Source organism: Lepisosteus oculatus, chromosome 1, assembly GCF_040954835.1.
Source record: "Lepisosteus oculatus isolate fLepOcu1 chromosome 1, fLepOcu1.hap2, whole genome shotgun sequence".
Taxonomy (NCBI): domain Eukaryota; kingdom Metazoa; phylum Chordata; class Actinopteri; order Semionotiformes; family Lepisosteidae; genus Lepisosteus; species Lepisosteus oculatus.
Genome location: NC_090696.1, coordinates 21587923 through 21808262, shown reverse-complemented (window position 1 = coordinate 21808262; position 220340 = coordinate 21587923). Strand labels below are relative to the sequence as shown.

Here is a 220340-nt window from a genome sequence, read left to right as displayed (position 1 = left end):
GAGCACACCCTGCACACTGCACCACACACTGAGCACACACTGCACAGCACACTGCACACTGCATCACACACTGATCACACACTGCACACTGCACCACACACAGAGCACACACTGCACACTGCATCACACACTGATCACACACTGCACACTGCACCACACACTGAGCACACACTGCACAGCACACTGCACACTGCATCACACACTGCACACTGAGCACACACTGCATCACACACTGCACACTGAGCACACACTGCATCACACACTGAGCACACACTGCACACTGCATCACACACTGGGATATATAGTGTGAGCACATACTGCATCACACACTGCATCGCACACTGCACACTGCATCGCACACTGAGCACACAATGCACAGTGCATCGCACACTGAGCACGCACTGCACAACATACTGAGTACACAACACACTGCATCACACACTGCACACTGAGCACACACTGCATCACACACTGCACACTGAGCACACACTGCATCACACACTGAGCACACACTGCACACTGCATCACACACTGGGATATATAGTGTGAGCACACACTGCACACTGCATCACACACTGGTCACACACTGCACACTGCACCACACACTGATCACACACTGCATCGCACACTGCACACTGCATCACACACTGAGCACACACATACACATGGCACACTCCATCACACACTTACTGCACACACACACACTGCACTCTGTCCCCGGACTGTCTGTATACAACATGCACTGATGTGTTAAAGGGATTATCATTTCTGTAAATACAAAACAAAAAATATTTATTATGATTTTGTATGTTATGGTAGATTGGAGCAGTGTTATGAAAATTAAATACTCTAGTTTTTTTTTCTGTTGTCCTTTAAAAAATAAAAGTTGTTTTTATAGTGTTAAAGAGCAATAAAATTTATATTTTCAAAGAATCTTGTCTTCTCCCTTCATCAGTCGTTTGGGTTCATTTTTGTTCCTTGATCTATTTTGCATTCATATTTCATATGAGTCCCAGTAACCCTAGTATATTCTAATATTTCCAGTATATTCTAGTAACACCAATTTGCACCCCTGCATATCCCATTAATGCCAGTAACCCTAGCATGAACCAGTAACCCCAGTATGAACCAGTAACCCCATGTGCACCAGTATGCACCATTTCAATGTTTGAAGTTAAGGTACTGTGCGATCATCTTATAAACAAGGTCACAGCAGCTTTGTCAGTTTTAAATGGCCTCACTTGACACAAGCAGAACAGTTTTATGTCTCATGAATAAAATCTAGATTTGCATTCCTTGTAAGTGTGGAATCAGAAACAGCGCCAACATATTTATATGAATCAGCAGTTTCAGTGGCCTTATTGTCTATGTCCAGGAGCTAAATTTAAAGCACTTAAATGAGCTGGACTCTTCTCCTTGGGATGCGATGGCATTTTACCCAGAACCTCTGATCTCCCCCACTTCTGCGGCCTATCTAGTCATATCCCACCCTTGCTGACTCTTCCTCTTTCATTCTTGCACGCCTTCCTCCCTCCAACTCCATCTCAACTTCACCAGCAGCTTCCTGCAAGGGTGGGGCAAGTGGGGTGACAGCCCCCCTCTTTGCTGACAGACGGTCGTTCTCCTCACTCGGAGGTTGAGGGTTGTCGGACCCCAACAAAGCTTGCTATTCAAATCCCGCCTCATCTCTGCTCTGCCTGAATTGGGGTTTGACCGAATCAGTGAAAAACAATATTTGTAGCGAATTAATTTCAATTTATTCCAGTAACCACAATATATGCCGACAAACCATAGAACAGTTTGGTAGACCTTGGATATTTCAGTAAGCCCCAGTGTGTACTAGGAAATGCTAGTAAGCTTCAGTAAATTACACTTATTCCTAGTTTCAGAAACATTAAATATATTGCAGTTAACTCAACTATCCTACTAAAACACCATCAAAAAACTATATACAAGGGAATATTATACTAAAACCTGAGTAAACACCTATACATCCCAGAATATTCCACTAAAACAGCAGTAAACACCCATATACCCCTGAATATTCTGCTTAAATGCCTGTTAATGCCAATGTACCCAGAATATTCCACTAAACCACTAGCAAACACCTATATATCCCAGAATATTCCACTAAACCCCAACAAACACCTACTGTATATACCCCAGAATATTCCACTTAAATGCCAGTTAATGCCTATATACCCAGAACATTCCACTAAAACACCAGTAAACTCCAGCATATACTGGCATACGCCAGCAGAGTCCTGGACACTGCAAACTGTTTTTCTACAACACCCAGCATAACTCTAGGCCTCTCTCTCTCTAATTTATTTAATGCAGAAAGAAAGCTCTCTGGCTGACAGCAGCAGCCACAGCAGTCTGGCAGAGATCCGGCCTCACCCTGCTCAGTGCGCCGTGCTGCGGCCTCGCGGGGTCAGCCAGGATGGCAGGCACAGCGGCCGCAGGGGAGCAGAGAGAGGCACACAAGCGCTCCCACGCACACAAGCGCCCACAGGTGTGCACACACACACAAGCTCGTGCACAAGGATATGTGCAGAAGAACAGATGAACACAGACCCATACAATACATGCATATACAAACACACACATACTCATAATAATACAAATGCACACACACTTATAGTATCTCACACTCACATATCCACACACTCATACACATGCTCATAATCTACATGCACACACTTACACAGGTAGACACACTCACACACATACTCCTGATAATACACATGCACATATAATAATACACATGCATACATTTACACAGGCACACACACACATACTCATAATCCACATACACACACAGGTACTCATACTCACACTCATATTTTCACACACATATTCACACATCAAAATACACATGCACACACAGTCTCACACTTACACATCTCTGTCTGTGTGAGGACCTCCCATTGACTCGCCTTCTGTTTGTGTTTATTATTCTATACTCCACCCACATGCGACTCCAGTCAGCTCCTGCACAGTCTGTCCTCCCTTCACCCCCTGGAGCAGCAGTGTCTCTCTCCTGCCCTGAGCTGCTGTGCAGTGGGGCTGCAGTGTGTCTCCCAGGAGGGGCTGCTCTTCACTGGGGAGGAACTGGGTCCCCTCCTGTGTGTGAAGAGCTTTGGTATCCTGTGGGATGAAAAGTGATAAATGTAATTACCATTATTAGGTGTGCTCAAGAATAATAATGACTGTGGAAAGGGCTAAGGGCAGGACATAGCCAGCAGATTGGCCACAAGGAGAAACTCCATCAGTGATTAATCAGCAAAGATCCACATAACCAACATAATAAAGCGAAATGTGTATATCTCAATATTTCTTTCCCTCTTTCCCTCTTTCTCACTTTGTGTCTTCTGAGACGATTCTGAACTGTGCAACAGCCCCTGTTCTGCCCCCTGCTGGTTTCCATGAAGGAGGCTGAAAGAGGACAGCCTGGACATAGGAACTGGACACAGACGGACCTGGGTATGACCACAGACTGGACATAGGAACTGGACACAGACAGACCTGGGTATGACCACAGACTGGACATAGGAACTGGACACAGACTGACCTCGGTATGACCAGAGACTGGACATAGGAACTGGACACAGACAGACATGGGTATGACCACAGACTGGACATAGGAACTGGACACAGACAGACCTGGGTATGACCAGAGACTGGACATAGGAACTGGACACAGGCTGACCAGGCTGCCAGGGAGAAGCAGAGACAGAGATGCACTTTCTGCCGCACTGGGAGAAAAACTCTGGGATTATACAAACCTTACATAACAAAAACAATGTCAATAAACCCTAAAATAAGTGAGCTATGCCCAGAATTCCCACTCCTGCCAAACTCAGAGCAGTCTCCTGTCCAACTGGAGGATCAGCCTCAACAGAGCTGCAGTCCAGTCACAGCCTGAGGGACGCAGAGTGAGTCTCTCAAATAATCAAGTTTTTGTTGTAAATGTCTCTTAATGTTGGCTAAGTGTTATTGCTTTGGCACCAAAATAACTCATCAGCTGGGCCACAAAAGCTCATTTAGTTTGAATTTGCTGAAAGACTGAGCACCCTGCTCTGCCCGTGGGCCAGGGGACCTGTGTGTGACTGGAGTCAGTGGGGGAGACACTGACAAGCAATGGCACAGAGGAGGATAAAGCCCAGTGAGATCAAGGTAAAAGCAGAGTACAGTGCAGTAAAGCCCAGTGAGATCAGGGTAAACACACAGTACAGTGCAGTAGAGCCCAGTGAGATAAGGGTAAACACACAGTACAGTGCAGTAGAGCCCAGTGAGATCAGGATAAAAGCACAGTACTGTGAAGTAAAGTCCAGTGAGATCAGGGTAAAAGCACAGTAAAGTGCAGTAAAGCCCAGCGAAATCAGGGTAAAAGCGCAGTAAAGCCCAGTGAGATCAGGGTAAAAGCAGAGTACAGTGCAGTAAAGACTGATGAGACTATGGTAAAAGTAGAGTAAGACTAACTGAGAGGTGTGGTCTGTCATAACAGGATTGAGACCTTCAGCAAAAGTGACACAGATGACATTTTGTGTAACTGGCAAGACCATGAAACCTTGCGGTAGTTCAGGTCCTACTGAAGTGGACAACTACAGCGAAGCAGAATCGGAGAGACTGCTGGACGTTCATGGAAATATGAGAGATGGAATTTCGGAATTGAGTTATGAGAGGAGATGAAAATGTAATAGCAGACAATGGGACAGCCTAATGGAGACACAGGGCTGAGGAGAATCAGCTCATGCTCTGTGTGTGTTTGTAAGTGTTTTGTGTGCATGCTCTATGCGCGTATTTTGGGTGCATGTTGTGTTTGTGCATATTTTGTATGCATCCTCTGTGCGTGTGCGTGCTCTGTGTGTCTGCGTATGTTGTTTGTGTGCTCTGCATTTTTAGACGTATTTCACATGCAAACTCTGTGTTTTTCTGCATGCCCAGTGTGTGTATCTTGCATATGTGCTGTGTGTGTGTGTGTATTTTGTGTGTGCGCTCTCGTGCAGGAAGCTGGTAAGAACAGGTCCTCTCTCCCTCTCTCCTCGTGCAGCCGTGTCCTGAGCCTGGTCCCAGGTCCCAGTCCTGTCCTCCAGTGGTTCCCAGCCTTGCCTGGCAGTCGGGGTGTCAAAGGTGGGCGTCATCAGGCTGTGGGAACACAGGCCCAGAGCCGCTCTGTCCAGGAACCCAACTAAGACACCCCCCCCCCCAAAAAAAAAATCCCCAGCCTCTTCACTGAAATAAAATAATCCGCGGAAGCAATCTGGGCTCCGCTGGGGTGGCAGCTATTGTCTGCCCACAAGCCCCCTCAATCTCTCGTAATTAACTCTCCGCGGCCGACACTATGCTGGGCAGAAGCACCTCAGCTTGTCCTCTCCTCCCCTCCCGCCCCCTCTCGCATTCCGATCTGGGACGTCCCATCACTCCCGGGCAACGCGGAGGTGGGAGAGGGGGAGGCTGACTTCTCCTAATCCCCTCAACCCCCTGGCACCCCCCAACTCCCCCCCAAAACATTTTTTCGGACCTGGCGATCACCTACTTACTGTTAGGTGGGGGCATTAACGCCTGGGTGTTTCTTCTGCGGCGAGAGAGGGGGAGAGTTGTGGAGCACAACAAAACAAAATACACAAATGACTCCGACCAGACAATTAGAACAAAGCGGGCGAGCTGCAGGGGTCTAACCCGCGGCTTCACGCCCGGTTGTGTGGCATTTTGTCAGTTTAATGAATCGGCCGTCACTCCGCAGAGCAGCGCTGCCTCTTCTGAAAGCGCCCGGGGAGCCCCAGTGGGGTAGGAGACACTAAGTCGGTATTTATTACACTGCCTTTGTCACTAATTGAGCAAATTATCACTGACTTCACTGCAGCCCAACAATGGGAGCTGTCGCCTGTGAATGGGCTGAGTGCTCCCTCCCTCTCTCCCTCGCCTGCCCCCCCAGCCTCTCGCTTTCTCTCCCTTCTCTGCCCCTCTCCCTCTCTCCTGTCCCTCTGTCCCTCTGTCTCCCTCTCTGTCCCCGTCCCTCTCTCCCTCTCCCTCTGTCTCTCTCCCTCTCCCTCTCTCCTGTCCCTGTGTCTTTCTCCTGTCCCTCCTTCTCTCTCCTGTCCCTCTCTCCTGTCCCTGTGTCTCTCTCTCCTGTTCCTCTGTCTCCCTCCCTCCTGTCTCTCTCTCCTGTCCCTCCTGTCCCTCTGTCCCTCTCCCTCTGTCTCTCTCTCCTGTCCCTATCCCTCTCCCTCTCTCCTGTCCCTCTGTCTCCCTCCCTCCTGTCTCTCTCTCCTGTCCCTCTGTCCCTCTCTCTTTGTCTCTCATGGCCGGTGGCTCCTCAGCACCACTCTGGAGAAGAGGCAGCGGTGTAGGAAAAAGAAGCCTGACAGAGAGAGTCTCCAGGGGTCTCTGCCCACAGGCCCTGACCCCTCTCCTCGAGCTCTGCTGCAGTGGTGCCCAGCAGCTGTGAATGGAAGAGCGCCAGCAGGGGCCCGGCCCGGGTATGGGACACCTGCCGGGCCCAACGTCAGGTCATGGCTGAAAGAGCACCAATGCACAGGGTGATGAGCCTTCCTGCCCCTGATGGCTGAACACAGGACACAGTGCCATGAAGCTCAGTGTCCTCTGTCCTCTCCATGGCCCTGTCAACTTGTGCACCACCTACTGCTCTGGAGTGCAACCATTGTCACGATACCGTTGTGGACAAAGACCAAATAACTTCAACAGAACCCTGTTCTTACACATACACAGCCCTGGCAAAATGTTAGATAATAATACGTTCCATGGGAGCAACTCTGTCCAAAGTACTAGGAATTTTCTAACATGAAGCATGTCTCTCAAGAATTCCGGAGGCCTGTAAAGCAGTAGCAAACCAAGCCTTCCTTTCTCAGTGTGCTGTCCCATAACAAAGGAGACTGATGTGAGTGACCTTACAGGCTGCCTGGTTGTTGATGCACCTGACTGTGGTGCACTGCTGAAGGCAACAGCAGACCTGGCTAATGTGTAAATTCAAAGAGTGCAGTGGGTTCCCAGTTCCCACCAACGTGAAAAGCCGTGAGATACTACTGACTGCAAACCCTTGACTGACTCTGAGCTGTGTTAAGTGCAGCAGTCTGAGAGACCCCAACACCCCGTGGACACCTCGTGGAATGGACTGCACTGTGCTGCAGCTGTGGTCTCCCCTGGAGGTGGGCTGTATGTAGAGAGGTCAGCAGGGAGCACACTCACTCCCCCAGGTACCCAGCGGAGCAGGAGAGCTCCACATTCATGCCCAGGAGCCTGCAGAGCCCCAGTCTGCCAGGGGTCACATCCTCCATCGGAAGGTCACCTTCTTCCAAGCCAGGAGTGCCAGAACTCCTGTCTGGTTCTGTGCCGTGAGCTGTGGAAATGGTAGAGAGCTCGGGACCAGCCGGCAGCTGTCCCAGCACCAGGACAGGATGGGCCTGCTCCCTTTTTTTGCTTAGAGTTTTGTCCCTTATATATGATCTCTGTGTGCGGACGGCGCTCATCGATGTGGGTCTCAGTGTGCACGTTCAGTGCATGTAGGAATTTAGATAGCTTTCTTTTCCTTTTCTCAGGAGGCCAGGAACCTTGTACTCTTCCCACACCAGTTGACACCATCTGCCAGAAAGAGTAAACAGGAAAATTAGAGCTTGTGGGGAGATGATATACAAAGATTGGTCCAGGGTTCCTATTAAAATTCCTGCAAAATTGGGGAAGTGTTTTTCTGGATTTGAAATTCCGCTCGCAGTTCCAGCTCGCCGGGTTGTGGTGGGCGCGCGGAATCGCGGCCAGTGCCGGGGACTCGGAGGAATGCGGAGAGCGGCCCTGAGTCACCGCATGGCATTATGGGAGAGCCTGTGGGCCAGACGCCAGAGAGAGAGGGAAGAAGTGCTGGGGGACTGGGATCCTGGGAAAAAGAGATGCAGAGGGCGAGGAATAGGAGTAAACAGACACAAAGATAGACACAGACAGGCACAGAGATACAGAGTGAGACACACATTGAGACAGACCAGTGCTAACACTGACAGACACAGAGAGAGACACAGACCAGTGCTAACACTGACAGAGAGACACAGAGAAAGACACAGACCAGTGCTAGTACTGACAGAGAGACACAGAGAAAGACACAGACCAGTGCTAGCACTGACAGAGAGACACAGAGACACAGAGACACAGACCAGTGCTAGCACTGACAGAGAGACACAGAGACACAGAGACACAGACCAGTGTTAACACTGACAGAGAGACACAGAGACAGACTAGTGCTAACACTGACAGAGAAAGACACAGAGACGGACAGAGAGACAGATAGAGACAGGCTAGTGCTAACACTGACAGAGAGACACAGAGAAAGACACAGACCAGTGCTAGCACTGACAGAGAGACACAGAGACACAGAGACACAGACCAGTGTTAACACTGACAGAGAGACACAGAGACAGACTAGTGCTAACACTGACAGAGAAAGACACAGAGACGGACAGAGAGACAGATAGAGACAGGCTAGTGCTAACACTGACAGAGAGACACAGAGACAGACAGAGATGGACAGAGAGACAGACTAGTGCTAACACCGACGCAGAGACAGAAGGAAATGGATACAAAGCCAAGGTTTTAAAATAACCTTTAATAACCAATTATGTTGAACAATGACAGACTGGGCAATAATGACATTCAGCAATGCATTAAATGACACAATCAGATACATATTTACCAAATGAGGAAAATAAAAAAAACAGATTCCAGACTAATTTTCAAACTCCTGTCCTTTATCGCACACAACACTTTGAAATAGAGAGCTAGATCGCTCTGTGGGGAACCCTGACAGCCATTTCAGTCAGGAGGGTAATGCAATCTGCTTCCAGTAAACAAATCAGGACATCAGGGGAGGGAAACGCCAGCAGTAATAACTGGAATCATCTGAGCGCTGATGCCTGCGCTTCAATGACCCATCTGTCCCTGGCGAGCACAGGGCGCAGGCCGTACCTACGACAAAACACAGCAAGCGAAGAAAGATTGGAAAAACAGGCCTATTCTAGATTTTGTTGTTGGGGTGGGAATGATAAATCTAGGATCGCGTACCAGACACCACATGCTGTGTTAAAGAGCTCTTTGCTGTGATCCAGGGATTGTCTCAAAATTCTGGGACCCCCACCACCACCACCTCCCGCGATCCGCTCAAAAACCTCCAAATTCACACAGGGACCCTGCTTTCTGCATTTCGTTAATTGCCTTAATTTATCGAATTGTTAATTGAATAATTGGGAGTTATCCGACACTCTGCCCAGGTCCAAAATGATCCTTTTGGGGATATTTTGACTGGACGAGGTGCATGCTTGAAATCCTTAACAGATCAAGAGAGAGGTGATGTGTCTCTTTGTGCGTGCTGAAATGCCTGTGTGCGTCTGTGTGTGTCCTGGGTGAGGCTGGACGATGTGCCAGTCCTGTTGCCGGGGGGACAGCTGGGAGGCAGGGAGGCAGACAGAGGCCGGGAGAGCCGAGCCCCAGGGCAGCGACCTCAAGCAGATGGGAGACTGGCTGGACCCAAGAAGGGACCCCCCCCCCCCACCGCCCCCAGTATTCCCCTCCTCCTTTACTATCAGAGAGAGACAGAGAGGAGAACAAACAGAGATCCACTGAAAATAATGAGCTCTTGGCTACACCTGGCCTGCAGATGGACGGACAGACTAATTCCCGCACACCCACACACAGGTACTGCTGATAGCCAGACATGCAAGAGACAGAGATTCTAGGGGCTGTCTGGGACAGTACGATCCCCTCCTGAACTGTACGTTTTTCAAACTGTGCTGGATGTTATGCAACGGTCCCTCAGCAGCAGCAGAGAGCGGGCCGCCTGGACCTAATCAAGCCACTGGTGACGAAAATAGAGTGAGAGAGTGACAGAGGGAGAGAGAGGGAGGTGGAATAGGAGAGTGAGACAGAAAGAGTGGGGCAGGTGGAGGAAGAGGAAGAGATAGAAAGGAAGAACTGTGAGATTGAGACTAAAATGGAAAAAGAGAGAGATGGAGAGAAAACAAGTGAAACAGACAGAGGAACAGATCAAGAGAATAATCCAAAAGAAGGAAAACAGAGAAAATGTCTCCAATCAAAAAACAGGTCCAGAGGAGTGCTATCAGCCAACACTGACCCTAGCACCTATACTGACCCTGACCCTAGTGCCAACACTGACCCTAATGCTAATACTGACCCAAACCCTAGTGCCAACACTGACCCTAGCGCCAACACTGACCCTGACCCTAGTGCCAACACTGACCCTAGCGCCAACACTGACCCTGACCCTAGTGCCAACACTGACCCTAGCGCCAACACTGACCCTGACCCTAATGCTAATACTGACCCAAACCCTAGTGCCAACACTGACCCTAGTGCCAACACTGACCCTAGTGCTAATACTGACCCTAGTGCCAACACTGACCCTGACCCTAGTGCCAACACTGACCCTAGCGCCAACACTGACCCTGACCCTAGTGCCAACACTGACCCTAGCGCCAACACTGACCCTGACCCTAATGCTAATACTGACCCAAACCCTAGTGCCAACACTGACCCTAGTGCTAATACTGACCCTAGTGCCAACACTGACCCTAGCGCCAACACTGTCCCTGACCCTAATGCTAATACTGACCCAAACCCTAGTGCCAACACTGACCCTAGTGCCAACACTGACCCTAGTGCTAATACTGACCCTAGTGCCAACACTGACCCTGACCCTAGTGCCAACACTGACCCTAGCGCCAACACTGACCCTGACCCTAGTGCCAACACTGACCCTAGCGCCAACACTGACCCTGACCCTAATGCTAATACTGACCCAAACCCTAGTGCCAACACTGACCCTAGTGCTAATACTGACCCTAGTGCCAACACTGACCCTAGCGCCAACACTGTCCCTGACCCTAATGCTAATACTGACCCAAACCCTAGTGCCAACACTGACCCTAGCGCCAACAATGACTCTGACCCTAGTGCCAACACTGACCCTAGCGCCAACACTGACCCTGACCCTAATGCTAATACTGACCCAAACCCTAGTGCCAACACTGACCCTAGTGCCAACACTGACCCTAGTGCTAATACTGACCCTAGTGCCAACACTGACCCTGACCCTAGTGCCAACACTGACCCTAGCGCCAACACTGACCCTGACCCTAGTGCCAACACTGACCCTAGCGCCAACACTGACCCTGACCCTAATGCTAATACTGACCCAAACCCTAGTGCCAACACTGACCCTAGTGCTAATACTGACCCTAGTGCCAACACTGACCCTAGCGCCAACACTGTCCCTGACCCTAATGCTAATACTGACCCAAACCCTAGTGCCAACACTGACCCTAGTGCCAACACTGACCCTAGTGCTAATACTGACCCTAGTGCCAACACTGACCCTGACCCTAGTGCCAACACTGACCCTAGCGCCAACACTGACCCTGACCCTAGTGCCAACACTGACCCTAGCGCCAACACTGACCCTGACCCTAATGCTAATACTGACCCAAACCCTAGTGCCAACACTGACCCTAGTGCTAATACTGACCCTAGTGCCAACACTGACCCTAGCGCCAACACTGTCCCTGACCCTAATGCTAATACTGACCCAAACCCTAGTGCCAACACTGACCCTAGCGCCAACAATGACTCTGACCCTAGTGCCAACACTGACCCTAGCGCCAACACTGACCCTGACCCTAATGCTAATACTGACCCAAACCCTAGTGCCAACACTGACCCTAGTGCCAACACTGACCCTAGTGCTAATACTGACCCTAGTGCCAACACTGACCCTGACCCTAGTGCCAACACTGACCCTAGCGCCAACACTGACCCTGACCCTAGTGCCAACACTGACCCTAGCGCCAACACTGACCCTGACCCTAATGCTAATACTGACCCAAACCCTAGTGCCAACACTGACCCTAGTGCTAATACTGACCCTAGTGCCAACACTGACCCTAGCGCCAACACTGTCCCTGACCCTAATGCTAATACTGACCCAAACCCTAGTGCCAACACTGACCCTAGTGCCAACACTGACCCTAGTGCTAATACTGACCCTAGTGCCAACACTGACCCTGACCCTAGTGCCAACACTGACCCTAGCGCCAACACTGACCCTGACCCTAGTGCCAACACTGACCCTAGCGCCAACACTGACCCTGACCCTAATGCTAATACTGACCCAAACCCTAGTGCCAACACTGACCCTAGTGCTAATACTGACCCTAGTGCCAACACTGACCCTAGCGCCAACACTGTCCCTGACCCTAATGCTAATACTGACCCAAACCCTAGTGCCAACACTGACCCTAGCGCCAACAATGACTCTGACCCTAGTGCCAACACTGACCCTAGCGCCAACACTGACCCTGACCCTAATGCTAATACTGACCCAAACCCTAGTGCCAACACTGACCCTAGTGCCAACACCGACCCTGACCCTAGTGCTAATACTGAACCTAACCCCAACACTGTACCGCTGGGATAAATACAATTGCTACTACTACTGATACTTCAGGTACTGGACAGACAGGCATCACTCTTATTACTGATCCTACTGCTCATGTTGCTCCACACTCTCCGGGCTTTCCCAGACAGTTATTGGAATGCTGATGAATCAATGTTGGGAATGTGTTGGGAAGGGGGCGTGATGTGAGTAATGGCTGTGCTATCTGTGGCTCTGCCGAGCTACAGTGGGGTCAGAGTGAGCTGGCCTGGGGAGGGGGGAAGTGGTGGGGGGGGGCAACCTCAGGACAATTAACGACCCCCAAGGCTCGTCGCCGCAACCCGCAACCTCATCGCAGCTCATCGCCCAGACAACATCATCCCCGACTCTCCTGGGACCGCCGCAGGAGCAGAGCGATTTTCTGCCCATTGTTTGCCTAGAACATAGTCGTTTCCCGGCCGAGATGTTCAGGAAATCACATGCTGTCACAAGATTGCTGTGATTCCCATGGCCAGGGAGTGATCAGCAGCCAGGCACTAGAAAAACCCCATCTGGGAAATTTCCCTCAGTTTTCCCCTGAAGTGTCAAATAAGTGTCAGGATGTTGCACAGTGCAGCTGACAACACTCAGCTCCATAACAAGGTTAAGGGGAAAAGTGTCCCTGCAGTGTCATACATACCTGCTCTCCGGTCCAGTCCCACACTGCAGCCTGTCTGCTCTGGGCATGTCAGCAAAGGGACCAGGTGAGCGCCACCGTGTCTCTCCTTGTGCTGGACTTTTAACACTGGAACAGAGAAGACTACAAGAGTCTACAAGAGGGACTCAATCCTTGAAGGAACCGGCCACATCATCCCAGCAGGTGTCTTCAGGAAGTACCTACCAGAGGACACCAGGAGCAGAGCCGTGCTGTGGAAAGTGTCTGGCTTCTCTTAAGATTCAGAGGAAGGAGAAAATCAGAGCAATAACCTACTAAAAACCAAGAGATGGGTGGGACGAATGACTGCTTGGACTTCATCCTGGGTGTTGGTCTGCCGGTGTGTCTGCGTGTCTTTTTGTCTGCCTTTGTGTTTCTCTGTCTTTGAGCCCATCTATCTGTGTCTCTCCATCGTTTAGTCTCTGTCTGTGCCTGTCTGTATAGCTCTGTCTCTCTCTGCTTGTCTGTGTACCTGTGTGTCTGTCTGTCTGTATCTCTCTGCCTGTGTACCTGCATGTCTGTCTGTATCTCTCTGCCTGTGTACCTGCATGTCTGTCTGTATCTCTCTGCCTGTGTACCTGCATGTCTGTCTGCCTGTATCTCTCTGCCTGTCTGTGTACCTGCATATCTGTCTGTCTGTATCTCTCTGCCTGTCTGTCTGTCTGTCTGTATCTCTCTGCCTGTCCATGTACCTGCATGCCTGTCTGTCTGTATCTCTCTGCCTGTCTGTCTGTATCTCTCTGTCTGTCTGTGTCTCTATGCCTGTCTGTATCTCTCTGTCTGTCTGTGTCTCTCTGCCTGTCTGTCTGTATCTCTCTGCCTGTCCGTGTTTGCAGTCTGAAATCCTGCATGCTGTCAGCGTGACCTGTTCTCAGCCTCAGTGTCACTGGAGCTGGGAATAGGAAACAGCAGCTGGAAGAAGATTTTTAAATTAATGACACATTGTCTGAGCTCTATCAAACGCTGAAAAAAAGATTCTTAAAAAAGTTTTTTTAACAATCCAGCTTTTGGTTTTAATTATTTGCTGCTATTTTACAGCGACAGTGGGCACACAGTCAAGGACTGACATACAGCCGAAAAAATGTTTACTCACTGGAGTTCGAGGGAGAATGGCTGAGTGGAACACACAGCTATTCCTCCTGTCCCAGAGTCCCCCAGACTGCAGATAATTGATCTGGCTATCGCCTGATCAGGTATATTAACATCTACACTACTGCACAGTGTACAGAGCGGGATATGTCAGTAGACAGCAAAGCCACCAAATTTAAAGAGGATATTCTACATGATAATTAGTCAGGAATGTATATATGAAGATACAGGAGGACACACTAGTGTCCCAACACTAAGGCATGTTAGTCTGTCAGACTGTAAGACTGTCAGTGTGTGTAATCAATTGCCTCCTGTCTGTCAGTTTGAGTACAACATTGCTGCCTATCAGTATGTGTACTTCACTGCCTATGTGTATATCGTCTGTCTGTGTGTACAACACTGCCCTGTCTGTCAGTGTATGCACTCCTCTGCCCCGTCTGTCTGTGTGTGTACAACACTGCCCTGTCTGTCAGTGTATGCACTCCTCTGCCCCCTGTGCGTCTGTGTGTGTACAACACTGCCCTGTCTGTCAGTGTATGCACTCCTCTGCCCCCTGTCTGTCTGTGTGTGTACAACACTGCCCTGTCTGTCAGTGTATGCACTCCTCTGCCCCCTGTGTGTCTGTGTGTGTACAACACTGCCCTGTCTGTCAGTGTATGCACTCCTCTGCCCCCTGTCTGTCTGTGTGTGTACAACACTGCCCTGTCTGTCAGTGTATGCACTCCTCTGCCCCCTGTCTGTCTGTGTGTGTACAACACTGCCCTGTCTGTCAGTGCATGCACTCCTCTGCCCCCTGTGCGTCTGTGTGTGTACAACACTGCCCTGTCTGTGTATGCACTCCTCTGCCCCCTGTCTGTCTGTGTGTGTACAACACTGCCCTGTCTGTCAGTGTATGCACTCCTCTGCCCCCTGTGCGTCTGTGTGTGTACAACACTGCCCTGTCTGTGTATGCACTCCTCTGCCCCGTCTGTCTGTGTGTGTACAACACTGCCCTGTCTGTCAGTGTATGCACTCCTCTGCCCCGTCTGTCTGTGTGTGTACAACACTGCCCTCTGTCTGTCAGTGTATGCACTCCTCTGCCCCCTGTCTGTCTGTGTGTGTGCAACACTGCCCCCTGCCCTTTAGTGTGTGTGGACTCCAGTGACTCCAGTGTTCCTAGCTGCTGCAACACTGAGAACAGCTGACGACGGGACCCACACTTACATACAGATGCTCCTCCACTTGCCTCCTTGCCAGCCCCCCCGCCCATGTACCCCCCCCCACACACACACACGCTCTGTCAGATCCCTGATCACCTCTCAATCAGGACTTTCAGAGGCGATACACAGTCCATTGATTCATTCACTGATTGGGTCTCTTCTTCTTCTCATCGTGCATCCAATATCCTTTCTGAAGAAAATATTTAACCTTTACTTAGTGTGAGCTTACTCATTTTCACGAGATAATTATTCCCCAGTCTTGGATTGCCCATTAGTGTGCACTCTGCAGCAGTCACAACTGATTGAGCTCAGGTCCACCCTAACTGGGCAACACCTCCGCCTACTGGCCACTGATGCAAGTGATCTGGCTTACAGAGAAGACCACTCGGACAGCTGTGTTAGTGCTGTGCGCTGGGCTACTGCTCTCTTTCTCACGGCATCTCCGGTCCTGGGTGCAACAGTGTGGCCGGAGTGTCTCAGCCTTAACTGCTCTCTACACAGCTCTAATTGCTCTGCCTCGTTAGCAGGAAGACGAGGTTGTAATTACTTAGAGGAGGGCCTCACGTAGGGGAAGGAAAGAGAGGCGGCAGTGGTACGTAGGAGCAGTTTAGGACTCTGGGGGTTTTGCCTCAGGATAGTTATGGCTCTGACTTCACAGCATCTGGCTTCAAATCAAATCAGAACAAAATTTCAGAAATCTCTCCATCACCAACTGTCGCAATGCTGTTCCTCGCTAGACTTGCATACTGAAAAACTGGACGCTCGGCAAGACTGGCATAAAGATATGTCTGTAAAAAAACTCCCTGAATCTGAGGTCAGTTGCGAAGAGCTGGGTTTTACCAGGTGAGGTGCTGTTGAGCGTGATGTGGTTTTGAGTGGCGCCCCTTGCTGTGCACCTGAGGTATGACAGAAGGTAATGTACACTACAAGCTGCCCATCAGAACACTTCAGTCCTTCACCTGCTTGTTTCTGAACAACAGGAGTATCCACCCCACTGACCCTGATGCCTACTCTCAAACCAAGCCACTCTGTCACCTTAAAAATAACAGCAACTTTAACAGTCCCCCTATCACAAACCCTACCCTAAGACTACATCTAGCCCTCATACAAACCCCAACTCTGACCACAACCACAATCTGAGCCTTTACTCCAAACCCAAAACATAAAACTAAAGCTAACCCCTTCCCTACCCCAGCTCTAACCCCTTCCCTACCCCACCTCTAACCCCAACCCTACCCCAGCTCTAACCCCAACCCTACTCCACCTCTAACCCCAACCCTACCCCAGCTCTAACCCCTTCCCTACCCCAGCTCTAACCCCAACCCTACTCCACCTCTAACCCCTTCCCTACTCCACCTCTAACCCCATCCCTACCCCATTTCTAACCCCTTCCCTACCCCACCTCTAACCCCAACCCTACTCCACCTCTAACCCCAACCCTACCCCACCTCTAACCCCATTCCCTACCCCACCTCTAACCCCAACCCTACTCCACCTCTAACCCCTTCCCTACCCCAGCTCTAACCCCATCCCTACCCCATTTCTAACCCCAACCCTACCCCAGCTCTAACATCTACCTACCCCAGCTCTAACCCCATTCCCTACCCCAGCTCTAACCCCATTCCCTACCCCAGCTCTAACCCCAACCCTACCCCAGCTCTAACCCCTTCCCTACCCCAGCTCTAACATCTACCTACCCCAGCTCTAACCCCAACCCTACTCCACCTCTAACCCTATCCCTACCCCAGCTCTAACCCCAACCCTACCCCAGCTCTAACCCCTTCCCTACCCCAGCTCTAACATCTACCTACCCCAGCTCTAACCCCAACCCTACTCCACCTCTAACCCTATCCCTACCCCTTCTCTAACCCCAACCCTACCCCAGCTCTAACCCCAACCCTACCCCAGCTCTAACATCTACCTACCCCAGCTCTAACCCCAACCCTACTCCACCTCTAACCCTATCCCTACCCCAGCTCTAACCCCTTCCCTACCCCAGCTCTAACATCTACCTACCCCAGCTCTAACCCCAACCCTACTCCACCTCTAACCCTATCCCTACCCCTTCTCTAACCCCAACCCTACCCCAGCTCTAACCCCAACCCTACCCCAGCTCTAACCCCATCCCTACCCCAGCTCTAACATCTACCTACCCCTTCTCTAACCCCAACCCTACCCCAGCTCTAACCCCAACCCTACCCCAGCTCTAACCCCAACCCTACTCCACCTCTAACCCCAACCCTACCCCACCTCTAACCCCTTCCCTACCCCAGCTCTAACATCTACCTACCCCTTCTCTAACCCCAACCCTACCCCAGCTCTAACCCCAACCCTACCCCAGCTCTAACCCCAACCCTACCCCAGCTCTAACCCCATCCCTACCCCAGCTCTAACCCCAACCCTACCCCAGCTCTAACCCCAACCCTACCCCAGCTCTAACCCCATCCCTACCCCAGCTCTAACCCCAACCCTACTCCACCTCTAACCCCAACCCTACCCCACCTCTAACCCCTTCCCTACCCCAGCTCTAACATCTACCTACCCCTTCTCTAACCCCAACCCTACCCCAGCTCTAACCCCAACCCTACCCCACCTCTAACCCCTTCCCTACCCCAGCTCTAACATCTACCTACCCCTTCTCTAACCCCTTCCCTACCCCAGCTCTAACCCCATTCCTTCCCAAAGAGCACCTGCTCAGCACTGGCTCAGCTGGCCAGTCGAGGGCTGATGAAAGGGCAGTCAGACACTCCTGCATCACGTCACTTCGCAAAGGGACTGGTGGAGCTCACAGAGGTCTCACGGCCTCTGTAATTTCACATTCCTCAGAAAACAGGATTTAATCTCCCTGTCGCCGAAGAGCTCCGCCGAAGAGTCGTCTGCAAGCAAAAGCACAGGGAGACAAAAAACCACATCAACAGTCCTGTTACACACTCGCCTCTCTCCTTCCAATCAATCCCAACACACCCCCATCTGCCATCTTCATGGGCCGACCCCCAAGGCCTTCTGAATGCGTCCTGTTGGCACGGGAGAGACCACTGGCGCTGAGGCGGGGGGATGCGGGGGAGGATGAGCCTTCAAAGACTTCTAGGAGGATTTATGTTTCGGGGTCTTGTTTCTTTGTCGTTTCTTTACTGCTGCATTTTGCCTTTCTTTGGTTTTAGTTTATTTCTTTTGTTCTGGGAAATGGCTGGTGGGTGGGATTGGTGTTCTAAAACTCTCGCCACATCTGTCGCCGCTCCAGCCTCCCTGTTTGAAGCAGCAGTCAGTGTCGACTGCAGCGACCCACTCTGCTGGTGCCCCCCAGACAAGCCTCCTGACCCTGCTCAGGCCCCGACAGACTCCTTCAGAACCTGCGGACACAGGCGACACAGTGACACTGTGACACGCTGACTAACTCACAGACACTGTGACACACTAGCCCATAGACACTGTGACACACTGACTAACTCACAGACACTGTGACACACTAGCCCATAGACACTGTGACACACTGACTAACTCACAGACACTGTGACACACTAGCCCATAGACACTGTGACACACTGACTAACTCACAGACACAGTGACACACTAACCCACACTGTGACACACTGACTAACCCACAGACACTATGACACAGTGACTAACCCACAGACACTGTGACACACTGACTAACTCACAGACACTGTAACACACTAACCCTCAGACACTGTGACACACTGACTAATCCACAGATACTGTGTCATTCTGACAGACACAGTAACTCTCAGACTGTCTGCAAACCTTTTTTACAGGATAGTGTCCCTGTCACTATACTGGGGCACTAGGACACACAGACCACAGGGTGAGCGCCCCTTACTGGTCCCACTAACACCTTTTCTAGCAGCAACCTTAGTTTTCCCAGGAGTCTCCGATCCAGGTACTGACCAGGCTCACACTGCTGAGCTTCAGTGGGCTGCCAGTTACAAGTTGCAGGGTGATAAAACTGCTGGCTACCTGTAACACTGCTGTAATGAACAGTGCTTTCGGTACAGTCAGTGAGGTCTGACATCAGTGGTGCATGGTAGGTGTGAGTGGGCAGATACTAAGGACCGCTCTTCCGCTCACAGAGATGCTGGACAGGGAGTCATACAAGAGGCTCCGTGGTGATAATTAAAGCTCTACCGCCCTCTGGTGGACTCGGCGTGACTCGCAGCGGTGGAGAGGCCGTAACAGCAGGAGTTCCGTCCACAAAACACGTTTGACTCGTCAACTAATTTGTCGATCGCATTTCAGGCACGTACCTTCCAAAACTTTAGGTTTCCGATAGATCTTGAGTCTATTAGCACTGAGTGGCTGCGAGTCCCAACAAAACGGTACGCAACAACTACTTCTCTCTGACAGTACTCTGAATAACTAAGCTCAAGCAGGGAGCTGCGTCAACGGGCGTAGGCTGCAGAGGAACAAGTAGGTTTTATTCCAGGCTGAAAAGAGAAGACGCTTCGCTGTGAAGCATTTTTCAGGTGTCAGAGACAAACGCTGTGTTTTGTTTCTTTTCTTTTCAGGATATAATAAACCTGAACTTCACGTAAAGGGGGGTGCTGGACGGGTTCGGGTCCGCCCAGCCAGGACGGCGACAGCAGATCTGAAGACTTAACTTGAAAGAATCAGATTTGCGATAGACAAGACGTTGACTACTTTGCCAGTACACCTTTTAGTAAATTCAAGTGCGGAGTATCCCAAAGTGACTGGTCGTCCCCACAGAAATTGCCGGTTGTCATGCGGGAGGTCTGCGCGTCTCATTCCGCACAATAAACCCGTCTGAGCCTCGCTCTCACAGAGATGAATGAGAAGGCTGTGCTTGGTCTTAATTCTAATTGGGTTTAATATTTCAAAAATAAAGTGTGGTGTTTTGATTATATTTAACATATACAAATATGTACTAACGTTAAATCAAACAATTTTAAATGAATCCCAAAGTTAACTAGTAGCAATGAAGTATAAAAGGTCCTCTATAAAAAAAAAACTAAATTACTTATAACGTATTCCAGTTTATAAAGTACGGATTTTACTTCAAGTCTGCCTGTACTTCTAATTGCGATAGTTGAAAAAAGTACCTGCGGTTTCTACTGCTGTACAACGCTCAGACCTGCCTGCCGGAGCCACGTGGTGCGGGGCCGCGCCCTCTGGCGGACCGAGCGCGACGTGCAGCCCGGCTCCCAGCGTGGCCGAATCGGGAGGGGCTTCTGGGATGTTGGCGGAACGTCGAGGCGGGGACTCTGGAGACATCCAGGTGTTCGGGGCGTTTTTTTCTCTCTGAATCCCAATTACCAGCTCCCCGGTCTTATCAGCGCATTAGGGGAGTAACACATCATCTTTAACTTCGGCGACAGGAGTCCGGCGTTGCCCGTCTCTGGCTGATTTTTTTTTAAAAAAAAACTTTTTTATTTATATATAACTTATTGTCAGCCCGACTGCCTGATCTCGGAGAATGAGAGTCGAGGCTGGGACCGTCCTGGTCTGGCTCGCCGCTGTCTGCACGGCAGCCTCGGGGGAGCAGCTCGACGAGCAGCCGGCTGTGGACGAGCTCCTGGTGGAGACGCTGGTGAGACGCGTGTCGGGGCTGCGAGCGGGGGCGAGGGGCGCCAGCGAGCCGGGCAGCTCTTCTGCTCTCGCAGAAGAGGAAGCGACGGCAGTTCCTGCTGATGGCGAGCTGAACGTGCCCTCAGCTTTGCACATGAGTGGTCTGTGTTCTGTCTGCTCACGAGCTGTACTGGGGCTCCTTTCTAACGCGTGTTTGTTGTCTCTCCTCCCCCAAGGCGAGACCCGAAGAGTGCACGGAGGTGGCCGGGATGGGGGATACCCTGCACATCCACTACACCGTAAGAGCGAGCGGCAGCGGCAGTCTCGCTGGCATGCCGTCGGGAAGACCTGTGATTTCGGTCTGAGCTGCCGGTTCATGTCCACGTCCCGCCCGCCTGTCAGACGCGCAGGGACCGCCGGCCAGCTGCGCCCTGGAAGTTCGCAGCCGGGTCGTGTGTGAACGTTTCTGACTCGGGCGGGTGGGGGGAGCCGGAGCCGTGCGGCGTGGAGAATCCCCGGCGCTCCGGCGCTGTTGGGCTCGCGCAGGCAGGCTGCCGGGTGCAGAGGTGGAGCAACACGTCAGCACTCTCGGCCCACGCCGGCCGCCCTGCCCGCGCGGACACGGCGCCACGCACGGACGGCCCCAGACTGTCCCCCCCCACCCCGCCACGGAGGACCAGGGGCAAATCTGGATCTGTCCGGGGGGCTCTCACTCGCCCAGCCTCGCACGTTAGACCACCGCGGCCGCATTAAACCCCAGGCACTGGAGCTTTCCAAAAATAACATGCAGTTCTGTGCGAACTGTTAGGCTAATGTCAGTAGAGTGAATTTAACACGGTTTCTCCCGGCAGTATAACGATCCACAGCTCCCGGCTAGCACCCTGGTTTCTCAGCAAAAGGTGTTGGGAACTCAAGGTGGAAGCTGGTGTTCTGGAAGAGCTTAAATGGCCGAAAACAAGTCCAATCCAAATTCCCTGATTATCCCAGAGTCCAGAGATGCCTGGGGGATTAGTGCTGTCTTGGCACAGTGGTAACTGTAACAATTTAAGGCTGTTGCACTCTTGCTCTGTACGGTCTCTAACCCCATGATAGAATAGTGAAGGGGCCAGTGACGATGACTGCAGCAGGCCGTGCTACCTGTCCACAGGTGCTCGTGTCAGGAGTTGCTGGCTGACCGAATCGCTCTGTTGATGTTGTTCTCTAAACACAAATCACTGGGGTAGCTCCTAGGTGGCTGTTTGAAGTGACACATTAGCCAGGTCTGATATTGCTTTCAGCGGTGCACCCACCAGCTGTCTCCTGTGACATTGCTTCACAGCAAGGCCTAGTTTGCTACTAATTTACAGTCCTAGGGGATTGAACCATGTGTGGGGCGACTCCAATTACCCCTCCAGAGAGGATGGGTCACACCTAAGGAACAACCCCGTTCCCCAGTGGTTTGGCAGAGCGGTGTACCTGGTGGGGAAATACCTCTGGAATAACATGTAGCCGCCGGAATTCCGAGCTGGTGCGGGTACAGACGAGATCGGTCCCGATGCACGAGCCAGCTGCGGGCCGGGCGGGCAAGACTGGCGCAGGGGGAGGGGGCACGGTACCCGTCCGTATGACCCTGCGCTCTCTGCTCTTCTCTGTGCCTCTCGCTGCCGTCGGGACGCCCAGGGGAGACTGATGGACGGCAAGTTGTTTGACAGCTCTCTGTCCCGGGAGCCGCTGGTGGTGGAGCTGGGAAAGAAGACCGTCATTCCAGGTGAGCGAGCGAATGGTCAGAATCGCAGGTCCGATAGGTTCGGAGCCCTTGATCGTAGGCACCGGTAAAAATGAACTGCTGCGTTCAGCATATACCATTACATGGGCCACACCAGCTCCGCCAGCCGTGTAAACCAGAGTTCGCTGATCGTGGGGCCCCCCGCCCGAGCCACATCATGCAGCCTTCTTCCTGGCCATCCTGGATGCAGTCGAATCGCACTAATCCAGGGCTGATGTGATCTCCTTCAGGATGGACAGAACCCGCAGCCTCTCTCTAGACATGGCTGTCCGCGGGTGGTTCCTTGTTTCAGACTTAGGGAAAGTAGCCATGGGCTGCTAGTGATGAGCTAATACAGGTCAGAAAAGGGCACGCACGTTACTGGCAATCCCACATGACCTCAGCTATACCATTCCCCACCTGGGTGACATCTCCGTGGCATGTTAGACTTCAGTTCCCAGGTAACCGCTTTCTTTAGTCCACCCATTCATCCATTTCCTAACCACTTTATCCAGTTCAGGGTCATGGGAGAGCCAGAGTCTCTCCCAGCACACTGCTAGCACAGAGCGCCAGTCGATCACAAGACTCACGCACACTCTCGCACACCAGGGCCAATTTTCCCAGAAGCCAGTTAACCTACCAACATGGCTCTGGACTGAGGGAGGAAACCCACACAAATGCAAACTCCATGCACAAAGCATCCCAGGTCCAGAATTGAACCCAGGGCTTCAGTGCTAACCACCATGCTGTCCACTTATCACAGTTGAATGGCTATAACTCCTGTCTTTGGCCACCCATAGCACAGGCAGTCAGATGCAGGTCTTTCCATTATATTCCAGTTCATGTGTTTGGTGCAACTAGCACATGAAGCTAGAATTGCGTCTTTGAGTGAATTAGAACAGGTTGTGCACAAATCCTGCACTGGAATAGATTGGGATGCCCTATACTGGAGCATCAATACTCAAAGCTCCTCTTTCAAGCACAGCTGCTAAGGGATCCCAGTGTTTTGTTTAAGAAGTGCTGTAAGAAATGCGCCCCCCTCATCCCCCATTAACTGCTTTTCTGATTGGTCTTCCTCATGCAGGTCTGGAGCAGAGCCTGCTGGGAGTCTGCGCTGGGTGAGTGTCTGTGGACCTTTGGAGTTTGCTTTGTCTCCTCCTAAAACCATCAGTGTCTCACTGATTAGTCGGTGAAATGATTGCAGTGTTGCCCAAAATACTCCACCCAAGTAGCGGATTTGCATAGGAAAGTTTCCAGCACATTTGTGTATTAATGAGTTAGGTCGAGGAGAAGGACTCTTGTGGTCTCTGGAAAGAGTCGGGTATAATCAGAAATTCTTAATTGTCTGATGATTGTAAGTGCACCAAGGGTCTGCTTGTCAAAAAGCTGTGTTGTTGATTTCAGTGTAGTGTTGAAAGTGCCTTCAGAGGTTTTCTCGCAGGGCTCAGTGTGTGTTTGCCCTTCCAGACAGAAGCTCAAAGCTGTTATTCCGGCTCATCTGGCCTACGGAAAACGTGGCTTCCCTCCCACCATCCCAGGTAAGGCCGCTGTCAAGCAGAGAGGGGGGCTGCCTGATGGGGTTTGGGGGGGGGCAGACCCAGCTGTACTGACCTCTACCTGGGGCATGGGGTCACAGCCTCTGGCACACCCGCCAGTCCGTGAGTCCCATTCCGTAATCAGTGAGGCATTGAGGCTGCGTGCCACCCCTGCCAGTCGGTTTGCTGTTTGCTTTGCATGTCTGCCAGAGTTTGCCAGTGTTCACCAGACAGTCTGTGTCCTACACCAACATTTCCTTTCCAGCTTCTGGACCGTCAGCAATGCTTTGAAACGGGGTCAGTGAAAAGTTGCTTCAGTGATCAAAGCAAGTGCCCTTGTTCCTGAGTGTGTGCTCGTGCATGCCTGTGAACTTGCTCAGCTGCCACCTGAGCCTGGTGCCTATCGTCTGACAGCAGTGCTCTGAGTGAGGCTAACGGTGACGCCTGCTAACCCACACTGCCCTGTGCCCAGGTGATGCGGCCCTGCAGTTCGACGTGGAGGTGGTGTCTCTGGCCAGGCAGACGCCCTATCAGAAGCTGGTGAACGATGTGCTGCCCCTGCTGTCCCTGGCGCTGGTGCCCACACTGTTCGGGCTCATTGGGCTGTACCTCTACAGGAAGGCCAGTGCCCAGCAGCCCTCCAAGAAGAAGATGAAAGACAAGAAGGGCAAAATAAAAAAGAAATAAAACATGCAGGCATAGCATTATTAATTTTAAACAGCATTTGTGTCTTTATTGAGTGTACAGGCTCTAAGGAATGGTTGTACAGAAAACAGTCCCTTGTTGTCACTGGATGGAAAGTCGGGTGGCTATGTGGGGGGGCATGTTCATCAACAGGGGAACACAATTTGACAATTTTCCCTCCCAAATACTGCTGATACAATGTAGGAACATCCCTGCAATAAAATATTTTTTCTGAATGATTCTAAAAGGACCAAACACCTTGGTTTGCACCAGGAGCGACAATCACTAAATTATGATTTTTTGCTAACAGGAAACCAGGGAGATACAACAGCAGTGGTGCACAGCTACTGTTGAGGGCTTTGGTACCTTCAGGTTTACAGTTTGACTGATAAATATGTGAAAAATGTACATGAACTAGTTTCTTCAGCTGTGAGCAATTTGAATAGACCCTACAGTATCATGTCCTCCAAGACCGAAGATGTGTGACCCAGAATAAGGCCCTGCAAAATGCAAAGTTGTATTCAGACATGTCTAACCTGCCTCTTAGTCCAAAGTCTCAAATTGTCACTCAAGCCACATACCAGTAGTAATACTATTGGCACACCAACTGCTGACTAGTCCTGAAGTGCCTCTCTTGTCCTGCCTGAGAAGAGCCTGGCTGTGGTTGGGCCACATGCCTCCAGTGCTGAAGTCCCAAACCGAATGTGTTACTGTACTTGTCAGTGAGTGAGCTCCCTGTGAGCTGAGCGACTGTGTTACCTGTCGGTGAGTGATCTCCCTGTGAGCTGAGAGACTGTTACCTGTCGGTGAGTGATCTCCCTGTGAGCTGGGCGACTGTGTGACCTGGCGGCGAGTAATCTCCCTGTGAGCTGAGCGACTGTGTGACCTGTCCGTGAGTGATCTCCCTGAGAGCTGAGCGACTGTGTGACCTGTCGGCGAGTGATCTCCCTGTGAGCTGAGTGAATGTGTGATGTCGGTGAGTGATCTCCCTGTGAGCTGAGTGAATGTGTGATGTCTGTGAGTGATCTCCCTGTGAGCTGAGCGACTGTGTGACCTGGCGGTGAGTGATCTCCCTGTGAGCTGAGAGACTGTTACCTGTCGGTGAGTGATCTCCCTGTGAGCTGAGCGACTGTGTGACCTGGCGGTGAGTGATCTCCCTGTGAGCTGAGCGACTGTGTGACCTGTCAGTGAGTGATCTCCCTGTGAGCTGAGCGACTGTGTCACCTGGCGGTGAGTGATCTCCCTGTGAGCTGAGCGACTGTGTCACCTGGCGGTGAGTGATCTCCCTGTGAGCTGGCCTCTGCCCTCTTTGTGTTTGGCCACCCTGAATCCTGAGCAACACTGCAGCAGAGGTGTGTCACAAGACTTCAACTGTACTGTAATGCAACAACTCCACTGTCTCTGCCTCCAAATCGGCAACAAAATGTGCATCATTGGCGACAGTGAGCTGTTAATTAACATTAATCTCATTTCAGTTTGAATCATACTTATTCAGGTGTTAATTCTGCACAATTAAAGTGAACAACTGAATATTTACTTTCAATAAACAGTTTCTTATTCTTATTTCTAGAATAAGAAACAAAGTGCCTAACAGTGGAGACATTCTTCAAAAAAGACATTTTTTACAGTAATGTTCACTTCATGTGATTATCTTAAACAGCAATGATACTGGTTTTGGTTACTTATGATTACAGGGTTTTATTGATTAATTAAACACCAGCAGCCAGTTGCATACCTAAACAAACGTTCCCTTAGTTTTCCTGTCAAGTGTTTGTTGCGTTCGAGGGTGCTATACGCAGCATTCAAAACACTGAAGCTAGCAGCTCTGTTGATTTAAGTACGGAAGGTCTACAGAACTAATGTGTTTTGTGCAGATTGGGTCAGACCCGTCTCGCTGAATTTGGGCAGAGGACGGCAACAGCAGTGTTTGACACGTTATGGCTTGATTGACATTTTGAAGGAGCAGGCCAACAGCCAAGTCGGTCATTTGTCTGGATCCAACGGCACATTTGCAGGGCCTCACCAGTGGCCTGCGCGGAGGGCGGGCGCACGCGCCTCTGTCTGCGCCCTACAGGGTGCGCTGCACGATGTGTGCAGCCTCGATGACGGTGTGGGCCGGCCGGGCGACGCGGGGCTCGGAGACCGGCGGGGCGGCTGGGGGCACCGGGCCGTGGCGACTGACGATGAGCAGCGGGTTGTGCTGGCGCAGGATCTCGTCGCTGACGGAGATGCCATCCAGGTACTGTTTCAGCAGGGCACGCAGCTGCCCATTCTCCCCTGCCAGGGCCGCCCGCTCACGCTCCAGGGCCAGCCGGTCCAGCAGAACCTTGTTATAGCGCTGCCAGAAGCCCTCTAGATCCGAGTAATCCAGCATGGCCTGGGGAGAAGATAATGGGGTGATCTGAGGGCTCACTTGTTTATGGGAGAGCTGCCACTCATCATAGTGTACGCAGTCAGGGAACAGCTGCCTAGTGTGTGATTACTACTAAAGTGAATGAATGAATTACCCATGCAGCTAGAGAGTTACATGTGCGATGAGACACCTGTCAGGTGAGAGAGTTATCTGTGTGGTGAGTAAATAAAATACCTGTCCATTAAATATGTTACTTGTATGGTGAATGACTGTGCTACCTGTCAGGTCAATTATTTCCCTGTTATACGAGTGATCTCCCAAACACCTGAGCGAATGTGTGACCTGTCAGAGAGTGATCTCCCTGTGAGCTGAGCGAACGTGTGACCTGTCAGTGAGTGATCACCCTGTGAGCTGAGCGAACGTGTGACCTGTCAGTGAGTGATCTCCCTGTGAGCTGAGCGACTGTGTGACCTGTCGGTGAGTGATCTCCCTGTGAGCTGAGCGAACGTGTGACCTGTCAGTGAGTGATCACCCTGTGAGCTGAGCGAACGTGTGACCTGTCAGTGAGTGATCTCCCTGTGAGCTGAGCGACTGTGTGACCTGTCGGTGAGTGATCTCCCTGTGAGCTGAGTGAATGTGTGACCTGTCGGCGAGTGATCTCCCTGTGAGCTGAGCGACTGTGTGACCTGGCGGTGAGTGATCTCCCTGTGAGCTAAGCGACTGTGTGACCTGTCAGTGAGTGATCTCCCTGTGAGCTGAGCGACTGTGTGACCTGTCGGCGAGTGATCTCCCTGTGAGCTGAGCGACTGTGTGACCTGGCGGTGAGTGATCTCCCTGTGAGCTGGGCGACTGTGTGACCTGGCGGTGAGTGATCTCCCTGCGAGCTGAGTGACTGTGTTACCTGTCGGTGAGTGATCTCCCTGTGAGCTGAGTGAATGTGTGACCTGTCGGTGAGTGATCTCCCTGTGAGCTGAGCGAATGTGTTACCTGTAAGGTGAGAGTTACCTTTGCCAGCTGCTCGGAAGGGGGCTCCATAGCAGCAGCTCTCTCCTGGCTCTGCTCCTCAGCGCTCAGGGAGGAGGGGTAGAACGGCAGCACCTTCTCCTGCTCTGTCTCCAGCTTCCTGCACATCTCTGTCAGTCTGAGCAGTCGCTCCCCCTGAGGGAGAAGGTAGAAGGAGAGAGAAAGTGATGGGATTATTAACCACACTGGTACTGACAGACTGAAGCTACAGAGCCACAGACTGGGGAGAGACAGAGAGAGAGGGGGTTTGTGTCTACACACAACATCTGATACAAGGAGGGATATAGAAGGAAATAAAAATCTATTATCTGATCACAGAGTTACTGTCAAGCTCAGAGAGAGGAAGTGTGTGACTGTGCCACACAGAATTGGCACACTTGTCGTCTCCCAGCTACATAATGCCAAGACACAGCAGAAAAACATACACAATGGACAGACAAAGGGGCATCGTCGGAGGCTGTGCAGAGGAAAGGTGTCAGGGTTGAGTGGTGATCTAGTGTACAGGACTAGTGCACCCAGAGCTCGTGTTGTTTTAAACCTACTGTACTGCACAATATGTCTTGAGATCTTAGAGCCCTGTACTGTTCTGTGCAGTGTGTGCTCTGTGTATAAGAGCCCTGTACTGTTCTGTGCAGTGTGTGCTCTGTGTATAAGAGCCCTGTACTGTTCTGTGCAGTGCGTGCTCTGTGTATAAGAGCCCTGTACTGTTCTGTGCAGTGCGTGCTCTGTGTATAAGAGCCCTGTACTGTTCTGTGCAGTGCGTGCTCTGTGTATAAGAGCCCTGTACTGTTCTGTGCAGTGTGTGCTCTGTGTATAAGAGCCCTGTACTGTTCTGTGCAGTGTGTGCTCTGTGTATAAGAGCCCTGTACTGTTCTGTGCAGTGCGTGCTCTGTGTATAAGAGCCCTGTACTGTTCTGTGCAGTGCGTGCTCTGTGTATAAGAGCCCTGTACTGTTCTGTGCAGTGTGTGCTCTGTGTATAAGAGCCCTGTACTGTTCTGTGCAGTGTGTGCTCTGTGTATAAGAGCCCTGTACTGTTCTGTGCAGTGTGTGCTCTGTGTATAAGAGCCCTGTACTGTTCTGTGCAGTGTGTGCTCTGTGTATAAGAGCCCTGTACTGTTCTGTGCAGTGTGTGCTCTGTGTATAAGAGCCCTGTACTGTTCTGTGCAGTGTGTGCTCTGTGTATAAGAGCCCTGTACTGTTCTGTGCAGTGCGTGCTCTGTGTAGAATAGCCCTGAATTGGTTTCTGTGTACAACAGGCCTGTGCTTTCTGCCCCTACCTTGTGAATGATGTGCTGCAGTTTCTTGGTGGCAGCAGCACTGTGCACGGTGAGTGTGGCCAACTGGCTCCTCTCACGTGCGCGGGCACGGCTCAGCTGGGCCTTGAGCTGACGGGCCTGGCACTGGACCTCCTCCCGCGCGGCCCGCAGGGCACGGCCCGCCTCCTCACTCTCACGCTGGCTGGATGCAAGGCGTGAGCGCAGGGCTGAAATCGAGTCCTGGGAAACACAGGCACAGACAGACCAACCCAGATGCACAGACTTTGTTTCAGTTGCTTCACATCTGTGAAACATGCGGGTAGAAAGTTCCAATTCAGACACATCAAGTTGCAGAAAGGAACCGGTTGAGAGCTCTAATGCTTTCCTGCATGAAGTGCCAGATACACAGCTCCCCACCCACCTGCATCTTCTGCAGCCTCTTCATCTGAGCGTCGATCTCCTGGGCGCTGCGCTGGTCTCGGGCGCGCAGAGCCTCGAAGGCGATTCGCCGGTCTTCTGTGGCCTCGTTGTAGTTGCGCAGGGCCTGCTGGAACTGCCGCCACAGTTCCTCCACGGCGCCCTCTAGCTGAATGCGCAGGGCATGCTTCTCCTCAATGTTCTGGCAGCGGGAGGGAGAGAAGGAGAAATACACCAGGTGAAATAGGCACTACAGCGAAGATGGAGATCAGTGCTAGGCCTACAGTCCAATTCAGGCAGATGAAAGAAGAGCTTATTTCCGTAATACCTCTCTGGGTCCTTTCTGCAATACCGCACATGCACCCACTCCCACTCCAGGACTGCCAGTCTCCTGCTAACTGCAAGACTGCAAATACTGCCAGACACACAGGACCCCCAGGCTACACAGACTGGATACTGACAGACAGATTCCCCCAGGATACAGACAGACAGGATACTGACAGACAGATTCCCCCAGGATACAGACAGACAGGATACTGACAGACAGATTCCCCCACGATACTGACAGGCAGGATACTGACAGATAGATTCCCCCAGGATACAGACAGGATACTGACAGACAGACTCCCCCAGGATACAGACAGACAGGATACTGACAGACAGATTCTCCCAGGATACAGACAGACAGGATACTGACAGACAGATTCTCCCAGGATACAGACAGACAGGATACTGACAGACAGATTCTCCCAGGATACAGACAGACAGGATATTGACAGACAGATTCCCCCAGGATACAGACAGACAGGATATTGACAGACAGATTTCCCCAGGATACAGAAAGGATACTGACAGACAGATTCCCCCAGGATACAGACAGACAGGATATTGACAGACAGATTCCCCCAGGATACAGACAGGATACTGACAGACAGATTCTACCAGGATGCAGAAAGACAGGATACTGACAGACAGATTCAACCAGGATACAGACAGAAAGACAGGATACTGACAGACAGACCGGATACAGACAGACAGATTCATCCGGGATACTGACAGATAGGACACTGACAGACAGATTCAGCCAGGATACAGAAAGACAGGATACTAATAGACAGACTCCCCCAGGATACAGACAGACAGGGTACTGATAGGCAGATTCATCTGGGATACTGACAGACAGGATACTGACAGACAGATTCCCCTAGGATACTGACAGACAGGATACTAATAGACAGACTCCCCCAGGATACAGAAAGATAGGATACTGATAGACAGATTCATCCGGGATACTGACAGACAGATTCCTCTAAAATACTGACAGATTCCCCTAGATACAGACGAACAGGATACTGGCAGACAGAACCTGCAGACTACAGACAGGATACCGACAGACAGATTCCTCTAGGAAAATTTTTTTGTCATGAACCTTACAGCCAGGATTCAGGAGTGTCTGAACCAGTGTGCACCAGATTCATACAGAAGACAAAAACATAAAAATTTCCTAAATATGTAACAGTGACCAAAGTTAGTATGATTTTTCCAGCACATAACTAGAGTCAATTGTTTTTGTCTACTGAATTCCACCCACAGTGCAGGGTTGTAGCTGAAATATACATGCCCAAAGAGCACCAAGATGGCAATGATGGTTATTTCTTACAATCAAGAAATTTGTATGTGTTGAGATGATATGAGAGAAGTACAATATATGTTTTTTTCTGTTTTGGTCATTCTAGGTGTACATGTGATCTTATTAGAAAACAAAACATGTTATGTTCAACAAAGCATCTTCAGAGAGTTTCACTAAGAATTATACCACTGACAGCTTAAGATACCATATGGGGACACGTGCACGTCATATACTGCACTGCATCTTTCAGAGTGTATATTGGAAGTTAGTACTGAGCTGCATATACCTTTGAGGCTATAAATGCACAAAGTCTGTCACTCTTGGGGCTTTTGTATGATCATTTGAGATAATAAACCATGGCTCACTTTGGCCATTAGTAGAATGAGATGACAATGGGCAAACTGAACGGGAGGCATATATAGTTTATTTCAGTGCACAATCCCAGTATCTGCACTTTGTTTGACTTCTGATTTTGAATTCACCAAAACTATCTGATTGTCACCTAGAAGCAACTAGAAGAGAATATTTTCTGTGCCACATGTTTACAGAGTGTTTCCCTGGATGTTGAAAACACTGTCAGCTTCATTAGAAGCAGTGCAATATGATGGAACTCAATAACAGTATGAAGCCACAGTGATTGTAAGAAGTGCTTTACTGTTCTTGCCACTAATAAAGGTAACAATCAGGGGGCAGGACATACTTTCTTTAGGTGAAAGTTTTTTAATGAGGACCTAAAAAATTTTGAAAAGAGGGCACCAATGACTGTTGTATAGCTGGAGAAATTCTAAGCATGGCTCGGCGCAGCTAGGTTTTAGTTTCATTTGGCTCTGTAACCTGAAACTTGGCACGTGCTGCAAGTGTTTGAAGAAATAAACAGACAGAAATAAACAGCTTAGGAAGCTGGTTTCCCTCTAGAGGATTTATACTGGAGGATGCAGAATCAGCCTGGGCTGAGGAGACTTGGCTCCTGCCCCACTGCCACCGTATCCACTGCACAATCCCAGTACACCCAGTACAGCCCAGCCAGTCACCTTGTTCTTGATCTCGTCACGCGTGCTCTGATAGTCCTGCCGCGCATCGCTGTCCAGCTCGGCAAAGTTCTGCTCCATGGAGAACATCACATCCTCCAGGTAGGAGCACTCCTGCTGCTGCTGGGCCATGATCAGCTCCCTGCTCATACACACACCACACGCGGTCAGGGCTGACTGAGGGAGGAGACAGGGAGGGCTGAGAGAGAGGGAGACAGGTGGAGGAGACAGCGAGGGAGGAGAGAGGAGGCAGACGGATGAAACAGAGAGGGTAGTGAGGATAAAGAGACAGAGGGAGGAGACAGGGAGGGGACAGACGGAGGAGACAGCGAGGGAGCAGAGAGGAGGCCGACAGAGGAGACAGCAAGGGTAGAGAGATAAAGAGAGAGGGAGGAGACAGGGAGGAGAGATAAGGAGACAGAGAGAGAAGAAGGAGGGAATTGAGAGAAGGAGACAGACACAAGGAGATAGGAAGAGGACAGAGGGAGAAAAGGAGAGGTAAAGGAAGACAGAGAAGGAGGGACAAGAGGAGAGGTGAAGGAGAGGGAAAGGAGAAGCAGACAGAGAGGAGAGAGCTACCTCTCGGTGTTGAACTCCGCGCTCAGAGCCTCCAGCTCGCTGTCCCAGTGCTGCTCGAGTGCCTGCAGCCGCCCCCGCTGCAGCAGCAGCAGCCGGTCCACACACCGCAGCTGGGAGCGCAGGGCCTTGGCGGACTGCTCCTCTGCCTCGTTCAGGTCGCTCACCAGGGACTGCCGGGCACAGCGGCTTTCGTTAGCAGGCTCTGAGCTGACACTGCTGTCCACACAGATCCCCTCAGAGCTGTCACACTGGCCTCAGCTCGGATACTGCTGCAGATACCACCGACAGCAGGACCTTGCTCAAAGGTCTCATCCGAAAGATGGAGCACGAGAGGGTTCACACAGAGAGTCAGTAGCAGAGCAGACAGTCCCTCTCCATGACTCCCTGAGCTCCCAGTCGAAAGTACGACCTGACCCAATGCTAGTGGCTCTGAGCCCCGGGACAGCCCACCTTGATGACGCTGTCCTTGCGGTCCAGCACCCTCTCGAAGGTCTGGCTGAGCACAGCAATGTCCCGGCGCAGCTCCTCTGCCCGAGCCCGGCGCAGCACTGCCCGCCACTGGACCGTCAGCTTGGCCAGGTTCACTGCAGTGCTGCGCTCCTCCTTCTGCAGCTTGTCCTGGGGGCAGAGGGGACAGAGAAGGACAGGGATCAGCTGGGAGAGGGGGACAGAGAGACCGAGGAGAACACGCACAGGGATCAGCTGGGAGAGGGGGACAGAGAGACAGAGGAGAACAAGGACAGGGATCAGCTGGGATAGGGAGACAGAGAGACTGAGGAGAACAAGGACAGGGATCAGCTGGGATAGGGGGACAGAGAGATTAAGAGAGACAAGGGGACTGTGCTCAGTGTTGTGCTCTGTGCTGTGCTCAGGGGGACTGTGCTCTGTGCTGTGCTCAGTGCTATAGTTACCTTGGGCTATGCTCAGTGTTGTGCTCTGTGCTGTGCTCAGGGGGACTGTACTCTGTGCTGTAGTTAGTTCAGGCTGTGCTCTGTGCTGAGCTAAGGAGTGACTGTACTCTGTGCTGTGCTCAGGGGGACTGTACTCTGTGCTGTAGTTCGTTCAGGCTGTGCTCTGTGTTGGGCTAAGGGGTGACTGTGCTCTATGCTGTAGTTAGCTCGGGGCTGTGCTCTGTGCGGGGTTCAGGGGGACTGTACTCTGTGCTGTAGTTAGCTCAGGCCTGTGCTCTGTGCTGGGTTCAGGGGGACTGTACTCTGTGCTGTAGTTAGCTCGGGGCAGTGCTCTGTGCTGTAGTTAGCTCGGGGCTGTGCTCTGTGCTGGGTTCAGGGGGACTGTACTCTGTGCTGTAGTTAGCTCGGGGCTGTGCTCTGTGCTGGGCTGAGGGGGGACAGTACTCTGTGCTGTAGTTAGCTCAGGGCTGTGCTCTGTGCTGTAGTTAGCTCGGGGCTGTGCTCTGTGCTGGGTTCAGGGGGACTGTACTCTGTGCTGTAGTTAGCTCGGGGCTGTGCTCTGTGCTGGGCTTAGGGGGGTACAGTGCTAACACCCCCACCTTGAGGAACTGGGTCAGCATGTCCTCCTTCCTCTTGCTGAGCTCCTCCTCCGCCAGGGCCTTCTGCTGCAGGAACAGCAGACGCTCCTCCTCGCTCATGGCTGCCAGCTTCCCGGCCTTCTTCCCGCCCTTCTTCGGCATCTCGCTGCTCACCGGGCACCTCTGCCCTCTGCCCGGCCGGTCAGGGCCTCACCTCGCTCCCCGTCCGAGATCCAGAAATGACTGCGCTGCTTTACAAGCTCCAGCGCTTGGAGCAGCTGTCGCCGCTGCATGTTTAAGTACACGCATGTATGTTTGAAGAAGCCATTGAACAATGATATAAAAAAAGATATTTATTACATTCGGTTCGTTTCTGTAACTAGGACGCATGGTACAGAATTGCATATCTATTTGCCAAACATTTCCACAGATGAAACCCTACCGTCGGTGCACGGTCGATAACCAGCGCAATACGCCCGCAGTAAAAGATGTCTGTGACAGGTGTATTTAGTAGTGTTCTGAACGGTGTGTGTACTGTAGCCGTAATATGTGCAGGCGACTGTTTTTACCTGAATGTCCGGAGAGCCGAGCCCAGGGAACTGACCGGTCCGCTGCCTTCAGTTTACACTCGTCTCCTAGCAACGGCCTGCGCGACGTCTGGCGTTCCCAATTTGTGTGGCGCCACCTAACGCGCGAAGGTGGTACTGCAGCGACACCACAGTCCGGGTCTAGAGTAGGGAGACGCGGGAGGGAGATTGAAAAATGAGCGGTTTTCACTGCACTTTAAAAAACATTTCTGCCGTCAGTAGTTCTTTATTTTGAAATTAAGGGAAATGTTCATTTTAATCTAGGGTGCGCGGTCTTATTGTTACTTTTAAACTTTGACAGATCGTCAACTGCTTGTGGGTACATTGTCCCCGTGTTAATAATTCGATTCTGTTGTACTCAGTTAAACTTATCACATTCTATGTAGTTCTCAATGTATAAGGTTTTTTATAAATGATAGCGAGGCACGGTTTGGGTTGTTGCTGTAGCTGATTGTGTTCTCTGCGAGCCGGGACAGCTGCAGCCTGAGATCCGCTCACCTGTCTGAATGCGTGGGAATAAGGGAAAACCGCTTCTCCAAGAACCGCGACTCGGTAAACGAATTCATACAGCTCCCCGATTCAGAGCACACCTGGGTGGGAGCTACTGCACTGTATTTCATTGTCATGTGTTTCTCACTCCCATACTGTACTGTTTCAGACCCCTGTACCGCCCGCTCCTGTCGTACTGTACTGTACTGTGTCTCAGACCCCTGTACCGCCCGCTCCTGTCGTACTGTACTGTACTGTACTGTTTCAGACCCCTGTACCGCACGCTTGTGGTGCGCTGTATTCCACTGTACTGTTCTGGAGCTCTGTGTTCTGTGTAAACATGTGTTTACTGAATATTACTGTTGTTCACCTCTGTACACTGTACAGCATCATATTAGAACTATCCTTAAATAGGAACAAGTAAAGGTTTATTCCATACTGAAAAGAAAAGAAACAAAGTTACAGCTGTGGAGCCTTCGTGTGTGTTACTTGAACTATCCTTTCATATTAGTGTACCGTATATGGTCCATAATGTGATTTTTCGTTCATTGAAGATAGGAAAAAGATAAGAAAAACATTACTGGACTTTTTTTATTATTATGGGAGCTCTCAAAGAAAACGAACAATACTCAAAAAATTTAGATATCTATGGTGAGGACCTGTTCATGGTGCACTGTGGGATAGGAACACACCACTCACGTTCAAAGGTCCGCTCTTGGGATCCTTCCGAGAGAAAACAGTCCGCTCCTTCATAAACATGTATCACTGATAATTAACCATAATACTGTTCTCTCATGTGTATATATGTGGGACTTATTTTTCACACGTTTCGGAAAAAAATAAACACATTTGGAGCTCTTGGGGTCCCGAAAAACGGAGGAATAGTCCGTGCGGAGGAGGAGTATAAATTCGGCGGAGCTGCGGAAGCCGGTCCTCTTTCTAGCCTCCTGTTCAAGATGGTGAGTGAGGCACAGCGGCGCGTCTGGGCCCTCTGTAGGGTGAAAAATGGTTAAAAATCACAAAATACTCTTGTATTTCCCGTCTTTTTGCAAAAGTAGAAAGTATAAACGGCGTCCGATGCCGAGTTTGAGGGAGAAGAAGTTCTGGCACAAAATGCGTTGCGGTCAGCGCGGAAGGAAGGGTAGACGCGTGGAGGATTGCTTCTGGGCCTCGTGTAGGAGAGAGGCGGAGAAAAAATATATCTTCTCTTTGACCATCGAAGAGCGCGATACGTGTGTTGACCCGTTTTGTGAACCTGAGGGAATTTAAAAATTGCCATGTAGCGGAAAGTGATCGAGAAGTGCCTGGTTTGTCTTACGGATAGGCTAGTAATGAGAATAATGAGTTTGTCGCAGTTTAACGAGAGGGTATTCCGTCTGCGTCTCTTCGGTTTGAAGCCGGGCGTCAAGCTGCGGTGTAAAACCGGGCAGGACGATCTGGGCGGATTGTAGTCGCTTGACTACGACTTCCAGCGTTAGCCCGTCTGTGCGGTGTTGAATATGACCTCGGCTTAGTGAGTGCGATCTTTGTTCATTAAGCCGCCGCAAAGTGGAAATGCTATTCAGTGTTTCAGCTATTCACTTTGCCCGCCGCTCTGTGGGAGTGCCGGCGTAGTGGATTCGGGCGCACTGCAGAGGAGGTCGCCTGGCAGGGCCTGAGATCCTTCTCCAGCTGTCCTCGGTCGGTCTGTGAGGCCCCCTGTAGGAAGGTGTAGACTCTGTTGATGTTTAAGACGAGACTTGAAAACCCTCCGTTTTCCATGGGCTTTCATTCCTTACCCGTTTTTTTAATTTCTCCGTAATTAGCAAAGGAGCAAGTAGAGGTTTATTCCATGGTGAAAAGAACAGAAAAACGTTTTAGCTCTGGAGCCTTCTCCGGGTGTCGTGTTGTTTTTCTTCTATTTTCAGCCTAGAATAAACCCGTACCTGTTCCTTAGCAGCCTGTGCCTGCTGGCACAGCTACCTGCTTGAACTATTGTGTGATCAGTGTCAAGTTCCCTAGAGAGTGCTCTGTACTGAAAGGCACTATATAGGAATGTATAGTATTGGAGCATTCCTCTGCCCCGAGTGAGATGAGCCTCCTCTCCTTTCCCCGGCAGACCAAGAAGCGAAGGAACAACGGCCGTGCCAAGAAGGGCCGTGGGCACGTCCAGCCCATCCGCTGCACCAACTGCGCCCGCTGCGTGCCCAAGGACAAGGCCATCAAGAAGTTCGTCATCCGGAACATCGTGGAGGCGGCGGCCGTCAGGGACATCTCCGAGGCCAGCGTCTTCGACTGTGAGTGCCTGGGCTGGGGTCCGGCAGCGGGGGAGCTGGGAGTGCCGCGGTCGGCCGTTTGGGTCTGGCGTGGCGTTTGGCAGACTGCTCAGTCCTCCCAGACACTCCGGGCATTTCAGGTCCGTCGCCCGGTTTGGAATCTGTAGCATTTGATTGTGTCTGAGGACAGTTTTTCCTGGGAAGACGACAGCAGATAAAATGCTGGAATGGCATCAGGGGTCAACAGGAGGGGTCCGAGGGGCCGTGCTCGCGTGGCAGGGTTCCAGGGCTCTGTGAGTGGTATATAAGGTTTCTGCAGTCCAATCAGTGTGAGGTAAGCAGAGATGGGTGTCCTCATCCTACATGTTGAAGTTGGAGCTTGGATGTTTCAGTTTGGCTTTTTACTGCTATCTGTGTGGAGTCTGTATGTTCTCCTCAGGTTTGTGTGGGTTTTTTCCAGGTGCTCTGGTTTCCTCCCGCAGTCCAAAGACAGGCTGGAAGATTATTTGTCTTGTTCCTGGTGTGAGTGGGTGTGTCTGCCCTGTCATGCACTGGCATCCCATCCAGGGTGTGCACTGACTTTCACCTGTTGCTTGCTGGGACAGGCTCTGGCTCCCCCCAAGGCCTGAATTGCATGAAGTAGTAAATTAATGTGGCTTTTTCCTTGTAGGTCTTATGGGTTTTAGGCTTTGTGCAGTGCTCTGATTTTTCTACGAGGGTGCTTTTTAATTCAGTTGCTGTTAAGATTGCAGCGCCTCTCTACAGGGCTGAGTGCGCTTGGCAGGGGCTGAGAGCTCCAGGATAGCATGTTATACAGTGAAGGTCAGGAAAGACCGTCACATTATTGGTCTGTTTAGCTAAAAGGGTTATGTAGAATCAGGAGAGTATTCAGCCTGCCTCACTCATTTGCTTGTCAGTAGCTTATTGATCCAGACGAGCAGATCCTTGAAGGACTCCCTGTAGTCTGCCTGAAGAGTTTGACAAGAGGCCCGTTCCTCATGCTGCAGAGGAGTAGGGGGCAGTAGAGCCTTGAAACGGTCCGTGTCCTGGCCTGCGCTCGCTCCTCTGAGGCCAGAATAGGCTAACCCTTTTCCAGTGGTGTCCTCTGCAGTGCAGGAGGCACTTGGGGGCAGGTGATGGTTTTCAGAATTGACTGTAAGAGATCTGCAGTGATGTGCCTGGATCCCTAAAATAAGCTGGTCGCCTGGTTGCTCGGAAGTTAATCCAAAAAACTCCGGTGGGGGAGAGACTCCCTGAGTTCACACTCTTGATTTCCTTGGGGTTGTACTGATCTAAGGATAAAGTGAGGAAAGTAATGTTTCCTGGTCTCTGATTTTTCACATATTATTGGGGAGGTTTGGCTTTATGCAAGTCTTGGTCCGGTGTGCTCGGACTCCATTTGAAATAAAACATGCTTGAGGCAGGAGGTCTGTAGAGCAAGGCTGTGTTACTGTAGGCACAGCACACACACATAGCACTGTTGAATCTTAATGCTAATAATGGGGCAGCCTTCTGCCCGCTTAGTGCCAGCAGCGGCGCTGTGTAACCGCTCCCCTCTCCTCTCCCTCGTAGCCTACGTCCTGCCCAAGCTGTACGTCAAGCTGCATTACTGCGTGAGCTGTGCCATCCACAGCAAGGTGGTGAGGAACCGCTCCCGAGAGGCCAGGAAGGACCGCACCCCGCCGCCCCGCTTCAGACCCGGCGTGAGTGTCCCACCGCCAGGGAAACACCACCCACTGACACGCCTGTCGCTGAGGGGCGATCTGCAGAGACGCGCCACTCGCTGACTCGCCTGCGTACTGGCCTGTCGCTGAGGGGCGATCTCCAGAGGTGCCACTCGCTGACACACCTGCGTACTGGCCTGTCGCTGAGGGGCGATCTCCAGAGGTGCCACTCGCTGACACACCTGCGTACTGGCCTGTCACTGAGGGGCGATCTGCAGAGACGCGCCACTCGCTGACTCGCCTGCGTACTGGCCTGTCACTGAGGGGCGATCTCCAGAGGTGCCACCCGGTGACACGCCTGCGTACTGGCCTGTCACTGAGGGGTGATCTCCAGAGGTGCCACCCGGTGACACGCCTGCGTACTGGCCTGTCACTGAGGGGCGATCTCCAGAGGTGCCACCCGGTGACACGCCTGCGTACTGGCCTGTCACTAAGGGGCGATCTCCAGAGGTGCCACCCGGTGACACGCCTGCTTACTGGCCTGTCACTGAGGGGCGATCTGCAGAGGCGCCACTCGCTGACTGGCCTGTGTACTGGCCTGTCACTGAGGGGCGATCTCCAGAGGCGCCACTTGCTGACTTGCCTGCGTACTGGCCTGTCCCTGAGGGGCAATCTGCAGAGACGCCATTCGCTGACACGCCTGCGTACTGGCCTGTCCCTGAGGGGCGATCTGCAGAGGCGCCACTCGCTGACACGCCTGCGTACTGGCCTGTCGCTGAGGGGCGATCTCCAGAGGCGCCACTCGCTGACTGGCCTGTCACTGAGGGGCGATCTGCAGAGATGCGCCACTCGCTGACTCGCCTGCATACTGGCCTGTCACTGAGGGGCGATCTCCAGAGGCGCCACCCGCTGACACGCCTGCGTACTGGCCTGTCACCTGTGAGCTCATGCACCCCTGTGGGGAGATCTCCTGCCTGGCAGGTGTGGGTTGTATCCTGGCTGGACCTGTGAGTGCGGTAGTGTCCACATGCGGCCTCAGGGAAGTACTCTGCTGTATCGGTGGGTACACATGTGGGTTGCTTAGGAGGTGTAGGGAAATGTATGAAAAGTTGGTGTTAAAAATGAAAATGGAAGCTGTGGTCTGGTTTGTCTTAATGGTATTCATTTTCCTTCTACAGGGTGGTGCCCCGAGAGCTCCTCCCAAGCCCATGTGATGTGGATGAGCATGAAGATCCTGTAAATTTCTACATTAAAATAAAGACTCCAGAAGTCTGAACTGCCTCTGGTGCTTTTTTTTCTAACCAGGTCATGATGGGTTTAATAGGAACTGCTGCTGCTGTCGACTGTGGTTCTTCACTCCCAAGTGGGCTTGAGGTCTAGTTCTCCTGCAGTTCAGCAACAGTTCAGATTCATTGCATAGACCAGCAGAACACACTAGAGTCTAGACCCCTGTTAAGGGGAGAAGAGTTCTGTGTAATTCTGAATTGAGTGCTGTTCTGAGGTCTTTGTGGTGAAAAAGTATTGTTGGTCTGACAAGGGGGCAGTCCTTGTCAAAGCAGTCCAATGGAGGGCTCCTTCATTCCAAGTTGACTTTTAATTACATAAATTAGCTTCTTGGCTTAACTTGGCCAATTGATCTTCTCCCAGCTCTTTGGGTGCTGTTGCTATGCAGCAGTGGATCCCTTCCCTGGTCCTGGAGATCCCTATGTTTTCTAGGTTTTGCTGCAGAGGAGCTCTTAATTGCAGGCTAATTTCAGTGTTCTATCTGTGGCCTAGGTCTAAATCTAAACTCATTAGATGCTGACCTAAATTTGCATTTGTCAACCTTGAAGTGATTTTAGATTCAGAAGTTACCTTAAGTCTGACCACCTGGATCCATAAAAGGAAAATAAAGCCATGTTTTAGTCTTTCCCACCTATGGGCTGAAATTATTAAAAGTGCTGCCTCTGAAGTTGGGCATCTTGGAAACTCGGGCCTGAAACAAGGTGCCAAAAGCCTGAACAAGAAGGCAGAACAATTAGTTACTGGAGTTCTAAAGCTCAGCTAGAAGCAAGAGTGGGGGGACACCCCAGGGCTGTTCTATAGGGTGCTGGTAATCATGTAGACAGCATCCTTTAGGGACCGGGGCTGGATCGCCCAGGTTTAAATTTGGATTTTCACAACTGCGAACAATGTGCCATAAAGATGAGTGTCCACGTCCAGTGTGCTTGGGCAAGGGGTGTGCCAGCCTCTGGTGGTGGGAGCATGGCAGAGATAAGTCACAGGAAGGTGAAGGTATGGTGTCCCCCTTGCTACAACCCCACAGTGGTGCCTCTACAGCGAGCACCATTCTTCTACACAGCCTCAGAGGCCTGTCCTGGACCGGACTGCCCTGTTCCTGTCTGGGCCCCTGCTGGTACTCTTGGCTTCAGCCAGCCACGGTGGGCCTGCCTGTCGCAGTGAAGGTAGTCAGCCCTGAGCCTACGGAAGGTACAGCCAGAGTACCAGAGGAGAGGCCTTACTGCCTCGGAGGGGTGAGGGTTACAGTGGATTCTCAAATCGAGCTTTTAACGTCCTCGTCCATGTGGTGCCAGTTTGGTCTTGGTCTTCCCTCTCTTGAATTTAGCCTTTCCTATCCTTGCTCCAGTATAATTCCAATGATGGATTAGGAGCCCAGGGCGTTAATAAACACTACAAGACAAGGTATCCCTCCAGCACCAGGACTGAAGATCAGACCTCTAGGACAATCAGGCTGGGAGTGATACAGGGATAGATTCAGGTTTGTAGCCCTGGTCCCGGACGGACATCGTGTCTTCTGTTTTTTTTTTGTTCCAGTCGGTTCTTAATTGCAGGCTAAGCTATTTCAGTTTTTATTCGGGGCACATTAGTACCTTTGCTTTCAGCTCTTAAAACGTCGGATGAGATTTGTGATTGCTCTCATAAGACCAGCTCTCATCCAGGTGTGCTGCCTGAAATGCAGCCAACCAGCCCTTCGCAGAAGGAAAGAGCATTTAACAGTTAAACTGCATTTAACTCTCAATGTGGGTGTGTCTGATCAAGTGTCACTCCCACAGTGCACCACCTGGATCGGCGGATCATCAACTGACCAACTAGAAAAAGCTGTTTAGTCAGAAATGACCAGCCACCACGGTGAGGAGAGGCTGTGTCGGGTTCTATGCCCTGCAGTCGTAGAACTGGTCCCTGGGGTATTTCCCACACTTAATGACTGGCTGAAGAAATAAGCTGAATAAAAATCTAAACATGCAAGCAGAGCAGTTCAGTAATCAGTTAGCACTGGAAATGTAGAGCTCAGCTGGAATGAAAAGCAGCAGACACAGTTTTGTGTCTTGCAAGACCAGAGCTGGGAAAATCCCCACTGAATTTCAAGACCAGGCTCTCACGTGGTCATACCTGCACCTACTCAGGACAGACTGAGACACATAGACAGGTTCCTCTGACGTGCACACCTGTCAGAGCGACTCCTGTTCAACACACACAGAGCACCCCAGCGCCCGACAGGAGAGTCACAGCCGATTGGAAGACCAGTGTTTCTCAAAAACATCATCGCAAGCCCGCAAGCATCCAGCCAATCACAGAAGTCAGGTGATTGGATAACGGATAATATTTACCTCGAACCCTCTGAAGTGTTTCAACATAAAAGCAGCAGACGGCTAGAATTAAAGTTCCTTGTATTTATTTATAATAGACCTTCCGCCAATACAGTACAAAACTTACAGTAGTTTATCTCCATTACACAAATATATCTAATTACAGTATGATACATATACAAAGGCTCTGCAGTAGTTTTTAATATTTTTTTTCATTTTTATTATTTAAAGCGATCCATACCATTCACAGGAAACAAAAAAAAAATAAAAACCAATAAAGGTTCTGAAAGGGAAGACACTTAGCGATCCACAATGAGTACAAACTGATAAAAACAGAAAGATTCTTCAAACAGGGTGGAAGCAACCGAAGACAGAGAAAGGAAAGCCAGGAGGAAAGACATATTGCACTTCTGGAGTTTTTATACATTAGTAACAAAATAAAGTAGAGCATCTTCTGTACAAGGGGTCGTCTGGGACAGCAGGAGACAAGAGACACTTTGTTCGCGACTCTTTGAAGAGCTGCTTTGCAAGAAAAAAAAAATACAAATTGGGCTCAGGTGCTGCCCAGTGCTGGTACCATTTTAACGAGGGCTCTCCTGTTGCCCTGGGGAACTCTGGGCCTCTTTGTAGAGGGTTTGTGGGCACTTCTTAACCACGGCCCAAAGCTCGCCAATGTGGTCAAATGAAGCTGGGTGCTCCAGCCTGGTCCCGGAGTGCCCTGATCCCGGTGGTCTTGCAGATCACCCTAACTCCCAGTCTCTCAGGATCGCACACTCGTGTCAGTCACCGCTCAGCTGAGTGAGTGATTTGTTCGGATGCAGGAACACGGATCTTTGGGGCTGAAGATTTCTGAGCTTCTGGATTTAATCACCTACTTAACTGACTGCAAGTTTTATGATGCAGAAGATCCAATGACACCGATTGAGCCTGCCGCGCCAGAGCTTTGCAGGGCCAGGGTTCGAGGTGGCTGACTCAAGCAACTGGGAGCCAGAATGGGAGGAAGCCTGGACCTCTCCAGCGCCAGTGTTCAAAACCCAGCTGAGAACGGAAAAGTCTCGGGATCCTGTCTCCTCAGTGGCCTGTTTGGGTTTGTGCCAGTCTGTGTCAGTCTGTCTGTTTGTCTCACTGATTGTGTGTGTGTGCCAGTCTGTGTCAGTGTGCCTGTTTGTTTGTGTTTGTGTGTGTTTGTGTTTGTGTGTGTGTGTGTGCCAGTCTGTGTCAGTGTGCCTGTGTGCCTGTGTGCCTGTTTGTGTGTGTGTGTGTGCCAGTCTGTGTCAGTGTGCCTGTTTGTGTGTGTGTGTGTGCCAGTCTGTGTCAGTGTGCCTGTTTGTGTGTGTGTGTGCCAGTCTGTGTCAGTGTGCCTGTTTGTGTGTGTGTGTGCCAGTCTGTGTCAGTGTGTCTGTTGTGTGTGTGTGTGTGTGTGTGTGTGCGTGCGCGAGCGCCAGTCTGTCAGTGTGCCTGTTTGTGTGTGCGCCAGTCTGTGTCAGTGTGTCTGTTTGTGTGTGTGTGTGTGCGCCAGTCTGTGTCAGTGTGCCTGTTTGTGTGTGTGTGCGCCAGTCTGTGTCAGTGTGCCTGTTTGTGTGTGTGTCAGTGTGCCTGTTTGTGTGTGTGTGTGTGTGTGTGTGTGCGCCAGTCTGTCAGTGTGCCTGTTTGTGTGTGTGTGTGCCAGTCTGTGTCAGTGTGTCTGTTTGTGTGTGTGTGTGTGTGTGTGTGTGTGTGCGTGCGCGAGCGCCAGTCTGTCAGTGTGCCTGTTTGTGTGTGCGCCAGTCTGTGTCAGGGTGTCTGTTTGTGTGTGTGTGTGTGCGCCAGTCTGTGTCAGTGTGCCTGTTTGTGTGTGTGTGCGCCAGTCTGTGTCAGTGTGCCTGTTTGTGTGTGTGTCAGTGTGCCTGTTTGTGTGTGTGTGTGTGTGTGCGCCAGTCTGTCAGTGTGTCTGTTTGTGTGTGTGTGTGCGCCAGTCTGTATCAGTGTGCCTGTTTGTGTGTGTGTGTGCGCCAGTCTGTGTCAGTGTGCCTGTTTGTGTGTGTGTGTCAGTGTGTGTGTGTGTGTCAGTGTGCCTGTTTGTGTGTGTGTGTGCGCCAGTCTGTGTCAGTGTGCCTGTTTTTGTGTGTGCGCCAGTCTGTGTCAGTGTGCCTGTTTGTGTGTGTGTGTGTCAGTGTGCCTGTTTGTGTGTGTGCGCCAGTCTGTGTCAGTGTGCCTGTTTGTGTGTGTGTCAGTGTGTGTGTGTCAGTGTGCCTGTTTGTGTGTGTGTGTGCGCCAGTCTGTGTCAGTGTGTCTGTTTGTGTGTGTGTGTGCGCCAGTCTGTGTCAGTGTGCCTGTTTGTGTGTGTGTGTCAGTGTGCCTGTTTTTGTGTGTGTGTGTGTGCGCCAGTCTGTGTCAGTGTGTGTGTGTGTGTGTGTGTGTGTGTGTGTGTGTGTGCGCCAGTCTGTGTCAGTGTGCCTGTTTGTGTGTGTGTGTGTGCCTGCCAGTGTTTGTCTCAATAGGTGTGTATACCCCAATGTCCCACTCTGTGAGACCAGACTCCTGCAGATTCTTCAGCGTCTCTAAATTGGGTTAAATCTGAAAAATGACTAAAAATAATCCTTCAAATAAAGGATCTTGGGATCTCAGACAGCACTGGGTTCCAACTCCCAGGGGACATGATCGCTCTGACACAGTGGAAAGAAACTCCTTTATACAATAAATGTCTCTTTATTTCTTTAGTCTGACTTTAAAACTTTGTTTTAAAAAAACAAAAACAAACAAGGGTTGGGGGGGATCTTACAGTTGACTCCCAATCCTCTCTTCAAAATCCCAGACCCCAAGACAAAAATAAATATTTCTCTCTATAAACCCACCCCAACCCCTTCACACAGAAAGCCAGAACTGGCTCTGAACGTGAGGCAGTTTCTGGGTTGAGCCTTTGGGACAGGAGTGCACTTCCAGGCCAAGATTCAGTTTGGAGGTTTTGGTTCAGTAGCTTGAGAAAAGAGGGGGGTGGGGGGAGGCTGGGGGCCCAGAGAGAACAGCGAGCAGCCCCCAGACTCAGGCCGCCTACCCAGGACAGGCAGGCCGGGGGGGCAGAAACTGCTGCATCACAGAAAAGGGCACTTTCAGAAGCGCTTCTGTCGCTGTTTGGGTCTTCCTCAAACTTCATGGCAAGGCAAGAGGCAGTGAGCAGGGAGCTTCATCCCCCCGCCGCCTGCAGTGACAGCAGGCCTGCACTAGGGGGACCACATGGCTCTGGGTTCACTGGGACCCTGGTGTCAACATCCCCTTTACAAAGAAGCTGCTGCACCTCTGCTCAGTCAAGAACTCTGTGGCTTAATTACCCTGCAATCAAGCAGCAGTAAAGAAAAAGGTCATCCAGTCCACTTTCACTGGACGTTATTTGTGCATTTTGGTTTCGTTTGCTGCAGGCATAACAAGGTGACATCTGAGGAAGAAATGGAGTATGAAACTGAATTGGCAGTCTGACTCTCCTGCAACACCGATCGGTGGTCACTGGAACAGGAGTAGTGAGCAGTTCACACAGGTGGAATGGCCTAAGACGCAGCTTAATGTCACTCTGATCAAACTGTCCCGTCTGGGAGAACACACAGCCGTCTGGTCACCCACTGCTGGGAGGGCATGGCCTCAGGGACCCACAAAATAAGCTTGTTCACTCTGTATACTGTTGGTATCCAAACATACATGTAATATATATATACAAAATTCTGAGGTAAAGAGTATTTCAGTTTTTACAAAATATGAAAAGCTGGAGTTAAAAGTCAGCTTCCCCCATGATTTCAGCCCACATTTCCCCCTTCTGTGTCTTTAAGGGTTTTTGCATTTGTATAAAATTCCGCTGAAAAGTGGAGTCCAGGGTGAGGACTGGGGGGGCAGGGTGTAAAGGGGTGCCCACTGCTAAAATGAAAGCTGAGCCCCAATATCCCCTTAACCCTGCGCCCCCAGTACACAAACGAACACTCTTAGTCCAGGCTCCTGCGACGCGTCACTCCAGATCTCCGTTCACCATAGGGCATTGCCATCTTCATTGTAATTGAAGCAGACACGGAAATTGAGCTTTAAACCGTCCGAACACATTGTAGCCCAACCCCACACCACATACCCTCCTTCTGATTTGGACAAAAGCCAAAAGGGGGTTTTCCACCTCCTGGCCATCCCACCCAGAATCAGAAACACCCCCACACGCTCTCTCGCGTACACCAGGGTACCAACAACACGACCTCGATACCGTCAGTGACTCTGTCGCCCCCCTCACCACTTGACTCCGTATTAAAACGCTACCGATAGCAATTCTTAAAAAGTAGGAACTACACGTCACCCTTTCGTCCGGTTCATAATTAAATAAAAAAAGTTTTTTAATTAAATAAAACTGCAAGGGAAGGCTGCATGGAGTTTTTGGTCATCTGTTGTCATCCAGTACTCTCCTGCTTCTTCACTCCTATTCCTCTGTTAGGCCTGCACCAGCAAAGGACACATTCCTGTTTCACCACGGGTTTCGGTCAGAATATCAGTACAGCAAGCCCGTCTCCAGCTCTTCCTCTCTGGGGGCATTCGTGTGGCAGGGAGAGTGGCACAGCTGGGCATCTGGACAAGTAAAGTACTGGAGGATTTGCTTGGGGATGTAACCTAATTGTGGCGCGTCAGTGAAAAGCTTCCTCCCTGCAACACTTCCTGCCAATAATTTTAAGTTATCTCATTTCATGCCCCATCCAACACGTGGTCAAATTTTGCAGATAACCCCAAGCAGAAATCTTACGGGTAGAAAAAAAACGGAAAACAAAATGGCAGCAGGCAAGGGAGGGTGACCTCTGACCTGGAATCTTAAAATAAAAGAAGCGTCTTTATTCCCAGTTTAAGAGCTGCGCCACTCTTATCCTGTCGATCCCCAGAGACTGAGACTGGGGGGGGGGCTTGGAACCGAGGTTTGCTGAGGTGTCAATGAAAAAGAACACTAACCAAAACAAGGATGCTTTCACAGACACAATCCCATTACTGGAAACAGTATGGCGCTACTTCTCAGGTGGAGCTCTGAGGCCAGGAGACGACACCCCACGGTCAGAACAAGGGAGAAGGTGGGTCAGAGGGGAACGGGGGAACTGCGTGCACCTGGGTTTCCTTTTCCTGTCTGGGCCAGATTCCTCCCCTTGTTTTTCAGAAGTCAGTGCAACAAGAAGGTGAGAAATACCAACACAGCTCATGACCCTCCCTTTCTCCCAAAACGCACGCATGGTACAGAGGCACCCCCAAAAGTAAAAAGCCTCAACCCTTCCTTCTCCTTTGAAAATATCTAGAGATGGGCCCGCACTGCTGGACTCGAGATCGGGGCCCGCACTGCTGGATACCTCATGGGTGCCCGCACTTATAGGGGTCTCAGCTACTGTATTTCTGAACTCGGCCTGCATTACTGATCAGGGTCTGGACTGCTGTACTCCTGCTCCGGCCTGCACTACTGGACTACTGACGAATAAAGCCACAGGCCTGCTTGTCACCTGTCACCTGAAGTGTATTTTCTTGCCGTTTCAATACAATCTGATTTGACAGTGCTGCTGGTGCTCCTCTCCTGCACTTTGCTGCTCTTCCATACTGGCAGAGGTGGTTGTACAATGATATCACAGCTGGTCATCAGCTTGCGGTCCATGGCGACGGTGCCAGCACACAGGTGTTGAGCTGTTTGGAAGCGATTTTTCCTGGAGCTGCTGTGTGTGTGGGATTGCGAGTCACAGTATACATTTGTGTTTGTATAAATGTGTTTTGTGCGCATGCGTGTGCCCATATGTGCACGTGCACATGCGATCGCCTGTGTGTGCGTGCTTCACAGAGAGGGGCAGACGGATCACAGACTCAGCTTACAGGGAGGAGGCTCCTAGGGGGAACATCAGTAAAGCTGCAGGTACAGAGAGAACCCCTACTGGGACGGGGTCATCTTGGCTTTAGTCATAGTGATGACCCAAAAACCACTGAACAGCACGTCCTGCAGACTGACCCCTGAATCCTACACAGAACAGTATGTCCTGCAGACTGACCCCTGAATCCTACACAGGACAGTACGTCCTCCAGACTGACCCCTGAATCCTACACAGGACAGTACGTCCTCCAGACTGACCCCTGAATCCTACACAGGACAGTACGTCCTCCAGACTGACCCCTGAATCCCACACCAGACGGCACGTCCTGCAGACTGACCCCTGAATCCTACACAGGACAGCACGTCCTCCAGACTGACCCCTGAATCCTACACAGGACAGCACGTCCTCCAGACTGACCCCTGAATCCTACACAGGACAGCACGTCCTCCAGACTGACCCCTGAATCCCACACCAGACGGCACGTCCTGCAGACTGATCCCTTAATCCTAAACTGGACAGCACGTCCTCCAGACTGACCCCTGAATCCTACACAGGACAGTACGTCCTCCAGACTGACCCCTGAATCCTACACAGGACAGCACGTCCTGCAGACTGACCCCTGAATCCTATACCGGACAGCAAGTCCTGCAGACTGACCCGAGTCCCACACCAGACAGCACGTCCTCCAGACTGACCCCTGAATCCTACACAGGACAGTACGTCCTCCAGACTGACCCCTGAATCCTACACCGGACAGCACGTCCTCCAGACTGACCCCTGAATCCTACACAGGACAGTACGTCCTCCAGACTGACCCCTGAATCCTACACCAGACAGCACGTCCTGCAGACTGACACCTGAATCCTACACCAGACGGCAAGTCCTCCAGACTGACCCCTGAATCCTACACCGGACAGCACGTCCTCCAGAATGACCCCTGAATCCTACACAGGACAGTACGTCCTCCAGACTGACCACTGAATCCTACACCAGACAGCACGTCCTCCAGACTGACCCCTGAATCCTACACCAGACGGCACGTCCTGCAGACTGACCCCTGAATCCTACACCAGACAGCACGTCCTCCAGACTGACCCCTGTGCCTAATTCCAGGTCTGCCATGCTGCTTCACATGACCAGCTGTGATGTCATTTTACAGCCACGTCTGGCAGTGTGGTTTAACAACAAAGCAGCCAATCAAGCAGGGAGCTCACAGGGCTCAGCATTCCTGTGTCCCTGCCTGGGTTGCAGCAGGTTTCCCTCTTCCAGTTCCAGTCAAGAGATCTCTCAGCTGACTGAAGCCACATGGGGAGGAATACTAGTGCTGCACCCTCTGCAGTCACAACCATGCTTGTGACTAATTTGCTCCCCCAGTGAACTAATCCCTCTGTCCTGATCAAACCTCAGCTCATACAGCTGAAGAATCACTCAGACCCCCAGGGATCAGAAACTGAGATAAGAGGGAAATGTTGATGGCACAATACCACACAAGTCCTTTCTTCTCAAATCAATGCCAGAGCTGCACTGAACTTGCCAAGTCTGCACCGCCTGTGTCTTCTTCAAGGAGAAAATCAGAACGAACCGCTGGCATGGTCAGGTTGTGTCCCCTGGTGCAGACCTAACCCAGACCCAGTCCAGGCGCCCCCCCCGATCCCTGCTCGAAAACCAGGGGTCCCCCAACTCCAGTGTGACAGGCCACACAGCACGGGGGGGGTCTATCAACAGCTTAAGACCTGGGGAAATGGGTTAATTGGTTGGAATAAGCAATTAACACATTCAGTTAAGTAATTAAGACCTCATGCGCAGGACCTGCTTGTGGCCTTCGAGAAAAGAAGTTGAGGCCCCCTCTTCAGCCTTTTCCAAAAACTGCCTGGAGCCCCGCCCACCAGCCCAGCCCCACCCACCTACCCCGCCCATCAGCCCCGCCCCCACCCGCCTGCCCCGCCCACCAGCCCCGTCCCACTCAGCCCACCTTGTGCTCGCCGCGGACGATGTGGGAGGAGAACTCGTAGCGGTCCTGGCTGCGGTGGCCGCAGATGTTGCACTCGAAGGGCTGCCGGAAGCCGTGGCAGCCCATGTGGATGGTGAACATGACGTGGTCCAGGAAGAGGATGCGGCAGTGCTCGCAGCGGAAGCAGCGCACCGGCCGGCCCTCGGCGTCCACCACGCGCACCGCCTCCCGCGCCGGGGGGCTGCCGGGGCCGGAGGCGTGGGCCGGGGCCTGGGGGAGCGCGGCGCCCTCCTCCCTCTCCCTCTCGCTCTCTCGCTCCCTCTCTTTGGCGTGGCTGGGGCTGTGCCTGTCGGGCCGGGCGCGCAGGAGCGCGGGCAGCGGCGGCTGGTGGCCGCCCACGCTGTTGGCGATGGCGGCGGCCGTCGTGGTGGGGTACTGCTCCTCCGGCGTGCTCTCCGTGTCCGTGGAGTCGTGGCAGCCGTTGCTAGGCGACGCCCCGTGGCTGCGGGCCAGGGGCAGGTCTTCGTGCCCCTCGCCGGCCTCCCGCCCCGCCGGCGCCAGCGCCACGCTGCCCGTGCAGTCCAGGCGCGGCCCGAGCGGCGCCAGCTGGGTGTAGACGGAGCTGATGACGGGGGTCAGCTCCGACAGGCAGGTGGGGTGGGGGGGGGGCAGCCGCAGAGGTCTCAGGGGCTCCTGGCCCCCCACCCCCAGGTATCCCCCTCCTCCCCCCACGAAGCCAGCAGGGTCCGTCCCCACGTGCTGCGAGCCCAGCAGGTCCCCCTCCTTCTCGAAGCTGGCATTGAGGTCAAAGGGCACGTCGGAGACGCTGAGCCGCATGTGCTTCTCTCCTGCGGAGCACAGACAGACCCTCATCACCTTCCTCCTGAGATCTGACCAGCCCGTTTCGTAGCCCGCAGCTAACTGATCAATTGATAGCTAATTGGTTAAAAAAAAAAGTTGATCACTCAGGATCTCCTGCTGTCTCTTGGAAGAATCCAAAGTATCGGCTTCAACACCATGACTGGGTAGCTTGTTCCACACACCCGCCACCCTTTGGTTAAGGAAGTACCTCCTCTTCTGGGTGTTAAATATGCTTTCACAAAAGGAAGAAGGGCATGCCCCTAATTCCCCAAAATGTATCTGGTTGCTCTTCTCTGGATAGATTCCAGAGCAGTGGTATATTTTCTGTAACGTGGAGACTACAACTGCACTCAGTACTCTAAAAGAGGGCTTACTAAAATATTTCAACGTGCCTCGCTTCAGTACCCCGTGTACTCCAGCATCGTGTGCCTCTTCCATTGTGCATTCTAGCTGCAGGACGCTGGGCTGCGGGTGGGTGCCGTGGTTAGCACTGCTGCCTTGCAGCTCTGGGGCCCTGGGTTCAATTCTGCGTGGAGTTTGTATGTGCCCTCTGTGTTCGTGTGGGTTTCCACACTGGAGCTTAAATGGAGGAGACAGCGGATGGAGGGAGGGAGAGGGCAGAAGAGAGGGAAAGCACATCTCACCCACAAATTTCTGTGGCGTCGACCTCTTGCGCTTGGCGATGCTGTTGGTCAGGCGGTCAATGAAGGTCAGCCGCTCGGTGGAGGGGTGCAGGAGAGAGTCCGGCATCAGCTCCAGGTCCCGCAACTCCTCCCCTGCACGGCGCAGACACACCGGTCAGTGCGCGCACGCTGGCAGCTGTGCACTCACAGGTCATAGTGCAGGGGGTGTGTTTTGTCAGTGTGTTACCCTGGCCGCTCTGTGAAGAGGGTGTGTTGTGTCAGTGTGTTACCCTGGCCGCTCTGTGCAGGGGGTGTGTTGTGTCAGTGTGTTACCCTGGCCGCTTTGTGAAGAGGGTGTGTTGTGTCAGTGTGTTACCCCGGCCGCTCTGTGCAGGGGGTGTGTTGTGTCAGTGTGTTACCCTGGCCGCTCTGTGCAGGGGGTGTGTTGTGTCAGTGTGTTACCCTGGCCGCTCTGTGCAGGAAGGGTTGGTGTGTCAGTGTGTTACCCTGGACGCTCTGTGCAGGAAGGGTTGGTGTGTCAGTGTGTTACCCTGGACGCTCTGTGCAGGGAGTGTGTTGTGTCAGTGTGTTACCCTGGCCGCTCTGTGCAGGAAGGGTTGGTGTGTCAGTGTGTTACCCTGGCCGCTCTGTGCAGGAAGGGTTGGTGTGTCAGTGTGTTACCCCGGACGCTCTGTGCAGGGGGTGTGTTGTGTCAGTGTGTTACCCCGGCCGCTCTGTGCAGGGGGTGTGTTGTGTCAGTGTGTTACCCCGGCCGCTCTGTGCAGGGGGTGTGTTGCGTCAGTGTGTTACCCCGGCCGCTCTGTGCAGGGGGTGTGTTGCGTCAGTGTGTTACCCCGGCCGCTCTGTGCAGGGGGTGTGTTGCGTCAGTGTGTTACCCCGGCCGCTCTGTGCAGGGGTTGTGTTGTGTCAGTGTGTTACCCCGGCCGCTCTGTGCAGGGGTTGTGTTGTGTCAGTGTGTTACCCTGGCCGCTCTGTGCAGGGGGTGTGTTGTGTCAGTGTGTTACCCTAGCAGCTCTGTGCAGGGGGTGTGTTGTGTCAGTGTGTTACCCTGGCCGCTCTGTGCAGGGGGTGTGTTGTGTCAGTGTGTTACCCTGGCCGCTCTGTGCAGGGGGTGTGTTGTGTCAGTGTGTTACCCTGGACGCTCTGTGCAGGGAGTGTGTTGTGTCAGTGTGTTACCCTGGACGCTCTGTGCAGGGGGTGTGTTGTGTCAGTGTGTTACCCTGGCCGCTCTGTGCAGGAAGGGTTGGTGTGTCAGTGTGTTACCCTGGCCGCTCTGTGCAGGGGGTGTGTTGTGTCAGTGTGTTACCCTGGACGCTCTGTGCAGGGGGTGTGTTGTGTCAGTGTGTTACCCTGGCCGCTCTGTGCAGGGAGTGTGTTGGTCAGTGTGTTACCCTGACTGCTCTGTGCAGGGGGTGTGTTGTGTCAGTGTGTTACCCTGGCCGCTCTGTGCAGGGGGTGTGTTGTGTCAGTGTGTTACCCTGGCCGCTCTGTGCAGGGGGTGTGTTGTGTCAGTGTGTTACCCTGGACGCTCTGTGCAGGGGGTGTGTTGTGTCAGTGTGTTACCCTGGACGCTCTGTGCAGGGAGTGTGTTGTGTCAGTGTGTTACCCTGGCCGCTCTGTGCAGGAAGGGTTGGTGTGTCAGTGTGTTACCCTGGACGCTCTGTGCAGGGAGTGTGTTGTGTCAGTGTGTTACCCTGGACGCTCTGTGCAGGAAGGGTTGGTGTGTCAGTGTGTTACCCTGGCCGCTCTGTGCAGGAAGGGTTGGTGTGTCAGTGTGTTACCCTGGCCGCTCTGTGCTGGGTGCGTCTCCAGGCTCTGCAGGTAGCTGTGGCAGCGCTCCCTGTGCTCTTCCAGTGTGCTCTGCTGCTTGTAGCTCCGACCACAGTAACTGCACTTAAAGGGCTTCCCCACTGTGGGAGAGGACACTGGAGAGAGAGGGACAAAGGGGGATGGAGTGTGAGAAGATGGTGGGGTAGAGTTGACTGAACAGCAGACATGCCCTCTTCCCTGTCTGGGAGAAGTCTGATACCCTTAACTCAGCCCAAGGTTGCACAAACTATTCTTAAAAGAATAACAGCCTGAGACTCGACAGCACCACAAGATTCCAGTCCTTTACAAGTCTGGCAGCTCAGGTGGGAGGTGTCCACTGGGTGCTCCAGGGGACACGTGTTGGACACCAGAGGTCTGAGCTTCTTGTTCGTGCTGCACTGAGCCAAGGGGTGAGACTAGACCTCTCTTCCAAGAAGGAAAGACAAACGCCTGAATCAAAAAAATCCCCAAAACATGAATCCTGATCTCTGGGAACCTGACCCTGCAGTGCAGGACCGGGACTGGACACCCTACAGACACACTGACCCCCCCCCAGGACCAGGACTGGACACCCCGCAGACACACTGACCCCCCCCCAGGACCAGGACTGGACACCCTGCAGACACACTGACCCCCCCAGGACCAGGACTGGACACCCTGCAGACATACTGACCCCCCCAGGACCAGGACTGCCCATAATCCCAAGAGTCTGGCTCAAGAAAGGCTTGCAAAACTGAATGCGTGGCTTCCCCATTAGCAGGGATTTCCAGTTCTGCACCACACTTTTGTAAAATGATGGAATTCAAAGAAAACGGTCACCTCCGCTCACAGCGTGACACAGCGATTTCCCGAAAACTCTGCCACGTTCATTCATCTGTGACGCACGGCCATCAGCCCTGGGCCCACGCACTGCGCCCCGACATTCATCAGTACCGCGCAGCGGGGAAAAACACGCCAAAAAAGGAGAGGAAAACGCGGTGATTTCATAACCGGAAAACGCCATTTCAGAAAAACCAGATTCTTCGGAACTCCGCTGCACGGCAGAACGGCCAGCCCTCCCTCCGTAAACCAGCGCGAACGTCTCACACATGTATATTAATGTCTAATGAAGACATCTTCATGACTTCAAAACATCAACAGGATTTCCTGTTATTCTGCCTTTTTAAATGTCATTGTGTAGCGTGCGGTGTGTTCTGTACTCCATGTACTGTACTCTTGACACAGCCCCTCCTAGCCACAGACCTGTCTCTGGCTCGCTATCTTGCCTTGCTCCCATTGGCTGCAAACAGCCCTCTCTCCTCCACCACCCTCATTCTCTCCATCCCTCCCTCCCTCACTAGCCCTCTGTCCTGCCCCTCTCCTCTGATCCACCCCTCTCACCAGCGTGGGTGCGGAGGTGTCCGGTAAGCGCGTCTCTGCGGCGGCAGGCGTAGCTGCAGAAGGGGCACTTGAAAGGCTTCTCCCCGGAGTGCAGCTTGATGTGTCTCAATAGGTTCCCTTTCTGGGTGAAGGAGGCGCCACACTGGTTACACTGGAACGGCCTCTCACCTGGCAACGCGCACACACAGATACACACTGACGCACACTCTCCTACAACAGACGAGGTTACTCGCTGCTCTGCCCATCCACCTCGCCCCCACTGCGGCCACACCCCTCCACCCCCTGATCCATCCCCATCCCACGCCCTTGGCCCTCTGTCATGCCTTTCCACCCCTCTGCCCCCCTCCGCCCTGTCTTGGTGTCCCACCCTACCCCTCTGCCCCCTCCACCCTGTTTCTGTGGCCCACCCTACCCCCTCTGCCCCCTCCACCCTGTTTCTGTGGCCCACCCTACCCCTCTGCCCCCTCCACCGTGCCCCTCCATCCCCATAGACCCCACCCTACCCCTCTGTCCCATACGCCCTGTCTCTACGCCCCACCCTACCCCTCTGCCCCCTCCACCGTGCCCCTCCATCCCTATACACCCCACCCTACCCCTCTGTCCCATACGCCCTGTCTCTACGCCCCACCCTACCCCTCTGCCACCCTCCACCGTGCCCCTCCATCCCCATACGCCCCAAGCTACCCCTTTGTCCCATAAGCACTGTCTCTACGCCCCACCCTACCCCCCTGCCCCCGCCACATACGCCCTGTCTCTACGCCCCACCCTACCCCCCTGCCCCCGCCACATACACCCTGTCTCTGCGCCCCACCCTCCCCCTCTGCCCCATCTCTACACCCCACTCCCACCTCTCACCCGTGTGGCTGCGCTTGTGCACCATCAGGACGTTGGGGCCGATGCAGATCATCCCACAGACATCGCACTTCAGTTTGCCGTTGGGTAGTCGGATGCCCCCTGGGGAGACGGGCTCGGGGCTGGCCAGATCACAGTAGCTGCCCCCACCCCCGCCACTGCCCCCTCCACCGCCCCCGCCCTCCTCCAGCCTGTCCGCCCCTGCCTCCTCCCGGTCGCCGCCCCTGTCCTCTCCAGCCCGCAGCCGCCCCACTTCCTCATCGCTGTACAGCTCCACCTTGATGGAGTTCGCTGGAGCCACGGAGAGAGAAAGAGAGGGAGAGAGAGAGATTTTTTAATCTTCCTGCTAATCAGGAGGCAGGCTGGCAATGCAGTGGTACTGTACAGCACTATAGGCAGGCCATCCGAGAGTGTGTGCCAGTTTGTGTCCGTGAGTGTAGCAGTGTGTGTGGCAATGCCAGGGATGTCAATGTGTGAGTAAGTGTGTAGCACCATGTCAACATGTCAATGTGTGCGTCAGTAACAGTGTACATCAGTCCAGGCATCAGTGTGTTGCACTATGAAAGTAACAGTGACTGCGTCGTGTCCCTGTCAGTATCTGTGCAGATATTTAGGCTATAGTAGTAGGTAACAGTGAACAGAGTATACAGTGAAAGTGACAGAGTGTTTCTTGTGCATGTCGGAGTGCAATAGCACGTAATAGTGCTTCAGAGTCTAATATGGTGTAATGGGCCACCAGTGTGAAAAAGTCGCTGTGCAAGAGTGCATCAGAGTGTAACACCCAGTGTGGAACAGTCCTCTAGAGTATAAAAGTGTGTGTTATACAGTCAATGCATAATGGTTATTATGTAATATTGTCCAACAATCTACCATTATTAAAATAGTGTGCTATAGTGCAACAGTCTAATAGTCTGTGTGTTAACAGTGTGAAATATTCAGTGAGTGAGATGAGAAGTGTGCAATTGTGTGTCAGTAACAGTGTTTAACAGTGCACCAATGTGTAATGTCGGTGTGTTCCAGTGTGTCAGTGTGTGACAATATGTCTGTATGTAATTGTCAGGGTGCTACAGTGTGACAATGTGAGACAGTGTTGGTTTAGTGTATAAAAGTCAGGGTGCTACAGCGTGACAGTGTGAGACAGACTGTGGGTGTAGTGTATAACAGTCAGGGTGCTACAGTGTGAGACAGACTGTGGGTGTAGTGTATAACAGTCAGGGTGCTACAGTGTGACAGTGTGTGGGTGTAGTGTATAACAGTCAGGGTGCTACAGTGTGATAGTGTGTGGGTGTAGTGTATAACAGTCAGGGTGCTACAGTGTGATAGTGTGTGGGTGTAGTGTATAACAGTCAGGGTGCTACAGTGTGACAGTGTGAGACAGACTGTGGGTGTAGTGTATAACAGTCAGGGTGCTACAGTGTGACAGTGTGTGGGTGTAGTGTATAACAGTCAGGGTGCTACAGTGTGATAGTGTGTGGGTGTAGTGTATAACAGTCAGGGTGCTACAGTGTGACAGTGTGAGACAGACTGTGGGTGTAGTGTATAACAGTCAGGGTGCTACAGTGTAACAGTGTGTGGATGTAGTGTATAACAGTCAGGGTGCTACAGTGTAACAGTGTGTGGATGTAGTGTAGAACTGTCAGGGTGCTACAGTGTGACAGTGTGTGGGTGTAGTGTATAACAGTCAGGGTGCTACAGCGTGACAGTGTGAGAGAGAGTGTGGGTGTAGTGTATAACAGTCAGGGTGCTACAGGGTGACAGTGTGTGGGTGTAGTGTATAACAGTCAGGGTGCTACAGTGTGACAGTGTGTGGGTGTAGTGTAGAACTGTCAGGGTGCTACAGTGTGACAGTGTGTGGGTGTAGTGTATAACAGTCAGGGTGCTACAGTGTGACAGTGTGTGGGTGTAGTGTATAACAGTCAGGGTGCTACAGTGTGACAGTGTGTGGGTGTAGTGTATAACAGTCAGGGTGCTACAGCGTGACAGTGTGAGAGAGAGTGTGGGTGTAGTGTATAACATTCAGGGTGCTACAGGGTGACAGTGTGTGGGTGTAGTGTATAACAGTCAGGGTGCTATAACGTGACAGTGTGAGACAGACTGTGGGTGTGCAGTGGTGTGTAACAGCAGGCCAGTGTGTACTCACCGCTCAGTGAGCGGCTGGGGGAGGAGTGCTGGCTGTTGGGGGTGCTAACAGTCGGCCCTCCAAGACTCCCCGTGAACTCCCTCTCCAGCGACGAGTCTCCACTGCCTGGAACACAGCAAGAGCCCTGTGAATACACACACCCTACAACACAGTGCTACACATACACACACTGCTATAGCCCTGTGAGCGCACAGTCTACAACACACACATTGCTAGAGCCCTGTGAACACACACTCACACTCGACAGCGGGCTTGAAAACACACACAATGCCCACATTTCCTCATTTCCCTTTGTGAGGACACAGTTTGTCACTGCACACAGACATCAGAGCTCCCATGCACCCGATTACAGGAAACACCATGAAAACTGGTAGTGAACAGAACAACATTACTGTTGGACACAGAAACTGGACACAGACAGACCTGGCTGCCCAGAGAGGACAGGCTCAGTGGCCACAGCCTGACCATAGAAACTGGACACAGACAGACCTGGCTTCCCAGAGAGGACAGACTCAGTGACCACAGCCTGGACATAGAAACTGGACACAGACAGACCTGGCTGCCCAGAGAGGACAGACTCAGTGACCACAGCATGGACATAGAAACTGGACACAGACAGACCTGGCTGCCCAGAGAGGACAGACTCAGTGACCACAGCATGGACATAGAAACTGGACACAGACAGACCTGGCTGCCCAGAGAGGACAGGCTCAGTGACCGCAGCCTGGACATAGAAACTGGACACAGACAGACCTGGCTGTCCAGAGAGGACAGGCTGTGCTCCTACTTCCAGCAGGGTGAAGCAGAGACAGAGATGCACTTTCTGCTGCACTGTGACAAATACTCTGGGATTAGAGAAACATTATTCTCTAAAATAACAAATCTAATCTCAGAATTCCTGCTCCTGGCAGAATAATTCCTACTCCCCAACAGAGCTGCAGCCCAGTATGTGATCTCCTGAAATGGCCTGAGGAAAACACAGTGAGACAACCAAATAAAAATACTGTATTACTGTTGTAAATGTTTGTAAATGTACTGGTGCTTCTTATTGCCTTAGCAATGTTTATAAACAAAATGACCACCAAAAAAGAAAAATATTTGCCTGTTTTATTTAAGAAAAGCACTAGACTCTATTTGGAATTAAGGATTGCTATACAAAGTTATACAAAGTGCTGCAGACATGGAGGCTAAAATGTAATTCAATCAAAAAACAAGTGCACAGTGACACCTGTTCACATACTACATGACATAGAGATAAACCTCCTGCTCTACACTGTCACCTGCATAACAGGGGCTGCAGCAGAGCCTGTCACTGCTGGAGCAGTACTGTCACACCTGGGCACTCACAGCCCATCTGGACCCAGAACAGGGGCTGCAACAGAGCCTGGCACTGCTGGAGCAGTACTGTCACACCTGGGCACTGACAGCCTATCTGGACAAGACCAGAGACATGGTCATCCAGAAGACAGAGAGATCTTCTTCCCCAGAAATCCCACATCTGCCAGAATCAGAACAGCTCCCAATCCTCCTGAGAGAGGGAGGAGGGAACTCAGTTAAACTGGCAGCCTGTCACAGCCTAAGGAACAGTGATCCTGTCTCTCAATAATGCTCCATATTTTTGTATGAAAAGTTATTGTGATGCGGCTATATTGTAAAAGTCTGTAGATTTCATGTTAATTGTATTTGTCTGGCTTTGGCAACACTGATTTATTCACTGGTCACGCCAATAAAGCATCTTGAATTGAACTGATCTCAGGGAAACAGGTGCCACGTCACACTTAACAACACACTGGAACACACAATTAGCCATGTTTTGTTCTGAAGATCAGCTCATCCCGGAGTATCGACACTACATGGCACAAACACTCCATAGAAGCCGTGCACACAGAGTTCTGTAAAAATATCCTCCACGTGCACAGAAAAACACCAAACTATGGATGGATGCAGCCCGGATGAATCAGGCCAATATCAATTGCTAATCAACATACAGAAGAGATCAATAAAATAACTGCAAAAAGGCCCTACTGAGCCACGGAGTAAAGCCAAAGGAGAGTCCCATCACCCAGTGGGTCCTGAAGCTCACTGGCACCCACCAACCCCTGGACGGCATAACATGAACAACACAAATCACACCACCACACAAATCTCACAGACAGCGCGCCTGTCTCTCAATAAGGGTTTATGTCTCGTATGTCATATGAAATGTCTGTAGATGTGGTGTTGCTTGTATCTGCTTTGGCAACACTAATTTGTCGGTCAGACCACTAAAGCTCTTTGAATTTGAACGCGAGTGAGCCCGTCTCCCAGGAATGATGCTGTGCATAATACAGTGAGAGGAAAGAGTGAGAGAGAAAGGAAGAGATGGGAGAGAGAGAGAGGGAGCCGGAGAACGAGAGGGTTTACCTGACACATAGGATCGGCCGTTACAGTCCTCAGACTCCATCCTCACTCAGGCGGGCTGGGGACAGAGACACAGCGTCAGAGACAGGGAGGGGGTCCCACACTGCGCTCCCCTCTCCCCCTCCTCGGACACAGACCGGGGCTCGCTCCGCGCGGCCTGACCGAACTCGCCGCACACACTGCAGAGCCGGCGTCTGGCGGCCAAGCTTTAGCTAAATTTGTCGATTCGAGTTGGTGATTCTGATGTGCCACGTGGATGGTCAGAAATGAAAAAAAGTGCCTAAAAAGCTGAAAACAAATGTCAAGCCCTTCACATCGTCATGCCTGTATAGCTCCAAACGTACCGACACGAGACGCAGAGCTCGCTGGGAGAGATGAAGCCCAGCTGTGCTCCAGACGGAATCCCTCTCGGTGGTCCTGAGCCAAGATCTGCCTGAGCCCCCACCTAGGCTGGACGTCCCCTGGGGGGACTGGGCTAGCTGACCCACTGGTCCTGAACACCACGGAGCAGATCTGGCCCCGGGTGCAAACCTGTCCAGCGAGGACGCGAGTCAACCACACCGACCGTGTGTACCAGCGCCAGACCAGCGCCCCTGTCCGCGGTGCCCGTCACGCTGTCCTCCTGGTTTTAAATCAACAGGAGGCAGGCACATCCAGATTTCCCAGGTTTCCCAGAAACCCGCGGCTGGATTTGGAGATTCAATGCTCTTGCTTTGTTTTTGCAGAGTTCCAAACCGTCACCGTACGGGATATCCCCACTCTCTGGCCTAACTGTACCCCCTCACATCCCCGGCGCTTACAAGGGAAGGGAGCTGTCCCAGCCACAAACTAACTGGTCCCTGTACCCCCCAAAAGGTTCCAAGATTCCACAGCGAAACACAGAATGAAAGCGTCCCAAGACAAGCAGTAACACTGTTCACAGCCTGAGTACTGACCTGGTCAATCACGGACCGCGGGCGAGCCTGTGACGGCAGGACAGAATCTTCACTCTCCGAGAGGGCTCCGATCCCCAGGACTCTCACATCACCTCTGCGCCCGCACTTATAGGGCTAGTGCCCTGCTGCCTACCCCCCTCCGCACTCCCACCCTCCTCTAACGCACACCCAGGAAACGACACAACAGGTGTGAGTGGGTGAGAAATACCTCGAGCTGAGGGCAGGACAGAGAGAGGCTGAGTAAAAAACAGAGATGGGAGGGCAAATGAGTAAAGTAGGACAGATAGAGGAGGAGGAGGAGGAGGAAGAGTGCAAAAGGCCCAGAGAAAGAGTGAGTGAGAAGCTGTTTCCACTGCAGGAGAGAGACAGGCGCACACAGCAAGAGGGAGAGAGAGAGAGACAGGCGCACACAGCGAGAGGGAGAGAGAGAGAGACAGGCGCACACAGCGAGAGGGAGAGAGAGAGAGACAGGCGCACACAGAGAGAGGGAGATTGAGAGAGACAGGCGATCACAGAGAGAGGGACAGAGAGAGAGAGACAGGCGATCACAGAGAGAGGGAGATTGAGAGAGACAGGCGATCACAGAGAGAGGGACAGAGAGAGAGAGACAGGCGATCACAGAGAGAGGGAGATTGAGAGAGACAGGCGATCACAGAGAGAGGGACAGAGAGAGAGAGACAGGCGATCACAGAGAGAGGGACAGAGAGAGAGACAGGCGATCACAGAGAGAGGGACAGAGAGAGAGAGACAGGCGATCACAGCAAGAGGGAGACAGGGAGACAGGCCCACACCTGCCAGAATCACAACGGGTCCCAATCCTACTGGGAGAGGGAGGAGGGAAGTCAGTTGAACCGGCAGCCCAGTATGTGACCTCCTGTCACAGCCTGAGGAACAGTGAGCCTGTCTCCCAACAATGCTCAATATGTTTATAGTATATGTAAATATTTTATTATATGTCTTTGTTGTAAATGTCTATAGATTTTATTTTACTTTTATTTTTGTTTTGTTTCGTGTTAATTTTATTATTTTTTCTTGCTTTGGCAACACTGTACCCATCGGTCCTGCTTATAAAGCACCTTGAATTGAATTGAATTGACAGGCAAGCACAGTGAGAGGGACAGAGAGAGAGACAGGCAAGCACTGCAAGAGGAGAGGGAGACAGGCGCACACAGCTAGAGGGACAGATGGAGAGACAGGCGCACACAGCGAGAGGGACAGAGAGAGAGACAGGCGAACACAGCGAGAGGGACAGAGAGAGAGACAGGCGCACACAGCGAGAGGGACAGAGAGAGAGACAGGCGCACACAGCGAGAGGGACAGAGGGAGAGACAGGCGCACACAGCGAGAGGGACAGAGAGACAAGCGCACACAGTGAGAGGGAGAGAGAGACAGGCGATCACAGCGAGAGGGACAGAGGGAGAGAGAGGTGATCACAGAGAGAGGGACAGAGGGAGAGAGAGGTGATCACAGAGAGAGGGACAGAGGGAGAGAGGCGATCACAGAGAGAGGGACAGAGGGAGAGAGAGGCGATCACAGAGAGAGGGACAGAGGGAGAGAGAGGCGATCACAGAGAGAGGGACAGAGGGAGAGAGAGGCGATCACAGAGAGAGGGACAGAGGGAGAGACAGGCGATCACAGAGAGAGGGACAGAGGGAGAGAGAGGCGATCACAGCGAGAGGGACAGAGGGAGAGAGAGGCGATCACAGCGAGAGGGACAGAGGGAGAGACAGGCGATCACAGAGAGAGGGACAGAGGGAGAGACAGGCGATCACAGAGAGAGGGACAGAGGGAGAGACAGGTGCACACAGCGAGAGGGACAGAGGGAGACAGGGGAGCACAGCGAGAGGGAGGGGGGGGGACAGACGATCACAGCGAGGGGGAGAGTGGGAGACAGGCGATCACAGCGAGGGGGAGAGGGGGAGACAGGCGATCACAGCGAGGGGGAGAGGGGGAGACAGGCGATCACAGCGAGGGGGAGAGGGGGAGACAGGCGATCACAGAGAGGGGGAGAGGGGGAGACAGGCATGTAAAAGTCAAGACATGAGAGACTGGTGTGAACAATAATAAAGAGAAACACAGGTGTATGTTACATAAAGAGATAGAAAAAGAGGTAGAGCAGGAAGAGAGACAGTGATTAATCCAATCAGGGAAACTCCTGTCCCTCTAATGAGTCAGTCTCCATTCAGACAGCTCTGCTAGCTCATGGAAACTCTGTAAAAATTCTCTTTAAAAAGCCCTGAGACTCACAGCAAGGAGCACTGCAATCCAGCCCTTACAGCCGCCAGCGTGGAAAATTCAACCGAAAAACCACAGCCACTCGCACACACAGCTCGCCGGTGAATTCATTTCCAACCCACCGTCATGTACACTTCACAGCTTCTGCACCCCCCGTGAGGAGCTCAGCAGCGAGACACCTGCTCTTCACACCAGTGGCAAAACTATGTCATCTCCAGACACAAAACCCACACTGATCAGAGTCCTCTCTCTGCCTGGTGTTCCCCCTGTCCTAGTCATATTCTGGGGCGCTGCACGGGATGTGGTAATAGAGGGGGTAAATCCTACATCTTGTACATTATCCAAAGATCCTATAAACACTGGAGTCGTGCTTGGGAGACATATCACTCCATCAGTGACCAATAACTGTCATTTTATAATCTTTCCAAGAGATATGCACAAGGACTGATTCGCCAGGTGACACAATGACTATCTCCACACTGACACTCAACTCGCAAAGTGACGCACAGATCGACTGTCTCGCCCACGGACGGTTCCACACACACACAGTGACCCGAGGACTGACCTGCTCCCCTGACAGGCACTGTCACGCCATGACCCCTGTACGGACCTCATTCTCCAAGAACTCTGCGAAAGTGTGTGTGTGTGTGGAGTGGGAGGAGGGTATTTTACGTCATTCAAACAGAAATTAACAGGGCTCACGGAGCGCTCTCCAGCACCGCCAGTCTGAACGCCACTGACCGGCTGAACCGCGCCTCCTGACACTCGGAACCAGACCCTCAGCAGCTATCCCTAATCGCTAATTTATTCATCCTGACCCGTCTCGGAATTCAACGAGCCAACTTGCTACCTTGAACACAACGCCAAAAAAAAAAGGCTCCGCTGAGACCAGACACCATTTGATCCCCAGACACCAGCACACTGCAGACCGCACACCGGTCGAGCTGTCCGGCTCAGCTCCTGCAGCCCGGGCGAGCAGTCTGCCCAGCGCCCGGCGACAGCACACTTCAGACACAGCCAGGCGCCCGGAGGAGCCCCTACACCCCGCCAGCCAGACACACAACCGACAAAGTACTACAAGCGATCTCGGGGGGCCGCTATCATATCTGTGGCTGGCCGACAGTGTCGGGGCACCAATTCTCGAGGTCTGTCTGAAGACAAATAATGTTTCTTATGCGCCGTTGCTATGGCACCCACCGCCCCGACCGATGCGACAGCCCTGTGATGACAGCCCTGGGAACCCCACTGTCCCCTCCTCCCACACCTCGCTCCCTCTTCCTGAGCCCCTGTCGACTGCTTTACCTGTCGCGACAGGCGATCGGCCCCGATACTTGGATTTATACCTCAGCCTTTCCGCTTGTTTTCTCTGGCGACGGCAGCATCTCCGGTAGCTTTTACCTGGAATCCCGAACAACTTCCGGTCCGACACCGGGATACAGGCACGAGCCATCGAGCGCGGAGCGAGTCGATCGAGGGAACACCGAGCACATCGAGAATCTAAATTAAAAAAACTCATTACCCAAAGGCGATTACATTATGGTAAGGGTCCAATGAGTCCAATAAAGTGGGGTCGAGACTTCATCCCAGATGATACACCACTGCATCAAACAGTAAACACAAACACAGAGCATAGAGGCACCAGTTCAGATCAGATGACAATCCCCATTATTCTCCAAGTATGTGCAAGGAACTTACTCTTGTGTACTTGGTGCTAGAAAAACATTCTACATAAACCATACACAAACATCATTAAGACAGTGCACATATAAGTAGGAAATCAGGGGAAGCAAAAATAAGCTGTTCAAATACTGGGTGGTTCTGTTTTTAATAGACCTTGAGCGTTTTCTTGAGAGGAGATTATGAAATATGTGGTAACCAGGGTAGGAGGGGTCATCAGCAATCTTTCCTGGCCCTTAATTTGCTCTGGAATTGTGCAAATCTCCAATACAGGGCAGATGACAGCCAATGTTCGCCTCTGAAGAGCATGTTTGTCATGTCTGATGTTTGCCTTCCGAGCAGGCAGAAGCATTGACAGTTACAGAAGCAGTCAGAATGCGCTCAATAACAGCGCTGTAGAACTGTATGAGAACTGGCTGAGAGACACCACATTTTTTCAGCTGGCACAGAAGGTATGTTTTGTGATGTGCTTTCTTTGTAATACGGGTGATTTAACCAGAATATCCATCTATCCTTTCAGTTTTGCACCTCTATATCCAAATCAGCGTCACGGGGGAGCCAGAGCCTATCCCAGCAAACAACATGTGCAAGGCAGGGTACACTCTGGGCAGGACGCCAGTCCATCACAGGACACACACAGAAACAGACACTCCCACTCCAGGGCCAGTTTTCCCAGAAGCCAATTAACCCAGCAGCATGTCGTTTTTGTGGGAGGAAACCCACACGGAGGGTGCAACGGCCCAGAACCGAACCTGGGACACAAGAGTTGTGAGGCAGCAGTGCAAACCCGCTCACCACTGAACCACTAATAAAGCAGATGAACTAATTAGACACACACATAAATAGATAATATGAGTGAATATTAATTTATGTCTTTTATTTCACAATGTTTGGTGTGTCGACCCCTCTAAGGACACTTTTAACCCTGCCTTCTGCATATACAAAGACAAAGTTTGCAGCCAAAGACAGCTGGGCCACCCTCATTAGACTTCATCGGTCTGGCACTCCTGCTGCGGTACCTTTGTAGGAGCTGTCGGTAAATGTTGCATGCTCTTGGAAAGATACCATAACACCGAAAGACGCTTCTTGTAATACAGATAAACATGGATTGACAAATATAAATGTATCTTGTACATTCCTCTTAATAGAAACAAATTGCAAGTAATTTCTTCTGATATAGAACATGAAACATGTACTATATCATGTTTAGTACATGTTTAGAAACAGTGTTTCTGTATAAGAGACAGTTTGATTTTCTTCAAGCCAAGACTCACACAGGAAGACATTTCTCAGAAATAATGTCATGAAGCAGTCTGTTGTTTTAAGTGCGAAATGAAGGTGAAACAGACTATCGCTCACACACACTGGGACACACATACAGCAACATGGGGGGCCCGATCTGTGCCAGATGAGCTGTTGCTGAAAAACGGAGTCTTGAGTGAGAATCAAAACCTTGCAGGCAGCCTGTGCAGTGACGCCAGGAAGCGGGTGATCTGTTTCTTGACAGGTGAAACAACACTCTAAAAACAGAACCAAAAAAACAAAGTGCCTTCTCGGTCCATTGAGAGATTACACGGTAGTAAACCGAGATCTCTAGCAATCTCGATTGCTCTTCTAGGAAACCAGAGCTCCGGTCTCTCTCTCGTATCCTCACCGTGCTGAGCCGACCTCTCGGTTTCGATCAGGAAGTGCTCAGTGAAATGTCAGCCCTTGGGTTGGCCAGGCGCTTCCAGGAAAGCTGCTTCTCGTCTCTTTTCTTAGTTTCCTTTGCAAAGCACACAGGAGCCCGAAACACAGAGCACAACACGCTGAATGAGGAGAACCAGCCTGAAAGACAAGGGCAGCTGACAGCCAAGAGCCCATCTCCGCATACAGCTCCTATTCTTCAGCTACACTGTAGGCTTTCCACTGCATTTGTCACATCACAACAGGATCTGTCCTGTGACTAAAAATTGATTTCATATTAATATGGGAAATGCAAATGTTTATTCATTGACTTTATTAAAACAGACACTTTCCACAGTCAAGTCCATCTCAAAGCACTTTAAAAAGAATTACAACAGCAATAAATTAAAAAGTTCAAAGAGAGCACCTTTGTAAACTCTTATTAAAATAAGAGCTACAGTCCCAGTGCAGTAGAACAGTCCTGTTACAATAGGAGCCACAGTCCCAGTGCAGTAGAACAGTCCCGTTACAATAGGAGCTACAGTCCCAGTGCAGTAGAACAGTCCCGTTACAATAGGAGCTACAGTCCCAGTGCAGTAGAACAGTCCTGTTACAATAGGAGCCACAGTCCCAGTGCAGTAGAACAGTCCCGTTACAATAGGAGCTACAGTCCCAGTGCAGTAGAACAGTCCCGTTACAATAGGAGCTACAGTCCCAGTGCAGTAGAACAGTCCCGTTACAATAGGAGCTACAGTCCCAGTGCAGTAGAACAGTCCCGTTACAATAGGGGCTACAGTCCCAGTGCAGTAGAACAGTCCCGTTACAATAGGGGCTACAGTCCCAGTGCAGTAGAACAGTCCTGTTACAATAGGAGCTACAGTCCCAGTACAGTAGAACAGTCCCATTACAATAGGAGCTACAGTCCCAGTACAGTAGAACAGTGCTGTTACAATAGGAGCTACAGTCCCAGTGCAGTAGAACAGTCCTGTTACAATAGGAGCTACAGTCCCAGTGCAGTAGAACAGTCCTGTTACAATAGGAGCTACAGTCCCAGTACAGTAGAACAGTCCCATTACAATAGGAGCTACAGTCCCAGTACAGTAGAACAGTCCCGTTACAATAGGGGCTACAGTCCCAGTGCAGTAGAACAGTCCTGTTACAATGGGAGCTACAGTCTCTGTACAGTAAAGCAGTCCAGTTACAGGTGAACAGTAACATGTGTCTTTTAGTGTTATAGCTAGTGTTAAAATTAATCCATTACAGTTTCAGATTGTCTGTGAAAGGGATTACATGAATAAGACGTTGGGAGAGATTGCTATGTGTTATTTTACATAGTAGCAATATACCGTACATGCTGCATAGGTCACTTTAACTGAATTCCTTTCTCCAAATATTTTTTTCATTATTAGTTCTTCTTGTCCTTTTTAAAAATAACTCTAATGTGCAGCTAGGCCTTACAGAGACACCCTGTGTGAAAACAGGGCCCTGGACTCAGAGAGGCCAAGTGTGACACACAACACAAGGCACAACAGGATCTGGCATAGCTGGGACTTTTGCGTCATGCAGGGCCTCCCAAAGATGGTTTGGTAAGCACCTGCAATTTACAATATAGGGAAGCAGTTGGAGAAGACAGGACATTTGCACTGAATTGGCTGTGCACTATTTTAACATAGTAGGTCTGTATTTCTTTTCAAGGAAGGGTGCATTGAAAATACCTAACTGCAGGAAACAACGAAGGGCCAGAAGCGGGTGTCCTAATTAAAATATAATTAAATCATGTTCTACTACTGTATGCTGCTTCTTCATTTCTCTCTTTTCACTTTGCCTCGAATTATTCTTTGTAATGTTACTGCCTGCCACAAGATGGCAGCAATGACTGCGAATTTCGTACTGTGGCAGCCACTTGGGTTCAGGAGGGCGTGAACACTGGACAGGGGTGTGTCATGTCTGTGTCCCGGTGCTGCCGTGTTTCGGGTGTCCTCCTGGTGAGTTATTCACCGCGCTGTGTCTTGTGCAGGCTCAGCAGCGTCTTGTACGCCTCTTGGATCTGCAGGAACCTTTCGGCCGCCTCCTCAGGTCTCTGTGGGTTGTGGTCAGGGTGCCAGAGTTTCACCAGCTCCCTGTAGCTCTGGGTGATCTCATCTAGAGACGCGGCGCTGCTCACCGACAGCACCTGACACACACAGGGATGCAACACTTACTGGGGTCTGGACTGCTTAAAACCGGATCATTCCCTGGGAGATAGTGGCAAAAGCAGAGGAACGAGTAAAGCACAGAAAAGTGTAGTAGCTGACTGTGGAAGAGCATGCAAAACTGAGAACAGGAGCAGCTTCTGTACACAAAGCTAGGGGGGAGTGTGGAACAAGCTGCCCAGCCATGTAATTGAAGACAATTCCCAGGAATTCCTCAAGCAGTGGAACATCTGGTCCTTGGATCAATAGGCCTTTGAAACAATAAACAAATGAGCCAGATGGGCCAAACAGCCTCCTCTCATTTGTAAGCTTTCCTGGGCTCTTTTGACAGTGATGTCATGGAGAAATCTAAGTAAAACTGACGGAGAGTGGGAATAACTGAAAATACCGTGCCTCTTCATGGACAGACAGAAACAGATAAGCACACCCCGAGGCACAGAGACACTGCGATCTGCACTGATGTAAGTAAGGACTGTACACACATATGCACTCTCATGCTCACACATATGCACATGCACAAACACGTGCACATATCCGCAGAAACATGCATGTATGCACACACATGTGCAAAAACATGCATACGTGAACACATGCATGCACACACATACACAAAAACATGCACAGGTGAACACATGCACACACACATGCACACAAACGCACACTCATACACACACACGTGCACACTCACCTCTCGGGACTTGCGCTCTCTCTCCCAGTGCTGCCAGAGCATCTTCTCCAGCACGATCTCCCAGTCCTCACCCAGCCCCCCCAGCTCCCCGCCCCCAGTCAGGAGGCACAGCACCCTGTAGGGCAGCAGCAGGAAAAATCCCAGCAGCCTCTGCAGCTGGGGGAAGAACCACAGCCAGTCCAGCAGGGAGGCGACACACTCCACCAGGTAGGAGAGGGTGGCAGTGGTGTTGTAGAAGACACAGTAGCCCAGGGGAGCAGTGAAGGCCAGCCAGGCCAGGCCTAAGTGATACAGTCGGACACCTGCAAGGGGAGGACAGAGAAAGAAAGAGATTAAACCAACAGAGAGAGAGGGAGACACATGGACTGTAAACAGTACACACTGACCATCTGACCAGGGTGAGAGACAGTAAGGAGAATCAAACCCTGACAAAGTGCAGTGATCACTGCCTGGACACAGACAGGCCTGGCTGCCCAGAGAGGACAGGCTCAGTGACCACAGCCTGGACATAGAAACTGGGTGACTCTAGGATCAAAGTGATGGAGATAGGAGATAGAGGTGCAATTCCTGTTACACTGCACTGGCAGTGCTACCCCCTACCCCAGGGATGGCCCTCAGTTCAGCACTGCAGGACCAGTTTTTTCTATTAGTAGTTGCTGTAGCAGTCCTGTTGGAAATGGAGAAAGATGGACTGATAAAAGAGAAATCCAGAGACAGCACCATGCTGATATACAACGCACAGTCACACAGAGACCAAGAGCTGCACAGGCAAACTGGGAGGGACAGAAGAGTCACACAGGGAGAGGGAGCCCATACTGGTCTCACCTAGCGGTTTGGGGGGCGTGGGCTGCTTGTAGCGCCGGTTCTGTGCAGCGGTGACACTGGCCGCCAGGCTGATGGGAAGGGTGGAGATGGCGCGGCCGTAGAAGATGGGCGAGGTGAGGAGGCAGGCCGTCAGGGTCTTGGGCAGGTCGGAGGTCTCGTGTCCCGCGCAGGACACCAGGTGCACCCCGGCGCCCACGCAGAGCGGCAGCACCAGCAGGTAGAAGAAGCTGAGAGAGCTGAGCCCGATCAGAGCCACCACGCCAAAGTAAATCCCCACGCACACCTGCCCGGCAAAGCGGGCGGGGCTCACTGGAGGGGGCGGGGCTCTGCGTCTCTGTCCCCTCCCCCCCGCAGATCCCTGATTGGCCTCCTCCACGTAGGCGGGGATTCTGAAGATCTCCCGTGCCCAGCCCACTCCGAATCCCCCGCAGGTGAGCAGCCAGAGGAGGGCGTGGCTGTCCCGCCTCAGGTAGAGGTGGTGCAGTCCAAGGGGCCCGCCCACAGCCCACAGTGCGTACGTCACTGCCACTCCCTTACCCATGGGGGCGCCGAGGAGCAGAGGCTACAGGGCTGTGCAGTTATACCTGGTCACTGGCAGCAGTAATGCGATCTCAGGTTTCCCTCGTTTCTTTCATTCTGATGGTTTATTCTCGGAATTCAAAGCTAACAAAAGAACAGGAGAAAGGTTACTAACAAGAGGACGCCCTCCAGCTCATTCGTTTCCCATGATCTTATTAATGTGAGGATCTCATCTGGCCACGGCTTGATCCTGTCCAGGATATTGCCTTCAATAACATGGATGGGCAGCTTGTTCCACGCTCCCACCACCCTTTGTGTAAAGCACTGCCAGCTGTTCCCAGTCCTAGATTTCCAATTAGGCCCACAGTTCCTTGTTTCACCAACAGTTCTAAATTAGTCATCTAAGCTGACTTTTATCAGTAACCCGTGGGGACATTGAATTAATGCATCAAGTGTCCTCATAGTATTCTGTACTAATACCCAGTATTCTATACTCATGAAATTCGGTTCCATAATGGAAGAAGAGTTCATGTAATGTATGTTGGGAAGAAAATATTAACTTACACATGAGGATTTTGAATCATAAAATCAAATTTTCCTGGCAAGAGCACCCGGTCACGACTGACAATGTTCAGCTCCTATTACCCATCTGTGAGGTGACTGTCAGACTGTGAGTTTTCTTGATATCTGTGCAGGGCGGAGGAGCCGTGTGATAATGATCAAATCTCAGCCCTCTACGAAATGCACTGAGGCTCTAAAGGCAGACCAGGCCCCTAGCTCCTCTAACGACGGAGGACTCACCTCTGACCTTAATGCCCCCGCCGGACATTTACGTCTTCCTGATCAGTGACTTAAAAACGAATTAGAAATATCAAATTTGGTCCCAAGCAACAATGTTGATTGTGTGAGCTGAGGCGACGCGAAGTGTGTTTACCTCTTTAACGGAACTTGGCTTTTGAACGTCTGTTCTAGAGGAGCGGTCCTGTATAGACGGGTAGCGAACGGACACGATCAGCCCTGCGCTTTGGAACCGGGGGTCGGGGATTGTCTGAGGGTTTGTGTGAACACTCGGGGATCGCGATCACGCTTAGCCCCGTGTCCTACCCCAGCCTGAATGAAGCGTGTATTTCGTGAGTGCTTCAGGCTCAAGGCTCAAACCCGAGTGGTCCGAGTGGAAAGACTGTGAGATCTGCGCCCCCGCAATTAAACCCGTGTTCCTGAGCAGTCCGGACCACCGCCACGAAGGAGCTTTGTCGATTGTCGTTTTTTATTCAACGCGACGAAGTAAATTGACCATTTATCCTCACCTGACAGCTCTTCCGTCTCTCCCTTACTCCGTGTATCGCATTCAGTGGACTTTGACACCAGCTCGTTGTAGTAATTGCGGCCTGAACAACCTGAACAATGCCCTGACTGGTGACTGTCGATCAAAAACTAAAGTAAATAGATGTAAATCTGTGAAGTAAATACCCCAAATTGTAGAACTCCTTTACCGGAGGGGGTGTCCTGTACCTGAATATCCTGACCTTAATAACTATATCAGAACACCTGTACTGGTTTTCCGATATAACTATTCGGTCTCTGGTACAGGTATCAAAATACCTGCATCACAACACCTGTGTCAGAATACTGTACCAAGACAGCTGTACCACGACACCTGTATCAGAACACCTGTTAGAATACCTGTACCACAACACCTGTATCAGAACACCTGTACCAGAACACTTGTGTCAGAATACCTGTATCAGAATACCTGTACCACAACACCTGTATCAGAATACTGTACCAATACAGCTGTACCACAACACATGTACCAGAACACCTGTTAGAATACCTGTACCACAACACCTGTATCAGAATACTGTACCAAGACAGCTGTAGGACCAACGGTCCTCAAAACTGCTGCCATTACCATGCCAAAAAAGCTTAACACGGCTCTCGACAATCTTAACAATTTTCGCCCCATCTCCAACTTACCCCTTCTTGCTAAAATTCTAGAACGTGCTGTCACACTTCAGTTACATAACCACCTCATGACAAACAATGTTTTTGAACCCCTCTAACCTGGCTTCTGTCAACTTCACAGCACAAAAAATTGCCCTGGTCAAAGTCACTAACGATCTTCTAATAGTTTCTGATTCTGGTTGTCTTCCTATACTCATCTTTCTTGATCTCAGTGCTGCTTTTGACACTATAGACCATGACATCTTACTTTCTCATCTTGAGACTGTGTTTGGAGTTTCTGACACTGCTCTCAAATGGTTCAAGTCTTACATCACTGATCGCTGTCACTTTGTCTCTTAATGGGAACAGGTCTGAAATTGGTCTTGTTAAGTGTGGTGTTCCTCAGGGCTCAATACTGGGCCCCTTGCTCTTTAGCTTTTCCACTTGGTCAGCTTTTAAGATCACATGGCCTCAGCTTTCATTTTTACGCTGACAATACTCAAATATACATCCATACCAAACCTGACACTGATGTGGCTGTCTCTATTCTATCTAATTGCATCTCTGACATAAAAATTTGGATAACTCAAAAATTCCTTCATCTTAACTGTGACAAGACTGAAGTCATGCTTATTGGCACCCCCCATCAACTTCGTAAACCAGTCCTGTAACCCTATCTGTAGACGGTTCTGTACTTGAGCTTCAATCAAAATTGAAAAACCTTGGGGTGATATTCGATTCTGGCTTAACATTCGACCCACATGTGCAGCATACTGTCAAAACATCTTTTTTTCACCTCAGAAATATTGCTAGACTATGCCCTATGCTATCACTAACTGTGGCTGAAAAGCTGATCAACACATTTGTGTTCTCTCAAATTGACTACTGTAATGCTCTACTCGCTGGGGTATCTAAATCTACTCTGAACAAACTGCAGTATGTCCAAAATTCAACAGCCAGAATCCTGACCAGGTCTAGTACAAGTGTTCACATTACTCCTATCCTGGAGTCCTTGCACTGGCTTCCAGTCAAATTCCGTGTAGACTTTAAAATCCTCATGCTCACCTATAAGGCTCTGCATGGCTGGGCACCTCAGTACCTGTCTGAACTATTATCGCCCTACTCCCCACCTTGCAACCTTCATTCTTCTAATTCTGGTCTCCTAACTGTCCCCCAAGCCCGTCTACATTGTATGGGTGACAGGGCCTTCTCCTGCTATGCCCCCAAGCTCTGGAACTCTCTCCGCAAGGATATCAGAGAGTCACCTTCTCTAAACTCCTTAAAATCCAGGCTCAAAACCCTGTTCTTCAGAAAAGCCTTTACTTAACTGGTTCCATTCTTCACCCCTCTGCTTTTCTTAGTCGACCATCCACAGTCTCCTCTATATATTGTAATTGTTTTATCTTGTGTATTCTTCTTATTTATTGTTATGGTCATTCTGTAAAGCGCTTTGAGAAGCCACCTTTAAAGGCGCTATATAAAATTAAGTTTATTATTATTATTTTTACCACAACACCTGTACTGGAACACCTGTACCACAACACCAAGATATTGTTTAGTGCTGTGGGGTGAGCCATGACAGGGATTAATATATCGATATTATTTATTATTATCATTTGCGTTATTTTTGTCCATTTTATTGTTTTGTATTTTGTTTAATAATACTTTTTGTAAATCTGATTTATATGCAGTTTTTTCCAGCGTTCTTTGTTGCTTTGGCGCTGTATAATTTTTGTACATAAAAAAATGGTCAAACTTAAAATGTAACACAAAATTGACTCGTCTCGTTCGTAACTGTAACCACCACGTCGACTCCGTATGCAAATCCTGCTATGATGACAGTTATCATTACACCAATCACGTTCTTCCTGGAGGTGCCTTCCGCCTCGGCGGGCCAATAACTTGTAGCCTGGGCTGTTCTCGGCCAATCCGCTGCGGGACTACAAATTCAATTTATCAAAGGAAGACACTTCGCCCCTCCCCTTAATGGGAGTTCCAGCGTTCTTGTCACCGCCCATATCACCCTGGAGGCGTCCCTGTATGGAAGCAGATCCACCTACTCTCTGATGTGTCCCGATATAGAGAAGCCCCGCCTTCGCCCAGATGACACCTCCCACTCGAAGCGGAGCCACGCCCCCAATGGGTGTCCCGCTGGCAGCAGGATCGTGCTCTGACTCTGACTCCCTGTTTCCCCAAGAGCTTGTGCGCTCGGAGTCGGAGCTGGTTGTTAGGGTACGCGGGGGCAGGCTGAGCCGCTGGGAATCTCTGCGGCTGTGTTTAGAGAAATGCAAGCCTCGTAGGAGAAGCCGAAGAAGAAACAACCACCGTGTGGATCCGTCCGTGTGTTTTTTGTTTTTTTTTCCAGTGTGCTGAGCAACTCTCACGACATGGTTATTGCGGAGAATGGAAGCAGACGACGTGACTGTTAGAGAGCAGCTGTTCCACAACCGAGTCCGAGAAATCACCGTGAGTGCTAGCCACCTTTTCATCCTGCTGTTCAAGTACAGAGAAATGGCATGTTTTGGGAATCTGCACAGCCGCAGCGAAGTCCGGTATCCCTGGCGCAGCGCTGAGATGGGCTGAGCGGAGCGCGAGAGTGACGTGGTCTCAGTTTGGGGGCGACGGGCGTCCGGCTGAAACGGGGTCAGCAGGGTGCAGACCGCAGAGGACAACGCTCAGTCCTGTTTTTAAGGTCAGGGTGTCGTTTTGTGAAAAGAGAACGCCCCTGTACGTCACGATCGCGGCTGCGGAGTAAACGCCGCCAGGGGAGACACGGGCTCGGTTCCGACAGCGGTTCTGACAGCTGCGGGTCCGAACTGGGAGGGGAGCAGGACGTTCAGAGGCGTCGCGAAACGCGCAGGCCGGCCGGGTGAATCTGTAGGTGACACTCCAGGTCTGTCCCTTCGTCGGACAGAGCAGAGTGAAGACGACTCCGTGTTCTGTCGGCATGCACAGCACGCATGAGGGGTTATTACTGCTGATTACTGCTAAGGTAGCTGTTTGCATGACTGTATGAATAAAGGTGGGGAGCATGAGAGAATGGAGGGACTGAGAGGCATAAAATGTACTGGTCTGATCTGGGCTGTACTGTCCTGTTCTGTACTGAGCTCTTCTAGACCGGGCTGTGCTGTGCTGTTTTGTACAGTATTCTTCTGTACTGTACTGGTCCCGTATGGTGTTGTTTTGGACTGGGCTGTACTGAGCTCTTCTAGACCGGGCTGTACTGTGCTGTTTTGTACAGTATTCTTCTGTTCTGTACTGGTCCCGTATGGTGTTGTTTTGGACTGGGCTGTACTGAGCTCTTCTAGACCGGGCTGTACTGTGCTGTTTTGTACAGTATTCTTCTGTTCTGTACTGGTCCGTATGGTGCTGTTCTGGACAAGGCTGTACTGAGCTCTTCTAGACCGGGCTGTACTGTGCTGTTTTGTACAGTATTCTTCTGTTCTGTACTGGTCCCGTATGGTGCTGTTTTGGACTGGGCTGTACTGAGCTCTTCTAGACCGGCTGTGCTGTGCTGTTTTGTACAGTATTCTTCTGTTCTGTACTGGTCCCGTATGGTGCTGTTTTGGACTGGGCTGTACTGAGCTCTTCTAGACCGGGCTGTACTGTGCTGTTTTGTACAGTATTCTTCTGTTCTGTACTGGTCCGTATGGTGCTGTTCTGGACAGGGCTGTACTGCTCTGGTCCATATGTGGCCGAACCAGGCTGTTTTACTTTACAGCTTGCAGTAGCCCCCTCCCCCACAGCCAATAAAGAGGTCGTGTTCAGCACGGTGCTCTGACAGCCTTGGGGGAGTAGTAAGAGCCCCTGTCTGTAGTGAGTTATGATGGGTTGAGCTGTGTTGCACTGAACTGGTCTGTAGTGTGTTGCACCAGTCTCTCGTGTGTCATTTTGTTCTTGGCTGTGTTGTACTGGTCTGTAGTGTGTTCCACTAATCTGTAGTGGGTTCTGCTGGTCTGGTCTGTAGTGAGTTATACTGGTCTGGTCTGTCGCATGTTCCACTAACCTGTAGTGTGTTATACTGGTCTGGTCTGTGGTGTGTTGTGTGTTATACTGGTCTGGTCTGTGGTGTGTTATACTGGTCTGGTCTGTGGTGTGTTGTGTGTTATACTGTTCTGTACTGTGTTATATGGATCTGGTCTGTGGTGTGTAGTGTGTTATACAGATCTGTACTATGTTATACTGATCTGGTCTGTGGTGTGTAGTGTGTTATACAGATCTGTACTATGTTATACTGATCTGGTCTGTGGTGTGTAGTGTGTTATACGGATCTGTAGTGTGTTATACTGATCTGGTCTGTGGTGTGTTGTGTGTTATACTGGTCTGGATTGTAGTGTGTTGTGTGTATACGGATCTGTAGTGTGTTATACTGGTTTGTAGTGTGTTATACTGATCCAGTCTGTGGTGTGTTGTGTGTTATACTGATCTGGTCTGTAGTGTGTTATACGGGTCTGTAGTGTGTTATACTGGTCTGGTCTGTGGTGTGTTGTGTGTTATACTGGTCTGTAGTGTTTTATACTGGTGTGGTCTATAGTGTGTTATACTGGTCTGGTCTGTGGTGTGTTGTGTGCGATACTGGTGTGGTCTGTGGTGTGTTATACCGGTCTGGACTGTGCTGACAGTGCAGTGGCAGTGAGTGACGTGGAGATGCTCAGTTGTCTGTGGACTTCAGCACAGCACTACTGTACAACGCAGCACTGGGCTCAGACCTTTGGACCCGCCGCACACTAGTATTTCACTCTTTCTCACCCCCTCACTATCTCGGACAAATTCAGTCCAATTCTCTTTCCTGACTATAACCAAAGCAATTTTGCAATCGCGTGTGACACTTAAATGGACATGAATGCAGCCTGGTGTAGTAACCATGTGTAACACAGTCTCTCTTCCTGCCCGTCTCTTCCTCCCTCTTCCAATGAAATTTGAATTCCAAACCAAAGGGCTTTATTGACATGGCTTATTAATTACAATAAGTCTTTACCACCAAAAAATATTATTTATTTCAGAGACTTAGTCTCTGTTCCTCATGCTGTGACAGGAGATCTCATCCTGGGCTGCAGCTCAGTTGAGTTTCCTCCCCCAGTAGGATTAGAAACAGTTCTGATTCTGCCAGGAGCAGGAATTCTGAGATTAGATTTGTTATTTAGAGAAGAATGTTTCTCTAATCCCAGAGTATTTGTCACAGTGCAGCAGAAAGTTAATCTCTATCTCTATTTCTCACTGCTGGCAGTGGGAGCACAGCCTGTCCTCTCTGGACAGCCAGGTCTGTTTGTATCCAGTTTCTATGTCCAGGCTGTGGCCAGTGAGCCTGTCCTCTCTGTGCAGCCAGGTCTGTCTGTGTCCAGTTTCTACAATATGTCCAGGCTGTGAGCACTGAGCCTCTCCTCTCTGGACAGCCAGGTCTGTCTGTGTCCAGCTTCTATGTCCAGGCTGTGGGCACTGAGCCTGTCCTCTCTGGATAGCCATTGTCTCTCCATGTCCAGGCTGTGGTCATTGAGGCTGTGCTGTGTGGACACCCAGGTCTGTCTGTGTCTGTACTGTGGTTGACTCTGACTCGTGTTGTTTGGCTGAGCTGTCCTGGTGCTGGTTGGTGTCAGTGAGCTTCAGGACCAGCTGGGGAATCTTCTTTGTCCTCATGTCTTGGCTCATCTGGGCTTTAAATCTACAAATGCTATTCCTGGACTTTCCCCAAGCACGAACTGCACTCTATGTGGTCTTGTGAAAATATTGAAACGCTGGATAGCCTATAATGGGGAAATTAGCCCATTACTGGTAAATGCCTATCAGCACAGGTAGGAGTTTGGGTCACTGCTTTTTAGTTGTAACTAATATTTTCTTGCTCTCTTCTGTCTATTTCTTATTAGTGGGTACTGGCCTAATTCAGCCCTGCACACATTATTCTGTGTTTTTCTCTGCACACGAATAATGTTTTCACAGCTTCTATAGCATGACTGGAATTTGGATGGACAGTTTTTGTCAGTTTGGAATTTTTTCCCAGGAGCGGTTCTGGGTTTATGGACTGGTTCAGTGAGTTTTCTGTTTGTGTACACCTGCCTCCCCCTCTCTCCATCGCCCTCTCTGTGTGAACCGGATACCACGGTGCGGCGCAGAGCCTGCTCCTCTCTGGGCTTGTCGGTCTTCCTGGGTGCAGGGTGCCAGGAGGGCAGGGTGCTGTGTATTCATAAAGACGATAATTAAAACACAGTCTCCGTCTTCTCTGGGCACAGGAGGGAGACCAATACTGTATATTGGACACAGTGAACAGTTTGCTGGTGGCCCAGCCTCCGAGAGGTTATTTTAATGTGTGTTGGAATATTTGCATATGCAGATGATTTCCTGTTGCACCTGGACGGCTCACGTGGCTGTGCTCGGTGCTATTAATGATAATCTCCTTCATTTTACGTGACAACTTTCAAGGTACGTCAAGGCGTGGTTTAAAAAAGCCCGACATCAGGACGATCTGAGATCGGGGTGGTTCTGGGAGAGACACGGTAAAAGATGTTAATATGTTGTGTGTGATCTGCTGGGCTGGTTGTTCTTGATGCTGTTACTCTAGGCCTTACTTCTGCTGTCTTGTAGTGGACAGTACTGTGCCTGCTCTTTAATCTGCTGTCCTGTAGTGGACAGTACTGTGCCTGCTCTTTAATCTGCTGTCCTGTAGTGGACAGTACTGTGCCTGCTCTTTAATCAGCTGTCCTGTAGTGGACAGTACTGTGCCTGCTCTTTAATCAGCTGTCCTGTAGTGGACAGTACTGTACCTGCTCTTTAATCTGCTGTCCTGTAGTGGACAGTACTGTGCCTGCTCTTTAATCTGCTGTCCTGTAGTGGACAGTACTGTGCCTGCTCTTTAATCAGCTGTCCTGTAGTGGACAGTACTGTCCCTGCTCTTTAATCTGCTGTCCTGTAGTGGACAGTACTGTGCCTGCTCTTTAATCTGCTGTCCTGTAGTGGACAGTACTGTGCCTGCTCTTTAATCAGCTGTCCTGTAGTGGACAGTACTGTCCTGTAGTGGACAGCAGATTAAAGAGTGGCTGCTTCCTGCACTGGTGTGGTGTAGGCCCCTGTGGTCAGTGGCCTCTCTCCTCCTGCTGGTGACCTGGATTAGGACGCAGGGTTGGGACAAGCAGTCCAGCCAGGACAGAGGACCCTTTGTTGACTCAGTTAATACCCCAAGCAGTACTCTGGGCTCTAATCCTCTTCTGCTCCTCTCAGACCTTCCTGGGCCCTCTGCCAGACGCAGACTCATGCCGCTAAGATATTGTTGTACAGGACACTCACGGTTTCTCTGCGTGGCTCTGTTTGTGCCAGCTCGGTCAGTGTGCCGTCTTGTCCGGGGGCAGTTCTGTGTGCTGGGCTGCTCACACTCGCTCCATCAGTGTGCCGTCTTGCCCGGGGGCAGTTCTGTGTGCTGGGCTGCTCACAGTCGCTCTATCAGTGTGCCGTCTTGCCCGGGGGCAGTTCTGTGTGCTGGGCTGCTCACAGTCGCTCTATCAGTGTGCCGTCTTGCCCGGGGGCAGTTCTGTGTGCTGGGCTGCTCACAGTCGCTCTATCAGTGTGCCGTCTTGCCCGGGGGCAGTTCTGTGTGCTGGGCTGCTCACACTCGCTCTATCAGTGTGCCGTCTTGTCCGGGGGCAGTTCTGTGTGCTGGGCTGCTCACACTCGCTCTATCAGTGTGCTGTCTTGTCCGGGGGCAGTTCTGTGTGCTGGGCTGCTCACACTCACTCTATCAGTGTGCCGTCTTGCCCGGGGGCAGTTCTGTGTACTGGGCTGCTCACACTCGCTCTGTCCGTGCCAGCTCAGTTAGCGTGCCAGCTTGCCCAGGGGCAGGTCTGTATGGATGCAGCATGCACAAGGCTCTCTATGCCACGCAGTGTGGACAGGAAAAGGCCAGTGATGACTGTTCTGCAGCCCCTGACTCTTGCCTCTGTAGAAGTCTGCTTGGAAAAGCAGGAAAATATGCGGAAAGCCTGTGGAGAGAGCCAGTTCCTCCTTCCTGGAATACTGTTAGCCAGTGGTCTCTGCTGCTTCCTTAACAGAGACTCGCCTTTCCGTAAGCGACATCAACCAAAGTCCACCTGGGATTTTTAACACAAGGTTTTGTTCAGTTGCTTTGGTTTTAGTAGCACAGAGGTTAGCGCAGATGGCCCACAGGACTTGGGTTTCCGGCTTTGGTTCTGCACTGCAGTGCTTTCTGTGTGCATTTCTGTCTCCAGCTCACTCTACAAAGGCAGTTCGTCCTGAAGGTTTTTTTATTGAAATTTCAATGACTCCTTGATCACCAGGGATCTCGAAATGATTGAAGCAGTCTCTTCTCTGGTGACCTTCCAGACTGCAAGACTGCAGTTTCCCTGCTCTGGCTATTGATCTATTGATATATTGACCTGCAAGATGGCATGTTCAGATCCACCCCCCGACTAGAGGGTTCAACTCACAATAGGGAATGTTTGTCAGATCCCAGAGTATTTGTCACAGTGCAGCAGAAAGTGAATCTTAGTCTCTGCTCCTCCCTGCTGGCAGTGGGAGCACCTCTCTGGACAGCCAGGTCTGTCTGTGTCCAGTTTCTATGTCCAGGCTGTGGTCACTGAGGCTGTCCTCTCTGTGCAGCCAGGTCTGTCTGTGTCCAGTTTCTATGTCCAGGCTGTGGTCACTGAGCCTGTCCTCTCTGTGCAGCCAGGTCTGTCTGTGTCCAGTGTCTATGTCCAGGCTGTGGTCACTCAACCTGTCCTCTCTGGACAGCCAGGTCTGTCTGTGTCCAGTTTCTATGTCTAGGCTGTGGTCACTGAGCCTGTCCTCTCTGGGTAGCCAGGCCTGTCTGTGACTCTCCTGTGCTCCCAGCTGGTTGGACCTAGGCAGGCTGTTCCCAGGCCAGGCTGTACTGACCCGACTGTCTCTCCCTCTGTCTGCCTGCAGATCTGCGTCCTGCTCTTCTCCAGCCTCTACTTCCTGTCCTACCTGGTCATCACTCGCTTCAAGAAGAGCGCCGACTTCATCACAGGTGGCCACTGCGGGGCTGGGTGTTGGGAGGGTCTCTTTTTGTTTCAAAATGAAATTCAAATATTGCTTACTTGACATGACATGACTAGTTACAATGCAAAAATAAAAAGCAAGATATCATTGTTATTAACTGAGAGGCTCACTGTCTGTTCCAGCCAGGTCTCTCTCTGTCCAGTTTCTATGTCCAGGCTGTGGTCGCTGAGCCTGTCCTCTCTGGGCAGCCAGGTCTGTCTGTGTCCAGTTTCTATGTCCAGGCTGTGGTCACTGAGCCTGTCCTCTCTGGACAGCCAGGTCTGTCTGTGTCCAGTTTCTATGTCCAGGCTGTGGTCACTGAGCCTGTCCTCTCTGGGCAGCCAGGTCTGTCTGTGTCCAGTTTCTATGTCCAGGCTGTGATCACTGAGCCTGTCCTCTCTGGGCAGCCAGGTCTGTCTGTGTCCAGTTTCTATGTCCAGGCTGTGATCACTGAGCCTGTCCTCTCTGGGCAGCCAGATCTGTCTGTGTCCAGTTTCTATGTCCAGGCTGTGGTCACTGAGCCTGTCCTCTCTGGGCAGCCAGGTCTGTCTGTGTCCAGTTTCTATGTCCAGGCTGTGGTCGCTGAGCCTGTCCTCTCTGGGCAGCCAGGTCTGTCTGTGTCCAGTTTCTATGTCCAGGCTGTGGTCACTGAGCCTGTCCTCTCTGGACAGCCAGGTCTGTCTGTGTCCAGTTTCTATGTCCAGGCTGTGGTCACTGAGCCTGTCCTCTCTGGGCAGCCAGGTCTGTCTGTGTCCAGTTTCTATGTCCAGGCTGTGGTCGCTGAGCCCGTACTTCATCAGGGTCTGTTTCTCTTTGTGCTGTCTCTCACCCTGGTCAGATACTCAGCTAGTGTGTGTTGTCTGTTTTGGGTCCTGCAGCAGGCCAGTGTCTTGTGTCCCAGTGGGTGAGGTGGTGCAGAGCCTGCATTCCTACTGGCAGGGGAATGTGAAGGCACTGTTGTCTCTGCGCAGACAAGCTCGATGTGCAGTCGCTCGTCTTCTGGGCAGGTTGATGGCACAGTGTCAAAGCCAGTCAGGCGACACTGACAAATGAAGGCTAAAAACATCTGAACCTTAATTCTTATATGAATTCAAGGACATGTTTACCCTCAACCCCAAACAAACATACCTCTCTCGCTGTGCCCCAGAGATTTATAGTGTTTTGCTCTGCTGGGCCAGGCCTGCAGGGACATGTCTGTTCTCACAGTCACATTCACACGGGGAAGTGCTGAGTGAAAACACCTGGGGGCCACAGCACAGCAACACAGCACAGCAACAGTGTGACACAGCACAACACAGCACAGCAACAGTGTGACACAGCACAACACAGCACAGCACAGCGACAGTGTGACACAGCACAGCACAGCGACAGTGTGACACAGCACAGCACAGCGACAATGTGACACAGCACAACACAGCACAGCGACAGTGTGACACAGCACAGCACAGCGACAGTGTGACACAGCACAACACAGCACAGCAACAGTGTGACACAGCACAACACAGCACAGCAACAGTGTGACACAGCACAGCACAGCACAGCGACAGTGTGACACAGCACAGCACAGCGACAGTGTGACACAGCACAGCACAGCGACAGTGTGACACAGCACAGCAACAGTGTAGCACAGCACAGAGAAGTGTGACACAGCACAGAGAAGTGTAACACAGCACGTAGACAGTGTAACACAGCACAGCAGAATGACAGTGTAACACAGCCCAGAGACCTTTTATGTGAATAGCAACAGGTGCAATGATATTACTGTGTTGTCAAAGTACTGCTCTGCTAATCTGGAACTATTGACTATTATTTCAAACCATTTAACTCTCCTAGAGAGTTCTCTTCCATAATTCTGGTTGGTGTATACATCCCCTCTCAGGCAAATGCTTTGGATGTACAGCAGCTGTTGCCTGGTCAAATCGCAAAACTGGAAAACAACCATCCCAACTCTCCCATTATTATATTGGGTGATTTTAACCATATTAACTTGACCAAGGAGCCACGAAAATATAAACAGTTGATTACCTGTCCAACTAGAGATGAGAAAGCATTGCATCATTGTTATGGCGCAATAAAAGACATGTGCTGTGCTATAGCTCGAGCACCCCTGGGGAACTGAGACCACGCGATGGGACAGCCGCCCCCTGCATACAAACAGAAAGTTAAAACAACAAAACCCAGCAAGAAATCTGTGCGCACTTGGACTACTGCTGCAATTGAGGAGCTCAGAGACTGTTTGGACTGAACAGACTGGGATGTATTTAACAGTGCTTGTGGCAACATTAGTGATCTTACAGACACTGTAACATCATAGGCTGAAGTAGTTCAGGCAGGTAGCTGCGTCAGCATGCATAGGCTGCAAAGGAACAAGAAATAGGTTTATTCCATGCTGAAAAGAGAAGACAGAGAACACAACGTTTCGGGTGAAGAAGGCTCCACAGCTGAAATGTTGTGTTTTCTTTCTTCTCTTTTTCAGCCTGGAAAAAACCTATTATTTGTTCCCCTGTAACATCATATATTAGATTCTTTGAAGAGGTTTGTATTCCCACAGACATTATTGCTCAATACAACAATGCAAAACCATGGTTCACAAAGTCCTTCGAAAAGCACAGCAAGCAGCTCACAAAAGTGGTGACAGGGACCACTGCAAACAGGCCGGGAGCCGGCTCAATTCTGCAATAAGATCTGCTAAAAGGAATTACAAGCACAAACTGGAACAACAATTTGTTAACAATTTGTCTGTCTGGAAAGGTCTCCAAAGTGTTACCAATTACAAAAGGATATCCCCTCAGATTGATCAGTTTCTACCAGATAACTCATTTTACAGTAGATCTGAAACACAAAGTCTCTCCAACGATTGTGTCCATGGCCGTCTCACGGCTCATCCAGATATTTCACGTCCTCGAGAGGAGCTATTGTCCCCCACTGAACTGCAGTGCCACACCCACTCACACTCGGTCTCTCAGGAAGACTTGACACCATTCACAAGTCTTGAGAAGGGCCTTTTAATCAAAGAACAGGATGTGTTTTGAAGGCTATTCATAAAGCAAAACGGGAAAAGGGCAGCAGGACCTGACTGTGTATCTCCAGCCACACTAAAACACTGTGCTGGCCAACTTGCTCCCATCTTTACAGATCTTTTCAGTCAATCATTGTCCCTGTGCACAGTGCCAGACTGCTTCAAATCTTCTGTCATTGTTCCTGTTCCAACAAAGGACAAGATAGCCTGCCTTAATGACTATAGACCCGTCGCACTAACGTCGGTGATAATGAAAACATTTGAACGTCTGATTCTCAACTACCTGAAGACTTACTGCTCCCCACCTTGATCCCCTGCAGTTTGCATACAAGGCCAGTAGGTCAGTGGACGACGCTGTGGATATAGGCCTGCACTTTGTCCTGCAACATCTGGACCTTAGAGGCATGTACGCTAGAATCCTGTTTGTGGCTTTCAGCTCAGCATTTAACACAATTCCTGATTTACTACTGAGCAACCTGTCAGATATGAATGTTAATCAGTCCATTTGCAAAATGGATTCTTAGTTTCCGGACTCATCAGAAGCAGTATGTCCGAGTGGGCCCCGATCTTTCAGCCTGCCGAGCTGTCAGCACAGGCGCACCCCAAGGTTGTGTGCTCTCTCCTCTGCTCCATTCCTTGTACACCAATGACTGCACTCCTGCTGACTCCTCGGTTAGATGACTCAAGTTTGCAGACGATCCCACTCTTACAGACCTTATCACAAAGCATCCCCCGGCACCCTCCCCCCTGGTAATCAAGGACACTGCTGTCAGTGTGGTGGAATCAGGCACATCCCTGGACACCCTCATCTCAAACACTCTCCGCTGGGGTGACAACATCGCTTCCATTATAAAGAGAGCACAGCAGCGCATGTACTTTTTTTGAGACACCTCAAGAAGCCTGGCGTTGCACAACCTATTCTCACACAGTTCTACAGAGACATTATTGAGAGTGTGATTACTGCTCCTCTCATCGCCTGGTTTGGCTCCGCTACTGTGCACAGTCTGAAAACCGATTGCAGCGCGTTATCAGGTGTGCTGAGAAAGTGACTGGCTGCAACCTTCCATCCCTCGCCGTGCTGTACAAATCTACAGCGCTGAATCGGGCCACCAAGATTGCTGCAGATCCCTCCCACCCTGGTCATCGTTTATTTCAAAAGCTTCCCTCCGGAAATCAAAACCAACAGATACCTGGACAGTTTCACAACACAGCAGAATGACAGTGTTTCACAACACAGCAGAATGGCAGTGTTTCATAACACAGCACAGCGCCAGTGTAGCACAGCGCGGTGACAGTGTAACACAACACAGCAGATCAACAGTGTTTCACAACACAGCAGAATGGCAGTGTTTCATAACACAGCACAGCGCCAGTGTAGCACAGCGCGGTGACAGTGTAACACAACACAGCAGATCAACAGTGTTTCACAACACAGCAGAATGGCAGTGTTTCATAACACAGCACAGCGCCAGTGTAGCACAGCGCGGTGACAGTGTAACACAACACAGCAGATCAACAGTGCAGCACAGCAGAACAACAGGATAGCACAGCGCAGCGACAGTGTCACACATCGCACATTATTTTTGTAACACTGGACAGTGTGCAGCGCAGAGGCCAGAGGAGTCGGAGTCCGGGACACTATGTATTAGTGCAGGTATTATTATCACACGGGCATTCCTGGCGCTGGCGGTTATGGAAGCGCGGCGCTGGTATTTTGGGACGGAGTGTGGAAACAGCCCTGTCTCTGTCTGACGCACGCGGGTGTTGACGGCTGCAGGCAGTCGGCTCAGCCCCCTGTTTCCGAAGCAAGGCACTGCCAGCATCGCAATCTCCGTCCCAGGAGGAAGGAGTGCGGAGCGGGTGCTGTCCAGAAGGACTGCGCCGCTGACGGGGAGCCGTGTTCCCGGCTCCTCCGCCATCCCGAGCTCCCGCGCCGCAGCGGCCGTGCGGCTGTTTCTAATCCTCTCGGACTTTGGAAACCAGCTCAGTGTAGCTTATCATTTCCTTTTGTTTTTCCGATGCAGCTTGCCTGTCAGGAAGAGCTGGGCTTCCTGCACCGCCGTGGAAACCGTAGAGCACAACCTTTCACCCCTTTCCTCCCTCGCTCCTCTTCCTCCCTCCCCCTGAGTGAAACACACTGGAACAGCCCACCTTTAACAACAGGGTCTGCCTTTGTCCAGGCTGTGGGCACTGAGCCTGTCCTCTCTGGACAGCCAGGTCTGTCTGTGTCCAGTTTCTATGTCCAGGCTGTGGTCATTGAGCCTGTCCTCTCTGGACAGCCAGGTCTGTCTGTGTCCAGTTTCTATGGCCAGGCTGTGGGCACAGAGCCTGTCCTCTCTGGACAGCCAGGTCTGTCTGTGTCCAGTTTCTATGGCCAGGCTGTGGGCACAGAGCCTGTACTCTGTCAGGGTCAGTTTCTCCTTGCTCTCTCCCTGGTCACTGTGTACTGCCTGTCTAGGACCTGCTTGTTTCTCTCCTTCACTCTTTGTCCATCTCCCTTCCTGCGGGTGACGCTGTTGCACAGGTGCACTGACGTTGTGTTGTTGCTGCTGTATTTTTCTGTTGTTTTGTTCTAGATTCTGATGTTCTGTGAGTCATAGAAAAACACAAAGTGGACCTGATGGTGGTCCAGCCATCAATCAATCTAGAATCAGCTTCAGTAAACTACTGTAGCAACCAGGCTGACCCCATGGGTAACCTTTCGTTAAAGCCCTAGCCTTTACTCACCATGTAAACGTTCTGTTCTCTGCTTGTTTCAGATGACAGTGAGGATGCCACCGTCAACACAATTGCGTAAGTCCTGTTGTCACTGAGCCCAGAGACTGGGTGAACAAGAGCTGAAGTTGCATGCGTGTGCTGTGTCTGTGTGTGTTGAGCTCTGAGCCCAGAGACTCTGTGAACGAGAAGTGAAGTTACACGCGTGTGCTGTGTCTGGTGTGACTCTGTGAACGAGAAGTGAAGTTACACACGTATGCTGTGACTCTGTGAACAAGAAGTAACATTACACACGTGTGCTGTGTCAGGTGTGACTCTGTGAATGAGAAGTAACATTACACACGTGTGCTGTGTCAGGTGTGACTCTGTGAATGAGAAGTAACATTACACACGTGTGCTGTGTCAGGTGTGACTCTGTGAATGAGAAGTGAAGTTACACGTGTGTGCTGTGGTGACAGCTTGCATAGGCAGGCCCTTACAGCATGTACAGGCCTGTCATTTAGGGTGTCTTGCTAGAGCATAGTTTACATGCAGCTGAGACTGACCTTTGTCTTTTCACTCTTTCCTCATGCTCCTCTCTCCCCTCTCTCCCCCTGTCTGCTCTGCTCTCTCCCAGGCTGTGGCTGTGCACCTTCACCCTGGCAGTCTCCGTGTGTGCTGTACTCCTCCTCCCACTCTCCATCCTGTCCAATGAGATTCTGCTGTCCTTCCCACACAGCTACTACATGCAGTGGCTCAACGGCTCTCTCATCCACGGTGAGCAGATTACTGCATGACACGCCACCCACACACATTCTACACATGTATACCAGGCACTAAACACGCGCTTTCTAAACACATAACACACAAACTACATGCCATCTACACACACATGCATATCTTCAGGGAACACCACACGCCAAGCACACGCCTTCTCCTCACCGCATGCCAAGCACACGCCTTCTCCACTCTTGGGAGCAGCAGCAATTCCACCTTGTAGATGGATTTCGTCACCTGTCGGGAGCTAGTTGAGGCTGGGACTGGGACTGGAGACTTTGCAGGTAAATCAGGTCCGTGCTGTAAGTGGTGCTACTGGACCAGTAGGAGGTGCACTTCCCTCTGGACCAGAATTTCCAAACCAGCAACCAGTGTGGTGATGGGGGACTCCGTGCTGTAGGAGGCGCTGTCCTTCAGATGACACATTAACCTGAGGTCCTGACTCCCTGCTCTCTGAAGATCCCAGGACCCTGCTTGTAAGAGTGGGGGTGTCACCCCAGTGTCCTGGATAAACCCCACTCTGCTCCTGCACAGTCTGTCCTCCCTTCACCCCCTGGAGCAGCAGTGTCTCTCTCCTGCCCTGAGCTGCTGTGCAGTGGGGGTGCAGGGCGTCAACTCCATACTTTCCTACTTACACTGCACTGCCAAGCACATCAGCTACACACTTACGCAACATGCAAAGCATAAGCCACTGTACACAAAGCAGCAGCTATAAATTTGCACAACAAGCCAAGCATCCAAACACAACATGTAGTTTTTGGTGTTTAATTTTTGTCATTTGAAGTCCCAATCCTCCCAGCTTTGGTCAGTTGAAACCACTATAGCTGTTGAATAAGGAACAAGGAACAAGCCGACCGTTCAGCTCTTAGTTTCACAGTTTGGCCAGAGCGAATCCGTTAAGGTTTTACATGTTTGTTTGCATAGGCAGGCAAACAAAACATCCAGACATCCAAATGTACTTTTCTGCAGAGGGGATCTCTGCACTAAGCATCCACACGAGGATTAAAACTCTTATAGTTACTAAGAAGTGAGCCATAAACAGAGGGCTTTGAGCTACTATCGTTGAGCTGGGATCTGGCTGCAGAAATATCAGTCCACAGACAGGGGGCGCTGAGCCCTGTTACTAAGATGGGATCTGGCTACGGATAAGTTAGCCCATACATAGGGTCACTTGTTCCCTTCTCCCACAATCCATTGTCTGAAGTGTTTAAGTATTAAATGCTCTTCCCTGTAACTTCCACTTGTGACCACTGTTCATGTTTCACTGTTGATTCACATGACACTCTGATTGACTTCTCTGTCTGAGATTAAAAAGGTTCAGTTCCTTCAGCCTGTCAGTGTAGGACACACCCTTCAGACTAAAGAGACTCAGTTCCTTCAGCTTGTCAGTGCAGGACACTCCCTTCAGACTAAAGAGACTCAGTTCCTTCAGTGTGGGGCTCCTTTCAGACTAAAGAGACTTAGTTCCTCCAGCCTGTCAGTGTGGGAGACTCCCTTCAGACTAAAGAGGCTCAGTTCCTTCAACCTGTCAGTGTAGGACACTCCCTTAAGCTCCAGGGTGTAATTGGTGGTTCTTCTCTGGACTGATCCCAGTGCTGAAATATCTTTTTTGTAACACAGTGACCCAAATTGCACACAGTAGTCTAAATTAAGTCTTTTATGGCGCTGTACAATTTTAACATAACATCTCTGGATTCAACTTCTACACCTTTAACTATATTTTCTGTTTCTTCAGAGTGTCTAAGATGTATGTCAAGTCAATCCTAAACCTTTGTGAAAGGTAGCTTCTTCAAGATCAGTGATTTCCATCTTAAATCTCTAGTTTGTTTTTGTTACCAACATACAATAAAATGCACTTGCCTACATCTACATTTAGCATCAATCTCCAGCTGTTTTCCTAGTCCTTAGTTTCTTTAATGTGGGGGAGTCAATACATTCCCATCACTAGGGCAGAGCTTTAAACTTTCATCTGACTGATGTTTGCTCTCTATTAATCCCAGGGCTGTGGAACCTAGTCTACCTCTTCTCCAACCTCTCCCTGATTTTCCTCATGCCCTTCGCCTACTTCTTCACCGAGTCCGAGGGCTTTGTCGGCTCCAAGAAGGTACCGCTGTCTTCCTCGCCTGTCTCGTGCGCTGTGCTCTCTCCGCTGCCCCCTACTGGGCCACACATGAGTTATAACCCGAGTGTTTGCAGTGTTGATGATCAAGTGTTGTGCTTTTGTAGGTTTCTGAGTAACATGTAACTAGTATGTCTGAGCCAGTGTATGATAATCATGATGTTGGCGTGTGAGTAGCATGTAGATGGGGTGTTGTTGCTGCGTGTTGGACACCTGACGAGTACATTTCGGCACCCCTGTGTGCAGCAGCCGTGTTGTGGAAAGCAGCAGGGGTCTTGAGTGCTACGTCTGTAATTGACATGTTTTTGGCATGACAGGGCGTGATGGCGCGTGTGTACGAGACGGCGGTGGTGCTCCTGCTCCTCACTCTGCTGGTCCTGGGGATCCTCTGGGTGGCGTCGGCACTCATCGATCACGATAGCGCGGCCCGCGACAGTCTATACGGTGAGCTGTGGCCCCGCGGCCCTGCCCTCAGTCTCTGCCTGCACCTCTGTTCCTCCGGCCTGATGACCTGCCTGTCTCTCTCTCTCAGACCTGTGGGAGTGCTACCTGCCCTACCTGTACTCCTGCATCTCTCTGCTCGGGGTCCTGCTGCTGCTGTGTAAGTACCTCCTCCAGCACTGTGTGTCTGTGCCATCACGCATCCTGCGGGCTGTGAGTGTCGGGGTGCACAGTGTAGGGGCTGTGCTGGGAGTGTCTGAGCCCTGTGTCTCTGTGTCCCTGCAGTGTGCACAGTGTAGGGGCTGTGCTGGGAGTGTCTGAACCCTGTGTCCCTGCAGTGAGCACAGTGTAGGGGCTGTGCTGGGAGTGTCTGAGCCCTGTGTCTCTGTGTCCCTGCAGTGTGCACAGTGTAGGGGCTCTGCTGGGAGTGTCTGAGCCCTGTGTCTCTGTGTCCCTGCAGTGAGCACAGTGTAGGGGCTGTGCTGGGAGTGTCTGAGCCCTGTGTCTCTGTGTCCCTGCAGTGTGCACAGTGTAGGGGCTCTGCTGGGAGTGTCTGAGCCCTGTGTCTCTGTGTCCCTGCAGTGAGCACAGTGTAGGGGCTGTGCTGGGAGTGTCTGAACCCTGTGTCTCTGTGTCCCTGCAGTGAGCACAGTGTAGGGGCTGTGCTGGGAGTGTCTGAGCCCTGTGTCTCTGTGTCCCTGCAATGAGCACAGTGTAGGGGCTGTGCTGGGAGTGTCTGAGCCCTGTGTCTCTGTGTCCCTGCAGTGTGCACAGTGTAGGGGCTCTGCTGGGAGTGTCTGAGCCCTGTGTCTCTGTGTCCCTGCAGTGAGCACAGTGTAGGGGCTGTGCTGGGAGTGTCTGAACCCTGTGTCTCTGTGTCCCTGCAATGAGCACAGTGTAGGGGCTGTGCTGGGAGTGTCTGAGCCCTGTGTCTCTGTGTCCCTGCAGTGAGCACAGTGTAGGGGCTGTGCTGGGAGTGTCTGAACCCTGTGTCTCTGTGTCCCTGCAGTGTGCACAGTGTAGGGGCTGTGGTGGGAGTGTCTGAGCCCTGTGTCTCTGTGTCCCTGCAGTGTGCACAGTGTAGGGGCTGTGCTAGGAGTGTCTGAGCCCTGTGTCTCTGTGTCCCTGCAATGAGCACAGTGTAGGGGCTGTGCTGGGAGTGTCTGAGCCATGTGTCTCTGTGTCCCTGCAGTGAGCACAGTGTAGGGGCTGTGCTGGGAGTGTCTGAACCCTGTGTCTCTGTGTCCCTGCAGTGAGCACAGTGTAGGGGCTGTGCTGGGAGTGTCTGAACCCTGTGTCTCTGTGTCCCTGCAGTGAGCACAGTGTAGGGGCTGTGCTGGGAGTGTCTGGGTCCTGTGTCTCTGTGTCCCTGCAGTGAGCACAGTGTAGGGGCTGTGCTGGGAGTGTCTGAGCCCTGTGTCTCTGTGTCCCTGCAGTGTGCACAGTGTAGGGGCTGTGCTGGGAGTGTCTGAGCCCTGTGTCTCTGTGTCCCTGCAGTGTGAACAATGTAGGGGCTGTGCTGGGAGTGTCTGAGCCCTGTGTCTCTGTGTCCCTGCAGTGAGCACAGTGTAGGGGCTGTGCTGGGGGTGTCTGAGCCCTGTGTCTCTGTGTCCCTGCAGTGTGCACAGTGTAGGGGCTGTGCTTGGAGTGTCTGAGCCCTGTGTCTCTGTGTCCCTGCAGTGAGCACAGTGTAGGGGCTGTGCTGGGGGTGTCTTAACCCTGTGTCTCTGTGTCCCTGCAGTGTGCACAGTGTAGGGGCTGTGCTGGGGGTGTCTTAACCCTGTGTCTCTGTGTCCCTGCAGTGTGCACGCCCTTCGGACTCTCGCGCATGTTCAGTGTGACAGGGAGCCTGCTGGTGAAGCCCCGGGTGAGTCCGTCCACAAGTCCCCGTCTCTCTGTCCTTGATTTCTGGACTTTCTTTGTACTTAACTTCCTTCTCTCCCCTTTTCCCCCCTCTCCCTCCCTCTCTCTTCCTGCTCTGCCCAGCTCCTGGAGGATGTGGAGGACACCATGAGCTGTGCTGTGTTTGAAGAGGCGTCTCTGTCCCTGAAACTGACCCGTGAGTCCAGGGAAGGGGATGTGGGGGTGACGGGCGGACACAGTCTGAGTTATGTTGTTGCCTCTATCAGTGTGTGGTGCTCACATCATCTGCTGTCACTTTATCTCTCCATCTCTCAGGCAAAACCTCCTGCTGGATCAGCCTGAACATCGAGGTTCTGAAGGAGGAGTTCCTCACCATCCAGGCCAAACGCATCGCACTGGGTAAGGGATGAACAGACATAGCTAGTCAATGGCCGATCTCCTGACTGACAGGCATTTGTAAACAGAGCAAATGATACTCAAGTAAATTGTCTCGTCCTCTCTTACCCCCAGAGATGCGGAGGCGAGCGTCTCCATGGCAGCGGAACCTGGGCTACCCCCTGGCCATGCTGCTGCTGCTCGCTCTGACGGTGAGTCAGAGGCCCCTGTGCACACTGTCCTGCTGGCGTCACAGGGCAGATCAGCCTAGCACTGTCCGCACAGGGTGTCAGACCCCCCATGGCCCAGTGGGTTTGGGGTTCAGACCCTCTCACGGTCTAGTCTGTTTTTTCAGGGGCTGCATGCTGATCATGTGTGTCTGTGTTTCAGGGGGCAGTGTACTGATCATGTGTGTCTGTGTTTCAGGGGGCAGTGTACTGATCATGTGTGTCTGTGTTTCAGGGGACTGTGTCCTGATTGTGTGCTGTGTTTCAGGGGCCTGTGTCCTGATTGTGTGCTGTGTTTCAGGGGCCTGTGTCCTGATTGTGTGCTGTGTTTCAGGGGGCCTATATCCTGATTGTGTGCTGTGTTTCAGGGGGCCTGTGTCCTGATTGTGTACTGTGTTTCAGGGGCCTGTGTCCTGATTGTGTGCTGTGTTTCAGGGGGCAGTGTGAGCTGTTGTGTCCTGTGTTTCAGGGGGCAGTGTGTGCTGTTGTGTGCTGTGTTTCAGGGGGCCTGTGTCCTGATTGTGTGCTGTGTTTCAGGGGGCCTGTGTCCTGATTGTGTACTGTGTTTCAGGGACCTTTGTCCTGATTGTGTACTGTGTTTCAGGAGCCTGTGTCCTGATTGTGTGCTGTGTTACAGGGGGCCTGTGTCCTGATTGTGTGCTTCCATGTGCTGGAGCTGCTGTTCGATGAGACGGCCATGCCCCGGGGGATGGAGGTGAGACACACTGACCGCAGGTGGACAGGGTCAACACTGGTGCCAGCCGTACTAACGAGTCTCTCTCTCTCAGGACCCTCGGCTCGGTGCCGCCTCCTTCTCCATGTTCGGCTCGTTTGGAGCGACAGTGCAGGTCGTCCTCATCCTGTATCCTTCACTGACTCCCTATCAACACAGGTTTCTCCCTCCTGACTGCGTGTGTGTGTCTCTGCTGGTGTCTCGCTCTGTGTGTATGTGTGTGTGTGTCTCTGTGGTTGTCTCGCTGTGTGTGTGTCTCTGCGGGTGTCTCGCTGTGTGTGTGTGTCTCTGTGGTTGTCTCGCTGTGTGTGTGTGTCTCTGTGGGTGTCTCGCTGTGTGTGTGTGTCTCTGTGGGTGTCTCGCTGTGTGTGTGTGTCTCTGCGGATGTCTCGCTGTGGGTGTCTCGCTGTGTGTGTGTTTCTGTGGGTGTCTCACTGTGTGTGTGTCTCTGCGGGTGTCTCGCTGTGTGTGTGTGTCTCTGTGGGTGTCTCGCTGTGTGTGTGTCTCTGCGGATGTCTCGCTGTGTGTGTGTGTCTCTGCGGATGTCTCGCTGTGGGTGTCTCGCTGTGTGTGTCTCACTGTGTGTGTGTCTCTGCGGGTGTCTCGCTGTGTGTGTGTGTCTCTGCGGGTGTCTCGCTGTGTGTGTGTGTCTCTGTGGGTGTCTCGCTGTGTGTGTGTCTCTGCGGGTGTCTCGCTGTGTGTGTGTGTCTCTGCGGATGTCTCGCTGTGTGTGTCTCTGCGGATGTCTCGCTGTGTGTGTCTCTGCGGATGTCTCGCTGTGTGTGTCTCTGCGGATGTCTCGCTGTGTGTCTCTCTGTGGGTGTCTCGCTGTGTGTGTCTCTCTGTGGGTGTCTCGCTGTGTGTGTGTTTCTGTGGGTGTCTCACTGTGTGTGTGTCTCTGCGGATGTCTCGCTGTGTGTGTGTGTTTGTCTCTGTGGGTGTCTCGCTGTGTAGGTTCCTGTGTTTATCACTGTTTCTCATTGTGTTCAAGTTCTCATTGTCTGTCAGTGTGTTGACCCTTGACCCTGGGGTGCCAGGTACCTAATGGTGTCCTCAGTTGTGGGCTTTTACAGCTCTCCCCTCTTCACTGGGCTGCTGCCCCGCACTCAGGACACAACACTGACGCAGGTACGAGATGACAACCCACGTCCAGCCTGAACTGAAATCGTACCAGTATTCAGATAAAGATGATTATTGTTATTTCTATTATTACTTCCTTGTATTGGGACTTTGGTTGTGAGAGCAACATTTGCCCTAATTATACAGTAATAGCAGATAACCACAGAACCTATTATGAAATGAGAGAAACAGTTCAGCAGTCCTGAAACTAAACCATCACAGCTGCCTCTCCTGTAAACGATGGCCAAGGTGTTGGAGTCCAGATTCTTAAGAGGAAATGTTCCACTGGTGGTCTGTTCCTTTTCTTGAAGAAGTAGAACACAGGGTGTCAAACTCCATTCCTCTAGGACTTCATTTCCTGGTTTTTGTTCCAACCTCAATAGTCAATTTAACAATTAACCTGATTAGACATATCAAGGGTTTTTCTTAAGGTCTTTTACAGTTGATTACACAAGACATTCACTTCATTAAAAGTCCATTTATTACCTCTAAGTCACTTTAAATTGCCTGCTTAGAAGTGTTATAACTGTATAGTTAATTAAGTAAAAAAACCCACTGTGGAGCTGTGAACCATGGTTGGAATGAAAACTCGGTGACACTCCGTGAATGGAGTGGAGCAGTGGGGTGTGACTCAGTGGCACAGTGGGGCTGTAGGATGACCCTCTGTTTTTGTCTTCAGATTATTGGCAACTGTGTCGCTTTGCTGGTCCTAAGCTCTGCACTGCCAGTCTTCTCCAGAACTCTGGGTAAGTTACACTTGTCCCACATAACTCTGTGAAAGTCTCTGTGTTTGTTTGCCTCTTTCTTGAAGTAAATTGGGGTATTAACTTCATCAGTATTTCTGAGTAGCTTGTTCAACACTTCCAAAACTCTGCGTAAAGAGGCGTCTTCTGTTCTCTGTTTTAAATGCATCTCCCCTTAGTTTCCACTTGTGCCTTCTGGGTTGAGTTACACACTTGATTCTGAGGACCCATAAGTCTGCTGTGTTGACTATGTCAGTCTCATTGACAATTTTGGATACTTATATCAGGTCTCCTTGTAGTTTTCTCTGTTCAAGACAAAAAAGGTCCAGTTCCTTCAGCCTGTCAGTGCAGGACACTCCCTTCAGACTAAAGAGACTCAGTTCCTTCAGCCTATCAGTGTAGGACACTTCCTTCAGACTACAGAGACTTAGGTTCTTCAGCCTGTCAGTGCAGGACACTCCCTTCAGACTAAAGAGACTCAGTTCCTTCAGCCTATCAGTGTAGGACACTTCCTTCAGACTACAGAGACTTAGGTTCTTCAGCCTGTCAGTGCAGGACACTCCCTTCAGACTAAAGAGACTCAGTTCCTTCAGCCTGTAAGTGTGGGACACTCCCTTCAGCCATAGAATGTATTTGGTTGCTTTTCTCTGGATTGATTTCAGAGCAGAAATATCTTTTCTATAACGTGGTAACTGAAAATGTTCACAATGTTCTAAATCAGGCCTAAATTTTGCCTTATAAAATTTAACATGACACCCATTGGTTTGAATTGTACACTTTTAACTATCCTAGTGTTTTGTTTGCTTGTTTTACTGCTTCTCCATGGTGTTTAAGAGATTGTTTATTTTTGCTACATTCTGACGTGTGAGTCAGGCTTGCTGGACTGAGTAAACTTGCACAGAGCAGTGGGCTCTCTGTGGACCATCTTCACTAAGAACCTGATTTTGAGATTTCTGCTCAACTAGCATGTATTCTCTGCCTTGGCCACAAGGTGGTAGACTGGGACAGGCTAAGAATTTGAGTGAAAAGTTGCAGAAGTTGCAGGTGCCACCTGGTGTCGACCACCAGGTGGCACCAGAAATCACCTTTTGTGGATTTGCTCTATGTAGAGCCTCTAAAAAATGAAGTGTCTGGCCCACCACACACTTTGCCCAGAGCTAAGAACACTAGGAAGTCTGAGTTTCAAGACTGTTTTTCTGCTTTGACATGTCTTATCAGTAAGATGTGTAACAGCTTTCATTTTGTTTTTTCTATGAGCTGGGTGCCTGCAGAGAGTGCTCCTGCTTCCTCACTGCTTTGTGGAGCCAAAATGGATCACCTCTCTCCATCCTAAACTGCCCCTTTTCCCTCTTTCATCTTTCATGTCGGTCACATTGCTGTGCCTCTGTTTATTACTCTTCCTCTCCCCTCCTAACTGTTTCTCTCTCTCTCTCTCTCAGGAATAACGCGGTTTGACCTGCTGGGTGACTTCGGCCGCTATAACTGGCTGGGGAACTTCCACATCGTGTTCCTGTACAACATGGCCTTTGCCGGCCTCACCTCTGCCTGCCTCATGAACAAGGTGTCCCGGGCTGTGCGGAACGAGCTGCTCCGTGCCTTCGGTCAGTCTGCTCTGTGTGTGTCTGCGTGTCCCAGGCTGCTCTGTGTGAGGAGACCAGGCTGTGTCTGTGTGTCCTGTGTGCGGAGACCGGACTGTGTGTGTCTGTGTGTGTCCTGTGTGCGGAGACCGGACTGTGTGTGTCTGTGTGTGTCCTGTGTGCGGAGACCGGACTGTGTGTGTCTGTGTGTGTCTGGTGTGCGGAGACAGGACTGTGTGTGTCTGTGTGTGTCCGGTGTGCAGAGACCGGACTGTGTGTGTCTGTGTGTGTCCGGTGTGCGGAGACCGGACTGTGTGTCCGGTGTGCGGAGACCGGACTGTGTGTGTCTGTGTGTGTTCGGTGTGCAGAGACCGGACTGTGTGTGTCTGTGTGTGTCCGGTGTGCAGAGACCGGACTGTGTGTGTCTGTGTGTGTCCGGTGTGCGGAGACCGGACTGTGTGTGTCTGTGTGTGTCTGGTGTGCAGAGACCGGACTGTGTGTGTCTGTGTGTCCTGTGTGCGGAGACCGGACTGTGTGTGTCTGTGTGTGTCTGGTGTGCGGAGACCGGACTGTGTGTGTCTGTGTGTGTCCGGAGTGCAGAGACCGGACTGTGTGTGTCTGTGTGTGTCCGGTGTGCGGAGACCGGACTGTGTGTGTCTGTGTGTGTCCGGAGTGCAGAGACCGGACTGTGTGTGTCTGTGTGTGTCCGGTGTGCAGAGACCGGACTGTGTGTGTCTGTGTGTGTCCTGTGTGCAGAGACCGGACTGTGTGTGTCTGTGTGTGTCCAGAGTGCAGAGACCGGACTGTGTGTGTCCGGTGTGCGGAGACCGGACTGTGTGTGTCTGTGTGTGTCTGGTGTGCAGAGACCGGACTGTGTGTGTCTGTGTGTGTCCAGTGTGCAGAGACCGGACTGTGTGTGTCTGTGTGTGTCCAGTGTGCGGAGACCGGACTGTGTGTGTCTGTGTGTGTCCGGTGTGCAGAGACCGGACTGTGTGTGTCTGTGTGTGTCCTGTGTGCAGAGACCGGACTGTGTGTGTCTGTGTGTGTCCAGAGTGCAGAGACCGGACTGTGTGTGTCTGTGTGTGTCCGGTGTGCGGAGACCGGACTGTGTGTTTGTGTGTGTCCGGTGTGCGGAGACCGGACTGTGTGTGTCTGTGTGTCCGGTGTGCGGAGACCGGACTGTGTGTGTCTGTGTGTCCGGTGTGCAGAGACCGGACTGTGTGTGTCTGTGTGTGTCCGGAGTGCAGAGACCGGACTGTGTGTGTTTGTGTGTGTCCAGTGTGCGGAGACCGGACTGTGTGTGTCTGTGTGTGTCCGGTGTGCAGAGACCGAACTGTGTGTGTCCGGAGTGTGGAGACCGGACTGTGTGTGTCCGGAGTGTGGAGACCGGACTGTGTGTGTCTGTGTGTCTGGTGTGTCCGGTGTGTCTGGTGTGCGGAGACCGGACTGTGTGTGTCTGTGTGTGTCCTGTGTGCGGAGACCGAACTGTGTGTTTGTGTGTGTCCGGTGTGCGGAGACCGGACTGTGTGTGTCTGTGTGTCCGGTGTGCAGAGACCGGACTGTGTGTGTCTGTGTGTGTCCTGTGTGCGGAGACCGAACTGTGTGTTTGTGTGTGTCCGGTGTGCGGAGACCGGACTGTGTGTGTCTGTGTGTCCGGTGTGCAGAGACCGGACTGTGTGTGTCTGTGTGTCCGGTGTGCAGAGACCGGACTGTGTGTGTCTGTGTGTGTCCGGAGTGCAGAGACCGGACTGTGTGTGTCTGTGTGTGTCCTGTGTGCAGAGACCGGACTGTGTGTGTCTGGTGTGTTCGGTGTGTCCGGTGTGCAGAGACCGGACTGTGTGTGTCTGTGTGTGTCCGGAGTGCAGAGACCGGACTGTGTGTGTCTGTGTGTGTCCTGTGTGCAGAGACCGGACTGTGTGTGTCTGGTGTGTTCGGTGTGTCCGGTGTGCAGAGACCGGACTGTGTGTGTCTGTGTGTGTCCTGTGTGCGGAGACCGGACTGTGTGTGTCTGTGTGTGTCCTGTGTGCGGAGACCGGACTGTGTGTGTCTGTGTGTGTCCTGTGTGCAGAGACCGGACTGTGTGTGTCTGTGTGTGTCCTGTGTGCAGAGACCGGACTGTGTGTGTCTGGTGTGTTCGGTGTGTCCGGTGTGCAGAGACCGGACTGTGTGTGTCTGTGTGTCCGGTGTGCGGAGACCGGACTGTGTGTGTCTGTGTGTGTCCGGTGTGCAGAGACCGGACTGTGTGTGTCTGTGTGTCCGGTGTGCAGAGACCGGACTGTGTGTGTCTGTGTGTGTCCTGTGTGCAGAGACCGGACTGTGTGTGTCTGGTGTGTTCGGTGTGTCCGGTGTGCGGAGACCGGAGTGCGCTGTGGCTGTTTCCCAGAGGGCTGGTCTTTCCTCAGATAGAAACAGCACAATCCTTCAGGAAAGGCCTCTGTGTGTGTGTGGACGGGAGTGATGGGTGTGGAAGCTGTGGTCCCGCTGGGGGGGTCTGTAGCTCCTACTCCCACCTTCCCCTCCAGCCAGTACAAACAACACGGGCAGGACTGCCCTCTCGGTCTCTCCCTGCGGCCCTGTACCCCTGTACACTTCAGGAGAGAGGGGTGTGCTACCCACACAACACGTTCTCTGGGGTTCTTCTCGCTGAGGTCAGCCCGGCCCTACTGGGGACCCCCGAGAAAGCAGACCACGATCTCCATCCAGCTGCATCCTGGGGCAGGCAAGCTGTTTGAAGTCACCCCTAAATCAGGATAAAATTGATTACAATCACGTTCATGTTTTGGACTAGAGTGTCTGCAGGGTGTCCAGTCCTGGTCCTGGGGGGTCAGTGTGTCTGCAGAGTGTCCAGTCCTGGTCCTGGGGGGGTCAGTGTGTCTGCAGGGTGTCCAGTCCCGGTCCTGGGGGGGTCAGTGTGTCTGCAGGGTGTCCGGTCCTGGTCCTGGGGGGGTCAGTGTGTCTGCAGGGTGTCCGGTCCTGGTCCTGGGGGGTCAGTGTGTCTGCAGGGTGTCCAGTCCTGGTCCTGGGGGGGTCAGTGTGTCTGCAGGGTGTCCAGTCCCGGTCCTGGGGGTCAGTGTGTCTGCAGGGTGTCGAATCAACTGGTGACAAGACCCCGAACCTGAAAGCGCCCCCTTGAGTTCACAGTTGGCTGAAGATATTGCCCAACTTGCCAGATGAGCTCCTTGCCTTGCTAGTTGAACCACTCTGTAGCCTCCCCTCTCCATCTCTCCATCTCATCCTGCCTCAGTCGTTCTCCCCTCCTCGTTTCCCTGTATCACTAATTAGCGCGGTAGTATGTGTCATGTGAGCACCATCTCATTCACTCGTGCTAATTAAACTTTCTGTGGCCCCTCTCCCACCCCCAGGTCTCCACAGGTTCCGGCTTCCTGTGTCACGAGCCAGGGCTGCCTCCTCCCAGCTCGCCTCCACTAGCCTGCTTTCAAATGTCCAGTGACATCATCCCTCCTTGCCTGTGGCCTCAGCCAGTGACATCATCTCTTCTCACCTGCAACCTCAGATGGTGACGCCATCTCTTCTCACCTGGGCCTCAGCCAGTGACGTCATCACTCCTGCGGCCTCGGTGACCTAGTGCAAAAGACCCTCGGAATCTCCTGGGATGTACGCAATTCTAATTCAGAACCTGCCTACGGGACCACAGTCGAGAGAAGGGAAACTGTGTTGCCATGAATCTATAAGCAGGAGGAGCCAGGAGAAAGTGGCAACCAATGGCATTTGAAAGGCTGCCAAGTTTGACCAATCACGTACAAGGAAACTTCTGCCTGGGACCAATCACACCTTGTGAACCTGTGGCCTTCTACCTGAGAAGCTGCTAATTCTGGAAAACGACTTGAATTTTATACTTGGAAAGAGAGGGGCTAAGACGTACCTCACATCTGAACTGTCTCCTGAGTGACCCTACGACTTTGTATTCAGAGGGAGGATGAGATTTGAACCTGCCCCTTCAACTAAAAGAAATGAGTGTGCTAATTAAGTATAAGACCTTTGCCGAGATGAGTGTTGTTACACATGTGCAAGAAATGGGCTTTTAATTCTCCTCCCAGTGATCAGTGTTTCTGATCTGCACCGGAGTGTCGCTGTGAATTTCATTTTATGTTCAGTGTAACATTAACAGGAGGTTATTTTTAGATAGTTATTTCGCCTATTTATTTCTCCTTATTACTTGTCAGATAAACAAGTAATATTTTCTTGTTTCTTTTATACTAAAAATACACTTTATATTTTTTTCTCTACCGGGTAAACAAAGCAACAGTCCAGTATCTTAGCAGTGATTTGTGGTTTGTATCTCTACATCTATGTCTTATAGTTTAAGGGGTGGTAAAAACCTTCACCTGTCTCAGTGTGTCCAGGTGAACATACAATCACAGAGTCACTCCTGGCTTCCCTAACACTCATCTGCCCTCTCCTGCTCGCTCTCACTGTGTGAGGAAGAACTTCAATATCAAAATGGACAGATCTTCATGCTGAGCTGCCAGACAGTCAGTGGGGGTCTTGTGAACTATGACATCATTGCTATGACATCACTTCCTCCTTTCCTGTGCCTCGCCGGAGTCTATTCTTGCTGGGGCAGGAAGTTCACCGCCGCGCACTTCCTGTCCTGCAGTACTCCCCTCCACACCTTCTCCATACAAAACTATTTTTGTTGTTGGAAGTATTTTTTTAACCTTTGTGTGTGTGTGTGTGTTTTCTTTTTTAATGGTGCTTTCGAATCTTTGCGTCGGAGCCCTTAATTCAGCGGAAAGGAACAGAACAGTGAGGCGGGAGGAGAAAGGAGGGAGAGGACGAAGGAACGGGAATGATATTCGGGGGATATGGGGACTGGACTTGTTTGAGTCCCCTGCTCTCTTTGTGAAGAGAGACGAAGAATCAATCCCTAAAACACCGAGCATGAAATGGGGGATGCTCAAACACCACAGCGTGTGTTGCAGCCTGGGCCCTGCATGTGTGCTGCAGGGCCTGACACAGAAGTTTATTCACAAGACTTGGGTTGATATTTCGGGGGTATAGCAGTGTAGACGACTGTGGGGATGATGGATGTTTACCCGTTATGCCTTCCGGTATGTAGGGGCAGCACCATCGTGTTGCTGTTCCCATAACATTAGTTTTTTTACGGGACAGGGTTGTTGGCCTTGTGCCCAACCTCCAACATGGAGGACCTGGCGCCCGACGTGGGACACGAACGCTCTTCCCTGAGATTATGAGTCTCATGCTCTACCAACGGAGCTAGTCGGGCCCCACGTGAAATGTGATCGTGTGAAATGTGAAATGTGAAATGAAATGTGTGAAATGTGGGTTCAAACATTTTTTCAAGCACTGTGCACTCACCTTGAAGACTTATTTGGTTCTCTTTGTCGAGGCCTGGTCTGGTAGTTCCCCTCCCGTCATAGCCGGATATTCAGCTCAGTGTGGCTCACGTTCTGCTCAGTCCAGTGAGAGTAGCAGTTTCAAGCTGGCTGAGAGGCTTCCAAACAGGTGAGTGTGATGGAGTTGATGTGGATCAGATCTAGAGTAATTGGGGCAATTGGAACCTTACTAACCGATTCTGCTGAGTGGCTCTGTACAGGGCGTGGCACCAGCTGGCCGGAGTTTCCCGGGGGGTGGGGCCATGGGGCACCTGTTCCTCAGGTGAGCAGGGCTGAGATTACTCCCAGTTCTAGGGGATTCAGTAGCTGCAGGATGCCTGCAGGCTTGCAGTGACATCACTGAGGGACATGCCTCTCCTCCTATCAGCTGTCACTCTCCTGCTGGGCTCCATGGAGCTAACTGTAAGTCAGCAGAGGGATGGCTCTGGCAGGTGGGTGTGTCCAAGGAGCTGTCACTCCCCCTTCCCATGCTGCCCATATGGGACCAAGATCAGGCTGCATAAATGAAAAAACTAACTGAACAGTGTTTGGAAAATAATTTGAACCAGAATATTTATTATTCTCTCTGTCTGTGTGTGTATTTATGTGTTATAAATATATTTTTATATAAGATGAGCTGCAGATGGAGTCTGTTTCCAGATTTGAGTGCGAATGTGAATGTTTAGGTAATGAGTTGTTAGTGTTGATTTGTAAGGCGTTGTATGTGTTGTGTTCATTATGACTTTTGAGTTGTTTTATATGTAACCTGTAAGAAGATAGAGGGTGTGTCCAGGGCTGTCATGCACCTTAGGCATGGTAACATTATTGCCATAGCGCTGCGTGGCACTCCCCTTGGTTACTGTGAGGGGTTATTATGGGATATCTGGATGTTTACATTAATAGGATTACAGTACATGTGCAATAAATATTAGGGTGGGAGGGACAGAGTGCTGCCTGATGACCCTCTGACCCTGTGACCCTGTGACCTGTTTCTGTCCGTTTCTGTCCATTCTTCTGCCAAGTGATTTTCGGGGGCTGCAGTGTGTTGTGGGACAGCGGAGCCGGGAGAGTGTGGGGGTTGTGCTGTCAGCTGTTTTCACCTGCTGCAGTCCTGGGGCTCTAGTCAATTCAGTTAGCCTTTCTGGAGACTGTCAGAACTGCAAAACTGGGCCCATCTCCCTGTCGGTCTGCGGGAAGAGTGATCTGAAAATACCTCTGGCCTTGCGGTGTGGGGAAAGGCAGAATGAGAAAAGCAACAGCCCCTCGCGCGAAAGGTCAGCCTTCTCCTTTACGGTCTCTTTGGAATAAAATATTTAGAAACTGTGACCTCCCCCTCCATTCCTGCAGAGGAACAACCAGGGACTGGTCCAGCTCCTGTTGCAGTGCGGTCTGATCCACGCCAGGATTTTATGCTGCTGGACTCCAGCACAACTCCTGTGTTTTTTCTTTCACTTCCCATGCTTCAGAAGTGTGGTTTACCCAACCGTGCTTAGAAAAACCTGGACAGGACCAGCGGTGCTGTAAGGAGTCTGGCCGACAGCACAGTGAAACCCGGAGAGGATCACCAGACCTCTCCCCCTAATATTTAAAAAGTCAATTTTTGTGTACTTCACAAATCCATGATCAGCGAGCAGATAACACTGAGTTACATGTTCATGGAACCTCTACACAAGGAGAACAATCTGCCTCTTTCTTCGTGCTCTGCAATATCAAATTAATCATTATCTGAGGTCAGTTGATAGCGATCTGTGTAGAATCAGTTGTGTTCTGTGTTTCCAAGTTTTTCGATCGCTGAACTGAAGTGTCACCAGCAGAAAGAAAAGCAGGTTTCTGAAGCTCGTGTTTCCTGAGCTGACCAGCAGGGGTCGCTATTGCCTGCCCCTCCTGTCACTCCACACTGCACTGGGCTTTCACGTCTCTTGCCACCAGCTACACAGAGCTGGAGAGGGGTTTTAAATTGGTCCAATTTAGCCAGTTGCTTTCATACTGAGCATCACAAGAAACTAATCACTGCAGAGAATCTTTCAGGTTATTATTTGGAAAATGACAATGCTTTGGTAGCAGGGACACTGCCATTCTGTTCACATCACACCACCTTCATTAACCATTTATCACATTCAGGGTTACAGGAGAGCTGGACCCTATATCGGCCAGCATCAGGCACAAGGCAGGGTTCACTCTGGACATAACACCACTCCATCACTGGACACACACTCACACCAGGGCCAGCTTTGCCAGAAGCCAGCTAACCTGCCAGCATGTCTTTGGACTCTGCGAGGAAACAGGACCACCTGGAGGAAACCCAAGTAAACACAGAGAGAACATGCAAACTCCACACAGACAGCACCCCAGCAATTAAACCCAGGGCCTCAGTGCTGTGAGCCAGCAATGCTCATTACTCCACCACTGCGCCTCCAAGAAACATTTAGCCAATATCCAAAATCCATGTCCGTGTTTTTCCAGATCACAAGGGTGACGTTTCTTGACATGCTCAGTATTTCTAAATTTAGAGCTTTGGGGGCTGTGTGATTGACCCATGCTGTTTTGGAATCAGTTTTTAATTTCTATTTTAACAAAATCCTGCCTCACAGGAGGAGTGTGGAGAGATAAAACAAAGGAAAACCATTTTAAGTACAAAAGTGAGATAACAATTGAAAGATTGAAGTTACTTCAAAAATGTTGTTTTTTTATTGAAATAAAGGGATGTTCTCTTCCTAGAATTGTCTTTTTAATGTGTTTTTTTTATAAATATGATTGCCGGTGTTTTTCATGAAATGATTTTCTCCCTCCTCACTGTTGCGGAGGGGTGTGAGCTTGAGAAGTCCTTCATGAGTACAGGCTCCAAGACGCCTGACTGGTCAAGCCCGCTGATGAGACAGAACCAGGCGTAGCAGCTGATGTAGGCCAAGATTCCCCATTATTTTTGCAACTAGTTTTCAATTCAGGTTAGCAGCTGTCATGCAGAAGGGTCGGGAGTGACCGTTTCAGGTTTCAGCCCTGCTCCCTGAGGCATCACGGACTCTGGATCCACTGTGCACCAGGGCGTGAGGGGAGGATGTATGGAGGTACAGGAGAAGGCTGCACTCACAAGGCGGGGGGGAGACTCGGGCTCAGCAGGGTGGGTCGGGGTGCAGGGGGAGGGGTGGGTTGGGGCTGGATGTGGGGGTGTTAGGATGAGGAAAAGTGAGGGGACAGTGGAAGCTCCAGAAGAGAGAGAGAGAAACACAGTCCTGAACACACAAGGAGAAATTCAAGGGAGGACAACTGAGAACCGAGGTGCTTCTTTACACAAAAAGTGGTGGGAGTGTGGAATAATCTGGAGGGCCGCTTAGTAGAAATATATGCCCTAAGATCCTTCAAGGAGCATTGGGATGCGATTCCCGGTTCAGTTAACCACCAACTACCTAACAGGCCAGAAGGGTCGAATGGCTCCTATTGTTTGTGATGAGACTGTACTCCGTTAGTCTTTTTAAAAAAAAAACGGGCAGAAACTGAAATGGAAATGTTTTTTTTTCTGTTATCATGATTCTGGGAAGTTTTGTTGTTTGGTTTTTTTTTTAATCTTTTGGCGTGGTGTCTCGATCTCCTGCCGGTGCTGTAATTAGTTTCTTGTTTTGGAAAAGTGGGAATGGCGGCGCAGCCGAGAGACGTGTTTGTTTGCGCCGCTCGCCTTTGATTAAAGCGGCTCGCGCGGGGCGGGAAGCGGCGGCAGCGCGCGCGTCTGTCAGCAGCGGCGCGGGACGGCGCGAGTAGACTAAACTCGGGCCGGTCCGCCCGCTCGCGCAGCTGTCCGGCCGCCGGCCTGACACGGAGAGTGATGGAGACCCCTCTCTCTGCCCTTCCTCAGTGCCGTTTCCTCTCCTCGCAGTCCATTTCCTGTCCTCCTCGTTTGAAGTCCCGGCCCGAGGAATCCTGGGGGCCGATTCACTTCTAACGTTGTTTTGATCTGGATTTCTTTCTCTCCCGTTTGTTCTGATTTCATTAGCTGAATTCCTCGCCCCTGTTTTCTCGGGCCCCGTCGTTTTGTTTTGACTCGTGCTGGGAGTGAGAGCAGTGTTCCCGCAACACGAAGGGCGTTGAGGCTTCCTGCGGCCTGTGACACACGCCTGCCCGCTGGCACACTGGCTCTCACACACGCACGCACACTCGCTCGCCAGCACAGACACAGGCAGCCCCCCCAGCCAGCACAGCCTGGGGGCCTCCCCGGGACAGGACGCGGCCCAGCAGCCCACTGGGATCTGGAACGTTCCTTGGGCCGAGCAGGGTGGCGTGGCAGGTTTCGCGGCTGTGTCCCCCTAGGGCACAACTGGCCCAGTGACTGGTCTGCTGCTCCCCCAGTCATCACGGCTGTCAATGGACTTGCTGGGGCACAGGGTTTGCTTGCTGAAGGCAGGGAGGGGGTTTGGCACTGAGCAGGTCTTATATAGCGGAGCGGTGGCTCTGTGGCTAAGGATCTGCGCCTGTGACCGGAAGGTTGCCGGTTCAAATCCCGCGGCCGGCAGAGGAATCCTACTCCGTTGGGCCCCTGAGCAAGGCCCTTAACCCCAGCTGCTCCAGGGGCGCCGTGCAATGGCAGACCCTGCGCTCTGACCCCAAGCTTCTCTCCCTGTCTCTGTGTCTGTGTCTGTGTCTCCCTGGAGAAAAAAGCTGGGGTATGTGAAAAGACGCATTCCTAATGCAAGAAATTGTATAGGGCTAATAAAGTGAAGTTAAAAAAAACAGTTAACACAGATAGAAGATGGCAAAATTAGCACAATAAACACAAGGGATTCGAAATGCTGTTGAAGATGCAAGGAGCAGACAGAGACTCCAGTTGAGTAAAAGCCTTTCTGCGCAAGAAGGTCTTGAGTCTGGATCTGAATGAGCTCAGGGTAGGAGACTCCCTGATGTCACTGGGCATACAACTCAAGACCTCAGGGCAAGGCGCAGAGGCCCTGTTACCTATGAAATGTGGTTCTGCCCTGATGTAGGGGGTCTGCTCACTGTAGAGTCATCCCTGTGGTTTGTTGTGCATCTGTGTTTGAATGACCTGTTCCATGAACAAAAAGAAAACAGGGGCGGGCTTGTGAATTGTTTTTAAAATGTGATAGTAACTTTTTTAAAGGAGGATTTGGCTGATGGGGAACGTGGGATGCTGTCCAACTGAGCTCCCCTCATCGATTCTCTACTTTATTCTTGTGAGGACAAGGAAAAAGGTAGCAAAGTGCTGAAAAAAAATAACCTTTTTTGGGGGCCCCAGGTTCAATTCCAGGGGTGCTGTCTGTGTGGAGTTTGCATGTTCTCCCTGTGGGTTTCCTCCCTTAGTTCAGAGACATGCTGGCGCAGGTTAATTGGCTTCTGGGAAAACTGGCCCTGGTGTGAGAGTGTGTGTGTTTGTGATGGACTGGTGTCCCATCCAGGGAGCATCCTGCCTTGCGCCCATCTCTAACCAGGAAAGACTCCCCGCCGGGGTTAGAAAATCAATGGATGGACAGACGGATGGATGTTTCTGGTGCCCTTTGGATTCACTGATCCGATCAATGTTTCTGAATTTTAGGCTCAGCTTGTACGCAGAGGCAGGAAGAGCAGAGTGGCCTGCTGGGCCCATCAGGACAGAACCACGTATCAGACCCGGGTTCTGCCCATTTTTATCGAGCGTAAGAGCCCGAGCTTGTGCAGAGGGTTGCGAAGAGACGGGCTGTTTTTTTTTTTTTTTTTTTAAGCCGGCCAGCGGACATTCAGAGGGGCCTTCAGTCTGGAGCAGGATGAGATACAGTATCTTTATTGTCAATGTAGACAGAAAAAAGATTTCTTTTCCGGAGAGTTCTGCGTTTGAACCGCGTGCCAAGTGCATTAGGACGTATGATTCCTGTTGTTAACTGTTGGCAAATAGTTAACGAGCCCACAGGAAAGGCGAGACACTCTGTCAAATCAACTGATAATGGGTCGCGCACACACACACACACACACACTCCACCCCTCTCGCACACTCGCTGCCGCACTTACAGAGACAAAGCAGGAGGCAGAGGAGCCCTCTTCCTCAGCCTGGTCTGCACCATTCCTGCGCTGTTCAGCCAGCGGGGGGCCCCGTGAGGCCCAACAGCCGAGATATCATCACTTCTGGGTCCGGACCCGCTGAGCCCTGCCGCGGTTCCGGTCGCCCTGGCTGGGGAGGCCTGCTGGGCCGGCAGCGCTGTGGCCGAGGGGCGCGTCGGGTCTGCTCTGGGAGCCGCGGTCGGCGGGATTACAACACTGACGGCCGGGCAGGTGTCCCAGCGCCCTGCGCTCATTCCGCAATAGTTCGTTTCCAGCTGCTGCTTCCAATTCAGGGTCGCGCGGGAGCTGGGGTCTATCCCAGCAAGCAACAGGGGCAGGGTGTAACACCTTGGACAGGGCACCAGTCCATCACATCTATCAGGGCACACAGACACACAAACCCACTTACTCGCACCAGGGCCAGTTTTCACCAGAAGCCAGTTCACCTGCCAGCATGTCTTTGGACTGTGGGGGAAAACCAGGGCACCCGGAAGAAAAACCAACGCAAACACGGGGCGAAAGTGCAAACTCCACACAGACAGCACTCTGGGCTTTCACACCTCTGTGGAGGAACCATGGGGATTAAAAGCCTCAGAAAGGGACCTGTCCTTGAGGGGCGGCCACTTTGCGGCAGAGGTTTCTCACACCGCAGACCTGCCCAGTCCAGAGAGGCTGTCCCTGCCTGAGGCGGCCTTGAGGTTTGGTGCCCAGCTTGGCCACACGGGTGCCCCCACTGGTGATGGCGATGCCACCAGTGGGCAGCGCAGTGGGGCGAGGCCCCCGGCTGGACGGCCAGCTGCGCAGGAGTCAGGGTGACACTGACGCCCACGGGAGTCAGAGGACAGGAGGTGGGAGTGCCGGGGGAAGGAGGGAGAGGGGTGAGAGGGGCTGACACTGGCACACCCACGCTCAGCGGCCTGCTTCCTAACCCAGCTGATAGGAGAGGGGAGAGACAGGGAGACTGAGAGGAGACTGAGCAGCTTCCATTTTCTGCTCTTCAAAGCCGCCCCCTCCCCCAGTCACCCCCCATGTCTGCCTCACTCAGTGCCTACAGCCAACCACCTGCCCCTCTGGCTGACAGCCAGTCTGCCCGTGGGTCTGAGAGACCGGATCAGCACCTTAGTTCAGCTCAGTTCACCAATAGCACCCCCTAGTGGCAGGAGAGGAGGGTGCCCCTGTCATTCCCCTTCATGTGCAGTATGAGGTGTGTGTGGGGTGTGCAATGTGGTGTGTGCAGTGTCGTGTGCGCAGTGTGGTGTGGGTTGTGGAGTGGAGGGTGTACAGTGTAGTGTGGGGTGTGTGTTTGGTTTGTAGTGTTGGGTGTGCAGTGTGAGTGCGGGTTGTGCAACGTGGTATGGAGTGTGAGGTGTGCAGTGTAGTGTGTGGGTTGTGCAGTGTGCAGTGTGAGTTGTACAGTGTGGGGCGTGCAATGTGGGAGGTGCAGTGTGAGTTGTGCAGTCTGGAGTGTGCAATGTGGTGTGTGCTGTGGGTTGTGTGGTATGGGGTGTGCAGTGTGGGGTGTGCAGTGTGGTATGGGGTGTGCAGTGTAGGGTGTACAGTGTAGTGTGTGCAGTGGGTTGAGTAATGTGCAGTGTGGTGTGTGCAATATTAGACATTATGAGTTGTGTGGGGTGTACAGTATGAGGCAGTATGAGGTGTGCGGTATGAGGCAGTATGAGGTGTGTGGGGTGTGCAGTATGAGGCAGTTTGAGGTGTGTGGGGTGGGCAGTATGAGGTAGTATATGAGGTGTGTGGTGTGGGCAGTATGAGGTGTGTGGTGTGGGCAGTATGAGGTGTGTGGGGTGGGCAGTATGAGGCAGTATGAGGTGTGTGGGGTGTGCAGTATGAGGCAGTATGAGGTGTGTGGGGAGGGCAGTATGAGGTGTGTTGGGAGGGCAGTATGAGGCAGTATGAGGTGTGTGGGGAGGGCAGTATGAGGTGTGTGGTGTGGGCAGTATGAGGCCGTATGAGGTGTGTGGGGTGGGCAGTATGAGGCAGTATGAGGTGTGTGGGGTGTGCAGTATGAGGCAGTATGAGGTGTGTGTGGGGTGTGCAGTATGACGCAGTTTGAGGTGTGTGGGGTGTGCAGTATGAGGCAGTATGAGGTGTGTGGGGAGGGCAGTATGAGGTGTGTGTGGGGTGGGCAGTATGAGGTGTGTGTGGGGTGTGCGGTATGAGGCAGTATGAGGTGTGTGGGGTGTGCGGTATGAGGCAGTATGAGGTGTGTGTGGGGTGGGCAGTATGAGGTGTGTGTGGGGTGGGCAGTATGAGGTGTGTGTGGGGTGTGCGGTATGAGGCAGTATGAGGTGTGTGGGGAGGGCAGTATGAGGCAGTATGAGGTGTGTGGGGTGTGCAGTATGAGGCAGTATGAGGTGTGTGGGGTGGGCAGTATGAGGCAGTATGAGGTGTGTGGGGTGGGCAGTATGAGGCAGTATGAGGTGTGTGGGGTGGGCAGTATATGAGGTGTGTGGGGAGGGCAGTATGAGGCAGTATGAGGTGTGTGGGGTGGGCAGTATGAGGCAGTATGAGGTGTGTGGGGAGGGCGGTATGAGGCAGTATGAGGTGTGTGTGGGGTGGGCAGTATGAGGTGTGTGGGGTGGGCAGTATGAGGTGTGTGGGGAGGGCAGTATGAGGCAGTATGAGGTGTGTGGGGTGTGCAGTATGAGGCAGTATGAGGTGTGTGGGGAGGGCAGTATGAGGCAGTTTGAGGTGTGTGGGGTGTGCAGTATGAGGCAGTATGAGGTGTGTTGGGAGGGCAGTATGAGGCAGTATGAGGTGTGTGGGGTGTGCAGTATGAGGCAGTATGAGGTGTGTGGGGAGGGCAGTATGAGGCAGTTTGAGGTGTGTGGGGTGTGCAGTATGAGGCAGTATGAGGTGTGTGGGGAGGGCAGTATGACGCAGTTTGAGGTGTGTGGGGTGGGCAGTATGAGGCAGTATATGAGGTGTGTGGGGTGGGCAGTATGAGGCAGTATGAGGTGTGTGGGGAGGGCAGTATGAGGCAGTATGAGGTGTGTGGGGTGGGCAGTATGAGGCAGTACGAGGTGTGTGGGGAGGGCAGTATGAGGCAGTATGAGGTGTGTGGGGTGGGCAGTATGAGGCAGTATGAGGTGTGTGGGGAGGGCAGTATGAGGTGTGTGGGGAGGGCAGTATGAGGCAGTATGAGGTGTGTGGGGTGGGCAGTATTAGGCAGTATGAGGTGTGTAGGGTGGGCAGTATGAGGTGTGTTGGGAGGGCAGTATGAGGCAGTATATGAGGTGTGTGGGGAGGGCAGTATGAGGCAGTATGAGGTGTGTGGGGTGGGCAGTATGAGGTGTGTGGGGTGGGCAGTATGAGGCAGTATATGAGGTGTGTGGGGTGGGCAGTATGAGGCAGTATGAGGTGTGTGGGGAGGGCAGTATGAGGCAGTATGAGGTGTGTGGGGTGGGCAGTATGAGGCAGTATGAGGTGTGTGGGGAGGGCAGTATGAGGCAGTATGAGGTGTGTGGGGTGGGCAGTATGAGGCAGTATGAGGTGTGTGGGGAGGGCAGTATGAGGTGTGTGGGGTGTGCGGTATGAGGCAGTATATGAGGTGTGTGTGGGGTGGGCAGTATGAGGTGTGTGGGGTGTGCGGTATGACGCAGTATGAGGTGTGTGGGGAGGGCAGTATGAGGTGTGTGGGGTGTGCGGTATGAGGCAGTATGAGGTGTGTGGGGAGGGCAGTATGAGGTGTGTGGGGTGTGCGGTATGAGGCAGTATATGAGGTGTGTGTGGGGTGGGCAGTATGAGGTGTGTGGGGTGTGCGGTATGAGGCAGTATGAGGTGTGTGGGGAGGGCAGTATGAGGTGTGTGGGGTGTGCGGTATGAGGCAGTATGAGGTGTGTGGGGAGGGCAGTATGAGGCAGTATGAGGTGTGTGGGGTGGGCAGTATGAGGCAGTATGAGGTGTGTGGGGAGGGCAGTATGAGGTGTGTGGGGTGTGCGGTATGAGGCAGTATATGAGGTGTGTGTGGGGTGGGCAGTATGAGGTGTGTGGGGTGGGCAGTATGAGGTGTGTGGGGTGTGCGGTATGAGGCAGTATATGAGGTGTGTGTGGGGTGGGCAGTATGAGGTGTGTGGGGTGTGCGGTATGAGGCAGTATATGAGGTGTGTGTGGGGTGGGCAGTATGAGGTGTGTGGGGTGTGCGGTATGAGGCAGTATGAGGTGTGTGGGGAGGGCAGTATGAGGTGTGTGGGGTGTGCAGTATGAGGCAGTATGAGGTGTGTGGGGAGGGCAGTATGAGGTGTGTGGGGTGTGCGGTATGAGGCAGTATGAGGTGTGTGGGGAGGGCAGTATGAGGCAGTATGAGGTGTGTGGGGTGGGCAGTATGAGGCAGTATGAGGTGTGTGGGGAGGGCAGTATGAGGCAGTATGAGGTGTGTGGGGTGGGCACAGCCGCAGCTCCAGGTGGCACAGCTGACAGCCATCCGAGGGAGCCGTGACAGGAAAGGTCTCGTTTGCACAGCGGGAGTCACCTCTGATTGAGCAGGAAGTCGAGCTATTCAGAGCTCTGCACTCCCATCCTGAGGGGGAGGGGAAATATATAAATAATCAAATTAAAGATTCAGAAATGGAACCGAGTGATAGAGCCCCCCCAGGCCCAGCAGTCTGCTCCACACTGGTGTTCCTGGAATAGGAGTAACAACACTGCCAGTCAGGGCAGGTGACCAGGACATGGCCTGCCTGCTCCGCTCTCCTGCACTGCTAGTGTGAGACGTCAGGGCATACTGCTGAATTTCACCAATTAGTGTACTTACATAGCCTGTCGCTTGGATTACACAGCCAGCATTTGGGCAGATTTATCTTTGAGATTCTCATCTTGATGCGCTGCATGTCATGTCTCTCTGTTTCTTCACTAACAGACTGATGTCTCCTGACACTCCGATGGTCCGGCCCAGGTACGAACCGTATTGACCAGGGTGACACTCCGATGGTCCGGCCCAGGTACGAACCGTATTGACCAGGGTGACACTCCAATGGTCTGGCCCAGGTACGAACCGTATTGACCAGGGTGACACTCTGATGGTCAGGCTCAGGTACGAGCCGTATTGACCAGGGTGACACTCTGATGGTCATTACCCTTCTTATTGCCTTCTCTCTCAGAGCCTTCACTGGCAGGTCAAAACTCCCAGAAGAGCTGATAGTGAGACCGAGATATGTGTAGCTGGATGTGTGCTGCAATGAGTTGTTGTTGAGGGTAAATATGTACCTGTTTACATGTACCAGCACCCAGGTCTGACAGTACTGCTCCAGCAGTGCAGCCCCTGCTGCAGCCCCTGTTCTGTGGGCGACACCAGGACCAGGTCATCTGCATAGAGCAGGAACTTGATTTCTGTGTCGTGTAGTGTGAGACCAGGAGCTGCAGACTGTTCCAACATTCCTGCTAATTCGTTGATATAGATATTGAACAGTGTTGGGCTCAGGCTGCAGCCCTGTCTCACCCCTTGGCCTTGGGTGAAGAATTTGGTCCTTTTGTTTCCAATTTTCACTGCACATTTGCTCTCTGAATACATTGATTTAATTATGTCATACGCATTGCCCCCTATGCCACTTTGGAGTATTTTATAAAACAATCTTTCATGCCAAATCAAGTCAAAAGCTTTTTTGAAATCAACAAAGGAGGCAAAAAATTTTCCTTTGTGTTTTTGGTGGACGTGTTTGTCTAGCAGCAGTGTGTGTAGGGTGTAAATGTGATCAGATGTGCGGTGATCTGGTAAGAAGCCGATCTGCCTCTTGCTCAGGACATTGTGTTCGGTAAGGAAGGCCAGTATTCGTGTATTCAGGATACTGCAGAATACCTTCCCCAGAGAACTGTTCACACAGATGCCCCGGTAGTTGTTGGGATCGACACTCTTATAGATGGGTGTGCTCAGTCCTTGGTTTCAGGCCTCGGGGAAACATCTGGCTGTCATGATGAGATTGAGGAGTTTGAGCAGGGCTTGTTGCAACTTTGAGCTGTTGTGTCTCAGCATCTCGTTGTTGACTCCATCTTGGCCTCTGCCTCCATCCACTGTCTCTCTCTCTCTCCTCCTGCCCCTCACTGTCTCTCTCTCTCCTCCTGCCCCTCACTGTCTCTGTCTCTCTCCTCCTGCCCCTCACTGTCTCTGTCTCTCTCCTCCTGCCCCTCACTTTCTCTGTCTCTCTTCTCCTGCCCCTCACTGTCTCTTTCCTCCTGCCCCTCACTGTCTCTCTCTCTCTCCTCCTGCCCCTCACTGTCTCTCTCTCTCCTCCTGCCCCTCACTGTCTCTCTCTCTCTCCTCGTGCCCCTCACTGTCTCTCTCTCTCCTCCTGCCCCTCACTGTCTCTCTCCTCCTGCCCCTCACTGTCTCTCTCTCTCCTCCTGCCCCTCACTGTCTCTGTCTCTCTCCTCCTGCCCCTCACTGTCTCTGTCTCTCTTCTCCTGCCCCTCACTGTCTCTCTCCTCCTGCCCCTCACTGTCTCTCTCTCTCTCCTCCTGCCCCTCACTGTCTCTCTCTCTCCTCCTGCCCCTCACTGTCTCTCTCTCTCTCCTCCTGCCCCTCACTGTCTCTCTCTCCTCCTGCCCCTCACTGTCTCTCTCCTCCTGCCCCTCACTGTCTCTCTCTCTCCTCCTGCCCCTCACTGTCTCTCTCTCTCTCCTCCTGTCCCTCACTGTCTCTCTCTCTCTCTCTCCTCCTGCCCCTCACTGTCTCTCTCTCTCTTCTCCTGCCCCTCACTGTCTCTCTCCTCCTACCCCTCACTGTCTCTCTCTCTCCTCCTGCCCCTCACTGTCTCTGTTTCTCTCCTCCTGCCCCTCACTGTCTCTCTCTCTCTTTTCCTGCCCCTCACTGTCTCTCTCTCTCCTCCTGCCCCTCACTGTCTCTCTCTCTCTCCTCCTGCCCCTCACTGTCTCTCTCTCTCCTCCTGCCCCTCACTGTCTCTGTCTCTCTCCTCCTGCCCCTCACTGTCTCTCTCTCTCTTCTCCTGCCCCTCACTGTCTCTCTCCTCCTGCCCCTCACTGTCTCTCTCTCTCCTCCTGCCCCTCACTGTCTCTGTCTCTCTCCTCCTGCCCCTCACTGTCTCTCTCTCTCTCCTCCTGCCCCTCACTGTCTCTGTCTCTCTCCTCCTGCCCCTCACTGTCTCTCTCTCTCTTCTCCTGCTCCTCACTGTCTCTCTCTCTCCTCCTGCCCCTCACTGTCTCTCTCTCTCTTCTCCTGCCCCTCACTGTCTCTCTCCTCCTGCCCCTCACTGTCTCTCTCTCTCTCCTCCTGCCCCTCACTGTCTCTCTCCTCCTGCCCCTCACTGTCTCTCTTTCTCTCCTCCTGCCCCTCACTAGTGTGGTTGTGTAGATAGGGGTTGTGTAGTTGCATAGATACAGTCTCTGTTTCTTCACCATCGTGGGTGAAACAGATGACCCCCCCCCAATACACACACACAACAGAAATAGATTCCAGACACAGAGCAGTTCTGAAGGAGAAGGACAACAGAATCACAAAATAGAAAAAGGACAGAAGCCATTTCCTCCCAATTTGCTTCCAAAATCTTGACAACTTTCAAAAATGGAGTGGCCTATAAATCAGAGGAAAGGGTCAGAGTTCAGGAAGTGTTCAGAGGTCACTCGTTACTGCGCCTTCCTGGAAACACCCGCCAGCCCCAATACAACCCCTTACTCTGCACTAATCTCTGGGGGTGTCTGTCTGTCGGTCAGGGTGGGGACAGACAGACAGTGGCTTTCCTGTTTGCCTTCTTAGGAAAGTTCACAGCCTATTCCAGCAGGAAACCTCAGGCCTCCCTGCTCTCTCCTGCATGCAGTGTAGGGACCCAGCCCACTCACTGGACCTTGAGAAGGTGGATATACAAGGGGTTCAGCATCAGCAGCATGCCTGCAGAGATTGTTCCCCACTTCCGCCTCTCCCTGTGTACAGGTCAGACTCGGTTCTGAGTCCAAAGCTCACTCCCTCCTAGTTTTCTTTAGTGCCCAGTCATATAGGATTAGGCTGTGCAGCGGCCTTGCAGGATTTTGAACATTTGTACCAAATGACCTCCTTACGTATCCCCTGCTCAAGACTACAGAGACGTGTGCTTTGCAGAATGACCTCGTCTGTGAGGAGTAATCCTTACTGCTCTGGGCTGTGGCTTTCGATGGTGGACATCCGGAACACCAAACTGAGGGAGGAGTTTCCAATGAAATCTGCTATTTGAAAGGCATCTCTAGCACAAGTACATATATCACCCTTAACCCCTTCAAACTCTGATGTCAGCACAGCTGATTTCTGGAGCAGATCGGTTTGTTTTCACCTGTATTGCACTCATAATAATGGGGGACAACAAATCCCTTCATTCCTGCAGTGATATGGCTTAAGATCACTATGCAGGAGCGAAGAGCATCTCACCTTGTTTTCCAACCTCTTCCTCCCGGTGAGGGTCGCAGGGCTATCCCTGAGCAGGGTCCACCAGAATTCCATTCCCCCAGCATCGTCTCCAGGGGCAGGGAAGGCACTGAGGGAGAAGGCGCTCAGGGCTTTCTACACAACAAAAATGGAGCTTTTCAACCGCAACCCACCTACAAGAATCTGGCTCCAAATATCTGAAAGTGTAATCCAACCCATTGCCCTTTACGGCAGTGAAGTGTGGGGTCCCCTCACATACCAGGGGTACACTAAACAGGACAAAAACCTCATAGAAACTCCCCACACAGAGTTCTGTAGAAACATCCTCCATGTGCAGAGAAAAACACCTCACAACGGGTGTAGGGCCGAATTAGGCTGATACACATTACTAATCAATATACAAAAGAGAGTAATAAAGTATTGGCTACATCTAAAAAGCAGCGACCAAAACTTCTACCACTAGAAGGCCCTGCAGAGCCAAGAGCCGAGCCCAACAAAGAGCCCTTTGAGCCAGCTGGTCCTGAGGCTCACTGGCCCAAGCCACAATGACACCAGCCAGCCTCAGGACAGCACTGCTAGAGCACCACAATTTACAATCAACCACATCACAGCACAGTGTTTGTCTATCAGTGTGTGTAGGATGTAAATGTGATCAGATGTGCGGTGATCTGGTAAGAAGCCAATCTGACTCTTACTCGGGACATTGTGTTCGGTAAGGAAGGCCAGTATTCGTGTATTTAGGATACTGTTTAATTCAAATTATAGTCATGCCAAAGCAATAACAGCAAAACATTTACATTCATGACTATGACATTATGACAGAGAGGCTCACTCTCTGTTCCTCAGACTGTGACAGGAGAGCTCATACTGGGTTGTAGCTCTTTTGAGCTTGATCCTCCAGTAGGATAGGAAGATGATTGGATTCTGGCAGGAGTAGGAAAACTGGGATTGGCCTTTTGCTTTATGTTGTCCAATAGGGAATTTTAGGGAAGAATTTTTGTCAGATCCCAGAGTACTTGTCACAGTGCAGCAGAAAGTGAGTCTCTGTCTCTGTTTCTCCCTGCTGGCAGTGGGAGCACAGCCTGTCCTCTCTGGACAGCCAGGTCTGTCTGTGTCCAGTTTCTATGTCCAGGCTGTGGTCACTGAGCCTGTCCTCTCTGGACAGCCAGGTCTGTCTGTGTCCAGTTTCAATGTCCAGGGTGTGGTCACAGAGCCTGTCCCCTCTGTTCCAGCCAGGTCTGTCTGTGTCCTGTTTCTGTGTCCAGGCTGTGGTCACTGAGCCTGTCCTCTCTGTTCCAGCCAGGCCTGTCTGTGGGTGAGAGCAGGACTAGGACATCAGTGTAGAACAGGAAGTGTTGTGTAGTGTTGGCCAGGAGCTCAGACTGTTGCCACACCTCTGCTAACTTATTGATAGAGATATTGAACAGCTGGACTCAGACTGCAGCCCTGTCTCACCCCACGACCCTGAGTGAAGAATTCTGTCCTTTTTTTTCTAATTCTCACTGCACACCTGTTCTCCGAGTAAATTGACTTAATTACGTCATGGACTTTGTACACCACTTAAGCCACTTTGAGGAAGTTGGTAAAACAATCCTTCGTGCCAGATTTAATCAATTGCTTTTTGAAGCAGGCAAATATTTGTCCTCTTTTCCCTAGTGGACGTGTGTGTTTATAAGTGTGCCTAGGGTGTAAATGTGATCAGATGTGCGTCAGTTGGTTGGGAAGGCGATCTGACTCTTGCTGAGGTCACTGTGCTTGGTAAGGAAGGCCAGTGTTCGGGCATTCATGATACTGCAGAATACCTTCCCCAGATTACTACTGTTCACTCTATGACTCTATCGCACACGTGTAGTTTATATCCTAAAAAATACACAACAGTGTCTCTGCCGCAGCCCGAATGATCCCGGCTTTGTGCACAGCTTAAAAATATCAGATCAATATTCATCGATAAGTAAATTTAACTCACAATTCTAAGCAAAAAAAAACATTTAAGATAAGCATTTCTAATATTGCAAAGGAACAAGTAATAGGTTTATTCCATGATGAAAAAAAACGAAGAAAGAGAACACAACGTTTCGGCCGTGGAGCCTTCTTCAGGTTTTCTAATTTCTAATTTCATTTGAAATTCTTCAAATTTCTAATATTGTTTTTTAAATAATGAATAATGTATATTTAAATTAAAATAATATAAGATACATTCATAATTATGATACGTTTAATTAATAATTCAAGAAAAATAACAGCCAGAATAAAAATACGGTTAATTGGGGATAATCTGGGCGATAAAACTGGCGCAGAATGTGTGGACGCGCTCGAAGCGAGAACGCGCGACGGAATGGAGCGGAGGGGGCGTGTAAACTGGCGCGGGAGCGCGCAGGAGGGAGGTTCAGCCGGCGGACAGTATTTGAGACCCAATGGCCGGGACAGCGCAGCCAGCAGCGCCGGGGGTCCGAGACCAGGACAGCAGAGAGTCCTCATCTGCGCGGCTGAGCGAGAGATGGGGAACTGACCACAGAGCAGAGAAGGGTGGGATGGGCCAGGGCAATAAAATTAACGCGACGAAAAATTTAATTTCAAGTATGCCTCAGATAAAAGCACTTAAATAAAGCGACCGAAAAGACTGGGTTGTTGTACCGGGAAGGGAGTTAAAAAGGTAGCCGTTTGTAAGAGAAGAGGAGCGACTATTGGACGAGAGGCTGAAACACCTGTTTCTTCTGGCGGAGTCTGACCCATCCTGGGCGCTTAAGCGAAACCTGCCGATTTTACTAACAAAATAACAACCAAGTGACAGAACAAAGTTTTCCTGCCAGGGTGTGACTTATATTTATTTGAAGGGCAGCTTGACCATAATGCGTTATTTATTTATACGGGTTTAGCGCTTTTCAGACTCAGAGCTGGCGGAAAGGGCAGAGCGGCTACTCAGAAATAAAATGTCTTTCAAGTTTCGGGAATGTCTTCATCGCAGAATAAATCATCAACCAGGTGACAGAGAAGGGTGGTGAGATTGCTATTTATTAAGACGTTTGTGCAGAGGTCTGATTAAAATACGTAAAGGAATCAACCAATTCAAATAAACAATTTTATTTAATGAATTAAAAAAGAAATCTTACATATTCGGAAATAAATGAATGATACAAAACTGAATGCAGTTTAGTAAACGTTAAGGGAAGAAACTGGAATTTGAAAGAACTTATTGCTAGACTGAAACAGGTAGCTTTATAGCAAGGCTTGGATTTGTTTTATACTGATAGGGAGTTAAAACCTTGGTTAAGATCAGAGGTGGGATGTCAGATACATTATTTTAGGCATTAACCAGAGAATTCCGGTGATATTAGACGGCAAGGTGCAGAGCTGATGTGGACGAGGCGCTGCCTGTAACTCGGAGTGGCCGTTGACGGATCCTCCGATTCAAATGGCAGCGGGAGCTCGAGAGGGAGCTCGTGCGGTGGGCTAAGACGCTCCGCGACTGGGACCCCGCGCCGCCAGCCCCGTCACCGGAGCTCGCGCCAATGCCGCTGACGGTTGGTCCCGGACTGGTCCGGCTCGGCCTGCTCTCGCTCTGCAGCTGGCTGCTGGCCCAGGGCTGCGGGCCGGGCCCCGGTCACGGCCGGCGCCCGAAGATGCGCAAGCTGACCCCCATCCCCTACAAGCATTCGGTCCCCAACTTCTCCGAGAACAACCTGGGCGCCAGCGGGCGAGCCGAGGGCAAGATAACGCGCAGCTCGGAGCGCTTCAAGGACCTGGTCGCCAACTACAACCCCGACATCATCTTCAAGGACGAGGAGAACACGTCCGCCGACCGGCTCATGACCAAGGTGAGAGTCCGAGGCACCCGCTCCAGGAGGCTCAGGGCCATACCGGAGGCGCTCAGGGACCGCACCTTGAGTAATGTTCTGATGAATGCGCGTTACACGCTCTGATTAGGGCTGCGGTAAGTCAATATTATCGACAGGTGGGTTTTTTGTTAGCAAAGGCCGGTTTTAAAATATTATTGCGCTATGAAAAAAAAACGTTGTGTGTTTATTTTCACCCTGATTTGAAAAACATTGTCTGTTGCCTGCCTCTTGCATGTGATGTGAGGTTTGTGTGATGGTTATCAAGCTCTTACATACAGTAGAGGTGTAGAATATTGATTGCCAAACTGGTGTCTGAAGGCTCAGGGTGTCTTCAGAAAGTATAGGGAAGTGAAGTCCCCAAGAAAACGTGAGCACGTTTGTGTCAGCACATTTCAGTCTCCTCTCAAAGCAGATTTATGCAGGTGAGATCAAGCAGAGAAATCTGCACTGAACGGAGAAGAATGTGTTTAACAAGTTCTTTGAGTTGACAAAGGCTTGGAAGGATTATGGATTTGTTATACCACCCTCACACACACACACTGCCCATAAAGGAGACAAACACAGCACACCTCAAAGGTTTTGCTCTAGTCCCCTGTCCTTTTTCGAAAGCGAAGGGGGACAGGAGGAGGCTTTCTCAGGGGCTGGTCACGTCGAGAGAGTGAAGAAGAAGAGCACACTCCAATTTCACTGGCAGTCTTCACCACTAGACCCCCACCTTGACGCTCAGCTGACACGCTAGGAGACAGGGAGTGAGTGCGTAGAGACCAGATACCTTTAGTTTCAGTCATTCCTGTGTTTGATGAGTTGGCAAGCACAGTAATCCTCCACTAAGCTCAGAAAAAGCACCTCTCCTAACTCTCCTTATCCAGTCTTCAGTTCCCATTGGAATAAACACAGGGCAACCAATAAGACTCCAGTTCTACAGCAGTGCCATCCATCACAAATTTTACAGTTTGTATGAGCTCGATGTCTTGTGCTTGAAGCCTTCTTTTGAGAATGTTTTCATGAATAAATCAGTAAAGTGATTTAAATATTTGCCTTTTTCCTTCATCAGTTCAAAGGACTGTAAAAAAGCCTGCCATTCCCAGTATAGCCTGTAGCTGTAGAGCTGTACAGTTAGAATCTGAGGTGTTCCCTGGGCTGCCATATTATAAGTTTGTGCATAGTGTGGGTGGTCACTTTATTACCTGTAAAAGCCCAGAGAAGGTGTCCTGTACATGTGCTACCAGCCCACACCATCGAAATCATCGGCTGAGCAGAAGCCAGTGGAATGGAGTCATGATTTCACACTACTGGCTGGCCCTGGAGTGTGGTTCACTCTCTGCCAGGAGAGCTCTGTGTTCGGTCTTAGTAAGCCAGGCTGGGGGCTTCAACAGAATTCCTGTGAATTGTGGAAAAGTTTCATTTTTGAAACCTTGTGTCGTTAAATCCAATGCCTTGACGATCAGGTTTCTTGCACTTTTTGGGAACAAATCTTTTTCCCGGCTGCACCTCTGGTCTTCGGTTCTTGCCTTGCTGCGGCGGATGTGATATTTTACCTCCTACGTGCTGGGTTATTAATCAGCCAGGGAAGGTAGACAAACACTTCCTTGTTCAAAACAAAATGCCCTGCGGACTGTGTGCCTTCATGTCTCATCACTATTTCCAGTACGCCACCAGATGCCTGGGTTCTGGTTAGCCAGCATGCGCACTCATTTTGTCGGAAGAAGGCGCTCCCTTTGTAGAACTCATGGGGGTTTGGTCTTGGGTCTCTTTGCAATTGATTTCCATTATAAAACAGTCTATTGGGTGTGTTTTCATCCATCCATTTTCTAACTGCATTATCAAGTACAGGGTCGCAAGGGAGCTAGAGCCTATCCCAGCAAGCAGTGGGCGCAAGGTAGAGTACACCCTGGATGGGACACCAGTCCATCGCAGGGTACACACTCACACCAGGGCCAATTTTCCCACAAGCCAATTAAGCCAGTCTTTGGACTGTAGGAGGAAACCAGAGCACCAGGAGGAAACCCACACGAACACAAGAATAAGATACAAACTTCACGCAAAGAGCACCCCAGGAATTGAACCCAAGGCAAAAATGTTAACCACTGTGCTGTCCCACGGTGCTTTTCCATGAATCAGAGAATGTCTTTTATTGTGGCATATTTCCTTGCTGTTTGCAAAAGGCGGGGCAGGGCGATCGTCCGCATCGGTTTTATTGTTTCCCATTCCCCTTTGCTGACGAGGAGGAGCCTGGATTGGTCTTTCTCTCCTGCTGGAGGTTTTCAGGGTGAAGTGTGATGGAAAGAAAAAGAGCTGCTGCACATGCCTTCTTCTTAATCTTTAACAGGAATCCCTACTGCCAAACAATCAAGGTATTCCTGTAGTTCCACTCGGCTGCGCTGTGTGCAGCTGTGTCTGGAAGGCTGCAGCAACAGCAGGACAGCTCTGCGCTCTCTGTGCCTCAGTCCAGTGTGAGAAGGGACCAGTTCAGCAGATCTTAAATATTATTTCTAACTTCAACAGATTCAACATATATGATTGCTACATGGCGGATTACCATTTTGGTAACCATCAGTAGTGTTGGGTTTGTGGGAGCATTATCAGGGGTACATTTTTTGTACATTTTTTTCAAATAATCCCCATCTATTAATTGGCTTCATTTCTCTATTTCTCCTTCCAACTGATAGCTGATGTGTGCTGAGAGTAATGGCGCGTCATCTAGGTGGGTGCTGCACATTGGTGGTGGTGCTATATACAAGTGGTATATAAGTGTAAGGAACAAACTGGGGGGACTTTACCTCTTGTTTGTGACCTTCCTTGTGTTGCCTGTTGAAAACGGGGCAGGAGGAGGTTGATGGAGGAGGTGAGGGAGAGTGTTTGTGTCGGCTGTTCTGGAAAGTCTTCCAGAGACTCGTGGTTTTCCACATGTCAGTTACTGTGCTACAGTTGAAGTTATTCCAATTAATGCATATTTTGTTTAGCTTATTACTCTTCTAGAAAAAAAATGCTTTTTCATTAAAACAATGCAAAATGATTATTTTAACACACTCAGTTAATATACAGTGTAAATTATATGACAAAAATAAGATGTCCATCATCATTGATTGCTTTCCATCTTTTTCCAGGGTGTGACTAGAGTACTGTTGCAGGAATCATGTACTGAATGTCTTGTACAACAGTTATAATTCTCAGGACCCTTATAGTATCCATAGGTCCCCAGCTGGATTCATGTCAGGATTTTGTATTGCCAATTCAAACACTGTTAGTACCTCAGATTCAACTTTGGTATGTAAGTACTTTATTATCAGTATAATTTTATTTTGTTGTCTTGATGGGAAAAACAGTAAAACTAACAATAAACCACAATTTTACACAGTAAAACACAGGCTGAACTGGACTCAGCAGGGTTTCTCTAGAATAGACAGGGATGGGCTAGACTAAACGATACTAGGCTGTACTGGTAAGAGACAGTCCAAATTAGAATAAGTTAGACTGGAAAAATGAAGTTATACACACCGTTTGTTTTCTGATATTGACTGAGTGACACAAACATGGGCCACACCAGTATATTTCACCATGTCCAGTGACCGTTATTAACCTGTGTGATTCTGAAGGCAGTTAGGTGTTTCACAATGCAGAAATACAATAACAGTGGTTATAAATGCATTTAGATTCCTATAGACCTATAGACCCAATTTGTAATAGCCAGTTGTGTTTTTTCCACATCTCAGATCTCACATGGGCATGACAAGGAAGTGCAGATAGACTCCTCTGCCCCGCCCACCTCTGAGTCACATGGCACAAGCAGCACCGCCCCCTACTGGAGGATTAGGGTGCTGATTGGAGGAGAGGTACACCTCTCATCAAGAATACTGCGTGTCTGCCAGAGTCCAGGAGCAGAGGACACTCTGTCTCCAAGAGCCAAAACAATCCTGGCTGACCAGTCTCACCTTCTGCTAAGCGGTGCTGAGCTAGTTGTGTGTCCCCCCTTGGGAGATCTCAGTCAATATTGTGGGGTGGTGGCATGTGCCAGGCTCGAACCTGTGATTGTAGAACTCAACCTGCACTCTACAGGTTAAGCCACTTGGGAGACTCCAGCATCAATATTTGAAACTTACAAATAAGTTACTTCTCTAAAACCAAACCGTCCAGGTTAATTCTACAAGTTACACTCTAGATTCTGGCAATTCTGTTCCCAGCTTTTTAAGGGCCAAAGCTGAAACAGAATAAAGATGAAAAATCTGTCTGAGGTTCCTATAAAGGTCTGTGTTACAGCTTGCCGAGAAGATGACAACCTCAGCCCTGAGAGGTGACGGGTCTCCTTTTTACAATGAAAGTGGCTGTTGTAGTCATAGGGCAGGCACAGCTTTACTTTGCAAACATACTTGCTGTTTCAGTGTCAGCTTGAAGACGTTCTTGAGACCTTTAAACTCCCTAAAGATTTGGACAAATCAAAGCACGAGTCTCCATTTACTGCTCTTTTAGTCCATGTCTGACAGCAGTTCTCACTCCCGGGGCCTATTGGCAAGTGTTAAATCCAGATGCTTTTCTGTCACTAATGGGAAAGGACACTGACAGTTGTCAATAAGAACATAATAACACTTACAAATGAGTGTTATAAACAAGAGTAGGCCATACGGCCAGTCCAGCCTGTTTGTATGGGATCAGGTATTAGGTACCTGATCCCAGGATCTCACCCGGTCATTTCTCAAAGGAAGCCAGAGTATCAGCTTAAGTCATTGGAACAAGCCGCAAAGCCACGATTCGCACAACCCTTGGAGTAAAGATGTGCCTCCTGCGCTCACTTTTAAATCCACTTCTACATAGTTTCCACTCGTGTCCTCTAGTTCATGGTTGTCTGTGACTTTGAGGATTTTGAATATTTGGATCAGGTCTCATCATCGTCTTATTTGTTCAAGACTAAAAAGGTTAAATTCCTCCAGCCTGTCAGTGTGGGACTCTCCCTTCAGACTAAAGAGACTCAGTTCCCTCAGCCTGTCAGTGCAGGACACTCTCTTCAGGCTAGAGACTCAGTTCCTTCAGCCTGTCAGTGCTGATATGTCCAATATGTTTCTGAAGGCGTAGACATATACCTGACTTTGCAAAAAGGGTATTTTTTGTTCTTGATGGGTAGTGAAGGGGGTGTCTCTCTCTACTATAAATATTCATATAACAAAACATATAACAGTCCAGTGACAACCAGGGTTATATCCCTGCTTCTATGCTGTGTAGCCAGGGGATAGTTTGATAATAATTCATTCCTAGTTTGAGGTGGACAAACTGTAAGGAAAGGACCTCTGTCTCCACCAACTGGACAACCATGGGCAAATCTTTCAACTTCTCTGTGGGCTGCCCTGGGCCTGAAACGCTGTGCCTGAACTCTCTGTGGGCTTTGTTTGAGTTTGACTGTTTCTTGACACCACAATGTGCTACTCTCCTGCTCTTTGAGTGCCAGGAGAGGTGCTGCTCTCAGCATTGCCCCTGGCTGGGACTCTGTGCCCTCTCAGTGCCCAGTGAAAGGGGCTCTTTGTGCCACTGGATGCTCTGCGGGGTCTGACTGCCCAAATTCCCACCCGCTGAAGTAATTCTGCGATCGGAAAAGCCCCTATTGTTGTCCCGACAATGAAACGCCTCTCCACGAGAGTGCGAGAAATGCCCCCCTGTTTGTTTTCTCTCCTTCATGCTCGCTTTCTCATCTGTCGCATTCCCTTCTTCCCGGCCTGACATTCCTTCCATCTGCCTCTCACTGCCTGCCCTGCTGCAGATCCAGCCCGCCCTCCCTCTCTCCCCGCTTCACAGGCTCGCTCTTTCAGGCTTGCAATCTCCTCTCTCTTATTTACTCTGCTGTCAGCTCTCGGCTGCAGGAAAAGAGCTTTTTTCGGTGGGATACGGTTAACAATACACAGAACAGGGAGAGAGCCGCCACACCTTAGTTTGTGTTTCCACTGACAACCCTGCTAACAGCAGGCTGGGCCAGTGTGAGGATCATTAACCAGGCCATGACTGCTCTGTTCGCAGTCAAGGCCAAGGGCTCAGCAGGCTTTTGAGCAGAATAAGCACACACACTAAAGAAAAGTAACAAGTATTCAAAGGATTGGTTTGATGTTGGACCATCTGATTCACTCCTGTATCAGAACTAAACTTTTAATAGTAGGCAATGGCAAACTGGTTCTTTCCTCGATACAACTTATGCCTAACTAAGACCAAAAGGCATGATTTCTTAAAAGAAATTGTCCTCTGTTGAACATATGCACACTGGTGTTCAGTGATAAACTAGCATTGAATGAATGGGCTATCAGCCCATTTGTGCTTTTAGGGAGCACTGCTTTATTTGTCAGATGTCAGATCACTTTATTGGCCATATACAATTTGTTGTATTAATAATTTGTCTTTTCACATACCCCAACTTGCTCTCCATGAGACACACAGACAGGGAGAGAAGCTTGGTGTCAGAGCGCAGGGTCAGCCATTTATACGGCACCCCTGGAGCAGTTGGGGTTAAGGGACTTGCTTAGGGGCCCAACGGAGTAGGATTCCTCTGCTAGCTGCGGGATATGAACTGGCAACCTTCCAGCCACAGGCGCAGATCCTTAGCCACAGAGCCTTAAAAAATAGCCATCAAGGGCTGGCAATACTATGGTGCGTTAAGGCTAAGGCCTTTCAGAGCAGTTGGACAGTTGGGTTTTCTAAGTTGTGTTGTTATTGCAATATCAGTCCTGCTTACTTCATATTAACATCTGTTTCCTACTGATTTAAGACCTCAAACTTCAAGCCCCTTTCTGTTTGGATGTATGTTGAGAGATGTGCACAGAGATTTTTGGAAGATGTAATGATATTAATACTTTAATATGCATATTTCATCTTGAAGGATCCCAAAGTACTTTACTGACTTAACAGCACTCATTCAACGCCAGCTGCCCCACTGCACAGCAAATCAGGGGTAGGTGTGAGAACTGCTTCACCAGCTCAAAGGACAGCACCTGCTACAGTGTTCCCTGTTCCTATATCTCCAGGTGTCAGTGTGAACAGGAGTGTGGAGGAGGTGATCAGGATCTCCAGGTGTCAGTGTGAACAGGAGTGTGGAGGAGGTGATCAGGAGACTGTAGATCTCCAGGTGTCAGTGTGAACAGGAGTGTGGAGGAGGTGATCAGGATCTCCAGGTGTCAGTGTGAACAGGAGTGTGGAGGAGGTGATCAGTAGACTGTAGATCTCCAGGTGTCAGTGTGAACAGGAGTGTGGAGGGGGTGATCAGTAGACTGTAGATCTCCAGGTGTCAGTGTGAACAGGAGTGTGGAGGAGGTGATCAGTAGACTGTAGATCTCCAGGTGTCACTGTGAACAGGAGTGTGGAGGAGGTGATCAGGATCTCCAGGTGTCAGTGTGAACAGGAGTGTGGAGGAGGTCATCAGTAGACTGTAGATCTCCAGGTGTCAGTGTGAACAGGAGTGTGGAGGAGTTGATCAGTAGACTGTAGATCTCCGGGTGTCAGTGTGAACAGGAGTGTGGAGGGGGTGATCAGTAGACTGTAGATCTCCGGGTGTCAGTGTGAACAGGAGTGTGGAGGGGGTGATCAGTAGACTGTAGATCTCCGGGTGTCAGTGTGAACAGGAGTGTGGAGGAGGTGATCAGGATCTCCAGGTGTCAGTGTGAACAGGAGTGTGGAGGAGGTGATCAGTAGACTGTAGATCTCCAGGTGTCAGTGTGAACAGGAGTGTGGAGGAGTTGATCAGTAGACTGTAGATCTCCGGGTGTCAGTGTGAACAGGAGTGTGGAGGGGGTGATCAGTAGACTGTAGATCTCCGGGTGTCAGTGTGAACAGGAGTGTGGAGGGGGTGATCAGTAGACTGTAGATCTCCGGGTGTCAGTGTGAACAGGAGTGTGGAGGAGGTGATCAGGATCTCCAGGTGTCAGTGTGAACAGGAGTGTGGAGGAGTTGATCAGTAGACTGTAGATCTCCGGGTGTCAGTGTGAACAGGAGTGTGGAGGGGGTGATCAGTAGACTGTAGATCTCCGGGTGTCAGTGTGAACAGGAGTGTGGAGGGGGTGATCAGTAGACTGTAGATCTCCAGGTGTCAGTGTGATCAGGGGACTGTAGATCTGATAGTGGAGTATGAAAAGAGACATGGCAAGGGGAGTGGAGACCAAGGAAAAGGAAAACTGAGGTGACTTTAAAAAGCTGGACTGTAATTGATAGTACATGATTCTATGATACCCCACGCTAAAAAAGGGTCTCACGTACCTTGCTGAGCAGACAGATTAAGGTCTGTTTGAAAAACTGTGTGTGTGAAATAGTGCCACACTCACTCCACCGCACAGCTTGAAGAGGTGTCATGGGTTTGTCTGCCAACAGGCACACTAGCACGCCGAGCTTCCCCCGGCTACCAGCGCGCAAGAGAGGAAAGAACCGCTGATTAAGAAGCCTAGAGAGGGTGCGAACACGTTAAAAAAACAGCTCCGACCGACCTTGAAAATTCCCTGCAAAATTCCAACGCGAAACAGCACTGGAAATGTATCAGCCAGTCACAATGACTTTGTTCTTTGACTCATTGTTTCGGGGGAGGGGTGGTACAATTTAACTGAAGATAAAGGATTCTTTCCTACTGAAAAAGAAAATGCCTGGCTGATGTCACCAAAGTGCATAGAAATACTTAGTAATTCTTCACTGACATTGCACAGTGGTTACTGTTGTCTTCAAATGTTTTATTTAGCTTATTTAATTGTGTTTTGGAGACCAAAAAAGCAGATTAAAATGTGAAGAAAAGATGAAACCCTCTTCTAGCTACATCAGAACTATTTTTTCTGCTGCAAGGATTGATTTTTATTTAGGTTTGCTCCACTTTTCCTGGCTGCACAGACACTCACAACCCCAGAAAAGACATAGTGTGAGAAAACACCTGTGGAAAATGGACTGTGAATGGCCTTGCTATTTTAAACCATGTGTAACTAATATGGGAGCCAATTGCCAATGTGCCTGTCTGTATTTTGTTCCAGTTGTGCTGTACAGGTCATTGTTTTGACTGGATCTACACCAGAGAAAAGACTCCCAGTAAAGTTACATCACAAAGTTGTTGCAAAGAATCGTGGGATATGTCTAGGTCCAGTGTGAAAACATGACATTTATAAGCAGAGTTTGTCAGCAAGGGTCTAACCTTCCACCACACCCAACTAAGAATAATGAGCTACACCCAACTACGCCAACTAACAAAAGAAAAGCTTGGCAGTCATTTCTGATCCTCTGTAACCTTTGGGCCGCTCACTTAGAATATCACACAGATTACTTTCTTCCATTTTAAGAACATCCTGTGATGCTTGTGCCTGCTGTGGGGAGAGTAGTGCATGCTTGTACATCATCTAGACAGGATTATCATATTGCCTGTCCGTCTGGGGCAAAGATATTATTCTCTCAGTCTAGGGGTTTAGAGTCAGGTGTTTCCCCTCTCACTGCTCCAAAGCAGGGCTGGTATAAAGTACTTGACGTGCAAGGAACAGAGAGATGTCGGTGCTGCTGTTGTACTGAGTTCTGCTGCTGCAGACAATGATCTTAAACATCAGAAACAGCGTGCTTTCCAGTCAATTTGCCGTCAGATAGCAGAAGAGCAGCAAGGTGAAACCAGTATCCTTTGTCACATTGACCTGACAACCTGACCTCACTAGCTCATATCCATAAGCTAAGCAGAAGCAAGAGGAGTTCTTGTTATTATAAAAATCAAGCATAAGATGTTAAAGCTTATGTTAGGCATCATTAAACACAAGCAGCGGATATAAGGAAGTACACACCAAAGCACTGTGGTCATCAAGGAAAGGGTTTTGGTTCTCAAGTCAAGTCCATATTAAGGAAGACTGCTGGAGTTCACTAGTACTTACTTTCTCCTGGGCACACACCCCTGGGCTGGTTCTGTGTGTTTAAGCATTTTGTTCTTTCCCAGTGTGTGTTTTAAAATCCGCTGTGTGCAGTGCTTAGTATTATGAATGAGGCAGGCCTGCGCAGTGCAGTTAGCGGGGACTATACAAAGCAGTCAGGGAGTAACACACCTGTTTGGGAAAGAGGAGAAGTAAGATTTAATTCTTCCAGCAATTTAGAGTTTGTGCACCAGTATTTAACATTTTAAACCAGTGTATCCAACTTAGAGAATCTGTAGCTAAGTTTAGAGATTTGGTGGCAGTTTTAAGTCGAAGTCAATGTCAATAAAATCTATTGTTTTTCATGACATTGGGGAAATTCCAACTACAGAAATATTTTGTATTTTACTGTGTACCATAATATTACCAAGGCATTGTATAATTGTATTTCAATTTAACACCTTTTCACTCTGATGGTGTGGTTACTGGTATCTAACATTGAGCACCCAGTTAAAATATGAAGTCACCAACTAGAGAACAGGATACCTTGATGGAAAGGGAGGGGAAGAGGTGGGTATCTCAGACATGTGGAAGTTAAATGGAAGGGGTGTTGTGGTCATTTAGGGACATAAGACATGCAAACCCTGTTTGCTCAATCTAATGCCTCACAGGCTTTCACAAAGTAGACCTTTAACACAGGGGCCTCTGCCTGGTGTCTGCACACAAGAAGATGGTGAGAGGCCAGGCTGGTAGGCATCTGTGCAATTTAAAGCACAAATCCATTCATCCACTTTCTAGCTGCTTCTAACAATTCAGAGTGGGAGGGAGCTGGAGCCTATCCCAGCAAGCAACGGGCACAAAGCAGGGTACACCCTGGATGGGATACCAATCCTTCACAGGACACAGACTCACATCAGGGCCAATTTCCCAGGAAGCCTTTGGTCTTGGCCTTTGTCTTTGGACTGTGAGAGGAAATCGGAGCATCTGGGGGAAACCTATGTGAACATGGGGAGAACATGCAAACTCCATGTAGATAGCACCCCAGGTCCGTAATTGAACCCAGGGCCCCAGTGCCGCAAAGCAGCAATGCTAATCACTGCACCACTGTGCAGCCCTAATGCACAAATCATAATAAGCTTTATGTTTTTAGTCTGATAACTTTTATTTGAGAAAAGTGATACGTGACCTTGTGGATTGCAGATCAGCAATAGCGGCAGCATTAGTAAACAGTGCCCCCCGATCCCTGCTTTCCTGCAAGCGCGGGACATCTCTGTGGGTTGAATCTGCTATTCCGTTCAGTTCAGTTTATTGTCATAGGCATAATGTAAGTGCAATGAAATGCTTATTTGACAATAAACTGAACTGAACTGAACACCAGATGCAACCCGCACTGTTGCATGAGAGCAGGGATCAAGGGGTCACATTTGTATATCCCCCTTCTGATTTCCACTGTAAAGTCATGCTGCTGCCATTGCTGATCTGACATCCACTAGGTCACATTCCACTTTTCTCAAATAAAACTTCCCAGACTAAGAAAATAGCCAGTTGTCTCACTGGCTGGTGTGCAGAGGCTTGGGGCTCCTCAGCGCCTCCCCATCTCTATTAATGAGTGATGGAGTTGGCGACAGGGGCCACTGCCTGAGGTCTGCACACAAGATGAGATTGAGAGGCCAGGCTGGTAGGCTGGTTAATTCTTTACAGGGACACAGCTCAAATGCTTACCTGGGAAATAGAGAAAAGTCACAGTCTTTTGCCACATCCCTACCAGAAAAAACAGACACATAAGCCTATATTGTGTGTGTGTGTTCATTCATTGGCCAAATGATTGTGAACTCCTTAGTCAAATGAATGCACTCTCTCTATGGCAAGGAAGGTGTAGTTGCTCTCATGAAACAGACTTCAGTCTGAGAGCAAATCTGATCCAAATATATACAATCCTCAGAGTATAGAGAGTGTCAAACCAGTGGAGTACTTCAGACCTAGTAGGAAAACAAGGGCATGGGGACACAATTAAAGCAAAAAGACAATTAATTTAGGATGGAGAACAGATGGAAGCCCAAACTCGACATCCCTTCAAGATGCAATTTCATGAAAGTTTAAATTAATTTCATAACTGCCAAATGATCAAGATAAGGACAATGGCTTCCTCTCATTTGCAACCTGTCTAGTCCTTAACACCTTCCCTGGCCAGAGTAGATCTCACTCCTGCTGGAAACCAGTGGAACAAGTGGACCTGTCCAGTTCAGTCCCCACACACCACCACATCCTCACAACCACAGCTGAAGGCCGTCCTGCTACAGGAATGGGATGGGATTGGGCTGTGGATACTTCAGATCCCTGAGGAATCTATCAGGCCACGCCCTGTTCCAGCTGTTCCTGCAGCTCACACGGGACAGATTGGTTATTCGCTCGGAGCGCCTAATGTTCCAGCCAGAGAGTCTATATGAACAGTGATGTGACTGACCTGTTGGAACTGATTCCCTGCCCACCTCTCTCTCTCAGCGCTGCAAGGACTGTGTGAACGCCTTGGCCATCGCAGTGATGAACCAGTGGCCTGGGGTGAGGCTGCGTGTCACAGAGGGCTGGGACGAGGACGGCCACCACCCGCCCAACTCACTCCACTACGAGGGCCGAGCCGTAGACATCACCACCTCTGACCGGGACCCACGCAAGTATGGCACGCTGGCTCAGCTGGCGGTGGAGGCCGGCTTCGACTGGGTCTACTATGAGTCCAAGTCACACGTCCACTGCTCCGTCAAGTCAGGTAAAGACCTGAGGTAACCATGGAGAAGGGACTGGTTTTAGAGTGGAGGAAACAGACAGAGGTTTTTACTGACTGATATGTTATAAAGAACAGGGTTGTGATGGAGACTACAGTATTATTAAAGATCTCTTTACTGCTTTTACTACTCCATCAGGACCTACACGGTGCTATTGCTAATGATTCAAATCCAGAAAGTCCAGAATCCAGCCCACTTTACAGAGAGTCGCCTACTGTCAATGTACAATGAGAAACACAACTGAGGACAGATAAACCTCAGAACTGGAAGTTAAGGGGTCCTGGTTGCGCTATTTTTCTTTGTTTAGTTCAGGAGTGTCAACTCCTGCAAGGACAGTGTGTCTGCAGGGTGTCCAGTCCTGGTCCTGGGGGGTCAGTGTGTCTGCAGGGTGTCCAGTCCTGGTCCTGGGGGGTCACTGTGTCTGCGGGGTGTCCAGTCCTGGTCCTGGGGTGGTCAGTGTGTCTGCAGGGTGTCCAGTCCTGGGGGGTCAGTGTGTCTGCAGGGTGTCCAGTCTTGGTACTCTGGTCCTGCAGGTATGTGGGAGAAGTTTGAGAAGATTGTGTTTCTTCCTGAAACTAAAGCAAGAATTGCTTTCTCTCTCCTTTCTTTCTCCCACTTCTCCCCCTCAGACCACTCTGTAACTGTGGAAAAGGGGGGCTGCTTTCCTGGCTCAGCGCAGGTCAGCCTGGCTGGGGGTGGACAGGTGTCTCTGTCAACCGTATCCTCAGGGATGCATGTCCTGGCTGTTGACAAGGCAGGCCTATTGGTTCCTAGCCGGGTCCTGTTGTTTCTGGACCGGGATGCAGGTAGGAAAGCCTGCTTCATCGTCTTGGAGACCAAGGAAGAAACCCGACTCCGACTCACCCCTTCCCACCTGCTCTTCCTGTCCTCCAAGCGGACTCTGGACCTGAGTCTGTACCAGGCCTCATTCGCCAGTGAGGCCATGCCAGGAAAGTTCGTGCTGGTGAAGAGTGAGGGTGGAGAGCTACACCCTTCCCAGATTCTCTCTGTCTCCCTGGAGGAAGATGTTGGGGTGTATGCTCCACTGACAGAACATGGCACCCTATTTGTTGATGGGGTGCTGGTGTCCTGTTATGCAGAGCTGAATGACCACAGCCTGGCGCACTGGGTGTTTGCACCCCTACGAGTCCTTCTGGCCTTTGCCCAGGAACTGGGGCTCGTGACATACCAGAGCAGCCTGAGGGCACACTGGAGCAGGGCCAGCCCCAGGGAATACGCAGCTCGGGGCCCTCTGCTCTCCCTCAGCCGGGGACTGGGTTTCGGGATTTACCAGCTCACAGATGACATAAAGGCACACAGGAGCTGGAATCAAACCTGCTCAAACCAGACTCTTCAGAATAGCAGGGCACAGCCGAGTCTGCTGCTTGCAGACCAAGATCCGGGGGTCCACTGGTATGCCAGGCTGCTCCACGTCCTGGGGCGCATGCTGCTGGACCCCAAGAAGTTTCACTCCTAAACACCTCAATATGACAAGCTGGACAGCAACACTGGAACTGCTTGCGTTAAACTGTCTGAGCAGAGTCTGGCAATTTGCCCTTGTCCACAGACTCACCTGCGCAAGACTGTCCAGTTCAGCTGAGGCCCTGATGCCAGGGTTTGCAAAACGATTTCCATTTCTCACAGTAAAGTGCGTGGCTGGAAAAGCCAGAGGCTGTTTTACGTTAAGAAGGAGTACAAATACTGCCAGCCAGGTATTACCTTTGTTGTCTTAAAGAAGATATTGGAATTTGGGCTAGTACCAACCAAAAGCTTTATTTTTATACTTTCTGAATGATAATATATACAGTATGTCATATTATTGTAATTCTTCAACTTTAATGATGGTCTCACATTATTTGTAATACCAAGTGTTTAAAAAAGTGTCAATTAAAATAATTATAATTATTTAATTTTTTAAGAAATAAACTAATGTTTCTATTATTTTTTATTTTCATTTTAACATTTTGGTTGTTGTTACCAAATAACACTGAGAGAGTGTGAGTCGTGAGGAAATGTAGACCAGGGACAGTAGATTCACTTCTTGCAGAGCCCTGTGTCTTTTGAGTTTTGGTCCAACCTGAGTAGTCAATTAAACAATTTACCTAATCATTTTCTTAAATAGGGTTGGCACAGTGTTGCAGTGGTTAGCATTGCTGCCTTGCAGCACTGGGGCCCTGGGTCCAGTCCCAAACCTGAGGTGCTGTCTCTGTGGATTTTGTATTTTCTCTGCGTGTTTACATGGTTTTTCTCTGGCAGTCCAAAGACACACTGGCAGGTTAATTGGCTTCTGGGAAAATTGGCCCCTGTTGTGTGCGTGTTTGTGTCTGTGTTTGCCGTGCAATGGACTGGTGAGCCATACAGAGTATATCCTACCTTGCACTCTTTGCTTGCTGGGATAGGTTCCCGCTCCCTCACAACCCTTTATTGGATAAAGTAGTTAGAAATTGGATGGATGGGTTTTCTTAGACATATGAAGGATTTTCTTAATAAAACTGCACCACTCTGCCCTCCATTAGTTCCCCCCTACTCCAGCATACATGCAGTACCCCAGTCTTATCATGCCTTCACACCTCCTTTCTAATGCCCAACACCTTGGCACACCATGGGGAATTTTAATCCCACTCCAAGACAAAGAAAATTTTATGGCAGTCTGTGGTCAAACAACCAGGTTGAAAGGTCACATCTTGAACAATTAGCAGAGGATGTCTTAGGTTTAGGATTAATAAGTCAGGGCAGGGATCTCTGAACTCTAAACGATGAGGAGACCTAAATCTTCCCAGGCTCCTGCTGGTCTGCAGTCACATCACTGCAGAAGGTACCACTCTTCCAATCATCTGTCACTCTCCTGTCGGGCACTGTGGAGCTCTCTGCACCTCAGAAGAAGAAGGGGGGATCAGAGGAGCATGTCTGTCTCTTCCCTATTCTCCATGTGCAGGAACAAGGTGTAAGGACACAATTGGAAAGCCCAAATTTTGATGGGTGCAAAAATGAAGAAGCTGAGAAAAGTGTTTTGATTCCAGGTACTGCTGAGAGACCAGGCTCCAAGGAATATCCCTGCACAAGCTGGGATACAAAGTGGGAGCAGCTCTGTTGGATTTTCCTGTTGCTTCTTCCCTTGGATGTCTGATGTTTACAGAGTTGTCAGTAAAACATGTCAAATACCTAAAGTATCTGTTACATTCCGAGATCACTGGAGGGGAAAACTATTGGGAGACTGAACAGGGAGGGCGACACAGACTCCTGCAGCCCTGCCCACCATGCAAGGACAGCTCTTGTTTTTATTTGCTCCAGGAATAGAACAGTAGAGCAGTGAAGCCTTCAAATTCCTCTTAAAGACAACCTTCTGGGGCCGTAATTCACAATCGCCCCACTGCAGGTGGAGCGACGCTTCTTTCTTGATTGTGAAGGATTTGTGCTCCTGTCCTTTTTCCAAAAGTTGTGCTCAGCTGGGCAGGAAGCAGCTAGCACCTGTGGTCGAATATGGGCTGTGCCCCTACTGGTGCCACGCACAGAAAGAGTTAAACTCTGAGTTTACAGTAAAGGCAAGAGGAAACTGCCGGTCTGGTGGTTAATGAGAAACCAAGAAACTGGTTTGAGAGTTTTTCGCACTCTTCTCCATCCAGCTTGTGGTTCTCTCTCGGTCTGGACACCTCCCCCCTCCGATACCACACACCCACCAAGGCATCGTAACCCTGTCCCTGGCTCATTTCCACAAAACAGAACGCAGTGCAGGTGCTGGCACCCCATGAAAACTGGTGCTGCTCTCTGCACGGTTCCGTCTGGAAAAGAAAACCTGCAGATGGACAAGGGACGGGTCAGTCTGTGTGCAGCTCTGCAATGTTCTCTGAAATTCAGTTTTCAAGTTATCAATTATGTACAAGACAAAATGATTGAACTGTTCAAATCTCGCTGAATCTCTTAAATAAATAAGGATAAATAAGCTATGAGTTGAGCTTGATGAGGCTCTTAACATCCCTCCACACAGCTTCCCTTCTCTGTCTCCTTCTGTCTATCTCACTCTTTAAAATTCAGATTAAATTAACATTATTGGCTTGACCACACTGGGCTGCAGCTCTATTGAGATTCCTCTCCCAGTAGGACCGGGAGCTGTTCTGATTCTGTCAGGAGTGGGCATTCTGGGATTAGATTTGTTGTTTGAGAGTTTAATGTTTGTCAGATCCCAGAGTATTTCTCACAGTGCAGCAGAAAGTGGTTCTCTGTCTCTGCTTCTCCTTACTGGCAGTGGGAGCACAGCCTGTCCTCTCTGGGCAGCCAGGCCTGTCTGTGTCCAGTTTCTATGGCTTCACCACACACCTGTCTCTCTCTTACCTAGTTGCCCTGCAACTCAATTTTTCACTCTCCTCCTTAGACCAAAGCTTTGCCACAGTGTGTGGGTATTGGGCGGGGACCCCAAAAGGTGTCCCAAAATGAGAAGTATCACCACCTGCTAAGGGAAGTACCCTGGGTTAAACTTCAATCCCCTGGCTAATCATTGAAACGGCTGTGCTACCCTCTTAGATGAGAAGGAGATTGGGTTTAATTTGTCCTCACATTGTATTTGGGAGGCTGCTTAATCAGATCCTTGCACAAAACTTTTCATCTTTTTTAGGGGTAGTGGTGTACCTGGTTCTGTCGGAGAGTGTGGATGAGTGAAACACATTATTGCCAAATGTCATACAAGTTTTGAAACATGCTTCAGTGTTGACTCACTTCAGTGTGATGTCTGCCCTTCAAGGTGGGGCTCCCCAGCCCAGATCCTAGTGACCCCAATTTCTGCTGCCTGATAATTCAACTGAGCTCATGATTACTTAATTGGGACTGAAGATTTAGCTATTTACTGATCAGAATTTCTAAATAGTTTCCAGTTTGTGAACTTGCAGAGATTTTGATTTGCTTGTAAAAGTTCTGTAACATAAAAAGAAAGTTTTGTGGAAAATAGTTCAAAAGATCTCATTCATTAAATTATTAGTTAAATTAAAGATTTAATTAAGCAGCCTACTACTACATAGTGCAGTTGGAATGAAGACAAACAGACACTTAGTCCTGCTTAAAAGACTGGAAAGAAATTCCATGGAGTTCCGACAAGACTTCCAAAAGACTGATCCTCTTGGGTGTTCACCCTTAGACCTCAATTACTTCATTACACTAACTGCAAACTTAATTGGTCACTCTCACCCTCTTGTCACTGTCGCAGCTGTTAATTCTTGCAGGGGTCTTAACGATCTGGTTGTTCTCGTTGTTGGCTGACCTGGAACAAATTTCACTTTTTGTCCCCAGGTGTCTGAAGCAGCACACAGCTCCTGCTCCCATCCCTGAAATTGAGCATTGCCTTACACACCCTGAATGCTCCAGCCCTTCAGAGTCAGGGCTGACCCGGCAAAGAAACCAAGACAATGCACAGAACCGTACAGCCCTTCCCAACCTCCTGCTGAGCAAGGGGAAAGTAAGGGTTGAAGAGCTGGGTTGTGGCTCCACCTAGTGTCTAAGGCAGTTTATTACACCTAAATGTCCAATCCATCTATCCAATTTCAAACTGTTTCTTCCAATTCAAGGTTGCAGGGGAGCTGGAACCTATCCCAGCAAGCAACAGGCAGAAGGCAGGATGGCACACCTGTTCTATATGTGTCATTGTAGGGCGCAGACACAGACACTCACACACTCATGGTATTTCCTCCGCTGATGCATCTCTATCTTTTACTCCCCTTTTGAGGCTCAGAACACCGAGCCCACTATCAAGGCTCCCAGTGAACCAGGGGACTTTGTGTTACAGTCCTCTAAACATTAGGTGTGTAGAGCCTTTAAGAGAGTGAAATCCCGGAATGCAGCCGGCCCAGATGGCGTCTCCTCTCGTGTTCTTAAAACCTGTGCAGGCCAGCTATCTCCTGCGTATACAGACATTTCTAACCTCTCTCTGTCCCTGGCAGTTGTACCAGATTGTTTTAAGAAAACCACAATTGTGCCCCACTACCCAAGAAGAAAAAGGTAACTTTTTTGAACGATTACTGCCCAGTGGCACTCACGTCAGTGGTCACGAAGTGCCTGGGAAGACTAGTATTGCCATATATAAACTGCACTATCCCAGACTCCCTCGACCCACTTCATTTTGGTTACCACCCAAATAGGTCAGTTTACGATGGCATATCTCTTGCACTACACACTGCCCTAGACCATTTAGAGAGGCTGGGCACCTGTGTTAGGATGCTGTTTATTGATTACAGCTTGGCCTCCAACACAATTGTTCCCGCCAAGCTGGTCCCAAAACTCAGGAATCTGGGCTTACGCAACTCCATCTGCAACTGGATACTGGATTTCCTGACGGACAGACCTCAGGTGGTAAAAATTGGCAACAATATCTCCTCTACAGTGATCCTAAAAACTGGGGCTCCCCAAGCCAGCTGTCTCAGTCCTAGGCTATACTCCTTGTTCACCTACGACTGTACAGCCACTTACAGCAGCAACCACATTATTAAGTTTGCAGATGACACCACTACTATTGGGCTGATCAACAACAATGATGAGTCCACAATACAGGAGTAAGGTGGAGCATCTTACCAGATGCTGCCTTGACAACAATCTGGCTCCGAATGTCAACAAGACAAAAGAACTCATTATGGACTTCAGGAGACCCAGAAGGAGTCACGCACCAATCAGCATCGATGGCACAGCAGTGGAAAATGTCAGCTGCATCAGGTTCCTCGGCCTGCAGCCAGTCTGAAAAAGGCACAACAGTGCCTGCACTTTCTGCAGTGCTTAAAGAAATACTGTTGGGGAAGCAATTCCTCATGAACTTTTACCACAGTACCACAGAAAGTGTTCTCACTGGTGGCATCACTGTGTGGTACTGTACAGCAATACTACTATGCATGACAGAGATGCACCACAAAGGGTTGTGGCAACATTACAGAGGATTATAGGATGAGATGTACCATCACTCGGTGAGATTCACACCATCGGCAGTCGCAATAAAGCCCAATCCATCATTAAGGATCCCAACCATCCCTGCCACAAACTGTCCTCCCCCCTGCGCTCTGGCAAGCGGTGCCGCACTGTTAAAGCAAGGACCGCTAGACTCAAGAACAGCTTCTATCCCACTGCAGTGCGCGTCCTCAGCAGCCAACTGCACTGTGACTCAGACTCAATACACCTCCGCACTCCACACTTTTTGCATGGTCTACCATGTTTTTTTCTCGAAAGAGATCAGCGCGATTAAGAATTCCAATGTACGAGTACATATGGCAATAAACTACTTGACTCTGCTCACGCCAGGCCCAGTTCACCCAGAAGCCAATTAACCTACAGTTCCAAGATTCCATACTTTATTGCCTTGTTGACAAAGTTGATTGGAATTTGCCCCATTGCAGCTCAGATAAAAACAAAAATAACACAACATGTTACACTTGCGCACACAGTACGTGTTACATTCACTCTCATATAGTACTTTCAGCACCGAGGATCTACATATTGAGGTGCCTAAAGGGCTGTAGATAGGTGCTATTTCCAAAACTAGCTGGACTACATTCGATGCCTGGAAACCTCCTCCCTGGAGGGAGAGAATAAAAGGGCAGCTGGCGGGGTGGACGGGCTCTGCGGACCCGTTTTGACACACAGCTCTCATAAACAGAGTCAACAGAGCATGGATCTCACCCAAGCTGTGTGTGTGACTCTCTGCAGCTGTCTGCTCTCTGGGGCGGTTGTATTGCTGCACCACACTGTTAGATTCAAGATTCAAGATTTCTTTACGTGCCACGTACAACAACTGTATTGGAATGCTTACTGGTTCAGCTGTACCCAGTAACAAAACAGGCACATGGACAATAAGTTTAGACAATAGATGTTATGATACAGCCAAGACAGGATATAGTGCAAACAGTGCAGTACCTTAAAGTGCAGGTGCTAATTTGAGCTGTTTAAGATGTGGACTGCTTGGGGGAAGAAACTGTTTTTGAATCCATTCGTCAGTGTTCTGATACTGCGATACCTCCTACCAGAACCCAGGGGTGAAAACAGACCGTGGCCCGGGTGCTTTGGGTCCCGAAGTATAGCTCGAGCCTGGCTGTGGCAGCGGTCCAGATATATCTGGTCGATGGAGGGTAGCTCGGTCCCAGTGATTTTCTGCGCGGACCTCACAATTCTCTGTATGGCTTTTCTGTCCTGTACTGTGGCTCCACCAGACCAGGCCGTAATACCACCGGTCAGGACACTGTCAATCGTATATTATGGTAAAAATTGGTGAGTGTTGTCTTGCTCATCCCCGACTTCCTTAACTGTCTGAGGAAGTGAAGGCGCTGGAGGGCTTTAGTGAGGATGGCAGCAGTGTTCTCTGACCAGCTCAGCCTCTCAGTGATCTGGAGGTGCTGACGTTTCGACCGGAGCCTTGTGAATGATGATGGGTGTGTGACGCCCGCCGTGCCGCCTGAAGTCCACTATCACTGTTATCGACAAGACGAGCGTGCTGTCTGTCACTGTGCTGTAGGAGAGAGTCATTGCGTCCTGATTAACTCCACGGTTCCCCGGCTGTGGTGGGGAGCGCAGCCTCTGATGGGCTTGCGTCATGGTGAGGCTGGTGTTCGTTCCCACTGTGCTAAACGCTGAGCTGTAGTTGATAAACGGGACCCGTGCGCGGGAAGCAGGGGCCTCAGGGTGCGGCAGGAGGGAAAGGAGGCAGAGTGAACCAGCATCCTCTAGAGACCTGTCGGCCCTGCAGGCGAACTGGTAAGAGCCCAGTTCAACACTGGTTACAGACCAGTCACCTGGGGTCATTCAGGCAGCAGACAATGGCTTTCTTAGGCCCTGGAATAACCACAGCAGTCTTAAACCATGCAGGAACTTTACACTGCTTAAAGACCGATTAAAAATGTCAGTAAAAACAGGGCCAAGTTGATATTCACAGCACTTAAGGGATGCTGTGGACACCAGATCCGTTCTTGCCACCTTCCTGCTGTGTTATCTGGCTAGCAGGTTCCTCACCTCAAGCTTCTGAATCTCAAGGGAGGGTTCAGGGGCTCCAACACCGCAGGCAGGCTGTGCTGGTTAGCTGCCTGTCTGGCAAATGTACAATAAAATTCATTGAGGTTAGTAGGAACCTTAGGATAGTCATTACAGGCTTTACATTTAATCCTATAGCCTGTGATCAGTGGGAGACCCCACTGTATGTCTTTGGACTGGGCATGGAAACTGGGGCACTGGAGAAAAACCACACAAACATGGGGAGAACCTACAAACTCTGCACAAATAGCGCCCCAGGAATTGAACTCACTACGCCACCTTGGTGTTCAAATATAATTACAGCTAACTTTAAATATTTAAAAATACAGATACTGTATCTTTAAAAACGAACTCAGTTTGCTGTACCCCTGAAGCAGAGAATACTGCACGGCCTGTTAATCGTCACATGTGAGGGGTGCTCCTCCGCCGTCACGTGATAGAAGTGAGCGCTCCTTCCCGGCTTCGCCCGTCCGTGACCTGTGACGTCAACACTTTTACGACAGCGTGCGTACTCAGTTTTTGTGCGGTCTTGGCGGAGGTGCAGTTGCTGTGAATAGGCTGTTTCTGTTGTGTTTTCTGGGACGGCTTACAACTGAAAAGGAAGTTTAAAGAAGTGAAGGAAAAGCGCGAACTATCGGCGAAGGGAAGATCGACGGCTTTGCCGAGCAGCGCTGTTGCTGGAATCGAGTTGCTCGAGCCCTGGGTTTGCGGCGCGAGGCCCGGCGGATAGGGAGCTCGAGCCGCCCTCCGACTTCTGAAAAGTTTGTTGTTGTCACGTGACCGGGGAGGCGAGGGCAGCTGGAGAGCATTTTGTTTCGGAACATCGAAAACTTCCCATTTCTGCTTTTTTTTAAGTTCTTATTTATTTTCTGTTAGTAACTGTTGAGCTATGCCTCAGGCGAAATACAGAAAGATTGCCTTGTTGGGCTACAGATCCGTGGGTGAGTTTCTGTCGAAGTGTTCGTTTCTCTTGTGAACACGAGGAGTGAGTACCTTCAGTACAGATGTGCAGAATTTATTTCGGGGTTCTGCATTATAAATCGTAGTCGTGGCCGAAAAGCTAAACTGTGGGATACAATTTCTAGCATTAGCAATTCGTCTTTTCGCATACCCCAGCTTTCTCTCCATGTGTGCTGTGAGTAGCCGGGGCCGCCAGTGTGTGTGTGTGCTGTACCGCTTTCTGTGTGTAGCCGGGGCCGCCAGTGTGTGTGTGTGTGCTGTACCGCTTTCTGTGTGTAGCCGGGGCCGCCAGTGTGTGTGTGTGTGCTGTACCGCTTTCTGTGTGTAGCCGGGGCCGCCAGTGTGTGTGTGTGCTGTACCGCTTTCTGTGTGTAGCCGGGGCCGCCAGTGTGTGTGTGTGTGCTGTACCGCTTTCTGTGTGTAGCCGGGGCCGCCAGTGTGTGTGTGTGTGTGCTGTACCGCTTTCTGTGTGTAGCCGGGGCCGCCACTGTGTGTGTGCTGTACCGCTTTCTGTGTGTAGCCGGGGCCGCCAGTGTGTGTGTGTGTGCTGTACCGCTTTCTGTGTGTAGCCGGGGCCGCCAGTGTGTGTGTGTGTGCTGTACCGCTTTCTGTGTGTAGCCGGGGCCGCCACTGTGTGTGTGTGTGCTGTACCGCTTTCTGTGTGTAGCCGGGGCCGCCACTGTGTGTGTGTGTGCTGTACCGCTTTCTGTGTGTAGCCGGGGCCGCCAGTGTGTGTGTGTGCTGTACCGCTTTCTGTGTGTAGCCGGGGCCGCCAGTGTGTGTGTGTGCTGTACCGCTTTCTGTGTGTAGCCGGGGCCGCCAGTGTGTGTGTGCTGTACCGCTTTCTGTGTGTAGCCGGGGCCGCCAGTGTGTGTGTGCTGTACCGCTTTCTGTGTGTAGCCGGGGCCGCCAGTGTGTGTGTGTGTGCTGTACCGCTTTCTGTGTGTAGCCGGGGCCGCCAGTGTGTGTGTGTGCTGTACCGCTTTCTGTGTGTAGCCGGGGCCGCCAGTGTGTGTGTGTGTGCTGTACCGCTTTCTGTGTGTAGCCGGGGCCGCCAGTGTGTGTGTGTGTGCTGTACCGCTTTCTGTGTGTAGCCGGGGCCGCCAGTGTGTGTGTGTGCTGTACCGCTTTCTGTGTGTAGCCGGGGCCGCCAGTGTGTGTGTGTGCTGTACCGCTTTCTGTGTGTTGCCAGGGCCGCCAGTGTGTGTGTGCTGTACCGCTCACTGTGTGTAGCCGGGGCCTGTAGCTGACTACTTCCTGACAGGAAGCGCCTCACTGTTTGCCCTCAGCACTGCTGTTACTCTACCCCACCTATGCAATGGGGTGTCTCTGGGTCACAGCAGCAGAATTTGGTGATATTTGGTTAATGTTGAGCAAAGCCTCCCCTTGCACTACTCTTGCTGTCCTCTCTCTCCTGAAGAAATCGCCTCTGTGGTGAAGTTGTGTTCTTCTCTCTCCAGGCAAATCTTCTCTCACCATCCAGTTCGTGGAAGGACAGTTCGTCGACTCCTACGACCCCACCATCGAGAACAGTACGTGCCTCAGGCCTTCTGCTCTTCGCCCACTGGCCCAGTCCAGGGCGCTGTTAGGCAGACGCTCAACAAGGAAGCATAATCTGGTTTTCCTGCACTAGGCTAGAGTCCTGATGGTTTTCCTGCTGATATGTTTAGTTCTCCAGACAGTAAACGGGTCTCCTGCAGGGTGAATGTTGTCTGCAGGTTGGGAGGCTCTGGGGCGGCCTGTGGGTGGGTTCCTGAACACCTGCCTGATGCCGTGTCTCCGTCTGTCCTCAGCCTTTAACAAAACTGTGTGCGTGAACGGGCAGGACTTCAGTCTGCAGCTGGTGGACACGGCCGGCCAGGTACCCGAGGCGCCAGGCCTCTCCTTTCTCTCTGTCGCCCCTCCTCTTCCTCAGCCTCCCTGTCCCTGCAACAGTTCATCTGTTCGTAGCTAATGGTTCGTCTGTCTTGTTTGTCCGTCTGTGCAATGACTAATTTTAGCCATCTGTGTCTCCGTTTGCTCTTGTACGTTTGTTGGTCTATATGCACCCATATTGCCATTAGTGCTGCTTCAGTTAGCACTGAGTCGCCACAACATTCCCTGTCCTGGGCACTAATTTTCCTGACTCCACGCAGTCCAGAGTAGACTGTGTCTGTGAGGCACACAGGCCAGGCAGCAGCAACTACAGCTAGAGCTTTGTCTCCGTTAGCACTGATTCCCACAGCGCTCCTGTCCCTGAACACATCCCCTCTGATCCAGACTAGACCTGCCTCTGTTAGCACTGATTCCCACAGCGCTCCTGTCCCTGAACACATCCCCTCTGATCCAGACTAGACCTGTGTCCGTTAGCACTGATTCCCATAGCGCTCCTGTCCCTGAACACATCCCCTCTGATCCAGGCTAGACCTGCCTCTGTTAGCACTGATTCCCACAGCACTCCTGTCCCTGAACACATCCCCTCTGATCCAGACTAGACCTGTGTCCGTTAGCACTGATTCCCATAGCGCTCCTGTCCCTGAACACATCCCCTCTGATCCAGGCTAGACCTGCCTCTGTTAGCACTGATTCCCACAGCACTCCTGTCCCTGAACACATCCCCTCTGATCCAGACTAGACCTGCCTCTGTTAGCACTGATTCCCATAGCACTCCTGTCCCTGAACACATCCCCTCTGATCCAGATTAGACCTGCCTCCGTTAGCACTGATTCCCACAGCACTCCTGTCCCTGAACACATCCCCTCTGATCCAGACTAGACCTGTGTCCGTTAGCACTGATTCCCATAGCGCTCTCGTCCCTGGAACACATCCCCTCTGATCCAGACTAGACCTGCCTCTGTTAGCACTGATTCCCATAGCACTCCTGTCCCTGAACACATCCCCTCTGATCCAGACTAGACCTGCCTCCGTTAGCACTGATTCCCATAGCACTCCTGTCCCTGAACACATCCCCTCTGATCCAGACTAGACCTGCCTCCGTTAGCACTGATTCCCATAGCGCTCCTGTCCCTGAACACATCCTCTCTGATCCAGGCTAGACCTGCCTCTGTTAGTGCCTGTTCCCAACCCAGAAAGGCTCAGTATTCGCAGTGCCACGGTCACGTCTCTGTCATGTCCCTGTGTCTGTGTGTAATGCTCGGAGCCGTGCCTGAGGCTCCAGGTCCTTTCTGACCCTGTGTGTCACCTGTCCCCCAGGATGAGTACTCCATCTTCCCCCAGTCTCACTCCATGGACATCCACGGCTACGTGCTGGTCTACTCCGTCACCTCCACGAAGAGGTGAGACTCCTGCTGCGCTGTGGTTCGGTTCCGTCTGCTCCGGTGCAGGCCGGGTTTAAATGAGGCTGTGGGCGAAGTCCAGATGAGGCCGCAGTACTGTGCCGAGCCCTGTCCTGACTCCGCACGACTGTCGGCCGCATTTCCTGGGAACGTGGGAAGGGCTTGTTGCGCGGTACCTGGGACGGTATGGGTCGGGGAGGGATGACGCGTGTTCCAGACCCGGAAGGCTGGGCAGTCTTCCTGAATTTGTGGTCTCGTACTTGTGGAAGGTAAGGTGAAGCTGTCTGCGAGTGGTCCGGTTCTAGCGGGATTTTGCTTTGCCCCATGCCTGAATGGCTTGTTTTTTCGTTCCACGTATCGATTGGTTTTCGCTCGTTGCGTCGCCCCAGGCGGCAGCTTCGCCCCGCCGGCTCCCCAGCCAAGCCCAGACCTGTCCCGCCCGGGCCTGCGGCCGCTCCCGTACGGAGCCGGTCCGCCGCTGAAACAGGCAGGGCAGAATGGAAGCAAGAATGCCGACCCGGTTCTGAAGGAAAGAGGTCGGGCCTAAGAAATCACTCCCGCCTTCTGGACCGGCGGCTCTGCGAGCGACTCGAGCAACGAAGACGCCAAAGAGGCGATCCCGGCGACCGCGCTGCAGGCCGAAACCCCAAGGTTTCACTCGATCTCGCGCTTTGGAAACGCTGGCCGGCGGCAGGGTGTTTTTTCCGGTCTGGGATGTCCCGCGCTTAACATTAAGGCCAAGCCAGTCCACCCCCCTGTCCCTGCTGCGCGGGTCTCTCCGTGGGTGAGCTGTCCTCCGTCCGAAGTCGCTGTGTCCTAACCCTGTCGCTCTTCTCTCCTGCAGCTTCGAGGTAGTCCAGGTCCTGCACGACAAGCTGCTGGACATGGTTGGGAAGATCCAGTAAGTGCCTGTGGATTCTGGAGGTAGTCGAGTTTTTCAGTCTTTTGAATGATTCAGTTGTTTTTATTTTTATTTTTGTAGGGTGCCTACCGTTCTTGTTGGAAACAAAAAAGACCTTCACATGGAGAGGTAACTGTGAGCGCAAGGGTGTCTGTGAGCGGTCGAGTCTGTGAGTGCCATTGTGTCCCGAGCGTGAGAGGGTATCTGAGTGAGATCTGTGTGCTTCTGTGCATGCAGTCATGCCTGAGTCTAATAGTGCCCCTGTGATCTGAGTGCGATCATGCCCGGGTCTTACAGTGTGTGGGGATCTGAGTGCGATCACGTCCATCTGAGTTATTGCGGTTGGTGCGTGTAATTGAACCCTCTCTCTGCTCTCTTGCCCCAGGGTCATCAAACCAGAGGAAGGCAAGAAGCTGGCTGATTCCTGGGGCGCCGCGTTCATGGAGTCTTCGGCCAAAGAGAATCAGGTAAGGACCCCTCAGTACTTACAGGAGAGCAACCCGGAAGGAGCGCGAGATTGGTTTGGATGGAGAGCTGGAGGCTTCCTGAGCGCCACAATCCAGCAGGTCTCGTGGTGCTCTGAAGTAGTTTCGACACCCAGGGTAATTGGGGTGGGAGTCCCACGTGTGGTCCTCAGGGTGTGTCTGAATGCTGAAGAAGCCTTGGTAAGCATTTCCTGTCCTGTCTTCTCCCTTGCCCGCCACCTTGCAGACGGCCGTGGAAGTCTTCAAGAGGATCATCGTGGAGATGGAGAGGGCTGACGGCAACGCGCCGTCCGAGGAGAAGAAATGCGCCGTGATGTAGACAGACGCCGGAGTGGGCGGGGGGCGGGACGACACGGTCAGGCAGCCCCTCCTCCCCCAGCACTCAGACACCGCCAGCCACCCAGAGACACTCGAGGTTTAGAGAGCCCTCCCTGCAATCATAGGCTAACTCCGCCAGGGAAGCAGCCTGTCCTGGTCTGCACCCCCACCCCTAGCCCGCCAGTCGCACCCCAGACTCCTCTCTACCTCCCCAGGAGACCCGTCTTTGTGATTGAGAAATTGAGAGTTGGAAGGAGGCAGTCAGTCTAGACTGTCAGCTCGCCTGCACTCGAGAATCCTGAGCAAAGCTGCGACAGCAGAGTGGCTGTTGTGTTTAGGTCCCAACAGAGATGGCAGATCCCGGGTTTGGGTGAGACTTGGTCCGAGTTGTTGTGGACTAGGCCAGCTGTTCTCAAACGCAGGGGCGTGGGTGGGCATCCGCAAGTGAAGGATAACAAAATGACTGCACAGCGTTCATGTTGTATCTGCAGCAATGAATAACTTCAGTCTGAATCTTGCCAGTGTTGGACCGCTGTCTAGTAGTTGCTGCACAAGGTCTGTTGTCATCTGAGTTTTAATCATGTGCCGTGCTCTGCACGTTTACACAGAAAACTTGATTCGCGAGGAGCTAAAATTGCTGCCTTAGCGGCTGGTTTTGGAATTAACACGTATATTGGTGGCACACAGGTTACTTTTATTAGATGTTTTTTAATCGGTTTACAAAACAGTGGGACCTCTCCTTCATTTTCTAAACTGTGCCTTTCTAAACCAGTGAGATGCATGTCAGGTTAGGGAGAACAGCTCCAGCAGAGAACCTAAAAATGCAATAAAATGTGCTCGCAATCACATTATGGTCAGTCGTGTGCTGCAGTGCTCACTGTGCTTTCCTTCCTAATTATTTTTCATTTGAATTAAGGCCTTAGTGGTTAAACCTAACAGCCTGCTGTGTTAGAGGCTTTTTGGGGGTGAATTAGTATGTGTGGAAAATCTAAAATTTCCCTTTGCATTGTCTGTAGTACCGCTTGCTCTGTGTAGAAGTTCAAAACGTCAGCAACGTGCAGGCACCTGTGTCCATTACAGTGGAGATTGACACAAAGCAAGATTTCATTATTTGCTTTTCAGCTTACAGATGGTACCTACCTGAGTCAGAAAGGAATGGTGAATATTAGAATAGATGCTGTGGCATAACAGGAAATAAGAATAAAATAGAGAGGTAAGCAGGAGAAATAAGCCATGAATGTATCTTCTATGATCGGTATATGTGTTGGGGGTGCCTCATGGAGAAAAAGGGGTACATGATCTAAAACGTTTGAGATCCACTGGACTAGAACACAGTTAACTTGCGCAGTTCAGGATCATTTACCAGTCTAGTCATCCAGTCCTGGTACAGAGCCCTGGCACAAGTATTAACCCAGCCAGCTACATCTGACCAGTCCTGTCCCAGAGCCTCGCTGTCCCAGCCCGCATTTACACGGCCAAGCACAGGGCTGACAGGGGTCTCCAGGAGATCCAGCCTGGGTGATTTTATACCAGACCCGGGGTTCAGGGTTCGAACCACCACAGGAGCCGGCTAGCCAGGGTGAGAAATGTCTGAGCTGCTTGCCCCTGTCCCCCTGCGCTGGTGTGAGAGTCTGCGTGCCCCTCGGTGACGGGTTCCCCTGCAGCTCAACGAGGTGCTGGAGTGTGGGGATGCGTGTGGCCCTGAAGGACTGTGCGGGATTTCTGGGTTAGCAGTTACTGCCACACGTTGTGCCGCCCTGATCCTGGTCTCCTGCACCTTCCTGCTGATCGGATCCTTCCCTGCTGGAGCTGAATCGATCTTAATCCTGTGTCCCACTCGGTCGGCAGCGCTGTGAACACCAGCGCGCGTGTGGTTTGTGTGTTATGTGTGTTTGTGCATCTGCTTTGCTGAATGATTCTGGGTGAGTAGATGGGAGTCCTACTATGTAGCCAGATTTGAGATTTTTCTTTTTAACGTGAACAATGTTGACCTTTTAAAAAGGGGGGGGTTTAGACAAAAGTACTTGTGACTTTTACAGTTTTGGGAACTGCTGTAGTCTGAAACAGACATAACCCCCCTACAATATTTGCAGTATTGTAAAATATTATGGGATGAGTCCCAAGCTGTCAGCTACAGAATCTTTATGACATGACGATGATGTTACCACTTAATACAGCCCGCACCTTAACAGATATGTTAATCCAGCTCATTATTAGTTCTGGTTGGAACAGAAGTCTGCAGCAAAATGGAGTTGAAGGTTATTAAGCAAGTCTTAACCTTGCAAAGTGTTTCTACAACACATTGAACTGGAGTGACCCCTGTAGGCAGGTATGTGGTACTGCAAGGAGGGGGGGAGTTCTTGGCTTTCTCAAATTTATCCCCGATGTACATAGAGGGTTAGATCAAGATTTTATGGTCTAACAGATTAAACAGTGATGTAAATAATCCCACAGTTGTTACCGTAATTATTTAATCACAGCAGTGTAATGGTTTCAGGGTAGCTGTTAATAAGATGTTTGAATTGTAATACTTGACATCTTCCTCCGCCGCCTCTCTCTACCTCTGTATTTCTCTTCCTGTGCCCCCATCATTCTCTCCTTCTCTCTGTATTCCCCTCCTTCATTCTCTCTCTTCCTCATTTTCCCCTTTCTCTGTCTCTCTACCTCTCTTTTTAATCCAATTTTTTATTTTAATTACAGTAATGCCAAAGCAATAACAGCAAAACATTTACTTTCATGACTATGACATTGGGAGGCTCACTCTCTGTCCCTGTGGCAGGAGGTCTCATACTGGGTTGTAGCTTTTTTGAGCTCGATCCTCCAGTAGGACAGGAAGATGATTGGATTCTAGTAGGAGTGGGAATACTGGGATTAGATTTATTTTAGAGAGGAATGTTTGTCTAATCCCAGGGTTTTTCTCATAGTGCAGCAAAAAGTACATCTATGTCTCTGCTTATCTGTGCTGGCTGTGGTCACTGAGCCTGTCCTCTCTGGACAGCCAGGTCTGTCTGTGTCCAATTTCTATGGCCAGACTGTGGTCACTGAGCCTGTCCTCTCTGGACAGCCAGGTCTGTCTGTGTCCAGTTTCTATGTCCAGGCTGTGGTCACTGAGCCTGTCCTCTCTGGACAGCCAGGTCTGTCTGTGTCCAGTTTCTATGGCCAGGGTGTGGTCACTGAGCCTGTACTTTGTCAGTATATTGTTATATCTTTTAATTCCTCCCCTCTCACTACCTCTTCCATTTTTTTGCAGTTCTTCCTGTTTTAATGAGCTCCTTCTTTATGAATATTGAAGAAAAAATCACGGCAGTTTTTTCAGTAACGGCAAAGCTCTTTTCATGCATTTAATTTTTTCCCTGTCAATGGAATTATATGCCATAATATGTGTTGAGTTGAGGACCTCAACTTACTTTGTTAGAAAAGCCCATTTCTTGACCTTTGATGAACTAACTACAACTTGAATGAATGCGTTACCTCAGTCTGAATAGGCGATTGATGATTATTGGTGATTGGTAATCCTGAAGGAGGGGTGTGGCTGGGCTGTGTGCCTTCCTGTGCCCATCCTGGCTGATGGTGCTGTGCTCATGGCTGTCTGGACACGTTCTTCATCCTCTGATAGGAGTGCCGCGCAGGAAAACAGTGGGAACCCACGGATCTTTCGTCTCGGATGGGAGAGACTCGACGGCAATGCTCCCGTTCTTTCATCCTGTAACATGTTTTTTAAAAAAAAGTGTGGAGCTTTGTTGTGGAGGAACATGCTTTTTCGGATTTGGCCCCGGTTTCCCTAGTGCGGCCCGTGGCTGTGCTCATCCGGAAACTTCTCTGTAAACAGTTTTGTACATAAACCCTCTACTCCTGTAAAAAGGTGTCTGTCTATGCTTTGTTCACGCACACCGAAGAGTGGGCAGCTGCTCCTAACATGGCAGAAGACTTTGTGGACAAGAGGGGCTCACGACTGATGGAGAAGTGTTCACTCAATCATTTTTATTGTCACAGTACCTTTCAGGGCAGAGCCTTCTCAAGCAACTTTATCCATTAAGAAACAGTCGAGAGAAACGACAGTAAAACCCGGTTGAAGTGAGAAAATTAAATGGATAGGGAATTAAGGTCCGTGAACATGTCCGTTGGAAGGCGGGATTTAAAAACCTCTGCAGGAGCTGTGAGCTTAATAAGGGCTGGAAGATTGCCCTGAAACTGGGGGTGGGGTGAGTTTGGGGGCTGCTGCTGAAAAGACCCCCAAACTCTATATGATGTGAAGTCCTATGAAGGTTGAGGAGCCTAAAGCCAGTGGAACGAGGGGAGCTGGGGGGGACAGTGACTCCTGCAGGCACCCGGGCCACAGACCATACAGTGCCTGGTCAGTCGAGGAGATTCTTGCACTCTGCCTGTAAGAGACTGGTAGCCAGTGCAGGTGTCTCAGCACAGATGTATGTTCCAGCATTCGGTCAGTCGTAGAGGATCGCTGAGTGTCGGGTTGACTGGACAATGGCCGTGGAAGACGGCTGGTGGCTAAAGGAACTGAGTCTCTTTAGTCTGTAGGGAGTGCCCCACACTGACAGGCTAAAGGAACTGAGTCTCTTTAATCTGAAGGGAGTGTCCCGCACTGTCAGGCTGAAGGAAGCGAGTCTCTTTAGTCAGAAGGGAGTCTCCTACACTGACATGCTGAAGGAACTGAGTCTCTTTAGTCTGAAGGGAGTGTCCTGCACTGACAGGCTGAAGGAACTGAGTCTCTAATCTGAAGGGAGTGTCCCGCACTGACAGGCTGAAGGAAGTAAGTCTGATCTCGGAAGCTAAGCAGGGTCGGACCTAGTTAGTAACTGCATCGGCGACTGCTGAGAATAGCTGGCGCTGTAAGCTTTTGTCTGCAGGAGGCCCTGCTCATTTCCCTCTTTGCCAGCAGCCATATCGCCCTGCAACTCCCAACTGGCAGCCCACTGCAGCTCAGCAGGTGTGAGTCTGGTCAGGACCTGGATGGGAGACCTCCTGGGAAAGCTAAGGTTGCTGCTGGAAGAGGTGTTAGTGGGGCCCAATAGGGGGCGCTCACACTGCGGTCTGTGTGGGTTCTAATGCCCCAGTATAGTGACGGGGACACTATATTGTGAAAAAGGCCCTGTCTTTCAGATGAAATATAAAACTGAAGTCCTGACTCTCTGTGGTCATTAAAAATCCCACTGCATTTCTCAAAAAGAGTAGGGGTGTAACCCATTTCCCATTGGCCTTTACCAATCATGGCCTCCTAATGATCCCTATCTTTGAATTGGTTTCATCACTCTGTTCTCCTCCCCACTGAGAGCTGATGTGTGGTGAGTGTTCTGGCGCACTGAGACTGCTGTTGCATCATCCAGGTGGGGCTGCACATTGGTGGTGGTGGAGGGGAGTCCCCATTATCTGTAAAGCGCTTTGAGTGGAGTGTCCAGAAAAGTGCTATATAAGTGTATGAATTATTATTAATATTATTAGTCTCTTTAGTCTGAAGGGAGTGCCCTACACTGACAGGTTGAAGAAACTGAGTCTGAAGAGACTGTAAGAGGACCTGATCCAAGTGACAGAGTCAACCCAGCGACTTCTTCAGTATCCACAGTCAAACACAAACCAGAGTACACAGGCGGAGACTGTTTGATAGTGTACTTAACACAATGAATAGGAAGCACTACTGTACACAAAGGGTGGTGGGAGGGTGGAGCAAGCTACCCATGTTATTGAAGCCGATACCTATTTTCTTTCAAGAAAACATCTGACAGAGATCCTCAGATAAATTAACTACTAATTGTCAAACAGCCTTGTTGGGCAGAATATTTCCTCTCGCTTCTGAACTTTCTTAATAAATACATGTAGGAAATAATCTAATCAAATTATAACATAACGAGCAGTATTCACATTGAATTAAAATGATCTGAGTGACCCGGAGCTTTGTCCTGAGTTTTTAACACTGTATGTGATCTGCAGATAGCGTATTCTCAAAGATACATATTGTGATTATTGTTTGTGAGCGTTGTTTACGGATCGAATGAACCGTAAATCGCTGAATAGAAAGATGCAAAGTCGACGCATGTGTTTACGCTTTGTAGTAAGACGTATGACAGAACTGGATGTAACCCTCAAAGAGCTGCGCAGAGAGAGGTCAGAAAAGAAAGAGTTAACTTACGCGGAGGGATACAACTGGCCTAAGCACCGAGGAGCATGTTTACTCAACATCTTGTTGTGTATCCTTCCTCCAGTTCAATAACGTACAGTATACGGGCCGAAGGGGGAAAAAACTAACGGAATTATTTTTTTTAAATGACGCCAAATATTTTTTTGTGCATGAGAAGTGAGTTAACATGACTTAGACACGGTTTGTTTTATATTATTATTGTGCTTTTATTTTTTGTGAATGTGGAGGAACATAAGTGCCGCCCGGGGACTTTATCACTCTCTGGTCGAAAATGGCTCCCGTGTTTCAATCGCTCCAACCCCCACTGTTCTGTGACATTTACGGTTCTTAAAACAATAAAATTCCTACAGACATACATATCGAGGCAGGCCACAGATACCACGGGGCATAACTTAAGCCATTTGTACCTTATCGGTTTAGCGCTTGAAGGCTTGGAAATGAAATAAAACTGAAAAACGCGCTGGGCTCAGAATGGACGCGTTTTCGGAGTGGGTGGGAATATTGAAGTTTGCCCACAGCAGGAAGACGATAATACTGTTTCGCCGAAACAAACTGTAGCCGGGTTAAATGCAAAGAAAACGGACCGGTGGGATCAGTCCTTCTGTGCGGATTAAAGGGAACCCGGGAGGGCCGTGTGCGGCGCAGTCGTGTAAAAACACTTTTTGTGCGGAGCCCGGAGCGCACAGGACCGCCGGAGACCCGCTCCCGTGAAGTTGTGCGCATCAAGATCTGGGGTCGGCGTATGTTTTGCGAGCGGGAATAATTGCACACCTTCTTCTCTTTCTTTGAAACAACTAGTTTAAAAACAAATCACCGAAGCACCCGCAGGGTTACATGCTCGATCGGGCGCCGAGCTGTTCCCCCGATGGAGGCCGCCGGCGCCGAGCTTGCGGCCGGGCTGTTCTGACTCCGGGATCGCGCTGTGAAAAGGTGGGTTTTCGTCCTCGCTTCTCTTGTACCAGAGGTTTTGTCCTTGTTAACTATTGCAAATTACTCTCCAAAAACTCTTACGCCCTTCTGTTCCTCCGTTTAATAATGTTCAATCCTACAAACTGCGGGGGTTAAAAAGGGAAATTGTATCGCCGTACAGTGTGCGAAGTGCGTTGTCCCTAACATTGTTTCTTATTTAAACATTTAGACACGCCATTCTGGGTTACCGGTGTCTTATTCTTCCCCGCTGATGGATTTTGTTAGACATTTATTTGTTTAGCACTGTATTAAAGAGAGTTTTATTATTTTGGGAGTAACTTTTTTTAAAGGTCCATTATTATTTTAGGGAACGTCAGTAGGGTTTCCTTATACAGTCCTGCCCGTGTACCAAGCGGATGAGCCCCGCACCGTTCAAATCAAATATGATGGTTTAATATTATTATTTCTGAGAGCTGGAATGCACTCAAAACGATATGTAGCTCAATAACGAACAATTCCCAGCGTACAGAAACAGGCCACCCCATCCCACCCTTTGTTTTAGCTATCATTTGTATTCAAGGTTTTTATTTTTTATTTTTTTTTTAACACGGTTAGGAGCTGAAAGTTATTTTCGCGTGTAAGAGTTGGGATACGTTTCCGTTCGTTTTTGGTTGTCCTGGGGTTTGAGAAATTTATGTCGCTTTCAGGCCTCCATCAAAACATTGCATCTCTCCATTTTAATTGGGGAATAAATCTCTTTTGTTTAACCCCAACTCCCCCACCCCCTCCGCTATTAATGAAGACGAAATTTAAAAAAAAAACACCTTGGAGGCACGGTTTAGTTTTTAATAATGAAGCTTGATTGTATTTATAGTATGGTGTTCTGCCCTGGCTGTGTTAATGTATGTTGTTTATTGAAGAAAACAAGACATATGTTTTTATCTCAAGTTCATGTACTTTCATGAAGTATTTGATATTCCTGGATAAAATCCTGCATGTTAGCGCAACGTGTATTTACGAATAGCGTTTTAATGAGCAATTTACTTAAATAATAGGGATATACCAATATTTCATGGCTACTTCTCCTTTTCCCTAATATCTGATAAGCTATGTTTTCATAACCTCTCTGTAGATTTGTTTATAGTTCAACTATGATTAACGCTTATCCCCATACTCTAAAACATTTCAGAAGTAGTGAAAATGTTATTCTAGATACACAATGTTAATTTAACATTACATGTCTTGTGTTTACATCGGCGAAATTTTAAAGGGGTTGCGGGGTCATTCTGGATACTTCACAAATAGAAACTACAAGGGAAAGTATGGCTGAAATTGAGTTTCATTGCTTTTGTGTGTGTTTACCGTCGCATCTTAGCCTGCGAGAGTGTTAATTTGGGTTTTTCGTGTTTCTCTTTCGATTTCGGCCTATGGGCCTAACCGCCGGGCACATCCCCGAGCTTTCCTACAGAGCGTGGCCGATTGCGCTGCGGTGAAACGCGTTTTAGTCATCTGGTTCATATAGAGGCTTTGAACCTGTAAGGGCAATTTTCGGGAAATGTTTTCGCTAAACTATTCGCATATTCAATTTAGGCTTTAGCTTGGTTAGCGGTCTGGGATGAAGAAAAGTGAGTTTTTAAAGTGTTATTTTAAGTCCATAGTGAGATTGACCTTAAAGTAACGTGGCGGGCGGGATCACACTCGCTGTATCGCAACAGTGCGTGCTTTTAGGTCAATTACTAAACAAAAGTTTTGAAACCGATTTATTTAGGATAACGTACTGACCCTATAAACAACGTAGAAACTGCAGGATATAAATACATGAGTTATATTTAAATACATTCACCTGATTACTTTTATGAGATGCGAGTTGCAGTTTATTACAGTTCTATAAACTGCAGTAACTTATTTATCAGAAACAAGTTACATTACAAGAACACTGTTGTAGTAAACATTTGAAGTATCTGTACATATTTAATATTTGATGTTGTCTAATCTCATCTAGTTTTCTTCCTACAAAGTTAAGTGTGCTCTGCATTTAGTAACAGTCCTTAAATGTGATTTGAAGTGTCTTTTAGTAAAGCTAATCTTATGTTTCAGGCATGAAGTAAATGAGTGAGAAATGCTTTTTTAGCCCTCATTGGTAATGGCAAAGAGCAGGACTCCAGCACAAAATCTGTGCTTTAGCAATAACAGAATTCTACAATCAATGAAAGCAGATTTACAAATAAGCTAAAAAATGAGTTAGAACAGGTACATGGTGGTACACTGGTAAGCATTGCTGCCTTGCAGCATTGGAGCTCTGGGTTTAATTCCTGTTGTCCTTTCTGTTTGGAGTTTGTATGTTCTCCAACAATTCAAAGACCTACTGGTAGGTTAATTGTCTTCTGGGAAACTTGGCCCTTGTGTGTGTTTGGGTGCCCTGCAAAAGCATCCTGTCCGGTGTGTGCCCTGCCTTGTGCCCGTTGCTTGCTGGGATAGACTCCGGCTCCCGGATGACCCTGAATTACAAGACATGGTTAGAAAATGGATGGAGGCATAAATTAAAACAGCAGTTACATGACAAGAGATTAACGTGGGAGTAGGTTAATCCCATTAGCCATGTCTTTGAATCAGGTATAATGGTTCCCTTTACAAAGGAGATCAAGAACAAGACAATGCCATTCGTCTAGGCAATCTGGTAGTCAATAGCAAATTGATTTGAGGTGCTCATCCATCTAGTTCTTGAAAACAGGGTATCGGCTTAAACCACTTGTCTGGGTAGCTTGTTCCACACCCCACCATACTTCGTGTAAAGCAGTGCCTCCCATTCTTAGTTTTCTGTGCACCTTTCTGTAGTTTCTGCTTATCTCCTCGGATTCAGGTTTCACCCATGGGGAGGTGTCTATAAAAATCGGTTTGGTTACAGCGCACGCAGAGAAACTGTTATGTACTAGGCAGCCTCCCTTAATTCATTCTCCCTATCGCTCACAGCTCAACAGGAAGAGGAAAAGGGGACTCTAGTGGCATGTGGTGGCACAGCTGGCCTGTGCTCCCCTGCAGAAGCTCCACACTCCCTCCAGAAATGAACACACGCAGGAAGTGTGGCGTGGCTGGAAATTGTGCGGGTCAGGTTGGAAGAACACTGCCCGTGCTTTACTGGCAGCACGCTGGCGCGTGGCTCTTGTGGACCAAGGCGCTGTGCCTGAGGAGTGTGGAGAGGTGGCAGGGCCATTCTTCTGGATAGTTGGGAATGAAATCCACAGGGTCACAGAAGAAAGGTCTGTTTCGATACATTGTGCTGGCTTTTGATGTTTCTGCTTCACTGATTGGTAAATGTCGTGCTCCTGCTGTGTGCCGTACAACAGAAGAAGGGTTACTGACGGGAGCAAGGCACTTAGCCCTCCGCGGACTTGTGTTTGGCAGTCCAGTAAGGGAGCCTAAAATCTCATGCAGCTGATTCTTGAGCCTAGTTGGGTCCTCATCCACCGTCCTTTAAAGCCTGTTCCAGACACATGCAACTCTTTGCGTAAAGCAATTTTAAATTCTCCATTCTAAGTTATTCCCTTTTTTGTTTCCAGTAATGACTTTGTCATAATCCAGCACATTGTGGTGCGTGGCAGGTTACACTCTGGACAGGACATCAGTCCACCTCACACACAGACACAGACACACTCATACCAGGGCTAATTTTCCTAGAACCTAATTACCTACCAGTGTGTTTTTGGACAGGGAGGAAACCGGAGCACCTGGAGGAAAACCTCATCAATATGGGGAGAACATACAAACTTCACACAGATAGAACCCCAGGAGTCGAATGCAGAGCCCCAGCGAAAAACAATGCGTCACTGTGCTATCAGGATGTTCTATATTTTGAGCAGATCTCCTAGCACTTTTCTCTGTTGGAGAATGAAGGGGTTTAATTTCTTTAGCCTGTCTGTATATGGTAAAGTCCCTAGCACAAGGGATTATGGATGCTCATCTTTGGAGCTATGGGAAAGCTGACTGGATCTGTCAGTCTTAAATGCACTAAAATGCACATTTGTTCCAGTTTGTACCCTCGGTTTAGATTTTCATGGCTGTGTGGTTGAAGTGGTTACTTTGGTGGTCTTTATTGAACTCCTTCATTATCTTGGGTGCTTGAATCAAGTCCCTTCATTTGAGGAGCTAATTAAAAGTCTGCAGGCATGAAGAACCTTGCTCGGGTGTTCGGTGAACTAGATGCGGCGGTGTCGGGGACTGAGATTCAGTTTTGCCGGTGCATGATGGGAGTCGGTGTGTGATTGTGTTGCTGGCATGGGCTTGCAGGCCCTGTTCACTGCAGCACTGGGCTGTGTGTTTAATGTTCGGACACTGAACGGTTCTTGAAGCCCTTTGGGGGTGTTACATGTGATGGCTGTTCTTACAGTGCCTTGTGTATGCTGTGCAGGGGTGGAGGCCAAGGGCTCCCAGTCCTGGAGGCCCACACACCTGCTGGTTCTCATTCCCACTGAGCTCAGTCACCTTGTCGAAGCCTAAAATGATCTAATAAGCTGCTTGATTGGAATTTCTGCAGGATAATTCCTACTCAAACATTTGAAATTTCTTTACCTCCGAACGGCCACCTCCATGTGTCAGGAACTGATCATGTTTAAGGGCTGAAAACAGTTCTGATTCATCCAATTTGTAAGTCAAGGAAAGGTTCAGTTGTGCAGCAGCCCTGGATGGCAACAGGCACCATCAGGTGTGTGGAGCTGCAGAACAAGGAACTCCTGGTCTAGATGACCCATTTTGTTTCCCAGGAGGTTCCTGGTTCACGCCCTGCTGTGCCGTGGCATGCCGATGGGCTGCCCTAGTCTCTGTGGGGTTCTTTGGGCAGAAGACCTGCTATGGTCAGCTGAGCTGATCCGAAGAGGAGTACCTGGTGCAGCAGGCATGCAGCTGCTGCTGACGGCTGTCATCACCTGGGGCCAGCAGGCACAGTCAGCGCTGATTGTAGGCATTTCTGGAGCATTCTGGGACGGAGTGGAATGGCATGCGCCGACGCTCACAGTGGTGTTGAAGTTGAGAGCAGGATGTTATTAGCTGGGTGCGTTTGTGATTTCCGCAACCCATCCTCACGCCACTCTTTGCATCCCGAGTGTGGGGCTTTTGTTGTGGGGGGGCAGCACTTGTGAAGGGAGAAAGACGGAAGCTCGGTTGAATATAGCCAGATCAGAGGTGTGTTTGACGTTTCCTCCTGGGGAGCAGACGACTGGCAAGAGGGTGTCAGACCCACTTGTTTTGTTGCAGCCAGAACCCCTTGATGGGAGAAAGGACCAGCTATGAGAGAGAGATCCTCGCTCATGACATGGGACAGAACCCCTTGGAGCCCCTCTGACAAGTCCGGGGGCAAGGCAAGACATGCACATGTGCTTCGTTTCCACCTTGGAAGTTTGTAGGTGCCAGAGAACAAAAAAGTCTGTCCTGCTTCTCGGTCCCTGGTGCTCCTGGTCCAGTTTTCATGCGGAAGGTGAAACATTGCTCCTGGTGGCCCAGGTCAGCTGCTGACAGTCGGGGTTCCTCAGGGATTTAAACTCTGTTTACTGGACACTGGGGGAGGGGGGGGTCTCCAGGAGATTGGATAAAAACTTCACTCCCAGTTCTGTGTGAAACTGGAAGTGTGGCAGTACAGGAAATCCGTATTTGGACCTGAAATTCATATTGTGAGACCTATTGTGGGGACCTTAATGAAGCCTTAGTCCAGGGATTCCCTCTTTTGAAGAAATAGGAGGCTGGGAGCCCTATTTTCAGGGCTGGTCCCAAAGGAGTTAGTCAGACCTCAGTGTTTTCACCTTAGGGACTGAGGACACAAGTGAAACTGGACGCTTGCCCACGGAGCGACTTCAAGCTCGGCCGGTGGAGAGCTGGGGGTCTGTATTCGCAGTCGGTGGGAATTCTCTACTGAAGTGACCTTTTTTTGTGTCCTAAATGCCTGTAAGCAGCTACAACTTTAGAACATTTCATTCTATGAGTACCCTTGTTGATTTTAGGCTGTAACCTGCTGTTTGAACAGTTTTGGATGGAAACAGTGAATATTTGCATCTCGCTGTTGGTGGCTCTGTAATAAGGCTTTATTTTGTGTGAACGTTTTTAAAAAAGGAAAGCTGTTTTATTAAACATGATAACCTGTGATGTTCTGTTTGAAGCGATGGTCACTATAAAGTAGTTTAAACGTTCAGCAGATTGTTCCATTCGATATTAATAAAATAATCATTTAAATATGACATTGAGTTTAAATATGATCATATTTAAATAAGGGAATTTATTTAATCATGATATTTGGAAGTAGCTGTACGGTGGAGTGATTCTGATCATCCACATTTCACTATTCCTTTTTATGAGTTTCGAAACAAATACATTTGCTTCATGTCGTCGCTGCCGGAACCTTTCATCCTTTTTGTTGTTTCCTCACGGCGCTTCCGACTCGTACAGGAAGTGTAGCACACGGAAGTGGCCTTTTCTTTGTGTATCTGCTTTGGGGGGGGTAGTTTATTTTTAGAAAAAAAATCCTGGAATTAAAATCCGGTACTCTACCCCGTAAGAAGAAGGGTGCGCCGGGTTTTTTTTTATTTTAGGACTGTGGGTTTGCATGTGACGTCGGCGGAGGACGCCGGGAAAGTCCGCGCAGCATCTCGGCGTCCGTCTGCCGTCCCTGTTCCTGCGGAGCTGTGGCGCTCGGGCGCTTGAGCCCTCGGCGGCGAGCGTGCAGGCTGCGTCCCGACTGACCGCCGGCAAGCAGCGCGATGTGTCTGTCCGCGGAGCCCGGCCGGCTGGCGTGATGTAACCCCCGGAGGGCCCGGACTGCGGTGCGTGCTTCCTGGGGCTGGCCGGCAGGACTGGGGGAGTCTTTAAAAAAGAGCGAGCACTTCTATGCGTGTGTAAACATATTCATCAGACCTGTACACTAGTAGGCTGTTGTGTCGGTTGTTATTTATTTAAATAGCGGTCGTGTGGATGTAGACGCTTCGGAACGAGACGTTAGAAACGTGGGGAAAAGCCGTCGAAAGGCTCAGTGAAGTGTATTTTGTTGTCGACAGCAATCTGAACTAAAATACAGGTGTGCAGATGAGCAGTCGTGCCGGTTTCCTGACGTGTATCGGACACAGCGCATAACTATGGAAATGTGGGGAGTAATTAAGAGTTAAATCAGGTGCTTAATTATCCAGATCGGCAGGTTCTGTATCCGGTTACATACAAACCCCCCGAGTTGAATGTTCCCGTTGAGTATCCCTCCATTAAGGGCTCTGTAGCAGGTAACACATTGCAGTGTGTCCTATTTCAGGGTAAAGGACTTGTGTTTAGTACTGGAGTACATTAAGTGTTTTGTGCCACCTGGACACTTTCATTTTCCTGAAGGTGCCTGGATATTCACTAATGGACCCGGGCAAGCTGGAGGAGTGGCCATGAGGCATGAAAGCAAGCGGGGTTGATGATTCTCATCTTGTTTGTTTGTGTTCAGCCACTTTTTTTGTTAAGACTTGAAGTGCTGATGCTCCTAAATCCCTCGCCCCCTCCCTTTCATCCGGCTCCTTCCTCCATTCTGTCCGTCTCCCGGTTTTTCCCTGACAGTCCGTGGCTTCTGCCTTTCAGGTCTCTCTGTGAGGGAGATCGGGATCGGGAGCAGGGATGGCTGAACAGAAATCCAACTGCGAGGAAAATGATTCCGAAACAGCAGGTACTGGGACTGTCTGAGCGAGGGGTGGCGCCGACCTGTTCTCCTATTATTATACTGTGCCCCCCTTAGGGCTTTGTTTATTTCTGTAATGTGGTGAGCCCCCCTACACACACACACACGTACGGGCAGGGCTTCTTCTAGAGTAATTACTGCTGCCACGCTGGCTAACAAAGGGAGTGCAGAGAGCCTTAATGCTTGTCAAAATGTGCACAGTGTGTTTTATGCAGTTTTCAGCAGTTAATGTCGCACTATAATGACAGCACTCAACATCTTAAAGATGATGGTTATCCAGAACTACTAATGGGCTGCACAATGCAAGTCATAAATCGTATTCGAAATGTGTACAACCACCGAGAGAAGCTGCATTACACCTCAGGTGATCGAACTGTTGAGCCATTGATATTGAGGTGTGGTACCTAGGATATTGCTATTCTTCCAGTAGGCTTGATTGATCATCAAGATGCCTGAAGGTGATTTATATTAAGAACCTTGTTATTCCTCTTGTGATAGTTTGTGAATGGTTTTAACAATTGGATCAATACTTTCCTTGCTCATGGTCTGGATGTGTAAATGAGTCAGCCCACGCATGGACTAACTATGAAAAACGGGGGTCTATAACAGCTGCTGGAAAAGTGCTACAGCACAGGACCCGTGAACCAAAGATGGTGTTTACAGTAAACATAATGAACTGGGATCTGTGCCTCCAGACAGCAGGAAAGTCTCACTGTGGTGTGTTGCCAAGACACTCAGGAGCTCAGTCTTTCATTTTGCTGTAGCTTTTAGAAGTTAGAGCTTCTTCACGAAGCATGTAAAAGGACATATTACCACATGAGGCTTCCTAGATAGTGCCCCGTCATAACAGGTCATTGATTCAGAACACGCATTCTTGCAAGAGGTTGCAGACAAGAAGAAGCCATCTGGTCTGTTTGGTAGTTAAATTGTCCCAGGATCTCATCCAGATGTTTCTCTGGGGGGGGGGACAGGGTGGGTATCAGCTTCAACAATGTGGCTGGGTAGCTTGTTCCAGACTGCTGTCCCTCTTTGTCTAAAGAAGTACCGCCACTTCTTGGGTCAGTCATCAAAATAAAAAACTGGCTTGGACTGTGAATTGTTAGTTCTTTCCATAATAACAGTTTTCAAACAAATCCATTGTAAAAAGACCTGGATCGGTTCTCAGAAAATGTAGTATAGCCTCTTCCCCTAAAGAAAAGTCCAAAATTCACCAGTACCTTTTAGAACTTGACCGTTTTGAGCAGTTGAGCATTTCGTAAGTACAGCTTTTGAGACTGCCTGCGGAGTTGACCACTCTTTTTTAGGGGCGCGGTGCTGTCTGGGGTCTGTTTCTGCTGTGCCGCTGTACCACACCTAACTGTGCAGAACAGAGGCTTTTCACACCCGGTCTGAGAGCCTCTGCGCTGGAGCAGCTGTGGCCAGCCTGGCTGCGGGCCTCTTTCCTGCTCCAGTGCAAACTGGTGACTGCGTTCATCTGCTTTCTTGTGTTATTAATCTTTCTTCATCAGTCCTGAATGTCAGCAGTAACCGGATTTAGAAGCTTGAATGCATCGCCGGGCTGCGGTTTGTTTTGAAAAGCGAGGAACGTTTTGAAGTCACCCTGGGGCCACGCGCGGGGTCGTTCAGCAGTTCTGAAGGGGAGAGCTGCGGCAGCCCCTGCCCAAGCTCCTGGTGGTAGACTCCTTGCTGCAGGGGTCCCGCTGGGGCCGCTGTGTGTCGTGTCAATGCTGCTGTGACACCCTGAAGTGGTCTTTCTCACAAGCCTCCTCTTGCCCCCACCCCACCTCAGCTGATGACAGCGCCCCCCCGGAGCAGCCTGTTCTGTCCGAGGGGGAGCCGAACCCCACCCCTGCGGAGGAGACCCCCAAGATGGCCGGGGAGACCCCCGCACCACCTATGTGAGTCCCTGCTCTGTCCTCCTCACTGTACTGCTGTGCAACTCAACTGTAGTGTTGCTGCACAGTACAATTCTGCAGGTACCTGCAACTCAAGCAGTTTCAGCTGTGCTCTCCGGCAGGATATTACAGTAGTCCAGTTAATAGTACTGGAGAGTGCGGAGGTATTGTACTGAATTCCAAAAGGTTGTAGCACTAATTCAGATTCAGTGAGCTATATTGGCATGACTGATGAGTTACAGTTTTTCCAAAGCAGATACAAATAACCTTCACAGTACAAACATGTTATTTGGCATTTGTATAAACCACAAAAATTGTGAGACCGATTCACTGTCTGTCCCTCAGGCTACAGCAGGAGGTCACATACTGTATTATGATTATTATTGTGAGACTCTGTGTTGCTCAGATTGGGTTACAGCTGTGTTGACATCCCTGTTTTTGGTGGTTTCCTGTGCAGGGAGGACGGCCGGAGCTGCGCACTGTGCAACTGCGAGGACAGGAGTCTGTACGGGCAGCGCGAGCTGCGGCTTTTCGCACCCTCTGCCGACCGCCCGCCCCTGCCCCACGCCGCCACTGCCTCCTCTTCTGACCCCCCAGCTGGCTGTGCAGGTCCGGGGGCCGACGACCTGGACACCATCGGCTTCCCCGAGCTCACAGCCCCTGCCTCGCTGTTCAACGACACAGGTCAGCACCGCGCCACAACTGTTTCACGTCCCGGGCCTACCTTGTCCTTTGAAAGTCGCTTTGAAACAATCGCCACTTATTTCCAGCTGAAACATAAAAATTGCTTGTTAAAAATGCAGCTTGCCTTGAATGTCTGACAAGACTTTATAGAATTTCAATGCAGAAAGCTTGTTTCAGTCTTTCCCGTACTTGGAAAGTCCCACAAGTTTCTGATCCACACTTTTCCCAACAAGATCTGTCCCACTTCCGTTGTGCATGCTTTGGGAAGCTGGGAGCGCCCTGCTGAGGCTCTCCCTCGCAGCCAGCAGCTCGCTTGGCAGCATCTGTCCTGGCACCGCAGGGTCTGACAAACAGGGGTTTTCACATCTGCTTCAGCCTGAGATCAGTGGAGTCTGGTCTTCTCAAAGTACCTGGTTAGCCCAGTTAGAAAATGCAGCATAGCCGTGTGCAGCGTTTACTGGAAGAGAACAGTTTTCCTAGTGTCGGGATGAGCAGGTGTTTTAAGGGGGGATCCGGCCCCTGAGTGATGCGTCTGTGCTGCACAGGGCACTGCTGGGTTCACCACTGGTGCGCCGCCTGGTCGGAGGGGGTGCGTCGCGCCAACGGCCAGGAGCTGGAGAATGTCGACGGAGCCGTCATCTCAGGGATACAACAGGTCAGTTCCACACTTTAGAGGCGGGCTCGGATCAGAACCGCACTCTACAGTGTCTCTTTTTCTCTGCCGGGGCGGTGCCACACTCTTCAGTGGCCTGTTATTACTGTCTCTGCCTGATATGTGCCTCACTCTTTAATGGGCTGATGAGTATTGGTAGATTGTTTGTTGTATAGTTATTTATGTTATGTTGCGTGTATTGCTTGGCTCTTGTTGGATATTTGATTGACAGCCCGCAATGAATTTGTTCCTGCTCTTCCTCCTCCTTTTCCATCCCAGCGATGTGAATACTGTAGAAGACTGGGTGCTACCATTCGGTGCCAGTCAGAGGGGTGTCGTCGGTTTTACCACTTCCCCTGTGCTGCTGCCAGTGGTTCCTTCCAGTCCATGAAGCAACTGGCCCTTCTGTGTCCAGAGCACATCGAGAAGGCCGTGGATATAGGTGAGGGTGTTATCCACCATGCTGTCCTTTGTGGTCTGCCTCACAAACTATTCCAGGGGCAAAGAGTTTTATTAGTGAGATGTCCGATTCTTTTCTTTCTGATTCCAGTCATTTTGAGGCAGTTGATTCTTTTTTCTCCACCTTTTCTTCTTAAACTTTAAAAGCAAATTGAGGCATTGCAGAGCTCAGCTGGAGAGCAGGTGTGCTCTAGGCTGCTGGTTCGAGACACCCACTACCCTTTGAGAAAAACAAGTGCCTGTAGGTTCTCAAATTTTTAGTTGTCCTTCTTGTTTCAGTGCTGAGTGTAAAGTGATCAAAGGGGTTGAGGTTGTCAGCACCTCACAGAGTTTTAGATCTGTATCAAGTCCTCTTTTTATCTCTTCTGCCCGGAGGAGAAGAGGTGGCGTAAATCTATTGTCTGTGGTGCTGTTTCTCCATCTTCTCCATCTTTCTCCATCTTGATGTCTTGTGCTCGCTCCCTGCAGCGGGCGAGGACTCTCGCTGTGCCGTGTGCGATTCGGCTGGGGAGCTGTCGGGCCTGCTGTTCTGCACGGGCTGCGGGACGCACTACCATGCCGCCTGCCTGGAGATCAGCGCCACGCCGCTCCAGCGCGCGGGGTGGCAGTGCCCCGAGTGCAAGGTCTGCCAGACCTGCAGGTGAGCCAGGAAGCTGACGGGCACATGCTTGTGGGTGCACTCGCTGATCAAAACCAGGAACTCCCAGTCCAGTAAGCCACCCCTTCCAGCAGTGTGTGTGTGTGTGGGGCTGGGCTGAAGGAGCAGGAGACAGACTTCCATCACCTTTCCCAACCAGAACAATCCCCTGATCTCACTCCTGCTGGAAACCAGTGGACCTGTCCAGCTCAGTCCCCACACACCAGCACCCTCCTCACAACCCCAGCTGAAGGCCGTCCTGGGATAGTGCTGCGGATACTTCAGATCCACCAAGCGCTTGTGGAGGACCTTTATTATTCAGTGGGAGTTCCTGATATTTAGATCAGTGAAGTTCGAGCTACTTTAGGGGGAACCGTGAGTTCAGCTTATGATGTGAATCCCATGCACATATTGTGCTCCAGTTTTGGGTAGTCGCTGTATAGTACACAAGCTAGAGCAGTGCTTCCCCACACACATCAGTAATTGCAGACCTCAAACTTGCCACCCTAAATGTTCAACTGCTTTTCCCACTAGGACTGGCTGCCTCTGAAGTTCAGCTAGCTGTGTCTCAGTGCTTTGTGCTGTGTTGGTTGCAGGCAGCCTGGTGAGGACTCCATGATGCTGGTGTGTGACGCCTGTGACAAAGGCTACCACACCTTCTGTCTGCAGCCTGCCATGGACTCTGTGCCCTCTGACCCCTGGAAGTGCCGGGTGAGTGTAGCCCACTCTCTCTCTCATGGTCACTTCAGCTTGGCCCTGCGTCTAACTGTCCGTTCCCCAGCCTGCAGGTTGGTAACATTAAACTGAAGAGGCAGCTGAAGGACGGATTTTACCTTAAACCTGTAGAATGGGCATTTTGTGTTGATGGCTTTCGTCTTATCCGGTTACAGACTGATCTCGTGTTTTTTGAAGTGTGTGACTGGAGCTTTGTCTCTCTGTGCTGTAAGAGTGTTTGCTGTGTAAAGTGTAACATATCTTGAAATCTGCAATAGCCTTGAGAACAATGTGCCATTTAATTTCATTTTGGATGTCTTCCAAGTATTGCACAGTCCTGCTGAAACAAAATCACTGAATATCGACCATATTCACGAATCCTATATTCATTCTGCAGAGCTTTCCTCCGTCTGGCTTTAAGGAAGAACTTTGCATTTGATGAGAATTTTTTTCCTCCATTTAATTCTTGCTGCTGTTTGTAGCTGAATCATTATTATTTAAATGTATCCATTCATTCTTTAAAATTCTAAAAATGACATTTATGCGTCTAATGACAATGCAGTCAGTGCTCTGCCAGAGCACCCCAGACTTCCCTTTTGTGTATTGCAGCTGCTGGGGTACATGGGCCTCAGCTGCCAGTGGGGGGTCTCTAATAGTCACCAGGGTTTCCCTGGCCTTGATCCTCTGCTCCATGTTTCGCCAGGGGTTTTAAAGGGGATCAGACCTTCTGCAATTTGCAGGCAGTTTCATGCCACTGGAAGCTTTGCAGAAAAATCGCATTTGTGACCGTCGGTGTGGATTCATGAAATTGCAAAGTGATTTGTGATGTTTTTTTCAGGGCACTAAATAGGGTGCCTTTTGAGTGAAAGCCACTGTATCAAAATTGATATTCACAAAGGCTGCTGCTAAGTTTGAGTAGAACAGGATGTTACAGAATTGTGTAACATCAGGTTTCTTCCCCTGCGACATGAAGACCGCTTCTTAGATCTACCTGCGAGAAGCTACCTCATGCACAAGGCCAAGAGCTAATGTCCTGATAGACTGCCTGGACTCTTGGGGTGCTGCAGTGCTCATCGCCCTCTCCACCTCTCCTTTCAGAGGTGCCGGGTATGCAGTGAATGTGGTACCCGGGGCTCATCCTCGCTGGGCTCTGCTCAGTGGTTCGATAATTACTCGGTGTGCGAGAACTGTCATCGCCTGCGCAGCTCCGTCTGCTCTGCCTGCAAGAAGACGGAGCCTGCTGCCAGCCTGCGCAGCTGCCAGTCCTGCCACCGGTAAGCCTACTGCGTGCCTGCTTGTCTCTTGTGTGTCTCGTGGGCTGTCTCCCCGACTGACCTGTCTCTCCTGCTCTTCTCTGTAGATGGGTGCACATTGAGTGTGCCAGTCTGTCCGATCCACAGGGGGATAAGTACACTTGCACGCTGTGCCAAGCATCGCCATCAGGGGGCACCGTGGAGACAGACACTCCCATGGAGTTGGGTAAGTTCTGAGTTCTGTTTGCTTTTTTGGGATCAGAGTTTGCTGATGCCTTTTGCAGTATTTGATGTCCTTCCTGGTAAACATTATCTGACACATTCCTTCAGTGTGGCAGATCCTGAAGATCTGTGTCCAGCAGGGTTTTCATACCCTGATTGGGAAAGTCCCAATCCTGTAAGTTTAATAGGTTACCCCGCAGTACTGATTTCTTAATGATAAGTTGCTCTATTAATGGAATTATGTTCCCTGAACATAATTCCTTAAATCTCAGACTTAATGGATTTTGTTTGTTGTTCTGTACTTATGTCCCGTTTTAAATTGATCCAAATATTTATAAAACGATGACCTTCTAAAAACTGCAAGGTTGGAGCTTTTCAGGACCAGGACTAGAAACCCTTGGTGTATTGCTTTAAGTGGGATGACTCTTCTCAGTAGTTCTTAAGGTGTGTAATTATTCAGGCCTAGCTAGCTGGCTGAGTTGGGGCTGTGCTGTGGGGAAGCGATGGAGACAGTACTGGACAGGGTAGTGGGAGGAGATGGCAGAGTGCAGAGGTGGGGTCATTCCCCTTCATCCTAATCGCTCAGAAACTGGTGCGCCAGAGCCACAGCTTTCTGCAGTGACCATTCAAGCCTGCTGTGCTGTATGAGTCTGAACTTTGTTGAGAAGAGTATTCGATTTTCTGTATGGGGTTTCTCGAAGGGAGGGCGCTGGTTAGAACGGCAGTTGACGATTGGACCTTGTGATTGGAAACGGCGTCCTGTTGGAAGGATTGAGCAACTGATTTGCCAGGCACCGTGGATTTCTTCACAGAATGTCAATTTCCGGTGGTATCAGGTTGTAGTTGAGCAGGAACCTCGACCCTCCCTTGGCTTCACAGGCTTACTAAACTTTTTAGCCTTTTGATTGGCTGGCCAGCAATGGGCAGTGTGGCTATGACCGCAGGCTGTCATGCTGTCATGCAGCTGAATCCCAATCTGCTTTATTTTAATGGCGGTGTGTTAGAGCTTAGTGAGGTGTGGGCAGGGTGGACAGAAGTTCCAGGCTGTGGGTGTAACTCCTGCTGTGCTCGTGTGCAGGGACGGAGGCAGACGCTGAGGAGCCGATGGCGGAAGAGGGGTCACATCTGGACACATCTGCCCTCCCCCAGGAGCAGCCCAGCACAGTGTCGGAGAGCACAGGTAATGAAGGGTCCCACGGTGAGACAGGAGGGGGCTGCTGCCCTCTGCGGCTTCAGAGTGTCGTACTGGAAGGCAGCCTGCTGTGTTATCTTTTTTAAAAAATATTTTTCTAATCTCCTGCTGTTTTGGCCTCCCTGAAAATGCCAGCTGGAAATCCAGCGAGAACGCTGCTTTCTTGACTGTTTTTGTCACATGCTAGGATGCTGTAATTTGGAATTGTGAACTGTAACATTTCAGACTGGATTTAAAACTTGTTGATTTCTCTCGGGCATTTCCAACAGAGGGAGGCGAAAGCAAAGAATCTGAGCCCCATCCTGTTGTTGCTGTCGGTGAAGACGATGCCAAGAATGAAGAGACCCAGAGCCCGCCATCCCGAGACGGCTCGCCTGCAGAGACGGCGGCAGTAGCGACAGGGGGCAGTAAGGAGCAGCAGGAGGCCGAGCCCAGCCCTGCCTTGGAGAGCGTGCCAGAGGAGGAGGGGAAGGCCAGTGATGAGGGGGCGTGTCCAAGCCACACTCCTGTCCAGGACAAAGCTGCCACTCCCAGCCCCGAGGCCCCTCCTCCTGACGTCCAGGGGGAGGAGCCTGTTGCTGTTGCCATGGAGGAGATGGGCACAGAAACTCAGGAGCCAAAAGAGGCAATGCCACAGACTAGCCCCGCCTCCCCCAAGGAAGCCCCTCCTGCTGTTGAAATGGATATGGGGGCTGTTCCGTCGGAGGAGGAGGAGGAAGAGGAGGAGGAGGAGCCAGCAGGGGATAAGGAGCTGCCCATGGAGGAGCTGCCGGTGGAGGAGGGCAAGGTGAAGCAGGAGCCAGAGCAGAGGGAAGCGGAGGGGGAGGCGGGAGCCAAGCCAGAGCTCTTCCTGGACGAGATGTCGAACCTGAGCCACGGGGATGGCAGCAGCAGCGGTTTCCTGGGGTCCCCTGGGGAGCCCGACTCGCAGTCCATCTCCCTGGACCTCAGCCTGGTCCCGGCAGGGCGGGCGCGCTCCGACTCCCTGCTCACCGAGACCGACGACTCGCTGCCCTTCGACACGCTAAAGGCCGAGGGCGACAAGGCCAAGCGGAGGGGCTCTCCCGGCCGCTCCCGTGTCAAGCAGGTAGCAGATCGCTCCGGATGCCTCGCGCGGGCCAGGAATAGGTGTTTCCTAAAACCGAGGGCTGGAGTCTGGGTTGTGGGGATTTTGTGCCTTTTAGTCTTGCGCAATGGTAAACCGACCACTCTGTTGCAAAATAGTTGGGTGGCTTTTTGAAGCCAGGTTGTATTAAAACAGCATCATGCCCAGCTGCTTTAGGGCCCTTCACACAGTGAGCACACCCCCAGCAGGAGACTGTGCTGCACTGACGTCTTATAATAATAATTGCTTACACTTATATAGCGCTTTTCTGGACACTCCACTCAAAGCGCTTTTACAGGTAATGGGGACTCCCCTCCACCACCACCAACGTGCAGCCCCACCTGGATGATGCGACAGCAGCCATAGTGCGCCAGAATGCTCCCCACACATCAGCTATCAGTGGGGAGGAGTGCAGAGTAATGAAGCCAATTCATAGATGGGGATTATTAGGAGGCCATGATTGGTAAGGGCCAATGGGAAATTTGGCCAGGACGCCGGGGTTACACCCCTACTCTTTTTGAGAAATGCCCTGGGATTTTTAGTCTTCTCTAGTGTTGAGGATGTGGGGGGGCAGCACGTGTGCGAGACCACAGACCCTCTTCCCAGTGGGGGCCCTGTGGACACTGCTGCCCCAGAGCAAAGCAGAAGGTTTCTGTCCCGCCCCTGGGAGAACGCAGGGGTGGGGTCGTTCCCCTTCTTACAGCACCTGCCCTCCTCTAATCCAGATGTCGGTGGATTTGCAAAGGAGCAGTGGACCATGAGAAAGTACTGATTTGTTTGTAGGTTTTCATTGAAATAGGAAAAATGAAACCCCGGTTGCCATCTTCGTCTCTCTGCCCCCTCTCTCAGGGCCGGAGCAGCAGTTTTCCAGGGAAGCGGCGGCCTCGTGGAGGCGGCAGCGGGCGTGGCCGGGGCCGTTCGCGTCTCAAGGCCATGGCGTCCTGCATCGAAGCCTTCCTGGTGAGAACCCCCTGCATGTCCCCAGGGGAGCAGTGTGGCCTCTCGCCCGCTGGGAGGTCACCAGCAGAGCCTGCCTTGCAGATATCACATAAGCCACTGCAACTGTAGTAGTCTGAGAGATGTGCATCGAGTTTGCTGGTCAAACACACTGGACAGCAGACTGGATTTATAGAGCAACATTTTTTTTGTGATCAATTTCTTTGGGGGAGTTACAGTAACAAGCTAGCTCCTTGTGTTCTTCATTGTGGTTTCCCCAAAAGTGCTGCATGTTTTTTTTATATATTCCCCTATTTCACTAAAAAAGGTCATTGTGAACAGATTCTTGTTGGTGGTGACCAGCTGGATATCCAGTTCTACAGCAGTGCATGTTTGTGGAACAAGTGAGTGAGGTACTCTGGGATCTGGTCCTGCAGCACCGCCAATCCAGAGTCTGGATCACTCAGCATGTCTCCACTCTGCTGCCTGTATTAATGCAGTTAAAAGGCAATATTGAAGCACTTACTTATTGGGAATGATGGATGCCTCTCCCTTACTCTTTTTGTCATTATCTTATTGAACTCCTTTGTCATCGGGCCTCTTCCTGTGCAGCAAAGCATGGACACAGACACTGGACTGGGGAAGGAGGAAGATGAGGATGAGGATGATACCATGCAAAACACAGTGGTGCTCTTCTCGAACACGGACAAGTTCGTCCTGCTGCAGGTAGGACCTTTTCTCACGACGGCAGCCTTGGCGCACTGGTGTTGAACCTGCTGAGGTACCACTTAGTCTGGGCCACCCTTAGGTTTCTCGCGCAGCATTCAAGAGAGGGTTGAGCCTTGTCGTTCCTGCTGTACCAGGCTCCGGTCTCTTAATGGTCCAGTGGTGCTGCTGGGAGTGTTTCCCACATCCAGTGGGCGTTTGAGGATCAAGCCGTTTCCAGCCTTTCCCTAGTCTTTCTTCAGTTATTGCAGGTCACAATGATCACAGTGTTCGTCACTTCTGAATCCCAGCAAGATTGTTTGTGGGTGTACTAAAACCTCACAGAGAACAGGTTTAAGACACAGATGAAGTAAAGAGCTGGCAAGTGGACATGATAGAGGTCTGTGAAACAAGCCTGGTTAAGTTGTTAAAGTGGTTTTGTCGGGGTGGGTGGGGTGGAGGCTGCGATCTGGTTCAGGAAGAATCTAAGTGAGTGCTTATGAGTTATATTCAATATTAAATATGCTGTCTTGAAGCCCAGGTGGAGCTGCAGGCCACCTGTCTGCTCTCTGGAACGCTCCAGTGTTAAGTGCCCTCGAACCCACAGCTGAGGCTTGTCCTCTTTCTCGCAGGACATGTGCGTGGTGTGTGGCAGCTTCGGACTGGGCGTGGAGGGGCAGCTGCTGGCCTGCGCCCAGTGCGCCCAGTGTTACCATCCCTACTGCGTCAACAGCAAGGTGAGCCCCTGCCCGCTCTGCTGCGGGGTCCAAATGCATGACCTCTGCCCTCTCCCCCTCTTCTAACTCTTGTCCTCTCTCCGGCCCCCAGATCACGAAGGTCATGCTGGTGAAGGGCTGGCGCTGCCTGGAGTGCATCGTGTGTGAGGTGTGCGGGAAGGCCAGTGACCCGGCCCGCCTGCTGCTGTGTGACGACTGCGACGTCAGCTACCACACCTACTGCCTGGACCCCCCCCTGCACACCGTGCCCAAGGGGGGCTGGAAGTGCAAATGGCGAGTATATCCTTCCCATGCCTTCCAATCAGCCCTCGGATGACTCGCCCGCAGTGCTCTGATGCGCTGGGAAACGGAGCCATCTGCCCCTCCTTCACGTTTTTCTCCATTGCCATTTAGTTAAAGGCTCCATGTTTTAAACGCTTAAAGGGAGCGCTTGTGACCCAGGTTGTGCAGTAGAGACCCTGGGCACTGTGTGCTGGGCTTGGTGAAAGAGTCATAGCTGACATTCCTTGAGCCTTTGACACATTGCAGTCTTTAAGTCTGTGCCCTCTGTTGTCCTGTCCTCACTGGTCAGTCGTGTCTTCTGGCGGTGTGTGGCTGGACAGAAATGGCACTCCCCCTCTTTCAGTTGTGAGCCTTGTGCTTTCTGTAGCACTGTAGTGCCTTGGTCTCTTTTAGCGGGTGTGCGTGCCGTCTGTAGAAGGGCTCTGGTGCCTGTTTCTGTTCCTGCAGGTGTGCGCTGCATGCACAACTGCGCTCACCTCTCTGCCCGCCGTGATGGCTCTCCTCTCTCGCCGCAGGTGTGTGTGCTGCATGCAGTGCGGCGCCAGCTCTCCCGGCTTCCACTGCGAGTGGCAGAACAACTACACGCACTGCGCCCCCTGCGCCAGCCTGGTGACCTGCCCCGTGTGCCGCGAGAACTTCATGGAGGAGGAGCTGCTGCTGCAGTGTCAGCACTGCGACAGGTGAGGGCGCACCTGAGGCACCGGCGCCGCAGGGCTGGACGCGGACATGGGAGACCTGGGAGGACCTGCTATTTTGGGGGCCAAGAGGTGTACAGCTCCAAACACTGCGACTTTTCAGGCTGTCAAGGCAGAACTTTCCAGTCAGGACAGAAGGGAGCAAATCAACCCGTTTAAAATGAGGAGCGGAAGGCAGCCCTGAGCGTCTGTCCTTTCTGTCCGCAGGTGGATGCACGCGGTATGCGAGAGTCTGTACACCGAAGACGAGGTGGAGCAGGCATCGGACGAGGGCTTCACCTGTACGGCCTGCTCGCCCTACGTCCCCAAGCCCGTCGGTAAGCTGGCGCCGCGTGCTGTACAGACCATGGCCGTGCACTTAGAGGTTTGCTGTGCTTTTAGGAGGTCTGTGTGCCGGCTCTTGTCAAAGAAAATCTTCCGGTTGTTCATCTTAAGTATCTGTGTCCAGCTATTCTTAAAGGTCCCTCTAAATTGCCTCTTTCATATTTCAGCAATAGGTGCTCTCCCGGATTAGATATCCATGATCTGTATACACTCAGATCCCTCTCAAGCGCATGTTCCTGCAGCTCAGAATCAGCTGTGCCAGGCATCTGGTGCGTGTTCCTGCTGAGCCCTGTTTGAGCTGACACGTGTTTGTGTTTGCAGTGGTCATGGAGACTCCAGTGGTGACACCTGTGAAGGTGAAAGAACCAGGTACACATTTTTTCTTTTAATCTGCGCCTTTAAGCTTGTGTGTAGTTTGTGAATGCGCTTTCTTTTTTGCGTTCGTCTTTATTGCAGTATTGTTGCTGTCCGTATGGCGTCTTACTCTGCTTTAATAAGTGTTTTAATAACCCTTTCCTTTATCAGGCAAATCACTGGCTGTCAAATTGTGTACACTGACAGCTTTAGTTATGAGACAGCTGAGGCTAATGTTTTGAAGAGAATTATTAATAGAGATGCCCTCAGCTGCACAGCTGGGTTTCAGCCTCCTCTCTGATTCAGTCTAGGTATCCCATGCACCAGCATTTGCCCCGTAAAGATGCAATTTTGTACAACATATTTGGTCCTAAATTAAAAGATGGACATCTGCAGTTGAGCAAATAAGGGGTTTTCCCAGTTGGAGCTCTGAGGTCTTCACTGATTAAATGGAGTAAATGGGATAGGTCTGGTGTCCAGAGGAGCCCCAGAAAAATGAATTTGAGCAGTATTTTTTTCTGTGAAGAAACATTCCTGAGATCTTGCCCTTCATTATGGGGAGGCTGTGCCAGTCTTGCTGTGAGTTTCTGCGACATTTCAGCCAAGTCCTTTCCAAATGCTGTCTGATGTTGTTCCTGTACAGTTTGCCTTTATTGGGCCCCAACTAAAAAAAAGTCTCAAGGGTTCTGGCCTGGAGGAAACTGCAGCCAAGGCTGGTCTTGGCCTTTCTTCTGCACAGCCATTGAAATCATGATCGTATGCCAATCGGGAGAAGCAGATCTCCTTAGGAGACAATTGGTTGTATAGCTATTGCTAAGATAAGACTTTATTGGTCCTGAAGGGGATCAACAATGAGTGACACCAACAAATGTTTGGTAACATTGATGGACCTCACTGTGTACTTGGGATGGACAGAACAGTGTAGTTGTGTGGGAAATGCCAGGAAAGGGGAATATGTCAGAATATTTACATCTGCAGTTTCGTTGAGGTTCAGGTAAGTTTTGTTCAGTGTCCCAAAATGAGCAGATGGCAGCTTGTAATATATAGCATGCTAAACCAGACTGGAATGTCATTCTGTAACACAGTTTAACCAGCCTCCCAGTTTGCCGAGTAACTTCACATTGAAGATCCCAGTTCTTAATTCCAGGAGCATCAAATATCCGGAAACCCTCTTTGAATGAAAAAGTCAGTTTGAATCCTCTTTAAAGGCAGCCCCCCAGACCCCAGCAAAGTAGGATCTTCTACCTGTTAAACAAAGAAGACCATTTTTTTTAAAGAGGGTTTGTGTGCACGATCTTAACTAGATGGGTCGTGAGAGACAGGTTCTCAGATGCCCCGATTTCCTCCCACAGTCCAAAACCATGCTGATTAATTGGCTTCTGGGAAATCCGGCCCTAATGTGTGTCTATTTCCGTCTGTGTGCCCCGTGACGGACAGGCGTCCCGTCCAAGTGTATCCTACCTTGTGCCCATTGCTTACCAGGATAGAGTCCGTCTCTTCAGCAACCCTGGATTGGATAAAGCGCTTAGAAGGTGGATGGATTGCTGAACTGAACATATCAGCATCCGAAAACTACATTTTTGTTCTTTACAATCTAATCCCAAAATGAATAATAAATCTAAAAATATTTTAACTAAATATGTTCAGTTTGTATGGCAGTGTTGTCTTCCAGGCTCGGCTGCTAGCTGAGCTAGTCTCGTGGAAGGCAGGAAGTGGGATTCACCCCTGGCTGTGCTTGACCTGTCTCCCCAGAGCCGCAGTTTTACCGACTGGAGGGGGTGTGGCTGACGGAGACCGGGATGTCCCTGCTGCGCAGCATCTCCATGTCTCCGCTGCACAAGAGGCGCCAGCGCCGCTCCCGTATGGGGGTGCTGTGTGGGGAGGCGGGGCCGGACGGGCTGGAGCTGAAGGAAGGGGACGGGGAAGGGGACGAGGTCAAAGGTGAGAAGATCTTGCCAACCTTGCCACAGCCCGATTGCTCCCAGTGTCCCGTTCTCTCTTCTGTAAGAGCCAGATGATGTAATTTACCTGGCCGTTTTGAGTCGCCATGCCATCGATTGGGGGATTCATGTCAAGCTCCAGTCCTTGAGGGCCTCAATCCAGCAAGCGTTTTAGGGCTCAATGTATCTCCAGTACTTGCAGTACTGGAGAGAGGTGGTCTGGTTTCAGAAAAAAAGAGCTCAGTCAGGTCAGAGCATGGGTGCAATGAGAACCTGCAGGCATGGCCACCTTTAGGAACTTTTGTAGTCTTGCTTCTCTCTTCATTACGTTTCAGTCTTCCCGTGTCTTTATTCCGATTTAAACAGGCGGGTGGTAGTTGAAAGCAGCGGCTTTCTGAGTCCCAGGAAAATTTCGGAGCTCCAGTCTTTTCAGTCCTGGTCACCACTGCTCCCTCTGAGCTGCGCAGCTGCACGCCTCTTTTAAACTCCCGTGCAGCACAGTCGGAGGGAAGGAACACAAATTCTCCGAGATGTCAGCCTTAATCAACACGTCAGATTTTGACTTTGGTCGTGAAGAACTTGTGGCGCTTGTTTCCAGATACGCAGCGTTCTTTAACAATTCGGATGAGGTTTATAAGAAAGCTATGGATCTATACCGTGACTTCAGGTGTGTGACTGCAGAAAAGGTGAAATGTGGTTTGATGGAGACTTGCCATGTTCGTCATTCAATGCAAATTGAACCACGTCAATTCAGTGACCTGGCACTTCTGGGTAGCAGCGCCACCTTTCTTGCATCAAGCGCAGATTGCAAACAGGGATTCAGTCTGATGAACATTATAAAACCAGCTGGAAGAGTTACATTTAGACATGCTCATGAGAATTAAATCATACCAAAACAATGGACATTAACATTAATTAAAGAATATTAATCTCGACAAGGTGTACACGCGATGGTTGTCATTGAAAGACGCCAGAAATGATAACTGAACAATATGGTTGTGTACAGCACGAGTTAGATTTGAACTTCAGTTGGTAGGATAGAAGTGAAGGCTATAATTTTCAGTGACATACTGACTTGCTATTTTTTATAGTGATGACTGGACTGTTTAACTTAAAGATACGCAATGCATGATTTGCATTATAGTTGCAGTGTTGTGAGTAAAAAAGTCCGTTGTAAAACTTTGCAGTACTGTGCTCAATACTCAGTGCATAAGTAAGCAGTATATTGCAATTGACATCAATCAACTGTTGAACAAAGATCAAATGAAATATCAAAAAATAAACATTTGCACATCGTACATGAAATCTTTAAGAACTTCATAAGTTTATCATTCGGGAGGTGCGGTTCATGGTTAATGACATTACTGAACAGCAAACAATCAGTCAAAAATTCAGATAATGTGGCTAAACAAATAGGCCTTCATGGGAGTCGTTAAATAACACGCTTTTACAATAATCGGTCAACTCAGTAGTACTTGAAAACTTCTCCTAAAACTACGGATTGTAGGTACTTCCTTTAGTATAGCTGGCAAACTATTGCAGACTTTCACAAAGTCGGCAACAGCAGTGCATGTCATTATGCCGATCACCGATTTTACGGCCGATCACCGAGTTCTCACATTTGCACCGTTTGAAGCCCTGTGCATCCCACACTACAGCTTTTTTACGCTGCTCAGGTTAAGTCATGCGCTCGGCAGGAAACACAATCAGAGGGAACATAGCTGGCCACCCCCATGTCTCAGCCCTTTGTCTCTCGGTGCCTGCAGGGGCCGGGGAATCCATGGACTGCGAGCCCAAGCTGGAGGCCCCGGGGAGCCCTGACCGCGAGGGGGGGCCCGAGAGAGAGACGGGCCCTGAGGGGTGCGCCGACGGCTGTGCGGAGGGAGAGGGGATGAAGGGAGGAGTGGAGGAGACGGAAGAGGGAAAGAAGAGAAAAAGGAAACCTTACAGACCAGGTAGGAGCCTTACAGACCAGCAGGGCTGTTTCTCCATGGCTTTGGTTAATTTCCAATACTCCGGTCTGTAATGCCCGTCTCCTCTGTTCCCCAGGCATCGGCGGCTTCATGGTGCGCCAGAGGAAGTCCCACACGCGCATGAAGAAGGGACTGGTGCTTCCGCTGGCTGGAGAGACCACCGCTGATGGGCCGATCACAGAGAAGACGGCCGACGAAGGCAAGTACCAGCCGTTTCTACCCTGCCGACAGCCCCACTGTCCAACCCTTTGAGGGTCTGGGTTCCCCACACAGCCTCCACTTGTGTGCTGCTTTGCCAGATTGCTTCTGGACGGTCGTCCCTCATGTCATCTATTTCCCACATGCCTGTTGTGTGTAGTTACATCCTGCTGATCTTTGACCTAGTTAGGATGGTAATACCTGGAAAGACCTTGAAGTCAAGCAAGCTCTGGGGGTTGGCCTTGTTTCCTTGCCTGTGCCTGGTTTCCCCTGGTGGCCCAGATGAGGGTCAGTGACTGTCTGTGCTCTCTGTGTGCAGCAGGCCCCCCTGATACCCCAGTGGATGGCCCTCCGGACTTGAAGGCAGCGGAGCCCGAGGGAGAGCAGGCGAAGAAGCGCAGGGGCAGGAAGAAGAGCAAGCTGGAGGACATGTTCCCTGCGTATCTACAGGTACATGCCCCACCACAGAGGGGTGTCCTTTTTCTCCTGGCCCCGCCTGCTGGGGGAGCACACTGCAGCCGCTGCCGTACCCTGATGCGGGACTTGGGTACCATCTCCGGTGGGACAGTGGAATGCAGGAAGTGCTCAACCTTGTTTTTCAGTCAGCCAATGCACCTGGGGTTTTCGGCTTGACATACTAGTATTTCATTTTCAGATTTTTCTGTAGTAGTGACGGTGATGCATACTCTCAAGGGGCTATTCCCCATCGTCACATCGCTGTTCAGGGGCACCTCTTGACCTTGGTAACACTCTCCTCTTCTCCTTGCCTGCTGTGCAGGAGGCCTTTTTCGGGAAGATGCTGCTGGATTTGAGTCGAAAAGCCATCCTGCCTACTGCTGGGCAGAGGGAAGGAAGCAGTGCCCAGCGGGCGTCCCAGGCTCCCCTCAAACAGCTGCCTCCTTCCCAGGACCCCACAGCACTCTCGGCTGCCCCTTCCGCCCTGGGCCCCGGAGAGAGAGAGACCGTCCCCGAGCCAGGTGAGGAGACGAGGCACTGCTCAAACAGGACCCAGGATGAGCACCTTTCAACACCCGCTGGCACAGAAAATGCCCATCAGGCCAAGCAAGAGCTGCAGTGTCTTGACCACTTTGTCATTCTGCAGGCTGGCCTATCCTCCTGTCCTGCTCTCTGATTGAAGGAATTTGTGTGGCTCCTTTTTTCTTCTGCCAAAAAACGCAGATGACGCTACAGATGTTAACTTTCTGGGAGGGGGTGCTACTGTTAGATTGTCCAGTACTTTAACAACAATCCAAGTCTTACTTGTCTTAACAGACCTATGATATAATGAAGTGGGGGGTTCAGAAAACCTATTAAAAAGTATCATTGTTGTGTATCAGAAACAGTTCTGGTTGTCAATTTAAACGCAAAGCCAGAAAAGGAGAGGAGAAGAAAAGGGGTGAATCCCGATCATATTTCCTTTGGCCAAGGAAACGTAATGTCTGTACGGTGACGTATGGCTTTCATAGTCAGCTGTGGGTCAAGAACTAGGACGTTTGGCCCTTCGTACCTGCGTCGTTAGTGAAGTTACATTCCATCCAGCCTTCTCCTGGATGCATCCGGAGTTTGTGTCTCTGTACCTGACATCCAGAGCTCTTCGCGTATAGAAGCGTTTCCTACTCTCGGACCTGCTCATTTGAGTGCTGGACCCACAGTCTCGTTTTGAGAGAGCTGCCCTGACCTGCTGGTTCTGTCTCCTTGTCCCTGTGCAGGTGAGGAGACGGAGGGAGCGAAGGAAGACTCGGAGCAGCTGAAGACGGAGGAAGGTCTGGGGTCCGAGGCTCGGGGAGATGGAGCAGGTGGGTTCTTACGCCAGGTGCTGTCACCCCTGAGGAGTGACAGCTGGACAACCCACTCTCTGTTGGTGTCCTGGGAGCTCGGAAATCTTCAGCCTGAATTTGTCCTCACTGCTCCTCTTTGTGCAGAAGTGCCTCCTTTTATCCGTTCTGCAATTTAACCACTCAGATCAACAAGAGGCACTGCTTTACCCAAGGGGAGTGGGACTCTTGAGACAAACTGCTCAGCCATGTTGCTGAAGCTGAATGAGCACCTCTGATCAGTTAACTACTAGAAAACTAAGCAAGGTATAAAGGGCCTCCTCTTGCTTGTAAACTTTATATTTTCATGGGCCTTGTTTTTACATGAGAAATTTGGCTCTATATGAATCCTTGTCAGCCAGGGAGCATTGTTAGTCCAGAAATGATCCTGTAGAAAAAAGGATTGTTTTCAGTAAAGCCCACACGAAGGCTGAAATAAGGACAACTTACAGTGCCCTTCAGATGTGTTCATGCTAGTGATGAAATAGGAGCAGAAAACCTCATATAACAAAACGTGACAAGCTTACAGATTGGCTAATCTTTCCTGCTGAAAAGTGGTGAGGGTCACCAGATGCCTCCTGTCCTGTGCTGTGAAGTTCTGGCTTTTCTGAAGAGGGACTTTTTGACCTGTACTCCCTTTGCCATACAGGACCCTTGCTTTCCGTTTGTGAATGACCTCCTTGCGTTTGACGTGTGCTTGATTGGATCTGAGGACCAGTCAGATATGTTTGTTGTGTGTGCAGTTAAACCGTTCCTTTGGGCATTGGGTCATTGTTGTGCTGGAAGGTCTCTTTTCAGCCAAGCTTGAGCTTCTTGGCAGAGGCAGTCAAATGTCTGTTCAGAAGCCTCTAGATCCTTTAGTCCACAACCTCCCAATAACAGACCCCCTACATTATTTCATAGTGGGTGGGAGGGTTTTCTCAACATTTATTGTGCCAACAGTATTCCTGACGACCATGTCCAGAGAGATCATTTTTTATTTAATTGGACCGTAAGACATGGTTCCAGTTGTCCTTCGGATGTACTCTGGTGAATTCAAGTTTCCTTTTTTATGGTTCGTTCTTGGTAGATGCTTCTTCCTTGCTACCCAGCCACCTTTGTGCAGGGGATGCGGAATGGCAGTTTTTGACACTGTGCATTCTTGCAGTGTTGGTTTATGTTGACCTGCTGTTGTCTTTGGATTTACAGCTTTGTGAATCTCTTGTCTCACAGCTCCTGGTGGCCAGACAAACTTCTCCTCTTCCTCACAGGGTGGCCACCACAGTACTAGCCTTACATTTCCTATGAATGGACACTACAGTACAAAATAATTCAGTTTCAGCTTTTTGTGGGTTATTTTCGAATCCACAAAATGCTGACCTTCACGGGCCAACATACAGGTCTGAGGACACTTGCTAAGCATTTTTATTGGATTTCGTTTAAAAAATGTTAAGTGGTGTGAATAAATGTGACCCTGGTGTGTTTTGGAACTACATTGACGAAAATGACTTTACTCTGTCCATTGTTGATATTGTTCTATACTATTTTTGTAGATAAGCAAGACTTAACTAGTTCTGTTACATGTTTTTTTGTTCTCCTTCATCAATGGTTTAACTACATCTGGAGGGCACTTGAGTTTCTTCAGCCTTATTGGTGCCTTTGTCATAAACGAGTTAATTAACTGCTGTGTCACTGGTTGTCTTAACCATCATCAAATGTGTAATTGGTTTGGGGTGTCTCTCTCATGCAGCCAGTACTGGGGCAACTGGTGCCCAGCAGCCTTCTACACCCAAGGACAGCACATCCACAACACCAGGGGGTGCTGCAGGCTCTGGCGCAGACAAGATGTCAGAAGGTAGGATTGCTATGAAATATGTTCACCCACTAAGTTCATCTGTAGGTTTTTGCCCATTTATTGGACTTGAAGAACCGGATATTAAGCCAGGAGTTCTCCTAGAAAATGAATCAAGGCGGATCAAGGTCTTTACACCATTCTCTCTTATATCTATTTCCAGGCCTGCCGCAGGGTGTTGAGAGTCAGGATTCGGAGCAGTTCTTCAGGAAAGTCCTGGGGGTGTCAGATGGCGCCGCGCTTGGCGGGACCCTGCAGGCACCCATGAGGCCCATGCTGGATGCAGGACAGGGGGAGCTCAATCCCGGTGCCCTGCAGCAGCGGGCATTCCTGCCAGGTGTGAATGGAGAATGAACGCTTGGGGTCTAGAGGGCAGCGCAGAGCCACTTCAGAGACAGGGAGAGCTAAATATTATTCACACCAGCTTAGGAGAGGAATGGGCGCCCTGCAAGCTGATTCCTCTGCCAAAGAGTTAAACAATTGGCAAGGGTGGGTTGTTTACACTGATAGCGGGTTAGATTGGTAGATGCTTCATGAGGTGTTGAGAGGTTTAAAAGTTCTTATGGTGAGACAAAACATCACAAGGTTATGAATCCAAAATACCAAACCGACTGCACAGAGGCGCTGTTATTGCTGGTTTGTAATGTGTCCCTGGCCAAACAGGATCAAATGCTTAGAAAGGCCAGCAGGTTTTGATCTTCGTTAAAGGCACAGAGAGGGATGAGAAGGTTCCCAGAGGGGTATTGGGTGCGCATGTGGGAAGGGGGAGCAGGGTGTGGACTACCCTGGAGCTTCTGGTGTTTATTTGCTGTTACTGATGGGCCACTGGGCACATGGTCACCGTGTCTATGCTCTCTCCCTACAGCAGGGTCCATATCCGGGTCTCTTCCTTCGGCTGCAATGATGGACTCCTTCCCTGCACTTTCCCAGTCTCCCTTCTTTGACAGCCGGTAAGATTTTCTCTTTTCCGAGGTGGTATTCCCTCTGCTCTTTCCAAAAACCGCTGATTTTATCCAGGTGTTAGCACACTAGACCTAGTGGCTCCTGAATCCAGTCCTGGGTACCAGAGTCTAGGTGGTCTTATGGGTGCCACTGTTGTGAAAGGCGCATGTCCACAGCCATTGCTGGTCAGGATCAAATGCTGATCAACTCTGATCCTGATAAGTGATGCTGCATTTCCATGTTACTCCATTTGGATCAGCTCCGAGTCTCCCCTGTGGGTGCGGGATCTCGCATGATTACACTATCGCACTGCTGATGAGTACAACACGAAAGACGAGTGCTTTTTCCAACATGCAGTTAAATGAAGTTAAAGGGTTGTCTCCTTTTTTGATGTTGCACTCTAAAGTTTAGAACAAAGTAGGGAGGTGTTGCAGGACCATTCTGCATATTGGCGATTGCCATGGTCAGGTGCATGGGTACCTCGTGTGGCATTTGATCCTGATCGATGCCACCTCCTTGAGAGGCACACATGGTCTGATCCGCTAGAGTTCTGGATCAGAATGAAACGAGAAATGGCAGTTAAAGCCCTTGAGGATCCTGAGTTAAATTGATCTGGTTGCTTTATCCAGACCAGTTTATCCCTGGAAAACCCTCTGCTAGTGATTTTATTCTAATCTCTTTTGTCCTAAGACAGACTTCAGTGTGTCTGTCTCACTGTCCTCAACAGACTTTCTCTCTCTGACCTGTGTGTCCACGCATCTTATATTGAATCCTTGGCACTCTTGTGTTTATCATTCCCACTGCCTCTTTCTCGCTCCAGCGATCGGGCGGGCCTGTTCAGCCCAGACCAGATGGACACCGACAGCCCTTGGGCGACGCCCTCCACACCCTCCACTCCGCCCACACCAACTGAGCAGGAGAGTGACGGCCTGTCGTACAACCAGCGCAGCCTCCAGCGCTGGGAGAAGGATGAGGAGCTGGGGGAGATGTCCACCATCTCGCCTGTACTGTACGCCAACCTCAACTTCCCCAGCCTCAAGCAGGAATACCCAGGTCAGTGAGTCCCATGTTAGTGTCACCTGAGAAGGAAACCCCATAATGCATCATAATTGATTTAAGTAGTTAGTTGAAATTCAAGTAATGTGTAGCTTTCCTGACAATTGTTGTAGAAGCATTGTGTGTTCTGGAGCCCTGTTGACTATTGGTTTTTATTATGTGGAATTTTCAAATGATTAAATTTAAGTTAATGAAATTTCCCAAAACTGTAAAGACCTGTGAGGTCACTATCACAATGATGTGGAAAGGTCACAGTTTGTTAGATATATTGGGGGATCTGAAACTGGGTGCACAGTGTTACCCCTGTGTCCAAGTCTTACTGAGGCAAGAGGATTAGTCACCGGGTTTGGCCTCCACACTCCGTTTGTCAGTAAATCTTTCGGTACATCATAGACTACGGCACATTCTCTCTCAGGATTGTTGCACATGACCACAATGAACCAGTCAGCTGTCACGTGTCCTGAAAATGCATTTATTTAAATATTGCGAAGTATGCAGTGCCTTGCAGAAGTATTCAGTCCCCTGCATGGTTTTTACCTCTTCTTGCTTTAAAGCTTACTGTCATGACGTGTTGGAATAGCAATATTTGTTAGATGCACAATACAGATGTGCACCACATTTAAAGGTAGAGAAGAAAGCATACAGTTAATATGAAAGAAATGTACAAGCCATGGTTGCATCAGTATTCAAACCATTTGCTATGGTAAACCTAAATGAATTTAACAAAATGGCAATAAGAAGCCACACAGTTAAGTAGCCTCTGTCTCTGTGCAATAGTTGTTTATTCTGAAATCATGAGAAAACCACATCTGTCTCCCACGAGGTTCCTTGGTCAGGTAGGGAGCAGAGATTCGCTCAGGAAGACTAAAGAGCTTTCAGGGAATGTCCTAAGGACATTGGAGCTCAAATCGGGAGAATGGGTACTACCTCAATCTCTGAGCAGAAACTCTCCAGTCTTCATGAAAAGAAAGGTGGATCGTACCACCCAGATACTGCTAGATGAGGACGTCCCTCCAAACTGAGCTGTTGAGCATGGTGGAAGGTGGTTAAGGATGCCGTGGAGAGACGGAGTTTGACTGAGATGGTAGAAAATGTGCATAAGTCAACAAATATCTTGGTCATGCCACAAAGCTGGGCCATTACATAAACCCAGTACAAATTCCACAGCATTTAATTGATACAGAAGGCATGTGGATAAAGGTTTTGAGGTCAGGTGGTACAAAATTTACACTTTGGGTATAACGGCAAAGCATTGTATTACAAGCACAAAACCAGCACTGTGCATTACCCAGTCGACACATCACTTCAGTCAAGCATGCTGGGAGCTGTGTCATACTGTGGGAGAGTGACCCCTTGACAGGGACTGGAAAGTTTTTAAGCACTGAAGGAAAATGGACAGAGGAAGGTACAGGAAATACTAGAGGAAAACCTGTACCCGTCTACCTAAAGCTTCCAACTGGAGTGAAAAGGCTAGCTTTCGGTAAGATAATGATCCAAAGCACAAGGCTGGATCTATACGGTAGTGGCTTGAGAACAGGAAAGTGAAAGTCCCCGAGTGGCCCAGTCGAAGTCTTGGCTTGAATTCTATTGAGAATTTGTAGAAAGACTTAAAAATGACTTGCCCTCCAGTGATTCCCAAGCACCTTTAGAGATCTTGAGCAAATCTATCTAGGAGAAAGGGCAAAAGCTGTACTATGCTGGTGTCCAGGGTTGGTATCCTAAGACACCTGGGCTTTAATGGCTGCCAAATAGAGTTCCCTGGTCTTAATACCTGTACAATCAACATTTCATTTGGTTCTATTAGTTTTTGCTAATTTACTGCACTTTCTCTTAACCTTAGAAGCCTTCAGTTTAAGCGCTCAGGTTTTGAATGAAATAATAAGGTTATAAAAAGTGTGTGTAATTTCACAAAATGGGATATCATGGGAAGGACTGAATACTTTTTCAACTATCTGCTTTGGAATGTTCTAGGCCAGTGAAAACATGGAGAAATGGTGAACCATGGAAATCCTAGTGCACAGCTGATTGTTTGCATGATTGTATCGGCCATATCCAAGCTTTGACCCGTTTCTGGTCAAATGACAAAATTGGCTTCCTGCTACAATAAAGACTGTAGGTGAGGTCATGATGACTAGGGAACACTTTTCTAATGAATGTTATCTAGCTAACATAGACATACAGAGCTCACATAAGGTCATGATTATTACAAAGCCCTGGAAGCCATGTTTGCTCTAAAAATCCTCATTGTTATTCTGTAGTGTTCTGTGGTGTTTTCTGAAAAATGAGTTAGCTCATGACCTTTCAAAAATGTTTTAATTTGTTTAAAAATCTTTGTATAAATTATTTTAACAGAATGCACATTGGATCATGGTTATTCTGGAATGCATATGGGAAATGTGATCTCTGACATTTCCTGAGGGTAGAATTGTCAAATCTGACCCCCGTCATGGCTGTTGGTTGCAGTTAGTATTGATATATTGTATTTTGTTGTTTTTTAATGGAAATAATCAAACTTCTGCTCACTCTTGTCACAGACTGGTCAAGTCGGTGTAAACAAATTATGAAGATCTGGAGGAAAGTTTCTGCAGCAGATAAGGTTCCCTACTTGGTGAGTGTGCTGTCACAGAGAACTGGCCGGTATTGTATCGTGATCACCGAGTGACTGAGTGAGACTGGCAGTGACACTGTTCTAGCAGTATCACAACATGATTGCTGGGTGAGACGCTAACCCTTTGGAGTGCTTGAAGAAAATGCTCAGAATGTTTTACTTTGATATTCTGAATAAAGCAGGCAAATGTAATATGCCTTTTTTCTTTATTTAGCAAAAGGCCAAAGACAACAGAGCTGCACAGCGCATAAACAAGGCACAGAAGGTAAGTACCTTGCGGCAAGGGGAGCTCTTTATAGAAACGCAGAACTCGTCAACTATCTGCTGAAGGAGCGCAGCCAGTTCTGGACAGACAGGCGTCAAAGTCTCGTGAATGAATTTTCAGCAATGTGGAACTCATTGGTCTTGGACAGATAGAGCTGAGTGTGAAGTGTTTACCACTTGCTGGCTTTTGTATTGGGATCATCCACCTACCCTGATTAAATGAAGAATCTCTGTTGGAGATGGAGGTGATGCATGACCCATCTAGGAAAGTGGTCTTCTCGCACTCTGTACACTTGTACTTCAGTCTTGAGAGAGGGAAGGACAGAGCAGAAAATGAGTATGATCCTGCACACAGTTCAGAGATCTTAATTGCCCACTGGCCAAAATATTGGGACCTCCTGTGTTCCGTAGAACAGTCTTTTCCAGTAGGGGGCAGTTTGTGTTAGTGTGCCTGGAGGAGCAGGAGATAGACTCCCATCACTTTTCCTGGCCAGAACAATCCCCAAACTTCACTCCTGCTGGAAACCAGTGGACCTGTCCAGTTTAGTTCCCACACACCATCATCCTCATCCCAACCCCAGCTGAAGGAATGGGATAGGTTTGGGCTGTGGAAACTTCAGATCCTTATAGACTCCATCTGGCTAACCTTTTATGCTCTCGCAGATTGTGCCAAATTGACACAGTAAAACTAGATCTGCTCTGCCATGCCAGGCTTCACAAGGTTAATTCACTGTGTAAATTGTTGTTAGATGGTTGACAGGGCCTTATAGGTTTTAGAGGAACGTAATTGATTATTGGGGTGTTGGTTGAAGAGTCTGGTTTCAGGAGAGCAGAGCTCAGTTGGTATTGTTTGGCTAATGGATGTTCCCGGTTCCTCTACCCCCTTCTCCCCAACAGCAGGCAGAGAGCCAGGTCTGTCGCCCAGTGAAGATGGAGGGGCGCAAAGGGGAGCGTCCCAACCTCCACCTCCAGATCCCGCCTCCCCCATCGGCCTCTCTGTCCACGCCGTCCCAGCCCAGCTCTGCAGAGAGCCCCTTCCCCTTTCCCCCGGATCCTGGCTCGGCTTTCTTCCCTGCTGAGGGGCCCCTCAAGACGCCGAGCTCTGGTGACTCCCGGGGCGATCCATTTGCCAAACTGCCCCACCAGTCTCCCCACTCCCACCCCCACCCTTACAGCAACCCCTCTACCCCCTACTCCCAGCCTGCTTCCAGTCCCCTGCAGGTGGCCCCCTCTTCCGGGTTCCCTCCTGCTGGTCCTCAGGGAGCCCCCCAGGTCCGGCCTCCCAGCCTGGGCTCTCTTGACCCGCAGATGGGGACCCCTGGCACCCCTCGCAGGCCCCAGCCCACAGACCCCTTCCTGAGACCCCAGCAACAGTTACAGCAAACCCCCCAGGAGCCCCTAGCTCCTCCAGAGAGCCCCAGGTCCAGACCAGGTGGTCCTGGGGATTCCCCTCTAATGTCTCCCCCTCCTGCTCACTTTGGGGACCCCTTCAGAAACCAACAGGCACCACTGCGGCAAGAGTTCGGGGGAACCCCCTCCCGCTCCCCCTCAGCATCCTCATCTTCCCCAGCTGGGCTCGGGCTGCAGCGGACTGACTTAATGGGTGTTCCCTCGCCCCACTCTTCGTCCGCGGGGCGCCAGGATTTTGGGACCGGCTCCCCTGCAGCCATGGGGTTCCCTGAATCAGGGGAGGGAAAGGGTGGGACCGGACTGTTCAAAGCCCCCCTGACACCCCGAGCTCACCAGGGGGAAGCTGCAAACCCTCCTCAAGGCTGTTTTCCCACCGGCACCCCTGTGCACCCCAGCGCGTCACCTAACCATCCGTCTGAGAGCTACCGCCGGTCCCCCTCCACCCCCTTCTCGGACCCCTACGCCCAGCCGCCCCTCACCCCCCGACCCCAGTCGGGGGACGGTTGCTCCCCGGTGCCCCAGAGGCCCCCCCTGCCCCTGCAGGAGCCCTACGCCCGCGTGCCAGCCAGCCCCCAGTCCCACAGCAGCAGCTCCCAGTCCCCGCTCACGCCGGGTGCCCTCTCCAACGATGCCTTCTCGGTCCACTCCCCCGCTACGCCCCGCTTCCAGTCCCCCGACCCGTACTCGCGGCCGCCCTCCCGACCCCAGTCCCGTGACCCTTTCGCCCCTTTGCACAAGCCCCCCCGGCCGCCATCCGCTACGGCCGAGGGCAACGCGGGCTACAGGGGCTCCCCCCACCTTAGTCAGCCTCCCCCTCCCCAGGCCGTGGGGGACCCCCTGTCCGGCAAGCCCCCTGGCCCGCCCGCCTTCAGCCGCAGCCCGAACATGGGCGTGTTCCCTGCCTCCCAGTCCCAGCAGCGGATGCCATTCGGCGACGCTGTCCCGCCCCAGCCCCACCCACAGGCCCTGAACGCCAGCGGCTTCCCCTCCCGGCTGCAGCCTGGCCCCGGCACCCCCGAGACCTTCACCCCGCGGCCCCCGGAGGCCCCCATGTGTCGACCGCCAGAGAGGAGGGACGATGCCCCGGCCGTGTCCAACCCCCAAGAGCTGCCCGACCTCTCGCTGGGCCAGGACCCGTCGCTCGTCGGCCTCAGCCAGTCCGAGCTGGAGAAGCACAGACAGGTAAAGGAGCGCGCCGGGCCTCCCCTCGCGGAGAGCAAGCGGGGTGTAAGCTGGCGGTTGCCGCCCCCCCCCCCCCCCCCTGTCTGGCCGACTAACCTGACCTGTGCGCTTCGGCCCTGCAGAGACAACGACTGAGGGAGCTGCTGATTCGCCAGCAGATGCAGAGACACTCCCTGCGGCAGGAGAAGGAGGCAGCAGCTGCCAGCAATGGCGCCACCAGCTGGACGGGGGACGCAACCGTCTACCAACCAGACAAGACTCAGAGAGCCCCTCCCCCGTACCCCTCCATCCAGGTACTGAGCTGTCTGCAGCAGGAAGCCACGTTGGTGTGTGAAGGCAGCATAAATGAACGTGTCGTGTCTGAAATGAGCTCGTACTGCTTTCAGAAGCTGAATGTGATCTTGGCAGTATTCGCTTTGCTGACACACTGGGCGATGCCATAAAGCCTTCGGGTATGAACACAACCTGCTAGTTCGCAGCAGTTTCTCATCTTGTCTCTGACTCCCTTCAAGGAGAGAACCGCGGTGACCGGTGGAGTATCGGCCATGACGGGGAAGCTTGCACCCCCCCTGGGGTCGCTGGATGACAAGATGAGCCGGCCCCCACCTCCCGGGACCCCCGCCATGCTGGACCCCAGCGCCCTCAGGTGCGTGTTAGTTAACACTTTTGCTTTCCGCAGAACCGGTGACTGCAGGGTGTTTTAAAAACCGGACCACAGCCTGGTCACCGGCTCCCCGCAGGGAGCAGTCATTCATTTTTATTTCTCTTGATCTTTCACAGGCAACCGGTGCCCAGCACCTCCCAGGGCTTCTACCCTCGAAGCCCCTTCCCGGTTCAGTGGCAAGGCCAGGCTGGGGGGCTCAGGCGCTTCCCCCAGCCATCCAGCTTGGAGACGGGGGCCCCCAGACACCCCGTCAACATCCCCGTGAGCGGCATCCAGGGCCTGCCCAACCCGCGGGCACTGGCGCCAGGCCCAGGCGGGGAGCCCATGCAGGGATCCCACATTCCCGTGGCCCAGCAGTTCATAGAGCTGCGACATAATGCCCAGAGACTGCCCCTGGGGACCCAGTTTGTGCCACGGGGTACCCCTCCCCAACCTCGGCCACGCCTCTACGGACCACCGCAGGAGCTGGGCACCCCTTTCGCCCAGCCCACTTTGCCCCCTCCCCCGCCTCCTTCTCTAGTCCCACCAACAGAGGGAGTCAGAGAGTCCAGGCTGGGCCTGCAGCCTGGGGCCCTCTCCCTAATGCTGCCCCAGCAGAGCACCGTGCCTTCACCCCAGCCCCAGCAGCAAGCTCAAATACCTAACCAGCCTAGCGGCCCCAGCCCCCACCCGCACACCCACACTCAGCCTGAGCTCCCACCAACAGAGGCAGGGGGGGTCCCTCAGGTGACCCCCTCCAACCCAGCTGTGCCCAGGCCCTGCCGCCTGGACCTCCCGGAGCCTGACTTGGACGATGCCTTTGTCTCCAAAGGCCTGGGGGGCACGGGAGGAGAAGGGGGTGAGGATGATGTGGATGACCTGGCCACCTTGGACCTGGACCCTGACAAGGGTGACGACGACCTGGGGAACCTGGACAGCCTGGAGACCACCGATCCGCACCTTGATGATCTGCTGAAGTGTGATGAGTTCGACCTGCTGGCCTACACGGACCCTGAGCTGGACCAGGGTGACCCCAAGGATGCCTTTTCAGACCAGCTGCGCCTGGTGGAGGCCGAGAGTGAGGTGCCGGGGCCTTCCTTGTCAGCCACTACCCCAGATGTCAAAGTGGAGCCAAAACCAGGTCCGATATTACCGGGTCAGGATCCTCTAATGGGATCCGCTGCCTCGGCTCCCTCTCTGCCCACCCCCTCTGCAGCCCCTCTTCCCTCTGCGTCGCTGGACCCGTCTTCGTTACAGGAAAGCAGTCCTTCAGACCAGCCCCAGCTGCCTGTACTCAAGCTGGAGGACGGGGGGCTGCCGGCTGGGCTGGGGTCCAATACTGGCTCCCAGACACCCACCTGCAGCTACGAGGGGAAGCCCCAACAGCAGCAACAACCTGCAGTACCCCCTGTAGTGAAAGATGAAGTAGGAGAGGCGGTGTCCAGGCTTCTTGGAGGTAGCACTCCAGCAGCCAAGCCCTCAAACGGCATTTCCCCGCATACAGTGGCCACCGCTGCTTCTCTCAGCTCTGTTCGGTTAGGAGGGGTGTCTTACTCTCTCCCGGGGCAGGTTGACCCGCTCTCCTTCACCTCAGCAACCCCCTTGCCTCATGCCGACCTGGATGAGGACCCCCTGGGCTTGCCGGATGGTGGGGGGCAGCACTCGCCTGCTGTGGATCTGGACAAAGTTGAAAGCTCTTTGGAGGCCAGTGAGCTCCCCCTGCTGATACAGGACCTGCTGGAGCACGAGAAGAAAGAGCTCCAGAAACAGCAACAGCAGCAGCTCAACTCCCTCCACCAGGGGGCCATGAACACACACATGCACAGCATACCACAGCAGCAGCAGCAGCCACAGCCCCCCCAGGCCCAGCCACAGGTCCTACTCCAGTCACAGCACCACCGCACTCCTCCGCATGGTCTGATGGGGCAGCAGTTTCAGCCGGGCATGATGCCCAGGCCGCCACACATCATGTCTCCCCAACAGCAGCAGCAGCAGCAACAGCAAAGGCTCCTGGGAGCTGCCATGCCCCCTCCATCACATGTCGCCATGGCCCAGTCACAAGGCATGATGGGAGCCGGCCAACCTGGAGGGCACCCCCATGCAGTCAATCCGCAGCAGCAGCAGCAGCAACCGCAGATGGTCAAGCAGCCACAGCTGGCCAACAGCTTCTTACCAGACACAGGTAGAGGGGGATCTTCTGTTTGTTTCTGTGTTAATTCTTGACTTAATTGCATGTGTCTTCATGGTCTCTGAAGTAAAGTTACACGTTTTGAGGCACGGGTTGAGTAGAAGAGCTGCAGTGTCTGTCTCTGGCAACAGAAATGCTGTTGCATTCCAAGGGGGAGTCTCCTGGGGTAATGTGTTGTCTGACTTTGCCAAGCCAATGAGTCACTGGTGGTGCTGAACACCTCTGCAGATCTGGACAAGTTTGCTGCAGATGACATCATGGACCCCATCGCCAAGGCAAAGATGGTGGCTCTGAAGGGCATCAAGAGGGTTATGGCACAAGGCAACATTGCCATGGCGCCGGGCATCAACAGGTAGGTTACTGCTTTTCCTGCCTTCTGTCTCACCTTTCTCACTGAGAAACATCACTTTTGCTATCTTGTCCCCTGTATTGGGAGGGCAACAAGGTTAATTCCTGGCCTTAAGGGAGTGTCTCTCATGAACACATAAATCATTTTCATCTTGGACGAAAACCAGGAGTGAAGGGGCCCAATTCAAGCCTTCATGATGGCTCAAGACACTGAGAAGGCCAGCCCAGTGGCCTTCATACTCAACAGTGCACACAAGTGGAAACTAAGGGTGGAGCATTTAGGGTTCTTTGGAACAAGTTACCCAGCCATGCTGACATCAGTATCAATGTCTTTCACAGCCCAGCTGGATGAGATCTTTGGATTATGTATTGCTGCCACCTAAATGAGCTGGTATAATTGGCAGAATTATCTCGTTTCCGACCTCTTAGTTTCTACCTCTGCATGTTGTGTTATAGATCGATTCTCTCTGCCATTTGTTCAAAAGTATCAAATCCCGGGATCTCCAGCCTGGCCAGAGAACTAAAGGATACTGAGGCTTTGTCCTTCTTAACGTGAGCCACTTACCAGCTGAATTATTCCAGGCAGTTGGACCTTGAGCCTTCTTGGGTCTTGATTTGGCAATACCAGTAAAATCCACCGTGGAATCCTTTAGTCTCACCTCCGTCTTTGTGATGGGAAGCAGAGTGGGAGAAAATATGAATCCACTGTTAAAGTGTTGGTTGTCTCTGTGTGATGCATGTGTAATATGGTCATGCGTCTCTTTTGGTGATTTAATTATGGTCATGTCAGAAACAGTGTTTTTCATTAAACTTGTTTTAGGACTCCCATCATGCGCTCAGAAAGAAAAAAGATCTGTTCCATCCTGATTAAAAATAGTGATCATTCACACAGTAATGATCAAGAGATGGAAGCACCTTTGCACCCTCTTTGTCAGACCAGGAGCGCAGGCAGTAGACGTGTGATCTGTCCTGAAACACTTCCCTTCCGGGGTCTGTGCTGGGAGAAGTGCACGCTAGGTTTTCAGGGCCAGCGGTGCAGGGGGTCGAGCCCCGTGGCTAATGTGTTTGTCTTCCTCCAGGCAGCAGGTGTCTCTCCTGGCTCAGAGACTGGCTGGGGCCCCGGGGGCCAGCGATCTGCAGAGCCGGCTCCCCGCCGGGCCTGTGAAGGTGAGCGTTCGATCCGTCGCTGTTCTGTATCTGCACATTCTCTAGGTCCCGGGCTCCTACCTGTCAGCCCACAAGCACCGAACCAGAACCTGGTGCCCAGGCACAGGCCACATTCTTGATGAGCTGGAAGGCTGTCGGATTACAGGATAGTCTGGCCCTGGGCCAGGATCTGACAGTGCGACCATGAGCAGCATGCCAGGAGGGGTATTCTACAGCCTCGGTAGCTGTAGGAGGCTCCGTCACCTGTACTCTGTATGTTGAGAGTGTCATTTATTGCAACGTCAGAAATAAGTGGAAGAGTATCCCTTCATCACTTCAGATGTCAGGAACTATCTTAGTCTATACAAAACTCAACAGGTAGGCAGTGCAGGGATTTAAACAACGAGGTGGGTGTTGCAATGCCAAAGTACTCACCCCCCCTAGGGGCAAAAGATTGGTTTGAAAGGGATCCAATAGTGATTTTACCTTTTAATATAAATGCAGTGGTATGCGAGTTCCTTCTGTTTGATTCTGGATTTCAAGACAAGTCACTTAGCAATACAACAGCCCAGCCAGGAAGACCGAGGAGCTTGTGAACCCACTGAGGTGGGTGAAGAGAGATGCTGACTGGGAAGAGATTACTGGTCTCTTTGGGTTCAGCGAAGCTAAGAGGTGCCACTCAGACACTCTCCAGCCTGCGCTGCCCTTCTAAACTGAGCACCTACTCCAGGACAGCCTGTGTGGGAGAGTGGCAAGAAAAAAGCCTTTACTGAAACTCTTCTTTACTCTCTCGCATGTCAATGATCCTGTCTAAGTGGGAGAAGATGAGATGGATAGAGTAGCATCACATTTAAGAACATTATAGCACATTGCCTGCTCAGTCATCCCATTGATCAAAAGGGTAGTTTTGAAACAGCCCTGTCACGACTGTTATCAGTAGTGTGGTTTGTTGCACTAATATATATGCCAGTTTCCAGAGATGAGGAGCGTCAAGGACAGGAGACCCAGTGTAATCTCACCCTCTCTCTCTTCCACAGGAGGGGGAAGGCAGTGAGCCCACCCAGGCCAGACCCAACCCTCCCCAGTTTGTGCAGGGAATCATCAGTAAGTCTTCAGTCTGCTGTTCAGTAAAGTGTCAATGTGTTCCTATATCGTATTTGTGGGAATCCCAGCTGGAGTATGTTCAATGGTCAGAATTTTAGAATCCACCCTCCCCTCCTCCACTGCATAATGTAAGTGCTTAAAAAGACGGTAATGTGTTCCAAGGCTCAGTCATTTCGGTTGGGGTTGGGATAAGAGTGGTTGTAGTGAGCATCCTAACCACTGATCGATGCTATTCCGTTCTTCACAGGCTAAAATGAGCATTTTCTAAACTGAGGCATTCAAAGTACAACAAATGCTTTTGCGCACAATACTCATTTCTTGTGTTTTTTAATGTGCATCTAAAACCGTGTGTTTCATTGTTGGAGCAAGTAGTTGCCTTTCTCGGCACTCTATCCGTTATGCTTGGTCACAGAGAGCTTAGACACAGAGACTTTGGTACTTAATTGAAACAACTGTTCTCTTCAGTAATACGGGTTGTTTGAGTTGAAGCTTGAAGACTCTTAGCTCTCCAGGACAGGAGTGAGTAACTCTTGTTCTCTCTCTCTCTCTCTCAGACGATGCGGAGCAGCACCAGTACGAAGAGTGGCTTCTCCACACCCAGCAGCTCCTGCAGATGCAGCTCAAGTTCCTGGAGGAGCAGATCGGCGTGCACAGGAAGTCTCGTAAAGCCCTGTGCGCCAAGCAGCGCACTGCCAAGAAGGCTGGCCGGGAGTTCCCCGAGGCTGACGCTGAGAAGCTCAAGCTGGTCACTGAGCAGCAGAGCAAGATCCAGAAACAGCTGGACCAGGTGAGACCCTTTTTCTGGTCCTGCTTCCAGGCCGGCATTGGGAGCTGTCCAGTCCCAGTCCCGGAGGGCACGGTGCATCTGCGGGCATTCTGGGATTAAAGCACTAGCACCTGAAGAGCTAGGAGAAGGGATTTAGTTATTCCAAATAACTAAAATAAGCCAAAAACCAGCTGGTTTCAGTTGTGAAGCGCCGTGGTAGAAAGCAGACCTTGTAGACACTGGTGTTCCAGGGCCTGGATTGGACATCCCTGCTACAGATGGTTGTAAATTCTTGGTTACACTCTTACATTCCTGTAGCTTTGCACATGCTTCGATGTGTGTAGTCCATAATCCTGAAGCTACACAAGCTTTGAGGCCTGCAGTCCAACCTGTTTCAGCACAGATCTGTGCAAAGCAAATCCAGTGCAGTTTGGAATAGTAGCTATGGCAGTTGACTGAGACCGTGAACCAGCAGGCTGTTTTTACCATAACTGTGTGTTCATTACACATCTGAATAGCCCAAACAAGGTACAATATACAAGCATTGGAATCACCCTTGGCAGAAATAAAGTGCTTTAATTGAACACTCATTTGCTTTGTATGTGTTGTGGCCATCCGCTATGGTTTCACGTCCAGGGCTGCATTCTCTGTGCACACAGACAATTCTGTGTGGCTCAAGAGCAACCTGAGAGCTTTCCAGGTAGCCTTGTGCTTTGCTGTTTACCCGGTGGCTCTTGACTGTGCTGTTGTGTTTCAGGTGCGGAAGCAGCAGAAGGAGCACACCAACCTGATGACAGAATACCGCAACAAACAGCAACAGCACCAGCAGGGCTCTGGGATCCTGGCACCTGGTCCGTCCACACAGGGGCCCCGGTTGGTCGCGAAGCTCCCTGGTCAGCTTATGGCAGGTCAGCAGGGGGCGCCCCTGTTGGGGCAGCAGCCTGTGCGTATGCCCCCTCTGGGAATGAACGTAGCTGGTCAACAAGGGCAGCCTTTCCCTGGAGGAGCTCAGACACCACACCCTGGAGCCCTGGGTGCAGCAACCCCTGTGCCCTCGGGGGGTTATTTTCCCCAAGGGGCTGGAGCCCCTGGTCCTGATGCACGGCTCCTGCAGGAAAGACAGATGCAGCTTCAGCACAGGATGCAGCTGGTCCAGAAGATGCAGCAGCAACAGCAGCAAGGCATGATGGGACAGCTACCCATGCCACAGCAAGCACAGCAGCCAGGCATTCTGGGGCAGCAGCCAGGTGGGGTAGTTGGACAGCCACAGCAGGGTATAATGGGAAACCCCATGATGGCCCAGCAGCAGCCACCTCAGCAGCAAGGCATGATGGGACCCCAGCAGCTCGTCTCAAACCAACAGGGTATGATGGGAACTCAGCAGATACCGCTGCAGAGCCAGCAAGGTCAGGTCCAGGCACCGCAGGGCATGATTGGTAACCAGCCACTGGCCCAGGCACAACAGAGTATAATGGCCGGGCAACAGATTGGTCAGACCCCAGGAATAATGGGAAACCAACAGGGAATGATGGGAAGTCAACAGGTTTTACTGCAGCAGCAGAGAGCCCAGGGCTTGATGGCACAGCAGGGCATTCAGAGACCATTGGGGCCCCAGCAGCAGGCCCTCAGGGGGCCACAAGGACTAAGTCAGCTCACCCCACAACAACAGAATGTCCTCGCCCAGCGCATGCTGCTTTCACAGCAACAACACAACGCTGCCAAGAATCTGGCCCATTTACAGCAGCAGCAGCAAATGCATCAGCTACAGCAGCAGCATTTACAACAGCAACAGCAAAGCTTCTTGAACCAAAGCAGCCAGCAGCAAGACTCTGGAGGACAGCTCCAGCCCACTCCTTCTCAGCCAGGGTCAGCTGAGCCTCAGGGCCTCCTAGGCCCCTCACCTCCAGCCGGGGCCTCCCATGAGGGGCTACAACCACAAGGGGCCCCTGATGGTCTGCAGCCAGGTGGGCAGAGCCTTCCACTGGAGCCTCAGGGACAGAATTCCAGCCCCAAGGAGGTTGGGCTGCTGAGTCCCAGGCCGCAGCAGCAAGGACCCTCAACTCCAGTTCACATACAGCAGCCTGGCTCTGCTGGTGACCATCATGGGGCAGTACTGCAACAGCAAACCCACATCTACATGGGTCAGCAACAGTCACTACAGCAGCAGCAGCCCCCAAATCCCTCTACCACTCCAGCACCTCAGCAACAGCACAGCTACCTGGGTGGACAGCAGACAGGGATGCTCTCCCAAGCACAGCAACAGCAGCAGCTGGCTCTGCAGAGGCAGAATTCCCTGGGAGGGGAGAAGCCTGGCCTCATCACTATCAAACAGGAAGGCCAACAAATGTGTTACATGGCACAGCAGCAGCAGGGAACCATTTTGGGTCAGAAGCCTGGACCGCAACCACAAGGCATGGTGGGACAGCAGAACATGGGTGTTATGGGTCAGCAGCAAGGAATGCTGGGGCAACAGCAGGCAGTCCTAGGGCAGAATAACTCCAGCCAGCCTCAGCCTGGTATGATGGCCCACCCCACACAACAGCAGCAGCAGCAACAAGCCCTCTTGGTCCAGCAGAAGCAAGCCATGATGGGGCAGATGGCCATGGGGCAGCAGGTGGTGAGGGGTCAGCAAGGGATGATGGGCCAAAGAACAGGGGGCAGTGTGGCAACTATGGGGCAGGTCCAAGCTTCCCTGAGCCTCCAGAACTACATTGCTCAGAACCCCCAGCTGCGCCACCTTCCCCCCCAGCAGCAGATCCAAGCCATCCTTGCCCAGCGCCAGCTCCAGCAAGGGCAGATGCTGAGGCAGGCAGCAAACCAGGGACAGGTTCAATTGCAAGGGCAGCAGGGGCAGGGACAACAGGTGCCCTCTAATGACCAACGGATGCAGGGACTCATGTCACAGCAGCAGCAGTTCCACCAAGGAGCACTGGTGCAGCAAGGGGCTTCAGGTTCTCCTCAACAGCAAGGGGTTATCGGATCTCCCCAGCAGCAGCAGCCAGGAATCATGGGACAGTCTGCAGTGCCACAGCAAATGACACCCCAGGCTCAACCACAGCATGGGCTCCCTACACAACAACAGCAAGCTATGCAGCACACCATGATGACTCAACAACAGCTCCAGCAGCAGCTTCAGCAGAAAGCAGCTAGAAGTCAGACTCCTGTGCAGCAAGGCATGATGGGACAGGTAAATGTGCCCTCTCAGGGCTGTCTAATCAGGCCGATGTCTCCTCGCCAGGCTTTAGGTCACAGCTCCCCTGGGGATCCCCTCTGTGTCCAGCAGCAGAGGCATGTTGTGGCCCAAGCCATGGCCTCCCAGCCTACAGGGCTGCACCAAGCCTCACCCACACAGGCCCTGCACTACCAGCAGCTGATACAGAAACAGCAGCAGCAGCCACCACACACAGCTGCCTCCAGCCCTTTCCAGGCCCCCCAAATACCTGGGGGCTCTCCAGCCAGAGCAGTGTGCCCTGCACCCTCAGATACAGCACCCATCTCCACCTCTGTTCAACAACAGGAGGCCATCTCCAGTCCAGCAAGGGTCGCCAAGCGGGAGCCCGGCACGCTCACGCCCTCTAATCCCGGCAGTGCCAGCGCTGAAACGGAGCGAAACCTCGGGCAAAGCGACATCTTCAGCCAGGCATCTGGGACCAAGCCGGCTCAAACAGCAGATGCCAACAGACCTGTGGACCAACCAGGTCTTAAATCTGAATGTCAGCCTGCGGGAAACGCTGTCGGGGAGGATGCTGACACAAAGGAGCGACAGCCCAACGGGCCGTCGCCTCAGAAGGAGGAGCTCCAGCAGCCAGCAGGACAGGGTTCCGAGAGCCAAACACCCCAGGCCCCGACGGGCTCCGGCAGCTCCGACTCGCTCTACAGCATCACACTTCAGAATATCAAGCAGGAGCCTGGGGAGGTGCAGTGCGACGGGGTCGGGCCCGGTGCAGAGGGCCGGACCGGCGCCATCAAGAGGGAGTCCAATGGCGAGCCAGTGGGGCTTCACCCCACCACCGCTGCCGGGTCCGGCAGCACCGTCATCCCTTCCAGCCCAGACAATCCTGCAGCCCCGCCTGGCCCTCCGGGCTCCACTGGCCCCAGGTCTGAGACGGGACAGCAGCTCCTCCAGAAGCTCCTGCGCACCAAGAACCTGCAGCTCGCCGCGCAGCGGCCCTCCGACGGCATCCACAGCGAGATCAATGGGCACATCAACAGTAAGCTGGCACTACTGGAGCAGAAGCTGCAAGCCACGCCACGCAACATGGAGGTGAGGTCAACCTCATCCCTCGTATTCCTCCCCCACACTCTCTCCACTCGTTCAGTCAGTTCAGCGAGGTTCATTGGCATGTGTTGCCCAAGCATATACAGTTAACGCATTTACTGTATTTGCATGTTAAGTTTCAGCTGTTTGTGGTCTGCATTTTTGTTTTTGTGTAGAAAAAGTGCTTATATTGCGGTAGGCAGCGACTTGCACTTCAGGGAGACCAGCTCTGGCCAGTATACCTCTGTTCTGCACAGGCCAACGAGGGTTCACATGTAAAGGACTTATATAATGCAAGGATGTTTTTTTCCCCAGTGCACCTGTTTTCTCTGAAGCGAGCGGTAATCAGGCACTGCAGGTACCTACTGTGGCTGCTATCTGGCCCTCTGCTCCCCTTGATAACCAGGTTCTTCTTCTCCGCCTGTCCACCACCCCCCCCCCCATCAAACACAGGACCTGCAGTCCATCACTAAAAAGCCCGCTGGGGCAAAGCCCAAGCGCACGCCCAAGTCGGGAGACAGGGTGGCCAACTCTCGGAAGAAGACGAAGAAGGAGGAGATGGGGAAGAGCACCGAGGCCCTGATGAAACACCTGAAACAGGTGAGCTGGAGAGTGGAGGCTGCCGGGCTCCCTCCTGTCCTCTCTCCGTTACTCTGTCGAGGAGGAGTTCTTGACCCATAATAGTCAGTGGGGCCACACTTTCTCCTGGTGGCCACAAGACCACCTCCTTTCGGCCTTTAGGGCATGTCAGGCAGGAGGGGGTGAGTGGAGGTACCCTTTTTCAGTGATCCCTGCACCTGCAGGCCCTTTGGTCTTTTAAAAACATCTTGGGTCAGACCGAGACCGTAGCAAGTACAGATCAGCCATCACCGGTCAGAACATAACAGCAGTCACAAACAGGAGGCCATTCATTGCGTAGTTGATCTGAGGATCTCCTTCAGCCCGTTTTTAATAGAAACCAGGATATAGGTTTCAGCAACATGACTGGATGGCTTGTTCCAGACTTTCTTCCTTTAGATGAAGATACGCCTCCAGTTTTTAACTTTAGCTGTTGCACAAAGTGTCCAGTTTTCTCCTCACTTGTTTCACTTGACACTGAAGAAGGGTCTGAAGGATAGACTCATCACTGTTGGTTTCAGGTAATCAGATCTGGTCCTCTCTCAGCTGTCTCTGTTCAAGACAGATTCAGTCTCTTCAGCCTGTCAGTATAGGACATTCCCTGAAGTCCCCGAAGGTACCTGGTTGCTCTTCTCTGAAAGTGATGTCCGATTTGGCCAAGCAAGAGCACGGCTGTTGCTGTTCTGCTCTGCTCTCTTCCGTTGCGGCCCTGTGTCTTGTATCTTTTCAGCTTAAACTGACATTCCTGGAGAGATGACAGCTCTGCAGGTTTTCTAGGTCTCTTGCAAGCCACAGAAGCTGAAGAGATGAGCAAAACTTGAATTAGTCCAATTAAGACAACTAATTTAGCTTAACTGCTAGTTGGAATGTTAGGGGATAAGGTTTATGTGGGCTGAAGTCCACAGATGCTGTTCAGTGAGCAACTAATCAAGACCTAATAGGCAGGTGTTTCGACTTCTATTCAATTCATTCGGTTAAGCAGCATCTCAGGTGGAATGATAAACTGAGGACCCGGAGGCCCTGAAGTCCTGGAGTGGCTCTGAATTCTTGGGATTAGATGGCAAAGCTCTCCTTGTCTAATGGGAAAGGAGTTGCATGTGGCCAGAGGCAGGGAGTAAGTGGTTTGCCCTCATCCCTGGAGCCTGGTATAAGCCGCTGCCTCTCTGTTCCCGACACCAGGAGCTGTCTCTGCTGCCTCTGATGGAGCCCTCAATCGCAGCCAACCTGGACCTGTTCTCCCCCTTCGGCAGCAGCCCTGCCAACGGCAAAGCCCAGCTGAAGGGCTCATTCGGGAACGCGGTCCTGGACAACATTCCCGACTACTACTCCCAGCTGCTCACCAAGGTACGGCCGCCCCGCAGTCCTGCTTCCCCGCTCCCTGGCACTGGAAATCCAGGCTTTGGGTCGAACTTTTAAAATGTCAAGAGGTTCTTTTTTTTAATTATCTAAAGCAGGGCTCTCTGACCCAATCATTGGAGAACAGTCTTCTGGGCTTCCACTGCAAAGAATTTCTTAATCCCGCAAAGCTTTTTTTAAAATGTCTTGTACAGCCGATTACGCAAACTTTTGCGTCATTCGAAGTACAGCTTCTCTTAAACAGGTGTTTGGGGGGGGAAATTTTTCAAAAGTAATCCATGACTCTTACCTTGTGCAACGATTATTACTTTTTACAATGAATTTTAAGAATTTACTGGGGAATTTTAATAATTCCTCAGTCTCACTGATTAGGTGTGTGTGTGTGGGGTTGTTGACCACAGCTCTGAAAGCATGTGTCATGTGCTATGAGGTCACTTCCTGTCTGGCAGAAGGTGATTCAAGTGTGTGCTCTCTCCGCAGAATAACCTGAGCAACCCGCCCACGCCCCCCTCCTCGCTGCCCCCCACGCCGCCCCCCTCAGTTCAGCACAAGCTGCTGAACGGAGTGACAGCTGTGGAGGAGCTGACCGAGGGGCAGAAGGAGCCGGATGCCCCCTCGGAGGCCGAGGAGCCCAAGGGTGAGATGCAGATGGGGTAGTCCTTCATAGGAATGTGTGGAAGTGTGCTTTGGCTGCTTGTGCGTTTCTGAAGTTAAGAACGTGACTTGCTCTTGTTCAGCCTGCATTTTTTGCCCTTTAAATTCCTTTAATAAAACTCTGGCCTTTTACAGTAGTCTGAAGTTGACTTTGACACTTGCTAAGTACGTTCGAGGTCTGCCCACATGGTGGGAGAGCTTCTCCATTTAGCATGAAAGCTGATGATTGTATCTTCTATTTGACTATTTTGTATTTAATCCTAAAATTAAAACCACCTTCAAACACTAAATTTAGTCACGGTGCAGAGGGGCGTGACTATTAGCCTCGGGGAAGTATCGGGGTGGGTTCATTTTTGCACAGTGGCCACCTGTTAAAGCACCTGCGTGTTCTGAGGAATAGTCCAGCAGGTTAAAATAAGCAGGTGACGAAACCCTTCTAGATTGAATGACGTAGTGTTTTATAACCGAGGTCTGTGCTAAAAAGGTACCAATCTAAAAAGGGCGCAAGCCTACTCCCGTGTGCGAATGTGCATTTCCAATCAGATACGGTTGTCTGGTCACTGGATTAACATGCTCCTGTGTGGCTCCAGACTCTGCTGCCGAGGAGGTGAAGAGTGTGGACCTGCTGGCTGCCCTGCCCACACCCCCCCACAACCAGAACGAGGACATCAGGTAGGCCGCCTGAGCCGAGCCCCCTCCTCTGCAGCCAGGGCAGTGCAAACCACAATTTCTCACCGCTCCACTGACTTGGTGTTCAGTTTGACGAAGGCTGATATTGTCCTCGCGAGTAAAGCACTGCTGTATGGAAGTATTCCATCTGACTGTGCCGGAAGGGCCATGTGTTCTGGTCAACTGCTTTCAGTCATGCCCTTTGGATTTCACTCCAAAAGCACAATATCAGTCTCTCTGATGTGTCCCCTGTGTGCGTACCTTGCAGGATGGAGAGTGACGAGGACAGCGACGCTCCTGACAGCATTGTCCCAGCGTCTTCACCCGAGAGCGTCCTGGGTGACGAGGCTCCACGCTTCCCCCTCCTCGGAGACGCCAGGCTAGAGGAGAGCGAGAGGGCCTTCTCCCCCGTCATTCCCATCATCCCCCGCGCCTCCATTCCCGGTACGTCAGTGGCAGCCCGGGGCCGGGAGGACAGCTTTGCTTTGCCCGTGCCAGACAGTCTGGCTCGGTCGCTGGGCTTGATCTGTCAAGGGCACAGGGGCAGTCCTGGAGGGCCGGAGTCCAGCAGGTGTTCTAGGTCTCCAAGTCACGAGAAGCTGAAGACCTTTTGAAAAGTGAAACGGGTCTAATGAACTTAATGATGACCCCAATGAGGTTGTGGAGAGAAGAGAAAAAAAGAAAACAAACTCTACCGCACTCCAGAACTGGAATTGGGCACCACTATTTCAAGAGCTCTTTGTCATTAGATTTACTGACTGATTAAATCGTACAGGTTTATGTAGTCTTTGGGGTTTTGATTTACATGTGAAGCATGCAGGATTAGAGCTTAATGCGTTTTTTTGTGCTTCCTATTCCATAGTGTTTCCAGATAAGCCGTTTGAGTTTCCAGAGCAAGGGAAGGTGGCGCCTAGGTCAAGTCTCTGGGACAAAGCAAAGGGCAGCGAAGTGTCGGTGACCTTTACCCTCTCCGCTGCCGCCGCCAAGGTACGAGCCAATGCTGAGCTGCATTCCTGCTCCCTGCTTCTTGTCCCTCTCGTGTGAAAATGAAAAGGCTAGAGGGAATCATCAACCCAAAGGCACCGCTTCAGAGAAGAACAGGCACAATGTGGTTTGGTTGCTTGGTTCATTTACCCTTTGCAGGGCCTGATGTAGATGCTTAGGAAGCAAGTTCAACAATGAAATAGGTTGAGATCACAGGTCAAAACCTGGAGGGAAATGTTTTTGAAACTGAGGCTGGGTGGTACGTTTTAACACGAAGGTTGATGGGCCAAGTTGTTGAAGCCGATACCCTGGATTTTTACAAGAAAGAGAAATCATCAGATCAAGCTTGCTACTATGCAAGCGATTGAGCTGGATGGGCTGAGTGGCCTTCCTTCTGTTTTGGCACGCCAGGTCGACTGTTAGAGCTGTCACTAGAAGAAATCGTGAAACTGATCCGGGGCTCTGTTCCTTGTACTTCACACTTGTAGCTGCTGGCTGACCCCGGTTGTCCTCTCTTGCTCTCCCCCCCTGCAGAACCTCAACACCGTGATGGTGGCGGTGGCCCAGCTCCTACACATGCGCATGCCCGTGTCCTATGAGGTGGCGTTCCCCCAGAGCCCAGGCAGGGGGGCCACCGAGCCGGGCAAGCCAGCTCCGGACTCCTCCGCACCAGGTAACTGTGCCAGTTGGGCACGCAATGGACAGAACCACAATAGTACACAAGCTCCTTGAGCTTTGCCCGCAGGTGGGGCTATGGCTTGTGTTAGCATTGTTTTCCAGAAACAAATTATCTGCTTCCTGAGTGAACTTGTATTCACATTGGCATTACCCCATTCATCCTTGTATGATGTAGATTGGACACTCTGAATCTGCAGTCGGGCAACTCGGGTACCTCTCATAAGAGGTAGCGGACACAGCCATCGGCCTCAACAGGCATCCGCAGTGTTCCTCCATAATGCCCCTTCATTCTGCAGATGAGCCCACAAAAGACAGTTCTTCCAGGAATTCCAGAAAGGGCAGTACAAAATCATCCGATCTAACAGTAGGATGGACTAAACGGGTCAATTGGGCTCCTCTTGTTGCTTATTTTCCTTCCAGTGTCTGCGACAGGGCAGGTCGTAGTCTGTGTCTTCTGTTTGTGCGGGCAGTGTACTAGCTTACCAACATGAAGAGTCTGCTTTGCGGTCACCCAGTCAGCAGGCAGGTGCAGGCTTGCTCGTGGTGCCTTCCTTTCCCTCATCTGCATGTTCAAGAGCTGAGTAAAACCGATGCTGTAACTAATCCTGATCTCCGTCCCAGGAGCCCTGTGTCCGAAGCCCAGCCCCTCTGAGGAAGAGCGCCCCACGCAGGAGAAGGCCGACTGGCTGAAGCAGTTTGATGTGTCCCTACCCGGCTGCACCCTGAAGAAGCAGGTGGACATCCTGTCTCTTATTAAACAGGTCAGTCCCTCTGCTGGAGGACGTGCCTGGTGCATTTGAGGAAGATGCTCTCATACACTTTAAAGATGAGATTTTTTTGGGGCAAAAATGAATTTTATACAATCTATTAAATTGTTTACAAAGTAAATTGTTACATGCAGTGTAATTTCGTCCAGTCTTGTGTTTGCATGGTTTACATGACTGGTTTCTTGTGTGCCTCTGGATGTGTGGAAGACTGTCCACTTTGTCTTCCCGGCTCTTCTCTACTTCTCACGTGTCCGGTATTATAAAGATTACAGATCCTTCTTTCACTATCAAAGGAATCTGCCAAAGGCGAAGTGAAGCGATTCAGATCGTTAGTTGTTTTGCAGCTGATTAGTACTGACCAGCTGCCCAGGCTGATGACTGAGGAAGGGGGAAGGAAGTTGACAAGTGTGTAATAGGTATGCTTCCAATCTGCCCCTTTCTCAGGAGTGTCCCGAACCGGAGCAGAAGCCCGTCCAACACTGCTACACCGCCAACGTCTCCAACCTGGATGTGCGGCACCTTCCCATCATCCCTGTGGAGGCCTCGCCACCTCAGTCACCTTCGCCCCCTCCTCCTCCTCCTCCTGCTCCTGCAGTTCCTCCTGATGTCCAGCCCACCTCGCCCTCCCCCGCAAGCCTGGCTGATGCAGTCAAGCCCGAACCAGAGCCAGAGCCCATCCTGGCTCCCCCTCCCCCTCCTCTGGCTTCTGTCCCAGCCGCCCCCACCCCTGCCCTCCCCGCCAACACCCCTGCCCTCATCCCAGCTCCAGAGGCCCCGAAACTGGTCAAGCAGCGCGGGCGGCCAGCGTCGGAGGACGAGGAGGTGCGGCCCAAGGTGAAGAAGTGGAAGGGCCTGCGCTGGAAGCGGCTGCAGCTGCTGATCACCATCCGCAAGGCGGGGTCCCGGCGCGAGAGCGCGCGCGAGATCTCGGAGCTGATGGAGCGCCTGCGCATCACGCTGCGGCCCGACGTGCTGCCCCGCGACCTGCGCAAGTGCTGCTTCTGCCACGAAGAGGGCGACGGCGCCACGGACGGGCCGGCCCGCCTGCTCAACATCGACCTGGACCTGTGGGTGCACCTGAACTGCGCGCTGTGGTCCACGGAGGTGTACGAGACGCAGGGCGGGGCGCTCATCAACGTGGAGGTGGCCCTGCGGCGGGGGCTGCGCACGCGCTGCGCCTACTGCCAAAAGACGGGCGCCACCAACAGCTGCAACCGCCTGCGCTGCCCCAACGTGTATCACTTTGCCTGCGCCATCCGGGCGCGCTGCATGTTCTTCAAGGACAAGACCATGCTCTGCACCCAGCACAAGCTGAAGGGCCCCAGCGAGGAGGAGCTGAGCTCCTTCGCCGTCTTCCGCCGCGTCTACATTGAGCGCGACGAGGTGAAGCAGATCGCCAGCATCCTGCAGCGGGGCGACCGGATCCACATGTTCCGGGTCGGTGGGCTCATCTTCCACGCCGTGGGCCAGCTGCTGCCCTCCCAGATGGCGGCCTTCCACTCTTCCTCCGCCATCTTCCCCGTGGGCTACGAGGCCACGCGCATCTACTGGAGCACGCGCCTCCCCAACCGCCGCTGCTGCTACCGCTGCCGCATCAGCGAGGAGGACGGGCGGCCGCTCTTCGAGGTGCGCGTGCTGGAGCAGGGGCACGAGGACCTACTGCTGCGGGAATCCTCGCCACAAGGTAAGGCCCCCCCCCCCTTAAAGATCTGGCCTGGCGTCTCACTGCAAGCCGCGTTTGGGCATCGCATCCCTCTTGTGTCGTTGTGACTTGCCACACAGTTATCCCCAGGTGTACGACGGCCGGTCTGAACAGTTAGGCCGGTTGGTGAGTCCCGCAGGGTGCACCGGGTTTCGGACGTGCCCTCTCGCTCACTTCCCCTCGCTCTCCATGAATGATGTTTCCACCCTGTGTCCCCTCCCTGTGCCCTGCGCTCTGAAAACCCAAGGCTGTGGCAGGTTGCTCCGCGATTTTGTGCGTCTAGTCCAGTTGTTCACCCGTCTTTCCCCAGCGAGATAGTTTCCGAGCGTCAGGCTCTTTTGGGAATTCGTGGCATAAGGAGATATTTAGTGCAGCGCGGCAGGAAGTTGGTCTCACGGCCTCCCCGTTCTGTTTCCTGTGCGCAGCGCTGTGGGACCGCGTGGTGGAGCAGGTGGCCCGGCTGCGGCAGGAGGCGGAGATGCTGAAGCTGTTCACGGACCATGTGAAGGGGGAGGAGATGTACGGGCTGACCGTGCACGCCGTGCTGCGCATCACTGAATCGGTAAGGGCCACTCTCCTCCGCCGCAGCCCGGCGGCCCTCTAAGGCGAGGCCATGATCCGTGTTTTGACTGCTCTGTCTCCGTCCCAGCTGCCCGGTGTGGAGAACTGCCAGAACTACGTGTTCCGCTACGGCCGCCACCCCCTGATGGAGCTGCCCCTGATGATCAACCCTACTGGCTGTGCCCGTTCCGAGCCAAAGATCCTCACCCACTTCAAGAGGTGAGAGCCTGGCCCCCTTTAACATTCCACGGGGCCTCCTCGTTGGCTCCTTCGCGCCTGCTCGCATCAGTCAACACGCTTGTTCCCCCATTTCAGGATTGCTTCCTCCTTCTGCAGGCCCCACACCCTGAACAGCACCAGCATGTCAAAGGCATACCAGAGCACGTTCACAGGAGAGATCAACACGCCCTACAGCAAGCAGTTCGTCCACTCCAAGTCCTCCCAGTACCGGCGGCTGAAGACGGAGTGGAAGAACAACGTGTATCTGGCGCGCTCACGCATTCAGGGCCTGGGCCTGTACGCGGCCAAGGACTTGGAGAAGCACACCATGGTCATCGAGTACATCGGCACCATCATCCGCAACGAGGTCGCCAACCGCCGGGAGAAGATCTACGAGGAGCAGGTCAGCGGTGGCCTTGTTCAGGGCTATCACTTCACTTGAACCTCCCAACTAATAGATTCCCATTGCGGGGTGAGGCTTTGTCAGCGTACGGGCCGCAATGGGACAGATGGATATCAATTTCACACCGACTGTAGAACTTAAGTGTTTTGACATCTTTGGGTGACACCCTTAGACTCCATTTAAGGAAAATCCTCTTCTTTGTAATCACGTTAGCACAAATGTTTGCGTTTGGACCTTTCCTAACATTTAACGTAATGAAGCTTTCATCTTCACATGTACCTCATTTTTTATAAAAGCTTTTTGGAACAGCACATTCCTTTGGCTGGGTTAATTGGGTGTGGTAAAGTCAGAGGAGGAGGATTGTGAAGTGTTTTATCAATTAGATTCAGGGTGGGTATTCAGATGTAGGAATTTTTACCTGTCTGCCTAGAGGTTGTGTGTAATTATTCCTTTCTGTGGTGCACTTGTGGCTCAGAGTTACGAGTTTTTCCTTAATTCCCCTGTGATTCCAGAATCGAGGGATTTACATGTTCCGGATCAACAATGAACACGTGATCGATGCCACTCTGACCGGAGGCCCGGCCCGGTGAGTCCCTGATCTTGGTGCTGTGGGGGGAGGGCCTGTCCTGGTGAAGTCCTTCTCTCCCATCCTTCCTGTCTAGCTGCATCGTGTTGTTATTTCTGCAACTCCTGACCAGTTTTGGAAACCAAAGGGGGAATGCATTTGGGAACGGGGATCTATAACAAACTGCTCAGCCTTGGCAATCTCGGGGATCTTTTCAAACAATAGCTGTCCAAGATCCTTGGATACATGAACTCCCGGGAAGCACACAAGCTCGATGGGCCGGATGGCCTTCTCCTGTTGGGGATCCTTCCTTACGTTTTTTCTTCCCGTGCGTCTTTCCTGCACAGTTACGTCAACCACTCCTGTGCCCCGAACTGCGTGGCAGAGGTCGTGACCTTCGACAAGGAGGACAAGATCATCATCATCTCCAGCCGGCGCATCCCCAAGGGAGAGGAGGTAAGGGCTCGCAGTGAGACGTGGCGTGACAGGCCCGGCTCAGCTCGGTCAGCTGGTAGCGACCACTTGAGCAGCCAGAACTAGGGACCTTCTGGGGTTCTGTACCAACTGTTCTGTTAGTGCAGTGTGTTGCTGCTCCATCATGGTCGGTCTCAGTCCAGCTGCTGGAGAGCCACCGTTGGAGTGGAGTGGCTCTCTGCTAGTGCAGTGTGTTACTACAGAGAGCAAGCTGCTCCCTCACGGTTGTCCTCAGCCTTCAAGAGTACAGTTTGGCTCATCTGTGAGAGAGAAGCAAGATCCTGTGGTGATCAATCAGTGAAAGCTTGTGGTGCCTGTCCCTCGAATAAAATTGCAGCGTGGTGCCTGTGTTCTGACCATGTCAAAAGCAGAATATTAAAAAAAAAAACATTTTTATCCATTTCAGACACGTTTTAAATTGTAAATTTAATCCGTTTTATAAAAAATGTCAATATCGACTGCATACCAGTAGTAACTCCTGAATTACGATTCATGGGTGCTTCAGCACTATTTCAGGAAAGTAGCACGCATGTAATGTACATAACAGAAGCTGAGAAAAAAAAGACTGGCTTGCTTTGGGAAACCCAGCGTGTCGTCCGAAAAAATTGAAAGGTGAAAAAGATCTTTAAATTGCGCTTGAATGTCACAGAGTAATGCAGTCATCCAGCCACAATGGGGGCGATATTCCCTGTTTGAATGCCATATACCATCTCAATGAGTTAGTTACCTTATGGATATTGACAGTTCTGAACACAGTTGTTCTATATATTAACAGTGGTATCACAGACCAGTGTGGCAATAAATCATGTAGAACATATAAGCAAATTAAGAAAAGGCTCACAAGGAGGAGGTAAAGGTCACCTAGCGTTCAGTGGAAATGTCCAATGTTAATATTTTCATTGAAATTTTACTCCCTGTCACTTCTTTCCTGGGGTGATGCTGCTGTGTGAAGCAACAAATGAAAAGCACAAAAGGCTAAATCATACGTTTCTGGACTGAAGCTAAAAAACTGACAAGTTTGTCACCTACTGCATTTTTCTTGCCTTGTGTTTGTATTTGTACTTTCAAATTTGCATTCCACACCAAAACCTGGAATAATCTGAAGGGAGAGTATCCTCTTCCAAACTGCACGGTGTTTTGGGTCAAGGATGCTGATTGCCTTGAGAAATCTCGGCTGATTAAGTGAAGTTTTCATTGATCCAGGTTAAAGTACTCAGTTTTCAGCAGCTGCCCTCAAGGCGTTATCTCTGTCTGGCTTTGCAGATGGTGTAAGATGTCATGGTCAGTTCTTTCATGTTTATGTACACGTCTGCAGTCAGGTGAATATTCCTCTCCCAGCTGATGCGTCTAGTCGAGTCTCTGCCGGTAGCCGTGGTGATTTCTAGCACGTTCTCCAGTGGGTGCAAGCATGACAGGCGGGGTTCAGTGGCACCGATTCTCCCGACTTGCCCTGTGGCGGGAGACCCAGCCTAACGGCGCTGTGTGGCTCCAAGCCCGCAAGGGGCAGAGCTGCGCCTGTCCCCAAACAGCACAGCCCTCATTTATAGGACAGTATCGGGGGGGGGGGCTGTGGAAAGGAAGGGAGTTCATGGTTAATGACGGACCTTCTCCATGTCTCCCTCTCTCTTTCTCCAGCTGACCTACGACTACCAGTTCGACTTTGAGGATGACCAGCACAAGATCCCATGTCACTGCGGAGCCTGGAACTGCCGCAAGTGGATGAACTGAGGCCGCGGGGGGGTCCTGCCCTGGTGGAAGAGGAGGGAGGCCCCCCACACGGCCAGGCCCGAGTCGCCAAGCCAAGATACCGCACCCAGTCGCGAGCTGTTTCCAAGAGGAGGAGCTGGGAGACGACCCCTGACCTCCACTGTAAAGGTGGATGCGTTACAGCGCTTTTTTTTTATGGGTGAACAACTCCAGGAGCCCCAGATTTTTAAGACGCAAAAAAAAAACTCTACTTGAAATAAAGGAACCACTTTCCAGGTGCTGCTGCTGTTATCGGGATGCTTTCTCTGTGGAGGAGGAAGAGGACAGATGGGACAATCCTGGGATGGCCGGGGGCGCACCTGAATCCAAACGTACGAAACGAGCCGGGACCTCCCCTGCCCTCCCCCCCCTCTGCTCCGCCCTTCCCGCAGATCTTCCAGCGAGGATGGCGCTGGGAGCACTCCAGCTCCTCCTCCGGAAGGAATGGCCGTCTCCTTCACCCTGCCAGAGCTAAACTGGCTCTTGGTCGATTTGAACTCCTACAAAGAGATTTCGATGAAGGACGGACGCAGCCGGTTTCGGTTTGGTTTCAAATCCATTCAGACTTTTCCAGCTTGCGAGTTTTCCTCTTGTTCTCGTTCTCCTCTCTCCGGTCCCGTCTGCGGGGGTGATCCCAGCGAGCCCGTTTCTTTGAGAGAGAACCTGCATATGTATCCGCGAGACAATCCCAAAACGGCTCCGGACGCTCTCCGAACCCCGAGCAGAGCGTGGAGAGATCCCACCGGAGGGGACGTTGCGACACAGGAAGCCTGTTGGAGAGGAGCAGCGATGGCGGGAGCCTGCTGAGAGACAGGTGTTTTATTGTATGTCGATGCTGAAGATGGGTTACAGGACCCAGCCTACCTCATAGAGTCTGTGGAATCTATTCGCTTCGGAAAAACTACAGGGCTGCTGCTGGGAGGGGAAGGGGGTACATGCGGGGTCAAATTAGGGTGGATGGGTGGGTTTTGGGTAGTGGGGGGGGGGGGGGTAAGTTTCTGTGGCAATAGCTCTTTCGGAGATGTGGGGTGTAAGCAGCAGGCTTGCTCTTGGATTACCTTTGGTGATTGACTAATTATTGCTGCCCATATTATATATTGTATATAGACGTATAATTACTGTTTAAAAAGAAATCGGTTAATTTTTAAGGTTTTAATCTCAGACTCGCGCATTAACCAAGCTGGCATCTTCCGGTTAAGAATGAGCTAGACGGTCCTGGCTTTTTGTAGCTTTCTTTTTTGGGGGGTTTATTTTTCAAAGCGGGATCTCTCTCTCTCTGTACATAGAAATTGACAAGTGAATATCCTCCACTTGTACGCACAACGCTGGTGCTCGTCCGGAGGGGGTAGTCGTTCTTCTTTCTGTTCTGTTCTGGGGGGGTGGGCAGGGCAGGTGATCTCTCCAGGATTTCAGGAGAATGGGGCGTCCTCTGTAAAGTTACTCGCCTGCCAAGCTCTCGTTCTGCTTTTAAAAAATTGAAAATAAAGCAACAATTTGAACAAGGCATCACGGCAGCTGTCTCCCAGCTGTTGGCAGGTACAGAAACTGAGTCGGATCTCTTGCCCTGTCCTGTACCCAATGTCGTCTAGGAAATCTGAATCCCTTTAGTCTTTCTTCCCCCCCCTTTAATCTTAGAGGCAGGATCGAGGAGACCGGCCGCGTCCCCCGCTACCGTCATGGCTAACAGGGGTGATTAGCGACTTCAGAGGCCCCGAGTCCTTCAGGGGCGTGTCCCCTTCCCCGGAGTGTGGCAGCCGGACACGGAGAACTTCCGTGCTCCTGCCCCGGCGAGTGGATCGGGGAGCCAGGTGCTTGCGCGTGGACCCCGACCTTGCCCGTCCTGTGTGGCAGCGAGGGGCTCCGGTCGGGCAGCGCGGCGCGCGTTCCTCTTCACCCGAACTGGGTGGGCTGGGGGATGGGGGGTCACGACTGCTCCCCTCTCATCCAGAGAGGAACAGTGACCCCCGAAAATGAAGACTCTCGCAGTCTGAGAAGAATGACTCTCCTTTCGGCGGAGTCAGATGTATATTTACTGTAGTCTCTCTTAAACTGCCAGCCCAGACTCCACTGGGGGGGGTCCCCCCTGCCTCGAACCCCCCTCACTCTCACCCCTCATTCTGCCACTGTACAGGGACAGACAGGGGTGGGGGTGTGTGCTGCATTTTCGGGGTGCTGGGGAGAGCAGATTCCCCTATTGGTGGCCTGCGGCTTCAGCAGTGAAAGGTGTAAAAGGGCATTTGATGATTTTTTTTAAATTAAATTTAAATTAATGACAGTACAAAAATGAAAAAAACAAAGATTTGGAGGGAGTGATGTTGTCCAGCCCTCCCTCTCTTCCTCTCACACCAGTTTAAAAAAGCTGCAAAGTGTACAAACTGTATATAGATATACAACCAGGGGCTGAGTGCTCTCCTGTCCGAGGCTCCTTTTTAATCAAGAAGGTGAGATAAAGAGTTCAAAACAACCACTGGATATCATTTTATTAGAAAATATATTAAAAAAAACTTTTAAAAAATAAACTGCAAACTAAATAAATCTTAATAATGTCTATATGAACTGGGTTTTTTGCATTTAATTGTATTTTCTATTAGCTTTGATTTATTAGCAGCCTGTAAAACACGCCTGTACATTTCCGCTTGACGAGACTTTATTTGTTAGCTGACGGCTCGGGCCAGACACAGAGTTAAGAAGTCGTCGGAGATGTTTTTAAGCCACAGAGTCTTCTGCTTTTCTTTTTTTTTTTTAAACCTTTCATTTAAAATCATGATGCGATTGCGAAGGCCAGGAGTTGAAAAACACAGGCCAGGCTGTCTTGGTATAAAATCATTTCCTACGTTTCTTTCGATTTTTTTTTTCAAGGGAGAACTGAACCCAAACCAGTCCCGAAAGGAAACCCCAATTGCTCTGTGCAGCCCAACACTTTCTTTTTTTACATAGTAAATGAAATCTATATATCGGAGTAGCTCATGTGTGATATGACTAGTTTTCCTACTGGGTTTGTTGTGATTTTCCATCCCTGATCGCCCCCAGACCATCCTCGAGGACCCCTGTTCATGGGATTGTTAAACCGTGTTTGTGGCGTGACTCTGATGGTGGGGTAGGGTAGATGTTTTAAGTTTTTACAAACATAAGTTGTGGTTGATTTAGTTTTTCTTTTGGTTACTTTTATTTTCCATTTTCAAGATCATGTTGTCACTGGATAATTTTTGCTCTCTTGCCTGAACCATACTGAATGAAGCCCATTTTTTTTAGTTGTATTTGTTTGGAATATCCTTATTTAAGTTCTCTGCACAGCTTTTTAATTTAAGAAAAGCATAACTAAAAGCTGAGGATGTCTTTTTTTAAGCATTACATTTACTTTTTTTTAAAAGGTGTTGTGTTGAAATCTGTACAGCAGACCTACTTTTAGGGAAGAAGAATAAATGGTTGTTTTTATTGTCTGTGGCATGTTTTGTATGGATATAATTTTGAATTGTATATAATTTATGTTTTGGAGGACGCCAGAGGCTATTATCTAATCTCTCAATACCTTCCTTCTGCTTTTACTCTCTCCCTCTGTCCCTCTGTCTCAGCTTTGTTTTTCTTGTAAAGATGAAAATAAAAATGCATTTTAAATATAAAGCATGTTACTTGGGTCTTTTGTCGTGTACGAGTGTTAAGAAGATTCCCGAACCTCAGTGCCCTAGGGGGTGTTCACTGCATGTCCACGAGAGTGGTGGGAGTGTGGAACAAACTACCCAGCCATGTTGTTGAAGTCTTTACCCCGGTTTCTCCCAAAAAACATCTGAATGGGATCTTCAGGTCATGTAATTGCTAGCTACCATTTGGGCTGGATAGGCTGAATGGCTCCAATGACCAGAGCTAGACTACTCTGACTACTCACCATTAGGAGCTCCCAACGAGGAACATGCCGAGCCTCTGCACATAGCAGGGACAGGTGGGACAGGTGGCCTGAGGGAATCCCTCCGGGATCTGAGGTATTCGCAGCCCAATCCCATCCCATTCCTGCAGCAGGACGGCCTTCAGCTGGGGTTGTGTGAGGATGGTGGTGGTGTCTGGGGACTGAACTGGACAGGTCCACTGGTTCCACTGGTTTCCAGCAGGTGTGGGGATTGTTCTGTCCAGGGAAGGTGATGGAAGTCTGTCTCCTGCTCCTCCATCCCAACCAAACACTACAGACGGGGGAGTCTGATCATCACACAGGGGTGGGGGGTGGGGTTCTAATGTTTTGACCAGAGCTTGTACGCATCATGCGTAATAGGACAACTCAGCCTGCGGCTCTTCCAACCTGCTCCATTACTGTAAAGGGGGAGTCATGTTTTTCCCCACTGTGGAAGTGTGATCCTTTCAGGGAATCTTTTTCCTCAGATGGGTGGTTTGGCTGTTCCATGTGATCCAGCATTTCTAAAACCACATACACGTGGCACATCCAACCTGTGGGAGAGCAGCATGATCTTAAGGTGAGAAGTTTCTCGCCGCTTTGTGCTCCTCAAGGGATATGGTGCAATGCTGGCAAATGGGTACGAACAGAGTAAATGCATGTCAAGTTCCTCTCCAAGCTTTTTTTCTCTCCAACGCACAGGGATGACCATCCATCTTAAACTTCTTCCAATTCAGGGTTTCAGGGGAGCTGGAGCCTATCCCAGCAAGCAACAGGCATGAGGCAGGGTACACCCTGGATGGGACGCCAGTCCATTGCAGGGCACACACAGATACTCACACCAAGGGCCAATTTACCCAGAAGCCAATTAACCCACCTGTGGGTTGGACTGTGGGAGGACATGCAACCTCCACACAGACAGCACCAGAGGAACTGAACCCAGGGCCCCAGCGCTGCTGCCTGTACAAGGATCTGCTGGTGTGATTCGCTTTTGTTGTCAAAAGTGTAAACCTGCTTTCGCTGCATCTTAACCTAAACTATTTTTTTTTTCCTGTAGCCTATCGCTTTCACGTTGGAGCCGTCTATGGAAAATCTATGGTCTGGACTGTGTGGAACTGTCCCTGAAACGGTGGGAGAGTGTTTCTCCTTTTCAGCTACCGTGCTGCACTGCTCAGGGATGTTCCAAGTTTAGAAGGCAGCTGGGATCGTCTGGAGGAGTCTGGGAGCCACACGTGAAGATTTCAATAAAAACGTCTTGATTTCCCGCACTGGGCAATTTCTCTCGATGTCTGACGCCGAGTGCCTGATTCATGTATTTATAATACCAAGGCCTGATTTCTGCAGCTCTTTACTCTGTGGGCTCCCGGACACTCCTCTCAGTTAAATTGCAATATGCCCAAAACCCTACAGCTAGACGTGTAACTCACACCAGGTGTTGGCAACATGTCACTTCCACACTTCATCCTCTGCATTGAGTGTTTATTAAGGCGCATTCAATACAAGGTCTTGTTATTGACTCTTGAGGCCTTAAAAAATCTAACTCCATCATTCTCCTTGTTTTCACTCCCTGCCGTGGGCTCTGTTGAGGCTGGTCCTTTCCTCACTGTACCCAGGACTGAATCACGGGACTTTCAGAGAGCGTGCTTTTTTCTGTCACCGCTTCTTTGTTACGGAACGCCCTGCCTCAGAGTTTGTGAGACAAGTTCTTTCCCTCTCTTCAAATTCAAACTCAAAGCCCATCTCTTTACTAGGCCTCTATCTGATTGACTGGCCTTCCCTCTGTGTGAAACTGTAGGTGCTTGTTTGCGTTTTTTTTTTTACTTGTATGTTTGTCTATCACAAGGTACTTTATAAATATTGTAATTGTGTGGGGTTTGCATGTTCTCCCTGTGTTCACGTGGGTTTCCTCCCACAGTCCAAAGACATGCTGGTGGGTTAACTGGCTTGATGGACTGGCGTCCCATCCAGGGTGTATCTTGCCTTGTGCCCGTCGCTTGCTGGGGCTCTAGCTCTCACACAACCCTGAAATGGAGAAAACAGCTAAAACAAGGATGGTTAGATGGAAACATCTGGAAAATGCGTTTCAGATATCTGTCCATTTTCAGAAATTGTTTAGACCAATACAGCTAAGCTAAGGTATAGCTTTTTCAAACTAGACTGCCTGTGGAGGAAGCC

At 50.9% G+C, this 220340-nt stretch overlaps 9 protein-coding genes and 1 long non-coding RNA gene across 20 annotated transcripts; 6 read left to right on the top strand and 4 right to left on the bottom strand.

The window, feature by feature from the left end:
- Nucleotides 1–8642: 8642 nt before the first annotated feature.
- On the bottom strand, nucleotides 8643–20581 carry LOC107077059 (uncharacterized). 3 transcript variants are annotated; one of them, XR_011189118.1, is made up of 4 exons: nucleotides 20509–20581; nucleotides 18124–18309; nucleotides 13131–16098; nucleotides 8643–8973 (listed from the first exon to the last, which is right to left on the bottom strand). It is a non-coding gene; the product is annotated as an uncharacterized lncRNA (long non-coding RNA). The 3 variants fall into 3 exon arrangements; XR_011189116.1 differs by lacking the exon at nucleotides 20509–20581 and adding an exon at nucleotides 19696–20095; XR_011189115.1 differs by lacking the exon at nucleotides 20509–20581 and having other exon boundaries at nucleotides 18124–19005.
- A 162-nt stretch (nucleotides 20582–20743) lies between these two features.
- Nucleotides 20744–24971, top strand: fkbp11 (FKBP prolyl isomerase 11). The gene is made up of 6 exons (XM_006629422.3): nucleotides 20744–20996; nucleotides 21211–21273; nucleotides 22634–22721; nucleotides 23803–23836; nucleotides 24186–24256; nucleotides 24726–24971. Exons 1-6 carry the CDS (start codon nucleotides 20883–20885, stop codon nucleotides 24938–24940), a joined length of 585 nt encoding a protein of 194 aa, XP_006629485.2. The 5' UTR covers nucleotides 20744–20882; the 3' UTR covers nucleotides 24941–24971.
- Nucleotides 24972–26619: 1648 nt separating this feature from the next.
- ccdc65 (coiled-coil domain containing 65) lies at nucleotides 26620–35267 on the bottom strand. Its single transcript, XM_006629459.3, has 8 exons — nucleotides 34735–35267; nucleotides 33675–33842; nucleotides 33225–33394; nucleotides 32649–32787; nucleotides 29992–30189; nucleotides 29592–29810; nucleotides 28296–28448; nucleotides 26620–27314 (listed from the first exon to the last, which is right to left on the bottom strand). Exons 1-8 carry the CDS (start codon nucleotides 34873–34875, stop codon nucleotides 27006–27008), a joined length of 1497 nt encoding a protein of 498 aa, XP_006629522.3. The 5' UTR covers nucleotides 34876–35267; the 3' UTR covers nucleotides 26620–27005.
- A 1301-nt stretch (nucleotides 35268–36568) lies between these two features.
- On the top strand, nucleotides 36569–40984 carry rps26 (ribosomal protein S26). The gene is made up of 4 exons (XM_069187506.1): nucleotides 36569–36748; nucleotides 37888–38065; nucleotides 39617–39747; nucleotides 40887–40984. The coding sequence occupies exons 1-4, from the start codon at nucleotides 36584–36586 to the stop codon at nucleotides 40920–40922; spliced, it is 510 nt and encodes a 169-aa protein (XP_069043607.1). The 5' UTR covers nucleotides 36569–36583; the 3' UTR covers nucleotides 40923–40984.
- A 4366-nt stretch (nucleotides 40985–45350) lies between these two features.
- ikzf4 (IKAROS family zinc finger 4) lies at nucleotides 45351–65758 on the bottom strand. Of its 6 annotated transcripts, XM_069187481.1 has the most exons (10): nucleotides 62099–65612; nucleotides 61508–61694; nucleotides 61167–61221; nucleotides 58764–58868; nucleotides 56627–56914; nucleotides 55772–55939; nucleotides 54364–54507; nucleotides 52331–52714; nucleotides 51099–51925; nucleotides 45351–47758 (listed from the first exon to the last, which is right to left on the bottom strand). In XM_069187481.1, the coding sequence occupies exons 3-10, from the start codon at nucleotides 61204–61206 to the stop codon at nucleotides 47690–47692; spliced, it is 2025 nt and encodes a 674-aa protein (XP_069043582.1). In that variant the 5' UTR covers nucleotides 61207–61221; nucleotides 61508–61694; nucleotides 62099–65612; the 3' UTR covers nucleotides 45351–47689. The 6 variants fall into 6 exon arrangements, with proteins under 6 accessions (XP_069043582.1, XP_069043577.1, XP_069043570.1 ...); XM_069187476.1 differs by lacking the exons at nucleotides 61508–61694; nucleotides 62099–65612 and adding an exon at nucleotides 65677–65758; XM_069187469.1 differs by lacking the exons at nucleotides 61508–61694; nucleotides 62099–65612 and adding an exon at nucleotides 65636–65754.
- A 2234-nt stretch (nucleotides 65759–67992) lies between these two features.
- dnajc22 (DnaJ (Hsp40) homolog, subfamily C, member 22) lies at nucleotides 67993–74247 on the bottom strand. The gene is made up of 4 exons (XM_006629456.3): nucleotides 73207–74247; nucleotides 71381–72043; nucleotides 70556–70857; nucleotides 67993–69848 (listed from the first exon to the last, which is right to left on the bottom strand). Exons 2-4 carry the CDS (start codon nucleotides 71919–71921, stop codon nucleotides 69666–69668), a joined length of 1026 nt encoding a protein of 341 aa, XP_006629519.1. The 5' UTR covers nucleotides 71922–72043; nucleotides 73207–74247; the 3' UTR covers nucleotides 67993–69665.
- A 1618-nt stretch (nucleotides 74248–75865) lies between these two features.
- lmbr1l (limb development membrane protein 1-like) lies at nucleotides 75866–104872 on the top strand. 3 transcript variants are annotated; one of them, XM_069187446.1, is made up of 17 exons: nucleotides 75866–76309; nucleotides 82751–82835; nucleotides 88625–88658; nucleotides 89197–89336; nucleotides 91337–91440; nucleotides 91773–91899; nucleotides 91988–92056; nucleotides 93699–93763; nucleotides 93883–93955; nucleotides 94075–94158; nucleotides 94270–94346; nucleotides 94999–95076; nucleotides 95150–95223; nucleotides 96132–96222; nucleotides 96893–96959; nucleotides 98396–98557; nucleotides 101896–104872. In XM_069187446.1, exons 1-17 carry the CDS (start codon nucleotides 76247–76249, stop codon nucleotides 101982–101984), a joined length of 1482 nt encoding a protein of 493 aa, XP_069043547.1. In that variant the 5' UTR covers nucleotides 75866–76246; the 3' UTR covers nucleotides 101985–104872. The 3 variants fall into 3 exon arrangements, with proteins under 3 accessions (XP_069043547.1, XP_069043561.1, XP_069043551.1); XM_069187460.1 differs by lacking the exon at nucleotides 75866–76309 and adding an exon at nucleotides 76343–76535; XM_069187450.1 differs by lacking the exon at nucleotides 75866–76309 and adding an exon at nucleotides 76563–76835.
- Nucleotides 104873–120612: 15740 nt separating this feature from the next.
- dhh (desert hedgehog signaling molecule) lies at nucleotides 120613–136610 on the top strand. Of its 2 annotated transcripts, none has more exons than XM_015344404.2 (4): nucleotides 120613–121249; nucleotides 121603–122082; nucleotides 134427–134688; nucleotides 135334–136610. In XM_015344404.2, exons 2-4 carry the CDS (start codon nucleotides 121777–121779, stop codon nucleotides 136179–136181), a joined length of 1416 nt encoding a protein of 471 aa, XP_015199890.2. In that variant the 5' UTR covers nucleotides 120613–121249; nucleotides 121603–121776; the 3' UTR covers nucleotides 136182–136610. The 2 variants fall into 2 exon arrangements, with proteins under 2 accessions (XP_015199890.2, XP_015199889.2); XM_015344403.2 differs by having other exon boundaries at nucleotides 120613–121265.
- Nucleotides 136611–144165: 7555 nt separating this feature from the next.
- rhebl1 (Ras homolog, mTORC1 binding like 1) lies at nucleotides 144166–153489 on the top strand. The gene is made up of 8 exons (XM_006629421.3): nucleotides 144166–144630; nucleotides 146110–146181; nucleotides 146443–146510; nucleotides 147842–147924; nucleotides 148769–148825; nucleotides 148907–148954; nucleotides 149211–149292; nucleotides 149537–153489. The coding sequence occupies exons 1-8, from the start codon at nucleotides 144579–144581 to the stop codon at nucleotides 149627–149629; spliced, it is 555 nt and encodes a 184-aa protein (XP_006629484.1). The 5' UTR covers nucleotides 144166–144578; the 3' UTR covers nucleotides 149630–153489.
- A 2333-nt stretch (nucleotides 153490–155822) lies between these two features.
- On the top strand, nucleotides 155823–217906 carry kmt2d (lysine (K)-specific methyltransferase 2D). Its single transcript, XM_015344447.2, has 55 exons — nucleotides 155823–156709; nucleotides 164276–164360; nucleotides 166162–166270; nucleotides 166725–166951; nucleotides 167497–167606; nucleotides 167883–168045; nucleotides 168531–168702; nucleotides 169296–169410; nucleotides 170512–170687; nucleotides 170774–170892; nucleotides 171967–172068; nucleotides 172350–173167; nucleotides 174035–174145; nucleotides 174734–174847; nucleotides 175459–175563; nucleotides 175655–175836; nucleotides 176361–176525; nucleotides 176748–176857; nucleotides 177186–177233; nucleotides 178971–179159; nucleotides 180925–181113; nucleotides 181208–181330; nucleotides 181649–181779; nucleotides 182108–182306; nucleotides 183039–183125; nucleotides 184873–184977; nucleotides 185138–185311; nucleotides 185840–185924; nucleotides 186737–186969; nucleotides 189507–189580; nucleotides 189795–189845; nucleotides 190742–192436; nucleotides 192559–192729; nucleotides 192949–193082; nucleotides 193217–195261; nucleotides 195496–195619; nucleotides 196695–196782; nucleotides 197799–197865; nucleotides 198420–198652; nucleotides 199389–202895; nucleotides 203343–203489; nucleotides 204687–204851; nucleotides 205344–205500; nucleotides 206108–206189; nucleotides 206455–206630; nucleotides 207049–207173; nucleotides 207705–207843; nucleotides 208470–208609; nucleotides 209060–210299; nucleotides 210743–210879; nucleotides 210967–211097; nucleotides 211194–211500; nucleotides 212013–212086; nucleotides 212413–212521; nucleotides 214175–217906. Exons 2-55 carry the CDS (start codon nucleotides 164312–164314, stop codon nucleotides 214265–214267), a joined length of 15921 nt encoding a protein of 5306 aa, XP_015199933.2. The 5' UTR covers nucleotides 155823–156709; nucleotides 164276–164311; the 3' UTR covers nucleotides 214268–217906.
- Nucleotides 217907–220340: the final 2434 nt, after the last annotated feature.

Coding starts and splice junctions, on each gene's coding strand:
- rhebl1 (XM_006629421.3), top strand. CDS start 144,579: ATGCCTCAGGCGAAATACAGAAAGATTGCCTTGTTGGGCTACAGATCC. Junction 146,511..147,841: donor TGGTGGACACGGCCGGCCAG/GTACCCGAGGCG, acceptor CCTGTCCCCCAG/GATGAGTACTCCATCTTCCC. Junction 148,826..148,906: donor GACATGGTTGGGAAGATCCA/GTAAGTGCCTGT, acceptor TTATTTTTGTAG/GGTGCCTACCGTTCTTGTTG.
- kmt2d (XM_015344447.2), top strand. CDS start 164,312: ATGGCTGAACAGAAATCCAACTGCGAGGAAAATGATTCCGAAACAGCA. Junction 164,361..166,161: donor AAATGATTCCGAAACAGCAG/GTACTGGGACTG, acceptor ACCCCACCTCAG/CTGATGACAGCGCCCCCCCG. Junction 211,098..211,193: donor ATCCTCACCCACTTCAAGAG/GTGAGAGCCTGG, acceptor CCCCCATTTCAG/GATTGCTTCCTCCTTCTGCA.
- rps26 (XM_069187506.1), top strand. CDS start 36,584: ATGTGTATATATGTGGGACTTATTTTTCACACGTTTCGGAAAAAAATA. Junction 36,749..37,887: donor CTAGCCTCCTGTTCAAGATG/GTGAGTGAGGCA, acceptor TTTCCCCGGCAG/ACCAAGAAGCGAAGGAACAA. Junction 39,748..40,886: donor CGCCCCGCTTCAGACCCGGC/GTGAGTGTCCCA, acceptor TTCCTTCTACAG/GGTGGTGCCCCGAGAGCTCC.
- ccdc65 (XM_006629459.3), bottom strand. CDS start 34,875: ATGCCGAAGAAGGGCGGGAAGAAGGCCGGGAAGCTGGCAGCCATGAGC. Junction 32,788..33,224: donor GCGGAGTTCAACACCGAGAG/GTAGCTCTCTCC, acceptor GTGTATGAGCAG/GGAGCTGATCATGGCCCAGC. Junction 28,449..29,591: donor TGCAGCACATCATTCACAAG/GTAGGGGCAGAA, acceptor CTTCTCCCTCAG/GGGGAGCGACTGCTCAGACT.
- dnajc22 (XM_006629456.3), bottom strand. CDS start 71,921: ATGGGTAAGGGAGTGGCAGTGACGTACGCACTGTGGGCTGTGGGCGGG. Junction 70,858..71,380: donor CACGCCCCCCAAACCGCTAG/GTGAGACCAGTA, acceptor CTCCCCTTGCAG/GTGTCCGACTGTATCACTTA. Junction 69,849..70,555: donor GAGAGCGCAAGTCCCGAGAG/GTGAGTGTGCAC, acceptor TGTGTGTGTCAG/GTGCTGTCGGTGAGCAGCGC.
- ikzf4 (XM_069187476.1), bottom strand. CDS start 61,206: ATGGAGTCTGAGGACTGTAACGGCCGATCCTATGTGTCAG. Junction 56,915..58,763: donor CCCCAGCCGCTCACTGAGCG/GTGAGTACACAC, acceptor CCGTGGCTCCAG/CGAACTCCATCAAGGTGGAG. Junction 54,508..55,771: donor ACACCTCCGCACCCACGCTG/GTGAGAGGGGTG, acceptor CTCTCTCTCCAG/TGTCCTCTCCCACAGTGGGG.
- lmbr1l (XM_069187446.1), top strand. CDS start 76,247: ATGGAAGCAGACGACGTGACTGTTAGAGAGCAGCTGTTCCACAACCGA. Junction 93,764..93,882: donor GCCTGCTGGTGAAGCCCCGG/GTGAGTCCGTCC, acceptor TGCTCTGCCCAG/CTCCTGGAGGATGTGGAGGA. Junction 93,956..94,074: donor TCTGTCCCTGAAACTGACCC/GTGAGTCCAGGG, acceptor TCCATCTCTCAG/GCAAAACCTCCTGCTGGATC.
- fkbp11 (XM_006629422.3), top strand. CDS start 20,883: ATGAGAGTCGAGGCTGGGACCGTCCTGGTCTGGCTCGCCGCTGTCTGC. Junction 20,997..21,210: donor AGCTCCTGGTGGAGACGCTG/GTGAGACGCGTG, acceptor TCCTCCCCCAAG/GCGAGACCCGAAGAGTGCAC. Junction 23,837..24,185: donor CTGCTGGGAGTCTGCGCTGG/GTGAGTGTCTGT, acceptor TTGCCCTTCCAG/ACAGAAGCTCAAAGCTGTTA.
- dhh (XM_015344404.2), top strand. CDS start 121,777: ATGCCGCTGACGGTTGGTCCCGGACTGGTCCGGCTCGGCCTGCTCTCG. Junction 122,083..134,426: donor CCGACCGGCTCATGACCAAG/GTGAGAGTCCGA, acceptor TCTCTCTCTCAG/CGCTGCAAGGACTGTGTGAA. Junction 134,689..135,333: donor CCACTGCTCCGTCAAGTCAG/GTAAAGACCTGA, acceptor TCTCCCCCTCAG/ACCACTCTGTAACTGTGGAA.